General features: G+C 58.6%; 11 protein-coding genes across 26 annotated transcripts; 4 read left to right on the forward strand and 7 right to left on the reverse strand.

The window, feature by feature from the left end:
- Positions 1–1,712: 1,712 nt before the first annotated feature.
- On the reverse strand, positions 1,713–9,065 carry SMIM24 (small integral membrane protein 24). The gene is made up of 4 exons (XM_031003866.3): positions 8,932–9,065; positions 7,119–7,230; positions 6,721–6,780; positions 1,713–2,724 (listed from the first exon to the last, which is right to left on the reverse strand). Exons 1-4 carry the CDS (start codon positions 8,996–8,998, stop codon positions 2,571–2,573), a joined length of 393 nt encoding a protein of 130 aa, XP_030859726.1. The 5' UTR covers positions 8,999–9,065; the 3' UTR covers positions 1,713–2,570.
- Positions 9,066–10,632: 1,567 nt separating this feature from the next.
- SMIM44 (small integral membrane protein 44) lies at positions 10,633–11,986 on the reverse strand. The gene is made up of 2 exons (XM_055371297.1): positions 11,747–11,986; positions 10,633–11,596 (listed from the first exon to the last, which is right to left on the reverse strand). Exons 1-2 carry the CDS (start codon positions 11,946–11,948, stop codon positions 11,349–11,351), a joined length of 450 nt encoding a protein of 149 aa, XP_055227272.1. The 5' UTR covers positions 11,949–11,986; the 3' UTR covers positions 10,633–11,348.
- Positions 11,987–19,469: 7,483 nt separating this feature from the next.
- On the reverse strand, positions 19,470–29,508 carry DOHH (deoxyhypusine hydroxylase). Its single transcript, XM_031003867.3, has 5 exons — positions 29,055–29,508; positions 25,061–25,406; positions 22,544–22,620; positions 20,770–21,007; positions 19,470–20,319 (listed from the first exon to the last, which is right to left on the reverse strand). Exons 2-5 carry the CDS (start codon positions 25,332–25,334, stop codon positions 20,000–20,002), a joined length of 909 nt encoding a protein of 302 aa, XP_030859727.2. The 5' UTR covers positions 25,335–25,406; positions 29,055–29,508; the 3' UTR covers positions 19,470–19,999.
- A 5,264-nt stretch (positions 29,509–34,772) lies between these two features.
- Positions 34,773–65,288, forward strand: FZR1 (fizzy and cell division cycle 20 related 1). 2 transcript variants are annotated; one of them, XM_055371254.2, is made up of 14 exons: positions 34,773–34,980; positions 51,446–51,548; positions 54,370–54,495; positions 54,622–54,685; positions 54,761–54,888; positions 55,481–55,563; positions 56,191–56,374; positions 59,891–59,956; positions 60,819–60,921; positions 61,016–61,200; positions 61,516–61,749; positions 62,391–62,495; positions 63,519–63,620; positions 63,894–65,288. In XM_055371254.2, the coding sequence occupies exons 2-14, from the start codon at positions 51,480–51,482 to the stop codon at positions 63,933–63,935; spliced, it is 1,491 nt and encodes a 496-aa protein (XP_055227229.1). In that variant the 5' UTR covers positions 34,773–34,980; positions 51,446–51,479; the 3' UTR covers positions 63,936–65,288. The 2 variants fall into 2 exon arrangements, with proteins under 2 accessions (XP_055227229.1, XP_055227230.1); XM_055371255.2 differs by having other exon boundaries at positions 34,774–34,980; positions 63,519–63,611.
- A 2,272-nt stretch (positions 65,289–67,560) lies between these two features.
- TEKTIP1 (tektin bundle interacting protein 1) lies at positions 67,561–73,122 on the forward strand. Of its 2 annotated transcripts, XM_055371289.2 has the most exons (4): positions 67,561–68,368; positions 72,337–72,575; positions 72,653–72,778; positions 72,928–73,122. In XM_055371289.2, exons 1-4 carry the CDS (start codon positions 68,286–68,288, stop codon positions 73,107–73,109), a joined length of 630 nt encoding a protein of 209 aa, XP_055227264.1. In that variant the 5' UTR covers positions 67,561–68,285; the 3' UTR covers positions 73,110–73,122. The 2 variants fall into 2 exon arrangements, with proteins under 2 accessions (XP_055227264.1, XP_055227263.1); XM_055371288.2 differs by lacking the exon at positions 67,561–68,368 and having other exon boundaries at positions 72,125–72,575.
- MFSD12 (major facilitator superfamily domain containing 12) lies at positions 69,189–86,777 on the reverse strand. Its single transcript, XM_055371269.2, has 10 exons — positions 86,275–86,777; positions 80,131–80,341; positions 77,257–77,401; positions 76,982–77,164; positions 76,589–76,681; positions 76,406–76,498; positions 75,379–75,549; positions 75,198–75,292; positions 73,906–74,036; positions 69,189–73,829 (listed from the first exon to the last, which is right to left on the reverse strand). The coding sequence occupies exons 1-10, from the start codon at positions 86,570–86,572 to the stop codon at positions 73,807–73,809; spliced, it is 1,443 nt and encodes a 480-aa protein (XP_055227244.1). The 5' UTR covers positions 86,573–86,777; the 3' UTR covers positions 69,189–73,806.
- Positions 86,778–102,063: 15,286 nt separating this feature from the next.
- Positions 102,064–108,246, forward strand: HMG20B (high mobility group 20B). Of its 3 annotated transcripts, none has more exons than XM_031004278.3 (10): positions 102,064–102,142; positions 102,440–102,495; positions 102,840–102,948; positions 103,531–103,734; positions 104,695–104,815; positions 105,412–105,458; positions 105,706–105,778; positions 106,045–106,260; positions 107,144–107,276; positions 107,672–108,246. In XM_031004278.3, exons 2-10 carry the CDS (start codon positions 102,458–102,460, stop codon positions 107,682–107,684), a joined length of 954 nt encoding a protein of 317 aa, XP_030860138.2. In that variant the 5' UTR covers positions 102,064–102,142; positions 102,440–102,457; the 3' UTR covers positions 107,685–108,246. The 3 variants fall into 3 exon arrangements, with proteins under 3 accessions (XP_030860138.2, XP_030860139.2, XP_055227261.1); XM_031004279.3 differs by having other exon boundaries at positions 102,066–102,142; positions 105,415–105,458; XM_055371286.2 differs by having other exon boundaries at positions 102,117–102,495; positions 105,415–105,458.
- Positions 108,247–114,494: 6,248 nt separating this feature from the next.
- GIPC3 (GIPC PDZ domain containing family member 3) lies at positions 114,495–122,582 on the forward strand. 2 transcript variants are annotated; one of them, XM_055371287.2, is made up of 6 exons: positions 114,495–114,750; positions 115,423–115,608; positions 115,743–115,923; positions 118,401–118,513; positions 118,790–118,884; positions 118,998–122,582. In XM_055371287.2, the coding sequence occupies exons 1-6, from the start codon at positions 114,526–114,528 to the stop codon at positions 122,335–122,337; spliced, it is 4,140 nt and encodes a 1,379-aa protein (XP_055227262.1). In that variant the 5' UTR covers positions 114,495–114,525; the 3' UTR covers positions 122,338–122,582. The 2 variants fall into 2 exon arrangements, with proteins under 2 accessions (XP_055227262.1, XP_018869999.2); XM_019014454.4 differs by having other exon boundaries at positions 118,790–118,871; positions 118,998–119,273.
- A 972-nt stretch (positions 122,583–123,554) lies between these two features.
- On the reverse strand, positions 123,555–134,819 carry TBXA2R (thromboxane A2 receptor). Of its 2 annotated transcripts, none has more exons than XM_004059736.5 (3): positions 134,199–134,819; positions 127,498–128,366; positions 123,555–124,991 (listed from the first exon to the last, which is right to left on the reverse strand). In XM_004059736.5, the coding sequence occupies exons 2-3, from the start codon at positions 128,281–128,283 to the stop codon at positions 124,746–124,748; spliced, it is 1,032 nt and encodes a 343-aa protein (XP_004059784.2). In that variant the 5' UTR covers positions 128,284–128,366; positions 134,199–134,819; the 3' UTR covers positions 123,555–124,745. The 2 variants fall into 2 exon arrangements, with proteins under 2 accessions (XP_004059784.2, XP_063558035.1); XM_063701965.1 differs by having other exon boundaries at positions 124,612–124,991; positions 134,229–134,539.
- Positions 134,820–138,305: 3,486 nt separating this feature from the next.
- On the reverse strand, positions 138,306–154,423 carry CACTIN (cactin, spliceosome C complex subunit). 3 transcript variants are annotated; one of them, XM_019015423.4, is made up of 11 exons: positions 154,202–154,423; positions 151,288–151,765; positions 148,348–148,443; positions 147,768–147,913; positions 146,733–146,895; positions 146,521–146,635; positions 142,066–142,258; positions 141,126–141,248; positions 140,720–141,027; positions 139,569–140,077; positions 138,490–138,634 (listed from the first exon to the last, which is right to left on the reverse strand). In XM_019015423.4, the coding sequence occupies exons 1-10, from the start codon at positions 154,366–154,368 to the stop codon at positions 139,587–139,589; spliced, it is 2,280 nt and encodes a 759-aa protein (XP_018870968.1). In that variant the 5' UTR covers positions 154,369–154,423; the 3' UTR covers positions 138,490–138,634; positions 139,569–139,586. The 3 variants fall into 3 exon arrangements, with proteins under 3 accessions (XP_004059785.2, XP_018870968.1, XP_055227219.1); XM_055371244.2 differs by lacking the exon at positions 138,490–138,634 and adding an exon at positions 138,918–139,023 and having other exon boundaries at positions 139,565–140,077; XM_004059737.5 differs by having other exon boundaries at positions 138,306–140,077.
- A 3,351-nt stretch (positions 154,424–157,774) lies between these two features.
- PIP5K1C (phosphatidylinositol-4-phosphate 5-kinase type 1 gamma) lies at positions 157,775–227,931 on the reverse strand. 8 transcript variants are annotated; one of them, XR_008674109.2, is made up of 20 exons: positions 227,724–227,926; positions 193,984–194,012; positions 191,483–191,575; positions 188,576–188,706; positions 187,686–187,803; positions 183,179–183,331; positions 180,069–180,368; positions 178,522–178,727; positions 176,113–176,196; positions 174,858–174,906; positions 173,494–173,578; positions 171,615–171,779; positions 170,764–170,902; positions 170,516–170,548; positions 169,312–169,416; positions 166,489–166,621; positions 165,154–165,231; positions 161,298–161,382; positions 161,039–161,122; positions 157,775–160,772 (listed from the first exon to the last, which is right to left on the reverse strand). XR_008674109.2 is itself a non-coding variant. In XM_019016276.4 (19 exons), exons 1-19 carry the CDS (start codon positions 227,815–227,817, stop codon positions 160,770–160,772), a joined length of 2,082 nt encoding a protein of 693 aa, XP_018871821.2. In that variant the 5' UTR covers positions 227,818–227,926; the 3' UTR covers positions 157,775–160,769. The 8 variants fall into 8 exon arrangements, 7 of the variants coding, with proteins under 7 accessions (XP_018871821.2, XP_055227220.1, XP_063558036.1 ...); XM_019016276.4 differs by lacking the exon at positions 161,298–161,382; XM_055371245.2 differs by lacking the exons at positions 161,298–161,382; positions 170,516–170,548 and having other exon boundaries at positions 227,724–227,927.
- Between the last annotated feature and the right edge of the window lie 654 nt (positions 227,932–228,585).

Genomic DNA, 228,585 nt, shown 5'->3' on the forward strand with positions numbered 1-228,585 from the left:
CTTCCATCCTACCCACAAGACCACAAGGTGGGGACGATCCTTTTTTGCAAATGGGGAAACTGAGGCACAAAGAAGCGAGGTAAGGTGCATTGACAGGGCAGCAGGCACAGTGTGTCCTCGCTGACACGACCCCACGCTGCTTCCTGGTGACAGGCACCGAGGACACCGAGGATGGGGGGTCCGAGGCCCCTTCCCACGTCCCACTCCCAACTTGGGTGGGCCCCACTTACCCTCAGCAGCGAGGTTTTGGCGCCCCCTTGTGGGCAGGCCGGGGACACCCCCCCCCCCCCCATGCCAGTTCCTCTCTGCAGCGGGAAACGGGGGCTCCAGTCAGGCCAGAGGAGGCTTCTTGTAGAGCAGGGGTTGAGCCAAGGTCAGGGGGTCTCAGCTGGAGTCAGGGGATCAGCCAGGGCTGGGGTGGAAACTCAGCGGTGGAAACTTAGCCTCCCCTTGGATCTTACGGAAAGCCTCGGTCATGTCCAGCCCTTGGCCCCTGGGTGATGAGATTCCTGGCTGGGAGGGGAGGGCTGTCCCAGTACTGCAGGCTGTTGGGTTGGTCACCCCTGACTCCCCACCCTAAAACGGGGGCAGGCTTGTGACAACCCAAAATGCCCCCGCAAAAAAATTCCAAATGCGGCCGGGTGCAGTGGCTCATGCCTGTAATCCCAGCAATTTGGGAGACCAGAGATGGGAGGATTGCTTGAGGTCAGGAGTTAGAGACCAGCCTGGGTAATACAGCGAGACCCTAGCTCTATCAAAAAATAAACATAAAATTAGCCGGGCACGGTGGCTCACAACTCTAATCCCAGCACTTTTGGAGGCCAAGGAGGGTGGATTGCTTGAGCCTGGGAGTTCGAGACCAGCCTGGGCAACACGGTGAAACCCCGTCTCTACTAAGAACGTATAAATTAGCCAGGTGTGGTGGCAGGCGCCTGTAATCCCAGCTACTCAGGAGGCTGAGGCATGAGAATTGCTTGAACCTGGGAGGTGGAGATTGCAGTCAGCTGGGATCGTGCCACTGCACTCCGGCCTGGGCGACAGAGGGAGACTCCACCTCAAAAATAAAATAAAATAAATAGCTGAGTGTGGTGATATGTGCCTGTGGTCCCAGCTGCTCAGGAGGCTGAGGCAGCAGGACCGCTTGAGCCCGGGAGGTCAAGGCTGCAACGAGCTATGATGGAATCACTGCACTCCAGCCTGGGCAATAGAGCAAGACCCCGTCTCTACAAAATATTTAATTTTTTTTTAAATTTCCAAACGCCCCCTAGTGGAGAAGTCCTGCCCCCTGCACTCCAGCCTGGGAAACAAAGTGAGACCTTGTCTCAAAAAATAATAACCATCCTGGCTAATACGGTGAAACGCCATCTCTACTAAAAAATACCCCAAAAATTAGCCGGAAGTGGTTGTGGGTGCCTGTAATCCCAGCTACTCGGGAGGCTGAGGCAGGAGAATCACTTGAACCCAGGAGGCAGAGATTGCACCACTGCACTCCAGCCTGGGTGACAGAGTGATTGCACCACTGCACTCCAGCCTGGGCGACAGAGTGAGACTTTGTCTAAAGAAAAAAAAAGAAAAGAAAAAGGTCCTCATTAAGAAATGGTCACTGTGGCCAGGCTGAGGCTGCAGAATTGATTGAACCTGGAAGGCAGAGGCTGCAGTGAGCCAAGATCACAGCATTGCACTCCAGCCTGGGTGACAGAGCGAGACTCCATCTCAAATAAAAGAGACATGGTCATTGTTCGGGGCAAGGTCCAGGGCCTGGAGAAGGTGAGGGGAAGCAGGAGAACAGAAACTGGGAAAAGGAAGTGCTAGTCCCTTTCCAAGATATTGCAGGGCCCTGGGGCACCCCCACCCTCCAAGATACAGCTCCCAGGAAAAAAGTCACGTGCCCCAAAACAAAGTGAGGTGGGGGAAGGAGCAAAGATTTGCTTGGAGACGGCGCTCAGGGCTCAAAGTCCAGGGCTCAGGACAGCAAAAAACCAGATTGCCGGGGGAGTGTTTAATCTGCTCAGGGCGTCTGGGCACCTGTGCACCCTGAGCCTCCATATCATCTGCCCAGCCATCGCCCGCAGCCCCAAAAGCAGCCTCCTTCCCCAGAGGTAAACTGAGTCCCAAGAGATGACAGGAGCTCTTCCAAAGGGCTGTTACGAATGCTTTAATGCAGGCCATTGGGAAGCAGCTCTCAGCTGGCAGTGGGTGCATGGGAGAGGGGAAGTTCTGTTCAGTAGACATCAGGCAGAGAGAAAAGAAATCAGGCAGTGGGGAGAAGCAGGTGGAGCCATGAGATCGTGGAGGATTGCGGGTGTCTCCTCAACCAGGGATGCTCTCCGAGTATAAGAAGAATCACCAGGCAGGGACCAAGCTCAGGAAGAGGGGTGCAGGAAAACCATGTTTGCCCAGAGAGCCCCCAATGAGGGAGGTGGGGTGGGTTCCGAGCCTTCTTCACTTGAGAACACTGTATTCTGAATCCCAGATGGAGTCATTTCACGGGCTTCAAGTCCAGGGCACTGCTTTTAGGGGGCAGAAGAGGCATCTCTGGGGGACTGCCTGGAAGAGGCAGCCAGGAATCTTCACATGACTGTGCTCTTTGCTCTCTCATGGTCTCCGGGCTCTTTTTCCTCCAGATCCAGTCCCAAGTTGCTCTCTCCTTCCTTTGCTGTCTTTTTCTCCTTCTTCCTCTTCTCTTCCTTCTCCTTGGCCTCTTTCTTCTCTCTCTTGTCTTCACTGTAGGGATACAAAGGCCCCAAACCATAATAAGAAACAGAGACACTCCTATTTAATGGCCACTCACTTGAGCCAGCCCATGTGATGAGTATTTTACAAGCGGTATCTCAGTGAATCTTCAAAATAACCCTAACTACGCAGCCTCACGATTTCCATTTCACAAAGACAGCAACTAAGACTCAATTGCTCCATGGAGGGATGGATGGGTGGATGGATGGATGGACATAAGCCAAAGGGTCCCTGTTGCCTCTTGGGACTCAGTTTACTCCTGGCGAAGGAGGCTGCTTTTGAGGCTGGGTGCAGTGGCTGGACAGATGATATGGAGGTTCACACTGCATATCATCATTGCAACTAAGACTCAACTGCTCCATGGATGGATGGATAGGTGGGTAGGTGTGTAAAGAAGTTAGGGAATAGATGGACGGGTGGGTGGATAGTGGGTGGGTGGACGGATGATGGATGGGGGTATGGATGACTGGATGAATGGGTGGATGGCTAGGTGGGTGAGTGGTTGGAAGGATGGATGGATGGGTGGGTGGGTGGATAGATGGATGATGAATGGATGAGTAGACAGATGAATGGGTGGGTGGGTGGATGGGTGGGTGGATAGTGGGTGGGTGGACGGATGGTGGGTGGATAGATGGATGATGAATGGATGAGTAGACAGATGAATGGGTGGGTGGGTGGATAAGTGAATGGGTGGATGAATGGATGGATGAGCGGGTGGATGAATTAATGAATGGGTGGGTGAACAGATGGGTGACTGAGTTGGCGAATGAATGGATGAGTGAGTGTGTGGGTGGGCGGATGATGGCTGGGTGATTGATGGATGGTGGATGCATGGATGATAGATGGATGGGTGGATGGATGAATGAATGGGTTGGTGGATGAATGGATGGATGTGTGGGTGGATGGATGAGTAGATAAGTAGTTACATGAATGGACTGCTGCATGGAGGTTGAATAAATGAATTGGAAGATAAATGAATACATTGCAGGAAGGAGAGACTGATGGATCAGTGGATGGGGTTATGCAGAATGGAGAATGGGTGGATGGGAGTATAGATGGATGTATAGATCAATGAATGAATGTATAGGTGGATGGATGGATGAGTAGATAAGCAGTTGGGTGAATTGATGGTTGCATGGAGGGAGGGACAGATTAATAAGTAGATGAATGGATGAATTGGAGGAAGAAGAGAATGACATACCAATGGATAGGTAGATGGAGGATGAATGAGACTGTAGGTGGGTGGATGGATCAATGAGCTAATGGATAGATAGACTGATGGATGGACAGTTGGAGAGTGAAGACTGCATAGTTCGATGGACGCATAGGTGGGTGGGTGCGTGTATCAGTGAGTGGACAGATCAATGGGCTAATGGGTAGGTGGACTGATGGATGGGTGGTTGGAGGGTGAGGACTGCACGGGCAGACTGATAGATGGATGTACAAGTGGATGGTTGGGTGGATGGATGGAGGATTGAACAAGACAGAAAGGAAGCTACAGGTACAGGTGCACAGGTGGGATCCAGATCCCCCAGTACATCCTGGGAGTAGGAATCATATTTTACTGGGGCTGAGCCAGGTCTTAGACAAAGCCACCACTCAGGTCCTCTCCCTCAGGCACATCTTGGACTCAGCTGAGACTCTCCCAGCCAGGCTGGTCACCTCCCAGCTCCCACTCTCCTACTCCTGTCCCCAAGCCTTTGCCCAAGACAGAGCCCCCAGCCCTGGATGGATGGATGGATGGATGGATGGATGGATGGATGGATGGATGGACGGATGGATGGATGGATAAATGGGTAGGTGGATGGATGGCTGTGTGGGTGGATGAATGAGTGAATATATGGGTGATGGATGGATAGGTGATGGATGGATGGATGGATGGATGGATGGATGGATGGATGGATGGGTGGATGGGTGGATGGGTGGGTGGGTGGATGGATGATGGATTGATGAGTGGATGAATAGATGGGTGGGTGGATGGATGGTGAATGGATGGCTGATGGATAGATGGGTGGGTAGATGGATGGGTGTGTGAACAGATGAGTGGGTGGGTGGATGGGTGAGTGGGTGGATGGATTGGTGAATGGATAGGTCGGGGGGTGGGTGAGTGAATAGATGGGTGATGGATGGATGGATGGATGGATGGATGGATGGATGATGGATGGCCGGTGGATGGATGGTGGGTGGGTGGATGGGTAGGTGATGAATGGATGGGGGTGGGTGATGGATGGATGAGTGATGAATGGATGGGTGAGTGGGTGGACGGGTTGGTGAATGGATGGGTGGGGGGATGGGTGAGTGGATGGATGGATGGATGGATGGATGGATGGATGATAGACAGATGGTGGGTGGATGGATGGTGGGTGGGTGGATGGGTAGGTGATGGGTGGATGGGTGATGAATGGATGGGGGGTGATGAATGGATGGGTGAGTGGGTGGATAAGTGGTAGGTGAATAGATGGGTGGGTGGGCAGCTGGGTGAGTGAACAGATGGGTGATGAATGGATGATGGATGGATGGATGATGGATGATGGATGGATGGGTGAGTGGGTGGATGGGTGAGTGGGTGGATGGGTGAGTGGGTAGATGGGTGAGTGGGTGAATGGGTGATGGATGGATGGGTGAGTGGGTGGATGGGTGAGTGGGTAGATGGGTGAGTGGGTGAATGGGTGATGGATGGATGGGTGAGTGGGTGGATGGGTGAGTGGGTGGATGGGTGAGTGGGTGAATGGGTGAGTGGGTGGATGAGTGGATGATGGATGGATGGATGGTGGGTGAGTGGGTGGATGGGTGAGTGGGTGAATGGATGATGGATGGATGGATGATGGATGGATGGATGGTGGATGATGGATGGATGGGTGAGTGGGTGGATGGGTGAGTGGGTGGATGGGTGAGTGGGTAGATGGGTGAGTGGGTGAATGGGTGATGGATGGATGGGTGAGTGGGTGGATGGGTGAGTGGGTGGATAGGTGAGTGGGTGAATGGGTGAGTGGGTGGATGGGTGAGTGGGTAGATGGGTGAGTGGGTGAATGGGTGATGGATGGATGGGTGAGTGGGTGGATGGGTGAGTGGGTGGATAGGTGAGTGGGTGAATGGGTGAGTGGGTGGATGGGTGAGTGGGTGGATGGGTGGGTGATGGATGGATGGATGGTGGGTGATGGATGGATGGTGGGTGATGGATGGATGGGTGAGTGGGTGAATGGGTGAGTGGGTGGATGGGTGAGTGGGTGAATGGGTGAGTGGGTGGATGAGTGGATGATGGATGGATGGATGGTGGGTGAGTGGGTGAATGGGTGAGTGGGTGGATGGGTGAGTGGGTGGATGGGTGGGTGATGGATGGATGGATGGTGGGTGATGGATGGATGGTGGGTGATGGATGGATGGTGGGTGAGTGGGTGAATGGGTGAGTGGGTGAATGGGTGAGTGGGTGGATGAGTGGGTGATGGGTGGATGGAAGATGGAGGTCTGCATCCCTGAGTCCTCTGTGGGAATCCTCAGGTTGGGAGGCAGTCAGAGCCATAGAAGGCACTGAGTCCAGGTGGGTCGCCCATACCTAGGCCTTGTACAGACACCTGCACAATCCTACACCACAGTCTTCTTCAACAGGTATTTATTAAGCACCTCCTGTGTTCCAGGCCCAATGCTGGGTATGAGGACACAGCCAGGACCAAAGCTAAGTTGCCTACACAACTGGAAGGCACCACATAATGTCTCAAAATTAGTGAACAACTAAGACAGTTCCACTGGTGATAAGCATGAATCAGACTTGGGGCTGGGGACAGTGTCAGGAAGGCTGGTGGCCAGGCTGGAAACCCCTGACTAGGGACTGGAGGAGGAGAAGGAGCTGCCAGAAGATACAGGAAAGGTGAAGATCCCAGGGCAGGAATGTGTTTGAAGGATTCAGGACAGCAAGGTCATCTGCGCACACCCGTTCCCCCACCCCGAGGAGGGGCTCACACAGACCCCCAGCATCCGCACGCATAGTACCTCTGGTCCTGGTATAGGTTGGACTCCATTCTGAACGTGGTCTCCTCCTCGTCCTCAGCCCTGCAGAGATAAAGGGAAAGGTGGAAGGGGGCGGGAGAGGAGAAAGGGGGCGGTAAAGGGAAGGAAGCGGTGTGACAGCCTCAGCCTCTGTCCCAACCTCCCAGCCGGGGCTCATGAACCCTAGGACGCAAGGAGGGCTGGGCTGCCTGGCTGGTTGTCTTGGGGAGAGGGGCGGGTGCAAGCCCGGGATCTGGGCTCTGAGAGTAGAGGTTGGAGGAGCAGCAGGGAAATGGGAGACCTTCGGACTTCGAGGCTGGTGATGGGGGTGCCAGAGAGGGTTGGGAAGCTGGGGGTGGGGGCAGGGCTTTGGGGGCAGCGGGGTGGGGGCGGGCACCCACCTGGCCTTGGAACACCAGAGGCGGTTGGCCAGCAAGACCAAATAGACGATGAACAGGAAGCCGACTACCGCAGCCAGGCCCACCAGCCACGGCTTCAGGCGATGCTCCGTGGCTGCAGGAAGTTGGGGAGGTTCGACTCAGAGGAAGGAAAGGTCAGAAGACCCCCTTCCCCCACCACCCTAGCAAGGAGAGAGAGAAGGTCATTGGGGGTGCTCCGACAGAGGGGGTATTGGAAAGGGACGGAGCTTCAGAGACCTGGATGGCGTAGGGGGGTCGGGAGGGTTTAGAGAGGGGGAGGGTACCTTACCAGAGTGGGAGGGAGCCTGGGGGCCCAGAGAGGGGAGGGGCTTATAAAAGAAGGGGGGCTTAGAGGGGACGGAGTTTACAAATCAGGAGGGCTCAGAAGGGGCGGGGCTTATAATGCAGGCAGAGGCTCATGGGGAGGGGCTTATAAAGGAAGACCTCAGAGGGGCGGGGCTTATGACAAAGGAGTGGCTCAGGGGTGGGGTTTATAAAGGAGAACAAGCTCAGAGGAGGGGCTTATGAAGGAGGAGGGGGCTCAGATGGGGAGGGCTTATAAAGAAGAGTCTGGGGGGTTGGGGCTTACAACAGAGGAGCTGTTGGGGGGAGCTTATAAAAGGAGGCAGAGGCTTAGAGGGAGGGGCTTATAAAGGAGGAGCTCAGAGGGGAGATGCTTATAGGGGAGAGGGTCTCAGAGTGGGAGGGGCTTATAAAGGCGGCAGAGGCTCAGGAGGAGGGTCTTATAAAGGAGGAGCTCAGAGGGGAGGGGCTTACAACAGAGGAGGGGCTCAGGGAGGGGTCTATAAAGGATGAGTGAGAAGGAGGGGCTTACAGAGGAGGAAGAGGCTCAGATGGGGAGGGGCTTGTGAACTAGGGGGCTCAGAGTGGGAGGGGCTTGTAGAGGAGGCAGAGGCTCAGGGGGAGGGGCTTATAAAGGAGAAGGAGCTCAGCGGGGAGGGGCTTACAGAGGAGTCAGAGGCTCAGGGGGAGGGGCTTGTAAAGAAGGAGGAGCTCAGAGGGGAGGGGCTTACAGAGGAGGAGGGACTCGGGGAGGGGTTTATAAAGGAAGGAGAGTGAGAAGGAGGTGCTTACAAAGGAGGAAGGGGCTCAGATGGGGAGGGGCTTGTGAACTAGGGGGCTCAGAGGGAGAGGGGCTTATAAAGGAGGAGGAGCTCAGAGGGGAGGGGCTTACAGAGGAGGAGGGACTCGGGGAGGGGTTTATAAAGGAAGGAGAGTGAGAAGGAGGTGCTTACAAAGGAGGAAGGGGCTCAGATGGGGAGGGGCTTGTGAACTAGGGGGCTCAGAGGGAGAGGGGCTTATAAAGGAGGAGGAGCTCAGAGGGGAGGGGTTTACAGAGGAGGAGGGGCTTATAAAGGAGGAGCTCAGAGGGGAGGGGCTTATAGAGGAGGAGGGGCTCGGGGAGGGGTTTATAAAGGAGGAGGAGTGAGAAGGAGTGGTTCACGAAAGAGGGGATTCAGATGGGGAGGGGCTTGTAAAGGAGGCCCGAGCTCAGAGTGGGGCCGAGCTCAAGGGGGGGGTTCAGCCAGGTGTGCTCAGAAGGGCTGGAGAGGGGAAAGGCTCAGGTGGGCGGTGGGGGGTCCCTTACAGAGGAGGGCAGAGCCCAGCGAGGGGGAGGCCGGGCGGTACTGCGGGGGTTGAGAAGGGCCTCCAGGCCACTCTTCCTTTTCCTCCTGCCCCCTCTCCTTTTTCTCACCATGGAAAATTGGGAGATGGTGATCACCTGACCAACTCCCCCATCCCGCGACGCCCCCTCCCGCCACCCTGCACCTACCCTGCTGGGCCTCCACCGGGGAGAGGAGAAGAAACTCCAGCACCAGAAGGGCCCCCAGGGTCTCCATGACGGTCGAGTGAGCCAGCAGCCAGCCAGCGGCGGTCCCGGGTCAGCGTCCACAGGTTTGGTGTGGGCGAGGCCCTGCCTCCCCGTGATAAGGCACAGGCGGTCCCGGGGCGGGGGATGCATGAGACCTGGGAGCGGGGCCCGCCCCTGGCACCACCTGGTTGGGCATCCTGCCCCTCCCCTGCCAGCTCCTGCCCCATCGCTCTCCCTCCGGAAGGCCAGACTCTGGACCTGTGTAACAATTAACTGAGGGAGTCCCTCCTCCCTGCACCCTGCCCTGGGGACCATCAGCCTCAGGGCCACCCCCTTTGTGATCCCTGCTGCAGGGGCTGAGCTGAGATGGCTGCGACCTCCTGTCCCGGCCCAGGCCCCCTGCCATTCTGGACACAGGGGGAACTCACAAATACAACTGGAATATCTTAAGAAGGGTGCGCCCACCCAGTGCCTCACACCTGTAATCCCACTACATTGAGAGGCCAACGCGGGCGGATCCTTGAGCCCAACCTGGGCAACTCAGTCAAGCCCTATCTCTACAAAAATAGAAAAATTAGCCAGGCGCGGCGGGCACCTGCAGTCCCAGCTACTAGGGTGTGCTTAAGTGGGAGGATCACTTGAGCCCAGGAGTTTGAGGCTGCAGCCAGTTATGGTCGCACCACCGCACTCCAGCCTGGTGACAGAGGAAGACCCTGTCTCAAAAGAAATAAAAAAAAATAGAAATACAAAGAGTTACCAAGGCTGGGTACAGTGTCTCACGCCTGTAATCCCAGCACTCTGGGAGGCTAAGGCGGGAGAATCGCTTGAGGCCAGGAGTTCCAGACCAACCTCTTCCTGTCTCTAAAATAAAAAATGTAAAACTTAGCTGAGCATGGTGGCCTGCACCTGTAGTCCCAGCTACTCAAAGAGACTGAGGTGAGAGGATCGCTTGAGCCCAGGAGTTCGAGGCTGCAGTGAGCTACGACTGCACCACTGCACTCCAGCCTGGGCAACAGAACAAGACCTTGTCTCTAAAAGCAGATTTGAGAGTCACCTTTTGTGCTCTCAGAGTACACATGAGGCTCCGTGCTCGGCAATTTCACAGATCGCATTTCCTTTTCTTAACACCCCACGAAATGGTGCCGGTCTCATTGTGCCCAGGAAAGTCAAGGTCACGCAGCCCGTCTGACCTGGGATTTGAAGCCAGGTCTGCCTCGCCCCCAGCTTATCCTGCCTCGCCCAGGCTCTTGGCTCCTGAGGACCCACAAGCAGCCATGGGCGCACACAGGGACAGGGAAGGTGTGCAGAGGCCACATGCCCGTGGTCCACCTGCAAACTGGGACGCTCTCACGTGGGGATGCCCGGGAGGGCTGATGACTCAGGCTCCAGGCTCTCCTGTCCTCAACCTTGGTCCCTCGGCTGATTAGATAGTGGGCCCTGCCCGGGCGAAGGGGGACACCACCCCAGCTGACACGGGAGCAGCCATGGCCCAGACGAGTGGTAGGAAGGCCCAGCGTCATCGCACAGGTGTTTATGGAGAGCCTGCTGAGTCGCTGTCACTTCCTCTCTTCCAGAGGTCTGCGGATGACCGCTGAGCAGACTGGCCACTCAGCAGGATGGGGCTCACACATCCCAGCCCCAGGACGGCCACAGGTCTGCTTGAACCAGCCAGGCAGGCATCTATTAAACTCTGACTGTGTATCCCGTCTTGTGCAGGGCTTGGAAGGGAAGGAGGCCTTGGTGCTGTCTGGGAGCTCTCGATCTGATTAGGAAGTCAGGACCACCCCCCAGAGACAAGCAGACCCAGCAGCCGAGGTGGGGGCTGGAGAAGATTTGGAGCTAGGGGAGCCCAGCAGAGGTGGTGGGGGCAGGACCCGCCTTGGAGATCCGGCCCTCCAAAGTCAGTCAGTTGCCTGGCCTTTTTCTGAGAAAAGCACTCTGTGCTCTGAGACCTCGGTGAAGCCACTTCATCACTGCGTGCCTCGGTTTCCCCATCTGTTAAGTGGGGGCGATCAGTCCTACCTCGGAGGATTAAATGAGATACTGCATAGAAAAAGCCTGCTCTGCACAGCAGCAGGTACACGCTAAGCACTCGGTAAGGCTGGCCGATAATATTACAACGTTTTAAATCGCCCTAGTGTTTCTAATTCACAGTTTGCTGACGGCTTGGCTGAGGCTGAGCCGGGCAGGCTCTGCGTATGTGAAAGTCGCCAGCGTCCAACCCCCGGAACCTGCCGGCTGGGAAAAAGAAACCCGTCTGCTGGGAAGGAGAAAGCCATCCGCTGCGACCGGGCAGCTCAGGGTTTGCAGAAAGGGCTCCGGCGCGCGTAAGTTCTGTCTACACGACTGCCAAAGCGTCCGGAACCCGGATTCAGGATTCAAGTTGCCATCAGCTTCCAGAAGGAGCTTCGGGATGGGGGGTCCTTGAAGGCAATGGAGGGTCTGCGGGGCTCCGGGGGAGGCGGGGGTTCAGAGGGGGCTCCCTCCCCACCCCCGCCGGCGTCCTCCTCGCCCTGCCAGGCCAGGGCCAGCTGCAGGTCCAGCCCCTCCAAGTCCTCGCCGGTCAGGCTGGGGCGCAGCTCCCGGGGTGCGGCCTCCTGGTCTGGCTTCGGGCCAAACGCCCAGTCTGCGGCAAGGGAGCTGGTGAGGCAACTCCCCGGCCCCAGCCACCCTCCTCTGTCCCCTCCTCAGCTAGGAGAAGCCCTTGGATCCCCTGACCACCCACCCAGGGTGACCCAGCATCAGCCCCAGCTGGGTTTCGGTGGGGGCAGCTCACCGGCCAGGTCGTGCGCGAGGTCTTTGATGAGGTGCCCGACGATGGCGTAGGCGACGGCCACCACCACCAGCGCGGCCAGCAGCAGGTACAGCACGTACCTGGGCAGGTGGATGCTGTCCAGGGGCGGCGGCCGGTACTCCTCGTACAGCGGCGGGGACGGGCTCCAGCCCTCGGCCTCCCCCTCGGCCGCCAGCCCCGGCATGGTGTCCGCCCGGCACAGGGGAGGCCCGGAGGTGACCCACACAGCGGAAGTATTAAGGGGCTTTGAGCTAAGAGGATTGGGCGGCTGCCCCACGGCCACCATCTGCCTGGGTTAATCACATTGTAAATCACTTCCGCCCACCCGCAACCTACCTGCTCAGCTCCTGCCACGACTCTGCCCAGCCGTCCCCACCTCGGGGCCTCCACACCTGCGCTTCCTTCTCCCAGGAACCCCCTGCCCAGATTTCCTCATGGCCAGCTCACTCTCTTCATTCATTCATCTTTTTAATTCTTATTATTTTATTTTATTTAATTTTTTTTGAGACGGAGTTTCACTCTTGTCACCCAGGCTAGAGTGCAAAGGCGAAATCTCAGCTCACTGCAACCTCTGCCTCCCGGGTGCAAGTGATTCTCCCACCTCAGCCTCCGGAGTAGCTGGGATTACAGGTGCCCGCCACTACGCCTGGCTAATATTATTATTATTTTTGAGACAGGGTCTCGCTCTGTCGCCCTGAGTGCTGGAGTGCAGTGACGCGATCATAGCTCACTGCACCCTCAACCTCCTGGGCTCAAGCGATCCTCCTGCCTCAGTCTCCCAAGTAGCAGGAACTACAGGTCCTCGCCACCGTGCCTGGCTCTTCATTCATTCATCGAATATGTATTGAGCAGCGACTATGGCTGGGCACTCTCTTAGGTGCTGGGACACAGCTATGAGTAAGAAAGACCAGGCCGGGCACAGCAGTTCACGCCTATAATCCCAGCACTTTGGAAGGCCGAGGTGGGCGGATCACTTGAGACAGGAGTTTGAGACCAGCCCGGCCAAAATGGTGAAACCCTGTCTCTACTAAAAATGCAAAACCTAGCTGGGCATGGTGGCGGGCGCCTGTAGTTCCCAGCTACTTGGGAGGCTGAGGCAGGAGAATCGCTTGAACCTGGGAGGTGGAGGTTGCAGTGAGCCGAGATCATCCCACTGCACTCCAGCCTGGGCAACAAAGCGAAACTCCGTATCAAAAAAAAAAAAAAAAGAAAGACCAAAACCTGACATTTCAGGGAGTGAGATGGATGCTAAGAAAGAAACATAACCTTAGAGTAAATGATATATTAGGTTAGAAAGGGAGGTGTGGCTGGGCGCCGTGGCTCACGCCTATAGTCCCAGCACTTTGGGAGGCTGAGGCAAGAGGATCACTTGAGCCAGGAGTTCAAGACCTCCCTGGGCAACATAGCAAGACTGCATCTCTACAAAAACTTTAAAAACTAGCCAGGCGTGGTGCGTGCCTGTAGTCCTAGCTACTCAGGAGGCTGAGGCAGGAGGATTGCTTGAGCCCAGGAGTTCAAGGCTGCAGTGAGCTATGATTGCACCCCTGTACTACAACCTGGGTGACAGAGTGAGACTATCTCAAGAAAAAAAAAAAAAAAATAGGGCTGCCAAGGCATCACTGAGGAGGTGACATTTGAGCAAAGACCTGGAGGAAAAAGGGAACCAGCCATGGGAGATCCAGGGGAAAGAGAGTTCCAAGCAGAGGGCACAGCCCCTGCAAAGGCCCTGGGGCAGGACTGTGCCTGGCGTGTTGGAGGAACAGTGAGGAGGCCGGTGTGGCTGGAGCAGAGTGAGCCGCGGAAGTGGAGGGGAGGGGAGGATGGGGAGCTGTCAGGGCAGGTCCTGCAGGGCCGTGTAGACTGTGAGGAAGACTTCGGCCTAGACCCTGAGGAATGTGGGAGCCATGGAGGGCTGTGGGCAGAGGAGGGACAGGTCCGGACCCAGGTGCTCACAGGTGCCCCCTGGTGGCTGCTTTGGGGGGAACATACTATGGGGGACAGAGGAGGAGCCAGGAGGGGACTGAGCTGGTCCTAGTGGAAGGAAAGTAGGCAGATTTGAGATGGACATTTTTTTTTTTTTTTTGAGACAGGGCCTTTCTCTGTCACCCAAGCTGGAGTGCAGTGGTGCAGTGGTGGGATCCTGGCTCACTGCAGCCTTGACTGCCCAGGCTCAAGCGATCCTCCTGCCTCAGCCTCCTGAGTAGCTGGGACTACAGGTCTGTGCCACCACACCTACCTAATTTTCTGTATTTTTTTTTTTTATAGGAACAGGGTCTCACTATGTTGCCCAGGCTGCTTTTTAACTCCTGGGCTCAAGCGATCCTCCTGCCTCAGCCTCACAAAGTGCTGGGATTACAGGCATGTGCCACCGCACCCAGCCTTGGGATCGATTTCTCATTAAACAAACCTGTTTTTAGACTAAATGCCTGCAATGAAGGTGTTGCCATTTCCTGAGTTAGGAACATTGCAGAGGAGAAACCTGGGGAGAAACACAAGGAATTCCAAGTAGCCAGGGGCCAGGGAGCCAGGACAAGGCAGTAGTAGGTGGTGGTGAGGAAGACCTGGGTTCAAATCCCAGCTCTGCCCATCACAGCATGACCTTGGCTCCCCAGGGTTCCCTGGCTTCTCTCTACAATGGGGTGGGTAAAGTTTCCTGGGGCGTTGGGAGGAGGAAATTCAACAATGTGTAGAAGTGTGAGCCTTCCCAGGGGGGCGTGGTGGCTCACGCCTGTGATCCCAGCACTTTGGAAGGCTGAGGAACGCTGAGCATGAGATCAGGAGTTCAAGACCAGCCTGACCAACATGGTGAAACCCCATCTCTACTAAAATACAAAAATTAGCCAGGCGTGGTGACATGCGCCTATAATCCCAGCTACTCGGGAGGCTGAGGCAGGAGAATCGCTTGAACCCGGGAGGCGGAGGTTGCAATGAGCCGAGATCCCACCACTACACTCCAGCTTGGGCAACAGAGCGAGACTCAAACAAAAAAAAGTGTGACCCTTGCCAGGTGGTGGCTCGTGTCTGTAGTCCCAGGGACTTGAGAGGCTGAGGCAGGAAGATTGCTTAAGCCTAGGAGCTGGAGGCTGAAGTGAGCTAAGATTGTGCCACTGTACTCCAGCCTAGGTGACACAGCTAGATCTTGTCTCTACAAAAAAGGGGGTGGCTTATTTTTTTATTTATTTTATTTATTATTTTATTTTATTTTGAGACAGAGTCTCTCTGTCGCCCAGACTGGAGTGCAGTGGCGCGATCTCGGCTCACTGCAAGCTCTGCCTCCCGGGTTCATGCCATTCTCCTGCTTCAGCTTCCCAAGTAGCTGGGACTACAGGCGCCCGCCACCACGCCCGGCTAATTTTTTTTTTGTACTTTTAGTAGAGACGGGGTTTCACTGTGTTAGCCAGGATGGTCTCGATCTCCTGACCTCTTGATCCATCCACCTCAGCCTCCCAAAGTGCTGGGATTATAGGCGTGAGCCACTGCGCCCGGTGAGGGTGGCTTTTTATATTTTTGTTTGTTTTTGAGACAGAGTCTCGCTGTGTCACCCAGACTGGAGTGCAGTGGTATGATCTCCTCACTGCAACCTCTGCCTCCCGGGTTCAAGTGGTTCTCCTGCTTCAGCCTCCCAAGTAGCTGGGACTACTTTCCAGGGTTTTGTTTTGCTGTTGTTGGTGGTGTTGGTGTCGTTTTAAGACCCCGTCTCCCTCTGTTGCCCAGGCTGGAGTGCAGTGGGGCCATCTTGGCTCATTGCAACTTCCACTTCCCAGGTTTAAGCAATTCTCATACCTCAGCCTTCCAGGTAGCTGGGACTACAAGCATGTGCCACCATGCCCAGTTAATGTCTGTATTTTTAGCAGAGACAGGATTTCACCATGTTGGACAGGCTGGTCTCCAACTCCTGACCTCAAGTGACCTACCTGCCTCAGCCTCACAAAATGCCGGGATTACAGGTGTGAGCCACTGTGCCCAGCTTTTTCTTGTTGTTTTAAAAACATTACAACTGGTTTGTGCTGATGGGTAAAGAGAGGAAACCAAGGAGGCAGGAGAGAAAAGGGGGAAGGGCTGAAGTAATGGCTGTGAGTTGATGAGAAGGACCAGGAGTTGGTGAGCAAAAGAGGTGGCTCAGGCAGCCAATGTCGCATTGGAAGGTGCCACCTTGGAAGTGGCTCCTTTGGCCCCAGTTGAGCCTTCAGATGAGGCAGCCCTGGCCGACAGCTTGATTGCAACTTCATGAAACACCCAAAGCCAGAAACATCCAGATACGCTTGCTGCTCCCAGACCCGTGACCCACAGGAAAGGTATCTGTCTTCTTTCCTCTATCTCTGGGGGTTTTCTTGTCTTCTTTATTCAAGATGGAGTCTTGCTCTTGTCACCCAGGCTGGAGTGCAATGGCACGTGATTTTGGCTCACTGCAACCTCTGCCTCTTGGGTTCAAGTGATTCTCCTGCCTCAGCCTCCTGAGTAGCTGGGATTACAGGCATGCACCACCACACCCAGCTAATTTTTGTATTTTCAGTAGAGATGGGGTTTCACCATGTTGTCCAGGCTGGTCTCGAACTCCTGACCTCAGGTGATCTACCTGCCTTGACCTCCCAAAGTGCTGGGATTACAGGTGTGAGCCACCGCATCCGGCCTTGTCTTTTTTTTTTTTTTTTTAATTAAAGAGATGGGGGTCTCACTATGGTGCCCAGGCTGGTCTTGAACTCCTGGGCATAAGCGATCCTGCCTTGGCCTCTAGAGTAGCTGGGACTATAGGCATGTGCCACTGCACTCAGGTCCACTTTTCTGTCTCTGTAAGGACACTGGTCATTGGATTTAGGGTCTACCCTAAATCCAGGATGATCTCATGCTGAGATCCTTAACAACACCTGCAAAGACTCTATTTCCAAATCAGGTCACATTCATGGGTACCAGGGGTTACCACCTGGACAAGCCTTTTCGGGGGACACGATTTGACCCAAGTCCAGCTGTTTGAAGCTGCTAAGTTTGGAGTAATCTGTCGCACAGCCATAAGGATCTTAGGTAAGTCTTGGCTAGCAGAACCAACAGTTCATCAGCCAGCGTTAGCGGGCAGGAGGGGAGGCAGCATGCACGGCACGGGGACAGGCAGGCGGGCACAGCTGTTGGTGGGGTGCGCGGAAGGTCTGCTTGATTTTTTCACTGAAGCCGAAAGCAAGGTCGTCAGCTGAGTGAGGATGAGGGAGGTTGGAGGCCAACAAGAAAGTGACAGAGAGAACAGATCGCAAGAGAGAGAGCCCCAGGGAACCATAGTAGAATGGATGTTGGCTGCTCAGGAGGCTGAGGTGGGAGGATCACTTGAGCCTGGGAGACAGAAGTTGCAGTGAGCTTAGATCGAGCCACTGCTTTCCAGCCTGGGCAATAGAGCAACACTCTGTCTCTAAAACATAAACAAGATGGCCAGGCACGTGGCTCATGTCTATAATCCCAGCACTTTGGGAGGCTGAGGAGGGCAGATCATTTGAGGCCAGGAGTTCAAGACCAGCCTGGCTAACATGGTGAAACCCTGTCTCTACTAAAAATACAAAAATCCGCCAGGCATGGAGGCACGTGCCTGTAGTCCCAGCTACTCAGCAGGCTGAGGCACAAGAATTGCTTAAACCTGGGAGGCAGAGGTTGCAATGAGCTGAGATTGCACCACCGCACTCCAGCCTGGGCAACAGAGTGAGACCCTGTCTCAACACAGAACAAAACATACTGAGACCCCGTCTCTACAAAAAATACAAATATTACTCAGGCACAGTGGGGCAAACCTGAGGTCCCAACTGCTTGGGAGGCCAAGATAGGAGGATCGCTTGAGCCCAGGAGGTCGAGGCTGCAGTAAGCTGCAGTGATCAGCCACTGTACTACAGCCTGGGAGACAGAGACCCTCTCCATTTTAAAAAAAAAAAAGTGAGCCAAGCGCAGTGGCTCATGTCTGTAATCTCAGCACTTTGGGAGGCCAAGGCAGGCTGATCACAAGGTCAAGAGTTCAAGACCAGCCTGGCCAACATGGTGAAACCCCATCTCTATTAAGAATACAAAAATTAGCTGGGCATGCATGGTGGCACGTGCCTGTAATCCCAGCTACTTGGGAGGCTGAGGCAGGAGAATCACTTGAACCCGGGAGGCAGAGGTTGCAGTGAGCTGAGATCACGCCAATGCACTCCAGCCTGGGTGACACAGCAAGACTCCATCTCGGGGGGAGGGAAAAAAAAAGGCTGGGTGTGGTGGCTCATGCCTGTAATCTCAGCACTTTGGGAAGCCGAGGAGGGTGGATCACCTGAGGTCAGGAATTTGAGACCAGCCTGACCAACATGGTGAAAGCCTGTCTCTACTAAAAAATACAAACAGGCCAGGTGCGGTGGCTCACACCTGTAATCCCAGCACTTTGGGAGGCCGAGGCGGGCGGATCACGAGGTCAGGAGATCGAGACCATCCTGGCTAACACAGTGAAACCCCGTTTCTACTAAAAATACAAAAAATTAGCCGGGCGTGGCAGCGTGCGCCTGTAGTCCCAGCTACTCGGGAGGCTGAGGCAGGAGAATGGCGTGAACCTGGGAGGCGGAGCTTGCAGTGAGTGGAGATCGCGCCACTGCACTCCAGCCTGGGCAACAGAGCAAGACTCCATCTCAAAACAAACAAACAAACAAACAAACAAACAAAAAATTTAGCTGGGCATGATGGTGCATGCCTGTAATCCCAGTTACTTGTTAAGCTGAGGCAGGAGAAGTGCTTGAGCCCGGCAGGCAGAGGTTGCAGTGAGCCGAGATCACGCCATTGCACTCCAGCCTGGGTAATAAGAGTGAAATTCCATCTCAACAAAAATAATAAGATAAATTAAAATTAAAAACCTATAATCAAACATGTGACTTCCAGGCAGGTTTCTCAACCTCTGCACTCATTTGGGGCCGGATCATTCTCTGTTGTGGGGACCAAGTGCTGGAGAGTATCTTCCAGCATCCCTGGCCTCTCCCGACTACCTGACTAGATGCCAGCTGCACACTCCCACCCCCCACCCCATGACAAGCTAAACTGATGCCCCGGGTCAGGATCCAGTGCTCCGGTGGAGAACACGGCTCAGTGGATAGTCGGTTCCCGTCGCCTTTTGCCTCCTGTCTTCTGGTTTTGGCCTCTCTGGCTGCAGACCAGGAGCTCTGCACCTGAGATTCTACCGCTATGCCCATTTTACAGAGAGGTAAGTGGGCTGTCCCCAGCCACACATGGAAGGGCTGCGGGAGCCGGCGGAGGAAGCCGTGTCTGGGCTCTCAGCTGGACCACAGAACCCCTTCCACTGCACCCACAACAGGAGCTGGGGGAAGATGGGGGTCCGGGAAGGGCCAGGCTGGAGGGCTGTTTCCCCAGAGCCCCCTTGGAGGGAGCTGGCTGGGCAGATCTGACCAGGTAACCGCACATAAAACAGGTGCAGGCCTGCCTGTCGCTACTGGTGGCTCAATGTCAGCGGCAGGACAGATCCTAGAGCCAACGGCTGCGGATACAACCGTCTCCCCGCCCCCTCTCCCAGATGCCACACACTCTCAGGGAACGTTCCCTGAAAGCCCCCACCCCTCCCTCCCCTCACCCAACACACTCAGAGGAGTCAATGCCACCCCTCCCTCCCTCCCATGCTCCCCTGACCCAACACACTCAGAGGAGTCAATGCCACCCCTCCCTCCCTCCCCTCACCCAACACACTCAGAGGAGTCAGTGCTTGGCAAAAATAATTTAATATTCCATCTGCGCAGCGCTCTGAGGTCTGCTTGTCCCTCCCTGGCCCCTGTGCCCTACCTGACCCACTCAGGGACCACCACCCTGTCCCTACCCAGGCCTCAGGGTGGGGGAGTCAGAGGCCCCCAGACCCTGTGCCCCATTCCTAGTGAAGCTGAAGCCACCATAACGCCAGCCTCTTCCCAGAGCCCCAGCTCTGCCCCTGGCTTCCCTCGCGATCCTCCCCTGTCCTGAGCCGGGCATCCCAGAGCCTCCCGCAGAGTCCCACCCCAAGCCTGGAAACTTCCACGCTACAGCCCTGCGCCAGGCCCCGAGGAGCAGTCAGGAGACTCAGGGAGTCACAGAACAACGGCAGCTCCTCGGTCCCAGACGGAGGAGGGGGACAGCAACCGTGCGCCCAGCAAGACACAAGCGATGACACCGATTCACACACACCCGGTTTAGATGCCAAAGCTCTGCGGGGGAGGAGCGGCCCTCAAGAGTCCTCAGGGAGCTCCGGGTGAGGGTGGGGCCCTAGGAGGGGGCCCCGCGCAGCTGCTCCAGGCCGTCCGCGTACTGGAAGGCCCGCCCGGTCTCGTGCTCATACATGTCCAGAGCCACCTCGCAGCTCTCACGCACCACGCGCTCTGGGTCGTCCACGTGAGCCTGCAGCGCGGCCAGGCAGGCGGGCCGGGCGATGGCGCCCAGGGCCTCTGCGCACTCGTGCCGCACCATGGGGTTCTCCGCGCATCGGGCCAGGGCGGCTGCCAGCTGGGGCACCGCCGCCTCGTGCTGCAGCTGTCCCAGGACGTAGCCGACCTCGTGGCGGAAGAGGGCGCTCCCACAGTGCAGACCTGCAGGGGAGAGGGACACTCGCTGGGGCCAGGAGGGGTGGGAAGGGGAACTCTGCCTTTTCGAAGACATGGGGTCTTGCTATCTTGCCCAGGCAGGTCACAAAGTCCTGGCGATCTTCCCATCCCGGCCTCCCAAAGTGCTGCGACGACAGGCGTGAGCCACCACGCCCAACCTGGGGTGTTCTATCTTGAAGACACCCCTGCCCCCAGCCCCAGTGATTAGGGCTGCCCAGGGGAACTGACCGCAGCTATGGGGGCGGGAAAAGCTGGGAGCTATGGGGACCAAGAGGGACGCTTGCACGGGTTCTTAACAGGCCCCATGGGAAATGCTTGGGGCCAGGCCCGGGATGCCGTTCCCGGGGGCAGGCCGCGGCCCCACTGCACAGATGCCATCACTGAACCTCACAGCGAGGCACTGCCCAGAACCCCACCCCAGAAGCCCCTCCTCACCCTCGGCCAGCGCCAGGGCGGCCTCCTCGCCTCCCGCGTTGCGCAGGGCGAACATGGCGCGGTATCGCTCGAAGAGCGGCCGGGACTCATCCAGCAGCGCCTCCCGCAGGCGCCCCACGTTACGCTCCTCAGCCGGCGGGGCAGGGTCCACGGAGAGGTAGGGTCCCGCCGCCGGCTCCCCGCCATGCTGCTGCAGCCACTCCAGCCTGCGCACGGCCAGCTGGCAGGTCTCGGCCACCTGCGGGGAGGGGGTATCAGGCAGTGGGTTGGCCCTGGGGGGTCGCAGGGGCCCTTCCCCACCCCCCGGGATGGCAGCTTAGCAGGGGAGAGAGACACTGGCAGGGTGACAAACCCATCATTCCAGGCAGGAAGTAAGCCAGCAGGGGTGGCTGACTTGTGAGTGACCTGGGGACTGGAGGGCTGGGGAGGGCCTCAGGGAGGAGGTGATGTGGAGGCAGAGACCTAAGCCAGCTTAGGGAGGGAATCAGGTGGAGACCCGGGGATGGGGAAGCAGCGGTGCAAAGGCCCTGAGGCAGGACCCTGCGGGAGGGGTGAGGGCCAAAGGAACATGATCGGCCCCACCTGACTAGGTAAGGCCTGCGGGCCACTGTAAGGGCTTGGGATTTTGTCCTAAAGGTGATGAGATATCATGAGAGCTTTAAGCATGGAACAGAATAGCAGAATTGAGTGTCACACGTACCCCCGGCTGCCCCAGAGGAGGAGAGACTGAGGGTCGGGGTGGGATGTGGACAAGAAGTGGCAGGGGAGAAAGGAACATGCATGTCCATGGCGGCATAACTCATAACAGCTAAAAAGCAGAGACAATTCAAGCATCCAGCCACAGTGAGTGGACACGGCATGGGCCGTCCACACCACGGAACGTGACTCAGCCACAAAAAGGAATGATGGGGCCGGCCGAAGTGGCTCATGCCCTTAATCCCAGCAGTTAGGGAGACCAAGGCAGGAGGATCGCTTGAGCCCAGGAGTTCAAGACCAGCCTGGGCGACAGAGCGGGACCTCATCTCTATAAAGAAAAAAGTAATAAAATAAAAATTTGTTTCATTTTTGGGCCGGGCACGGTGGCTCACGCCTGTAATCCCAGCACTTTGGGAGGCCGAGGCAGGTGGATCACGAGGTCAGGAGATCGAGACCATCCTGGCTAACATGGTGAAACCCCGTCTCCACTAAAAATACAAAAAGATTTGCTGAGCGTGGTGGCAGGCGCCTGTAGTCCCAGCTACTCTGGAGGCTGAGGCAGGAGAATAGCATGAACCTGGGAAGCAGAGCTTGCAGTGAGCCGAGATTGCGCCCACTGCACTCCAGCCTGGGGCACAGAGCGAGACTCCATCTCAAAAAAAAAAAAAAAGAAGAAGAAATGTTGGAAGGTGGCAGGAGATCTCTGAAGAGGTCTGGTGGGCCAGGACAAGGTATCTGAGGTAGAGGGCACTGGGTGGGTTCAGAGGGGTCTTGGCAGAGGGACTGGACGTGGGGGTTCAGAGAAAGGGGGTCAGGCCGGCTCAGGGGCTCAAGGCCCGGGATGGAAGCGGGTGAGCAAAGCTGGTTGTCGCCGTTTTGCCAAATGGGGCGCAGCAAGTGTCTGTCCAGATTGTCGCCCTCGCCTTCCTCATCCCTGGGGCATCCTTGGCCAAGTGGTCGCCCTGGCAACCAGAGATGGGGAGGGTCTGAGGCTGCTCCAGGTCAGGGCTGGGGCAGGGCTGGGCAGGGCTTCCCAGGGACCCGAGACTGGCAGGGAGACAAGCGGGGGCCTGGTTACCTCGATGACGGGGTCCGAGGAATACTGCTTCAGGAGCTCCAGAACTTCCGGGTCCCCGATGGCCCCCAGGGCCTCCCCTGGGAAGAAGCAGCCGGAGAGCTCATGTTGGTGGGGTGGATGTGTGGAAAATGCCCGGCTACCTCTGGGACCGGAGGACACCCCTCCCAGGGCTCTGCCCCTGTGGGGAAGCCCCGCCTCTGTCCACGGCTGATTGGAGCAGCAGTGGGTACAGGCTCCCCGCTGGACCAATCAGCATCCCCTCCCCAGAGCAAGGCACTGCCTGGAACCGCACCCGGCTGCCGCTCAGAGCAAAATGGACCCCATCCCGGCCCGTACCATGAGACAGGGAGACAAGTATATCCCTACAACTCGGGATCACAGCTGACAAGCAGCTCCAAGAACCCAGGAGGTCGGGGGTGCAGTGAGCTATGATCACACCATTGTACTCCAGCATGGGCGACAGAGTGAGACCCTGTCTCAAAAAAACAACAACAAAAAATGCCCAAAACAGGCCGGGCCTGCCGGCTGGAGACTCCAGAATTTGGGGCCACTGGGGCTACACTTAGGTGGGTTCGGGTACAGGCGCAAGTGCAGGCGTCGTAAGCCCAGGTCGGAGCAAGGCTGGCGGTGGCTCCCCGTAGAGCCCTGGGTGCAGATGTTCCTTGAATTTTCTCAGAATCGAGCTCCAGGGCCCTGCCTGTGAGGCAGCTGAGCTGGTGGCTTTTGCCTTTCCTGAAGGTTGCGGTTTGCGTTTGTGCACCTGCCTGGCAGGCTCCCTCTGCCGGGAAAAGTCCTGTATGCGCCAACACACGCTCTGTGTCAGGCACCTCCCACGCGCTAATTGCAAATGAGCTCACTGGTTACAGAAACACAGTCCCAGTGGCACAGACGCACCAACTACCTGCCTCACTGGTCTCCTTTGCTGTCTAGGTCCCTCGCTACAACAGTCCTTTTTTTTTTTTTTTTTTTTAAGACCTTCGCTCTTGTGACCCAGGCTAGAGCACAATGGCGCAATCTCCACTCACGGCAAACTCCGCCTCCTGGGTTCAAGTGATTCTCCTGCCTCAGCCTCCCAAAGTAGCTGGGATTACAGGCGCTGGCCACCACACCCAGCTACTTTTTTTGTATTTTTAGTTGAGACGGGGTTTCACCATGTTGGCCAGGCTAGTCTTGAGCTCCTGACCTCAGGTGATCCACCCACCTCAGCCTCCCAAAGTGCTGGGATTACAGGCGTGAGCCAATGCACCCGACCTGAACAGTCCATTTTTTTGAGACAGGGTCTTACTCTGTTGCCCAGGCTGGAGTGCAGTGGCGTGATCATGGCTAACTGCAGCCTCAACCTCCCTGGCTCAAGTAATCCTCCTGCCTCAGCCTCCTGAGTAGCTGGGACCACAGGCGTGAGCCACGATGCCCGGCTTGTATCTGTATTGTCACTGTTTTGTCTCTTACATACATGACAGAGCCTGGCATACAGTAGGTGCTCACTAAATGTCTGTCCAATGAGTGGAGTAAATCTAATATACATTAGGGATTGGGGATCTATGGCTTGTCGCTTGTTTTTATATGAGCAAAGAATGGTTTTTAAAACACTTTTAAGGGTTTAAGCCTGGGCGCGATGGCTCACGCCTGTAATCCCAGCACTTTGGGAGGCCGAGGCAGGTGGATCACTTGAGGCCAGGAGTTCAAGGCCAGCCTGGCCAACATGGCAAAACCCATCTCTACTAAAAATACAAAAATTACCCAGGCATGGTGGCACACACCTGTAACGCTAGCTACTTGGGAGGCTAAGGCAGGAGAATCACTTGAACCCGGGAGGCAGAGGTTGCAGTGAGCCAAGACGGCACCACAGTACCCCAGCCTGGGCGACAGAGCGAGACTCTGACTCAAAACAAACAAATAAATGGTTTAAAACAAAAAATCAAAGGGATAGTACTTCCTGATGGGTGGAATTTATATGAAATTCAAATCTCAGCATTTACAAATGAAGTTTGTTTTTTGTTTTTTCACAGACAGGATCTCACTCTGTTGCCCAGGCTGGAGTGCGGTGGCGCGATCATGGCTCACTGCAACCTTGACTTCCCAGGCTCCAGCGATTCTCCTGCCTCAGCCTCCCAAGTGGCTGCGACTACAGGTGCATGCCACCATGCCTGGCTAATTTTTGTATTTTTTCTAGAGACAGGGTTTTGCCATGTTGCCCAGGATGGTCTTGAACTCCTGAGTTCAAATGATCCACCTTCCTGGGCCTCCCAAAGTGCTAAGATTACAGGCCTGAGCCACCGCCCCCTGCCCAGTTGAGGTTGTCTGGGCACACAGCCTTAGCCATTTGGTGACAGATGACCTACGCTGGCTTTATTGAGTTGCTGTCTGGCTGCAGAGCTGCAGGTATTTACTATCTGGTGCTTTATGGGGCAGTTGACCACCCTGATATTTATCACCTGAGTGAGGACGGGGACACGTGGGGTCATGAAGAAGTGAGGCAGGAGGGAGCAGGTGCCCGGGACACAGACAGGTGCTCACCTGCTTCATGGCGCACCATGGGCTCCTGACGGGTGTCTTGCAGTACGTCCACCAGCACGGGGATGGCGCGGGCATCCTGCATCTGGCCCAGGCAGTAGGCCAGCTCGTGCTTGAGCAGGGCGGAATCGTCACCAAAGGCCTGGCTGATCCAGGCAATGGCGCCTGGGTCGCCGAGCCCGCGCAGCGTGAACAGCGCCCGGAAGCGGGCCTGCAGGGGCTGCCTGGGGTCCACCAGCGTCTGCCCGATGGCATCCACCTCCTGATCCGTCACCATCGTGCTATCGATGGGTCCCGGCCTTCCACAACCCTGCTCAGGCTAAACCTGGGGACGCAGGGATGTAACAACCTGTGGCAGAAAAATGAGAGCCCAGGTTAGAAGCCCCCTTCACCAGTGCGTTGTCTGTTCCTAGGACCTGGGTGGGGCAACTTCCCACCCACTGACCAACCTGAGCATCTATGCTGAAAGCTCAGCTCCAACCTCCCTACTAGCTGTGCAGCCTTCTGTAAGTTGCTTTCCCTCTCTGGGCCTCAGTCTCTGCACTGCCTCTCGCCTATAGGCCTATCAGAAATGACCTCCACTGTCTGCTCTCCACACAGCAGCTAGAGGGACAGCTGACCCCCAAAATGGCCCCAGCAATCCCCACCCAATATTCAAGGCTTTACATAGTCCCCTCCCACTCTGAACAGGGCTGACCCATGTGAATGCCAAGAAGATGGAACAGAGCAAGACTTGCAAGGTTAGGGCATAAAAAGCACAACAGTCTCATCCTTGTTCTCTCTCTAGGGGAAGCCAGTGACCATGTTGTGAGGATGCTCAAGCAGTCTTTTGTAGGGGCCCACGTGGCAAAAAACTGAGGCCTCCCACCAACAGCCATGTGAGAGAAATGGGCTGGCAGCAGCTCGTCCAGCCCCAAGCGAACCTTCAGATGATGCAGCCCCAGACCGTCTCCACTGAGGCCTTACCAGAGGCCAGACCCAGAGCCAGCCAGCTAAGCCAGGCCCAGAGCAACTGTGTGCGACACTGTTTACTGTTGTTGAAGGTAACCAAGTACGTTTTTTTGTTTGTTTTTGAGACAGGATCTTGTTCTGTCGCCAGGCTGGAGTACGGTAGCATGATCACGGCTCACTGTAGCCTCGAACTCCCAGTCTCAAGTGATCCTCCTGCCTCAGACTTCCTAGTGGCTGTGTCTACAGGCACACACCAGCATGCCCAGCTAATTTTTTTTTTTATTATTTGTAGAGATGGGGTCTCATTTCTATGTTGCTCAGGCTGGTCTCCAACTCCCAGGCTCAAGTGATCATCCTGCCTCAGCCTCCCAAAGCATTAGGATTACAGGCATCAGCCACTACACCCAGCCATTATGGGGATTTTTGTTACACAGCTTAGATAACAGATTCAGAAGTACTTTCAATATGTAAACTGGACCATATCACTCCCTTGCTTAAAATCCTCCTATGCCTCCTCACTCAACTACTTGACAGTCCTAAAGGCCCTTCATGACCGTCTCCCATCACCTCTTCCCTCTCTAGCTCCACTCCAGCCACACAGGCCTCCTCGCTGTTCCTCCAACACGCCAGGCCCAGTGCAGCCCTAGGGCCTTTGCATTTGCTGTGATCTCCATGAGGAACATTCTTCCCTAGATGTCCCCACGTAGCAGGCCAGGCCTCACTAACACAGGCCTCCATAAATGTTTCAGCACTGACTGAGTGGTTAAGTTAAACATTAAAAGCTAAAAGAGCCAGTGCCCTCATACAAAGGCTGGAATGTAACAAAAGCCCACGAAGAGTTTTGCCCAGGCCTTTCCTGGGCCTTAAGGCATGACAAGATAATGAAGGAATTTTTTTTTTTTTTTTTGAGACAGAGTTTCGCTCTTTTGCCCAGGCTGGAGTGTAGTGGCATTATCTTGGCTCACCACAACCTATGCTTCCGGGGTTCAAGTGATTCTCCTGCCTCAGCCTCCCGAGTATCTGGGATTATAGGCATGCACCACCATGCCTGGCTAATTTTGTATTTTTAGTAGAGACAGGGTTTCTCCATGTTGGTCAGGCTGGTCTCGAACTCCCAACCTCAGGTGATCCACCCGCCTCAGCCTCCCAAACTGCTGGAATTACAGGCTTGAGCCACCACACCCAGCCAATAACGAAGGAATTCTTAATGTGATCCCTTTAGGATTAAACAAGTTTTACTGGGTGTCTGAAGAACTCCCCAAACCTCCATGATTTAGCAGGAGACAAGATAAGGATGATCACCCCAGCACCTGGACCCACTGGAGATGAGATAAGGGTGATCACCCCAGCACCTGGGCCCATTTAGATTAAGTAAATTTACTGAGGATCCAAAGGAGAGTCTTCAGGATTCAGATCTTAGTTATAGATTAAAAGAAGTGAGTCACTTATGTCTTTAGATGGATGCTCAGTTACATGTAGATGTAGAGCTTAGAGGGTATATGAGCTCTGGAAAACTTTGTCATTTTGAGTTGGTCTGGCGATATATTCCAGGCCTTCTCCCTGTAACCGGTTACAGAAATAAAAACTCTCTTCCTCCCCAGTTAATCTGCATCTCGTTATTGGACCATGAGAAATAGCAGCCCGACCCTCAGTTTGGTCCAGGAACACCCGTGCTCATCCTCTTGCTTTCCTGGGTCTCCAACGTCACTTCCTCATGGAAGCCTTCCCTGATCACAATGGACAATGTTACTCTTCCATCTCTTTTCCCTTATTCAGCTTTATTTTTCTCCATGGCGCCTAAGACTCCTAGATATCATATTGGAAAGTATCGGTTTAGTTGCTTGTGATTGGTCTTATCCCTCATTAGAATAGAACTCTGAAGGCTGGGACGGAGTCTATCTTGGTCACTGTTGTATTCCCAGCACTTAGTGCAATGACCTGCACGCAGTAGGGCCTCAATAAAAACAATAACCGGCGGGGCGCGGTGGCTCACGCCTGTAATCCCAGCACTTTGGGAGGCCGAGATGGACAGACCATCTGAGTTCAGGAGTTCGAGACCAGCTGACCAACATGGTGAAACTCCATCTCTACTAAAAATACAAAAATTAGCTGGGCGTGGTGGTGGGCGCCTGTAATCCCAGCTACTCGGGAGGCTGAGGTAGGAGAATCGCCTGAACTCGAGAGGCGGAGGTTGCAGTGAGCCGAGATCGTGCCATTGCATTCCAGACTGAGCGACAAAGCAAGACCCTGTCTCAAAATAAATTAATAAAATAAAAACGATAACCGTGACAATAGCAGCTGACACTTATGTAGCATTTGCTACGCGCCAGGCACTCCATGCTCTTTACATTCATTAATTCATTCGATCTACATCACTACCCTGTGAGGTAGTTACTAAGATTGTCCCCATTTTACAGGTGAGGAAACTGAGGCACAGTTTGGGACTGTGCTTGGGAACTTGCTTGGGAGCAGCGTGAAGAGTTAGGAATCCAGGAAGTCTGGCTCCAGAGTCGGGCTCTAAACCACCAACGCTTTGTTGAATGACTTAGGATGAAAGAACACAGCCAAGGGGAGAAGGGACCCCTCTCTTTCCTCCAGATCGGTTGAGAACCTGGCGGATGCTTCATCTCAAGACAGGCAGGCTATGGCATGCTGGCAGCCCTCTCTGGTGAACAGTGGCGTCAGCAAGGCTGCCTGGGCTTGACGAGGGCAGTGTAGCCACCTAAGCACAGGTGACCATCAAAGGAGAGTGACACCTTTAAAGACGGGTCATCAGAAACCAGAGGGCAGGCCTGTGCGAGCTGGCAGGGCACTGGGGACCATCGAGACCCAACCGTACGACATAGGAGCTTCAGGACGTGAGGTGGGCACTCTTTCATGTAAAAAATCCCAGAGGAAAGAGAACGCCGGGACTCGAGACCCCTTAACCCGCCCCATCCACAGTCAACGAATCCCTGAGAGCGGATTCCCTAACGAGGCGCTCCCGGTGCCACCGCCCGCCAGACCCGGGCCCCACACCGTGATCGCCGCCTCCGGGACGCCTCACCGAGCTCTGGAGACTCAGGGCCCGTCGGCCCGGCCAGTACCCGCAGGCGCCTCTGCCACCACCGCTTCACCTGTCGCGACGCTCGCAGTGCGGTCTGGGGGCCGCCATTTTCTCGCCCACGTGACCGTGCCGGACGGCACCAGCGCAGCCGCGGGGGAGACCTAGTGAGAGGCTCCCGTGCAGGAGGGAGGCCCGGAAGGCTGAGTCGGTGCTGGTGCCACAGCTCATGCAAACACAGGAACAGTATTCCTAATGTATTCTTCGGGGAAGGGGACGGGCAACGTATGCCCTTTCATGGGAAAAAATTCTCTCCAACCTCCCCACTGCGGTACAAGAAGTGAGACTGGTTTGTGCCGATTCAGCGCCCAGCCCGGGCTGGCTAGCGACGGAGCATGCGCAGTGTTTCTAGGCGTGGTCAGACTCCAGAGGTGTTGGCCAATGGGCTCAGGGAGCTGGAACCTTAAATATGTGAGGAATAAAAAAAGGAAGAAATGCAGTCGTTCATTCATTCATGTATGTAATAAATAGTACATGGCCTTGAGGACAAGAGAGCCTTCAGCCCTTACCCTCGTACGCCTCCCAGTGTTGTTATAGAGACAGAAAATAACACGATAAGCAAATGCAATACCTATTAGATGGTGAAAAAGGCTAAAGAGAAAAAATTCGGTAGCCAAGGGCGGTGTATGTATAGGGTGCGCAGTTTCAGGAAGGGTGGCCAGAATCTGAGGTGGTGACATCTGAAGAAAGACCTGAAAGAGGCCGGGTACGGTGGCTCACACCGGTAATCCCAACACTTTAGGAGGCCGAGGTGGGTGTTATCACTTGAGGTCAGGAGTTCAAGACCAGCCTGGCCAACATGGTGAAACCCCCATCTCTACTAAAAATACAAAAAGGCTTCAGCCTCCCGAGTAGCTGGGATTACAGGCATGCAACACCACACCCAACTAACTTTTTGTATTTTTAGTAGAGACAGGGTTTCACGATGTTGGCCAGGCTGGTCTCAAACTCCTGACCTCAGGTGATCCACCTGCCTTGGCCTCCCAAAGTGCTGGGATTACAGGCGTGAGCTACTGTGCCCTGCTTGCAATCTCTTATTTTTAAAATGTGGGCGACTGCCTGGAGTGGTGGCTCATACCTGTAATCCTGGCACTTTGGGAGGCTGTGGGGTGAGAGGATGATCGATTGAGCCCAAGATTCCAAGACCAGCCTGGGCAATGTGGTAAGCCCCTGTCTCAACAGAAAAAATTTTTTTTTTAATTTGGCTGGGTGCAGTGGCTCAGCCTGTAATCCCAGCTACTTGGGTGGCTGAGGCAGGAGAATCGCTTGAGCCTGGGAGACACAGGTTACAGTGAGTTGAGATCCTGTCACTGCACTCCAGCCTGGGCAACAGAGCAAGACTCCAATTCCAAAAAAAAAAAAATCAACTGTGCCTGGTGGCTCATGCCTGTAGGCCCAGCTACTCAGGTGGCTTGATAGCTTGAGTCCAGGAGTTCAAGGATCCAGTGAGCTGTAATCACACCACTGGATTCCAGCCTGGGTGACAGAGCAAGACCCCATCTCAAAAAAAAAAAAAGAGCAATTAATAAAAAAACATGGCTGGGCATTGCAGCTCACGCCTGTAATTCCAGCACTTTGGGAGGCCAAGGCAGGTAGATCACTTGCGGTCAGGAGTTCAAGACCAGCATGGCCAACATGCTGAAACCCCATCTCTACTAAAAATACTAAAATTAGCTTGGCCTGGTGGCGGGTGCCTGTAATTCCAGCTACTCAGGAGTCTGAGGCAGGAGCATCACTTGAACACAGGAGACGGAAGTTGCAGTGAGCCAAGATCGCGTCACTGAACTCCAGCTTGGGTGACAGAGTGAGACTCCATCTCAAAAAAAATAATTAAAGAAAAATTAATGAAAAAACATAAAACGCTTTGCATAGCAAAGAAATCCTTTTGGAAGGCCAACTTCTATTTTAAGACAACATTCACAAATACTTATTGAGCAACTACTGTGTGCTGGACAGTGTCCTGAGCACAGAGGATAGTGTCCTGGGCACAGAGGACACAGGACAAAACAGACATAGTGTCTGGCCTCATGGAGCTGACACCCCCCCTTTTATTTTTTTGAGACGGAGTCTCGCTCTGTCACCCAGGCTGGAGTGCAATGGCATGATCTCAGCTCACTGCAAGCTCCGCCTCCTGGGTTCACGCCATTCTCCTGCCTCAGCCTCCCAAGTAGCTGGGACGACAGGCGCCCACCACCACGCCCAGCTAATTTTTTTGTATTTTTAGTAGAGACGGGTTTCACCGTGTTAGCCAGGATGGTCTCGATCTCCTGACCTCGTGATCCGCCCGCCTCGGCCTCCCAAAGTGCTGGGATTACAGGCGTGAGCCACTGCGCCCGGCCCAACCCCCTTTTTTTTTTAATTATTGTATTGCCTTCCTATGTGTTGGAAAACTGACTGCAGATAACAGGCATCACTGCAGCCCTCAGCTGCCTTGCGAGGACGTCATCTCAACATGTTTGTGGCTCAGGCTGTTTACAGAGGACTTCCCGTGGACCAGGAGCTGTGCTGACTCAGGAAGGCTACGCGAGGGCAGGGTGCCAGGTGTGATTGGCCCCAAGGATGCTCCCCAGGAGGAGATAATCCCAGGGTGCAGGACGCAGATATCGAAGCCTCAGCCAAAAGCAAGGCCTGTTTAAGTCAGAGAACTTGGCATCTGGCCTCTGTAGACCTTCGAGAAACTGATAGCACGGAAGAACCAAGTTTGCGTCTTCTGTTCGGTGGGTCCTCTGGGATTGAGCAAGTCCCTTGGGGGCGGAAGTCTGGAATCCAGGTATCTGCAGATCTGTGGCCTCTCTGGAGGCTCCAGGGGAGGATCCTTCCTGCCTCTTCCAGCTTCTGGGGGTGGCTGCCAGTCCTTGGTGTTTCTCAGCTTGTGGCTTCGTCACTCCAATCTCTGCCACTGTCATCACCTGGCCTTGACCCCTGTGTGTCTGTCTCTGTGTTTCTGTGTTAGAATCTCCCTCTCCTCTCCTTTTATTTTATTCTTTTGAGACAGAGTCTTGCTGTGTTGCCCAGGCTGGAGTGCAGTGGCGTGATCTCAGCTCACCGCAACCTCTGCCTCCCGGGTTCCAACGATTCTCCTCCCTCAGCCTCCCGAGTAGCTGGGAATAAAGGGACCTGCTACCATGCCCGGCTAATTTTTGTATTTTTAGTAGAGATGAGGTTTCACCATGTTGGCCAGGCTGGTCTTGAAGGCCTGACCTCAAGTAATCTGCCCACCTCGGCCTACCAAAGTGCCGGGATTACAGCCGTTAGTCACTGCGCCCAGCTCCTCTTTCAGATCTTTATTAAAACATCGTCTTTGCAATAAGAGCATCCCCGAGCACTGCATCTGAAACGGTAACCTCTTGCCTCCTCCTTTTCCCTGTTCTCTTTTCTCCTTAACTCAGCTCCAAAGGGGATTTTTTTTTTTTTTTTTTTTTTTTTTGCTGGAGTGCAGTGGTGCAATCTCGGTTCACTTCAACCACTGCCTCCCGGGTTCAAGGGATTCTCCTGCCTCAGCCTCCTGAGAAGCTGGGATTACAGGCACGTGCTACCACGCCCAGCTAATTTTTGTATTTTTAGTAGAGATGAGGTTTCACCATGTTGACCAGGATGGTCTCGATCTCTTGACTTCATAATCCGCCCTCCTTGGCCTCCCAAAGCACTGGGATTATAGGCGCGAGCCACTGCGCCGGGCAAGAACTTTTTAAATAACAGCTGTATTGAGATATAGTTTATATACTGTACAATTCATCTGTGTAAAGTGATAATTCAGTGGTGTTTAGTATATTCAGAGTCGGGCAGCCATCATCACATAAATTTTTTTTTTTTTTTTTTTTTCTGAGACGGAGTCTTGCTTTGACGCCCAGGGTGGAGTGTGGTGGCATGATCTGGGCTCACTGCAACCTACACTTCCCGGGTTCAAGTGATTCCCCTGCTTCAGCCTCCCGAGTAGCTGGGACTACAGGTGCGCGCCAGCACACCCGGCTCATTTTTGTATTTTTAGTAGAGATGGGGTTTCACCAGATTGGCCAGGCTGATCTTGAACTCCTGACCTCAAGTGATCTGCCCGCCTCAGCCTCCCAAAGTGCTGGGATTACAGGTGTGAGCCACAGCTCACGGCCATCATATCAATTTTAGAACATATCCATCAACCCCCCAAAATAAAGTCCATTCCAGTCACTCCTGATCCCCCTCTCCCAGCCCTTGGCAACCACTAATCCACTTCCTGTCTCTATGGATTTGCTTATCTGGACATTTCGTATCAATGGAATCACTCACTATGTGGTCTTTTGTATCTGGCTTCTTTCACTGGGCATGATGCTTTCGAGGTTCATCCAAGTTGTAGCCTGTGTCCGAGCCTCATTGCCTCATATTGCAAAACACCGTGTCATTGTATGAATGGAGCATTTTCCCTTCATCTGTTGATGTACATTTGGGTTGTGTGCACTTTGTGGATGTTATGAATAAAGCTGCTATGCACATAGGTGTGTGAGTTTTTGCGTGGATGTTACATGTTTATTTCTCTTGGGTAGATACCTAGGAGTGTTACTGCTGTGTCATGTGGCAATTCTATGTTTAACTTTTTTTTTTTTTTTTTTTTTTTTTGAGACTGAGTCTTGCCCTGTTGCCTAGGCTGGAGTACAATGGTGCGATCTTGGCTCACTGCAACCTTTGCCTCCCGGGTTCAAGCAATTCTCCTGCCTCAGTCTCCCCAGTAGCTGGGATTACAGGCGCCTGCCACGATGCTCGGCTAATTTTTCGTATTTTTAGTAGAGACGGGGTTTCACTATGTTGGCCAGGCTGGTCTCGAACTCCTGACCTCAGGTGATCCACCCACCTCCGCCTCCCAAAGTGCTGTGATTACAGGCGTGAGCCACCGCGCCCGGCCCATAATTTTTTTAGAAACCTGTTTTTTGTTTTTTTTTTTCAAGACGTAGTGTTGCTCTGTCACCCTGGCTGAAGTGCAGTGGCGCAATCTCGGCTCACTGCAGCCTCTGCCTCCTGGGTTCAAGGGATTCTTCTGCCTCAACCTCCCGAGTAGCTGGGATTAACTCCGTACCTCAGGTGATCCGCCCGCCTCGGCCTCCCAAAGTGCCGGGATTACAGGCTTGAGCCACCGCACCTGGCCTAAAAACCTGTTTTGTTCCCTGCTGTCTCACTGGGGCCTGGAGGAGCAGCACTTTGGAGCGCAATGCAGGTTTGTTGAATAAATTAATGACTCTCAGCAGTGACGTTTGTACGTTCAGGACACGCACCTGGTGTTGGGTCCCATCTGCGCTCATTAAGCGCGACGTCAATGCCGCACTGAGGTGTGCCTGGCTTCGATCTACCCTAGGAAGAGTCTGCCCTGGGGCGCCCCATTCCGCGACTGTCCCCAGTGGGAACCGCGCCCTCCATCTACCAGAGCCATTTCTGCAACGTCTAGCACCCCGCCGGTCCTCTTCCGGCCGCGGTTGCCCCGGGCAACGCGTGGAGCCGCGCTTCCTGTATTGATTTGAATCGCGGGAGACGTCACGTCCTCCCGAGATGCCCAATGCGCGCAGGCGCAGCCACTCGGAGTGGGCAGGGCCTGGCTGGGTGTTGGGCCGGGCCTGGCGGTGTGTGGGGTAGGCGGGGGGCGTGGCCGCGATTAGCCGCGCGCCGGCGTGGGGGCGTGGTCGGGTTGCGGGGGTGCGCGCGGCCGGCCGGGCGCGCGCGGCGGAGGGAGGGAGCCGGGAGGCAGCGGAGGAGCGACCGCCGCCATATTAGGGACCGCGGAGCCCGGGATCCCGTCAGCGGCGGCCGCGGCCGGGCCTGCGGGAGCTGCGGAGGCCGGAGGCGGGCGTTGTGCGGTGCCAGGAGAGGCGGGGTCGGCGGGGGCCAGCGAGCGACGGGAGCGAGCCAGGTGAGGCGGCCGGGGTCGGGGACCCGCCCCCCGGGCCCTAGGCGGCGGAGCTTGACTGCGACCCCCCAAAACCGGGACGGCGGGGCGGGCTGCGACCCCCACCCCAGCTCAGGCCCCTCCAGGAGCCCCCAGTCCCCTCGAATGCCGCCTCCCAGGCCGAACTAGGCCCCGGTGACCTCAGCATCCGCGTCTCCCGAGTTAACACCCAAATCCCAGCGTCCCCCCCACGTCGGGGCCTGCCGTGACCCCCACCCCGAGCCACCTGTAAGTCGTGACCTCCCCGCAGCCGCCGTCAGCGTCCACCATTCTTTTTCAAATAGGCTGAGCTCTGCAGCCCCAACCAGGGGACCCCACTGCGCACCCCTAGAACAGCAGACCCCGCCTCCTAACCCGGGTGATTTCTCCCTGGCCTGTCATCCCCGGGACTTCCCAGTTCAGACCCTCCCAGCTTGGGTCCTGCCCACATGAAGCCGCCCCCCATCGCTGAGCCTGTGGTGTGCGATGGCTCGCCCAGGCCGCAACCAGCCCCTCGTCCCAGTCAAATGCAGTCCCAGCCCGGGACACCCGGAAACCTGTGTCTGTGGACACTATTGTGTCCACCAGTCCCCGCAGGTACGGGTTGAGTGCATGGATGTCCCCGTCTCACCTCATCTCGCTGATTTCTGCTCCCCCACCCTCCCAGCGTGCCCCCTGCCAGCCCCCATTCCCCCGAAATCCAGCTCTCCCACCAAAGCCTCAGACGAGCTATCCATGCACAAGCCCCTCCCTCCTCCGAACTGAACCTCCGTCCTGCGTCCTGCCCCGTGTCTTCTCCAAACGCAAGCCTGGCCGTCTCGGATCCCCAGAATATGGAGTGTGCCCCCCTTTCAGAGCCATTTTACCCCTACTCAAACCTGTGACACCCCCTCCCCCTCTTCCACCGTCCAGACCTGTCTCCACCCCACGGCCTGAGACCCCCGATATGCAGATGTTCAGCCTAAATCTGTTTTGTCTTTTCCCCTGTTTTCTCCACCCCAAACTCATCCTCTGGTTCAGGGCGCCTCTGTGGTTCCGATTCCCCCGCCCTGCCCCAGTCTACCGGGCGATGACCTCATGCCTCTCCGTGGTGAGGCCCCCGCCCCAACCTATATGCTTTGAAGGAGGGTGATTTGCCTAAGGGAAAACCATCCACCAAGGACACACACCACCAGCATGAGGGCAGCCTGCGGGGACTTTGAAGTGAAGGCGGGGTGGTCTCTCTCGGCGTGGGGGTGGGGATAGAAGCTGACGGCATCACCTAGGTTTGGTCCCCGGAGTGGATGTGTCGGGGGCCGTCTGTCATGCGGAATTCCGCGTAGGCCTCCTTCTGTGTCAGGGGCCCGTGTGTTTTGGCGACACCCGATTGTCATTTCCTTCGGAATCCCAAGTGGAGGCAGGTGTGCTGGCCACTGGCCGCTGCCCGGCGCCTTGAGCAGCGAGCGGAGTTGGGTTGCAGAGGATTTTGCTAAGGGAGCAGACACTTACTCAAAGGCAAGCCCGGTGCTTTACTGGGGAGGGGTATCTTGGCAAGGTGGTACCTGCCAGTTTGCCCCTGTGACTTGCTTCCCAGGTCAAATTTCTGAACCTGTGCCCGGGCTGCAGGCAGTGATGGGGGTAGGGGTTGGGGTGGGGGTTTGGGGTTTGGAGGAGGAGTTTCTAGAAACAGACAAGCCGGATTGGTCTTCAAGGTAGGGCTACATTGATTTTCTTTTTTTTTTTTTTTCTTTTGAGATGGAGTTTCGCTCTGGGCTGAAGTCTAGTGGCACGATCTCAGCTCACTGCAACCTCTGCCTCCCAGGTTCAAGTGATTCTCCTGCCTCAGTCTCCTGAGTAGCTGGGATTACAGGTGTGCGCACCACGCCCGGCTATTTTTGTATTTTAAGTAGAGACAGGTTTTCACCATGTTGGCCAGGCTGGTCTCCAACTCCTGACCTCAGGCGATCTGCCTGCCTCGGCCTCCCAAAGTGCTGTGATTACAGGCGTGCGCCACCGCGCTCGGCCTTACATTGATTTTCAAACCACTTACTGTTTAATGGGGTTTCTGGTAGAGGGGTTTTGTAGACTGAGAACTTCTGGGTTTGGGAGTCCCAGAATGGAATTGGTTCTGAGGACCTTTTGCTTGGTGTCATTTAGAGGGGAGAGGATGGAAAGTCTGTGTGTGTAGGGCCGGCCGCTCCCGGGGACTCCTGTCAGAGGTGAAGATCCAGGGACTTGCTCTTCTAGGAACTCAGCGCTGTCACTCCTTTCTCCTGGCGCAAAGCTCTCCACTGCCCAATTCTGTCCCCAGGGGACATTTGGCAGTATTTGAGTCAGGCATGCTGCTCAGTGCCCCACTGTGCCCAGGACAGCCCAGTACAGAAAGCAGCCTGTCCCCAGTGTCTGGACTGTGAACCCCGTGAGGGCAGTGAGTGTGCCTGCCTGGTCCCCGCTCCACCTCTGGCCTGCTTAGTGCCCTGGGCTGTGTGCTTGCCCACAGCGGGCCCCCTGTTGGCACTGCCACAGGGACCTGGGCACCTACCAGCAGGAAAGGGAGTGTTTGACCTCATCTCTCTTCTGCCCCCGACACCTCCCTGTGGTCACCAGTGACCTGCTCGTCAACTCCGCCTGTCACTGCCTTGCCCACATGTCACTGTTCTTCCCAGCCACTGGACTCAGCACAGAGCCAGAGCCCCTTCCTGGGCCACTTATGTTCTCGTCCAGGGACGTTCATGTCCCCAGTGGCCCCAGGTCCCTGTGTGCGTTGGCAGGTGACTGCCTTTCTCTGCCTCAGTGTCCTCATTCATGGATGGGATGAGGGGCACACAAGCAGCCTGCCTGGCCGCGCCTCATTCAGTCACTCAGCCGCCACTGACCGCGAATGACATGCCGCCCCCACAACGGTGAACACCCCCACTCTCTCTTGGCTTCCTACTCCGTCTGGTTCTTCCTTCAGGCTTTTTCACTGGCCCTTCTTTCTTTATTTAATTTTTGCTCGTAGTAGCTTTATTTGGATACACTTCTCCTGCCGCACGATTCACTGCTTTAGAGCATGCAGTTCCCTGGTTTTTATATGTTCACAGGCTCAGGCCGCCATCACCTCTGCCCAATCCTAGAGCATTCTCATTCCCTCAGGAAGAAACCAGCCTTGACCCCATCAGCCGCCACCACCTGTCTCCCCTGCCTCTGTGGCTGGGCCTGTCCCGGACATTTCATAGAAATGGAATCCCACATTGTGTGGCCTTTTGTGTCTGGCATCTCTTACTGAGTGTGATGTCCTCAAGGTGCGTCTAGGCTGTGGCCTGAGTCAGAGCCCTGCTCTTTTTCGTGGCTGAGTCATGTTCCGTGATGTGGAGGCACCGGGTTTTGTGCGTCTCCTTATTCAGTGGACGTTGGTGCTGTTTCTAGTGTCTGCCTGTTGTGAGTTGAGCTGCTGCGAAGAGGCAGGTGCTGGTGGTTGTGTGGCGACCGTCCTTGTTGCTCTGTGACTGAGGCGCTGGTGCCTCCGCTCGCCAGCTGATCATGTCTGATGGTGTCACCCCCATGCAACCACTGTGAGCCCAGCTCTAGAGACCTGCCTTCCAACCTTTCCACCTTGTCCTCCTGCCCCCAGCATGTCCCTTCCACCCCAGCCTTCCCAAATTGCTGCACGGTTCTGATTTTTTTCTTTTTTCTTTTTGAGATAGAGTCTCACTTTGTTACCTAGGCTGGAGTGCAGTGGCGTAATCACAACTCACTGCAGCCTTGACCTTCCAGCCTCAGGTAATCTGCCCACCTCAGTCTCCCGAGTAGCTGGGACTCCAGGCGCGCCACCATACCTGGCTAATGTTTGTATTTTCTGTAGAGACGGGGTTTTACCATGTTGCTCAGGCTGGTCTTGAACTTCTGGGCTCAAGTGATCCTCCTGCCCTGGCCTCCCAAAGCTCTGGGATTACCGGCGGAGCCAGCATGCCCGGCCACACTGCTGGGTTGTGGAGAGCGGCAGGCCGTTCAGATTCCTGTGCCGTTTTGCACACGTTCCCTTCTGTTGTGAATCTTCCTCTCTCCCAGATCAGATTTGGCCTGGGAACCTCTATATTCTCATCCCCACCAGCCTGCAGGCCACTGGGTTGGTGGTGGAAGGATGACGGGAGCAGAGAGAGGGTGGGCAGTGGGCATTTGTCTGCTTTCACCGGAGGGCTGAGGAGTGTGGGAGGCCAGTGCTGGTCTGTTTGCCCTGGAGAGCAACTCTTCCACTTAAGGATCCCCCTCAGGATCCCCCTCATCCATGCATTCCCCACCTGGGTGACTCCGCCCCCACAGGCACTGGGCAACATCTCCGGACATCTGTGCATTGTCACAACTGGGGGGCGCTCCTGGCATGGAGTGAGTGGAGGCCAGTGATGCTGCTCAGCGCCCCGCAGAGCCCAGGACTCCCCGCCATAGACAGCGATCCGGCCCAAATGTCCGCAGCGCTGAGGTTGGGGCCCCCGCCGTGAACTCCCCGGACTGGGTTTCTATTGCTACCGCCTCACCTCGCCTGGGACCCGTGGGTGGGAGCTGCGTGAGACAGACAGAGATGCAGAGATGTGCGGGCCTCGGGAACCTGATGGCGCTCCATCCGATCCTGAGAGACCACAGGTGTGGTGCCACACTGCCCGCCTCCTCACATGGGGCACTGCAGCCTTCTGTGCTGCCGCAGACCCAGGTGTCTTTTAGGTCTGAAGGTGTCATCAAGTCAGACAGGGCTGTGGGTACTCGGTGGTTCCAGGAGGCTGGAGATGAGAAACCTCGGGTCTTTTATCTGCAGGCACCATTTGGAAGTGTGGAGAGCAGTTCTCACCAGAGTGGGCTGGAGGTGGGAGCTGCCCCCCACACAGGGAAGAGGGTGAGAGCTGCTGGCCGAGTAGACCCTGGGGATGCTTCTCATCCACTCTAGACTGCTGTTCACTCTAGACTGCCTGCCGGCCGGGTGCAGAGGCTCACGCCTGGAATCCCAGCACTTTGGGAGGCCTCAGCAGGAGGATTGCTTGAGCCCAGGAGTTCGAAACCAGCCCGGGCAACATAGGGAGACCCTGACCCCCATCTCTATATTTTAAAAACAAGAAAAGAAAAATAGGCTGCACACCCAGTGGGGGCAGTAGCTTGGCTCTGCTTTGCGGCGCCTGGGTCAGCACCTAGAACCCACATGGCACATGGCTGGTTGTTGGGAGGCGTCGGCTGGCAGGTGGCGGCGTGAGTAAATGAATGAATGACATGCACGGGGTGTATTCCCGGGGCCCAGGCACCGGCCTCCAACAGTAACTCGCCTCGCCATGGCTCACACGGGCACCCTGGAAGGCACGCTGTCCCCTGCCAAGGGTCTGGGCCCCACCCTTTTTTACTTGGCTACTCTTGGCTGTGTCTTTGCGTTTGTAGAGGTCAGAGGCCGCCAGCTCAGCTTGTTCTTCTGCAGGTGGGGGTTGCTCCCTGCAGAGACCTCTGTGCCTCAGCGGTCTCTCCGCTAGGCCCCGGCTCTGGTTCTGGTCCAGAGTCCACCTCTCTCCTGTGTCAGTCCACCACTGCAACCACACCCACCTGCCCCGGGAGCCCCATTTCTCTGACGTCCTCCCTCCTCTCTGAGACTGATGGGGGCAGCATGGGAGGAGATAAGTGTCATGGTCTGTGGACAGGAGGTCACTGGGGCAGCATCCTGGCTGCCAAGGCACTGCCATGCCCAAGGACGAAGGAGCAGGGAGCAGTCTGGGGACCTGCATACCCCTGTCATGAGTCCCGGGCCCAGCCAGCATCCACTGAGCACCTCCGGGGCCGTGCGTGCACCTGTCATGAGTCCTGGGCCCAGCCATCTCTCACCAAGCACCTTCTCTGGGTCATGCCGGGTGCCTGCTGCCTCGTAGACCTCATGCCTGATTTCACAGCTTCCTAGGCAGGCAGTGTTGTCCCTGCTTAACTGATGAAGAAACTGATATCCCAAGAGGCAAAGCTGCCCAAAGCTTCGTGGCCAGGAAGGGTTGAAGCTGGGACTCAGCCTGGGCTGATCCCGTCAAAAGCCCACACTCTTTCTGATGGACCCTGCTAGAACCTTTTTATGGGACTTGGTTTACTTTCATGGGAGGGCACAAGGAGGGTTGGCGATAAGGGTGTCTGGGTGCTTCGCCCGCCTTGGTTCCCTGGAGCTGCAGGGCTAAGGGCCACGTGTGCTGGGTGGGGTGGTGCTGGTGGGGGGCTCATGTGCTCTGACAAGGCCATCTATGCAGCTGGCACGGCTGCCCCCTTAATCGCATCATGACACCGAGGACATCCAAATGTGACCCAAGAGAGCCATCTAGAGTCCTCTTCTGAGGAGTGGCTGGGAATGAGATTAGTGGAATGAGGTGATGCTTGTGAAGCCGTGTTTCATAAATGACACTCCTGGGCGCAGGGCAGGAGGCAAACCTCCCCAGAAACTCCCAGATCCAGTGAGAGCAGACAGCGGATAGCTGGGTGACCCCCCATTTTTCTGTGGGGGGTCGTTCTTACCTGTTGCTTCTCGCCAGCCCCGCAGAGGATGGCTGGACATCACGCCCAGGCACCCAGCGCAGTCCCTTGCCTTTCACATGAGGAGGGGGCTCTCTGGGAGGGCACCTGGGCCAGGGCCTCACAGGTGGTCTGGGGGCACCTGGGACCCCTCAGGCAGGAGCACTTTGCAACTTTGCAGGGGTTGGGACCTGTGAGGGCTGTTAGCCAGCCCACCCCCTGGCTCTGTCACCGCCATCCAGCAACTTTGCAGGGGTCGGGACCTGTGAGGGGCTGTGTCCCGGCCCACCCCCGAGCTCTGTCACCACCATCCAGTGATCCTTAGTCGGAGGCCTCCTGCGGGAACCACTCTGCGGAGATTCCAGCAGGAGGCAGTGCCTTGCAGCTTCCCCGTGGGCAGGGCTGGGCCGAGTGCTGAGTCTAGGACACTTCGCCTCCTGGGGCAAGGGCTAGGGAGTGGGCACAGAGCCAGACCCAGACTGGCTGGATTCACGTCCCAGCTCTACCCTCACCAACTGCATGGGGACCTTGAGCAGAGGGTGCTGTCCCAGGCCCCAAGATGCAATGGCGCCTGCCCGCCTGCTGTCCCGAGGACATTCAGTCAAGCACACTGAGTGCTTCCAGCTGTGCCAGCCGGTGGGCACGGGCAAGGTTTGCCTCTGTCCTAGCCCCATGTGTGTTCTGATGCTCTGCCCCTGGGCCAGGAGCCCGCACGGGAGGTGGCGGCACCCATGAGGCTCTGGTTGGTGTTCCCTCCTCCCTTACCTGCTCTACGTCCCCTGTGGGTAGCAAATGCCGCCTCACCTGCAGGCTGGAGTTACCCTTACCCAAGGCGGTCCTGCCCCAGTGTCCACTGGGCCAGGGTGGGGGGACGCCCTGGTGTATACCATAGGTGGCACGTCCAGACCAAAGTCAGCCTCAACACATGAGTCATAAAAGATCCATCATTGGGATGTTTCAATTCCTTTTGTCCGTTAAAGAGCCTGAAAAAAATATGAAAACAGTGGGGACCAGTTTTCCCAGCCAAGCAAAGCGTTGCAGGAGTAGGAGCTTGGCTGAGCCTCCAGGAACCAGAGTGCTGTGTTCCTGAGGAGGATCCAGCACCAGGGGAGACCTTGGGGGCTTTGCACTGGTGCTGTTCCCAGGCCCTGTCTACACGGCAGACAGCCCCTCACGCTTTGCGTCCCCACTCAGGGACACCTCAAAGTCGAGCCTGGAGACAAATCGTGCCGTGTCATTGGCCCCCACAAACAGTGCCTCATCGGCTCCCTTTCCTCCTCTCCCCACTGGTGCAGTGGGGATGGGGCTGGGGATGCCTGGCCACACTCTGCAGGTCTCGCTCATTCAAGTCACTTCCCTGGTTTTGCCCGAGAGCAGGGTCTCTGCCCTTGCACCCTGTGGACATTGGGGCCGGATCGTTCTCTGGGGTGCGGCTGTCCTGGGCACTACAGGGTGCTGAGCAGCGTCCCTGGCCTCCACCCACTCCATGCCAGGGGCACCCCCAGTCATGACAACCACAGATGTCCCCAGACATCACCATATATCATACCCTGGGGGCAGAATCACCCTGGTTAAGACCCCCTGGGTTATGGGATTCCATGGACCCCCAAGAGACTCTGCGTCCCATGATCCTCTGTCCTCTGTCCTGCTGAGGTCCCAGGAGGCTGCACACATTGAAATCCGTACCCTGAGTGGGAGGGAGAGAGGAGGTGAATCTCAGGAGCTGGAGTCCCCCCTGGTTTGTGCTGTCTGCCCCATCGGAGGCTTATTCTGGTGTCTGGTTTGAGCAGGGGCCGACTCCATTTTTTTCCACGTATTTATCCCAGGGCGTCTCCCTCTGTACGGGGGCCCTGTCACTGTTTTGTCAGGTGACTGGGTCATGCCCATTTCCCAGGGGAACAGGAAGAAGCTCGAGACTGAAGGCTTGCCCGGGGCAGTGGCAGAAGGAGGCCTCCTGGCTCTTCATTCTGGGGCCCAGGGGGTGAAAGGTGGACCTTCCCTATGAGCTGGCCCAGTGGGTTTGCAGGACCCGCAGGGCAGTGCCCTGCCAAGGGGATGAGGCAGCAGGAAGCTGGGTGGCCCAGGGCCCGGGTCCACCACCCAGACCAGGGCAACCAAGCTGCAGGTGTCGGCCACACAGGCAGAGCCACAGCAGCATCCCCACTAGGCACCCCTGGGCCAGGGACAAGAACCTCTGCAGGGCCTGGCGGAGCACGAGTCATTCACTGATTCACTGCTGATTTGCAGCGAGGGTCCAGGTTGCTGCTAAACTCCCTCGATCCGGTCTGAGCCTTTCCACACGGCCACACACATTGTCTGTGCTCAGGAATTACTTAACAGCAGCTTAAGATCCTGATTTCTCTCTACTCTAACCTTTTACGATGAAACCTTCCGAGCATCCAGCAAAGGAGTGAGAATGTGGTGGTGCCCGGTCTCATCCGGAGCCCGCCTGGCCCATCTCTGCCAGTGGTTTGTTTTTTTGAATACCTCACAGTTCACATGATACAGAATTCTAGAAGTACAGGCCGGGCCCGGTGGCTCATGCTTGTAATCCCAGCACTTTGGGAGGCCGAGGCGGGCGGATCACAAGGTCAGGAGATCGAAACCATCCTGGCTAACACTGTGAAACCCCGTCTCTACTAAAAATACAAAAAATTAGCTGGGCGTGGTGGCGGGCCCCTGTAGTCCCAGCTACTCAGGAGGCTGAGGCTGGCGAATGGTGTGAACCAGGAGGCGCAGCTTGCAGTGAGCAGAGATCGCACCACTGCAGTCCAGCCTGGGTGACAGAGCCAGACTCCGTCTCAAAAAAAAGAATTCAAGAAGTACAAAACGAGGTGCCAGGAGAAATAAGGCTTCTTTCCTCCCCGATCCTCGTCCTCTCCTTCCTCTCCCCACCTACCCCATGACCAGCCACTTTTCGAACCTTCTGGGAGCAATGTGCTCTGCATGGCCATTTTTCTGTGCAGTGGGTCTCACAGCCTCTTCCGCCCCCTGTCTGATGGCCTCTTGCATCTTCCACTCTGATGAGCTGCCGCAGTGACTCCATCTCTGCACACATGCATGCGGAGTTTCTAAGGATAAATTCTTGGAAGTAGAAATACCGCCTCACAGAGGATGTGCATTTTTTAAATTTTGGAAGCAGTTGCCAAATTGCCTTCCTTTGAAGCCGTAGCAGTTTGCAGCTTCTGCCAACCATGAGTGCGTGTGGCTGTCTCTCCCCACGCCTGGGATGGTGAGGCCAAGTCCCCCAGCCCACAGCCTCCCCCACCGTCTGACGGGCGGGAGGGTGGTGTCCTCAGTTGGATTGGCAGCTCCTGACTGTGAGGGAGGACTGGTCCTTTCCCACTGCGGTTTGTTGGTGTCCTTTGCTACTTTAGGCTCTCCTGTGGGTGGCAGGTGCTTCCCTCAGTTTGTCATCTGTTTTTTAACTGTGTTGGTGGTGTGTCTGCCCTGCGGACTCCCAATTTTCCTGGTGTTGAATTCCACAGCCATGTCTCTTATGGCTCCTGGATTTTGTTCTTCCTGCAGCGCAGCTGAGCGAGGGGCTTAGAGGGGTCGCTGGGGGTCCCGGAGCTGAGCTGAGCACCGCTAGCAGCACCGGGCAAGTGTCCAGGTGAGGTGCCCCGGGAGGCCCCAGGCCCGGGACACAGGACCCTCCAGATCTCGGAGGTGGGAAGACAGTCTGCACACCCGTCTTGTGCACCCCTGCCCTCACTGCAGGGACAGACAGGAGCTGGGTCTCAGGCTGCTGGGCAGGCCTGGGCCCTGTGGTTTTGCCCACCAGCCTTGGGCAGCGTTGAGTGAGTTGTGTGGTCAGTAGACTGACAGCTGCTGCCCACCTGGCACCATTTGGGCCATTGGCTCACAGCATCTCTGTTGCCCCGGAGGGCGTGTCAGGTGCAGCCGTGTGCTGCTGGGCAGCGATGTGTGCCAGGGGCCGTGTGCAGCTGCAGCTGGCGCCTGGTGTATTTGCTTTCAGTGCTGACTTCAGGGCAGCATCAGTGTTCTGGGGAAGTGGGGGATGATATTTAGCCAATCACAACCAGACTCTGCCAGCAAGTGCCTCAGTGCACGCGGTTACCACCACTGCTGCCAGTGACACTTGTTTACATTCTCTCATTCTGGAAAAATGCCAGCTGGGTGTGGTGGCTCACACCTGTAACCCCAGCACTCTGGGAGGCAGAGGCAGGCAGATCGCTTGAGCCCAGAAGTTCGAGACCAGCCTGGGCAACATGGGAAGCCTCCATCTCTACAAAAAATACAAAAAGTGGCTGGGTCTGGTGGAGTACACCTGTGGTCCCAGCTCCTCCAGAGGCTGAGGCAGGAGGATCACTTGAGCCTAGGAGACAAAGGCTGCAGTAAGCCATAATTGCACCACTGCTCTCCAGCCTAGGTGACAGAGTGAGACCCGTTCTCAAAAATAAAAATCCTGGCCGGGCGCTGTGGCTCACACCTGTAATCCCAGCACTTTGGGAAGCTGAGGCGGGTGGATCACCTGAGGTCAGGAGTTCAAGACTAGCCTGACCAACATGATGAAACCCCCTCTCTACTAAAAATACAAAAAAATAGCTGGGTGTGGTGGTGAGTGCCTGTAATCCCAGCTACTTGAGAAGCTGAGGCAGGAGAATTGCTTGAACCCGGGAGGCAGAGGTTGCAGTGTGCCGAGATTGCACCACTGCACTCCAGCCTGGGCAAAAAGAGTGAGACTCTATCTCAGAAAAATAAATGAATAAAAATTTTAAAAAGATAAAAACTCCAGGGCGTTCCTGTTTGTCCACACTTAGGTCTCTGGAAATGAATTGCATCACCAAGGTCTCTGTGTGAAACAAGATAAACAAAAAAGGGTCATCTGAAATGCTGTGATTTGTAACTAAACAAAGTTCTTTTTTTTTTTTTTTTTTCTGAGACAGTGTCTTGTACTGTTGCCCAGGCTGGAGTGCAGTGGTGCAATCTCAGCTCACTGCAGCCTCCACCTCAGACTCCTGAGTCCTGGGACTACAGATGTATGCCACCACACCCAGCTAACTGTTTCAATTTTTTTTTATTTTTTGAGACAGAGTCTCACTGTGTCACCCAGGCTGGAGTGCAGTGGCACGATCTCTGCTCACTGCAACCTCCGCCTTCCAGGTTCAAGTGATTCACCTGCCTCAGCCTCCCTAGTAGCTGGGATTACAAGCATATGCCACCATGCCCAGCTAATTTTTATTTTTTAGTAGAGACGAGGTTTCACCATGTTGGCCAGGCTGGTCTCGAACTCCTGAGCTCAGGTGATCTGTCCACCTCAGCCCCCCACAGTGCCTCTGTTTGTATTTTTTGTAGAAACGGGGTCTTGCCATGTTGGCTGATCTCAAACTCCTGGTATCCTCCTGCTGTGCCTGGCAGCTAAGTTCTTTAACGAGTAAGATTTGCATTACAAAGTTTTTCCATTGTTGGAGAAGGCCTGGCCAAGGGTGCTGAAGGTACAGAAGCCACAAAGGCTCCCACCAGGACACGGGAAGGGCTGGGCCCCACCTGCAAAGTCAGATCTGGAGCAGGGGCGGTGCTGGCATGGAATGCAGTCCTGGAGCTGTTCCGCTTGTGCCCGCGCTCCCGTGCCCATGGGTCCCTCTGCGAGGTGCCAGGTCTTGGGGAGACTGTCCTGTGCTGGGATTTGAAGTCTGCTGGTGCCGTTGTCCATCTTGCTTTTACTTTGGCAGCTAGTTATTGGGGGCCACTTTTACAAATGTACTTCCTTTAGCAGGCATGGTGGTGCATGTCTCTGGTCCTAGCTACTCAGAAGGCTGAGGTAGGAAGATAGCTGGAGCCCAGGAGGTGGAGGCTGCAGTGAACCATGATCAAACTACTGCATTCCAGCCTGGGCGACAGAGCGAGAGACCCTGTCTCCATAAAAAAAAGTGTTTCCTGGCAGCACATGCCACCACCTGGAATGCTTCTCCACCAGCTTGATTTTCTCCCACTACCTCCTCTGATAGGGAGCTCACTCCAGTGGGTGGGTGGGGCTGTGGCCCTGTCATTGGGAGGGCTCCGTTCATGTGTGTTGGTCAATGAATGACCCTCCCCACCACATCCAACACAGGATGGGGCTGTCAGAAGTCAGGGGCCGTGGGGGCACAGAGAGGAAAGAGAGAGGGCAGGGCACCCCATGCGAGGCTGGGCAGAGAGAGGGCCTCCAGGACCGTGGGGAGCATAAGTGTCTGGGGAAGCCCCGTCCACACCTGCCACCCTTTGAAACATTCAGTCACACCTGCAGAGTCCCTGCTGCCCTGCAAGGTGGCCTAGGCACCGGTCCTGGGGTCAGGACCCTACGCCCCTGGCAGTCTGGATCGTCTCTGCCCTGCGGCAGCCGCGTCTACGTGGTGAGTCGCCTGCTGGCTGCATGGGGCTTGTGAAGCCGCCAGTGCTGGGCGACCTGCATGGAGCCGACGGTGGTGGCTGATCTACCCCAAGGAGGGCGGAGGGCTGGCCTCCCTCTGGTCTCAGATTTGCTGGACTTGAACAAGTTCCTCGCCGCTTGGCTCTGGGACTCTTGGAGTCTGAGCAGGGGCTCCCTCACCCCTGCTCTGAAGCTCAGTGTTCGGGTCCTGCCTGGTTTTTGGTGTGCCAAGGGGTACAAGCTACTGTCTGGGCGATGCTGCCTGTGAAGCCGATGTTTCCAGCTGTCCTCCCCAACCATGTCCACAGCTGACGTCCTCTGTGGCTGCACGCACCACCTCTGCACAGCCTGGACTGAGCACTGCACTTCCGATGGAGACCCCCCCAGGAGCCCCTGCCCCCAGGGTGGGGTTTTCATGCCACAGTACTGCCTTTGCAAGTGGCCTCTGCTCCGCGGTTTCCTTTCTGTAAGTGCTGGAGGATCTGTGTAGATCCCACTTCATCTGTGAATCGGTCCCGGGGGGCCCCACACCCACAGCTCTCCTGGGGCTCAGGATCTGCGTAGATTCCCTGTTCATCTGCAAATCAGTCCCGGGGGGCCCCACACCCACACCTTTCCTGGGGCTCAGGATCTGCGTAGATTCCCTGTTCATCTGCAAAGCAGTCCCGGGGGGCCCTACACCCACACCTTTCCTGGGGCTCAGGTCTCTATAGCCCCTCTGGCTCCAGGCTCAGGAAATTGTCCCCCAGAGGCTGTCTTCACTGGGGACAGATGCTTAGGCCTCTCTTTGTCCTGGGATGGCCAGTGCTGGCCCAGGAGTGGTCGGGTGTGGTGGGGACACATGGGCCTTTGGGGCTGCGGGAGGCAGCTGTGCCCTGTGGATAACCGGTGGGGACTGTGGGTGGGGAGAGGCCATTCTGGGCGAGGGAGAAGGGGATGGGGAGGAGGCTGGTGACATGACCTGGCCCCAGTAGGGGGCAGGCTGGAAGGAGGGAGAGCTGCTGGCCATTGCTCTGTGGCCACGTGGGCCACCCTTTGGGCCCATGTGCTTTGGGCTGAGCCATGTAGAGAACCCTGGGCCTTCTATGTGGTCGTGGGCATTGCTGCCCTGCACTCTGCCTTCGTGTCCTCATCTGCACAGGCGGTGGGCGCTGGCACCCGTCCATGAGGCCTTGCAGAGGGGACATGAGATAAGCCATGAAAACCCACTACCACAGGACTGTGGGCTGCACGCTCTTGTCCCTCAGAGCCTGACTGGCCCCATGTGGCCGAGCCAGGGACCACATGTGTCCCTTGACTGCGGGCCCAAGTCAGCGCTGTCTGCGGGCTCTTGCAGAAGAAACAGCCGTGCGGTTGATCCTATCTCCAACCCCAGGCCGGGAGCTCGTCAGAGGCCACCTGGGGCTGTGGAGGTGGCAATCAGGCCAACCACCTCAGTATCTCAGGACAGAGTGGTGCTCGGGATAACAGGAGCAGCACAAAACCCGCATGGGTCTGTCCCTACTTGGTGACGCAAGCCAGTACATGCCTCAGGTGTCTGTTTCCTAAAAAGGCAGGTGTCGCCTCGGCCCTTCTGGTCTCTGTGAGTCAGCCTCCTCCAGGGCCCTCCCAGGTCTTTTGTGTCTGGTGTCTCTCACAGGGTGCAACGTCCTCAGGGCGTGTCCACGCTGTGGCCTGGGTCAGAGCCTTGCTCCTTTTCATGGCTGGGTCGTGTTCTGGCGTGTGGAGGGCCGTGCTGGTTCGTCCCTCACCTGTTGATGCGTATGTAGGATTCTGCCATCTTTTGGCTGTTGTGAATTGTGCGTCTGTGGGCATTTGTGTACCAGTTCCTGTGCCTTTCCCATTCTCCTGGGTGTGTATCTAGGAAGTGCTGGGTCATGTGGTAACTGTGGGTTTCTCTTGCTTAGACGTAACTTTATCATCACTTAACATTAGTAGCAGAACGGGACTCAGCTTTCATCACTGACAGACTCTGTGTTTAACGATTGAGGAACTTACCTGCCAAAGAAGTCACCAGGGACTGGGGAGAGGGATGGGGAGTGAGTGTTCCATGGCGACAGAGTTTCAGTTTGGGAAGATGAGAAAGTTCTAGAGATGACCGTGGTGGTGGCTACACAACCACGGGAATGTGATTAACACCACTGAACTGTACGCTTTTTTTTTTTTTGAGACAGAGTCCCGCTCTGTCACCCAGGCAGGAGTGCAGCGGCACAATCTCAGCTCACTGCAACCTTCACCTTCCAGGTTCAAGCGCTCCTCCTGCCTCAGCCTCCTGAGTAGCTGGGATTACAGGCATGTGCCATCACACCCAGCTGATTTTTGTATTTTTAGTAGAGACGGGGTTTCACCACGTTGGCCAGGCTGGTCTCAAATTCCTGACCTCGTGATCCACCCGCCTCGGCCTCCCGAACTGTTGGGATTACAGGCGTAAGCCACCGCGCCCGGCCAGAACTGCACACTTAAACGTGGTCGAGATGGTAAACTTTAGGTAAATTTTTTCACTTTTTTTTTTTTTTTTCTTGAGACAGAGTCTTGCTCTGTCACCCAGGCTGGAGTGTAGTGGCATGATCATAGCTTACTGCAGCCTCAAACTCCCAGCCTCAGGCGATCCTCCCACCTCAGCCTCCCAAGTAGCTGGGACCACAGGTGCGTGCCACCACACTTGAGCCCAGGAGGTTGAGGCTGCAGTGATCCGTGATTGTGCCATGGCACTACAGCCTGGGTGACACAGGGAGACCTGTCTACAAAAAGAACCGCTGTATTTACAGACCGGCAGCCTGCACATGGCCTCGGGCTGTGGTTTGCTGGCCCTGGTGGGAAGAGCGTTTTTCCTAGGCTACCTTCTGTCTCCATGGCCTGCACGGACCTTCACTTTATTCTCATGCAAACCCCCTTCCTGCCTCGAGCTGTGCATCTCTCTCTGGAACGTTCTTTGCAGTCTCCTCACCGCCACTTTTCTTCACACCTCAACATAAATGCCACCCCCTTGGAGGGGCCTTCCTGGTTTGGCTGAGCCTGGTCCCATGTGGGCTCTGCATGGGCCCCTGGATGTTACCTTGGTTGTAGCTGAGTGCGGATGTGGCTTGTCCACAGGAGGCTGATGTCCCTGGAGCTGTGACTTGGCCTACCTGGGCCTGGACCCACGTGGCCGGCCCGGGGCCTGTGCGTGGCCAGCTCTTGCACACTGCCTTAGAGCTGGTGTGGCTTGTTGAACCCCCTTGCAGATGCACACGCATGTGGGTCCCCATGGCTCCTCGGGACATGGAGGCTGCCCACGCTCAGGGAAGAGTCCTTGTCGGGACCTCCAGGACTCTTCCCAGCCCCCGCCTCCCTCCTGGGGCCTCCAGGGCAGAAAGCCCCTTTCCCGGGCAGGAGGACAGGGTGTGGGATATACAGGCTGGGAGGGTCTGTGGGCAGCAGCCGAGGCCTGGGTTGGGGGAGCCTCACCTAGGATGAGGCTAGGGCTGGCAGGAGATCCCCACAGAGGAGCCAGGAGGACCCCACAGTCACTCTAGCTCCCAGGGCCTGGAGGTGCAGGCGAGTCCCGTGGTCTCCGGGCAGCTGGCCCTGCCCCACTCACCTCTCCTGCCCTTCCCGCTGCAGGCTAACCTTGCCACGGGCCGAGCCCTGCCTCGCCATGGACCAGGACTATGAGCGGCGCCTGCTTCGCCAGATCGTCATCCAGAATGAGAACACGATGCCACGCGTGAGTGCCCCCGCCCTGCCTACCACTGTGGCTCCCCCTCCCCCAGCTGCCTCTGTCCTGGCCAGCAGCCTCAGGTGCCCCCACTGTCGCTAAAGCCCCATGGACCACTCAGGTCCTAGTCCCCCAGATCACACGGGGCCTCCGCCTCCTGGGCTGTCAGGGTTGCCGCCACCCCCAGGGCCATAGTCAGAGCCCAGCGGGGCTTGGATGGACGAGGAGGCAAAAGGCCCAGAGTGGTGGAGCTGGGGCGGCTGCATGGGCAGAGGCACAGGGTGGCCTGCAGAGCCTTTAGGGAGGCCCGTTCCTGTCTCCTAGCCCCAGGCGCATCTGGAACCCTGTGGGATTTGGGGGGCCCTGGCTTTGTCCTTCCTTGCGCTCCACCCTGCCTCCCCAGCCCAGCCGTGTTTGCCTTGCCCTGGGCTCCGGGCAGGCCACTGGCCACACAAGGTCTCGGGGCTGGCGGCTGCTGTGTGACAGCCACATCCCTCACCTGCCTCCCCACCCGACTCCTGCGGGGGGCTGAGGGGCCAAACTCCTGTTGCTAGACAGCAACAGGAAGCCTGGGTTGGAATAGCATCAGGCTTAGCCTGGACGGCCACCAGTCCCTGCCCTGTGATAGACGCCCAAGCCATCATTCTCGAAGACGAAGTTGCCATTGTCCCGAGTCCCTCCCCCATGGGCTGGCCTGCATAGACGGGTCTGAGGGGCATGGGCCTTTGGGGAGGGGCTGTCCCATCGCAGCTCCCTCAGTGCCAGCAACCTCTGTGCCCAGGCATTGGGCTAGGCCTGGGGCAGGCTCACCTTCAAGGCTTCGTTCAGCTTCAGACCCCAAAGCCTGGGTCCCGGGACCTGCCGGAGCCCGCCACAGCCGCCTTCTCCCCCGTGCAGTGCAGCCCCCACAGGGCAGAGCCAGGGAGGCAGATCCAGGATCGTGTGTGATGTAGCAGGGTCCCCATTGGTAAAGGGACAGGGCCACTGCAGAAGAAAAGTGGCATAGAATTAGAGGGGTCTTTGTGATCTCAGGGATTTCAGAGAGAGAGAGGCATAAATACAGGGGCATCTGTGTGCACAGAGAGGATCTGGGCACCACGGCGCCCAGCAGCATGAGCAGCCCTAGTGCCGGCCCTCGGTCTCCAGAGCACTCTCGGGGCTGCCAGGAGGACAGTGGGAGCCTGAGTGCCCTGTGTGCCTGTGGGCCCAGCAGTGCGTGGGAGGGCGGGGCGCAGTGCGAGGATCCAGCACCCTCCATCCAGTGCACTTCGAAGTCTCACGGATGCAGCCAGGCCAGGGTGTGAACGGCAGATGGGGGAGGAGCGGGCATTGGCAGTTTTGGGAGAGCTCCCCACACACCCATCCTGCCCCTCAGTCACCCAGCACAGCCTGGACTTTATGACACAGAACCACCTTCAGACCCAGACGGAGCGCCAGGCTGTGGAGAGACAGCCCTGGAACCCTCGAAAGTGTCAGGGCCATGACTGCGTCACAGGCTAGGGGCAGGGAGATGTGACAGCAGACGGAATATGACCCTACGCAAGCCTGTGTTTCCTGGGGCTCCACCAGAGAGGCCGCAGACGGGGCCCACGCAGCACTCGCAGAACCTCTCCCAGTCCTGGGGGGCCGGAGTCGGAGGTCACGGTGTGGGCAGGGCCACGCTTCCTCTCGAGGCTCCAGGGGAGGACCCTTCCTGCCTCTCCCAGCTTCTGGGGGCTCCTGCTATCCGTGGCTGTGACCACGTCCCTCTGGCCTCTGCATCTGTCCTGGAACCATCGGCTTGTGTCTCTGTGTCCATGTTTTCCTCTTCTTATGAGGATGCTTGTCATCAAATCAGGGCCCACCCTAATGGCTTCCTCTTGAGTATAATCACATCTGCAAGAAACTCGTGTCCAATCAGAGTCCCATTCCCAGGTAGCGGGGCTCAGGACTTCACAGTATCCTTTTTGGGACACCGGTCAGCTGATAACAGACCCCTCATAGAAAAAAGACGGCGCGGGGACAGTCAGATGGGGTTGGAGGGTTAGACGGGTGTTGTGGGCAGCAGGAGATGGGGATGAGGGCCACGCTCCCAGGTGGCTCTGGGTACAGCTGTTGCGTGTCTTGTGCCGTCAAGGCCTGCGTCTGTGATCATCTAGAGACAGTGAATGCATGGCACCCGTGCAGCGTTGGGAGGGCAGTTGGGGTCTCGTGCTCCCTGGCTCTGTCCCCTCCGCCATGGCCCCCATTCCTGCCACTCCACCCAGTCCCATGGCCCTGCCCTCTCCACCCTCCTGCCTGGCAGCGTTGGGAGGCTGAGCCTGCCCGTGGGCCTGGCATCTCCCGGAGGCTTCTGGCACAGAAATCCCTGACCATGAGTGACCACGAGTGACTGTGGCTCCACTCCTTGGGTTTTCTTTTTTTTTTTTTTTTTTTTTTTTTTTGAGACGGAGTCTCGCTGTGTCGCCCAGGCTGGAGTGCAGTGGCACAATCTTGGCTCACTGCAAGCTCCGCCTCCCAGGTTCACACCATTCTCCTGCCTCAGCCTCCCGAGTAGCTGGGACTGCAGGCGCCTGCCACCACACCCGGCTGATTTTTTGTATTTTTAGTAGAGACGAGGTTTCACCGTGTTAGCCAGGATGGTCTCGATCTCCTGACCTCGTGATCCGCCCGCCTCGGCCTCCCAAAGTGCTGGGATTACGGGCGTGAGCCACCGCGCCTGGCCCACCCCTTGGGTTTTCAAGATCAAAGCCCCCTTTGCTCAGTGGACACAGGCTGAGAGAGACTGGCCTGGGGGCGCTCTCGGGGGGCTCTCGGTGCTGAGAGCAAGCCCTCTGCTGATGCCCTTCAGGTCACAGAGATGCGGCGGACCCTGACGCCTGCCAGCTCCCCAGTGTCCTCGCCCAGCAAGCACGGAGACCGCTTCATCCCCTCCAGAGCCGGAGCCAACTGGAGCGTGAACTTCCACAGGATTAACGTGAGGGGCTGGCTGGGCAGGAGATGGGACCCCCCGGGAGGCCCAGGGCCCCTCCTAGCCTCCTTGCTCTAGGGCCGGGAACAAGCGGGCGCCTCCACCCCTCCCTCTCTGCTCTCCTGCCTGCAGGAGAATGAGAAGTCTCCCAGTCAGAACCGGAAAGCCAAGGACGCCACCTCAGACAACGGCAAAGGTTAGGGTCCCAGCCCATCCGCCCTGCAGGCCCCCACCCTGCCTTGCCCCGCCTCACTGTGCTTGGTGCCCGCAGACGGCCTGGCCTACTCCGCCCTGCTCAAGAATGAGCTTCTGGGTGCCGGCATCGAGAAGGTGCAGGACCCGCAGACTGAGGACCGCAGGCTGCAGCCCTCCACGCCTGAGAAGAAGGGTCTGTTCACGGTAAGCCTGCGGCACCCCTCCCTGGGAGCTGGCTCCCAGTGGCAGCCTCCCCGGCCCCCCACCTCCCGGGCACCAGCTCTGCCTCCCCGAGCCTGGTTCTCGGGCCCAGCCACGGCTCAGCACCCCCGCCCTGACCCTGTTCCTTAGCCAGGTCAGGGGCCCTGGGATCTGAGGCTGGAGGCCTAGCAGGTAAACTGGGATGTGGGGGTGCAGGAGGAATCCAGGCTCAGCCTCTTGGGCTTTTTCTCCCCACACCAATGCTACCCGGGGTCCCGAACACCCAAGCCGGTGGGGGTCCTGCCCGCAGGAGGCAGCACTGGGTCCTCCCACAGGGCCCCACTCTGTCCACATGATCCGGGAGCTCAAAGGCAGGATCACACAGAGCCTGGCTTGGGTCCCTCAAGAGAGGGCGGGAGGGGTGGGGGTCCACAGTCCCTGCCAGGAAGGCGCCTTCCTTTTTACAGCTGCTCCACACAGGGTCTCAGCACCTGCCTTAGGGCTATGAGCTGTACCAGGAGCGTGGGCTGCTGGGGGGCTCTGAGGGTCCTGCGGCCTGGGCGTGCGCTCAGCTGGCATGTCCCCCGCTCCGCAGTATTCCCTCAGCACCAAGCGCTCCAGCCCCGATGACGGCAACGATGTGTCTCCCTACTCCCTGTCTCCCGTCAGCAACAAGAGGTGGGTCCCAGCTTCCTCCGCAGCCCTCCCTACTCCCTGTCTCCCGTCAGCACCAAGAGGTGGGTCCCAGCTTCCTCTGCAGCCCTCCCTACTCCCTGTCTCCCGTCAGCAGCAAGAGGTGGGTCCCAGCTTCCTCCGCAGCCCTGTCCCTGCAGGTCCTGGTGGGCGAGGCTGAAGGGGGCTTCCCAGGGCATAGTGGCCTGGAGCTGTGACTGTGTCCTCCCCCAGAGTCCTTAGAGTGGAGGGGGGCCAGCCCCCCGTGAGGCCATGGTCAGTAATAGAAGTGTATTCCAGGCCTAGAGCAGCCCAGAGATCCCCTCGCCGAGGGCACACCATGGCCTGGCAGTGTTGGCCTCAGACAAGGGGCAGGGTAGTCAGGAAGGGCTGCCTGGAGGAGGTGTGGGCAGCAGAGCCAGCACAGCTGTGGAAGGGAGCCCAGGGCAGCCAGACACCTGAGGGTGAAGGGCTGTGGGGCTGTCCCCGGGTTTAGGATCACATGGTGGCGGTGGTGATTGGAGGGGCCGGACTGGGCTCCTCAGGCTGGCAGGGAAGGAGATACTTCCCAAGTGTTTGCAAGAGGTGACCCAAGTGCCGTGGCTCACGGATGCCACGTGGCCGCCTCTGCAGCCAGAAGCTGCTCCGGTCCCCACGGAAACCCACCCGCAAGATCTCCAAGATCCCCTTCAAGGTGCTGGATGCGCCCGAGCTGCAGGACGACTTCTACCTCAATCTGGTGGACTGGTCGTCCCTCAATGTGCTCAGCGTGGGGCTGGGCACCTGCGTGTACCTGTGGAGCGCCTGTACCAGCCAGGTGGGTGCTGCGGGGGGTGTGCATGTGCATGGGGGCCTCCCCAGCTCCCAGCAGACCTCAGTGTACCCAGCGGGATCCGGGGAGCATCAGTACGAGCCAGGCGCCTGCCATGGCCCTCCTAGCTGGGGCCTCCCAGCCTCCCAGCCACAGCCCTCCCAGCCACTACCCTCCCAGCCCTCCCAGCCGTGGCCCTCCCAGTCAGGGCCTCCCAGCCACGGCCCTCCCAACCCTCCCAGCCCTCCCAGCCATGGCCCTCCCAGCCACTGCCCTCCCAGCCAGCAGTGGCGTCTGCAGCAGTATGGGGTCCCCACTGGAGCCACAATCTCTGTTCAGCTCTATAGAGAAGAAGAGACAGGTATCCCAGCCTGGCTGAGGCCAGGGGCCACTATGACCACCGAGTGGCCGCTGTCCTGGAGTGGCCTCTGGGCGCATGGAGCCTGCTGGTCCCTACAGGGAGACTGGGTTGCTGGTGCAGGGCAGCAGCAGACACTGCCTGCTGGGGTGGGGGTTTCAGGGATAACGCCATGTGAGTAGTTTCGGGAGAGCGAGGGTTGGCGCCCTCCCTGCAGCTTATGAGCTGCTCCCGCCGGCAGTGTCCCACACCCTTCTGGGCCCTGCCCTCACCATTTGAGCGTCCTCTCCCGGCAGCAGGAGCCCTGCAGCTCTGGGCAGCTTCCTCCCATCCTCTGCTCGTCCCATGCAGGCTCTCCCCTGTGTGTGTGTGTCTCCCCTGTATGTGTGTGGCAGGCTTCAGCTTGCCAGGTCCCAGCAGTGACCAACCCAGCGACCCCATGGGCCTGGAGTGATGAGAGAGTGAATGAGTGGATGGGAGAGTGGACAGGAGAGTGGATGGGTGAGTGAGTGGATGGGTGTGCGGATGGGTGAGTGAGTGGATGGGAGAATGGATGAGAGAGTGGATGGGTGAGCAGATTAGGGAGTGGATGGGTGAGTGGATGGGTGAGTGGATGGGAGAGTGGATGGGTGAGTGGATGGGTGAGTGGATGGGTGTGTGGATGGGTGCGTGGATGGGAGAGTGGATGGGTGAGTGGATGGGTACGTGGATGGGTGAGTGGATGGGAGAATGGATGAGAAAGTGGATGCGTGAGTGGATGAGAGAGTGGATGGGAAAGTGGATGAGAGTGGTTGAGGGGAGTGGATGTTTGGATGAGAGAGTGGATGAGAGTGGTTGAGGGAGTGGATGGGAGAGCGGATGGTTGAGCGGATGGGAGAGCGGATGGTTGAGCGGATGGGTGAGCGGATGGTTGAGCGGATGGGAGAGCGGATGGTTGAGCGGATGGGAGAGCGGATGGTTGAGCGGATGGGAGAGCGGATGGTTGAGCGGATGGGAGAGCGGATGGTTGAGCGGATGGGAGAGCGGATGGTTGAGCGGATGGGAGAGCGCATGGGAGAGTGGAAGAGAGTGGTTGAGGGAGTGGATGGTTGAGTGGATGGGAGAGCAGATGGGAGAGCGGATGGGAGAGCGGATGGGTGAGCGGATGGGAGAGCGCATGGGAGAGTGGATGAGAGTGGTTGAGGGAGTGGATGGTTGAGTGGATGGGAGAGCGCATGGGAGAGCGCATGGGAGAGCGGATGAGAGTGGTTGAGGGAGTGGATGGTTGAGTGGATGGGAGAGCGGATGGGTGAGCGGATGGGAGAGCGGATGGGAGAGCGGATGGTTGAGTGGATGGGAGAGCGGATGGGTGAGTGGATGGGAGAGCGGATGGGAGAGCGGATGGGTGAGCGGATGGGTGAGCGGATGGGAGAGTGGATGAGAGTGGTTGAGGGAGTGGATGGTTGAGTGGATGGGAGAGCAGATGGGAGAGCGGATGGGAGAGCGGATGGGTGAGCGGATGGGAGAGCGCATGGGAGAGTGGATGAGAGTGGTTGAGGGAGTGGATGGTTGAGTGGATGGGAGAGCGCATGGGAGAGCGCATGGGAGAGCGGATGAGAGTGGTTGAGGGAGTGGATGGTTGAGTGGATGGGAGAGCGGATGGGTGAGCGGATGGGAGAGCGGATGGGAGAGCGGATGGTTGAGTGGATGGGAGAGCGGATGGGTGAGTGGATGGGAGAGCGGATGGGAGAGCGGATGGGTGAGCGGATGGGTGAGCGGATGGGTGAGCGGATGGGAGAGTGGATGAGAGTGGTTGAGGGAGTGGATGGTTGAGTGGATGGGAGAGCGCATGGGAGAGTGGATGAGAGTGGTTGAGGGAGTGGATGGTTGAGTGGATGGGAGAGCGGATGGGTGAGCGGATGGGTGAGCGGATGGCAGAGCGGATGGGTGAGCGCATGGGAGAGTGGATGAGAGTGGTTGAGGGAGTGGATGGTTGAGTGGATGGGAGAGCGCATGGGAGAGCGCATGGGAGAGTGGATGAGAGTGGTTGAGGGAGTGGATGGTTGAGTGGATGGGAGAGCGGATGGGTGAGCGGATGGGTGAGCGGATGGGTGAGCGGATGGGTGAGCGGATGGGTGAGCGGATGGGAGAGCGCATGGGAGAGCGGATGAGAGTGGTTGAGGGAGTGGATGGTTGAGTGGATGGGAGAGCGGATGGGTGAGCGGATGGGTGAGCGGATGGGAGAGCGCATGGGAGAGCGGATGAGAGTGGTTGAGGGAGTGGATGGTTGAGCGGATGGGTGAGCGGATGGGTGAGCGGATGGGTGAGCGGATGGGTGAGCGGATGGGTGAGCGGATGGGTGAGCGGATGGGTGAGCGCATGGGAGAGCGGATGGGTGAGCGGATGGGTGAGCGGATGGGAGAGCGGATGAGAGTGGTTGAGGGAGTGGATGGTTGAGTGGATGGGAGAGCGGATGGGTGAGCGGATGGGTGAGCAGATGGGTGAGCGGATGAGAGTGGTTGAGGGAGTGGATGGTTGAGTGGATGGGTGAGCGGATGGGTGAGCGGATGGGTGAGCGGATGGGTGAGCGGATGAGAGTGGTTGAGGGAGTGGATGGTTGAGTGGATGGGAGAGCGGATGGGAGAGCGGATGGGTGAGCGGATGGGTGAGCGGATGGGTGAGCGGATGGGTGAGCGGATGGGAGAGCGGATGGGAGAGCGGATGAGAGTGGTTGAGGGAGTGGATGGTTGAGTGGATGGGAGAGCGGATGGGAGAGCGGATGGGTGAGCGGATGGGTGAGCGGATGGGTGAGCGGATGGGTGAGCGGATGGGTGAGCGGATGGGAGAGCGGATGGGAGAGCGGATGGGAGAGCGGATGGGAGAGCGGATGAGAGTGGTCGAGGGAGTGGATGGGAGAGCGGATGGGTGAGCGGATGCGAGAGTGGATGAGAGAGTGGATGAGAGTGGTCAAGGGAGTGGATGGTTGAGTGGATGGGAGCGTGGATGAGAGTGGTTGAGGGAGTGGATGGGAGAGCAGATGGGTGAGCGGATGGGAAAGTGGATGGGACTGTGGATGGGAGAGTGGATGAGAGTGGATGGGTGAGACAGTGGAGGGGTGAATGTACCCATGGATAGACTGGGGCTTCGAGACCAGCGGCAAAGCTCACACTGACCTCTGTCTCCAGGTGACGCGGCTCTGTGACCTCTCGGTGGAAGGGGACTCAGTGACCTCCGTGGGCTGGTCTGAGCGGGTGAGTGCAGAGGGCTTGGCCCCCACCTGGGAGATCTGATGGGGCTCTTGACAGTGTTGGGGGCCTTGAAGACCCAGAGGGTCTAGTGCGTGGCCTGAGGTCGCCTGTGTCCAAGCATAGGTCTGTGTCCCCCACTGTCCCCGGCCTTAGTGTGGTCCTGGTAGAGGGAGTAACAGGGATGAGCAGGCACCCACCAGGCCCCTAGAAAGGATGGCAGGTCCAGTGGGGAAATAATGCCCCAGTTCCTTCCTGGGACCTGCCCACCTGGGACTCACTCCCCTGGAGCTCCATTTTCCACTCAGGGTCGAGTGGGCTTTAGTTCCATTTTAGATTATGATGAAAACATCTCAGCAGCAGCTTTGAAGCATGTCATGGGGAGGGTCTGTGGCCCTCACCCAGAGCTGCCCAGGGCTGCCCCTAGTGCTCGTAACCACTCACTGTGTCCAGGCGTGTGCGCTCACCCTCCCTCCATCCATCTATCTTAGGTTTTTCATGTACCTCAAAGTCAGTTGCAGACAGCAGCGCATGTTGCCCAGCTCCTGGGCATGTGTGGAACCTGGAGCTCAGTGTCTGCAGTTTCTCCTTCCCTCTGTGTGAAATGTCCATGTGGGAAGGTCCACGTACCCTGAGTCTTGGCTGGACTCTGAGAAACCCAATTGCAGTGTGTGCGGGGCGTGCCCGCCACCCCAGAATGCGCCGAGGGGGGTTTACGCTTCTTCCGAAGGGACGTGCATTCGAGAGTCGTTAGGGAAACCGTCCCAGAGCCCTGGTGAGGAGAGAGCCTGGCGCGACCAACGCCAGGACGGGCACAGTCCCTGGGCCAGATCTGACACCGGTGCTCTGCCCGTGCCTTCCATCCTAGGGGAACCTGGTGGCAGTGGGCACACACAAGGGCTTCGTGCAGATCTGGGACGCAGCCGCAGGGAAGAAGCTGTCCATGTTGGAGGGCCACACGGCACGCGTCGGTGAGGAGCCCGGGTCCCGTGTCTGGTGAGCTCCCCAAGGCCCCAGCTCTGCAAGGGCAGGAGAGGCTCACCCCCGCTTCCACCTGGCCTCCAGGGGCGCTGGCCTGGAATGCTGAGCAGCTGTCGTCCGGGAGCCGCGACCGCATGATCCTGCAGAGGGACATCCGCACCCCGCCACTGCAGTCGGAGCGGCGGCTGCAGGGCCACCGGCAGGAGGTGTGCGGGCTCAAGTGGTCCACAGACCACCAGCTCCTCGCCTCGGGGGGCAACGACAACAAGGTACCCCCGCCCAGAGCCTGGGCTTCCCCTTCCCCAGAAGCCGCACCCCTCACAGTGGCAGGAACGGAAGAGCCTGGGCTGGGGCGGGCGCGGGGCCCACTCCACAGCCATCAGCAGGGCCCCAGGCTTGTCCTGCCTGCTCAGCCAGTCCTGCCCTGTGGCACAGGGTGACGAGCGTGTGCCCCCAGGGGTCCTTGAGGGAGCAGCAGGAGGGGTGTGGGGTGGGGTGCCAGGGCAGGTCGTCACACCTGTGAGGACCGGCCTATGGGACCACAGGGCTGGGACTGCCCTGGCCTCACAGCCCCTGTCCCCCAGCTGCTGGTCTGGAATCACTCGAGCCTGAGCCCCGTGCAGCAGTACACGGAGCACCTGGCGGCCGTGAAGGCCATCGCCTGGTCCCCGCATCAGCACGGGCTGCTGGCCTCGGGGGGCGGCACAGCCGACCGCTGTATCCGCTTCTGGAACACGCTGACAGGACAACCGCTGCAGTGTATCGACACGGGCTCCCAAGTGTGCAATCTGGCCTGGTCGAAGCACGCCAACGAGCTGGTGAGCACGGGCGGCCCGGCCTCCCACCAGGCCTCAGGATGTGCGTCCTGCCGGCCCCTTGCCTGCCACCTGAGAGCAGCCTGTGGGGAGATGGGTCAGAGTCGCTCTGAAGGGAGATGGGCGAGGGAGGCCGAGCGGGGAGCAGGGAGTTGTCAGGGGCAAGGCCCCTGGGCCCCATCAGGGCCTCACCTGGGGCAAGACTTGGGGCCTCTGGGCCCCCATCGCAGCCACACCTGGCGGCTCTGTGAGGAGCAGGGGAGCTCCCATGGCTGCCTCTGCTTAGAGGGGAGGCCCAGGATGAAGCGGGCTCCACTGAGCACCCTGGCCTGCTCCAGCCACTCCGGCGTGTCACCAGGACAGTCTCAGGGGTGACTTGCAGGTGGGGCAGAGGGGCTGCGGGCCCCGTTTGGGTCCTTGTTGGGCTCCAGCCTTTGGCGGTGGGTGGAGGGGTCCACCTGTGGCCTCCACACCTCCTAGACAGACTCAGGTGGCAGAGCCACATCCCAGCATCCCCTGCTCCTCCTGGGCTGGCTGGCGGCTCTGAGCTCTCACATGGGCTCAGGCGGGTGCATGTGAGGCAGCAGGCATAGCACCCGGCCTCGTTGCCCCTCACTGACCGCAGCGCCCCCTCCGTCCTCCAGGTGAGCACGCACGGCTACTCACAGAACCAGATCCTTGTCTGGAAGTACCCCTCCCTGACCCAGGTGGCCAAGCTGACCGGGCACTCCTACCGCGTGCTGTACCTGGTGAGTTCACGCTAGGCACTTCAAGGTGCCCCGGGATTCTGGACAAACGGCCATGGCCACCCCAGAGCACCCTGTCCTGTGTTCTTAGGGAGGATGGTGTGCAGATCTAAAACCCCGTGGGACCCAGCACCGGGGCTGGCCGGCAGGGCATCTGGTGCTGGTTGTGTTGCCAGCGTTGGAATGGGCTCTGTCGAACTCCCCAGCCCTGCAGGTGCAGGCCCTGTCCTCCTGGAGGACCTTAGCTTCTTCATTTGTTTATTTTTCCCAAAAAGAGGGGTGAAGAGGAAAAGCCAAAACCAACTCACAGCTGACCACCCAGACGACACTGTGAACGTCCTGCACAGTAACTGTGCACATGGCTGGATGGGGGCCAGGAGGCGTCCTTGTCCCCACGTGCCCTCACTTGCCAAGATTTTGTTTCTTCCCTGAAAAACATGTTCTGTGCTTTCATCTGCGCATCTGACAGTCCCTCATCTGCGCCGAGTTGATGAGCCCCTCTTGCAAGGGGGTGTCCTTTGTGTTTTTGCAAAAATGCTCCAACCTTGGCTAGGTGCTGTGGCTCACGCCTGTAATCCCTGCACTTCAGGAAGCCAGGGTGGGAGGATCGCTTGAGCCCAGGAGTTCAAGACCAGCCTGGGCAACATAGCAAGACCCCATCTCTACAAAACATTTTTTTTAAATGAGGTGTGGTGGTGTGCACCTGTAGTCCCAGCTACTCAGGAGGCTGAGATGGGAGGATCACCTGAGCCCAGGAGGTCAAGGCTGCAGTAAGCCAGGATTGCCCCACTGCACACTCCAGCCTGGGTGACAGAGCCAGACCCCGTCTTAAAATTTAAAAAAAAAAAAAAAAGGCTCCAACCTTGGTTTCTGCTCGTGGTGGCCCCAGCCTGCCCCTCCCTCCTGGCTCCAGAGTCTGGGGGGCCCAGCCACCCCACACCTTGCTCCCCTCTCCTTCAGTCCCCCAGCACTGTCCTGAGGCACCTAGAGGCCCAGAAACATGGGGTGCTTCCCTCCTGTCCACAGGCAATGTCCCCTGATGGGGAGGCCATCGTCACTGGTGCTGGAGATGAGACCCTGAGGTTCTGGAACGTCTTTAGCAAAACCCGTTCGACAAAGGTAAAGTGGGTCGGTATCAGCGCCACTCGCCCCCGCCCCAGCCTGTCCCAGGGTCGTCCCTGTCCCCACTGTCCTCGGGCGTACCCTCCTCCGGGTTCCCCCACTTCCGAGCTTCCCTCACCTCAAATTCTGGGTCATGTGTCGGGGGCAGTGTGGCAGGCCGAGGCTGAACTGGCACCTCCCAGCCCCTCAGGACCAAGCCCCAAAGCCTTGGGGACCCTCCAGGCAGCTTCCTCCCTGGGCCTGCGGCTCAGCGCATCTCCGATCCCCATGTGTCTGCAGGAGTCTGTGTCTGTGCTCAACCTCTTCACCAGGATCCGGTAAACCTGCCGGGCAGGACCGTGCCACGCCAGCTGTCCAGAGTCGGAGGACCCCAGCTCCTCAGCTTGCATGGACTCTGCCTTCCCAGCGCTTGTCCCCCGAGGAAGGCGGCTGGGCGGGCGGGGAGCTGGGCCTGGAGGATCCTGGAGTCTCATTAAATGCCTGATTGTGAACCATGTCCACCAGTATCTGGGGTGGGCACGTGGTCGGGGACCCTCAGCAGCAGGGGCTCTGTCTCCCTTCCCAAAGGGCGAGAACCACATTGGACGGTCCCGGCTCAGACCGTCTGTACTCAGAGCGACGGACGCCCCCTGGGACCCTCACTGCCTCCGTCTGTTCATCACCTGCCCACCGGAGCCGCATGCTCTTCCTGGAACTGCCCACGTCTGCACAGAACAGACCACCAGACGCCAGGGCTGATTGGTGGGGGCCTGAGACCCCCGGTTGCCCGTTCATGGCTGCACCCCACCATGTCAAACCCAAGACCAGCCCCAAGGCTAGACCAAGGCATGTAGGCCTGGGCAGGTGGCTCGGGGCCACTGGCGGAGCCAGCCTGTGGATCCAAGAGACAGTCCCCACCTGGGCTTCACAGCATCCTTGCAGCCACCTTTGCTGTCACTGCTCGAAGCAGCAGTCTCTCTGGAAGCATCTGTGTCATGGCCATCACCCCGTGGTCAGTGGGCTTCAGATGGGCCTGTGCATCCTGGCCAAGTGTCACCCTCACACTGGAGGAGGATGTCTGCTCTGGACTCATCACCCCAGGAGAACTGAACCCGGACCTGCTCACTGCCCTGGCTGGAGAGGAGCACAACAGATGCCACGTCTTCGTGCATTCGCCAACACGTGCCCTCACAGGGCCAGTGTCCTCCTTCCCCGCGCAAGACTTGCGTCCCCCGTGCCTGCTGGGTGGCTGGGTCCTGTGGAAGCCAGCAGCGGTGTGGCCCCCGCCCCCAGGCTGCCTGTGTCTTCGCCTGTCCTGTCCACCAGCGCCAACAGCCGTGGGGAAGCCAAGGAGACCCAAGGGGTCCAGGAGGTGGGCGCCCTCCATCCTTCGAGAAGCTTCCCAGGCTCCTCTGCTCCTCTGTCTCATGCTCCCAGGCCGCACAGCAGGCAGGGAGGGAGGCAAGGCAGGAGACTGGGGCCTGAGCTGAGCACTGCCCCCTCACCTCCCCCCTACCCCTTCCCATTTCATCGGTGGGGACGTGGAGAGGGTGGGGCGGGCTGGGGTTGGAGGGTCCCACCCACCACCCTGCTGTGCTTGGGAACCCCCCACTCCCCACATCCCAACATCCTGGTGTCTGTCCCCAGTGGGGTTGGCGTGCATGTGTACATATGTATTTGTGACTTTTCTTTGGATTTGTTTTGTGTTTTTGTTGACCAGTCCTGGAAATGTTTGAGGCTAGACGGGGAGGGGCCAGGACCCACGCACTGCTCCTGGGGGACGAGGTCCTGGTTTTAAAGCCCCGTCATTTCAAGCGGGTCGATCTTCCACATTCACTGGAGAGACTCTCCCCACCTCTGTCTGGGTGGGGCGCGGACCCCTCGCTGTGCGCCTGTGCAGGGGGTGCTGGTGCACGTGGCAGTGTGGATTTCCAGTGGTCACAGTCTTACTGTTTCAAGGTTTTTAAATAAGAAAACCAACCCTGCCTTCGCCCATGCCCACCCCTGCCCACAGCGGCCCCTGCAGTTGCCAAAGAGCTGCCTTGTCGCTGTGGGCGTCAGGGCTTGGCTGGCTCAGTGCACAACCCACAGTGGCCTTCAGAGGCTCCTCCTGGGACTGGGAACCGCCGCGGGGCCAGGCGGACGGCGTGAGGTTTGTGTTGGGGCTGGTTCTGCCCATGCTAGGGGGCGGGGGAGCTCCCAGGACAGACCAGCCTTGTTTCTCATGTAATGCAGTGACGCTGTCATTAAACACGTGGATTTATGTGTGGCCGGGGCTGGCTGGCTCTGGGTCCCCGGCTCGGGTGGGGTCACACGGTCCTGCCCTAGAGCCCCCATCTGGCCCTGGAGCTGCAGAAGCAGCTTCTGAGGGGCTTCCCAGGCCTGCATTTCACAGATGGGGAGCTCAGTCCTCGAAGGCCGCAGAGATCCCTCCTGGCCCGTCTGCTGGGGCGCCGGCCACAATCCTGCAGGGCCAAGGACTGGACTCCAGGCAAGTCCCTGCGCTCCAGGTGGACGGCCCTGTTCCAGGGAGGAGGTGCTCGGTTGACACCATCAGGGAGGGAGGGTGGGCACTGCTGGGCTGAGTTCACCCCCAGGGCTGGCCAGATGGGGCCAGGAGGGACAGAGCAAGTGGGGTGAAGGCCGTGGTGGGAGGGGCCCATGATGATGGGCCAGGGCTCATGTAGAAATGGGGGAATTGGTTCCCCATGGCTCAGGACAGCCGAGAGGAGGTGGAGGGGCCCCAGGGGAGTGTACGTCAGGCCTTGCGGGGCACGGGGGCCACTCAGCAGCGCTGGGGCAGGTGCCTCTGCTGTCAGCTCCACCCGACAGGCAGACCAAGGCCAGTGGGGCCATCGCTTCCTGGGGCGACCCTGGCAGTGGCTGGGAGACGCCCAGATGGAGGGGGAGGCTGACCAAGGGCCCCGCAGGGCGGGCTGCAACTTTTCTGTTGATCCTGGAATGTAGCTGGTGCAGTGAGAGGGAAAGAGAATTGAAAAACTCAGGCTGCCATAGGTTCTGCGATGAGAGGTGCAGGAGGCAGGAGCCTGGCCCAGGGGGTGCTGGTGCCTCCCTGGGGTCTGGGAGGAGAGAACAGGAGGAATGGCTGGGAAGTGGCTGAGGGAGCCAGGAGGCCGGGGGGCCAGGGGCTGCAGGGGGGAGGCTGTGGGGGTCCTGGCAGCCAGGAGGCCCCAGGTGGTTTTGAGGCTCGCTCTTGCGCGGTGCCTGAGAAGAGGGTGAAGGAGCTGGGGCAGGCCCCATCCTGGGCATTGGAGATGATGAAACCGAGCAGACCTGGCCCATGTGGAGCTGGCATGGGGGGCACAGCCCAGAGACAGAGGAGCTTATGAGGAAGTGAGGAGGCGGCGTCACAAGGGTGGGGAGGGGGCCTTGGGGAAGGGCGGCCTTGGATCAGAGGCTCACCACAAGCCTGGCATCTCAGCCAGGGCTGGAGAAAGCAGGGACGCCTGGGTGAGAGGCAAAGGGCACAGCCATGCAAAGGCCCTGGGGCAGGACGGCACCTGGTATGCGGGATGAACAGAGTGAGGAGAGGAGGGCAGGGCATGCAGGGCCTTGTGGGCCTCAGGGAGGACTTGGGCACCTACCCCGAGGGAGTGGAGCTCCTGGGTGCGTGTCCAGATGGGAAAGGCAGGGCCGTATCTGTGGGGACCTGACAAGGGCAGGGGAAGCGGAGACCAGGGTGCAGGCTCCGCCCCCACCCAAGGCCGGGCCCAGCCAGAGGAGGGGCAGGGCAGGGCAGGAGGTTTCTGGATGTTTGTTGGTTTTTGTTTTGTTTTGTTTATTGTGGTAAAATACAAAATCTACCGTCTTACAGTGAGGTGGTGTTCAGTACCTTCACCACGCCGTGCAGCCATCCCATCTGATTCCAGAACATTCTCATCACCCAGAAGGCAGCCCTGTCCCCATTACGTCACCTAGTCACCCCCAGGTCCCCCTCCCCAGTCCCGGCACCCACGAATCCTCTCCCTGATTCTGTGGATTGGTCTGTCCTGGACATTTCATAGAAGTGGGATCACAGTGTGCCCTTCTGTGTCTGGTGTCTCTCACTGAGCGTGACGTCCTCAAGGTGCATCCGCACTGTGGCCTGGGTCAGAGCTTCGCACTTCCTTGTGGCTGAGTCTCGTTCCAGCGCGTGGGTGCGTGGGTGGCCGCGCCGTGCTGATCCCCCCACCCTCACTGGGTGTTCGGTGTTCTCCGCCTCGGGCTGTCACAAATCGTGCTGCTGTGAGGCACCGCGTGCAGGTCTCATCCTGGGTGTATTTTACAAACGGACTGGATGTGAGTGGGTGAGGAGTGAGGAGCTGGGGTGACAGGTGCCTGCGACCCCGGCCAGGCACTGCCTCCTGCGATCGAAGGTGCAGGGGGAGACAGAAGCCCCTCAAGGGAGTGTGGAGATGGAGAAGCCAGACCCCAGGTGGGGGGTGCGTAGAGCTGGGGGCTCAGGGCCACGGACTCCACCTGGCAGTGGCCCTGGCCTTGCCCACCCACACTGTGTCACCCCCAGTTGTTAAATACTCAGAACGACTCTCCAGCCCTCCCTTCCAGGCCACCTCACCCCACAGCTGGGAGGAGGGAGTGGTCAGCGTGGTTGCCGAGACACTGGGTGGCCTTTATGCTGTCAACGGTGGCCTCAGAGGCCTTCTGGCAGGAGCCCGGGGGATCCAGGCAGACATGCAAACCCTCAGGCAAGAGGCTGCACGGCCCTGTATCCCCTCGGGGACCCTCGAGGCCAGCTTCCCAGCACCGCTGTACAGGTGAGCCCCTCTCTACAGGTGAGCCCCTCCCAGCCCCTCCCTCCCTCCCTCCCTGGGTGTCAGGTTACATGGTGTTTGGTTTGGGGTCTTGCACGTGTCACTCGTTATTCCTAAAAGGCTCATGTGTGTGACATCCCCTCCAGCTCTTCCTGTTCCCCTCCGGCCAGTGGCCGCTCACTGTGGGGGCCACAGACCTGGAGACAGGCCGAGAACAAATGTGTCTGTGGCCGTTTCCAAGGACTGCAAACGCACTGGGAGCTTCAGCCACAGAAATGTCCGCCCTCTGAAATCCAGGCGTGTGCGGGGCTGGGCCCTTCTGTGGCTGAGTCTGTCCCACACCTCTTGCAGCCCGTGGTGGTTCTGGGCAACCCCAGGCACTCCTTGGCCCCCGGTCTCTGCTTGTGTCTTCACCTGGCCTTCCTGTCTGCATCCAAGTTTCCCTCTCCTTATAAGGGTGCCAGGCACTGGATTCGGGGCCATCCTAACACGGGGTGACCTCATCTTAGCTGCATCTGCTAAAACCATTTCCAAACAAGGCCATGTCCTGAGGCTCTGGGCAGATGTGATTTTGGGGGTATACCAGTCACCCCAATACAGTGTCTATTATCAATTGTTTAAACAATTATGGAATACTATGCAGCCATGAAAAAGAAGAGTGAAAGCCCTTTGCTCCATTTCCAAGGAAAGAAATTAAACCAAGATGGTGGCTGGGCATGGTGGCCCACACCTGTAATCCCAGCACTTTGGAAGGCTAAGACAGGAGGATCACTTGAGCCCAGGAGTTCAAGACCAGCCTGAGCAACATAGTGAGACCCATCTCTTTTCTTTTTTTTTTTTTTGAGACAGTCTCACACTGTTGCCCAGGCTAGGGTGCAGTGGCGCAATCTCGGCTCACTGCAACTTCTGCCTCCCAGGTTCTAGGATTCTTCCATCTCAAGCCTTCTGTGTAGCTAGGACTACAGGTTTGTGCCACATGCCCAGCTAATTTTTGTTTTTTGTTTTTTTTTTTTTTTTGGACAGGGTCTTGCTCTTGTCGCAAGACTGGAGTGCAATGGTGCAATCTTGGCTCACTGCAACCTCCAACTCCCTGGTTCGAGTGATTCTCCTGCCTCAGCCTCCCAAGTAGCTGGGATTACAGGCATGCGCCACCATGCCCAGCTAATTTTTTAGTAGAGACGGGGTTTCACCATGTTGGCCTGGATGGTCTCGATCTCCTGACCTCATGATCTGCCCTCCTTGGCCTCCCAAAGTGCTGGGATTACAGGCGTGAGGCACCGCGCCTAGCTGTGAGACCCCATCTCTACAAAAAATTAAAAAATCAGCCAGGCAGCCAGGCGCGGTGGCTCACGCCTGTAATTCCAGCACTTTCGGAGGCCGAGGCAGGCGGATCACCTGAAGTCAGGAGTTCGAGACCAGCCTGACCAACATGGTGAAACCCTGTCTCTACTAAAAATACAAAATTAGCCGGGCATGGTGGCTCATGCCTGTAATCCTAGCTACTCGGGAGGCTGAGGCAGGAGAATCACTTGAACCTCGGAGGCAGAGGTTGCAGTGAGCTGAGATCGCACCATTGCACTCCAGCCTGGACAACAAGAGCAAAACTCCGTCTCAAAAAAAAAAAAAAAAAAATCCAGGTGCAGTGGCTCACGCCTGTAATCCCCACATTTTGGGAGGCCGAGGCGGGTGGATCACGAGGTCAGGAGTTCAAGACCAACCTGGCCAAGGTAGTGAAACCCCCGTCTGTACTAAAAATACAAAAATTAGCTGGCTGTGGTGGCGGGCGCCTGCAATCCCAGCTACTCGGGAGGCTGAGGCAGGAGAATCGCTTGAACCTGGGAGGCGGAGGTTGTAGTGAGCTGAGATCAGGCCACTGCACTCCAGCCTGGGCGACAGAGCAAGACTCTGTCTCAAAAAAAAAAAAAAAATCAACCAGGCATGGCGGCACGTGCCTGTAATGCCAGCTACTTGGGAGGCTGAGGTGGGAGGATCGCTTGAGCCTAGAAGGTCAAGGCTGCAGTGAGCCGAAATCGTGCCACTGCATTCCAGCCTAGGTGACAAAGCAAGACTCTGTCTCAAAAGTCTCTCTGTCGCCCAGGCTGGAGTGCAGTGGAATGATCTCGGCTCACTGCAACCTCTGCCTCCTGGGTTCTAGCGATTCTCCTGCCTCAGCCTCCTGAGTAGCTGGGATTACAGGCGCCCACCACCACGGCCGGCTAATTTTTGTATTTTTAGTAGAGACAGTGTTTCACCATGTTGGCCAGGCTGGTCTCAAACTCCTGACCTCATGATCCGCCTGCCTCGGCCTCCCACAGTGCTGGGATTACAGGCATGAGCCACTGCACCCAGTGCAAGACCCTATTTCTATTTTTTAAAAAAACGGAGATGCAGTGAATGGGCTCCCGCAAGTGTGTAATAACGGGGGTGGGTGCATGTACCACCTGCTCCTGGGAGGAAACACCAGAAAGTAGTGAGTGGCAGGTGGGTACGGGGCCGACAGCAGGGGTGAGGGGCTCATTTCTCATTGAATATTATTCTGTGCTGTTTTAATTGCTTTTTGTTTGTGTTGAGACAGAGTCTCACTCTCTCACCCAGGCTGGAGTGCAGTGACGCAATCTCGGCTCACTGCAACCTCCGCCTCCCGGGTTCAAGCTAATTCTCCTGCCTCTGCTTCCCAAGTAGCTGGGACCACAGGTGTCCATCACCACACCTAATTTTTGTATTTTTAGTAGAGACGGGGTTTCACCATGTTGGTCAGGCTGGTCTCGAACTCCTGACCTCAGGTGATCTACCCGCCTTGGCCTCCCAAAGTGCTGGGATTACAGGCATGAGCCACCGCGCCCAGACAATTTTGTGCTGTTTTAATTGTGTTTTAAAAGCTACATGTGTCTTGCAATTCATTTCAAAAGGGTGAGGTTCTCCAGATCTTGAAATTGCCTTTCTAGTGGAAAAGCCGAGTCTATGTGGGGTCCCGCAAACAGGCTCTGTAACTGACCAGGCTACTCCCATGTTCTGTGGGCACCTGGGAGTCTAGTCAGGATTTAAGCCGAGTTCCTGCCATGAGAGCTGGAACCGGGCTTTCCGTGCAGGGCAGATGAGATTGTTTTGAACCCTGCCAGACTGTCCTGGGGCCAGCAACCTTGTTCTCTGGGATGACTTCCTTGGGACATATTCCCAAGAACAAGGTCAAAGCATAAAACATATTTGAGTCTCTTGTCTTTTTGTTTTTGAGACAGAGTCTCACTCTGTTGCCCAGGCTGGAGTGCAATGGCACGATCTCAGCTTACTGCAAACTCCACTTCCCGGGTTCAAGCAATTCTCCTGCCTCAGCCTCCTGAGTAGCTGGGATTACAGGTGCCCCCCGCCCCCATACCATGCCTGGCTAATTTTCGTATTTTTAGTAGAGATGGGGTTTCACCATGCTGGCCAGGCTGGTCTCGAACTCCTGACCTCAAGTGATGCACCTGCCTCAGCCTCCCAAAGTGCTGGGTTTACAAGCGTGAGCCACACACCTGGCCTAGTGGGTCCCCCAGTCTTCCCTGGGCCATGGCTTAGTGCCAGCCCCAGACCACTTCTTCCTGGTGCACCTCCAGGCCAGGGGGGCTTCCCAGAGGAAGGGACTCGTGGGTCTTGGAGGCTGGACAAGGACTGTAGGAACCCAGGAGTAGCCAGGGCCCTCGTCCTCTCCCTTCCCTCTTCTTCAGGCAAGAAAAGCTGAGAACAGAAAGGTTTAGTGCTGACTTGGGTGCTTGGGGTGCGATGTCTGGGGAGAGGGGGAGTCAGCCTCTCTCCTCAAGCACCCGCTCTGGGGTGAGGGGTACAGGGCTGAAGGACAGACTCCAAGTGGCGAGGGAGGGAGGCCCCACGCTGTGGGCCAGGCCTCTACATCATCCACCCTGGCAGACGTCGCAAAGGGGTCAAAGCACTCGCTGTAGACATGGGCTCAGTCTCTGCCCCCTGCCAACCCTCAGCGATGACTACCTGTCCCTGGAGGGTCCCCGCTGGCCACCAGCCATCAGGCAGGCCACACGCTGGAAGTACACGCCCATGGGACGGGACACAGCCGGCCAGCTGTGGTACACAGGCCTGACCAATTCGGACGCCTGGGAAGCCTGGTACAGCCTGCCACGGGCCCCGGCCAGCCCCTTCCACGAGGCCTACAACCGTTGGCACAGCTGCTACCAACACCGTGAGTGCAGCATGCCATCGGGTGAGTGCCCCCCCGCCCTGGGCACCGGGCCTGCCGGAGGGGGACAGGAATGACCGCCAGCCCCCGCCCCACTGCAGCCTACACCCAGCACCTGCGGGAGACCGCCTGGCACGACCCCATCGTCCCTGCCCAGTACCAGGCTCCCAGCACCCAGTGGGGGAGTGCGCTGTGGAAAGACAGGCCAATCCGGGGCAAGGAATACGGTGAGGCTAGGTGCAGGGTGGGTCCCTGGGAGGCCAGGGGGACAAGGCCACCTAGGCCAGGGTGAAACTGCCCGGGGAGGTCCAGGAGCCCCTTGCTGGCCAACGGCGAGGAGGTGGGGGGCACATGGTGACCCGAGTCCCACCTACAGTGATCAACAGGAACCGGTACAGGGTGGAGCCACTGTGGAGGTCATCAGACTACGTGCCCTCCCTGTCGGCACCCCAGCGCCCGCCCGGCACCGCCCAGAACTACCGGGAGTGGGTCCTGGAACCATACTGCCCCTCCACCTGCCAGCGGTCCCCGCCTTCCCTCACACCCACTCCCCAATAAATGCATGCTGCCAGGATGCACCCACTGTCTCTGCACCCAGATGAGGGGGCACTAACCTAGTCCCAGGGGACCAGAGGCTTGGGACAGAGGCAGACACTGGGCTCGCCGGCCGCCCACAACCAGGGCAGGGCTGAGATGCCCGAGCTACCTCTGCCCAGAGCCCCCCGCCCCAGGCAGACAGGAGCCAGGCTGCCGTCATCTCTTTATTTGCTGCCAGCAGGGTCCACCAAGCCTGCCAGGCAGCCCTGCTGCCCACCACGGCGGGGTCCAGGCCCAGCCCACCACCCCGTGGCTGAGTCTCCTCCAGGCTCCAGCCGTCCTGAGGGGACCCTGGCAGTGTCTGGAGACCCCCAGGCCAGAGGTGAGGGGTGAACTGGACTGAGCTCAGGGTTAGGGTTCCCCCAGACCCTTCTGGGATTCCTACTTCCTGCCGAGAGGGGCACCCCAAATCCTCCAGAGGGCTGGGATGGATTAGAGTTGAGAATGGGGCACCCTCAAAACTCAGTGGGTCCTTGCAAGTCCCTGGCGGGCATCCCTGCTGCCCTCACCCGACCCCACCCCCGGGAGCTGGGTGAAGATGGAGGGTGGGGGTCCAGAGAAGAGTGAGGGGCAGTGGGGGGCTTCTCCCCAAGGCCCTGGGGGGCATCCTCGTGCGTCCCCACAGTTCCCTTGCACAGGTGCAGGAGGCTGTCAGGAGTCAGGGCCGGGCGTCACGGTCCCCTGCAAGGGAGGGGTGGAAATGGCATTAGAGAGGGTGGGTCAGTGTCTGGGGAGGGAGGGGTGGGCCGGGACTCACAGCGTCGCAGGCGGATCGGCCACAGCAGGAGGCTACAGAGACACAGGGCAGCGGCCACGCCCACGCCGCCCGTCACGGCCACCATCGCCCAGTGGTAGAAGCTCACGCAGGCCCTGCAGCAGAGCTCTGAGCTGTGGGAGGAGGCGGGGGATGAGTAGGCACCGCGGGGACCGCCCACCCAAGCTGAACCTGTGCCTCCCCTCACACCCGACAGCGGCTCCATCCTGTCCAAGCCAGGAGCTGGGGTCCCTGCAACTCCCTCCCTCCTGTCCCACACCCAACAGCTCGGCCAGTCCTGTTGGCCCTGCCTTCAGCATCCATGCCAAATCCACCATGTCTCCCCTTCCCTGTCTCCTCATGGTCCAGCCCCAGCATGGCCCGCCTGCACCCGCCCCATCCCCTCCGCCCTGGTCCCAGGCTCCAACCACTCCCCTACCAGCTGTCCTCCCGGCAGCAACCACCAGAGGGCGTCTGTGAGCGCCTGGGTTAGGGCCTGTCCCTCTTCTGCCCACAGCTCTCCATGGCTCCCACTGTCCTCAGGGTCAAATCCCCTAAGTCATCCCCATGGTCCACCAGGCCGTGCACGACCTGCCCCGTCCCCTCCCTGCCCTCCCCTCCTCCCTCTACTCCAGCCACACGGGCCTCCTCCCTGTTCTTCCAACACAACATACCAGGTGTGGTCCTGCCCCAGGGCTTTGGCACTACTTGTCCCTCCCCATTGGCCTGGAATGCTCTGACATCCTGCAGGTGTCAGGGCCACGTCACCTCCTCCAAGAAGCCCTCCCTGGCTTCCTGCCCTTGCTGTCCAGGTTTCTCTGAGCGTTCACCTTTACACAGCACCCACACCGGTCCCAACCACATGTTCACCTCTGTAACTATTAACATGGCTGGCTCTGCCCCAGGCCCAGACCGGCTATGGTTTCCAGGCCCTGGGCCTCTACAGGCGTGAATGCTGTGATGCCGTGGTCTAGAACCATCCGTGTCTGAACCCTGAGTTCTGTGGGTCTGGGTTACACGGACTCGGGGCTCCCTTCCAGCTGGGCCCACCCCCGATATATTTCTGTACGGTGTCTTCAGCACTGCACACATGGACCCAACGTTTGTTGAGTGAATAAATGAAGTGCTCAGTGGAAGAAAGGAAAGGTCTCCCCTGCCTATGACTCCCATTGGGGCAGGTGTCTTTGGTCCACAGCTGGATGCCCAGACCCAGAAGACTGCTGGACACACAGCAGGCGCTTAATACCCTCTTTCTTACTGAACAAAAGAATGAATGAACAAACAGCAGCACTCACGGGCAAGGGTGCAGGCTCTGGATGGCCATGACTGCCAGCCCATTGGCCACCTTATCCGAGAAGCTCATGGAGCCGTACACGAACGCTCCGCTGTTCTGTGGAGACACAGGCGAGGTGGTCAGCATGCACCCCGAGATCTAGGACCCGGCCTCCCCCACCCCAGCCTGGCTACCAGCCCTACCGTGTGGGGACCGATGAGGTCGGCCGTCATGGCCAGCGAGGTGACGAGGATGGTGGCACAGCCAGCACCCAGTAGCACAGCTGCTGCGTACACGGCCACACCCAGTCCCTCCGCCAGCGCCACCCAGGCGGCAAAGGCCAGGATCACCAGGAGGCCTGAGAAGTAGGTCATCTGCAGGGACAGCCCTGGGGTCAGGCCCACACCACTGGGTGCCCCCAAGCCTGGCGCTTCAATCCGCCACCCCAACCCCAGCAAACAAGGCATGAGCTGGATGGTCCCTAAGGAGCCCTGGCTCTGGCCCTGGACAACACCGAGGCTCTGCAGATCCGCCAGGCCAGAGCTGTGCTTTCTGTCCACGCCGTAGCGGCTGGAGACGTGTGGCTATTCTGCCTGAGCGCAGGTCAGTTACAATGAAAGCAAACGACGGACTCGGCTCAGTCCCCACGACCACATTTCAAGCCCTCAGTAGCTGCATAGGGTGGACAGAAAGCGCCAGAGATCGTGGCTGCGAGCGTATAAACTCGAGACACACAGAAGCCAGGATCCTAGAATTCCTTGTTCCCAGATCTGGGGCTTTTTTTTTTTTTTTTTTTTTTTCTTTTTTCTGGAGACAAGAGTCTCGCTGTGTCGCCCAGGCTGGAGTGCAGTGGCGTGATCTCGGCTCACTGCAAGCTCTGCCTCCCGGGTTCACGCCATTCTCCTGCCTCAGCCTCCCGAATAGCTGGGACTAGAGGCGCCCACCACCACGCCCGGCTAATTTTGTTTTTGTATCTTTAGTAGAGACGGGGTTTCACCATGTTAGCCAGGATGGTCTCGATCTCCTGACCTCGTGATCCGCCCGCCTCGGCCTCCCAAGGTGCTGGGATTACAGGTGTGAGCCACTGCGCCCGGCCTAGATCTGGGGCTTCTACAAGGCGGGAACTCGGAGGCCTGAGAGCATCCGAGGCTGGAACCCGGAGCGGGTGGGATCTCGGCTGCAGGGCACCCCATCCTCCGCCCCAGCTATCCCCGGTCCCCGCCCACTCACGTTCCTCCCAATGCACTTGTTGATGGGCTTCATGAGGAAGGAGGAGAAGAAGCCGCTGAGGTACATCACCAGGGGAATGGTCGCGATGAACTTCTGCGGAGGCAGAGCCAGGCACGCCGTGTCAGTCATGGCTCGCCAGGCTGGGGCCGTCCCATCCCAGCGTCCCCGCCCCAATCTGCTCACCTTGGGCAGGTGGAGCGAGTAGGTGAGGTACATGGCCATGTAGGTCTGGGACAGGTTCACGATGAGCCTGGTGGTCATGTACAGCATGCCGACCTGTGGGCAGACCGACAGAGGGACTGGCAGGGGTCAGGAGGGCCTTCTCCACTCCCACCAGCAGGGGGCACCAGGGCCAGGGTGGGCACCCTGCAGCTGGCATTTGATCCATCGGTAGTGACTGCCCAGTGGGGTGGGCCAGGGAGAGGAGAGCAGCACTTGATGGGTGATGTTTGCCCTGGGTGTGGGCTGCACCAGGGGCCACGTGTGCTCTGTGTCTGGACGCAGCTGCCCCACAGAGCAAAGGCCCTGTGGGTGGGAGAGAAGGCCCACGCCAGCCCCACCGCCCCCAGCACGCACCTGGTAGAAAGCTGGCTCCCGGAGCCAGTGCTTCCAGAGCAGCAGGGGCTGGGCGGTGGCAGGGGCCAACAGGGGGGTGTGCTCGCCTGGCTCCTCCACACGTGGCCGGCGCCTCTCCCGGGTGCCCAGGTGGAACAGCAGTGAGAACACGGCGCCGACACCCACCACCAGCAGGGACAGGTTCTGGGGATGCGGCAGAAGCAGTCAGTGGCGGCGGGCCCAGCCCCCGCCCCTGGCTCGAGGACTTCATGCGACCCACCCGGACTCCAGCTCACCTGGAACACGGGCACGTCTTGGCCCCCCAGCTGGTCGCTGATGCTGATGTCTTGGGTGGGCTCCGCCCGCGACGAGCCCTGCAGGTGCAGCAGGAGCCAGGCGGCGCCGTAGACGGTGATGTTGGCCACCACGGTGAACGCATACCTGGCGGGCAGGCGGGCAGGGACTCAACAAGATGCCAGGAACCTGGGCCACTTCCTCCCCACGTGGCTACGCCGTCAGAGAGGCCTGGGGAACCCCTGACTGACAGGTGATTCCAACCACTGCCACACTGGGTGGCCTCCAGGAAGCCCGTGCTGGCCTCAGTTTCCCCAGCCTGCACATTATCTAACGCGGGACAGCTGTGACCGCAGCTCCACCCTTCGTGCTCAGGACCAGGGTGCAGTGACTCGGCCAAGCGGAGTCCAGGCTACAACCCAAAAGTCTGAGAACCCAGAGACTCAGAAGCCAGAATTCGAGAATCATTCTTCCCCAGATGCTGGGCGGCTAAAAGGCGAGGGCTCCCTGGTCTAGAAGCATCCAGGCCAGCCCCTGCCCACAGCCCGGCCAGGCACAGAGCCCCCCAGGGGGGCCTCAGAATCCTACCATGAATCAATCTCTCTTTCTGAAAGCGGGAACCATGCCACCTCCAGAGGTCACGTGAGCACAGCAGGAGGTCAGCTGGCAAAGCAATGACACGTAGGAAGTGCCTGGGGTCTGGCCCCGGTCAGATGGGGCCCTCAGGGGCCCTGGGCATTGGGCAACCTGTGTCGTTAGCGCCTGCACCTCTGTCTCATGGCCATAATGGGGAACTCAAATCTGGGGGTGGGGAGGAGCTGGTGATACACAGGCAGATGTGGAGACAGCAGACTCCCCCGACACGAAGGCGCTGTGCGGACCCTGGCTTTGGGCACCAGCTGGGGCCTAGTCCTCCTCTGGAATATGTGGGAGAGAAGAGTTCCCACCTCCCAGCTCACAGGGAGGATTAAAGAAGCTGAGATTCATGTTAAGGGCCTATAACTATGCCAGGCACACAGCAGGTGCTCAATGCATCATCCTCATAACCAGAAGAACCTCTTCCAGCGCCTCTAGCAAGTTAGTGGATAAGCCGGGCACCCGCTGTACCCAGGTGTAATAGAAAGAATTCTAAGGCAGCCCCAGAGAGGCCTGCCCGTCCCATCCCCTCCCCGTGGCGGCAGCACCTGTAAGTCCACCATGGATGTTACTCCCAGGATGTAGCCAGGGCTAAGTGGCATTCTATAGCAGAGGGAAAGGGACTTCGCAGTGTGTTATAACCAAGGGCCTTGGTCAGCTCGGGTGTGTCCACAGGGAGATTACTGGCCAGACGCGGTGGCTCACGCCTGTAATCTCAGCACTTTGGGAGGCTGAGGCAGGCAGATCACTGAGGTCAGGAGTTCGAGACCAGCCTGGCCAAGACGGTGAAATCCCATCTCTACTAAAAGTACAAAAAAATTAGCCGGGGGTGGTGGCGGGGGCCTGCAGTCCCAGCTACTCGGGAGGCTGAGGCAGGAGAACCGCTTGAACTCAGGAGGCAGAGGTTGCAGTGAGCCGAGATGGCGCCACTGCACTCCAGCCTGGGTGACAGAGTGAGACTCTTGTCTCAAAAAAAAAAAAAAAAAAAAAAAAAGCCAGGCACAGTGGCTCACACCTGTAATCCCAGCACTTTGGGAGGCCAAGGCGGGCAGATCACCTGAGGTCAGGCGTTCAAGACCAGCCTGGCCAACATGGTACATGGTGAAACCCCGTGTCTACTAAAAATACAAAAAAAAAATTAGCCGAGATCGTGCCACTGCACTCCAGCCTGGCTGACAGAGCGAGATGCTGTGTCAAGGGAGACTACTGTGTGTGAGCCCGGCCAAGTCAGGCGATCCTTTGGGAGAGAGGGCTTAGGGCTTCCTGGGGTCAGAGATTCTCCCTGCTGGCCTCAGAAGCAGCCGCCACCATGATCTCCACAGGTGCAAGACTACAACTTCTGCCACCAACCACGTGAGCATAGAGGAGGGACTGCCCCAAGCCTTCCATAAGACGCTAGCCCTGGGCAACCGCTTGAATGCAGGCTCGAGACAGACCCTGAAGCCCAACAGCCCTCTCCCCCCAGCTCAGCCATGCTGGACTCCTGACCCCCAGAAACTGTGAGAGGAGAAATGTGTGATGGCTGAGTGTGGTGGCTCACGCCTGTAATCCCAGCACTTTGGTAGGCCAAGGCAGGAGGATCGCTTGAGCCCAAGAGTTCCAGACCAGCCTGGGCAATATAGTGAGACCCCATCTCTACAAAAACTTTTTTTTTTTTTTTTTTGAGACGGAATCTCGCTCTGTCACCCAGGCTGGAGTGCAGTGGCACTATCTCGGCTCACTGCAAGCTCCACCTCCTGGGTTCATGCCATTCTCCTGCCTCAGCCTCCCGAGTAGCTGGGACTACAGGCGCCCGCCACCACGCCCGGCTAATTTTTTGTATTTTTAGTAGAGACGGGGTTTCACGTGTTAGCGAGGATGGTCTTGATCTCCTGACCTCGTGATCCGCCCGCCTCAGCCTCCCAAAGTGCTGGGATTACAGGCATGAGCCACCGCGCCCGGCCTACAAAAACTTTAAAAAATAGTTGGGTGTAATGACATACTCCTGTAGTCCCAGCTACTCAGGAGGCTGAGGCAAGAGGATCACTTGAGCCCAGGAGGTCGAGGCTGCAGTCAGCCAAGATCACACCACTGCACTCCAGCCTGGGCAACAGAGTGAGACCCCCTTTCAAAAAAATAAACATAAAAGACTGCCTGGTCTCGAGCTGCCGAGTCTGTGGCCGCTCATTATGCAGTGCCACTGACTGATACACGGAGCCGGGGCCCACCCTGCTCGTGGGGGAGGGTGCCCAGGCTCCCACCTGAGTGCCGTGAGCTCCACCTTCTCATGGTCGTTGGTGACGAGCTCCGGGATGAGGCTGAGGTGGGAGATCTGTGTGGAGGCCCAGCCAAACTGGAAGATCACGATGAACGGGCCGTAGTAGAGGAGGGCAGCCCACTCGGGTGTGGCCGCCCCACAGCCCAGGCAGGGGCTGAAGATGAAGGGGAAGGACAGCAGGACGCAGACGGTGCCTGTGGATGGGCGGGGTGGTCAGTCACAGGGCCGTCCCGCACCAGCCAGGGCTCCCGGGGTGAGGACATGGAGGGAGGAGAGAGGGAAACTGAGGCGCAGATGGAGACACCCCCCGCATGCACACAGTCACGCAGGAGCGAGGGTCTGCAGCCGGGGTCCCCCAGGCTTATGGCCCCTGGTGACAAAAGGGGAATCTGACACCAGGTGCCTGGGCTCAGCCTGCAAGTCAGAAGAAGCCAGGCACAGGGGGTCCCCCGGAAACCTGCCCCCCACAGGTGCCCCGGTTACAGCCGCAGCCTCCCCAGCTCCTCCCCCTTGGCCACTATCAAGCCTCCCACAGGGCCTCGGGGAGCGGGAGGCCCAGGTGGGCCTGGGCTGGACCCTTCCCTCCTTAAGCTCCGCCGTCCTCATCAGCTCCTAAGGTGACCACTCCCTGGAATGCTGGGGCGTCCTGGCCTCCAGGGACAGTCAGGAAATAGCACCCACCCCCACCTGAGATCTGCGGTGGCAAGCCCTGGCTCTTCGCATCCTCAGAAGAAAACCCCTAAGATACCCTGGAACAAATGTAAGATCCTCCCCGCAGCCCACGGAGCCCTTTGCAACCTGCCCTGTCCTCTTTGTGCCCTGCCCTGCCCTTCCCTCTCTCCCCCTTCTCTCTCTCCTCCAGCCATGCAGGTCTCCTCACTGCAGGACCTCTTCAACATGCCAGGCGGTCCTGCCCCCGGGCCTTTGCATGGGCGTGCCTCTGCCTAGAGCTCTCTTTCTCTCTCACATCTTAGCAAGACCGGCTCCTTTTCACCTCTGGGCTCAACGGGAATGTCACCTCCTCAAACACCTCTCTCCTGGCCCCTGCTGCCCCTACCTCACCCTTCGGAGCACCCGGGAATTCTCTGTCTGCCTGCCGGCTTCCTGCCGGCTTTCCTCTGCAGACAGCAGCCTCCAAGGGGCCTGGGGAGACCCAGCATGGAACTCGGGCATTTCAATATCTATATATATATATTTTTTTTTTTTTTTTTAGACAGAGTCTTGCTCTGTCGCCCAGGCTGGAGTGCAGTGGCGAGATCTCAGCTCGCTGCAACCTCCGCCCCCTGGATTCAAGCCATTCTCCTGCCTCAGCCTCCCGAGTAGCTGGGACTACAGGCCCGTGCCACCACGCCCAGCTACTTTTTGTATTTTTAGTAGAGACAGGGTTTCACCATGTTGGCCAGGCTGGTCTCCAATGCCTGACCTCAGGTGATCCACCCGCCTCGGCCTCTCAAAGTGCTGGGATTACAGGCGTGAGCCACGGCGCCCGGCCTTTTTTTTTTTTTTTTTTTTTTGAGACAGAGTCTCGCTCTGTTGCCCAGGCTGGAGTGCAGTGGTGCGATCTCAGCTCATTGCAGCCTCTGCCTCCCGGGTTTAAGCCATTCTCCCACCTCAGCCTCCCGTGTAGCTGGGATTACAGGTACCTGCCGCCACATCCCACCACATCCAGCTAATGTTTGTATTTTTGTTAGGGATGGGGTTTCACCACGTTGGCCAGGCTGAACTCGAACTCCTAGCCTCAAGTGATCTTCCTGCCTCAGCCTCCCAAAGTGCTGGGATTACAGGCTTGAGCCACCATACCGGCTGTTACTTCAGTATCTTCTGAGTGAGTAACAATAGTGGCCCTGACACAGCCTGGAAGCGTGGGTGTCATTATCCTTATTTTCCAGATGGGAAAATTGAGGCCCCTAGAGTGAGTCGGAGCCAGGCTCCTTCCCTGCAGCCCTGCACTCCTCTCCTCCCAGCCTGGGGCACCTGGAAGGGCCCCTGTACCAAGCCTGGTGGCTGGACCTCCTTCCTCCCTCCGGAGATGACCTCATCCCCAGACCCTGGGCCCGCCCCCAGAGAACTGGAATTGGGAAGTGAAACCAAAACCAGCCTCTCCTGCTGGTTTCCCTGGAACTAGGGCCTGGGAGGGTTTGCGCAGATTCCTGGGGTCCTCGGGGAGGCCATCCAGGGGCAGAGCATGAACTGTGGACTCCAGTGAGAAGGTCCCTTCCTGGCTGGACTCCCTGTTCCTGCTGGCCAGTCTGGGTTAACCATTGTTGGGGCCAGGCTGCCTGGCCGGGGGACCTCGGGCAAGTGACTGTGCCTCTCTAGGCCTCAGTTTTCAGAAAACAGGGATAGTGGCCAGGAGTGGTGGATCATGTAATCCCAGCACTTTGGGAGGCTGAGGTGGGAGGACTGCTTGAACCCAGGAGGTCGAGGCTGCAGTGAGTCGTGATCCTGCCACTGCGCTCCAGCCTGGGCGACAGAGCGAGACCCTGTCAAGAAAAAAAAAAAAAAAAAAAGGCCGGGCGCGGTGGCTCACGCCTGTAATCCCAGCAGTTTGGGAGACCGAGGCGGGCGGATCATGAGGTCAGGAGATCGAGACCATCCTGGCTAACATGGTGAAACCCCATCTCTACTAAAAATGCAAAAAAAATTAGCCGGGCGTGGCGGCGGGCGCCTGTAGTCCCAGCTACTCGAGAGTCTGAGGCAGGAGAATGGTGTGAATCCGGGAGGCAGAGCTTGCAGTGAGACTCCATCTCTCAAAAAAAAAAAAAAAAAAAAAAGAAAAGAAATGAAACAGAGAAAGAAAGGAAAAGAAAAGAAGAAGCTGGGTGCGGTGGCTCATGCTTGTAATCCCAGCACTTCGGGAGGCTGCAGCGGATGGATCACCTGAGGTCAGGAGTTCGAGACCAGCCTGACCAACATGGTGAAACCCTGTCTCTACAATACAAAAATTAGCCGGGCGTGGTGGCACGAGCTTGTAGTCCCAGCTACTCGGGAGGCTGAGGCAGGAGAATCACTTAAACCCAGGAGGTTGAGGTTGCAGTGAGCTGAGATCACGCCACTGCCTTCCAGCCCAGGTGACAAAGCAAGACTCCGTCTCGAAAATAAAAAATAAAAATAAATAAAAAATAAAAAAAAGAAGAGAAAGAAGGGTAGTGAAAGTTCCTGCCCATGGCCAGGCGCGGTTGCTCACACCTGTAATCCCAGCACTGTGGGAGGCTGAGACAGGCAGATCACTTGAGGTCAGGAGTTCAAGCCCAGCCTGGACAATATGGTGAAACCTCGTCTCTACTAAAAATTTAAAAATTAGCCGGCTTTGGTGGCACGTGCCTGTAACCCCAGCTACTCAGGAGGCTGAGGCACGAGAATCCTTTGAACTCGGGAGGCGAAGGTTGCAGTGAGCCGAGATCCCGCTACTGCACTCCAGCCTGAGCGACAGAGTGAGACTCTGTCTCAACAGCAACAAAAAAAAAAAAAAAAAAAAAAGAAAGAAAGAAAGTTCCTGCCTCACAGGCTGCTGTGAGGATAGAGTTCACGTGTGGCACCAGCAAAAGCTCCGTCTATTCTGAACCACTTCCTGCTTCTGTAGCTTCAAAGTGAGGACTGTTCCTACCTTTTCCACAGCTGTTTCTGCTACTTGGAATGCGCCCCTCCACACACTCCTACCCATCCTTCAAAACCTCAAAGTTAATGTCCTTCCTTCTGAAGCCCATTTGTGCCATCTGCCCACTCACAGGAGTGTTTGTGTCTGATTCTGAGGGTCGTCCCAGGACTTGTTAAAGGGCAAAGTGAGTCCTTAGCCACCAGCCCCAGACTTGGGGGTGAAATACAGAAGTGGGTGCCATTGCCAGGGTGACCTTCACTCAAGTCACCTGCTCAGGCATCAAGAGCGGCTGCCTGGGCTTCTGCTCCCAACAGACCCTCCTGACCCTCCAGGCCCACCCAGGTGGCCCCCAACTCTCAGCTCCCAGGGCAGGTGCCCTCCGCGAGGCAGGGAAGAGGGGTGACAGTGGACGCCTTGGTGTCCGGTTGGACCACCCGGTTCCCTGAGGCCTGCTTTGGAAAAACATAAAACCTTCGGTTGCTGTTTCTGTTTGTTTTCTTGTTTTGGTTTGTTGTTGTTGTTTTTTGTTTTTTTAGACAGACTCTCGCTGTGTCTGGAGTGCAGTGGCGCGATCTCGGCTGACTACAGCCTCTGCCTCCCAGGTTCAAACGATTCTCCCACCTCAGCCTCCTAAGTAGCTGGGATTACAGGTGTGCGCCACCACGCTCGGCTAATTTTTGTACTTTAGTAGAGACGGGGTTTTGCCATGTTGGCCAGGTTGGTCTCAAACTCCTGACCTCAGGTGAGGAGGCCTTCCAAAGTGCTGGGATGACAGGGGTGAGCCACCGTGCCCGGCCCGCCCAGAAATTATCTTATGCGACTGTCAAAGAGCTTATCCAACTATTATGATCAAAGAGGCATTTGGGGCCCTGGGCTCCACTCAGCAACCAATCCCAACGTAACCAAAAAAGGAAGGGACAGCCAGTCCCCTCCCTGTCTGCCGCCGCCTCAGGTACCCCAGGAATAGCCCAGACATAGGAAACATGAAACTCCAGTCCCCAAGCTGTGCCTGCTGCGGAGCCTGCCACCCTCAGACCACTGGAGATCCACTGCCTCTTGCAAAAAATGTCATCACCCAGATCCTGGGTCCAACCACCCATCCCAGTCATTGTTCCCAAGGGTGAGGAGGCACCCGCCTGCCCCTCCTGCCACCTGGAATTCCAAGAACTTGAGCAGGATTCCTGGCCCTGCCTGCTGAAATGCCGCATGTGTCCCAAATGCCAGGACGCAGCCGGCACTTCTGTGAGGGCAAGAAGAGCAGGGAAGGAGGCCGGCTAATCTTCAGGCCCAGGATCAGGGAGGGGAGAGGAGGGCCGCTGGGAGGCAGCCCTGCAGTCTTATCGATGGGCACTGGGGCAGGGTGACCCAGCCCATGACGCCAGCCTCCTGCCCTCCCAACAGCCCTCTCTAATCAGGGCACCTCCCCCAGACCTAGGGGGTCCCTGACCCTGGCCAGACAGACAGAGGCAATGCAAGAACAGGGCAGAGACCCCTGACCCTCCAGTCCCACCCAGGAGGCTCCCAACTCTCAACTCCCGGAGCAGCACCCTCAACCTGGCCAACGCGCCAGGTTGCCCTGGCAGAACACACAGAGAGAGAGGAGGCTCTAGGGGGCCTGACTGTCCCTCAGCCATAGCTGTCCCAGTTGGTCACCCTAATAGACGAGCTCAGGCTAGACTGACAGAGGAGGCACTGAGCAGTCACCACCAACCCTCCAGAGAGTTCAGGGTGGCCCGGGGGGTCACAACGGCATTGCCACTAGAAAGTCATGTAGTCAGATGGTGAGGGCCCTGCAGGTCAGACAGCAGCTCTGAGGCAGACAGACAGGGGAGGCTGGACCAAGGGACAGACAGAGGGGATACGGGGCAGTTAAACAGACAGATGGGGGAGGCTCATGGCTCAGGCAGATAGAGAAGCCCTGCACAGTTGGACAGATGGGGGAGGCACTGCACAGTCAGATGGGGGAGGCACAGCACAGTCAGACAGATGGGGGAGGCACAGCACAGTCAGACGGGGGAGGCTCAGGCCGTGGGGCAGAAAGATAGACGGGGGATGCTGGATGGTGGGATAGGCAGGGGAGGCTCAGGAGTGACACCACAGAGGGGCCACTGGGTAGTCAGACAGACGGGGGAGGCTCAGGCCACGGAACAGCCAGAGGGGTGAAGACTCAGCTCATGGGGCAGACAAACAGGGGAGACTTAGGTCCCAGGCGGGCAGAGAGAGGGGGCTGGGTGGTGGGACTGATGGAGGAAGCTCAGGCCATGGGCACAAACAGACAGACAGGGGAGGTTCAGGCCAGGGGACAGACAGAGGGGTGAAAACTCAGCTCATGTGGCAGACAGATACATAGGGGATGTTAAGGCCGTGGACAGACAGTGCAGGGAAGCTCGGGCCACGGGACAGACAGACCGAGGGGAGACTCCGATCCTGGGGCAGGCAGACGGCGGGTGGTGGGTCAGAGGGAGGAGGCGCCCGGGTCGCGGAGTCTCGGAGGGGCTGCCCGACAGGTGGCGGGGCCGGGACGCTTACCGACCAGGTGCCAGGCCTTGCGCGGGCCGTAGCGGGCGCAGCAGCTGGCGGCGCGGTCGGCCTCGTAGCCCACGAGCGGTGTGCACAGCCCGTCGGCCACCTGGCCCAGCAGCAGCAGCAGCCCCGCGCCGCGGGAGCTGTAGGCGCGCACGGAGTGCAGGTAGAGCAGCAGGTAGGTGAACCACATGGACGCGCACAGGTCGTTGAGGAAGTGGCCCACGGCGTAGCTCAGCCGCGCCACCAGGGACAGCGGCCGCGGGGACGGCACCGCTCCGGCCGCTGGGGGTCCCGGGCCCATCGCGGCGCCGGGCACGCGCCCCCCACTCCCGGGCTCCGCGGAGGGTACCCTGGCCAGGCCTTCTGGGGTGCCGTGGGGGCAGGCGCCGGGGACCCCCACCACGCGCCGGGCACCCCGCGTCCCGCTCTCTTACGGCCGCGCCCTCACCCACGTCCGCAGCGTCCGCCCCACGCTCGACTGTGCAGCCGCCGGGCCCCAGAGCCGGGCGACTGCGCCGGGCGGGGCGGGGCGGGGAGGTTCCGGTGCCTGAGCCAATCGGAGCCGCGCCCCGGGGAACCACAGCCAATCGCCAAGGAGAGAGGAGAGGGGCGTGGCCGCAGGGCTCGTTCCGCCTCTACGACGGGCGCCCGCGCGGTCCTAACGCCCGCCGGGTATGAGGGCGACCCCCGACCGCCCCGCAGGAGTGGCCGGCACCCCCATAGACTGGGGAAGGAAATGGACCAGAGGGCACCGCCGGCTCCCACCCACACCCGGCCTCCAGGCCCGCGCCACCCCAGTCCACCCGGAGCTGGACAGCCCACTGCGGGCCGGGGTGGAGCGGGTGGGACGGGCTCTGGATTTGGGGTTGGGGGGAGGTCTGAGCCCGAGCTGGCCTCGGGGTCCGCTGACTTCCCGGCCTAGAGAGACGCGATCGGGCGCGGAGAGGACGCAACAACACTAATTAATTGGTTACTAACGGTAATGATGGGGGTAATCAACATAATAGTACCAGCTGGCCTTTAACGAGCGTTGCCTGCAAAGAGCCCCACGTGGTGGAGCAAATTTCACTCCCATTTTACAGGCGAGGAACAGAGTTGCCCGAGGCGCGCAGTGAGTCAGGCGCCTGTGACTCCCAGGCCTGTGCGCGCGACCCTCCCCGTCCAACCAACGTCCTCCCACAAACGGGTCACCGGACTGAGGGTTTCAAGTTCCTCCAGGGGGTGTGTGCGGTTCCCCCTAACTCAGGCCCTACTCCTTCCAGCAGCATTTTCTCTTCTTTCCTCTTTTTATTTATTTTAGAAACAGGGTCTTGAGACGGGCGCGGTGACTCATGCCTGTAATCCCAGCACTTTGGGAGGCGAGGCGGGCGGATCACCTGAGGTCAGGAGTTTGAGACCAGCCTGGCCAACATGGTGAAACCCGTCTCTATTAAAAATACAAAAATTAGCCGGGCGTGGTGACAGGTGCCTGTAATCCCAGCTACTTTGGAGGCTGAGGCAGGAGAATCGCTTGACCCAGGAGGCAGAGGTTGCAGTGAGCCAAGACCGCGCCATTGCACTCCAGCCTGGATAACAAGAGTGAAACGCCGCCTCAAAAAAAAAAAAAAAAAAGAAAGAAAGAAAGAAACGGTCTTGCTCTGTGGCCCAGGCTGCAGTGCATTGGTGCAATCATGGCTCACTACAGCCTCAATCTTCAGGGCTCAAGTAATCCTCCTGTCTCAGCCTCCCAGGTAGCTGGGACTACAGGCACGCATCACCACATGTGGCTAACTTTTGTATTTTTAATTTTGGAGAGACAAGGTCTCACTATGATGCTTAGGTTGAACTCAAACTCCTGGTCTCAAGCAAGCCTCCCACCCTGGCCTCCAGAAGCTCTGGGATTACAAACATGAGCCTCTGCATCGGGCGGGTCTCCAGCAGTTTTATTTCTTTCTCTCTCTCTCTGTCTCTCTTTCTTTTTGAGATGGAGTCTCCCTCTGTCACCCAGGCTGGAGTACTGTGTTGCGATCTCAGCTCACTGCAGCCTCCGTCTCCCGAGTTCCAGCAATTCTCCTGCCTCAGCCTCCCGAGTAGCTGGGACTACGAGCACCCACCACCACGCCCAGCTAATTTTTGTATTTTTAGTAGAGATGGGGTTTCCCCATATTGGCCAGGCTGGTCTCAAACTCCTGAACTGAAGTGACCCACCCGCCTTGGCCTCCCAAAGTGTTGGGATTACAGTCATGAGCCACCGCGCCCAGCCTACAGCAGTATATTTGGCCTTGCAGTCTGCAGTGAGGTATGATTGCACCACTGCAGTCCAACCTGGGCAACAGCAAGACCCCAGCTCTAAAACAAAACAAAACAAAACAAAACAATACAAAAGGTCCTTGCAGTCTGGAAGGAGAATCGTTGGATCCAGACTTGGTTCCACTGATTCTCTGCTGCTCCACTTGGGACAAGTCTTTTTTTTTTTTTTTTTTTTTTGAAACAGAGTCTGGCTCTGTCGCCCAGGCTGGAGTGCAATGGCACGATCTCAGAACACTGCAACCTCCGCCTCCTGGGTTCAAGAGATTCTCCTTCCTCAGCCTCCTGAGTAGCTGGGATTACAGATGCCCGCCAACACGCCCGGCTAATTTTTGTAATTTTATTTTTATTTTTATTTATTTTTTTTGAGACGGAGTCTGGCTCTGTCGCCCAGGCTGGAGTGCCGTGGTGCGATCTCAACTCACTGCCAGCTCCGCCTCCCGGGTTCACGCCATTCTCCTGCCTCAGCCTCCGGAGCAGTTGGGACTACAGGCGCCCGCCATCATGCCCGGCTAATTTTTTGTATTTTTAGTAGAGACGGGGGTTTCACTGTGTTAGCCAGGATGGTCTCGATCTCCTGACCTTGTGATCTGCCTGCCTCGGCCTCCCAAAGTGCCAGGATTACAGGCGTGAGCCACTGCGCCCAGCCTGGGACAAGTCTTTTAACCTCTTGGAGCTTGGGTCTCCCCTGATCTAGAACGGGTACAGGAGTTATATAATTGGCCTGCCATGGTGGCTCACGCCTGTAATCCCAGCACTTTTGGAGGCCGAGGTGAGAGGATTGTTTGATCCCAGGAGTCCAAGACCAGCCTGGGCAATGTGCTGAAACCCTATCTCTACAAAAAATTTTAAAAATTAGGCCAGGTGCGGTGGCTCAAGCCTGTAATCCCAACATTTTAGGAGGCCAAGGTGGGCAGATCACTTGAGGTCAGGAGTTCGAGACCAGCCTGCCCAACATGGTGAAAACCCATCTCTACTAAAAATACAAAAATAGCTGGGCGTGGTGGCTGTGCCTGTAATCACAGCTACTTGGGAGGCTGAGGCAGGAGAATCTCTTGAACCTGGGAGGGCTGAGGTTGCAGTGAGCTGAGATTGCACCACTGCACTCCAGCCTGGGCGACAGAGCGAAGATCCGTCTCAAAAACCAAACCAAAACAAAACCCAAGGCTCAAACAGCCAAGGGGTCCACGGCCCCGGCTGCCCATGGTGATGCAGGTCACACACTGTTTTATGAAAACCAGACTGAAAATGGGCGGGAGGGGTAAAGGAGGTCAAGAGACAGAACCTAGAAAGGAAGGTGGAGAGATAAGGGGCAGACGACTCGGGGAGATAAAGGGATGAGGAGAGATAAGAACCTCAATTCCTTCCTCTCTGTTTGGCACGTTCCCACTTAGAGTCCTCCTGGCACGTTCCCCTTTAGAGTCCTCTGAGGGAAATGAAAGATGACTTTTTGAAATATTAGCCTAGGGACCAGGGATCCTGGCTCCCGCCTGTAATCCCAGCACTTTGGGAGGCCGAGGTGAGGGGGTCACTTGAGGTCAGCAGTTCGAGACCAGCCTGGCCAACATGGTGAGACCCCCGTCTCTACTAAAAACACAAAAATTGGGCCAGGCGCGGTGGCTCACGCCTGTAATCCCAGCGCTTTGGGAGGCCAAGGCGGGTGGATCACGAGGTCAGGAGTTCGAGACCAGCCTGGCCAAGATGGTGAAACCCTGTCTCTACTAAAAATACAAAAATTAGCCGGGTGTGGTGGCGGGCGCAGATAATCCCAACTACTCGGGAGGCTGAGGCAGGAGAACGGCTTGAATCCGGGAGGTGGAGGTTGCAGTGAGCTGAGATCGTGCAGCTGCACTCTAGCCTGGGGGACAGACCAAGACCCCATCTCAAAAAAAAAAAAAAATTACAGTAATTAGCCAGGCGTGGTGGTGGGTGCCTGTAACCCAGCTACTCCGGAGGCTGAGGCAGGAGAATCGCTTGAACCCAGAAAGTGGAGGTTGCAGTGAGCCAAGATCGCGCCACTGCACTCCAGCCTGGGCGACGGAGGAAGACCCTGTCTCAACAACAACAACAAAATTAGCCAGGTGTGGTGGTGCACACCTGGAGTCCTGGCTACTCTGGAGGTTGCTGTGGGAGGATCGCTGAAGCCCAGGAAACAAAGGCTGCAGTGAGCTATGATCGCACCACTGTGCTCCAGCCTGGGTGACACAGTGAGACTCAGTCTCAAAACAAAAACAAAAAGCTAGCCTAATGTTTTTCCCATTCCTCACCTCCTTTCATCCCACAAGATCCCTAGGAGGACTTACACCACTTCATGCTCTATTATTTTATTATTAATTTTTATTTTTAGAGACAGGGTCTTGCTCTGTCACCTAGGCTGGAGTGCAGTGGTGTGACCACAGCTCACTGTAGCCTTGGCCTCCCGGGCTGAAGAGATCCTCCTGCCTCAGCCTCTTGAGTAGCTGGGACTACAGGTGCCTGCCACCACACCTGGCTAATTTTTTCAGAGATGGAAGTCTTGCTGTGTTGCCCTGACTGGTCCCAAAGAGATGGGATTACAGACGTGAGGCACAGTGTGCAGCCTTCATGACCCTCCACCCACTGCCTTTTTTTGTTTTTTTTGAGATGGAGTCTCACTTTGTCGCCAGGCTGGCGTGCAATGGTACGATCTCGGCTCACTGCAACCTCCACCTCCCGGGTTCAAGCGATTCTCCTGCCTCAGCCTCCCGAGTAGCTGGGATTACAGGCGCCCGCCACCACGCCCAGCCAATTTTTGTATTTTTAGTAGAGACGGGGTTTCACCATCTTGGCCAGGCTGGTCTCAAACTCCTGACTTCAGGTGACCCGCCCGCCTCGGCCTCCCAAAGTGCTGGGATTACAGGTGCGAGCCACTGTGCCCAGCCCTTCATGCCTCTTTTACAGATAAGGAAACTGAGTTTCACACAGACGGGCATGGGCATGGGACTAACAAGAGGCAGATGTGGGATTTGAACTCAGCTCCACGTGACCTCTTTGTTTATGTGCTGGCTGCAGAATGCCACCTGAGTGTGGAGGAACAGGTGCCTCACTGTCCACTGCTTTTTCAGCCTCCTTTGTAGGTCGAGAACCAGGCACAATCCCGCCTCCCTTTGGAGAAGATCCAGCGGAGGAGGCAGGGTGTGGTCGAAGCGCCAACACATGTCTGCATTCTTGTCCTTTTGCTGTTGTGGTGGTTGTTGTTTGAGACTGAGTCTTGCTCTGTCGCCCAGGCTGGGGTGGAGTAGCACGATCTCGGCTCACCGCAACCTCCACCTCCCGGGTTCAAGCGATTCTCCTGCCTCAGCCTCCCAAGTAACTGGGCTTACAGGCACCTGCCACCACGCTCGGCTAATTTTTTCTATTTTTTAGTAGAGACGGGGTTTCGCCATGTTGCTGTTTCGCCATGTTGTGGGTCGGTTCTCGAAATTCCTGACCTCCCAAAGTGCTGAGATCACAGGCATGAATCACCATACCCAACGTAGTTTTTTTGTTTTTGTTTTTGAAGACAGAGTCTTGCTTTGTCACCTAGGCTGGAGTGCAATGGCGCAGTCTCTGCTCACTGCAACCTCTGCCTCCTGGGTTCAAGCAATTCTGTATCAGCCTCCCGAGTAGCTGGGACTACAGGCGAGCGCCACCACCCCCGGATAATTTTTGTATATTTAGTAGAGATGGTTTTCACCATGTTGGCCAGGCTGCGTTCGAACTCCTGACCTCAAGTGATCCGCCCGCCACAGCCTCCCAAAGTGCTGGGATTACAGGCGTGAGCCACCGCACCTGGCCACCCAAAGTATTTTTGTTTGTTTGTTTGTGACGGAGTCTCGCCTGTCGCCCAGGCTGGAGTGCAGTGACACCATCTCCGCTCACTGCAAGCTCCGCCTCCCGGGTTCACCCCGTTCTCCTGCCTCAGCCTCCTGAGTAGCTGGGACTACAGGCGCCCGCCACCACGCCCGGCTAATTTTTTGTATTTTTAGTAGAAATGGGGTTTCACTGTGTTAGCCAGGATGGTCTTGATCTCCTGACCTCGTGATCCCCCTGCCTCGGCCTCCCAAAGGGCTGGGATTACAGGTGTGAGGCACTGCGCCTGGCCACCCAAAGTATTTTTAAATTTTTTGTAGAGATGAGGCCTCATCATTTTGCCTAGGCTGGTCCCGACCACCTGGCTTCAAGTGGTCCTCCCAGCTCAGCCTCCCACACTGTTGGGATTATAGGCATGAGCCTCGGCACCTGGCCTCTGTTTTTGTCCCTTTGAAACCAGCTAATATTTCCTAGCCCTGACTTTGTGGGGTGAGAAGGAACTAGGTCTGACCTCTTGCTGAGGAGCCCCAAAGATTCTGAAGCCCCTGCTTTTGAGGGGAGACAGGGATGACCCCTCCCAGTTCCCCTCATCAGGGACAGGACTGGAGGAGTCAGACCAAGAAGGGCAGTTACAAGGCAGCTGAGGAGTTGGGACATTACCCTGAGGTCACTAGGGAGCCATGGTAGGGGTTAGAGGGAGGGTGGGACTGAGTCAGATTAAAAAGTCCAGTGGGAGATGAGGAACGGCTTCTTCCAAACGAAGGCCTCAGCTGCGTGCGTGGGGAAGCCACAGGAGAGGACATGTGCCCCAACGAGAGTGGGGGTTGGATGTGGGGGTAAAGATCAGAGAAGGCCCTGTCTAGAGATGTCAGGAAGGCATGATGAAAGCTCAGGCCCTCGGGGTAGGACAGAGGAGTCAGGAGAGATCCTCACAGACTTTGATGTCCCCAGCCCATCACCAGCAGCCCCCTGACGCCAAGCCTGCGTACCCCCTCCCCTGGCCGGAGATCAGATGTCCTGATGGCCGCAGTCCAGCCTCGGGGTGGGGTGGGGAATGTCAAGTACCAGAGGCTTCCTTGATCTTCTGTGACCCAGGCCTGGGGTGACAGAGGTTGGGGGGGCAGTGAGGGTTCCTGAGGCTGCACTGAAACTTCCTTAGATCTGAGGGTGGCCACTGTGGAGGCGGGGGAGCAGGGGAGCAAAGCCAGGATCAAATCTGGGCAGTCCCTGACAAGCCACCAAGCTTCAGTTGCCCTCTCTGTAAAATGGGGGTGAGGTGAGAGTAACCGACCCAAACAGAATACCAGGAGGCTTCAACCACACAACTTGGCCGGGCGCGGTAGCTCACACCTGTAATCCCAGCACTTAGGGAGGCCGAGGCAGGTGCGTCACCTGAGATGAGGAGTCTGAGACCATCCTCGCCAATATGGTGAAACCTCATCTCTACTAAAAATACAAAAAATTATCTAGGCCTGGTGGCGCATGCCTGTAATCCCAGCTACTCGGGAGGCTGAGGCAGGAGAATCACTCGAACCCGGGAGGCAGAGGTTGCAGTGAGCCGAGGTCTGGCCATTGCACTCCAGCCTGGGCGACAGAGACTCCATCTCAAAAAAAAAAATTAGCTGGGCGTGGTGGTGGCCACCTATAATCCCAGCTACTCGGAAGGCTGAGGCAGGAGAATTGCTTGAACCTGGGAGGCAGAGGTTGTGGTGACCTGAGATCGCGCCATTGCACTCCAGCCTGGGCGACAGAGTGAGACCCAGTCTCAAAAAAAAAAAAAAAAAAAAAAGGGTGGGGAGGGAGGGGAAGGAAGGATGGACTCTTTTTTTTTTTTTGAGACGGAGTCTTGCTCTATTGCCCAGGATGGAGTGCAGTGGCACGATCTCAGCTCACCACAACCTCCACCTCCCAGGTTCAAGCGATTCTCCTGTCTCAGCCTCCTGAGTAGCGGGGACTACAGGTGCCTGCCACCACGCCCAGCTAATTTTTTGTATTTTTAGTAGAGACGGGGGTTTCTCCACGTTGGTCAGGCTGCTCTCGAACTCCTGACCTCATGATCTGCCCGCCTCGGGCTCCCAAAGTGCTGGGATGACAGGTGTGAGTCACTGCGCCCGGCCTCTTCAGTCAGTCTTTGTGTGACTCAGTCTTTGCCAGGACCCTCCTGGCCTCAGGTCCTGTTCAGTATCTGGTCTACCATTGCCAGAAGAAGCGCATTCTGTGAGTCTTGTGATTTACGTTTTAACATTGATGCTGGTCAGTCTTTGCACTGAGAGCAAAACGGGGAGGAGCTGTAATGAAGCGCGGTGACCTCCTGGCACGGCAGGGCCTGGAACTCGGAGCTTTTTGTTGTTGTGTTGTTGTGTTTTGAGACGGAGAGTTGCTCTGTCGCCCAGGCAGGAGTGCACCGGTGCGATCTCAGCTTGCTGCAACCTCCGCCTCCTGGGTTCAAGCAGTTCTCCTGCTTCAGCCTCCCGAGTAGCTGGGATTATAGGCGTGTGCCACCACATGCGGCTAAGTTTTTTGTCTTTTTAGTGGAGATGGGGTTTCGCCATGTTGGCCAGGCTGGTCTTGAACCCCTGACCTCAGGTGATCCGCCCGCCTCAGCCTCCCGAAGTGCTGGGATTCCAGGCGTAAGCCACTGTGCCTGACCAACCTCTGTACTCCTGACGTTTGGGACGATATCATTTTTTGTCGTGGGGGCCTTGTAGGATCTCTGGCGTCAACCACGTAGATGCCAGTAGCACCCCCCTAGTCCGACAATGAAAAATCTCTCTAGACATTACTAAGTATTTCCTGGCATGACAGAGTTGGCCCCGGATGAGAACCACTGAGCTAGAGCATTTTCTGTAACAAGTATTTGATTCTCCCTGGACAATCCCAGCCAGCAACATCATAAAGGTAGACAAAGCAATTATCCCACTTAACAGATGGAGAAACTGAGGCACAGAAGTTGAGTAAATTGCCCAAGTCCCACAGTTGAGGCTCAGATTGCTTCCCTGAGTTCCTGAGGGCCCAGCAGCAGTGGGGTGCCCCTCCTCAGAGGCCTGAGATCCCTGTCCCACCAGCCCTGTGTTCTGCCAGCCCCGGGGCCAGGGGCTGCTAGGGGCAGTAGCTCTCTTTCCGCTTCCCTGTCGCCTTCTCAGCTCTCCAGCATCTGTTTAAGCAATGCCTGTATGAAATTGCCTCTATAAAAAGCCCCAGGAGGCTTGAGATTGTCCGTGGCCAGGGAGAACCAACCACACCCTCACTCTCCCTGGGTGGTGGAGAAAAGTCCACACATCCATGTTGATTAATATCTATTAAAAATTTAAGGTCAGGCGTGGTGGCTCACGCCTGTGATCCCAGCACTTTGGGAGGCCGAGGCGGGCGGATCACGAGGTCAGGAGATCGAGACCATCCTGGCTAACACAGTGAAACCCCATCTCTACTAAAAATACAAAAAATTAGCCAGGTGTGGTGGCGGGCACCTGTAGTCCCAGCTACCCGGGAGGCTGAGGCGGGAGAATGGCGTGAACCCGGGAGACGGAGCTTGCAGTGAGCAGAGATGGCGCCACTGCACTCCAGCCTGGGCGACAGAGAGAGACTCCATCTCAAAAAAAAAAAAAAAGTTTTAATGGGGGCATGTAATCCCAGTACTGTGGTACTGTGGCACTCTGGGAGGCTGAGGCAGGAGGATCACATGAGGCCAGGAGTTTGAGACCAGCCTGGCCAACATGGCAAAACCTCATCTCTACTAAAAATACAAAAATTAGTCTCGCATGGCGATGTGTGCCTGTAACCCTGGCTACTCTGAAGGCTGAGGCACATGAATCACTTGAACACAGGAGGTGGAGGTTGCAGGGAGCTGAGACTGAGCCACTGCACTCTAGCCTGGGAGCTGGGCAACAAAGCAAGACCCCATCTGTACGAAAATTAAAATCATCAGCCAGGTGTGGTGGTGCACACCTGTGGTCCCAACTGCTCAAGAGGCTGAAGCAGGAGAATCACTTGAGCCCAGGAGTTCGAGGTTGCAGTGAGCTGAGATCCCACGACTACACTCCAGCCTGGGTGACACAGCAAGACACTGTGTCTCAAAAAATAATAATAGTAAAAAATACCCTTTATCTGAGAGATATTACTGAGTAAACAGAACTGGTTGCAGTTGAAGCTTACAGCATGAAGGCACTGGTATAATACACAGCGGAATAGGACCTCACATTTGTTTGCTTACTTTTATTATTATTTTTTTTTTGTAGAGACAGGGTCTCACTATGTTGTCTAGGCTGGCCTCAAATTCCTGGGTTCAAGCAATCCTCCTGCCTCAGCCTCCCATAGTGCTGGGATTACAGGTGTGAGCTACTGCACCTGGCCAGGACCTCACTTTATTTATTTATTTATTTTTTCTGAGACAAAGTCTCGCCATGTCGCCCAGGCTGGAGTGTAGTGGCTCGGTCTAGACTCACTGAAACCTCTGCCTCCCAGGTTCAAGCAGTTCTTGTGCCACAGCTTCCTGAGTAGCTGGAGCTACAGGTGTGCACCACCATGCGTGGCTACTTTTTGTATTTTTAGTACAGACAGCGTTTTGCCATGTTGCAGGCTGTTCTTGAAATCCTGACCTCAGGTGATCGGCCCACTTTGGCCTCCCAAAGCGCTGAGATTACAGGCGGGAGCCACCACGCCCAGCCTATATTTTTATTTATTTATTTATTTACTATTTTTTGAGAGGGAGTCTTGCTCTGTCACCCAGGCTGGAGTGCAGTGGCACGATCTCAGCTCACTGCAAGCTCCGCCTCTAGGTTCAAGTGATTCTCCTGCCTCAGCCTTCTGAGTAGCTGGGACTACAGGCGTGCACCCCATGCCCGGCTAATTTTTGTGGTTTTACTTTTTTGTAGAATTTTTTTTTTTTTTTTACTGTGAATACACATTTTTTATTTGGTCATTTTTGTTTACAATGGAAACTCTGGGAATTCAAAATTAACATCCTTGCCCATGAGCTTCTTATAGACACCAGAAAAAGTTTCAACCTTGTGTTCCATATTGTTCTGCTGTGCCTTGTCCAAATGAACCTTTATGAGCCGGCTGCCATCTAGTTTCACGCAGATTCTCTAGAGTTTCAATTGTAAACAAAAATGACTAAATAAAAAATATATATTCACGTTAAAAAAAAAATTTTTTTTTTTTTTTTGAGACGTTGTCTCGCTCTGTCCCAGGCTGGAGTGCCATGGCGGGATCTCCGCTCACTGCAACCTCTGCCTCCCATGTTCAAGCTATTCTCCTACCTCAGCCTCCCAAGTAGCTGGGATTACAGGTGCCCGCCACCACGCCCGGCTAATTTTTGTATTTTTAGTAGAGATGGGGTTTCACCATGTTGGCCAGGCTGGTCTCGAACTGTGGACCTCGTGATCCTCCCACCTCAGCCTCCCGAAGTGCTGGGATTACAGGTGTGAGCCACCGTGCCTGGCAATTTTTGTGTTTTTAGTAGGGACACGGTTTCTCCATGTTGGCCAGGCTGGTGTCAAATTCCTGACCTCCAGTGATCCACCCACCTCGGCCTCCCACAGTGCTGGGATTACAGGCGTGAGCCACCGCGCCCAGCCCACATCTTTATTAGGAGTACGCACATGTGTACGTGTGTAGGCATGTGCTGTGGGTGGAGTCATGTCCCCACAGAATGCACAGGTTCCTGTCCTAATCCCCAAGGCCTCAGAATGTGACCGTATTTGGAAAAAGGTCATTGCAGATATAATGAGTTAAGATGACATCATTAGGGCGAGCCGTGACGCAGTATGACTGCTGTCCTTATCAAAAGAGGAAATTTGGGTACAGACACGCACATAGGGAGAACCCCACATGAAGATGCAGGCAGACATGGGGGTGTCACTCCTACAAAACAAGAAACGCCCAGGATTGCTGGCCAACGCCAGAAACTGGGAGACGCCAGGGACAGATTCTCCCCCCGCCCTCAGAAGGACCCAGCCCTACCCACACCTTCTGGCCTCCAGAACTGTGAAACAATAAATTTCTCTTGTTTAAGCCCCTCAGTTTGTCGTAATTATTACCTAGCAAACCAGTGCAGTGTGGTGTGTGTGTGTGTGTGTGTGTGTGTGTGTGTGTGTGAGTGTGGCTAGGAAAAATTTTAAAAAGAGATGCGGCCGGGTACAGTGGCTCACGCCTGTAATCTCAACACTTTGGGAGGCCAAGGTGGGCGGATCATCTGAGGTCAGGAGTTCAAGACCTGCCTGGCCAACATGGCGAAACCCCGTCTCTACTAAAAATACAAACATTAGCTGGGTTTGGTGGCACGCGCCTGTAATCCCAGCTACTCAGGAGGCTGAGGCAGGAGAATCGCTTGAACCTGGGAGGTGGAGGTTGCAGTGAGCAAAGATCATGCCACTGCACTCCAGCCTGGGTGAATGAAACTCTATCTCAAAAAAAAAAAAAAAGGCCTGGCGCAGTGGCTCACGCCTGCAATCCCAGTGCTTTGGGAGGCCAAGGCGGGTGGATCACAAGGTCAGGAGATCGAGACCATCCTGGCTAACACGGTGAAACCCCATCTCTACTAAAAAATACAAAAAAATTAGCCGGGCGTGGCGGCGTGTACCTGTAGTCCCAGCTACTTGGGAGGCTGAGGCAGGAGAACGGTGTAAACCTGGGAGGTGAAGCTTTCAGTGAGCCGAGATCGCGCCACTGCACACTAGCCTGGACGACAGAGCAAGACTGTCTCAAAAAAAAAAAAAAAAAAAAAAAAGCAATAAGCTGATGATAGGAAATGTAATGAAATTAAAGAGGTCTCAGCTGCACTTCCTTAATTCTGTACAAGTGAAATGGATGTGAACATGATTTGCATAATAAAAATTAATTAGAAAACCAAAGAATTATAAGGCAAGTCATCCTTAATGGACAGCTTCCACTTCTAGGATTATAAATTGGTATACTGTTCCTGGCTTCATGCTATAAAACTGGCAAATAAATCATAGTAATAAATGACAAAAAACAAACAAAAAGGCCGGGCGCAGTGGCCTACCCCCGTAATCTAGCACCTTGGGAGGACGAGACGGGTGGCCACCTGAGGTCAGGAGTTCAAGACCAGCCTAGCCAACATGGTGAAACCCTGTCTCTACTAAAAAAAAATATATATATATATATTAGCCGAGCGTGGTGGAGGATGTCTGTAATCCTAGCTACTTGGGAGGCTGAGGCAGGAGAATCGTTTGAACCCGGGAAGCAGAGGTTGCAGTGAGCCGAGATCGTGCCACTGCACTCCAGCCTGGGCGGCAGAGCAAGACTCCATCTCAAAAAAATAAAATAAAATAAAATAAACAAACAAAATAAAATAAATGTTCAATTAAATTGTTATTGACTATGGCCGGGAGGGGTGGCTCCGCGCCCAGCCTCACCTAGACTATTTTTAAGTGAGCAGAGAGACACAGGGGAGGCCTGGGAGGTCAGACAGCTGATTAAGCAACAGAGCCAGGTCTGGCGTGTGGAACCATCCAGATTCCAGGGCCAGCTCCCCTTCCTCAGCCCCGGGCTGCATCTTAGGACAATGGGCTTATTGAGACTTAACTCACATATAATGCACCCATTTAGAGCATACAATTCCATGGTTTGTAATATATTTCCAGAGTCACGGCAGCCATCACTGAAATCAAATTGTAAAATACTTTCATCACCCAAATGAAAACTGCATCCCTCTCAGCGGTCATTCCCCACCCACTGGCACCCACGCGTCCCCCTCCTGTCTCTGTGGATGGGCCTTTCCTGAACATTCTGATCACACACTGTGTGACCTTTTGTGTCTGGCGTCTCTCACTGAGTGTGATGTCTTCCAGGTACATCCATGCTGTGACTTGTGTCAGAGACTCGCTCCTTTTTTTTATGGCTGATAATATTCTTTTTTTTTTTTTTGAGACGTAGTCTTGCTCTGTTGCCCAGGCTGGAGTGCAGTGGCACAATCTTGGCTCACTGCAACCTCTGCCTCCCAGTTCATGGGATCCTCCTGCCTCAGCCTCCCATGTAGCTGGGATTACAGGCGTGCACCACCACGCCTGGCTAGTTTTTGTATTTTTAATAGAACTGGGCTTTCACCATGTTGGCCAGGCTGGTCTCGAACTCCTGACCTCAAATGATCCGCCTGCCTCCCAAAGTGCTGGGATTACAGGCGTGAGCCACTGCGCCCGGCCCATGGCCGATAATATTCTGTTGTAAGGATATATCCCGTCATCAATCCATGCATCATTAGCAGACATTTGAATTGTTTTCACTTTTTGGCTATTATGAATCATGCTGCTACCGACGCTTGTGTACACGCTTTTGTTTGAACACCTGTTTTCAGTTGTCTGGAGTATATGCCTAGGAGTGAACTGCTGAATTGCATGGTGATTCCACATTTATTTAACCCTTTGAGGAAATGCCAGTCTGTTTTCCAAAGCAGCTGCATCTGCCTCCTAGACATTTGAAGGATTCAGTGAATGTGTTTTGAGCATCCACCACGGGCACTGCTGTGAACCAAACAGGCAGGCCACAGGGAGGAAGCCGACTTATGGAGACAAAAAAAAAATCAGAGAAGGCCTGGCTGAGCAAGTGACATTTAAGCGGACTTGAGGAAGAGGAAGTGGGCCGGGCGTGGGGGCTCACGTCTGTAATCCCACCACTTTGGGAGGCCGAGGCGGGTGGATCACGAGGTCAGGAGTTCAAGACCAGCCTGGCCAAGATGGTGAAACCCCGTCTCTACTAAAAATACAAAAATTAGCCGGGCGTGGTGGCAGGCGCGTGTAATCCCAGCTACTCGGGAGGCTGAGGCAGAGAATTGCTTGAACCCGGGAGGCAGAGGTTGCAGTGAGCCGAGATCCAGCCACTGCGCTCCACCCTGGACGACAGAGTGAGACTCCGTCTCAAAAACAAAAGAGGAGGTGAGCAGCCCCAACTTGGGCCAGAAGCCTAGACTGCTGCTGGGAGGTCCCTGATCCACCAGAGCGGAGCCTCCTGACCCATCCTCACGAAGTCCTTGCCATCTCCCTTCACCACCATCTTTCCCCAAACACTTCCAGCCCAGCTCCCAACCCCACCCAATGCCTGACCCACACCCAGTTCTCAGCTTCGCAGCATCCCAGTCTCTCTGTCCTGGATATCGTGTGATGTCCCTATTGCACAGGAGGGAAAGCCGAGACCCCAGAGGGAGAGCAGCCCCTATGGCCAGAAGCCCTCGGATCCGGACGTCGGGGGCTCTAAACTGAGTAAATACATAGGAAACTTCTCCGCTAGGTTTTACAGGATGTTAAGAACAGGTCCCACCTTGTCCTAGGGCTGGGGGCTGCCTCGCAGGACCTTAACCCTAGCAACCCACCTCCGTCCCCATGGCAACCGGGGCGGGGCCCGACCCGGATCCGCCGGTCGCCCCATCCGGCAGCGGCTGGGAGTCTTGCCTTCAGAGAGGGAGGAGGAGTCCGCGCCTCTCCTACTGGCCCTTTAAGAGGCTCCACCCGGCAAGTCCGCCACTCGCTCCCGATTGGTCCCGAGCGCGGCCGAGCGCAGCCGAACTTGACGCACCGCCCGCCGCCTTCCTTACCAACCTCCCACGCGACTCAGCAGCCTCCCCAGCCAATCGCCGGCCGGCGCGCCGATCGGTATCTGCATGGGCTCGCCCGGAGGGAAGGTCTCACCCAATGGGACCGTTCGCCGAGGCCTTCATTAGCATGCCGGGGGCGGGGAGGGGCGGGGCGGCCGACGGGGGCGGGCTGCGGGCGGTTGGTTGGAGCGTCGCGCAGTCGGGAGGTCCGGGAAAGTTTCTTTGGAGGTGAAAACAGCCGCGGAACTCCGGGCCCTGAGAGGGGGCGGGGGTGCAGGGGTCCCAGGGCCGGGCCGGGGTCTTTCCTGGCCCGGGGGAAACCGGCCCAGGCCTCCCGGGGGGGGCAGTCGCCCAACAAAGGATTCTTGGGGCGCCCGCCCTCGAGGACTTCCCCGCCCCCGGATCCGGCCCCCCCAGCGCTCCGGGCCCGGCATCCCGGGGCTCTCCATCGCGGGGTACCCCAGTTCGCGGTCTGCCATCGGGCAGCCCGGGCGCTACTCACCTCCGCCCGCGTCCGTGTTCCAGGTCCGGCCCGGAGCGGCCATGTCCCACGGCCCCAAGCAGCCCGGCGCGGCCGCCGCGTGAGTGCACTGATCCCCTCCCCACGCCCTCGCTACTTTCCCGGCTGCAGCCCTAGCTCCTGAACCCCTGACCCAGTCCCCCACGCCGGAGTCTTGACTCCCCCACCTGGGTCAGGGGGCTTCTCCCTCCACCCAATTCTGCACCCCCCACCTCGGCCTCCAGTCCCTCCCAGGAGCCCCGCTTGTCCCACCTTCCCCGGATACTGACCCCATCAGACCCTGCCTCCTCGGGCTCATGCACTCTAGCTGCAGCCCCGCCGTCGGGGGTCAAAACGCCCTGGGGTGGGCTTTTGGGGGAGGGGAGATTCTTGGGACGGGGCTGACCGCGGTATCCTTGGCTCCAGGCCGGCGGGCGGCAAGGCTCCGGGCCAGCATGGGGGCTTCGTGATGACTGTCAAGCAAGAGCGCGGCGAGGGTCCACGCGCGGGCGAGAAGGGGTCCCACGAGGAGGAGGTGAGAGTCCCTGCGCTGAGCTGGGGGAGGCCCCGGGCTCCCGCCCCAGCCTCGAAGCCCCGCCCCAGGCTGGATTTGAATTGCTTGTGGCTCCGCCCACAGCCCATTTTCCTCTGGAAGCTGAGACCCCGCCCCGTGCCAGCTGCCACGCCCCTGACAGGTCCTCTGCCACTCTAAGTCCAGGCCCCGCCCACCGCACAATGCCAGCTCTGCCCACTCTAAGGTCTCGCCCACTTCCACTCCTTGGGGGCGGCACCCTCCCCTTGGTCCTGTGGGCCCGTTCTCCAGCAGAAAACCACGCCCACCAAGCAGAGGCCACGCCCACAACCGAAGTCAACGCCAACCCTGTACTCAAACCTCGGCCCATAGTTCCTCAGATCCCCTCACCCCTGGCCAGGGATCCCTCTAACCCACCGTGTCCCGACTGCTGACCGGGCCCTACCTCCATCTTTTCCGGGTTCTTCCTCCCAGCTAGGCCCCGCCCCCATCCCCGCCCATACGCGTTAGGCCCCGCCCATTCCCCTCTGAGCCCTGCCCCAGTACGCCAGGCCCCCCTCCCAACGACGCAGCCCGGTTCTGCAGCCGGTGAAGAAACGCGGCTGGCCCAAGGGCAAGAAGCGGAAGAAGATTCTGCCGAATGGGCCCAAGGCACCGGTCACGGGCTACGTGCGCTTCCTGAACGAGCGGCGCGAGCAGATCCGCACGCGCCACCCGGATCTGCCCTTTCCCGAGATCACCAAGATGCTGGGCGCCGAGTGGAGCAAGCTGCAGCCAACGGAAAAGCAGGTGGGCGGGGCGGGGCGGGGCGCCGAGCAGGTCTGGCGGGGTCCACGGACTACCCCCCAGTAGCCCCGACCCCCAAAGGATTCCACGTGCAGGGTTTTTCCTTCTGCCTGGAGAAATGCCCACCCATAACCAACTTTTTTTTTTTTTTTTTTTTTGTGAGATGGAGTCTTGCTCTGTTGCCCAGGCTGGAGTGCAGTGGCGTGATCTCAGCTCACTGCAACCTCCGCCTCCCGGCTTCAAGCAATTCTCCTGTCTCAGCCTCTCAGGTAGCTGGGATTACAGGCACGTGCCACCATGCCCTGCTAATTTTTGTATTTTTAGTAGAAATGGGGTTTCGCCATGTTGGCCAGGCTGGTCTCCAACTCTTGACCTCAAATGATCCGCCCACCTCAGCCTCCCAAATTACTGATATTAAAGGCGTTAGCCACCGTGGCCAGCCCATGACCAGCTTTTGGGGGCGCGGCTAGCAAGAGGCAAGACAGATTGAAAACTGGATGACCAACAAAGATATGTCTAAGAAGTCAGGATGGGGCCTGGATTTTTTGCGAAACCCGATTTTCATATCCTGTTAGTTTAAAAATTGCAAAAACATCACGGAAATGTAACAAAAGCCATCACTGCTTTGCGTCCCTGTAAGTGAGATTTCAAAGAGAGAAACGGGTGCGGGAGGGAGTCCAGGCATCCGCATACGCTGGAGGTTGGGTTCCTGCCCATGACTCTGGCGTCCGGGAGTGGTTTGTCAGGGCTGGAGGTGGGGAAGAGTCCGGGGCATGGGAAGTGATGTGGGAGCTCGGAGGTCCCTGAGCAACAGGCTGAGGAGCCGGTTCTGTCTGCCTGGAGGGAATAGGGAGCTATAGAAGGTTCAGGAGAGGGGAGGGTGCTGTGAAAGCAGAGTGATAAAGACTGGATCCTGGCGTTGGAGGCTTCCCCTGCTTCAAGCCTTCTGGTGCTGCCCCCCAGCGGTACCTGGATGAGGCCGAGAGAGAGAAGCAGCAGTACATGAAGGAGCTGCGGGCGTACCAGCAGTCTGAAGCCTATAAGATGTGCACGGAGAAGATCCAGGAGAAGAAGATCAAGAAAGGTGGGAGGGGTCGGGCGCGGTGGCTCACGCCTGTCATCCCAGCACTTTGGGAGGCCGAGGCGGGTGTATCACCTGAGGTCAGACCAGCCTGGCCAACATAGTGAAACCCTCCCCCTCTACTAAAAATACAAAAATTACCTGGGCATGGTGGCGGGTGCCTGTAATCCCAGCTACTCGGGAGGCTGAGGCAGGAGAATTGCTTGAACCCGGGAGGTGGAGGTTGCAGTGAGCCAAGATTGCACCATTGCACTCTAGCCGGGGCGACAGGGCGAGACTCCGTCTCAAAAAAAAAAAAAAAAAAGAAAAATGAAAGGTGGGAGGGGCCGGTGCGAGCAGTTGGGGTCCTGCTCTGTGGGGTGCGACCTCAGCCCAGGCAGGGCCTCCCTCCGTGGGGCACAGTCCCGTGGGTTGGGCGGGGGAAAGATACATAGCCAGACAGGAGTGAAGGGGGCTCACGCGGTACAGCGATGGGGGATGCCCAGACGTGGGGCACTCAGGTGGGGAGCTGGAGCCGGCTGAGCAGCGCTGACCTAGGGTGCAGGGCGTGGTCCCCGGAGGCCTGGGAGGCTGACCCTGCCCTTCCCCTCCCCCGCCAGAAGACTCGAGCTCTGGGCTCATGAACACTCTCCTGAATGGACACAAGGTAAGCGACCTTCCTCCTCTCAAAGCACCTGGGGGAGAAAGGTCTGGAGGCTTCTAGAACCCTGAGTCAGAGCCAGTGCTCGCCCAGATGTGTGCAAGCAGGGGCGGTGCCACTGCACCGTGGGGACGCTGTTGATTGTACTCCCACCGGGGTGTCCCAGGAGACCCTCCTAGGCTTGGGGCACACCCAGAAAGAGCGTGGCTGCCTCCTACCACCAGTAAATTGCCACCTTGTCCCTTCGTCTTAGGGTGGGGACTGCGATGGCTTCTCCACCTTCGATGTTCCCATCTTCACTGAAGAGTTCTTGGACCAAAACAAAGGTGAGCGGTAACTGCGCTCCTGATGCGAACTCCGTGAAACTGGGTGGTAGAGGGGGGCGTGGGCCAGGAGGGCCCCAAGACTGCAGGAGGCGGATCGGGAGGTTCCCTATGAGCGTCCAGGCGCACCCTGTCGCTCCAGGGGCTGATGTGGAGCAGGAGGCAGAGGGCGCAGTGAGGGAAACCTGGGCAGGGGCACGTCCCGGGCAAAAGCCCGGAGGTAGGGGAGAGGGGAGGCGCAGGCTTTGACCCCGCTCCCCCCGGCGCAGCGCGTGAGGCGGAGCTTCGGCGCTTGCGGAAGATGAATGTGGCCTTCGAGGAGCAGAACGCGGTACTGCAGAGGCACACGCAGAGCATGAGCAGCGCGCGCGAGCGTCTGGAGCAGGAGCTGGCGCTGGAGGAGCGGAGGACGCTGGCGCTGCAGCAGCAGCTCCAGGCCGTGCGCCAGGCGCTCACCGCCAGCTTCGCCTCACTGCCGGTGCCGGGTGCGGGCCACGCCCATCTCCCAGTCCCGCCCCGGTCACCCGGCCCCGCCCGCCTCCCCCTCCCCCTCCCCCTCCCCCCTCCCTTGCCCCCTTCCCCTGTCGCCCGGCGCCGCCCATCAACCCGTCCCCTCTTCCCCAGTCACCCGGCCCCGCCTATCGCCCCGCCCTCATCACCCCCAGCTCCGCCTCCTCCCCGACCCCCGCACCCCTACCCCATAGCTCCGTCTGGTTCTTCCCAGACCACCCCCGAGCTCTGCTCCGCGCCCCGTTACTCGGCCGGGTCCCTGACCTCGCCCCCACCGACCGCGCCTCCCGGCCACGACCTCTCCCGACGCGTCCCCGCTTACTCGCTTCCTCCCGCAGCCCCTTTGTGCCCCTACCCTTTGCGCCCCCACCGCTCCCTACCGGCCCCACCGTCGCTGGCCCCTCTCCCTCGCCAGCCCCCGACCAGCCTGAGCACTGACCCAGCCTCCCCGCTCGCCACGCCACGTTCCCATTCACCCCACCTCCCCACGCCCCCATCACCCATCCCTCCCCGCCCCGCTGACGCCTGAGGCACCTCCACCATCCCAGTCACGTCCCACGCGACCCCAGCCCCCCGGTGTCATCCCCACCTCCCCGACCTCGTTCCCTCCGTCCGTGACTGTCCTCAGCAGACCCTGGACGCCCGCCGCTCTAGCCCCGCGTCCCCACCCTGCCCCTGTCCTCGCTATCCTCCTGCCCCGGCTTACCTTAGCCCACCCTGCGCCGCTCCTGCGCTGGCGGTGTCCGGACCTCTGAGCGCCCGCGCGACCCGCCCTGAGTCACCCCCTACCTCTGCCCCTGGAGCCCCCGCCCCGCGACTCCCCGGCATCCTCGCCTGACCTTCCCGCCTGTCCCCCAGGCACGGGCGAAACGCCCACGCTGGGCACTCTGGACTTCTACATGGCCCGGCTTCACGGAGCCATCGAGCGCGACCCCGCCCAGCACGAGAAGCTCATCGTCCGCATCAAGGAAATCCTGGCCCAGGTCGCCAGGTGTGTGCCGGGCGAGGCGGGGCGGGGCCGGGGTTCAAGGCCCGGATGTGCCTGCCCTGGGGTTCCCCAGGTCCGCGAGGGCTGCTGGGTGGGACTCCGCAGCTTACTAGAGATCACCTCCCGGAGGGGTCTACCTGCGGTCGCCCCTGATGCACCAGTGCTAGGATGGCCATGGAGACCCCCGGGCCGGCGGGACCCACTCGGGGGCACCAGAACTTCCCTAAAGCTTCTCAGGGTGGATCCCAGCGCCCGGGTTAGATAGGTTCAACGCCTGTCCCCCAACCCTGGCATCTGTTGGAGCAGCTGATGGGCCATGGTCTCCGGGGTTCCCCAGGGCCGGGGTGGGGGCCAGAGATGATGAGAGCCTCATCCCGGGCCCTCCTCTCTCCTTTCAGCGAGCACCTGTGAGGAGTGGGCGGGCCCACGATGCAGAGGAGAAGCTGTGGGCGCGGCCCTGCCACACCCCACACCGTGGACGAGAGGCTGGGGGTCCACCCTTTGGGGCCTGGTCCCATCCTGCACCTTGGGGGCTCCAGCCCCCCTAAAATTAAATTTCTGCAGCAGCCCTTTAGCTTTCAATCTCCCCAGCCCCCTGAGCCCAGAAAAAGCACTCGCTGCGCGATACACCCGGAAGAACCTCACAGCCGAGAGTGCCCCTCCTCGGAGGACAGCCACGCGCTACACTGGCTCTCCGGGCCACCCCCAGGACACAGGGCAGACGAAACCCACCCCCAGCACACGGCAGGACCCCCCAAATTACTCACTACGGGGGGCTGTGCCATAGGCCACACAGGAAGCTGCCTTGTGGGGACTTACCTGGGGTGTCGCCCGCATGCCTGTACCCCAGATGGGTGGGGGCCGGCTTTGCCCATCCTGCTCTCCTCCAGCCGAGGGACCCTGGTGGGGGTGGCTCCTTCTCACTGCTGGATCCGGACTTTTTAAATAAAAACAAGTAAAATTTGTGTTTTAAGCTTGTGAGTGTGTAAGCTTGTTTGGGGTGGTGTGGAGGGTTCAGAAGGTGCATCCTGGGCCCCCCATGACATTCCCTGCTGGGGGCGCCAGGCCTGCTCTCTTTACCTCTAGCAGAGCCTCAGAGATTCTCAGATAGGGAGACAGGAGCCCAAACTTGCCGGGGTTCACAGAGCAAGTCAGTGGCTGGGCAGGTGTCTCAATCCCTCCCCTACCTAAAGTTGGGTATTGTGGGCTCAGCACACGTGGGGGACTTGAAGCACAGGGGACAGTCACAGCTGCTCAGTTCATCCTTCAACTTGTGTCCGCACGGGGGTTCAAGTCCACTTTGTAGCACAGTGACTTTGGGTGGGCCACGGTTTTGTTTATTGTGTAAAATACACAACATAAACCTTACCATTATAGCCATTTTGTTTATTCATTAGAGACGCGGTCTCACTCTGCCACCCAGGCTGGAGTGCAGTGGCCCAATCATAGCTCACTGCAGCCTTGAACTCCTGGGCTCAAGCAATCCTCCTGCTTCAGTCTCCCAAACCCTGGGATTATAGGCATGAGCCACCGCGCCTGGCCATTTTAGCCATTTTAAAATGCACAATTCAGTGGCATTTAGTACATCACAATTTTGTGCAATCATCACCTTTATCTAATCTCAATGCATTCTAATCACCCCCAAAGGAAGTCCTGTCCTCATCAACAGTCACTCTTATCCCCTCCCCAGCTCCTGGCACCCACAAATCCCCTTCCTGTCTCTGTGGATTGACGTGTCCTGGATACGGGACCACACACTGTGTGGCCTTTTTTTTTTTTTTTTTTTTGAGACAGTCTTGCTCCGTCACCCAGGCTGGAGTGCAGTGGCACGATCTTGGCTCAATGCAACCTCCACCTCCCTGGCTCAAGCGATTCTCCTGCCTCAACCTCCTGAGTAGCTAGGACTACAGGCGTGTACCACCACACCCATTTAATTTTTTGTATTTATAGTAGAGACAGGGTATCACCGTGTTAGGCTGGTTTCGAACTCCTGACCTAGGTGATCTGCCCGCCTCCGCCTCCCAAAGTGCTGGGATTACAGGTATGAGCCACCGCACCCGGCCTATATGTCCTTTTGTATCTGGCTTCTCTCACTGAGTGTGATTGTCCTCCAGATTTATCCACGCTGTGGCCTGTGTCAGAGCCTCATTCCTTTTGGTGGCTGAGTCATTGTCCAGTGTGTGGATGAATCCGCTGTATTGACCCATCTATCTGTCAAAGGACACTTGGTTATTTCTAGCACTTATTTGTGAGCCATGCTGCTGTGAACATTCATGTACATGTTTTTGTTAGAATGCACATTTTCCATTCTTTTGGAGATACAGATTGCTGGGAGTTCTGCGTTTGGCTTGTTTTGTGTACGTGTGTGTGTGTGTGTTGCTTACTGAGAAACCTTTCCAGGGACTTCTGTGTTTAATGGCATACATAAGACATCCTAAAGAATTCGGAGAATAATCTGAACCCCAGAACCTCTGAATGTGACCTTATTTGGAAATAGGGTCACTGCAGGTATAATTAGTTAAGATGAAGTCATTGCTGGAGTAGCATAGGCCCTAAGTCCAACATGACTGCTCTCCTTATAAGAAGATAAAATTTGGACACAGACACAGAGAAGAGACAGCCAAGTGACAACAGAGGCTGAGATTGGAGTGATGTATCTAGAAGCCAAGGAACATTAAGGAAGGCCACCCACAGCCAGAAGCTGTGGACGCCAGGAAGGATTCTTCCCAGGGGCTCCGAGGGCCCTGCCAACACTTTCATTGTGGGATTCTGGCCTCTGGAGCGTGAGAGGATGTTTCTGCTGTGTTATGTCTCCCTGTTTGTGATGATTTGTTTTTGTTTATTTTTTATTTTTTAGGGGTGGGGGGGGGGTCTCACTATGTTGCCCAGGATGATCTTGAACTCCTGGCTCAAGTGTCCTCCTGCCTTGGCCTCCCAAAGTGCTGGGATTACAGGTGTGAGCCATTGTGCCCACCCCCATCCCACACTGCTGCTGCTTCTTCTTTCTTTTTTTTTTCAGACAGAGTTTCACTCATGTCACCCAGGCCGGAGTGCAATGGCACGATCTCGGCTCACTGCAACCTCCACAATCCAGGTTCAAGCGATTCTCCTGCCCCAGCCTCCTGAGTAGCTGGGATTACAGGCGCCCACCACCATGTCTGGCTAATTTTTTATATTTTAGTAGAGATGTGGTTTCACCATGTCAGCCAGGATGGTCTTGAACTCCTGACCTCAGGTGATCCACCTGCCCCAGCCTCCCAAAGGGCTGGGATTACAGGCGTGAGCCACCATGCCCGACAGCCTTTTTTTTTTGAGACAGGGTCCCACTATGTTACCTAGGCTGGAGTGCAGTGTGGCAATCATAGCTCACTGCAGCCTCGACCTCCTGGGCTCAGGTGATCCCCCCACCTGGTTCTCGTGAGTAGCTGGGACCACAGGTGCCTGCCATCACTCCTGCCTATTTATTTATTTATTTATTTATTTATTTATTTATTTATTTTTCTGTGAGACAGAGTCTCGCTCTATTGCCTAGGCTGGAGTGCAATGGCTGGATCTCAGGTCACTGCAACCTCCACCTCCCAGGTTCAAGCGATTCTCCAACGTAGCTGGGATTACAGGCACTCGCCATCACGCCTGGCTAATTTTTGTATTTTGAGTAGAGACGGGGTTTCACCATGTTGCCCAGGCTGATCTCAAACTCCTGACCTCAAGTGATCCACCCACCTCAGCCTCCCAAAGTGCTGGAGTTACAGGCATGAGCCACCATACCCAGTCAATTTATTGGTATTTGTGAGATGGGGTCTCTGTTGCCCAGACTGGGACTACAGGTGTGTGCCACCACACCCAGCTAATTTTGTATTTTTTGTAGAGATGGGGTCTCACCTTGTTCCTCAGGCTGGTCTCAAACTCCTGGGCTCAAGTGATGCTCCCACCTCGGCCTCCCAAAGTGCTGGGATCACAGTCAAGAGCCACCTCACCACACCCAGTTTTTGGTGCTTTGTTACAGCCGTCATGGGCGAGTCAGACAACCTGATACTGCCAACCCCCCTCACTCCCCACCCCAGTTTCACCCTGTCCTGGCACAGGTACCACCACCTTAAATTTAGAGTTTCTAATTTCTAGGCAGGCCTGGAAAATACCATTTTGCAGCAGTTTTTTATTAAAAAAAATTTCAGTATACAATTCAGTAGGTTTTGGTACATTCAAAAAACTGTGTGGGCTGGGCACAGTGGCTCACGCCTGTAATTCCAGCAGTTTGGGAGGCCGAGGCAGGCAGATCACTTGAGACCGAGAGTTCCAGACCAGCCTGGCCAACATAGTGAAACCTGGTCTCTACGAAAAATACAAAAATAGCCGGGGATGGTGGTGCATGCCTGTAATTCCAGCTACTTGGGAGACTGAGGCAGGTGAACCCCTCTCTCTCTCTCTCTTTTTTTTTTTTTTTTTTTTTGAGGCGGAGTCACGCTCTTGTCTGTCCCAGGCTGGAGTGCAGTGGCGCGATCTTGGCTCACTGCAACCTCCGTCTCCCGGGTTCAAGTGATTCTCCTGTCTCAGCCTTCCAAGTAGCTGGGATTACAGGCACATGACACCACACTCAGCTAATTTAATTTTTGTATTTTTAGTGGAGATGGGGTTTCATCATGTTGGCCAGGATGGTCTTGATCTCTTGACCTTGTGATCTGCCTTCCTCGGCCTCCCCAAGTGCTGGGATTACAGGGGTGAGCCACCAGACCTGGCCTTTTTTTTTTTTTTTTTTTTTGAGACAGAGTCTCACTCTGTTGTCCAGGCTGGAGTGCAGTGGCATGATCTTGGCTCACTGCAACCTCCACCTCCCAGGTTGGAGCAATTCTGCCTCAGCCTCCCGAGTAACTGGGATTACAGGTGTGCGCCACCACACCTGGCTAATTTTTGTGTTTTTAGTAGAGATGGGGTTTCACTGTGTTGTCCAGGCTGGTCTCGAACTCCTGACCTCGAGCAATCCGCCCGCCTCAGCCTCCCAAAGTGCTGGATTACAGGCATGAGCCACCGTGCCCGGCCTTACATAAAATTTCTTACCTCGTCCAAACCCTCCTGCCACTTTCTTTTCTCTCCCCATGTTCGGTTTGTGAGGCTCCTCCTGGGTGGAGGCTGTGTCTGGCTCTGCTGTAGGGCCCACCACTGCAGGCAGGATGGCTGTTTATTGAGCCGACATTCCTGGGTAGGAATCTGATGGATACGTAGGTGTTTCTGACATTGCACTCCAGCGGATTTTTACCAATGCCTCCTGGTGCCTGGGGTCTCCTCCTTCATCTGTGACCTGGACATCTGTTCATTCCTCACCAAAGATCACTGAGCACCTGCTGTATGCCAGGCACTGTGCCCTGGACACTGGGCATGGGGACAGAGCAGGGGAACAGCCCCCACCCTCCTGGAGCTGACATTCCTCCAGTCCTGGGGACAAACAGGACGAAAGATGAAATGAAATATCAGCAGGGGGCTGGGGCTCAAGCCTGTAATCCCAACATTTTGGGAGGCTGAGGCGGGAGGATTCCTTGAGGTCAGGAGTTCCAGACCATCCTGGCCAACATGGTGAAACCCCCGTCTCTACTAAAAATACAAAAAAATTAGCTGGGCATGGTGGCAGGTGCCTGTAATCCCAACTAATCAGGAGGCTGAGGCAGAAGAATCGCTTGAACCCGGGAGGCAGAGGTTGCAGTGAGCCGAGATTGTGCCGCTGCACTCCAGCCTTGGCAAGAGAGAGAGACTCCGTCTCAAAAAATAAAATAAAATAAAATATCTGATATGTCAGATGGTAGCTTTAAATGCTGAAGAGAGGCTGGGCACAGTGGCTCACATCTGTAATCCTAGCACTTTGGGAGGCCAAGGCTGAAGGATGGCCTGAACCTCCTGGTCTTGAGTTTGAGACCAGCCTGGGCAACACAGTGAGATCCCAACTGTACAAAAAATTAATCATGTTTCTAAATTAAATTTTAAAAAATTGAATGTGGCCGGGCGCGATGGTTCACGCCTGTAATCCTAGCACTTTGGGAGGCCAAGGCAGGTGGATCACCTGAGGTCAGGGGTTCGAGACAAGCCTGACCAACATGGTGAAACCCTGTCTCTACTAAAAAATACAAAAATTAGCCAGGCATGGTGGTGTGCGCCTATAATCCCAGCTACTAGGGGGGCTGAGGCAGGAGAATCGCTTGAACCCAGGAGGTGGAGGTTGCAGTGAGCCAAGATCACGCCATTGCACTCCAGCCTGGGCGACAGAGCTAGACTCCGTCTCCAAAAACAAACAAACAAACCAAAGGCTGGGCGTGGTGGCTCATGCCTGTAATCCCAGCTTTTTTGGAGGCTAAGGTGGGTGGATTCCTGAGGTCAGGAGTTCAAGACCATCCTGGCCAACATGGTGAAACCTCATCTCTATTAAAAATACAAAAAAATTAGCCGGGCATGGTGGTATATGCCTGTAATCCCAGCTACTGGGGAGGCCGAGGCATGAGAATTGCTTGAACCTGGTGGGCAGAGGTTGCAGTGAGCTGAGATCGTGCCACTGAATTCCAAACTGGGTGACAGAGCGAGACTCCAGCTCAAAATAAATAAATAAATAAAAATAATCAAATAAAATAAAACAATGACCTCGCCTAGCAGAGGGTGAGTGCTCCAGCACCCTCAGCTGTCCCTGTCCTTTTTTTTTTTTGAGATGGAGTCTCGCTTTTTTGCCCAGGCTGGAGTGTAATGGCGCCATCTCAGCTCACTGCAACCTCCGCCTCCCGGGTTCAAGTGATCTCAGCCTCCCGAGTAGCTGGGATTACAGGCGCCCAGCCACCACGTCCGGCTGATTTTTGTATTTTTGGAAGAGACGGGGTTTCACCATGTTGGTCAGGCTAGTCTTGAACTCCTGACCTCAGGTCATCTGTCCGCTTCGGCCCCCCAAAGTGCCGGAATTACAGACGTAAGCCACGGCTCCAGGCCTGTCCTTGTCCTTATTTGTGGTCCCTGTTCTTCCAGGGTCCTGAGCTCAGGCCCCCCCGGACTGCGGGTATCCCCGGGGAAGGCGCAGCTGCCCCTGGCAGGGCCCGGACACCTGGGGCCCGACCCACCCCTGCGCACCCCGCGGTGTCGCCTTCCCGGGCGGCTCGGGTTCCCATATCCCCTTACCCGGGCGTCTCGGCTGTCGCGCCCTGGGCCGGGGGAGGGGAGGCTGCAGGAAGCGGCGGATCCGGCGGCGGCGGCGAGGGCCCGGGTGGGTGGCCGAACTTCTCCCGCCATGGAGGGAGCAGCGGCCCGGGAGGCCCGGGGGGCCGAGACCCCGCGCGCGTCTGCGCCCCCGGCCGCGCCCTCGGAGCCCCCGGCCGCGCCCCGCGCCCGCCCGCGCCTCGTCTTCCGCACGCAGCTGGCGCATGGGAGCCCCACGGGCAAGATCGAGGGCTTCACCAACGTCCGCGAGCTGTACGCCAAGATCGCCGAAGCCTTCGGGATCGCGCCCACCGAGGTAAGGACCCCGGACACCGGCGCCCAAGACCACCCGCCTGATGGGGTGAGGGGTAGGGAGCTTGGACCCTGGACGGGAGACCCCAGATCCCCGGATCCCAGACGTCGGGGTGGCCGCCTCATCGCCGGATCTCAGAGACCCAGCCCTCAGATCCCGGGGTGCCACATTCCCAGGGGCCCCCTTTGCACGCTCTGCGCAAAAGATGGGCAGGTCTTAGGGCTAGCGGACCCCTAGATATTCCAGAAAATCCTCTGCGTAGACCTAGCTTGGAGCGGACCCCAGCCCTCGGGGAAGCGACTCTGTGCTTCCTGGGCGTAGCTGGGGTCTGGGGTTCCAGATGGCCCCCTTAGAGTTGGGAAGTCTGAAGCCGCCGTGGGGTTGGGGGGTTCCTGGGCGTTTTTCCAATCCGGGTTCGTTTGGTTTGCAGCCCCCAGGGGGCGCCAGCAGATTAAACCTGGAGGTCTGGGGGCTGGAGGTCCCGGGGTATGGAGAGGGGTCTCCACCTGCTGGAAGTCTCCTTCTCCCTCCTCTATCTGTTCTGGGGGTCCCACGCCCTGCCCTTTCCCATGGGCTGGGATCCTGGTCGCTGGGGGCAGGGGCCTGCGCAGACAGGGTGGCTGCGTGGGGGGATGCATGCCCTGGCTAACTCTGGGCTCCTTCTCCCCCGGGAAGATTTTATTCTGCACCCTCAACAGCCACAAAGTGGACATGCAGAAGCTCCTAGGGGGTCAGATAGGCCTGGAGGACTTCATCTTTGCCCACGTGCGAGGCGAGACCAAGGAGGTGGAGGTCACTAAGACAGAGGATGCTCTGGGGCTGACCATCACGGACAACGGGGCTGGCTACGCCTTCATCAAGGTGCCCGGGAGGGGGTGGGCGGGTGGCTTCCTGGGGTCCAGCAACTGCCCCCCCCCACTCTGGGTCGACGTGGGTTCTGCGGATTGGAGGCGGGTGGCTGGGGTTGCCCTGCCAGCGACGCTGGATCCCTGCAGAGAATCAAGGAAGGCAGTATCATCAACCGGATCGAGGCAGTGTGCGTGGGTGACAGCATCGAAGCCATCAACGACCACTCCATTGTGGGCTGCCGCCACTACGAGGTGGCCAAGATGCTCCGGGAGCTGCCCAAGTCCCAGCCCTTCACCCTGCGCCTGGTGCAGCCCAAGAGGGCCTTCGGTGAGGCGGGTGGGCTGGCCGGAGCTCTTCCCGAAGTGCGTTCTACAGATGCCTGGGGTGGAGGAGGGTCGGGGATGGGACGGGCAGGAAGGTTCTAGGTGCACCCGCTGCGTGCCAAGGAGCTCCTGGCAGGGTATCAGAAACTCGTAGGTAGTTTCTATTAATAGATTGTTATGGAGTCAGCCTGTGGGGGAGGGGTGGGGGAGAGACTGGGTAAAGTGGAGTTGGAGGAGGATGCGTCCAGAACCACTTTGGAGCCCGGCTGGGAGACTTGTTTTTGTTTGTTTGTTTGTTTGTTTGTTTGTTTGTTTTTGAGACGGAGTCTCACTCTGTTGCCCGGGCTGGAGTGCAGTGGCGCGATCTCAGCTCACTGCAATCTCCACCTCCCGGGTTCAAGCGATTCTCCTGCCTCAGCCTCCCGAATAGCTGGGATTACAGGCACCCACCATTGCGCCTGGCTAATTTTTGTATTTTTAGTAGAGACGGGGGTTTCACCATCTTGACCAGTCTGGTCTCGAACTTCTGACCTCAAGTGCTCCACCCGCCTCAGTCTCCCAAAATGCTAGGATTATAGGCGTGAGCCACCGCGCGCAGCGTGGGAACTTTTAAAGCAGTGCTTTGAGGTCATGGTGGATTGTAGAGAATGAGAATATGAGAAAAAAGTTTTCTTTCTTTTCTTTTTTTTTTTTCCTTTCCTTTTTCTTTTCTTTTCTTTTTCTTTTTTTTTTTTTTTTGAGACGGAGTCTAGCTCTGTCGCCCAGACTGGAGTGCAGTGGCTTGATTTCAGCTCACTGCAAGCTCCGCCTCCCGGGTTCACGCCATTTTCCTGCCTCAGCCTCCCGAGTAGCTGGGACCACAGGCGCCCGCCACCACACCCAGCTAATTTCTTGTATTTTAGTAGAGATGAGGTTTCACCGTGTTAGCCAGGACGGTCTCGGATCTCCTGACCTCGTGATCTGCCCACCTCGGCCTTCCAAAGTGCTGGGATTACAGGTGTGAGCCACCGCGCCTGGTCGTGCCAGCTAATTTTTAATTTTTTTTCTTTTTTTGAGACAGAGTTTTGCTCTTGTTGCCCAGGCTGGAGTGCAATGGTGTGATCTCGGCTCACCGCAACCTCTGCCTCCCAGGTTCAAGTGATTCTCCTGCCTCAGCCTCCCAACTAGCTGGGATTACAGGCATGTGCCACCATGCCTGGCTAATTTTGTATTTTTAGTAGAGGTGGGGTTTCTCCATGTTGGCAGGCTGGTCTCGAACTCCCGACCTCAGGTGATCTGCCCGCCTCGGCCTCCGAGAGTGCTGGAATTACAGGCATGAGCCACTGCACCCTGCCCATTTTTTTTTCATAACTAGACTTTCTCAATGAAGAAAGCAGTGTATTGATTTACACACTGGCACATTCTCCTCATCTAGCCATGGGTTGGCCCTTTGGATAGCGTTGTTCTATAGAACAGAGACAGAGATTCTAGAAGTGCCCCAGCACACATGGAGAGATGTCCCAGGGAGAGTGAGCTGTATGGGGTTCTAGAATCTGCCCTGCCGTGGCTGTGAACTCCAAAAGCCATGCCTAAAAATAGAGTTTAGGCCAGGCGTGGTGGCTCACACCTGTAATCCCAGCACTTTGAGAGGCCAAGGCAGGTGGATCACCTGAGGTCAGGTGATCCATCGTCTCAAAAAAAAAAAAAAGAAAAAAAAAACACCTGGCTGGGTGCAGTGGCTCAAGCCTGTAATCCCAGTACTTTGGAAGGCCAAGGCGGGTGGATCACGAGATCAGGAGTTCGAGACCAACCTGGCCAATATGGTGAAACCCTGTCTCTACTAAAAATACAAAAAATAAGCTGGGCATGGTGGCAGGTGCCTGTAATCCCAGCTACTCGAGAGGCTGAGGCAGGAGAATCGCTTGAACCTGGGAGGTGGAGGCTGCAGTAAGCCGAGATCGTGCCATTGCACTCTAGCCTGGGTGACAGAGCAAGACAACATCTCAAAAAAAAAAAAAAATCGAGCTTAGTCTGAGACTAAACCCAGCTCTAGAGCCCAGGCCAGCTCTCAGACCAAGCCCTGCTCTTAAGCCCAGGCCAGCTCTGAGACTAAGTGTGTTTCTGGCACCTCAGTCCTGACACTAAGCCGGGTTCTGGAACCCAGACAAGAACATATCTAGATTTAGGATCCTACCACAAGAAGGGTCCCAAGCAGTCCCTTCTAGAGAAAGTCGCTAGAAGAGGGAGAGTGAGGGCATGGGACTGGGATGTTAGTTCTAAACCTGCTCCATTACAACACCTCATTCTGGACTTGTGATTTAGTTTGCTGGGGATGGGAAGTGTGGAATCTCGAATAGGTCTCTGGAGACTTGCCGTACAGATGTAAGGAGGACTTTGAAGGGGAGGAAGATTCTAGAAAGGCTCAGCTGTTGGCCTCCCAGGGTTTACAAAGATGTGGCTCCACCCAGAACCCATGGCCATCCCTCACTCTGTTCCTTCCAGATATGATTGGCCAGAGAAGTCGGTCCAGCAAATGTCCAGTAGAGGCGAAAGTGACCAGCGGGAGGGAGACCCTGCGGCTTCGTTCTGGGGGGGCTGCCACAGTGGAGGAAGCGGTGAGTGAAGGGGAGGGGCTCTCCCCAGGCTATCTGCACCTTCAGCTCCTCCACTGAGTCAGTGCGGTCTTGGGTAAGAACTTCTCCTCGGAGCCTCAGTTTCTCTGCCTGCAAAATGGGTCCTCATTGAAAAGTGGGGCAATGATGTTGGTACCAGCACTACTGACTCGTGTGAGGGTCCAGTCTACTCTTCCCTTAGGGGTGGGGGTCGGGAGGGGGCTGGGCTGGAGGGCTCCAAAGCTTTTCACCCCTGACTTCCCTCCTGTGTGCCCCCAGCCCAGTGAGTTTGAGGAGGAGGCATCTCGGAAGGTTGATGACCTGCTGGAAAGCTACATGGGCATTCGGGACCCCGAGCTGGGTAAGGGGCCAGGGTAAGCCAGGGGGCCCTGGGGGGAGGGAAGCCTACGGGAGGAGGCAGGGGTCCCAGCGGGAAGTTGGGCGCGGGGAGTGCCCTCACTGACATCCCCTCTGGCACGGCCCGCAGCGTCCACCATGGTGGAGACGTCCAAGAAGACAGCGAGCGCCCAGGAGTTTGCACGCTGTTTAGACTCCGTCTTGGGCGAGTTCGCCTTCCCCGACGAGTTTGTGGTGGAAGTGTGGGCCGCCATCGGCGAGGCCAGAGAGGCCTGTGGCTAGTTTGCCCTGGGGGGGCCCAGCACAGCCCCAGCCCGGAGCCCAGCCCCCTGCCCCGGCCCTGCTCCAGAACCCAGCCCAGATCGGAGGACAAGTTCCTCTCTAGAACCCAATCCAATTTGGAGCCCCAGCCCAACTCCAGAACCCAGCCCTTCTCTAGAATCCAGCCCAGATCTGAGGCCAAGCTATGTGCTAGAGCCCAGGCCAGCTCTGAGACCAAGCCCAGCATTGAGAATAAGTTCTGTTCTAAAACTCAGGCCAGCCCTGAGACCGAGCCCAGCTCTAGAACCCAGATGAACTCCGAGACCGAGCCCAGCTCTAGAACCCAGATGAACTCCGAGACCGAGCCCAGCTCTAGAACTCAGATGAGCTCTGAGACCAAGCCCAGCACTGAGGCCAAGCCCTGTTCTAGAACTCAGGCCTGCTCTGAGACCGAGCCCAGCTCTAGAACCCAGATGAGCTCTGAGACAGAGCCCAGTATTGAGACCAAGCCCTGTTCTAGAGCCCAGGCCAGCTCCGAGATCAAGCCCAGCTCTAGAACTCAGATGAGCTCTGAGACCAAGCCCAGCTCTAGAACCCAGATGAGCTCTGAGACCAAGCCCAGCTCTAGAACCCAGATGAGCTCTGAGACCAAGCCCAGCTCTAGAACCCAGATGAGCTCTGAGACCAAGCCCAGCTCTAGAACTCAGATGAGCTCTGAGACCAAGCCCAGCACTGAGGCCAAGCCCAGCTCTAGAACCCAGATGAGCTCTGAGACCAAGCCCAGCTCTAGAACCCGGATGAGCTCTGAGACCAAGCCCAGCTCTACAACTCAGATGAGCTCTGAGACCAAGCCCAGCACTGAGGCCAAGCCCAGATCTAGAACCCAGATGGGCTCTGAGACCAATCCCAGCACTGAGACCAAGCCCTGTTCTAGAACTCAGGCCTGCTCTGAGACCGAGCCCAGCTCTAGAACTCAGATGGGCTCTGAGACAGAGCCCAGTATTGAGACCAAGCCCTGTTCTAGAGTCCAGGCCAGCTCCGAGACCAAGCCCAGCTCTAGAACCCAGATAAGGCCTGAAACCAAGCCCAGCACTGAGACCAAGCCGTGTTCTAGAACTCAGGCCACCTCTGAGGCTGAGCCCAGCTCTAGAACCCAGATAAGCTCTGAGACCGAGCCCAGCTCTGAAGCCCAGGCCAGCTCTGAGACGAAGCACATCTCTAGAATCCAGCTGAGCCCTGACAACAAGCCAAACTCTGGAACCCAGACACATTTTAAGACCCAGACCAGCTTGGAGACCAAGCCCAGTTCCAGAATCCAGGCTAGCTCGGAGACCAAGCCCTGCTGGAAAACTCAAGCTGACTCTGGAACTCTGGACAGCTCCACGATGCAGCCACACCTGGACACTCGGTCTAGCTCCGGAACCCCAGTTAATTTTGGAACCCATGTGAGATTCATGAAGCAGCCCAGCTCTGGAACCCCAGTCAGCTCAGGATTCAGAGACAGCTCCCAAACCAAATCCTATTCAAGAACTCAGACCAGCTCAGAAACCCAGGTCCACACAGCTGCCCAGTCCAGATCCCAACCCCAGTTGCATCCAAGTGCCCATCCCCATCCTGAAGCCCAGTCCAGCTCCAGTGATGATTCCAGCTCTGAGACTGAGCCCAGCTCTAGAACCTTGCCTAGTGCTACAACCAGGCCCAACTCCAGGATTCAGACCAGCTCTGGAACCCCATCCATCTTGGAAGCAAGACCCAGCTCCAGCACACAGCTTGGTGCCAAGCCCCACTCTCCTTGCACAATGCAGCTCAGCTCTAGAATGCAGTTTACTTCCAGGACCCAGACCAATTTCAAGGCTTGGCCAAGCTCCAGAGCTCAATCCAGCCCAAGCACCACACCCAGCTCTGGAACTCAGCTCAGTTCTGGAGCACAGGCTGGTTCTGAAATCCCAGCCAGCTCCAAAACACAGACAGCGGCTGAGACCCAGCCAAGTTCCAGAATCCAGCTAAGCTCTGGAGTCCAATCTAGTCCTGGGACCCAGGCCATCGCAGCGAGAGAATTAAGCTCCACAGCCCTGTCCAGTTCCAACAGCAGGCCCAGCTCCAGGACCCAGCACTGCCCAGGAGCTCGACCAGCCTCTGGGACTCAATTCGCCTCTAAAACCCTGCCAGGTTCTAGATACCAGCTCCAGACCACAGCCCCAGACAGCTCTGGTATTCAACTGGACTTTGGGAAGCAGAGCAGTTCTGAAAGTCGGCTTAGCTTTGGAACTCAGCCCAGCTCTGGGACCCAGATAAGCTCAAGAATTCAAGCCAGCTCTGGAAGTCAGCTTAGTTCGGGAACCCAGCTGATTTCCGGAGCCCAACCCAGCTCCAGAACTCAGACTAGTTCTGGAAACCAGCTCAGCTCTGGGACCCAGACCACTGCAAGAATTCAGCTCAGCCCTGGAGCTCATCTTAGCTCCAGAACCCAGTCCAGTCCTGAGACCAGGCTCAGCTCTGAGGCTCAGTCCAGCTCTGGAACCCAGTTCAGTTCTGGGATTCAGTTCGGCTCTGAAACCCAGACCAGCTCAAGAATTCAGCCCGACTCTGGAGCCCACCTTAGTTCCAGAACCCAGTCCAGCTCTGAGACCGGGCTCAGCTCTGAAACCCAGAATGGCTCAAGAATTCAGCCCAGCCCTGGAGCCTACCTTAGTTCTGGAACCCAGCCTGTTTCTGGAACCCAATCCAGTTCCAGAACTCACACCAGTTCAAGAATCTGGCTGAGCCCTAGAAATGGACTCTGCCCACAGACCCCTGGCCTTGACCCTAGAATCCAGCTTGAGGCCCCTGCCCCAGCCCAACCTCAGCCCCCAGGCCCATCCCCCAGAGACCCCACCCCAGCCCCTAGCAAAGACCCCCAGCCTCTGCCTCAGCCCCATGATCAGGTATGTGGCATCCAGGCCAGCCTTGGCCCCATCCCAGGCTTACCCCAAGCCTCCTACCTGGCCCCACAGTCACAGGTCTCCTCAACCCCCCAGAAGCCAGCCGTCTCTCCCAAGCCCCAGGTGGGACCCCAGAAGTCCACCCCACCCACCATATCTGTCACTCCTAGTCCTGCCCCTAGGGCAGCCCTCCTGAGTTCCCAGCTGTCTGAGTCCCCAGCTTTGGCGCCAGCCCTTTCCCCCACTCTGGGGGAGCCAGGACCCCGCCCTTACCGCGGGGGGCCGTAGCTTGGCTGTGACTTAGCCCTGGTTCCTGTGGTTCTCGTCCTCTCCTGTCCCCTCCAGCCTGGGTCCCCCAGAAGCAGCAAGTGACCTTACTTCTCCAGCAGGCGGTGGTGGGGAGTGTGCGGTGGTGAAAACAGGGGCTTCACCGGTCCTGGCTCAGATCCAGGTCCTTGGAGGGAAAAGGAGGGCAGGAGACGGGTTGCACCGCATGTACCCTGAGGGCTCATGGTGAATAAAGGCACCTTCCATCTCTGCAGCCTGGTGTGTCATTTTGGGGGAAGTTTGGGGGAATGCAGAGATGGGGGGCTGGGGGGCTGGGGGGCTGGCTGAAACTGTGGCAACACTGAATACCTCTTGAGCACCTACTGTGTACCAGGCACTTCATTAAGCACCGCACAGGCATGAGCTTACGTGCCTGCATGCGACAGGTGCTCCACCAAGACCCAGCCACTGGTCCTTTCTACCAATATTTATTGAGCATGTACTATGTGCAAGGTGCTGTACAGAACACTGTGGTGTTTGAAAGGTTGCTGGGTGAACAAGTGAACAGTGGAGGAAACGGGCATCACTCCACGCTTTTGCATCTCTCTCTCTCTTTGTTTTATTTATTTTCTTATTTAGAGATGGAGTCTTACTCTGTCGCCCAGGCTGGAGTGCAGTGGCATGATCTCGGCTCACTGCAACCTCTGCCTCCTGGGTTCAACCAATTCTCCTGCCTCAGCCTTCTGAGTAGCTGGCATTACAGGCGCCCGCCACCATGCCTGGCTAATTTTTTGTTTGTTTGTTTGTTTGTTTGTTTTTTGAGACAGAGTTTTGCTCTTGTTGCCCAGGCTGGAGTGCAATGACGTGATCTCGGCTCACTGCAACCTCCACCTCCCAGGTTCAAGCTATTCTCTTGCCTCAGCCTCCCGAGTAGCTGGGATTACAGACATGCGCCGCCACGCCCGGCTAATTTTTTTGTGTATTTTTAGTAGAGACGTGGTTTCTCCATGTTGGTCAGGCTGGTCTCTAACTCCCGACCTCAGGTGATCTTCCCGTCTCGACCTCCCAAAGTGCTGAGACTACAGGCGTGAGCCACCGCGCCCTGCAATTTTTGTATTTTTAGTAGAGACAGGGGTTCACCATGTTGGCCAGGCTGGTCTCGAACTTCTGGCCTCAAGTGACCCTCCCGCTTCGGCCTAACAAAGTGCTGGGATTACAGGCATGAACAATTGCGCCCAGCCCATTTATATCTACTTTTAATGACACACAGATTCAAAGGTGGTTTGAATGCAGGTTCCAGGGCTAACCTGTAGCCCTCCCATTACAGGCTGCTGGGAGAATTCTAGGTGGTACCACCCATCAAGTGATTAGGAAACACTCAAGAAACAAGGTGGGGAAGGAACCGAATCCTCTCTGTCCCTCCCCATCCTTCCCAGCCCTGCCCTCGTCTGCTCCGGGTGAGGCCCAATGCACAAACTCCAGAGACTGAAAACTTCTGGACCCAAAGGAAAATAAAACCAAAGGCAGAGATATATTTTGGCAAGAAAAGGGGGTGCCCCCGTTCACATTCAATCCTTTCTGGACGGAGCCTTCCCTGTTGGAGGTTCAAAAGGAAGCAACTGTACCCCAGCAAGTAGGTCAAATTCAGGGTCAAAGAGCAATGCAAGGCCGGGCGCAGTGGCTTACGCCTGTAATCCCAGCTGCTCGGGAGGCTGAGGCACGAGAATCGCTTGAACCCGGGAGGCAGAGGTTGCAGTGAGCCGAGATCGTGCCACTGCACTCCAGGCTGGGCCACAGAGTGAGACTCCGTCTAAAAAAAAAAAAAAAAAAAAAAAAAAGGCCAGGTGTGGTGGTTCATGCCTGTGATCCCAGCACTTTGGGAGGCTGAGGCTGGTGAATCACCTGAGGTCAGGAGTTCAAGACCAGCCTGGCCAACACGGTGAAACCCCGTCTCTACTAAAAATACAAAAATTAGCCGGGCGTGGTGGCGCGCGCCTATAGTCCCAGCTACTCAGGAGGCTGAGGCAGGAGAATCGCTTGAACCCGGGAGGTGGAGGTTGCAGTGAGCTGAGATTGCGCCACTGTACTCCAGCCTGGGGGACAGAGCAAGACTCCGTCTAAAAAAAAAAATAGCAATGCAAGACCCTCTTCCAATGTCTGCATGCCCTTCCTGGGGTTGGGAGGGACGCAGAGAAGGGGAGGGAGCTCTGGATGGGAAAAAGGGGCCGAGGAAGGGAGAGTGCTTGGTAAAAGGATCAGGGAGGAGTTGGGGGTCCCCGGGTTGGATTGGGGTCAACCCAAAACCCTGCTGCTGATGCCCACTGTCCATCCAGCACCCCCAGCCCCCGAATCCTCAGAACAGGCAGATGGGCTGTCCGAGGGGCCAAGGGCTCCGCGGAGAGGCGCGGGAGGGGCGCTCTGTCCACTTCCTACTGCAGCCCGGAGCGCTGCGTGAGCTGGGGCTGGAGGAACAGCGACCTGGGCCGGGTGCTGAGGCGAGGCTGGAGACGCCGGAGCACGGCACGGCGGAACAGGATGTACACCCAGGGGTCCAGGATCTGGTTCCAGGTGGCCATGCGCAAGTAGATGAGCAGCTCCTTCTCCGTGGCGCGGGACAGCTGCCCGGCGGGGCTCATGGCGGGCGGGTTTCGCAGCACTGTCTGGGCGGTGAAGATCTGCAGAGGGGAGAGCTGTCAGCCTGGTCCCCCGCCTCCAGCCCCGCCCGCCCCGGTCCCTGCCCGGGGTCCCCTGAGATCCAGGGTCCACTCCGTTTTTTAATTTTATTTTTGAGACAGGGTCTCACTCTGTCGTCCAGGCTGGAGTGCAGTGGTGCGATCTCAGCTCATCGCAACCTCTGCCTCCCAGGTTCAAGCAATTCTCCTCCCTCAGCCTTCCGAGTAGCTGGGATTACAGGTGCCTGCCACCACACCTGGCTAATTTTTGTATTTTTTGTAGAGACGGGGGTTTCACCATGTTGGCCAGGCTGGTCTCGAACTCCTGACCTCAGGTGATCCACCAGCCTCAGCCTCCCAGAGTGCTGGAATTACAGGAGTGAGCCACTGCGCCTGGCCAGTGTCCACTCTGTTACTGCATTGCTGGGTGACCTCAGGAGAGTTGACTAACCGCTCTGAGCTCCTTTTGATGGGTCCATAAATTAGCGCACTCTTAGCCAGGCAGTGGCTCACGCCTGTGATCTCAGCACTTTGGGAGGTAAATAGGAGAGAATCACTTGAGACCAGGAGTTCAAGACCAGCCTGTGGAACATAGTGAGACCTCATGTCTATAAAAAGTTAAAATAAATAGAAAAGTTACCCAGGCATGGTTGCACTCCAGCCTGGGAGACAGAGCAAGATCCTGTCTCAAAATAAATAAATAAATACCTTTTTTTTTTTTGAGACGGAGTCTCCGCCTCCCGGGTTTACTCCACTCTCCTGCCTCAGCCTCCCGAGTGGCTGGGACTACAGGCGCCCGCCACCACATCCAGCTACTTTTTTGTATTTTTAGTAGAGACAGAGTTTCACTGTGTCAGCCAGGATGGTCTCGATCTCCTGACCTCGTGATCTGCCCTCCTCGGCCTCCCAAAGTGCTGGGATTACAAGTGTGAGCCACCGCACCTGGCCATAAATAAAATATTTAAATAATAAAAATTATATTTATCTATAGGTCAGGATTGATGGGAATTTTTTTTTTTTTTTTTTTGAGACGGAGTTTCACTCTTGTTGCCCAGGCTGGAGTGCAATGGCAGGATCTCGGCTTACCACAACCTCCGCCTCCTGGGTTCAAGCGATTCTCCTGCCTCAGCCTCCCGAGTAGCTGGGATTACAGGCATGCACCACCACATCTGGCTGATTTTTTTCTATTTTTAGTAGAGACGGGGTTTCTCCATGTTGGTCAGGCTAGCCTTGAACTCCCGACCTGAGGTGATCCACCCGCCTCAGCCTCCCAAAGTGCTGGGATTACAGCCATGAGCCACCTTGCCCAGCCTCTTCTTTTCTCTTCCTTTCTTTCTCTGTTTCATTTCTTTTCATTGTTTGTTTGTTTGTTTTTTTTTTTTTTTGAGAGATGGAGTCTCACTGCAAGCTCTGCCTCCCGGATTCACGCCATTCTCCCGCCTCAGCCTCCTGAGTAGCTGGGACTACAGGCACCCGCCACCACGCCCTGCTAATTTTTTTGTATTTTTAGTAGAGACGGGGTTTCACCATGTTGGCCAGGATGGTCTCACTCTCTTGACCTCATGATCTGCCCGCCTCCGCCTCACAAAGTGCTGGGATTACAGGCATGAGCCACTACGCCCAGCCTGTTTTGTTTTTTACTAAGAATTTCTTTCCATGTTTCAATGGTTAGAGGAAAACAAAATAGAGGCAAAGATTGAGTGACATAAAAATGACATGAAATTCAAATTTCATCATCTATCCATCAGTAGTTTTATTGGCCACAGCCACGCCTACTCATTTATGTGTTTTCTACGGCTGCTTTCTATTTTTTTTCTTTTTTTTTAATTTTGAGGCAGGGTCTCACTCTGTCATCTAGGCTGGAGTGCAGTGGTGCAATCATAGCTCACTGCAGCCTCAACTTCCCAGGCTCCAGCAATCCTCCTGCCTTGACCTCTCAAAGTGCTGGGATTGCAGGCACATGCCACCATGTCTGGCTAATTTTTTGTTTGTTTGTTTGTTTTTTTTTGAGACGGAGTCTCGCTCTGTCACCCAGGCTGGAGTACAGTGGTGCGATCTCGGCTCACTGCAAGCTCCCCCTCCCGGGTTCATGCCATTCTCCTGCCTCAGCCTCCAGAGTAGCTGGGACTACAGGTGCCCGCCACAACACCTGGCTAATTTTTTTGCATTTTTAGTAGAGACAGGGTTTCACTGTGTTAGCCAGGATGGTCTCGATCTCCTGACCTAATGATCCGCCCACCTCGGCCTCCCAAAGTGTTGGGATTACAGGCGTGAGCCACCGCGCCCTGCCTTAATTTTTGTATTTTTAGTAGAGCCAGGGTTTCACCATGTTGGCCAGGCTGGTCTCGGACTCCTGGCCTCAAGCGATCCTCCCGCCTCGGCCTCCCAGAGTTCTGGGATTACCGGCATGAGCCACGGCGCCCGGTCCCACCATCAGGATCTAAATCCACCCTGGGTGACCAGAGGCCCAGTCAGGAGGGTAGCAGGACCCCGCAGAGCCCCTACTCACCAGCAGGGGCAGCCAACACACGCTGGCCACCACCATGATCCCCAGGAGCTGAGCCATCATCTCCACCTCGGAGTCCCGGGGACGCTGCTGGGCCGCCTCCTGCCCGTGGTAGACGTGGCACAGGGTGGCCATGCTGACCGTGTTCAGCAGGAAGGACAGCCCGACCGAGAGGCCGCCCAGCATGGAGAAGAGCAACCCGAAGGCCACGTCCCCGGACTCGGCGCCCAGCGTCAGGAAGCACCAGGACCCCGGGTATTGCACGGTGTAGCGACCCACGCCCAGCAGCGGCAGCAGGCCCAGCGCCAGCGCGGCCGCCCACACCAGCCCCACGGTGGCCCAGGCGCGGCGCTGCGAGGCGACCGCCGGGCGCGAGAAGGGCCGGGTGATGCCCAGGTAGCGCTCTGAGGCCATGGCGGCTCCCAGCAGCAGCGGGGACAGGCCGAAGAAGATCATGATGACGCCCATGAAGCGACAGAGACGGCAGCCAGGGTCCACGGCGTGCCACTCGAAGAGCGCGGCGTGCTGGGACACCACGATGATACCGGTCACCAGCAGCCCCAGGAAGTCGGTGAGGACGAGGCCGCAGAGGAAGGTGAGGAAGGAGGAGCGCGTGTGTGAACCCCCCTGCCGCGCGCCCTCCAGCACGCTCAGGGCCAGCAGGTTGGAGGCCAGGCCCACCACGCAGAAGGAGGCGGCGAACCAGGGCGAGGCGATCAGCCGTCTCTCCTCCAGGGTAATGTTTGTGGGCCGGAAACAGGGCCCCAGGGAACTGCCGTTGGGCCACATGGCTCCAGAGCCCTGAGGGATCAGTCACCACCCCATCAGGCGGATGCTGCAGACACGATAGGCTGGCACTGGTTCAGGCACACCTGGGAGGCGAGAGAAGATTTGCTTGTGATTAACTCTGCATTTCAGTGTAAGTAGCTCTGGTGAACTCCTACACAACCTTCAATGCCCCAGCTCAAATATCCTCTCCTGTTTTTTTTTTTTTTCTTTTTTGAGACAAAGTCTTGCTCTGTCACCCAGGCTGGAGTGCAGTGGTGCAATCAAGGCCCACTGCAGCCTCGACCTTCTGGACCCAAGTGATCCTCCCATCTCAGCCTCCCAAATAGCTGGGACTACAGGCACATACCCTGTGGTATGTAGTCCTCCCGCCTCGGCCTCCCAAAGTGCTGGGATTACAGGCGTGAGCCACCATGCCTGGCCTTTTTCTCCATTTTCATGGTGTCGGTTTCATAATAAGAAATAAACCCTGAAATCCAGTTCTATTTTGGGAACAAAAAACACAACTTCTTCGGAATGGCAGGTTCCCCAGGGACGGTTGGTAGAGAGCAGCAGGCGGGGACCTGTTACTCTGTGTGGGGCTAACGCTCAGCCACAACGCACAACAAAATCAGAGCCAAGCTAGGCGCAGTGGCTCACGCCTCTTATCCCAGCACTTTGGGAGGCCAAAGTGGGCGGATCACTTGAGGTCAGGAGTTCAAGACCATCCTGGCCAACATAGCAAGATCCTATCTCTTAAAAAAAATATATCTGGGTGTAGTGGTATGCTCCTGTAATCCCTGCTACTTGGGAGGCTGAGGTTGGAGGATTGCTTGAGCCCCAGATGTTGAGGCTGCAGTGAGCTACAATTGTGCCACTGCACTCCGGCTGGGCAACAGTGAGACCCTGTCTCAAAAAAAAAAACCAACCAACCAACAAACAAAAACGCTAAAAACCCCAAAAAACAAAAAAATGGGGCCAGGTGTGATGAGTGAAGTAAAAATAAAATGAGATGGTTCAAAAACCAGCTTCTGGCTGGGTGCAGTGGGTCACGCCTGTAATCCCAGCACTTTGGGAGGTTGAGGTGGGTGGATCATCTGAGGTCAGGAGTTCGAAACCAGCCTAGCCAACATGGTGAAACCCCATCTTTACTAAAAATACAAAAAGTAGCCAGGCATGGTGGCGGGCGCCTGTAATCCCAGCTACTCAAGAGACTGAGGCAGAAGAAATGCTTGAACCCAGGAGGCAGAGGTTGCAGTGAGCCGAGGTGGCACTACTGCACTCCAGCCTGGACAACAGAGTGAGACTCCATCTCAAGAAAACAAAACAAAACGGCCAGGTGCGGTGGCTCACGCCTGTAATCCCAGCACTTTGGGAGGCCGAGGCGGGCGGATCACGAGGTCAGGAGATCGAGACCATCCTGGCTAACACAGTGAAACCCCGTCTCTACTAAAAATACAAAAAATTAGCCGGGCGTGGTGGCGGGAGCCTGTAGTCCCAGCTACTCAGGAGGCTGAGGCAGGAGAATGGCATGAACCTGGGATGAGGAGCTTGCAGTGAGCTGAGATCGCGCCACTGCACTGCAGCCTGGGTGACAGAGCGAGACTCCGTCTAAAAAACAAAACAAAACAAAACAAAACCAGCTCCCCATACCCCATGGGTCATGTCAAAGTCCAGAGGGTTGTGGCTGGTTGTAAAGTCACCCAGGAGGCTAGGATGGAACCCGGGTCTCCTGCCTCTCGCCCTGGCACACCCCCAAGTCACCTGGAGGGACTGGGTGGGCAAAGGTGGGCGAATGGGACTGTGTGCGAGATGGAGGTGCCAGGCAGTTAAGGCTCAAAAGGTCCTATTAGGGTCAGGCGTGGTGGCTCACGCCTGTAATCCCAGCACTTTGGGAAGCCAAGGAGGGCGGATCACCTGAAGTCAGGAGTTGGAGACCAGCCGGACCAACATGGTGAAACCGCATCTCAACTAATAAAAATACAAAAATTAGCCGGGTGTGGTGGTGCATACCTGTAATCCCAGCTACTTGGGAGGCTGAGGCAGGAGAATCACTTGAACCCGACAGGGGAAGTGATGTTTGTGGGCCAGAAACAGGGCCCCAGAGCCAAGATCGTGCCACTGAACCAACCTGAGCAACAAGAGCAAAACTCCATCTCAAAAAAAAAAAAAAAGAGGGAGGCCCAGATGGGCGGATCACGAGGTCAGGAGATCGAGACCATCCTGGCTAACACGGTGAAACCCCGTCTCTACTAAAAATACAAAAAATTAGCCGGGCGTGGTGGCGGGCGCCTGTAGTCCCAGCTACTCGGGAGGCTGAGGCAGGAGAATGGTGTGAACCCGGGAGGCGGAGCTTGCAGTGAGCCGAGATCGCGCCACCGCATTCCAGCCTGGGCGACAGAGCGAGACTCTGCCTCAGAAAAAAAAAAAAAAAAAAAGTCGGGGGTGCTGATGGGGGGAGTGAAGGGTTCCACGCGCAGCACTCAGCACAGCACAGCGGGCGCTCAATGCATGCTGGCCCTGAGGCAGGGCCTGGGCTGTGGGGTCGCAGCAGCTAACGCGTTCCAGGGCGGTCAAATGGGTGGCTGTGGCCCTCACTCCCCAACTCATTTGTGACGCTTTGGCCTGGCTTCTGGCCTTGGCTACGCTGTCAGCCTCATAAATTATCCAGCTCCCGACAGCGGCACTGAGCTCCCTTCCTGGGAGGACAGCTAAGGCCACTGCCACCGTGGTGGGAGGCGGGGCTTCCAGAGGAGAAACTGAGGCCTGGAGAGCAGATGCGGTGGGGGGTTCCTCGCGGCCTCTGGCGATCATTGCCCTCCACTCCGGGCTGCTTTGGTGCCTGGGGTTTGGATTCCTGCACTGGGATTTCCCCTGGGACAAGGCGTTCCTCCCTCGAGAGCTGGTATGTGCTGTTTCTGGACATTCCTTGGGACTCAGCTGTCCCTGCAGCCACTGCCCCGACTTCTGCCTGGAGCAACTTCCAGTCCCTCCTGGGTCTCAGGGTCTCCTCGACCACACTCCACTCCACTCACCGGGGGTCACACACCCGGAACTCCCTCACACCTCCCGTGGCTGGGAGCAAATGCATGGCCCAGAGCCCTTGGCCCAGGGGAGCCTGGAAACTGGCACTGAGTCCTTCTGGCCACAGCTGGCTGTTTCCAGTCCCCCCACCTCCACTCCCCACCCTGGCTTCAGGCGATGGCAGCCATCTCAAGTTCTCCAGGCAAGGATGCCAATGGGGGGACAGGGCAGGGCCTCCCTTCCCTCCTGCATTGGCCAGGAGGGGTAGCAGGGGCCCCCACGTGGTGGGGGAGTAGAGCAGCACTGCGGCTCTTGGGAAAATTACTGTCCCTCCCTGTGTCTGGGGAGAGGTGTGGACCCAAGATCCCTTTTTGATGTTGAATAATTCCAGAATTTTGCAGTCTGAGAGCAGACGTTTGCCCTCAGCGGGTTCAGGGTTGTGGAATTCTAACACGCTTCCAGTCCTGGGATGCAGAAGGCCTCACAATTCTAGAATCCCAAGAGGCTGAGGTCCTGCAACTCTGATGGGGATCTGCCTGGGTCCCGGGTTCCAGAAATCTCTGTCTTAATTCCTGGCTTCTTTCTGGAAGGCGGACAGTGAGTTCTCCCTCATCCGATGCCACCCCTGACAGGGTACCCGGCTTGCGGGTCGTGTGACTCGGAGGGCTCTGTCCGGCGCTGTTTCCAGAGGCCCGGGCGCTGGGCTGGGCGTGGGCACCAGGCCTGGCTGCCCCAAGCCTGGTTGCCAGTGGAATGTGATCCTTGGTTCCCAAACAGCAGGCCTCTCCTCCGCCCCATGTTCCATCCTCGTGCCCCCTCCCCCACTCCCTGGAGCGCGTCACCTCATCATCCATCCATTTCTCAACAAGTCCCCTCTCCTCAGCACCCCACCCTGCCCGCCCCGCCTGCCTGTCACGGCCTGAGCCCACCCCGCCTCCCCCAGACAGGCTTGGAGGCTCTAGTCCCTGATCTGCCGCGGCCAGGCTGGGGCTCCACCTTGCCGAGCCTCAGTTTCCACGCTCTGTGCAATGGGGGTGAGCTTCTGATCTCCATGCCTGCAGGTGCTCAGCTCAGGCCTCCCTGGCTGTCACCTCTGCAGGGTGCCTGGCTGTACTCACAGCTCAACTCCCTACAAGGTGCCCGGGCAGCCAGCAGGGAGCCCTGAGGCTCCGTGTCACCCCGGTCGGCCTTGGACCTTGGACCCACAGGGTGCTTTTGGGACTGAAACTTCAGGGACCGGCCAGACCCTCCCATGCCTGCTGTAGATCTGAACGCTCATGGGCGTGGACCCCCACATGGTTGCGGAGGCAGACACACTCCACACCCTGATGGGCCCAACTCCCCTCACCGCAAAGCTCCATTTCCAAGAACATTTCCTGTTTGTGACACCAACAGGGTCCCCAGCCCACACAGTGCAGGGCGGGGACTCCCCCAGCCAGCCAGACTCCGGCCAGCCTTGTTGGGGCCCTGAGTCACGTGGCCCCCTGTGAGCCTCGCTTTCCCCATCTCTCTAGTGGGGGCTCCCCAGGGAGCACGCACGGAGCTCCATCACACAGGGGCCAGCAGGGACCAGGGGGCGGGACCCGGGCGGTGCAGCTGGTGGTTAATGGTGGACCACAAGTTACAGTGATTCCACCAACATGCACCTCAGGCCACCACCATGTGTGCACACTCGAGACACACAGACACAGCCAGACACACACAGGCAGAAACACAGCAGACACACAGGCAGAAACACAGCAGACACACAGGCAGAAATGTGACAGAAACACAGCAGGCAGACGCACAGATGTGCACAGACACACACACAGAAACATGGCAGACACACAGACACACACACAGATAGAAACATGACAGACACACAGGCAGAAATGTGACAGAAACACAGCAGACAGATGCACAGACATGCACAGACACACATACAGAAACATGGCAGATACACAGACACACACAGATAGACACACACAGAAACACCACAGACACACACAGACAGAAACATGACAGACACACAGGCAGAAATGTGACAGACAGAAACACAGTAGACAGACGCACAGGCATGCACAGACACACATACAGAAACATGGCAAATACACAGACACACACAGACACACACAGACGGAAACATGACAGACACAGACACACACAAGCAGAAACACGACACACACAGATAGACACACACAAGCAGAAACACAACAGACAGACACACACAGATAGACACACACAGACAGAAACACAACAGACACACAGACACACACAGACACATACAGGCAGAAACACGACAGACACAGACACACACAGATACACACATAGGCACACAGGCAGAAATGTGACAGACACAGACAGAAAAACACAGACACACAGGCAGAAACACAACAGGTACATAGATACAGACAGACAGACACAGAAAGACACACAGAAGAACACACAGTATTTAACAGTCACAGACTCTCGGCAGAAACAAACACACGGTCACACACCCAAAACCACCACACACGCACAGACACACACACACAACCAGGGCCATGCATGGTTCACTCCCAGAGACAAGATCATACACACAGCCGCACAACCACACTCGATCCCTGCCACACCCAGGGCCTGGGCCCCCTCCCCGGCTGCAGCCCCCTGAGTCTGGGACCCCCATTCACAGCCATGTGGCCCCACAGAGACCAGAGAGCCCCCCGGACAGAATCAGCCTGGGCCGCACCCAGACCCAGCCGCCTGGGCGCCCGGGGCAGGCCTTGGGGCACCATGCCACCCGCCGGGCCACACAGGGGACACCTGGCACCTGGCCGCTGTCACCGCGGGCTTTGGGACACACCCACAGCAGGGCAGGGCCAGCGCCGGATGCGCCCAGCAGCCCGGGCTCACACCAGAGCAGTGCATCCCGCCCTAAGCCAGCGGGGCGACCTCACCTTCAGAGACCTCATCTGCGGGGCTCCCACCTGGCTGGATCCTGCCCCCGGGGGTCCGGGCGCCGTCTGGAGCTGAGCAGGCAGATGTGCGGGCGCCGAGGGTGGGGCGAGGGCTGGGGGCGGGCAGAGGGAGGGGAAGGACGGCCTCGAGTGGGACCTCCCAGGGAAACTGAGTCAGTCTGGCTGTGACCAGCGGCGGGCCCAGCAGAGGACCCACACAGATGGAGGGCGTGGCGGCACAGGACGCCCTGGGGTCGCGGCCTGGAGGGGTCCGCGGGGGCTAAGCCGAGCTGGGACGGGTGGGGGCCGCTGGCAGCCGGCGGCTCGCTCTCTCCGTCCGGTCTCTGTCTCTCGCTGTCTCTCATCAGCCCCGCCCACCCTGCGCTGGCCACGCCCCTCGGGCCCCCGCCTGGCTGACTTGGAGTCAGTGGGTGCCCCCAGCACGCCGGGACACCCTACAGCCTTCTGGGGAAGGCGGCGCCCTTGGGACCCCCAGGCCACCGGTGGCAGGGATGCAATGGCCCGCGTAGGGGTGGCAGGGGCGCTTCCTCGGGAGCCTCAGCCCCTCCAGCCGCCCAGCGCCCTGCCAGGCCTCTTCCCGGCGCTCCCGCCGCCAGGCCCGCATTATTCACCATCTAGGCAGCACCCAAGGCCTGGAGGGGGCGGGGCAGGTCCCGGCGGATCGGCTCCCGGGGGTCGCCCAGACTCCAGGGCTCCAAATTCACTGGGTGCGCTGGAACGCGGCACACAGTAGAATTATGCCCTGGTTAATACATGCAGGACATATTTGAGGCCCCTTCCAGGGGTGGGGTGGGAGGACAGAGGGATGGGGGGTGCACCAGACACAGCCAGACTGAGAAAGGTGGTCCCAGAGCAGGTGAGCCGGGAGCGCTGGGGTGATGGCATCGCATGGGAGGGTCTCTTGAGGAGGCTCGGAGGTGGCTTTGGAGCCAGAGGAGGAACAGTCTGGAGCCGGGAGGCTGCAGTGGGGGATGGGCACTCTTTCCTGGCCACCCCCCAGCTCGGGCTGGGGAAGGAGGGATGGAGCCCAACAGGAATGGCTGAGAAGGTGCTGGACGCAGGGCCTGGGACCATCTCTTTGCGGAGGGGGGACCTTGGGCCTCCTTGGCCTTGTTTGCACACCCGAGCCAGACAGAACCTTGAGTTAGGGACCTGGAGTGGGACCGGACAAGCTGACCTTGCCCTGACTGCACCCCACCCCGTCCCCTGGGCCCGGGAGGGCTGCTAGTCCAGGCTGTGAGTGACGGGTATTCCCAGCCTGGCCCGGCCCTCTCGTCAGCCCAGTCCGGAAGCCCCTTCCCCGGCTACCCCGCCCACTATCCTTCCTCCTCCTGGCCTTCGGCCACACCCAACCTCCCTCCCAAAGCTCTATCCCATTGAGTCACCAGCCATTTAACACAACTTCTCTCTTTCCTGGCAAGGAGGCTATCCAACTCCTATGGATGTGGCAAAACCCTGGCTCCAAGGCTGCTTTTCCGTGAAGCCGACCTAATCTCCAAGTCTTACTCTCCCCAACCCCTCTCTGTGTTCAGCTTATACAGTGGGACAATTATGGGCTCCAAGTGAGACCTGAAACCAGGCCTGCCCTTCAGGATGCCCTAGGCTGGAGAATGAACTGGACACAGACTGTTCCAGCCCCCTGGGGTCAGGGCTGGGCCAAAGGAAGTGACAGGGCCTAGGGAAGCCCAGAGGTGAGCTAGGAAGACATCTTGTGAGGAGAGGGCATGGGAAGTGGGGTTTTGTAGGATGAATAGGAGCTCCCCAGGTCTGGGCTACGTGGCAGTGACAGGAATTGCATGTATAAAGCTTTGGAGGCAAGAGAGAGCATGAGGCCCTTGCTACACTAACTGCAAGGAGGGCAGATGTTGGGGGAGGAGGATGTGGGGCTGGGGCTCCAGATGAGGGGGCAGTGAGAGACGGAGGAAGGCTGTCCTGTCCCCACTTCCTCTGTCCTCGGCCCTGAGATAACAAGGACAATGACTCTTCTGGGAAACAGCCTGGGCAGAGTTGAGAGAAGGACACTTGCATTTAGCTTAAGCCTCACCACATCTCTGCAAGGCAGGGGGTAAAGATACTCTAAATTTTAGAGATGGGGAAACTGAGGCACAAAGGGGGAACAATGCCACGCCCATGTGTGGGATTGGAACATGAGCACTGGGCTTCCCTGTCACCTGGGGCTGGTTGCTGGTCTCCCGGTCTTGGCCCGCCCCCCGCCCCCCGCCAGCACTTCCGGTTCAATGGGAGCACAGGAGGCTCTGGTGGGAGGAGTTGTGAGGGGCTGGGGGGCAGATGGTGGGAACAGAGGCCAGGCTCAGGATGTACCCCCGTGGCTGCGGTTTCCGGCGGGGCCGGGCAGGGAGCGTCTATTCTTAGCTCTGGACACAGCCAAAGTCAGGAAGCTGGGTGGGGGCGGGGGCAGCTTCCAGGACACCAGGTGGACCTCGGGCCATGGTGGAGAGTCATGGGGTAGATGGGGGGGTGGTGCGCAGAGCCTACCCCTGGCCCCCACCTCCAGTCTGCCTGCAGGGTCTCCTTGACACCCAGCTCGGAGGCCCTCCCCAGCTCACGTGCCCTCCATAGCTCCCTGGTGCCCTGCTCCCCTAGGATCTGGCTGCTTAGCTTGGCCTGAGCCCTGTGTGCCCCCTGCCCTGGGCACACCTGCTGCCCTGTCCTCTGCAAGGCAGCCGTCACCCTTCTTGGCCAGCAGCCCGTCTTCCCAGGCTCAGTGCCCGTGACCCTTCAGGGGTCCCAGGGCCCCAGCTCTGCTCCCTCCAGACTGGGGCCCCTGGCAAACCATGTGTCTTGCCAGTTGGAGGACGGCCATCTCCCTTGGGGTGCAAAAGGCACGTGAGGAGGAGGAAGCACGATTCCGGGGCTGGGAGAATCTCTGCAGGGGCAGGTGGGGAAACTGAGGCAGGGATGGGGTGGTGGTCTGGGATTGGGATTCTCCAAGGTAGAGAAACCCAGCTTCTAATACTGGCCCTGCCACTTTCTGGGCTCAACAACGTGGGCTTTTGTGAGCCTCAGTTTCCCGAGCAGCCAAATGGAAGTAAATACTGTCACATAGAGCTGGCGGGAGGTCTGGGTTAGGCCCAGTACAGGCTGGGCTGCGCCAGCCATGCACACACAACCTGGGCTGTGACTACAGAACCCGGCCTGTCCCGAACACCACTCTGGGCTCAAAAGTGCCTTCTGGTGTTGAGGATGTAGAAAGCTGTGATCACGCCCACTGCACTCCAGCCTGTCTCAAAAAAATAAAAAGTGCCCCCCGAGTCCAGCCTGGACTCAGCCCTGCCCCAGCAGCCTGTCCTGATCGGCGGTGGAGCTGGCCAGGAACCCAGGCAAGAGGCTGCCCAGAGGATTCTAAGATGGCTCTGGCCATCTGCCATCAACTTGTGATGTCTGCTGAAGGCTGGGCTGGGGATGGCGGTGTTGTGTGTGCTGCAATGCGATTTGGGATTCTGGAGCAGGCTGGTCAGGGTGGGCCAGGGTCTGCGGTGTGGAGAGCGGACGCTGATCAGATGCACTTCCCTGGCCAGTTCCCAAGCCCTGTGCCACAGACTTCCGGGATCCTGTTAAGAGGTGGGGGCTGGGAGGTGACCAGTGCCCCAGGGGAGTGCAGGATCTGCCTCGCACCTCTGCCTACTGCAGTGAGGACATTTGGGGAGGCTCATCCTGGGCACTGAAGCACACTGGGCAGCATCCCTGGCCTCCATTCACTCCACGCCAGGAGCAGCCCCAAGGTGGGACCACCACGAATGCCCCCAGGCATGGCCAAGCGCTGCCCCCACGAGAGCCTGGGCCCAGGCCAGCAGCTGTGTCCACCCTTGTACCCTCCCTCCTGTCGTCTGGGAAATGGACTGTCACCCCCGCCGTGGGAGGCAAGGCAGAGGGGTGGGGGGCAAAGACAGACCCGGGCACTAACACAGCTCCCAAGGGACCACCGGGCCCCAGTTGGGTGCCGTGTTGTTTCCCAGGCTCTTCCCTTGTGACAAATGCGCTGTGTCACAAATGCCAGCAGCAACTAGGGCAGCGGGTGTGGGGCATCGGGGCCGTTACACTCTCTGCATTTCTGCAAACCTAAGATTATTCTAAAATAAAACGTTTATTAAAAAAACATGCAATCTTGCCAATAGGCCAATTCCATGAGAATAAAAGATTTTTTTTCCCACCTACAAAAGTCTTTTTAGAGAAACAAACGGAACTATTTCCAGATGAGGCAGGGTGTCTGGGAGGGGCTGTGGGTGGTCTGGGGCTGGTGACTGGTGAGGTTGGGTGGCCCTCTGGGGGTCTGGGAGGCACTTTCCGTTTTGCTTCTGTTGGAGATGTTCCCGTTGGATGCTGAAGAACAAGCCTGCCGGCTGGGCCACTCCGACCTGAGCTGTGGCACCCGTGTGGCCCTCCGCCCTCCTGGCCTGAGAAGGGGGAGTGAGAAGGAGCCACTGTCCTGATATGGGCAAAACTCGGGGTCACTGGTCTCATGCTCCAAGGCCCCGTGAGCAGGCCAGATGGGGGGATCCCTGGGGGAAGCCCCTCACCCTTCTCCAACCCCCAGGCTTCGGGGAGCCCCTGCCCTCCAGGCCCTGTGCTCGGAGGTGGGGGGAGGACGGCTCAGTGACTTTTGGTTCCCATGACCTTGACAGAGACAGGGACCTCGACGCATCCTCCATACCCGCTGCGGGGAAATGGACCCCACCAGCCAGCACGGGGTGAGTTGGGGGCCAGTCCCTGCAGAGTGTGGGTGTCCACAGAGGGTCTCTTCTGCAGTGGCGGATCGGGCGCCAGCAGGGTCCCAGCCTCAGTGCTGCCTGTGCGGGCGAGGGTGGCCTGTGGGCAGGGCTGGAGCTGCCCCACAGCCGCGGGCTCTGCCTCACGCCCAGTGGGTGCCCCGTGATGTGGCAGGGCTGGCCTTGAGTTTCCTGCTTCTCACAAGCCTGGCACTGCCAAGCCCAGGCCCCTCTGGCCCATCTCCACAACACCCTGTGTGACCGCCGCTTGGGGCAGGCCCTGTGGGCCCCACACCCAGCCTGGCTGAGGGGCGGCAGAGAGTGTCCGCCTGGACGGTGAGGTCAGCTGGCGGCTGCTGGCCACCCTCGTGCTCGGAAGATGCCCCTAGCACCCCCTCCGTTACACTGGGACCCTAGGCCAGCCTGTCCCAGCGTCTCCTCAGCTCACCATGGCAGGCTCAATGGTGACCCCCCTTTTATATAGGGGGAAACTGAGGCCTGGCGAAAGAAAGATGCAGCCCGAGGTGGGACGTGAACCAGCGGCCCTTCAGCCCAGACAGCGGCCCCGGAGTGACCACCAGCTTCACCAAACCCCCTTTACTGCGCCCCCGAGGACACCTGCCTGCCGTTCCTGGGGCCGTCACCGCCGGTAGCGGTAGCGCTTGAAGTGAAACCACAGCTGGAAGATGCCGTTGGCAAACTGGCAGCGGAAGCCGTGGCGGTGCGAGTATTCCCACTCGCGGTTGACGATCTTGAAAGCGATGTCCTCGTAGGGCGGCCCCGCGTGGAAGCGCAGGATGGCGAAATCCTTGTTGTCGGCGCAGGCCTCCAGGAAGTACTCGGGCGTGGAGCGCTTGTCGATGAGGTCGGGGTAGAAGATGTTGAACTTGTATCCCTGCACGATCTTGGGCGGTGGGTTGTCAAAGTCGTAGTGCGTCTGGTTGTACTTGTTCCACTCGAAGCCCGTGTGCACGCGGTTGAAGAAGCGCGGCTTGCGTGGCCGGTACTTGTCGGCCCACAGGTAGGCCTTGCCGGTGAGCGGCATCTCCACGCTGAACTGCGCCTCATCCTGGCCCATGCCCTCCTTGGCCCGCCGGAAGAAGATGTCCTCGGCGCTCTCGCTGGCGTCTCCTGCGGGCGGGACGGCGTTCACCCGGGCCTCGGCCTCCCCCTGGGTCCTGGCCTCCCTCCTAGCCTCTCTGGCAGGGGCGGCCGCTGGTGCCTCCCGCAAAAGGGAAACAGGCTGGGCGAGCTAAGGCACATGGGGAGGGGACAGGGCCTGGGCGACCCTGAGACCCACATCATCCGCCCCGAGCCCCGGACCTTGGTCTTCATATCTATCGTCCTCCTGGGTGGGGACCAAGCGCAGCGCGCTTCCCCGCCGAGCGGCAGGAGAACCTGGTGGTTAGGGCCTGGCTACGGGATCCAGCCCCACGCATGACCCCCGAGGGGGGTCCTGGCCCAGGGGTTTTCTGAAGCCGGTATTTTCTCCTCTGTCTTAGGACGGAGGCTGCCCAGGGAGTGCTCGGACAGCGGCCGGTAAAAGCTTCCACCACCTGTGGCCCCAAGGCCAGTGGGCCAGCAAGCCCAGGATGAATGAAGGAACGCCCCAGTGCACGTGCAGGTGACGGAACGGACGCTCAGAGACCCGGGGGAGAAGCAGCAAGCAGCTCCCCACTGACGCCAGCGGCTTCGGCCAGGAAATGAGGCTGGAGAAGCCCCGCCCCCAGCTCGCCCCTGGCCCCGCCCCCTGGCCTCCAGCCCCGCCCTTACCCGTGACCTGGAGCTGCTGGCGCGAGAGCTGCAGGCGCTGCAGGTCCTCATCCGGTTCCAGCACGTGCGCGTCCAGTGGCAGCTCGTGCGCCGTGAGCAGCCGCGGGCTGTACCTGCCGGCGTCGTAGTCGTCCAGGCTCTGCTGGATCAGGTCCTCCTCCATGAGCACTGCCTCGCCCTCGCCCTCGCCGTCACCGTCCCCGTCGCCGTCGCCCTCTGTCGGGGTCGCGCCGTCCACCTCGGCCTCCGCGGGGCCGCCCTCCGAGGAGGGCCCGGGCGGGGTGGGCGCCGCGTCCTCAGGCTCCAGGCTGGGAGGAGAGAGCGTTGGAGGCACGGAGGCTGCCCACGGCCCCTCCATCCTGCTCCGCGTCTGCATCGGCGTCCCCGGGGTGCCGGCTGGGCCTACCTGCGGCTGGGGGACTGGGGCTCCTGCTTGAGGATGGGGAACAGCGGCTCGCTCTCCACGCCCTGCTCCTGCTTCAGTTTGTACAGCTTCTGCCGCAGCACGTCCTGGTGGCGCTCACGCAGCCTGGGACGCAGTGCCGGGGTCACCAACATGGAGGCGAAGGGGCTCCGCGCCCCACCCCCACCGAGATTCTCACGCCCCTTATTGCTGCAAGGACCCTGAGAAGGTGGCGAGCAGCCACGGCTGTGGCTGGGACCTTTGCCCAGGCAGGCTTGGTCAGTTCAGGGTCAAGGCATATGGGAGAGAGGACGAGAGGACCCAGGTACCCTGGTGAACCATCCCGTGGCAGGGAGAGGTGGGTCTCTGTCTCACGTTGGAGTCTCAGTGTCTTGTGGCTGGGGCTGGCCGGGAGAAGGGGCCCAGCAGGACACCAGCCAACAAGCATGATAAATTTAGAGACATTTACAAATTAGCAGAGGAGACATGTATTTACACAGCGGTGCCAAAAACACTCCAGGAATCTGTACACAGCCAGAGGCTGGGAGGCAGCAGCGCTGGGAGGGCGCGGGCCTGGGTGGAAGGCAGCGGGGACAGGCAGGCCGCCTGGGGGCTTCCTGTGATGCCATGGCTGCTGGAGCGCGCCAGGTACTCGTTAAAGGGCGGAAGCTCCTGGGGAGCCCTGTGAGACCAACAGGGCTCAGGACTCCAGGTGAGGGCACCGGAGCATCCTGGGGCCTTCCCGCTAGGGCACGGGCCTACGCGCCCCCCAGCCCCCCTTCGTCACTCACAGGCCGGCCCCAGCCAATCGGCACTTTCCTGCCCCCCTCCACCCCACATGGTCCCAGGAGGAGGCGAGACCCACCCCACCCAGGACTCAGGAGGGGGCGAAACCCATCCCACCCGGACAGCACCACCCCTGGTACCCGCACCCAGTGCTCACCGGGCCCGCGCCATGTGGGCACGAAGCTGCTGCAGGAGGCTCTCCCAGTAGCCCATGTCCAGGTTGGGGCCACCAGCGCGGATTTTGCCCTCGATGCCCTGGAAGATGACCTGCAGCTGGTTGTATGTCTTCCCCTTGAACACCGACTGCACATCAGAGCTGACGGAGGCGTTGACCCCCTCGCGGCGCTCACCTGCAGCGGGGTGGGGACATGGGGGGGCGGTTCCACATTTCCTACGTGCTCCTCCACCCCATCAGGGCCTCCTCCCCTGCCATGGGGGGGTCCCCCTCCCCTCCTCTTCCCCCACAGGGGTCCCATCCAGTCCGGTCCCCTCCGCTCACAGGGGTCCCACCACCTCCCCGGTCTCAGGTTGTCCCCACCCTGGCCACAGCGGAGGGGAGGGGGTGGGCGGAGGTTGGGAGCCACGTTAAAATGCAGTTGCTGAGGCCTTGCCCTGGAGGCCCAGGCCCCCAGCGTGGGGGAGGCCAGGACTGGCCCTGAGAATGCCCCTCCCCAGGTGAGTCTGATATGTGGGTCTGGGAACCCTAGTTGTGGGCCCGGCCCACCAACCTGGCCCAACTCTGCCCTGGCCTTGGGCAGCCCATGAGGGGGTGGGGGGGTGTGCTCGGTAGCCAGGCTCTCTGGAATTCAGATCTCCTCTGCCAGCCCGGGCTGTGTGACTGTGGGCAAGTGGCCTGCCCTCTCTGGGCCTTAGTTTCCCTCTGTGAAGCCTAGCAAAGAAGGCCACCCTGCTGGCCCCTGGGGAAGTCCTGGGCCCGCCCCAGGGCAAACGGCTCCCCACCGCCGCCCCCCATCCTACATGGAGTCTGTCTGGCATCTACCACTGGCCCAGGGGCCCGAGGCTCAAGTCCCTCCTCAATAGACGGGGAGGCTGCTGAGGGCGGGAGTAGGGTGCTGGGAGGCCGGAGCCCAGCCTGACTCCGCGTGCTCTGCCCCACACCACGTGGCATCCCGGCGGCCTCAGTGCTGCTCTCCCGCCACTGCCACCCACCCCGCTGGGTCTGGCCTCACCTCACAACCCTGCCCCTTGCTGCCCATGCCCGACCCCTGCCACCTCTGGGCCTTTGCATGCGCTGTGCTTCCTGCCAGCCACCCATCCTTCTCTGTCCCGTTCACCTCCTGAATTCCTCGCATCCTCCATGCTCAGTGAGAACATCCCTTCCGCCAGGAAGCCCTCCCTGACCATCCAGCGATGGCAGCTTCCCGAGGCGGGCAATGGGGCTGGCTGCTGCTGTTCCCTGTGCCATGCTGGGCCCACAGGGAGCTTGGTGCATAGCTGCTGGTGACACACTGGGCGGGGGTGACCAGCGCAGGCACCCTGCTCGAGACCTGCCTTCTCCAGTCCCCGCTGGCGGACAGAGGGTCAAGAGGCCCACACCCACACCACAGGGGACTGGATAGAGTCTAGACGGACCCGAGTCCCCTCCAGCCAATCACCTGGGACCCTGGAATCGGCACCCAGGGCTGCAGCCCCTTTGCTGGGCGCTAAGTGGCACTGGAATCCGTGGCAGTCCCAGCCAAGCACAGCGCGGCCGTGCCCAGACAGGCGGGGCTGCCACGAACACTGAAACCCAAGCAGAAGAGCCCAGCCGCGAGGCTCCCAGGAAGCCAGGCCAGGTGCCGCCAGGTCAGTGTCTATAGAAAGCCAGGTCTGGACGTGCTGCTGCATGTCTGGACGCCTCCCGAATGCCCACAAGGGGGCCCGGGGGTTTAGGGTGTCCCAGCAGCTGCTAGAGGCTGGGGGTGCAGGCCAAGGGCCCTGGGGCTGCATGGGGGAAAGGCCAGGCCCTACACAGGGTGGGAGGCTAATGAAGCTGAGCTGGGATGACACCCGTTTTCTACTGCACAACCTCCTGTAGGGTTAGAACTTCCTAGAAAAAGCTAGGTGCACCAAAATCTCACAAATCACCACTAAAGAACTTATTCATGTAAACGGCTGGGCACGGTGGCTCACGCCTGTAATCCCAGCACTTTTGGAGGCTGAGGTGGGTGGATCACGAGGTCAGGAGATCAAGACCATCTTGGCCAACATCGTGAAACCCTGTCTCTACTAAAATACAAAAAATTAGCCGGGTGTGGTGGTAGGTGCCTGTAATCCCAGCTACTTGGGAGGCTGAGGCAGGGGAATTGCTTGAACCCAGGAGGCAGAGGTTGCAGTGAGCTGAGATCACACCATTGCACTCCAGCCTGGCGAGAGAGCAAGACACCGTCTCAAAAAACAAAAAAACTTATTCATGTAACCAAACGCCACCTGTTCCCCAATAACCTACAGAAATAATAAAAAAACTTCAATTTTGTAAAAAATTAAAAAGAAAAAGCATGCAGTCACTCACGCCTTTAATCCTAGCCCTTTTGGAGGTGAGGCAGGAGGACTGCTTGAGGCCAGGAGTTCAAGACTAGCCTGGGCAACACAGTGAGACCCCATCTCTACAAAAAATTTTCAAAAGTGGCTGGGCACGGTGGCTCACGTCTGTAATCCCAGCACTTTGGGAGGCTGAGGTGGGAGGATCATGAGGTCAAGAGATTGAGACCATCCTGGCCAACATGGTGAAACCCTGTCTCCTTAAAAATACAAAAATTAGCTGGGCGTGATGGCACACGTCTGTAATCCCAGCTACTTGTGCAGCTGAGGCAGGAGAATCGCTTGAATCTGGGAGGCAGAGGTCATAGTGAGCAGAGATCGCACCACTGCACTCCAGCCTGGTGACAGAGTGAGACTCCTTCTCAAAAAATAAATAAAATAAAATAGCTGGGTGTGATGGTGAGCGCCTGTAGTCCAAGCTTCTAGGGAGGCTGAGGCGGGAGGATCACCTGAACCCAGGAAGTCGAGGCTACAGTGAGCCTTGATCACGCCACTCAACTCTCGCCTGGGCGACAGAGCGAGACCTTGTCTCTGAAAGATGAAAAGTAAAAGGAAAAGCCCAATTAATTTAAGAAGATCCAGGACAGGGGCTCTGTGGGTCTCCGGGGGGACAGCAAAGTCAAGACCCCTCGGTTCCTTACTCCTGGAAACCATGCTGAAGGGAGAATAGAAAGAAACTCCCTCGGAGGACACCAAAGCCACCTGGGGTCCCCAACTGTAATGCGTGAGGGGAAAGGAGGGCTGAGCAGACGTGGTGGAGGCAGAAGGCCATGGAAGGGCCCGGCAGAGGCCGGGGCCTAGGGCAACGCTGGAAACGCCTCCCAGGCTTATAGGAGAGGGTGGGGCCTAGGGCAACGCTGGAAACGCCTCCCAGGCTTCCTGCAGCCGGTGGGTAGGGTCTGTGGCTTCTGAAGGAAAATGTACTGCACCCAGAAGTCTTTGCCCAGCCCCGCTGCCACCAGCAGGAGCACACCAAGACCCTTACGGACACACCTCTGATGCTGAAGAACTGCCCTGCCTCTCTGAGGTTACGGGAGAATGTGCCCCACGGAGGAGACAACTGGAGGGACAGGATGGCTGAGTGAACTCCACCTCCGGGGAACACAAAGCTCCACTGAAAAAGAGGAAAGCCACAGGCTCTTTCCTAGGAAGGACCTGCCACAGACCACGCTGAGGGCTGCAAATGACACTGACCCAGCCTCCTGGGATCCTCGGCCACCATGATGGCACCCAAGGCCTGAGAGAGAGGGCAGGGGAAGGACCGGGTCTATCGACAGGGATGCGTGGCCCATGAGAGCCAGGCACTGTTACAGCAGCCGCTGGGGTGTGGATTTTGGGGGGGAGGGGGCAGGGCTGCTGTGGTTGGCTTTTAGACTCGGGGGGGGGTCTCATCTAGGGCAATTCTGCCCCCAGGGGACTCTGGGCGACGTCTGGGGACATCTACGGTTGTCAGGACTAGGGGTGCTCCTGACCTGGGGTGGGTGGAGGCCAGGGACGTTGCTCAGCACCCAGCAGTGTCCAGGACGGCCCCACCCTAGGAACGGCCCAGCCCGCATGTCCGCAGTGCTCAGGGTAGACGCTTTAGAGCATCCCCGGTGACCATGTGTGTGCAACCACACGGAGGGGAGGGAAACGTGATTTTAAAAGCCCATCAGGTTGGAGGGGCATGAACTGACGCATGGGACAGGGAGCGCCCTGACGCTGGGCTGCACGGCCTTCAGGCCAGGTGGAGCGAGACCTGCTGTCAAACAGGCAGAGCCACTGTGAGCACTGAAACCCGAGCGGAAAGCCCCGTGGCTCCATAAGGCCGGCACCGCCGAGTCAGTGTTTACGGGACGGTGGGTCTGGACGCTGCTGGCCCTGCACCCCAGACAGAGGCCGGCCCCCCTCATCCCTCCCAGGGCCTACTGCCCGCTGCTGCCCCCTGGTGGCTCGGCCCAGAAGGGGAGGCCCCAGTTGGGGAAACCGAGGCCTGCAGAGAGCACCAGGCCCCACAGCAACTCTGAGGCTTCTGGGTGAACACTGTAGCCCCCGCAGCTCCCCTGGAGCCCAGGCCCATGCCCGCCGTTACCTGGCCCCTTGCCCGAGGCCTCCAGCTTGCGGAGCTTGGAGATCTCGTCCTCGGTGATGGTGGTCATGTCCCGCCAGAAGTCGGCGTTCTTGCCCTGCTCCAGCTCCATGTAGACCTGGGGGCAGGGGGCAGGGGGCTGGGGTCAGGGCACGGGCGTGGCTGGGGTGGGGGTGAGGGTGCAGGTCAGCGGAGCATCGGGTGGGGCTGGGTACCTGGATATCCTCCAGCAGGTCCTCCATGTCGGCCACGGTGAGGCCGTTGAGGAACGTGTAGGGCTCATGCATCTCCACGGCCAGGTCGTCATCCTCGGCGCTGATGTACTTGGCCAGCAGGTCGATGGGCTTGGCCCGCCCGTCCCGGATGCGGATCTTGGAACTGTGGGGAGCAGGGGAAGGTGGCATCAGAGCCTGGGCTGTACCCTCCATGCTAAAGACCCTGCCCTTGGGGTGACCACACCGGTGGGAGCTGAGGAGGGGCCTGACCCGTTGGGGGTGGTCAGGGAAGGCTTCCTGGAGGAGGAGGAGGAGGCATAAGGTAGAGTGAGCTGGGTCAGCCAAGGGCCGCAGGCCAGCAGTGCAGACAAAGTGCACGCAGTGTGGACCCGGAGGTGGGCCAGGTGGGAGGGGCTTCCTGGAGGGCCTCTGGGATGTGCCCAGGATGGCGGCTTCTATGTGGGCTGTGATGGGGAAGAGTGGAGGAGCCGAAGCAGAGGCAGGCTGGGGGGCCAGAGTAGTCACTGCCTTGCAACCACCTCCTCCCCCAGGCAGACCACTCGGGGCAGAGAGCCGGGGTTTTGTTCTGGGCCTGCAGGGGGGTACGCGGGCCCTGGTCCAACCCAAGAGAACCTGTCACCAGGGAGGCCTGAGCTGGGAGGAGCCTGATGTCACCCGCCACGGGGCCCAAGGCAAGCAGGGACACCCCGGAGCCTCAGCTTGTCTGTAAACCAGGCAGATGGGGGTGCCACCCTCCTGGGTGGAGTGTGGGAGGGACAACTGCAGTTGGTGCAGGACTGGCGTCCAGCATGCGTGGGGTGCCGTTCACCTGGGCCCGTCTCCTCTGCACCCTGCCCAGCGGGGGAGCGCATGAGATAGGAGCCTTGCCGCCCGGGAAGGGGTCAGGAAGGGAAGGTCCCAGGAAGTGCCGCGTGGGACCCTGAAGGGTGGGAGAGCAGTGGCTTCCAGAGTGACAGCCAGTGCCCGGCCCTGGCTCCAAGTCTGGGTCGGGGGGAGGGGGAGGCCCCGGCGCACCGCAGCTTGGCCTGCTGGAGGTGGAAGTTGTCCTCCTGCTCCTCCCATGTCTTGAAGTGCTCTGCCTCCTTCTCGCGCTGCAGCATCTCCAGCTCCTGCTCGCGCATGGCCTTCTCCCGCTCCCGCTCCAGCCGCAGCTGCTTCACCTGCAGGCACAGGAGGCTGAGGGCAGCAGGGGCCCTGCGGTCCGAGGGGCTGTGGGGGGAGGGGCTGTGATGATGGCGGCCCAGCCTTCACCCAGCTGCCCTGGGCACGGGAATTGGTCCGGAGATGCCTGGGCTGGTGGACAGACCTTGGGAAGGGAGAGGGCCCTCCTGCCCGAGACTCAGCAGCTTGGATCAGCTGGGGCCCTCTCGGCCACCCTGAAGGGAGCATGTGGGAGTGAAGGCCCGAGGCCAGCAGAGCCGAGAGGTGGAGGGAAACAGTTTCCTGGGGCCATGGTCTGAGCCCCTGGATCCAGCCTTACCTGAAGCCAGCCCCCGGGACTTCCCACTTAAGCCCCTCAAGTCCTGCCAGAGGGGGCGGGCCTCCAGGCCCTGGAAAGGGAGGGCCCTGCCCAGTGGGCTGGCAGGGTGCCTACCTTCTGCAGCTCCAGCCGGTTGTCCTCCTGGATCCTCTTGTTCCGCTCCTTCAGCTCCTTCTCCTCCAGGTGGCTGATCCCCTTCTTCTCCAGGGCCTGGAAGCACCAAGCACACCTGCCCTGAGCACAGACCCGCCCCCTCGCCCCCCTCCTCAGCTCCTTCGTCCAAGAGATTGACCAGGGCCCTTGTTTTGCAGAGAGAGGTGACCTGCCAGCACTGCACATCTTCCACCCCCTCCTTAACACTCCTGACACCCAGTGCATCCAATTCAGTGCAGACATGGCGCCCCCACTGGGAGTGAGATGTATGCAAAGGGTAAGAAGGGGCCACCCCAACTCCCAACAGGAGGGCCTCGCTCGGGGCCACCCCAGCCCCCAACAGAAGAGCCTTGCTCGGGGCCTGCTGACTCGCTTTACCCGGGAGTCTGAGTGCTTCGGACGTGAAGGCCTTGCCCTCAGCAAGTCAGGGTCCCCCACTGCACGTGGGACAGGGCAGGAACAGTGAGAGGGGGCAGCAGCAGCTCTGAAAGCACACCTGTGGGGTCACGGGGCCCCGCCCACACAGCGGGGCACAGGGGTGGCCACTGATGGGCTTGTCCCAGCCTGGAGACCCTCAAAGCTGGCTTCTTCCAGCAGCTGTCTGAGAGCCTGGTGTGAAGCCCCCACTTCCCGACCACCTTCCCCAGGCTCCCGGCGCCCTGTTGCCATGAGGGGGTTCCAGGAACCCCTGCCGCCCAGAAGAACTTGCCTCCAGGGACACAGGCTGCCTGGCTGGGGACCACCCCCAGACACCCGGGCCACTCTGTGGTCTATCCAACCCAGCCTGGGGCCGCTTCCACAGGCGTCAATGATGACCACATCTTCCTCCTCCATGGCTGCCCGCCCAGAGCTCATGGTGGTGTCCAGCACACCGCCGGCGCACAGCACATGGTGGCGATGAAGTGCCAGGCAGCAGTGTGTGCTTCAATAAAGAACGCTGGGGGGTCTGGGCAGCAAGGGGCCAGGAAGGGGTCTCTCAAGAGGGGATGTGTCAGTTGAGGCCTGACGGAAGAGAACAGCCGGGGAAGGGGCAGAGCATGTCCAGGCAGGGGCACGGCAGTGTGAGGGCCCCAAGGCGGAAGGAGCTCGTTGTGTTCTCAGACGACATCGGGCAGAAGCCACCTGGGGACCCCACAGCTCCCAACTGCGCAACCGGCGAGCAGGTGCAGTCGGCCCAGTCCACACGTTGCCTGCTCCACCCCCTCCACAAGTGGACGCTGCTTCAGATGAGCTGTCTCCCCCACAGGCATATCCCCGTCTGAACCCCTGCAGCTGTAATCATGACCCCATGTGAAATGAGGTCTTGGCCAGGTATGGTGGCTGACACCTGTAATCCCAGCATATTGGGAGGCCAAGGCGGGCAGATCACTTGAGGTCAGGAGTTCGAGACCAGCCTGACCAACATGGTTAAACTCTGTCTCTACTAAAAATACAAAAATTAGCTGAGTGTGGTGGCACCCGCCTGTAATTCCAGCTACTTGGGAGGCTGGGGCAGGGGAATCACTTGAACCCAGGAAGCAGAGGTTGCAGTGAGCCGAGACTGCACCATTGCATTCTAGTCTGGGCAACAGAGTGAGACTCCATCTCAAAAAAAAAAAAAGTGATGCGGTCTTGCAGATGTAGGTAAGATGAGGTCATCCTGGAGGTGGCGGGCCCTCGTCCAGTGCCTGGTGTCCTCATGAGAAGAGGAACATTTACACACAGACACACGGAGCAGAAGGCCACATGGAGACAGAGACGGGAAGACAGCCCGCCACACAACACAGGAACAGGCCCGGTTCTGCGGCTGCAAGCCAGGGAGGGCCCAGGAATCACCGGCCATGACTGGAGCTGGGAGAGGCAGGAGGGGCCTCCCCTCGGCCCCCAGAGGGAGTGGGGTCCTGCCCACACCTGCCCACGCCTTGATTTTGGACTTCTGGCCTCCAGAACGAAGAGATGATAAGTTCTGTTGTCTTATGCCACCGGTGTGACTGGTGGCTAAATGGCAGGCGCAGAACGAAAGAACCAGCTCAGACGACAGAGCGCCTGGAACTGTGGAACCCTGTCCTGGGTACGTGACGCCAAGCGCTGGCTCTCTAGACAGGTTTCAGGTTGGGCTGGTGTTCGGGGCAAAGAATGGCTGAAGCTTACACCGCAAGAGACACAGTTAATGGCAAGAAAATGACGGTGGGCTGGGCGCAGTGGCTCACGCCTGTAATCCCAGAACTCTGGGAGGCCGAGGTGGGAAAATCACTCGAGCTTAGGAGTTCGAGACCAGCCTGGCCAACATAGTGAGACTCCATCTTTACAAAAAAATACAAAATTAGCCGGGCATGGTGGTGGTGCCTGTAGTCCCAGCAAGTCAAAAGGCTGAGGTAGGATCGCTTGAGGCCAGGAGGTCAAGGCTGCAGTTAGCCACGATCACGCCACTGCACTCCAGCCTGGGCGACAGAGCGAGACCCTGTGTCAAAAAAGAAAGCTGGCCGGGCGTGGTGGCTCACACCTGTAATCCCAGCACTTTGGGAAGCCAAGGCGGGTGGATCACAAGGTCAGGAGATGGAGACCATCCTGGCTAACACGGTGAAACCCTGTCTATACTAAAAATACAAAAAAATTAGCCAGGCGTGGTAGCGGGCGCCTGTAGCCCCAGCTACTCAGGAGGCTGAGGCAGGAGAATGGCATGAACCCGGGAGGTGGAGCTTGCAGTGAGCCGAGATCACACCACTTCACTCCAGCCTGGGTGACAGAGCGAGACCCTGTGTCAAAAAAGAAAGCTGATGGCGGCAGAAGCTTGCTTATGCGTGTGTGTGTAAAACCAACTCTTGCACCATCAAGGGCAGGCTGGGAGTGTCTCAAGTGCTGGGGTCTCCAGAAACAGTGGAAATGCTACAGGGACAGAGGCCACCACCCGGCGGGGCCCACCTTATTCCAGATGAAGGTGCCCAGCAGGTTGTTATCTCCGAAGGGGTTGTCAGTGTTGGTGTAGCCCATGTACTCCTCGCCCCAGCCCATCTTCTCCCGCTTCTTGCGCTCCTTGGCCTCCTTCTTGGCCAGCCGCCGTGCGCGCTTCTCCTCGGGCGTCTCGAAGGCCTTCATCAGCTCCTCCTGCTGCTTCCGCTCCTCCCGCAGCCGCAGCCGCTCCTGCAGGCTCTGCTGCTGGCTCAGGGCAGCCGCGGCCGCCCTGGAGACGCTCTGGGATCGCCCTGGAGACGCGGAGCTGGATGCTGAGGAGCTAGGAGACCAAGAGCGCGCGCGCCGTCGCCGGCGAGCCCACTGGCCCCGTGACTGCTCCTCTCCTGAGTCCGACTGAGAGGACCCATCCCTTGAGTGCCACTTGGGCCGCGGGGGGCTCCGGCTTCGCATCCCTGAGCGCTGCCACCGCTCTTCCTCTGAATCTGACCTGCGGAGAGGACCATGGATGCCTGCTCAGTGCCTGCAGCTGTCATCTGCTCCACAGATGCTTACTGGGTGCCCGTGGGGGAGCAGGCACTGTTCTAGGTTCTGGGGACACAGCAGTGACCCAAATACTGATGGCTTCTGCCTTCCTGGGCTCACCCTCTGGTGGGCCCCAACGAGGAAGACATCAACAAATAAACACACCACGCAACACTAGGCAGAGGCAGAAGCCACAAAGAGTAGCGATGCCAAGCACAGGGGCTGGGGCTGCAGGGCCGAGGTCAGAGAGGGGCTCTCTCAGGAGCTGACACTGAGCCAAGGTCTGGAGGGAGTGGGGAGGCAGCGATGGGTGGATTCGGAGGGAGAGTGCTCGAGGCAGAGCAAGAGCGAGGGCCTAGAGGCAGGCACTGACCTGCCACATTCTAAGAACAAGGAGGCTGTGTGGCTGAGACAGTGTGTGGGAGAGAGGGAGGAGGCGCGGGCAGGGAGGTGGCTGGGGCTGGTGGCGCAGGAATTATAAGGGTATGAACCAGGGGACCCGAACACATTTAGGCTGTCAAGGGAGGGCTTCCTAGATGGAAGTGGTATTTGAACTAGTCCCACAGGATGGACAGGAGTTAACAGACTAGAGCGCAGGGAATGGAAGATGCACAACCTCAGGGGTGGTTCAGGGGCCTTTAATTTTATTTATTAGAGACAAGGTCTACTAGACACAGAGTCTACTAGAGACAAGGTCTGTATTTTTATTTATTAGAGACAGAGTCTCCCTCTGTCACACAGGCTGGAGTGCAGTGGCATGATCAGAGCTCACTGCAGCCTTGACCTCCTGGGCTCAAGCCATCCTCTCGCCTCAGCTTCCTGAGTAGCGGGGACTACAGGCACACGCCACCACGCCCAGGTAACTCTGTCCATTTTTTTGTACAGAGGGGTCTTGCTATGTTGCCCAGGCTGGTCTTGTACTCCTGGGCTCAGGCAAGCCTCCTGTCTCAGCCTCCCAAAGTGTTGGGATTACAGATGTGAGCCACTGCGCTCAGTCACGTTTAGGGGTCTTTGTACACAGAGAACTGCCAAATATTTTGTTAAATGCTCTACCCATTAAGCTCATGTCAAAAAAATCTAAACTATGTTGAAACCAATCATTGCAGAGCCCTTAAATATTGGCCACAAGTTCAACTGAATTTTCGTGAACATTAATTCTAATTACATATCTAGAGTGGCAAATTATTGTGAATAATTCCAATACCAGAAAATGGTAGGCAAAAAAACACAAAGATGACATTAACAAGACTTACGGGCAGGCGCGGTGGCTCACGCCTGTAATCCCAGCACTTTGGGAGGCCGAGGCGGGCAGATCACTTGAGGCCAGGAGTTCAAGACCTGCCTGGCCAACATGGAGAAATCCCAGCTCTACGAAAAAATTCAAAAATTAGCTGGGTGTGGCAACAAGCACCTGTAACCCCAGCTACCGGGGAGGCTGAGGCTGAAGAATCGCTTGAACCCAGGAGGCAGAGGTAACAGCCGAGATCGTGCCACTGCACCCCAGCCTGGGCGACAGAGCAAGACTCCGTCTCAAAAACAAACAAACAAAAAAACCAACAACAGATGAGTGAACTTGGCCCAGAGCGGGGCAAGACTGGCCTGAGTGTCAGCCACGAAGGGGCTGAGCCAGCACTGGGGCCCCGGTCTGGGAATCAGTCCCTGTCCCCATTTTGGTTTCTCTGTACTGGAGCCGGCTCAAGGCAAATCCGACCAAGTGCCCCATCTCCAGAAGAAAAGGACCATGGGGAAGCTGACATTCAGGTACTAGGAGTCAGCTGTGAGTCCTGCCAGCTGACACCGAGTCTTTTTCCCTCCCACAGCCCACCTCCATTAGCAAATGTTGTCTCCTCTACTTCCAGAATCCCTCTGAAATCTACGCACTTTGCCCGCTGTGGTTGACTACAGCCTCCCTCCCATCGAGGCTGCCATCATCTACTGTCTGGACAATTGTGCCGTCCTACTCTGATGCCGCTCCTGCCTACCCCGCTCCATCCCTTCTCCACCTCAAAGCCAGAAAGTTTGCAGAGTTAAGTCAGTCCACGTCACTCCCCTACCCAAACTCCTCTCAAGGCTCTCCATTTCCCTCCGACTAATAGCCAAGATCTAATGTGCTGAGCACACAGGGCTCGATATGATATGATCTGATCTCTCGTTACCTCCCCGCCGCCTCGCTCACCCGGCTCCGGGCTGTCCCTCCAACCGCCCGGTCCCCTGCCTGGAACGCCTGTCGCCTTCCTTCCGCTGCCAGGTTAATTCCAACCGGTGGTCAGTTGTCCCCTTCTCCAAGAAGCCCTCCCCGAGTAAGTCGGAGGTTTCCCGGTTCCCCGGGATCTCCAACCCTCGGTCGGGCGCTCCTGAGATAGGAGCCGGATCCCCAGCGCTGCTCCCGCAGCGACCCCACCTGCGCTCCCGGCTCCGCCGCCTCCGTCTGCGCCGTCCCTCGTCCTCCCGGCGCCGTCGGTTTCGCCGCCCATGGCTCCTGCTCCGACTTCGGCTCCCGCTCTGACTCCGCTGCCTTCGGCCCCGGCGACCCGCGGACCGCGAGCGCGAGCGTGTGTCCCGACCCATCGGCTGGGCCAGTGGCCGCGGCACCGACACCAATAGCCGAAGCCTGCGCTGGGGGCCTTCCTCGCCCACGGCGCTCTCCAGGCTGCCCCGTTTGCGCCTGAGCCGGGAAAGAGCAACCCATCCCGCCGTCCCAGCCCGCAAGGACTCCGACACCCCAGACTCTCCACTACGTCTGCAAATGTGGACCGCGTGATTGACTCCAGTGGGATTGTTGCCTCCAGGGTGGCGGAGTCTCCTTTCAGGCAGCGCTGGAGGCAGCCCCAGGCGGGTCCCCACGCCTCAGGGGGCCTGAGAAACTGTGGGCGGGGCAAGGGCAAACCAGGAACCTTGTGCAGGGAGGGGCCTGCCGAGGCGAGACCAGTAAGAAGCGGGTCTAGGTCGGAAGTAGCGCTTCATTGGCGTGGCCAGGGGCGTGGCCGATGAGAGGCGTGTCCGGGGAGCGAGGTCCCCGAAAGGCGAGGAACCGGGAAGGTGTTAGGTGCCAGGCAGCTCCAGAGGGCAGAGGGCGGCCGCGGGGACAGAAACTGAAAAGCCTTCTTGAGAGTCATCGTTATGCTCCACCACCTGCCAATGAACACCTATGTATTTTGGGAGTTAAGCTTTAAAAAAAAACAAAAACTTTGATAACTCCCTGTATACCCCCATCAACCCATTTTAGAGACGGGGAAACTGAGGCTCAGAGAGGGAAAGTCACTCTTAACACTTGCCTTCTCAACCCAGGCTGCCCAGCTTTGTGGTGTGGGTGCTGGGGACCCGTGGGAGGGTTGTGAGCAGGGTTTGGGGGACTTGCTGTTGAAACAAGTTTGGCGTGGGAGGACGGACTTCAGGGGCAAGGCTGGAGGCCAGAGACCTAGAAGACGCTGATGTCCCGTCCTGAGCTCCCCTAGCCCATGGTGGCTGCTACTACCACCCCGTGCAGTTCTAACCACTCGGGGCTGGGAAAGCCTGTTTATGGAGGATGATAGTAATTTAAGCTAACTTTTAAAATGTTTATCTTGGCCGGGCACGGTGGTTCACGCCTGTAATCCCAGCACTTTGAGAGGCCGAGGCGGGCGGATCACCTGAGGTCGGGAGTTCAAGACCAGCCTGGCCAATATGGTGAAACCCTATCTCTACTAAATAATACAAAAATTAGCCGGGCGTGGTGGCATGCACCTGTGATCCCAGCTACTTGGGAGGTTGAGGCAGGGAGAATTGCTTGAACCTGGGAGGCGGAGGTCGCAGTGAGCCGAGATCGTGCCACTGCACTATGGCCTCGGCGATAGAGCAAGACTCCGTCTCAAAAAAAAAAATTAAAATTAAAATGTTTATCTTGAGTGGGGCGCAGTGGCTCATGCCTGTAATCCCAACACTTTGGGAGGCCATGGCAGGTGGATCTTGAGGTCAGGAGTTCGAGACCAGCCTGTCCAACATGGTGAAACCCCGTCTCTACTAAAAATACAAAAATTAGCTGGGCATGGTGGCATGCTTGTAATTCCAGCTACTCGGGAGGCTGAGGCAGAAGAATCGCTTGAACCCAGGAGGCAGAGGTTCCTGTGAGTTGAGATCGCACCATTGCACTCCAACCTGGGCGACAGAGCAAGTCTCCGTCTCAAATAAATAAATAAATAAATAAATAAATAAATAAAATATTTATCTTGGAATACAACTTCATAACATCCCCGTAAACGCTGCCTTTGTATGCTTTGCTTGGTGTTAAGGCAAGGATGGAACCTTACAGAGGAAGAAGAGACCATCTCCTGCCGCTCTAGATGATGACCTTGCCGGTCCTGAGATGTGGGTTGTCATGGTGATGGGATGGCCCAAAACAAAGCGAAGGCCTGACCCCGTGCTTCCCAAAATTCAGATGCATCCTTGCAGCACATTAAGAGATCACTTGCATGGGCCGGGCGCGGTGGCTCAGTCCTGTAATCCCAGCACTTTGAGAGGCCAAGGTGGGTGGATCACCTGAGTTCAGGAGTTTGAGACCAGCCTTGTCAACATGGTGAAACCCCACCTCTACTTAAAATACAAAATTTAGCCAGGTGTAGTGCCAGGCACCTGTAGTCCCAGCTACTCAGGAGGCCGAGGCAGAATTGCTTGAACCTGGGAGGCGGAGGTTGCAGTGAGCTGAGATCGTACCATTGCATTCCAGCCTGGGTGACAGAGCGAGACTCCATCTCAAAAAAAAAAAAAAAAAAAAAAATACAAAACAAAAACAAACTTAAAACGAGATCACCTCCATGTTCAGTTTATAAAACAGCTGTGCTGAAAACGGCATTCCAACGGCTCCCTTACAGACAGGATCTTACTTTTTTTTTTTGAGACATTGTCTTGCTCTGTTGCCCAGGCTGGAGTGCAGGGGCGTGATCTCAGCTCACTGCAAACTCTGCCTCCCAGGTTCGAGCAATTCTCTGGCCTCAGCCTCCCTAGTAGCTGGGATTACAGGTGTGAGCCATCACGCCTGGCCAGGATCTTGTTTTCAATGTAGTTTCTCAACCTGGGAGTCCAAGAGAAATGTGTTCCCTTCAAGGGGTCCAAATGTGACTGAATTGGAACCGCTCTAGCAGAACAAATACAAACTTTGGGGGGCTGCACAGATGTTGGAAGCAATAAAATGTTTTCTGAGCTGAACTGGGACCTGAAGGAGGTTCACAGCTGGTAAGGTGTTTCAGTCCTATTGCTGGTATCAGCATCAATCTCACAAAGGTTTCTCTCTAAGATTCAAAGTCAGTCCTCAGGCCAGGCACGGTAGCTTACGCCTGTATCTCAGCACTTTGGGATGAGGCGGGCGGGTCCTTCGAGGTCAGGAGTTTGAGACCAGCCTGGCCAATGTGGTGAAACCCTGTCTCTACTAAAAATACAAAAAAATTAGCCAGGTGTAGTGGCGGGCGCCTGTGGTCCCAGCTACTCGGGAGGCTGAGGCAGGAGAATGGCTTGAACCCGGGAGGCAGAGGTTGCAGTGAGCTGAGATCGCTCCACTGCACTCCAGCCTGGGTGACAGAACGAGACTCCATCTCAAAAAAAAAAAAAATAGGCTGGGTGCGGTGGCTCACGCCTGTAATCCCAGCACTTTGGGAGGCCGAGGTGGGCGGATCACGAGGTCAGGAGATCGAGACCATCCTGGCTAACATGGTGAAACCCCGTCTCTACTAAAAACAAAAAATTAGCTGGGCGTGGTGGCGGGCGCCTGTAGTCCCAGCTACTCAGGAGGCTGAGGCAGGAGAATGGTGTGAACCCAGGAGACGGAGCTTGCAGTGAGCTGAGATTGCGCCACTGCACTCCAGCCTGGGTGGAGAGCGAGACTCCATCTCTTAAAAAGAAAACAAACAAACAAACAAAAACAGAAAACAAAAAACACAGAACGAAGTCACTCCTCAGACTCCCAACCAGACCTCCGGAACCCACAGAAAGGCAAACAGGCGGATGCTTATTACCCGATTTATTAGAGAGATCTCTAAAAAGACGGGGTGTGGCGGGGGTAGGTGGGCGAGGAGCCTGGGATGCAAACCAGTGTTTGGGGCCAGGAGTGGCTGTATGGTTTCAGAGGCGCCCACCACTCTGGGTTTGAGGGACACAGCACCCTCGTCTCGGCCACGAGGCTCAGCGCTTTGGATTGTCACGCACCAGACCACGGGGCGGAGGAATGGAGTGGCATCCCTGGGGGGAGTTAAGACACACGAGGTTTGCAGTTTCATTTTGTTTCAGAATCAGTTCGGCCATAAAAATGGGACTGGGTTGGGGACAGGCGGAGTGATTGAACCACCAGAGACGAGGAGGAGGTGGCAGGCGCCTCTCCTGGGGTGGGGACTGAGGGCTGTGGAGACAGTACCATGGTGAAGGACCCCATGGCAATGGGAGTATTGCACTGAGCCAGGTTTCGGGGGAACGGGGACGTGTCGGGATGGCGTAGGGGGACAGAGCCTGGCAGGAGACACATGGAAGTTTCCGCCTTGTCAGTCTCAGAGCAAACGCCTTTTAGTCTTTACAGTACAGGAATTTGGACACTGCCCACGTTCTCAGTGGACAGCAGCCATCAGAGGTGACCCAGGAGGGGAAGTGGGCATTGGTCACCAAGGTATTTACAGACTTCTATCGTGGGGGACAGCGGGGTGGGTCCAGCGGCCTCCCTCGCGGGGGATCTGAGGGAGACCGAGTTCGCTAAATATTATAAATAGGTCTTGCCATCCTCCTGCCCCCGCCCCTCGGCACAGTCAGTGGAGCACGTCAGCCTCGGTTTACAGTTCTCTGAAAAGGAACCAAAAAACACAACCAACACCAAGTATATCTCCAAAGGGGCCTTGGAGACAAGAATGGAAATGAAATGGTATCCACAGAGGTTTGCACATTTCTCCTGCAAGGGAGCGTCGGCCGGGCACTGGTGTCCCGTGTCACTCAGCGGAGGGAGGCTGCCCTGGACGCGGTGCCGCCTGCCTGGGGCCACACCTGCTGCTCCGAGTCACCCCACAGGCTCTTGGCGTCCCTGGTGCCAGGACTCTGGGCAGGGCGACTCGAGGACTCCCTGGGAGGATTGGTGTGGCCTCTGGGGGTTGGGCCTTTGAGATGACGACAATGCCCCTGTCCCTGCTGGCCATCCAGGTCCCAGACACCCCTTCTGACCTCTGCCCCTGCCTCCCCGGGGGGTGCCTGCTGGGTGTCCTTCAGAGGGACAGGACGGGGGCTGATGGGTGGATGCCCGGTGCCAGCAGATGAGCACCAGGCTGTGAACTGAGGCCAAGGTCGCTTCCCGGGGCTGGACAGACCCTCTGAGCACGCAGGGAGGACCCCACGTGGGCTTGTCCTGATGGATGCTGGGAGCCACGTGGGTGGCCGGTTCCCGAGGAGGGTCGGCCCCTCTCCTGGGCAGAGTGGAGGGGCTGCTCTCGTGGAGTGTGTGTCCTCGCTGGGGACCTCAGGGATGGGTCCGGCTTCTCCACAGCAGAGGCCTTCCAGGCGCAGCGTGTGGGCTGTGCAGGAGGCCGACGGGACGTGAACAGCGGGTGGCATGGCGTCGTACGGAGGTTGTAACAGACAAAACACAGAGCCCTGCCTGGGAGGTTCTCCGGCCGTCTCAGACCCCACACCAGGCTCTGCCAGGGCTGGAGAGGAATTCTTCCCAAAGGTGCAGCTTCCACTCCAGCTCCTCCCATCCTGGGCACATCTTGGGAGTGGGGGATCCCCACAGCCATCACCAATAAGCCCCTCTCAGGGGTCCTGGGGAAGGGCAGGGTGGGTGACTCTGCCGAGCTCTGGCCTCCAACCAGCACCCTCTGAGCGCAGCGGGCCCAGGAAGCTGCCCCAGGGCAGTCTGGGCTGAGTCCCGCCACTGGGAGCGCTGCCCTCTTGGAGGGTGATGAGTCGGAAACAAAGTCTTCTCTCCCCTCCTCGGAAACATCACATCACTTAAAGAAGAAAGAGGCGGCGGACATCCACACCAGTCCTGAAGGAGACTCCTGTGGAGCCGGGCCTGGCCCCCTAGGCCGTGTCTCCAGGTGGAGGGGGCGGGGAGCCTGACCTTCCGCCCTGAGCTGGTCTCCTGTGGCCCAAGGCCCGGCCTCCCGCTCTGTCCTGCCAGGGAGAAAACGTCTCCGTTGCCTGGGCCCTCCATGCCAGTTGCTGAGTGGCCTACGTCAGAAGAGAAGGACAAGTCCCCAGCCCTGAGCTCCGCCAGCGTGGGTGGCGGCCTAGGGGAGAGGAGGCCTGGCCCTCCAGCTGTGGTGGGTCTGGATTGGAGGCGCCGGAGGTTTTTGCTCGAGGGGCACCGGGGAGGTGGGCGTCAGGGCCCCACCGCGGAGGGAACATAGCTGCTGAGTGGCCGCAGTGCTTGGCAGGGCGAGGGCTGTCCCCACAGTCGATGTTCAGGCCAGATGTCCTGCACTGAGGCCCCCAAACCCAAGCTGAGGGCGGGAGGGTTCGCTTCCCACATGGATGGAGGCAGAGTGGCTCGGGACCCCAGCCGTCCCCTCTGCAGGCCGATGGGGCCCCCGGGGCTCAGGTCCCCAGAGGCCACTGGGAACAGCCTGGCTTCCTCCTCAGGACACAGGCAGGCACAGCAGAGAACCAAAGAGTGCAGTGGGCAGGGGCTCTTCTCCCTCTGGTTGGTTTGTTTGTGTCTTTTTTGTTCTTTTCCTAAAACAGCACACATGTGCTTCCGTCTCTGTGCCGAGTAAGGACTCAAATGCGATTTGCCGCTCGGGAGGGTGGGTCTCACAGGGACAGGCTGCCGACGGGGGTGCCGGGGCCCTGGGAGGCTTGTCGGGGAGGGGCCCGGCCGTCGGCATCCGTGCAGGGGGAGGACCAGGTCCGGTGGGGCGGCGAGGCGGGCATCTCCCGAGCTCTGGGCCTCAGCGGGGTGGGCAGCGCCTTCGGGGGCAGCCGGAGCAGAAGTGGAGCTCGGCTCTGGGTCGGGGGCTGCATAGAAATTACTGCAAGAGCAAGAGGACAGGTGAAGGTGGGCGGGGTGAGGGCCCACCCCAGGCCCCCTGCCAGGGACTGGCTTCCTTGGGCCAACACAGGCCCTGAGACACTTACCCCACGGCCACCTCAGAGCCAGAGAGCCCAGGGTGGAGCTCTGGGCCACCTGTGCCCTCCCGCCCCGGGCCTCAGTCCCTGCCTATCCCAGTAGCTGGGACCACACTCAGTAGAACTTTGGAGCCCACGGGACCGGTGGGCGCACCTGGGCTGCACTTACTGTGTCGCTCTCGCCGTCGGAGGCCGGGGGGGCCTGGGCGCTATAGTGGAGCGGGGAGTACACCCAGCTCCTCTCATCGGTGGGCTGGCAGGTGGGCGCGCGTGCAGGAGGGCGCGGAAGAGCAGGGTGCGAGGAGGCGCAAGAGAGGCAGAGGGAGGAAGGAAGAGACAGGAGAACATAAAAGAGGCGAATCCCCCATGGAAGACGAGGGGTGGCTCAGCCCAGCTGCCCTCTCTGACCCGGTGGACTTGCTCCCAACCTGGACGGGCCTGGGGCCTCAGCTCAGCTTGGCGGGGCGGGGCGCGGCGGGCGGCAGAAAGCAGTTAGTTCAGTCAAGGCAGGGCCTGAGATAGCAGGTGACAGAGCCGGCGGAAGCGGGTGGGGGTCGCGACCTGGAGCTCCGAGTGTTCCTCCTCCTCCTCCACAGCCCGGCCCCACCACAGCCCCCAATCCTGCCTGTGCCACGGGCACCAGCGCACAGGCTCCTGGAAGCTCTCCATGGGGGTCCTGGGAGGTCGGGGTGCCGGACCTACTTCCCAACCCAGAAGCCTTTTGGGACCTGAATATATGGCTGCCCGTGGGCAGGGCCAGTCCCCTCTGCCAGCACAGACGTGCTAGGAGAGACTGAGGCTCGGACCACCCACCCTGCAAGAGCCAGGAGACGCCTTCCTGAGCAGCGGGGCAGAGTGAGGGCCAAGTTCAGGGCTAGGCACAGGCAGGGCCGTGTGCAGGGACACGGACAGCTCTTCCCAGCTGTGCCTGCGTGAGGGGTCCCAGGTCTGGGTGGGATCTGGGGAGGGAGGGAGGGTGCGTTCCTCCAACACCTCCGTCCCGCCTCCTGAGGAGCCCCCGCCCCCTCAAGCTCCCCCTGCTTCTCCTGCCCCTAGGCTGCTCTGCTTCCTCAGGGCTCCAGCCTGGCCGCCCTGTCCTCCTTGTTGTGTCCTCCTCTCTCTCGGGCCTCCATCACCACCCCATCCTTCAACGCCCCTCCCGGCACAGATGACCTGCGAATTTCCACCAGGCCCAGCCTCGGCCTGAAGTGCCAGGCCTGAATACACACCTGCCCGGCCACGTCCACCTGGTGGCCCTCGGCCCCTAAACTCGCCACAGCCACAACCCAGTCCATCACCCCAAGACCCACTGCTCGTCCTTCCAGTCAGGACGACGCTGCCCACCCGCTGCCCAGGCCAACCCATGCCTCTGCCAGCTCCCAGCTGCCCAGCCTGGGCCAGCAGGGGCCTCCCTTGTGCTCCAGGGAGCCCAGACCTCACCTGCAGGAGCACTGCCTCTCCCTGCCTCGGGCCCTGCCTCCATGCTCTCTCTAAAGGGCCCACCTCTGTGCTCACTCCACCCTGCCCGATCCTACAGCTCCCACCAGACCCCTGTTCCCGGGCCCTGGGCACCGAGGGCAGCGCACTCCTGCCCTGCGAGGCCGCATCGCGGAGGACTGACTCCCGCACTGAGGGGCCAGGACCCCAGCGCAGGCCTTGCCTGTTCCTCCAGGGTAGCAAATGCAGCCTGGAATCCCTGACGTGGGAACGGCAGGTCAGGTCCACCCAATGTCCCTTGAGAGCCCGGCATGGGGAGCCTACGTGGGTGCTCAGTACTGATTTGGTGGCTGCACTGATGGCTCCCATGGGGACTTGAAAATGTGGGGCCACAACAGGGTCCCCACCTGAGCCCTGAAAGAGCTGGCCGGCAGGGAGGAGGGTGGCAGCAGCCACCTCAGAGCCGCTCTCTGGGAGGGGCATCCCAGGCGTCCCGGGCACGCACAGCACGTGGGCAGGGATGACAGTATCCTTCTGCTACAGCATTAGAAACGGGGATACAGGCCAGGTGCAGGAGCTCACGCCTGTCATCCCAGCACTTTGGGAGGCCAAGGCAGGTGGATCACTTGAAGTCAGGAGTTCAAGACCAGCCTGGCCAACATGGCGAAACCCTATCTCTACTAAAAATACAAAGATTAAGGCCGGGCGTGGTGGCTCACGCCTGTAATCCCAGAACTTTGGGAGGCTGAGGTGGGCAGATACCTGAGGTCAGGAGTTCGAGACCAGCCTGGCCAACATGGTAAAACCCCATCTCTACTAAAAATACAAAAAATTATTGGGGCATGGTGGCAGAAGCCTGTAATCCCAGCAACTCGGGAGGCTGAGGCAGAAGAATCGCTTGAACCCAGGCCAGAGGTCGCAGTGAGCTGAAATTGAGCCACTGCATTCCAGCCTGGGTGACAGAGTGAGACTCCATCTCGAAAAAAACAAACAAGGCTGGGCGCGGTGGCTTACGCCTGTAATCCCAGCACTTTGGGAGGCTGAGGCGGGCAGATCACGAGGTCAGGAGATCGAGACCATCCTGGTGAACACGGTGAAACCTTGTCTCTACTAAAAATACAAAAAATTAGCCAGGCATGATGGCGGGCGCTTATACTCCCAGCTACTCAGGAGGCTAAGGCAGGAGAATGGCGTGAACCCGGGAGGCGGAACTTGCAGCGAGCCGAGATTGTGCCACTGCACTCCAGCCTGGGCGACTGAGCGAGACTCTGTCTCAAAAAACAAACAAAAAAAACCCTCAAAATTAGCCAGGCATGGTGGCAGGCGCCTGTAATCTCAGCTACTCAGGAGGCTGAGGCAGGATAATTGCTTGTACCTGGGAGGTGGAGGTTGCAGTGAGCTGAGATCATGCCATTGCACTCCAGCCTGGGCGACAGAGCAAGACTCCGTCTCAAAAAATGAAAAAAAAGAAAGGGCAGGACAGCTGGCTTCCTTGTCCTGCAGGAGTTGGGGGGACAGAGAGGGACACCCTCAGCCACCAGCTGGGCAGACAGGGGAAGTGGGGGGCAGTGGCAGCTGGGACCCAGAACCGGGTGACCCCAGGAAGACCAGAACCAAGGGCACAGCCTCTTCAGCACTCAGGCCTTGGGGTGCTTTCAATGGCTGCCCTGCCTCCCCTCCGGCCCCCACACTTCCGCTTCTGCTGTGCCTGCTGCCGAGACCACCCTCCCCACGTCTGCCCCTTCAAGTCAGGTGTTTTTCAAAGTCCAAGCACCCCCCTCTCCGTAGGCGGCCTCTGCGAACTGCTCCCTGCCTATGGTGGGGTGGCCGGCAGGGCCGCTGGGTCTCTCCCAGCGGTCTCCCTTCCAGCTCCCCCTTCCAGCAGGCCCCTCTGGGCAGCTCCCGGACGATCTCCGGGGCACGGCTTCGCGGTGGCTGGCTTCCCGCTGGCTCCGTGGGACAGAGCTGCCTAGAGCAGCCAGGGAAGTGGTCTCCACCTCTTGGGGTCACTCCACAGTGCCTGGCACACAGCGGTGCTCGGAAAGGCTTGCTGATGGGCGGGGAGTTACGGCGGCCTCGGCGGGGGCTTTGTCTCGAGGGGACACTCCTGCTTTGGGTCTGTGCCCCATTCTGGCTGTGCGGTGCTGGGCAGGTCTCTTAGCCTCTCTGGGCCCCTTGCTTATTGGTCATAATGACAACAGCAGGCCCTGAGGATCTCACGGCTACGTGGGGCCCATGTGGCGTCCCAGGGGGACCTCCTTGAGAGCTTGGGGATCTGGATTTTGACTAAACCGTGTGGTCTCCCAGGCTCCCACGGGAGCCGAGGCCTCAGCGCCTCCATCTGTGAGGTGGGTGTGGAGAGACCATCTCCTCCCCGTCTCCACGGCCCTGCGGTTCAGAGCCCGGCCCTGCAGCCACTCTGCTGACCTGTGCAACCTCCCCTGTGCAGCCAGGGGGGCCAGGGGCAGCCAGGTCTGCACGAGTGAGAAGCGTCCACCCAAGACACCCTGACACGAGAGGGCTGGATCCAGGGGCAGAGAGGGGCTGGCTGGGGTCTGGCCGGGGTCCGAGGCAGACCCTGGGCCTCAGCTGTGCACCTGGTGATGGTGCTGCCCTATGGAGCGCCCGGTTCGACGTGGGACCGAATGACATTCCCAGTGACGCACGCAGCCCAGCGCCTGCTCCGGGGCCAGCGTGGCTGACCTCAACCGCAGCCGTGATTTCCCCAAAGCCCTTCTGGAAAACAACTGACGTCAGACACTGAGCTTCCAGCCGGGGACCTGCGGCTCCCTGCTGCCCGAGGGGCACCGCCCCTTCTCCCCAGGGTGGCCGGCTGCGGTCACTTACAGTCCCCGAGGCGCTCAGCGTCACGGCCCGCAGTCGGCGATGGCGGGGAGAGTAAATCCAGTACCTCCCATCCGTGAACTGGATGGGGCAGGCCGGGCGGGCCGGAGGAGGAAGGAAAACAGAGGACAGCGGATGAGGCGGCCACCCCCGTGGTCGGGTGGGAGAGGCGGAGGGAAGTGGCGGGGAGCGGGTGGGGACAGCTGACTGCCAAGCAGAAGGTGGGGGGTGCCAGGGCAGAGGCAGGACCGAGGACCCTTCTCCCTTCTCTGCTGCCCACCTGGCAGGACACAGACACACAGCACGACATGGCCCCCAGGCCCCCCGTACCATCCGGAGACCAGGACGCGCACAAACCAGTCCCAGGAAAAGGGGTGACGACGTGGGGTGGGTGGGGGCACAGGCACGCGGCCCGTCCCTCCCTTCTCCAGGGCCAGGTGGGTGCATGGGGACCCCAGAGGCGCCACTGGAGACAGAGCAGGGGAGTTAGTTATGAAGCAGCCAGGAGGTGCCCCCACAACAGGCCCTAAGGCCTGGTGCCCGTGCCCAGCCCTCCTTCCCAGGGGGTGCAGGGTGAGAACAAACCATCTGGGAAGTGGGCTGCAGCCTCCGGCCCTCCCTGTGACCTGGGGCTGCCTGATCTGAGTGGGACCACCGGGGAGTGGAGACGCTGCCTGGACAACCCAGGCCTCGCTGGCCGCCCGGCAGCCACCTCACCCAGACCCTGGAAAGGGAGAGCAGGGATCCCAGGTCCCCAGGGCCGGGCAGACCCAGCCCTGCCCAGTAGCAGCCACGAGTCCCCAGCCCATGGCGTGGGAGCGTGAAGCCCTCCTGCCACTGCCCGGTCCCCCGGCCCTCCTCAAGGATGAGCCCACCTGGCCACGCCCATGGCGACAGGGAGAAGGTCCTGCCGCCACAGCCCTGTCTGGATGTCTAGGCTGTCAAGGACACAGGACCTCAGCCTGTGCCAGGGCCTCCCGAGGGGCCAAGAGTCTGAAGACTCTGGACGACTTCCAGGGAGACGGGTGGCACAGAAGGTGCCGTGGGCACGAGGCCGGGGAGGGGGACAGGGGTGGCTCTGCGGCCTCAGAAAGGCCTGGTTTGGAGGAGCTTCCCACCCCGTGGGGTTAGACCAGGAAGAGAAGGTGGGTGTGAACGTGGCTGGTGGGTGCGTGTGCACGTGTCGTGAGAGTGCTGGCTGGTGAGAGAGCATGTGGGTGGGTCGACGGCACACTCACATGCCTGTGTGCAGGTGTGTGTACGCGGTGTGCACACGGTGGAGCGTGTGTGAGAGAGAGTCCGGTTGACGAGCCGGCGGCAGGAGCCCGGGGCACTTACAAAGTAGATGTCGGTGGCGGGCGCGTCCTCCTCGTCCGAGGCCTGGCTGGCAGGTGCACCCTCCTCGTCTGAGGCCTGGCTGGCAGTTTCTACTTCAACAGCAGCAGAGGCACCGGCCGGGGAAGCCTCCACCCTGGGGACAGGAGTAGACAGAGGGTCTTGACCCTCAGGCCCCACACGGAGACTCCCCGCGCCCCCACTCAGGACCCAGGCAGGGGCTTCACATGGTCATCACTGAGATGAAAACCCAGGCAGCTGACCACAGGCCGCGCGCTCCTGCGCTGCCATTTAACGCAAATCAGAACAAACCTCCCCAAGAAGCCCCTCATGCTGGCCCCAGGAGTGACCTGGAGTGACCTGCCAGCCCGCTGACAGCTCGGCCCTGCCACTCCCAGCTCAGACACACACACCTGTGGGCACGTGCTGGCCTCACCCTCACCAGCTGTGCCACCCTGGGAGGGCCTGTTCCTCCTCTGAGCCTGTTTCCTCATCTGTCAAGTGGGGAGAGATGGCACCTAGCCGCTGGGATCAGAGCTTCTTCCTTCTTTCATTGATTTGTTTTTTCAGACAGGCCCTGGCTCCATCAGCCAGGCTGGCGTGCAGTGCTGTAATCACGGCTCACTACAGCCTCCACCGCCCAGGCTCAAGCGATCCTCCAACCTTGGCCTCCCAAGTAGCTGAAACTATAGGTGTGCACTGCTACACCCAACTAATTTTTTTTTTTTTTAGAGATGGGGTCTCACTATGTTGCCCAGGCTGGTCTCCAACTCATGGGGTCAAGCGATCCTCCTGCTTCAGCCTCCTTTAGGAGGGATCACAGATGGAAGCCTCCGAGCCCAGCCTCTTTGTTCTTTTCACTGAGCACTTACTACATGCCAGGGCTGGCTCCCGTGATTAACCCACTGAGTCTATCATGGGGGATGGAGAGGGTGCGGCTACTGCCCCTGTGTTGCATTTGCGGAAACGGAGGCACGGAGAGGAGGTGAGGAACGGCCTTGGCCTTGGCTATGGCCACACGGTGCATCGTGTTCATCCCAGGAATGAGGCTAAATATGCCCTCCTGCCATGTCGGAGGTACAGTTCCTTTTAGCAAAACCTGAAATTTCATGGTGCGAGGTTTGGCCATGGCAAAGAGTCGACAGTGGCAGGAGCACTGGGTGGAAGATAAACCCCCAGGGCTTTAGTTTTGGGTCTACGCTGCTGTGAGCGCTAAAAAAGCTCTCTTGGAACAAAAATACAAAAGCATCTCGGGCAAAAATCATTACAAAGGCAAGAAGAATTTGGTTAACAGTGCAAGCATGGGATTATACACACCAAACAGACAACAGAAAAGTAAAAACATACAGGGGCCTCCACGGGGCTCACGCCTGTCATCCTAGCACTGTGGGAGGCCGAGGCGGGAGGATCACCTGAGGTCAGGAGTTCAAGACCAGCCTGGTCAACATGGTGAAACCCCATCTCTACTAAAAATACAAAAAAATTAGCCAGGCGTGGTGGTGCATGCCTGTAATCCCAGCTACTCGGGAGGCTGAGGCAGGAGAATCACTTGAACCCAGAAGGTGGAGGTTGCAGTGAGCCGAAATCGTGCCACTGCACTCCAGCCTGGGCAACAGAGCGAGATTCTGTCTCAAAGAAAATAATAATAACAGCAGCTGACACCATATCCCCAAAAGGGCCAGAACTATTGTGTCCTGTGTTTTTCAAAAAAACAGATATTTCTTTTAAGCCTTTTTCTTCAATACAAAAATCAATAAAATTAATCCCAGTACTTTGGGAGGCCAAGGTGGGCAGATCACTTGAGGTCAGGAGTTTTTTTTTTTTTGAGGTGGAGTCTTGCTCTGTCGCGCAGGATGGAGTGCAGTGGTGCGGTCTCAGCTCACTGCAAACTCCGCCTCCTGGGTTCACGCCATTCTCCTGCCTCAGCCTCCTAAGTAGCTGGGACGACAGGCGTCCACCACCACGCCCGGCTAATTTTTGCTATTTTTTAGTAGAGATGGGGTTTCACCATGTTAGTCAGGATGGTCTCGATCTCCTGACCTCGTGATCCGCCTGCCTCGGCCTCCCAAAGTGCTGGGATTACAGGCATGAGCCACCGTGCCTGGCCAAGGTCAGGAGTTTGAGACCAAGCCTGCCCAGCTGGCTGATGGGAGAAACCCCGTCTTTACTGAAAACACACACAAAAATTAGCCATGCGTGGTGGTGGGTGCCTGTAGTCCCAGCTACTCAGGAGGCTGAGGCAGGAGAATCACTTGAACCTGGGAGACAGAGGCTGCAGCGAGCCAAGATTGAGCCACTGCTCTCCAGCCTGGGCAAGAGAGCAATATCCTGTCTCACAAAAAAAATTTAAAAAATTAAAAATAAAATAAAATAAAATAAATAAATACTAAAAAGGTAAAAAAAAAAATTTGTTAAATACTTGGAAGTTCAGAGATGCTCTTACACAACCCTTAGCCCAGGGTCTCTTGCCTGGGCCCTGTGGACACTGGAACCAGGTCCTTCTCTGGGGTGGGGCCATCCCGGGCACTGCAGGCTGATGCTGAGCAGCGTCCCTGGCCTCCACCCACTCCATGCCAGGAGCATCCCCCAGTTCTAACAGTCACAAATGTCCCCAGGCATCGCCCAGTGTCCCCTGGGGGCTAGGATCACCCCGGCTAGTCGAGAACCACTCCCTTCAATCAAAAAATAAACTTATGGGAAAATCCACCATCTGTGAATACAACCTAGTAATAAAGAACTGCTTCATGATGAAACCTCGGGGTGCTCTTGGCTCCTCTGGGCCCGCAGCAGGTGGGCGCCCCGACCTCCCGCCGAGGCCGTGCTCACCCTGCGTCCTCCTCTTTGGGGACCACGATCTCCACGCTGCACGCAGGCTCCACCTGCACTGTAATCTGCTGCAGATCCTCTTCCGCGGGCGGCTCCTCCTGCGGCCTGCAGGCAATGGGAGGTTGTGCCTCGGTTTCCCTCCTCGCTTCCCCCATCCTACCCCCAGGAGTGCCCAGTGAACTCCAGGGCCAGTCCCAGAGGGGAGGTGGGAGCCTCCTGATTGGGTCTGTTCTTTCTGGCTGTCACTCCCAGCCCGGGGACTGTCCACCTGGGTCCCTTGGTGACTGTGGTGCCAGCAGGGCCTGGGGTGTAGCGGGCTCTGGGGGCATATGAGCGAATGGCAGGCCCGACCGGCTTGGGTGCCACAGACCCTGCCCCACCCTCCAGGCCGTGCCTGCACCTGGCAGCCGAGGCCCTGACACAGGTGACTCAGTGTCCCAGCCGCCGGGCCTGGCCATGTAACATGTCTCTCCAAATGGCACGCTAGACTGCGGGGAGGGTCACATCCCACCCAGGGCACCAAGGGGTTTCTTTCACCAGGCGGCAGCGATTAAAACACGGTTAAGAAAAGCAACACCTCGCCACTGCCCCGGTGTTCACAAGAGTGAGACCCCGGGAACCTCGCAAATGTCCCCGAGGGCTGGGCACTTAAAGCCAGGTGCAGTCCATGGGATGGAAGGACGACACGCAGGCGTGACAGGAATGGCGCGCACCCACCCCTGAGATCCCCGTCAGTCAAGTGACAACAGCAAGGTGTGGGCGGCGTGCACGGGTGTGCCCATTTGTGTCAAAGTAAAAGGGAACCACAAGCCTGGTGCACGTCTGCTGTGTTCCCAGAAAGTATCTTCCAAGAAACAAAACCCACAGTCCCAGTGGTTGCTCCTGGGGAGGGGACAGGCCGTGGGCAGGAGGGGGCGCATTTCACGATATTCCCTCTTGTATCTTGTTTTAAGTTAAAAAAAAAAACTTAATAGAAGAAGAAATAAGGAAGGATCCACAGACCAGAGCTGCCCTGGCTCTGGCTGTAAGAAAAACAAAGTGGCTGGAAGATTGTGTGCGGTGCTAGGGCCGAGTGCTACAATCTTAAATCTGTCCCCAGGAGAGAATGGGCAGAGAGCAGAGGGGCTGGGGGGAGGGAAAGGGAGCTGGGAGCTGTGCAGGAGGAGCTGGTGAGACCCAGGGAGGGAAGGGGGTTGGGTCTCACCTGCCATCCTGTCCGGAGGACTGTGTGCGCCGCCTGTAGAGACACAGCAAACAGGTGACACCCAGAAAGAGGATGGCCCGCCTGCTCAGTCTACCTGCCCTGCCTACCCGCCCCCTGGCGGCCCTGCCCACCTGTACATATGCTCCTCCCTCCTACACATTGGATGCTCCGCCCTTCTGTACATAGGATGCTCCACCCGCAAGCACAGCGGATGCCCCGCCCACAAGCACAGCGGATGCCCCGCCCACCTGTACCGCGGCTGCTCCGACGTCTCCGAGGGGGACCGCTCAGGAATGGAGAGGGATGTGGATGACAGAGTCGTGGCAATGGAGGCTGTAGTGGCTTCTTCGAAAGAAGGTGGCGTGCAGGGCAGGAGGTCGGGCCGGCCTGCGGGGAGAGGACTGTGGGCACCTTGCGGAGCCTCCGGGCCCCCAAACACACAGTCCATTCTCCCTGAGGCTTGGCTCACCCTGGGAACCCACAGCCCAGTGCCCGCCCGCCTCCCAGACACTCCCACCTCCCCACACGGCAGGGAAGGACGACGTTCCCCCTCACACAAAGGCTTCTGACCGCTCTCAAAATAGAATCCAGACAGCCCAGAGGGCCCTGTGCGGCCTGGCCCGTCCCCTCTCCACCCTCCCTCCGCGCTGTCTTCCCCTCCACTGCTCTCTTCCCCTCCCCACCCCCCCCTCCTCCCTCCCTTCCCCTCCCCGCTGCTTGGCCACACGGGCTCCTTGCTGTTCCCCCAGCAGGTGTGGTCCTGCCCCAGGGCCCTTGCACGGCTATGTCCCTTCCTTCATTCCCTAGCCTGGGGGCTGCATGCCTTCGATGGCATCCTGGTGCGCCTCAGATGACAGTGGCCGTGAGAGAAGGCGGGAGCTGTCACCACCCCACCTGGTGGAGCCTTCTATACTCAGCTCCCCCTGGGCTCTTCCCTGGGGCGGTCCCAGCAGCCCCCACTCCCTGGGCAGGCGGCCCTGCAGATCCGGAGGGGGCAGCTGAGCGATGGGCACTCAGGATGAGGCGGCGCCCCACCCACGGGGCTGCTGCTGGCACCCCCTGTAGAGCCCACAAGCGCACTCTGCCCTCTGCCCCTCACCTTCGTCCTCCAGCGTGGGGTAGCTGCGGGCCCCCCGCAGGTCGTACTGGGCCTCCTCCCGCTCGCTAGGGATCTGGCTGGCCGAGAAGGCAGCGGTGGGCCCCAGCGGTTTCACAGCTAGCAAGGCTCCGCCGCGCCCCTTCTTGGAGGGCGAGGACTTCAGGGCTGCAGGGAAGGGTGGGGGTTGGCGCTTGGGGTTGCTGGGGGCTCATAGCAAAGCCCAGACAGGGCCGCCGCCCACATATACCCCACGTCCCTGTGGCCCACCAGACCCCTACCGGTCCCTGAGGCCAGGAAGCACCACAACCTCTTGGTGGAAAACCGGGGTCTGCCTGGGTTGGGACTGCGAGCCCGAGTTCCCTGTCCTGCCCACCGACTGTCTCTATGAGACACACTGGGACCTGGCACAGTGCCTGCCCCTCCCGGGATCCTGCAGACCGGTGACTCCCATCTAATGAGCTGGCCAGGGATGCCTGCAGGCTTCAACCCCTTCTATGTGCGGCCCAGCCCGGGCAGGGCCCCCATTTTCAGACGGACACTGACAGCCTTGGGGAGCACCAGGTGTTGTGGTTAGAGAAGCCAGTGGCTCAGCACGTAGGGCCTGAGCGCAGATCCAGGCTCGCCCGCTGGCTGTGCGGCTCGGTCTCTCTGGGCCCTGGGGGCCGACCTTAGCGGTGGGGTGAGGTGGGGCAGGTGATGTCCCGCACAGGGCCAGGCCTGTCCTCAGTGCTGTGTTGAGCTCTGCCTCCTCACCAAGCTCTTGTGACCTCTGCCCCCAGAATGACCCACACAGCTCCTGGTAAACAGTAGGTGCTCAGTTTGCCTTGTGCAGCTTCCTACAGTCACCAAACAGCCCTGGATGACTGGGAATGATCCTGTGGCATCGGTCCCAGAGAGTGGGGTGTGGGGACAGGCTCAACGGCTGGCTCTCTGGAGACAGATCCCGACACGTGGTGTCTGCCAATTCCCACGGTGTTGATGAGAGGGGGTCCCTGACCTCGAGGCCGGGAGCAAGTGTGCAGGCCGGGAAGAGCAGCCTGCCTGCAAGCGCTGGGCACTGGCGTGCCTGTCCCTGCCGCCTCCCTGCAACCCCCGTGGGTGCAGACCCGCAGATCATTCATGCCCCCCCCAAGACACTTCCCAAGCATCTCTGTGGGCCAGGCCTGTGCAGGATGCTGGGGAGCCCGGGAGCCTTCTGGTGGGGAGGGTGGCTGAGAAACAGACCCCAGGGGGGAATCCATCTGGCAGCAGGAGGGCCACGGGCTGAGGTCTGCACAGGGGCCTGGAACCCAGAGTCTGCGTCCAGATGCTACAGTGGCCCATGAGGGGAAGCTGAGCCCTGAGAGATGAGGACCTCCCCCGGGCACCCTGTGGGTGAATCCCGAGTCCCCACCTTCCCCACCACTATTTGCCCTGGGACCTTCCCGACCATGCCCTGCTGGGCCAGCCTCCTGCGTTCCCCTGCCCGGGATGTGTTTCCTTGGCGATGGTGATGCTGTGGGCAGCCCCACACACTGTGAGCTGCCTGCTGAGTCAGGCCCACCCATCCCATATATAAACACTGTACCCTCACAGTGCTGTGCCAATGGGGAAACCAAGGCACAGAGGCAGGTGCCTGCTCAAGGCTACATGGGCAGGACGAGGCCACGCTAGGATTCAGGCTCTGGCGGTGGCTCCAGACCCGTGCTCTACCGCTGTGCAGAGCAAATATCCCGACTACCCTACCTCTGGATGAGGCCCGGTCTGAGGGGGGCACAGGGGCTCTGAGTTTACTGCCCTGCCCAGGGGGCTCTCGGCCTCCCGCAGAGTCCCTCCTGCCCCGCGGCGCTCTGGGCCTTCCCCGGGGTCCCTCCCGCCTTGCGGGGCTCAGGTGGCTTACAGGAGTTCTTCCGAAAGACCGTGTTGCTCATGAACTTGAAAAAGCGCTCGGCATAGAAGCTGGGGCGGTGGACGGACACCGTGTCCTGGAAGAGAGTTGGGGGGGTGCCCGGGGGCAGAGGGTGCATCAACCAACAGTTGGGGACAGCCCCAGACAGATGCTGTATGTGTGTGTGGGGCACCTTCCGTGTGAAAAGGCTTGAGATGGGTCCATGGCGCCGTGGCTTCCTGGGAGGGGCTCACGGAACAGGGAACAGTGGCTCCCTCTGGGGAGGGAGACTGGGTGCCAGGGAATGGGTGGAGGCTTTTCCACTAGAGACCTGTTAGCATTTTTGACTTTTTAAACCAGCTGAATAAAGTACTCCGGCCAGGCACAGTGGCCCACGTGGACTTGTAGGGGAGGTTGAGGCAGGATGGCCTGGCTGGGGCCCTGCTGGGATGTGATCTCGGCCTCCCAGAATGCAACCTCCTTTCCCAGCCTCCTTGGGTGAGGAGTGGCCACGTACCAGGACTGTGAACGACTCCACCCCCGCAGGCTGCAGTGGGAGGTGGTGCCCGGCCACTCTGGGCCAGGGGACAAGGACAACCCCAGGGACATGGGGCGGCAGCACAGGACACCCTGGCCAGCCTCGTCAGAGCCGAGACAGCGCTCCTATCTGCCCTGGGCAGCAGGTTCTGGGCCTTGGCAAGGTTTAAGACATCCCCAGAAGCCTCTGCCAGCCACCATCCTGACCCGCTCAAGGCTTATTCTGGAAGCTCCTGCCTGGACCTTCTACACGCTCTTTTGAAAAATGGGGGTGCCTGTTGGGATCTTGGATTCTACAGGCTGTGGTCACACAGACGTTAGTCCTCAGTGCCTGGCCCCAGGCGGTAGTCTGCGTTTGTGGAGTGACGGATGGGAGGAAGGCTGGGACGACAGACAGGAGGACAGAGGGAGGAAGGATGGGAGGAGGGGTGCAGGCACTCACAGAGGGAGGAGGGATGGGAGGAGGGGTGCAGGCGCTCACAGGGAGGAAGGATGGGAGGAGGGTGCAGGCGCTCACAGAGGGAGGAGGGATGGGAGGAGGGTGCAGGTGCTCACAGAGGGAGGAGGGACGGGAGGAGGGTGCAGGCGCTCACAGAGGGAGGAGGGATGGGAGGAGGGTGCAGGCGCTCACAGAGGGAGGAGGAATGGGAGGAGGGTGCAGGCGCTCACGGAGGAGGGATGGGAGGAGGGTGCAGGCACTCAGGAGGAGGAGGGATGGGAGGAGGGATGGGAGGAGGGTGCAGGCGCTCACAGAGGGAGGAGGGATGGGAAGAGGGTGCAGGCGCTCACAGGAGGAGGAGGGATGGGAGGAGGAATGGGAGGAGGGTTCAGGCGCTCACCCCATCGTGGACGAGGGCCTTCCAGGTGTGCTCCAGTTTCTTGATGAACCTGTGGAGAGAGCACCCGGAGTGGCAGCTGACATCAGCCAAGCCCATGCCAGGCCGCCTCACTCAGGGGCCACTGTGCACCCCCCAGGACACTGGGCCATGGCCTCAAGCAGTCGTGGCTGTCAAAACTCAGGGTGGCAGGTGCCCCTGGCAGGGAGTGGGTGGAGGTTCTCTGCTCAGTACCCTGCAGGGCCCAGGACGGCCCCACCCCAGAGAACCATCTGGTCCCAGTGTCCATAGTACCGAGGGGGTGACTGTTTTTAAACATTCTAGAGCCCCAGCTGAGCACGGTGGCTCACACCTGTAATCCCAGCACTTTGGGAGGCCGAGGCAGGCGGATCATCTGAGATCAGGAGTTCAAGACCAGCCTGGCCAACATGGTGAAACCCCATCTCTACTAAAAATACAAAAATTAGCCAGGCGTGGTGGCGCGTGCCAATAATCCCAGCTACTGGGGAGGCTGGGGCAGGAGAATAGGGTCGACTCAGAAGGCAGAGGTTGCAGTGAGCCAAGATCGCACCACTGCTCTTTGGCCTGAGTGACAGAGTGAGACTTTGTCTTAAAACAAATGAAAAACCAAAAAACAAATATTCGAGCCCCAAAGTGAGGCCTCAAACCCACCCCTTGGATTTTCTTTTTTTTTTTTTTTTGGGACAGGGTCTTGCTCTGTCACCCAGCCTGGAGTGCAGTTCGGCCATCATAGCTCACTGCTGCAGCCCCCAACTCCTGGGCCTGAGGAATCCTCCTGCCTCGGCCTCCCAAGTAGCTGGGACTGCAGGAGCACCACCACGCTCAGCTAATTTTTTGATATTTTGTAGAGATGGGGTCTTGCTATGTTGCCCAGGCTGGTCTCAAACTCCTGGGCTCAAGCAATCCTCCCGCCTCGGCCTCCCACAGTGCTAGATTACAGGTGTGGACCACTACGCCCAACTCACTCTAGATTTTCAAGGCGACCAAACACCTTCCCTTTAGGGCTCAAGAAGGGGCAGCCAAGCAAGAGCTTTCCAGGTTGAGGAAGCCCCGAGAGCTACTGGTGCGGCTGTTTCCACGGGCAAGCACCTCTGTGCATGGGTGTCCTGGGGGCGCCCACCCACCTGTGGGACTGCAGACCCGGGCGCCCACCTGTGGGGCTGCAGACCCGGGTGCCCACCTGTGGGACTGCAGACCCAGGGCGTCCACCTGTAGGACTGCAGACCCGGGCACCCACCTGTAGGACTGCAGGATGTCGATGATGCCAATGTGCAGCAGCAGCCGCTCCCCGCGGCCGTTCACAGCGGGGATCCCGCCCATCCTGGGGAGAGAGGCCGAGGGTACCATCAGCATCCCGCAGAGCTGGGACTCGGGGCAGGCGGGGCTGGGGACTCCAGGGCTGGGGAGTCCGTCTGCTCCTGTGGGTGGCAACTTGGCCAAGCTCTCAGAGTGGGGCCTGGCACCCAGGAACCTCTGTCCTGACATCCCTCCATCACCCCCAGCCTCAAACCCAGGCCCAGGCACTGCTGAGGAGTCCCAGCTAGGAGGCCCGGGCACATACCCCCCTACACACACGTGTGCATGGACACACGCACACACACGTATGTGCACACACACGCACGCTGCATGCCCAGGTAGGGCCACGGGGTCTCAGGTACAGACTGGGGAGTTAATTGTCACCCGGCACCATGCCCACACGTCCCCTGCCCAGTGCGGTTAGTGAGGCCACACGTGCAGCAGCCATCCTGAAGCCACCAGGACCCAGACCCGCTGGGCCGGGGCCCTGCACGCTCTGCTCACGCCACAGGCTGGTGCGCTCACCTGCTCCCCCGCCAGGCCAGCGAAGACCCTACAAATGCCAGGATGGTCTAAGGGGGAGCTGTGCCTGGCCTTGGCTCCCGCACCCCCCCGCAGCTACACCCTAGTTGGGGCCCTGGCTCCTCCTCTACCATCCATGGGAAATACCACCACCGCTGCAAACCAAAGCCCAGCTGGTGGCCTAGTGCCAGCCAGCACCGTCCCTGGGGCCAGGCCAGGTGGAACTTGGCTCCACACCTTCGTGGCTGCACTGGGGAAGGCTGCCCCCCAACCTAGGAGCCTATTTCCTCAGCTGGAAACAGGGGAAGCCCACCTCCCTCCTCCAAGGCCGCTGTGAAGACTGAACAGGTGCCAAAGTGAAGGCTCGGGCCTGCCCCCACTGTCAGCGTGCTGCTGTGACCAGGGCACAATCTCAGCGCTGCTATATGACACCTGTCTATCCCGCACCCGGGGCCATGTCTGGGGACATCTGTGGTTGTCACAACTGGGGGGTGCTCCTGGCCCGGAGTGGGTGGAGGCCCGGGATGCTGCTCAGCACCCTGCAGTGCCCAGGACAGCCCCACCCCAGAGAATGACCCAGCCCTCACATCCAGTGTCCCAGGAGAGCTCTGTGAGTATCTCCCCAGCCAAACCCTGAGCCCTATGAGGGCAGGGCCTGCCTGGTCCCTCTGCCCCTGGCGTCCAGCAGACATGACTGCAGGCCACCGAGATGTGGCCTCCTCTCCCCACCACCGCTCCCATCTTCTGTGGCAGCTACTTTTTCTTTCTTTTTGGACAGAGTTTAGCTCTTGTTGCCCAGGCTGGAGTGCAATAGCTCAATCTCAGCTCACTGCAACCTCCACCTCCTGGGTTCAAGCGATTCTCCTGCCTCAGCCTCCCAAGTAGCTGGGATTACAGGCGTGCACCACCACGCCCAGCTAATATTTTGTATTAAGTAGAGACGGGGTTTCACCATGTTGGCCAGGCTGGTCTGGAACTCCTGACCTCAGGTGATCCACCTGCCTCAGCCTCCCAAAGTGCTGGGATTACAAGTGTGAGCCACTGCGCCCAGCCTTTTTTTTTTTTTTTTTTTTAAGACAGGGTCTCACTCTGTTGCCCAAGCTGGAGTGCAGTGGTGTGATCTTGGCTCACTGCAACCTCCGCCTGCCACGCTCACGCCTGCCACGCCTTCAGCCTCCCAAGTAGTTGGGACTACAGGTGCACGTGCCACCACGTCCAGCTACATTTTATATTTTTTGTAGAGATGGGGTCTTGCCATGTTGCCCAGGCTGGTACTGAACTCCAGGGCTGAGGCAATCCTCCCACCTTGGTCTCCCAAGGTGCTGGGAGTACAGGCATGAGACACTGCGCCCAGCCAGCAGCCGCTTTGATCTGTGTGGAATCGGATTTTGCAGTCCCTCTACTTCGTGGGCTGTGTCCTGCTGTGAGCCCTGCCTCGCCCGATCCCTCTGGCCTCCCATGCGCCTTCCACACCTTTGTGGCTCCTCTCTGCACGGGCGGCGTGTGGACCCCTCTGAGTGCCTCCGGGAAACGCTATCTCTCTCATTCCTGTGGATGGCCAGTGGCCTCGGCCCAGTCACGGGTGAATGGGAAATGCCCCCACCATTGCAAACCAAGGCCCGGAACCCTGCACTCAGCCTGCGGCCCGCACTACGGCCTGGCTTCGCTCTGAGGCACTGGCACGACGCTCCCAGACTCTGTCTGTCTGTCACCCACGGATGCCCTCGCCAGCCCTCCCTGCCTGTTTTCATACTTGGGACGGGGATGGGGAACTGGAGCCTGCAGGGAAGGGAAGCGGGACGGGTCCGGAGGCCCCCCGCCCACCTACGTGTCATCCGATTCGATGGCCTCCCCGCGCGCGGCGCCACCCTGGATGGACTCCATGGCCGTGGAGTACAGCGCCTTCTGGCCCACAGGCCGCTTCTCATCTGAGGTGCTCTGGGCGCCCTGCGCCTGCCGCTCGCGCTCGTGCTGGTCGATGTTGTGCACGCCCAGCAGCAGGCTGTAGTCCATGATCTTGAAACTTTCCAGGACCTGGCGGGATGGGGCAGGAACACGCCACGCCGTCAGCCGTCTCCATCCCCCACAACGGCTCCCGGACCCTATGGGGTTCCCAGCCCGGATGGCCCCGTGGGCTCGGGTGTGAGGGATGGAGTCCCACGGCCAGGCAGGAGTGGGGGTTCTAGTGTTATCCTGAGGGACAGAGGGGCTGCGGTCACAAAGCGGCATCAGAGCAGGCCAGAGAATGGGGGCTTCCAGCCTCACAGCAGGCTGCCCTGGGCACTGAGACAGGGACTTCCCTTCCTGGCTTTACTCCTTCCTGAGAGACAGGGAGCCGGGCCTATGCTCTGACCAGCCCAGGCCCATGGGCAAGGACGTGCCCGGCCTGACAGGTGATACCCAGGTGGGTGGATGCCGAGGGTAGGCTCGAGGCCCCTGAGTGGTCTGGGCGGTTTTCTGAAGGAGCCCGGCCTGAGAGGTGACACCCAAGTGTGTGGATGCCCAGGGTAGGCTCGAGGCCCCTGAGTGGTCTGGGCGGTTTTCTGGGGGTATGGGTCAAGTTCTCAAAGGGGTCAGGGAGCTGGGGACGGTCAGCAGCGGGGCCTGGGTGGAATTGGGGAGCTGGGAGGTCCCAGGCTCTGCTCCTGACAGGCTGGGGCCTCCCCTCCTTGGCTCCATGCCTCGAAGCTGCCGGGGTGGGACGGGGACGACGGAGCTAACCCAAGCAGAGGAAGAGCCGTGCACATCATTCTTTCCCTAACACGGAGCCGACGCAGGCTCCACGGGGACAGGAACCAGACCCCTCACTGGACGCACATGGGCCCTCACCGTGGCCTGCAGAGCAAGCAGTCATCCCATTTGATGGGTGAGGAAACTGAGGCACAGCAAGCTCTCATGGCTGGCCGGGAGCTCTGGGCTTGTGACCACAGCATCCGAAGGCTGGGCTCTTCTCTGGGGGGTGGGGGGACTCTACCACTGTCATCGTGTAACCTCCAGAGGAACCACTTCTCAACAGTGCAGACACTCCCGACCCCCAAGGGCTGGATCTGGAGACATGTTATAAGTGTTTTGTTTTGTGAGACGAGGTCTCACAATGTTGCCCCTGCTGGTCTTGAACCCCTGGGCTCAAGCCATCTGCCCGCCTCCCAAAGAGCTGGGATCCCAGGCGTGAGCCACTGTGTCCGGCCACGTTTTAGGTTAAGGCCATAAAAGCCTGAGCGCTTCCGGATCCCACACTGGGGTGGGGCCTGCTGTGGGCTGCAGGGCAGGCGGGCCTCGGCCTGGCACCCTCCCTGGCCCTGCCTGCCCAGGCCGAGCCCTCACCACACAGTCCCACCTGCCACCCTCCCTCCCCGGCCGGGGCCGAGCCCTCACCAGGCAGTCCCGCTGCAGCGTCTTGACCAGGGCGCTGAAGGTGTCAGCGTCCAGCAGGAGCCCCTCGGGCATGTCCTGCATGAAGTCCAGGTCCTTGTAGGTGGGGAAGCTCTTCTCCTTCTCCTTCTTGCTGGCGCGCCGCTTGTAGGTGGAGCCCTTGAGGTCGAACTTGAGGTGCATCTTGACCACGCGGGGCAGGATGTTGTTCATGACCACGACGCGGATGTTCTTGCCCCCCGACTGCACGCAGTACAGCCCATAGAACTTGGGCAGCAGCGTCCGCGGGTTCTGGTTGAGGTTCTGCCGGGGGAAGAGGGCACGTCGTGGAGGGCGGCCGGGCCACAGACTCGCGGGGGCGGGCAGAGCAGGCCTCTGCCTCAGGGGGCTCATGGATGCCCCTGGCCAGCCCCCCTCTCTCCCCAGAAGCCCTCGGGGACCCCGTTCCTATGCAGGCACCCAGCTGGCCTTCCCACGGCACCCTGACTCTCACGGGCCACAACTGTGAGCTCCAGGAGGGTCTGTTTCTACAAAGCCAGGCCCCGAGGCAGGCGCTTCTGTTCCAGCAGAGGCTTCCACACTCCCTGCCTGCCCACAGACATCGCCCTGGCTGGGCTCGCCTGTTGGGAGGTCTGGAGGCCGGAAACGCAATGCTGTATCCTAAAATACATACATGTATGTATATGCACACACAAACACACACACACGCACACACACATGTATTTTCTTGAGACAGGGTCTCGCTCTGTCGCCCAGGCTGGAGTGCAACGGTGCGATCACAGCTCACTGCAGCCTCCACCTCCAGGGCTCAAGCCATCCTCCCACCTCAGCCTCCCAAAGTGCCAGGACTCCAGGCGTGAGCCCAGCCTCTATGTTGGTTATGCTTTGCCTGTGTTGAACTGATCAACTCAGACTTTCACTCCAAATCTGGGTCCCCAGGCGCAGTGACGAGTCTGGGTCCTGCTGTGCCCTGTAGACCCCAAGCAGGCACTGGGTGACTCAGGGGCGCCCAAGTGAAGCAACAGCGCCCCCTGCCCAGAGCCTCTCAATGACGAACCCAGTGGGAAGCTGCCCAGGTGTCGGGGCTGAGACAGACCCACAGGGAGAGGAGTGGGGGGCGTGGCCTCAGGCACCAGCCTGGGCAGGCTAAGCGAACTCCAGCCCCTGGGCCGAATCCGGCCACCACCTATTTTTATAGAGCTGTGAGCTAAGAATGGTTTTTCCATTTTTAAAAAGTGGAAAGGGCCCGGTACGGTGGCTCACGTCTGTCATCCTAGCACTGTGGGAGGCCGAGGAGGGCGGATCACCTGAGGTCAGGAGTTTGAGACCAGCCTGGCCAACATGGTGAAACCTCATCTCTATTAAAAATAAAAATTAGCTGGGAGTGGTGGCGCACGCCTGTAATCCCAGCTACTTGGGAGGCTGAGGCAGGAGAATCACTTGAACCTAGGAGATGGAGGTTGCAGTAAGCCGAGATTGTGCCATTGCATTCCAGCCTGGGCAACAGAGCCAGACTCCATCTCAAAAGAAAAAAAAAAAAAAAGGCCAAGCACAATGGCTCACATCTATAATCCTAGCACTTTGGGAGGCCGAGGCGGGCAGATCATGAAGTCAGGAGACCAGCTTGACCAACACGGTGAAACCCCATCTCTACTAAAAATACAAAAACTAGCCAGGTGTGGTGGTAGGTGCCTGGAATCCCAACTACTCAGGAGGCTGAGGCAGCAGAATCGCTTGAACCCAGGAGGCGGAGCTTGCAGTAAGCCAAGATCACGCCAATGCACTCCAGCCTGGGTGACAGAGTGAGACTCCATCTCAAAAAAAAAAAAAAAATGAAGAGGCTGGGCGCGGTGGCTCACGCCTATAATCCCAACACTCCAGGAGGCCGAGACAGGCAGATCACGACATCAGGAAATCAAGACCATCCTGGCTAACACGGTGAAACCATGTCTCTACTAAAAATATAAAAAAATAGCCAGGCGTGGTGGCGGGTGCCTGTAGTCCCAGCTACTCGGGAGGCTGAGGCAAGAGAATGGCTTGAACCCGGGAGGGGGAGGCTGCAGTGAGCCAAGATGGCACCACTGCACTCCAGCCTGGGTGACAGAGCGAGACTCCGTCTCAAAACATAAATAAATAAATAAATAAATAAGTGGAGAAATAGAAAATAGTCTTCGATGACACGTGAAAGTGATACGGAATTCGCATTTCTTGGTCCATAAATAATGCGTATGGGCACATGGCCGCGCCCATCCATTCTCATGTGGTCACAGCAGCTCGCTGCCATCCAGGCAGAGCTGAGCCCTGGAGACAAAGAACACTGGCTCGCAGAGCCAAAAACACTCTCTCTGGGCCTTTAAAGACTGAGTTTGCTGAGCCTGATCTAAGGAGCCCGGGCCCCCTGCTAAGCATCACAGACAGTGGATGGAGGAGGCCTCAAAGGGGAAACTGAGTCACAGGCTGTGCTGTGCTGCCCAGGGCTGGGCAGCAGCTCGGGCCTGGCAACATGGGAGGCACCCACCTCATCTGGGCGAGTACCGGAATCCCAGGCCCAGGAACACTGTGGCAGCCGCCGGCTCCTACTCCTACTCCCCCTCCCAGGGCCTGACGTGCCCTTTCTGTGAGTCATGCGGGATGAGGGGTGGGCCGGATGGAGCTGCCTCACGCCTGCCTGAGCAGCTGGTCTTTTGTGGGGTACCATCTGGTGGCCCATCCCCCTCCTCTCTGGAACCCTCTGAGTCACACTTGGGCCCCTTGGGGCCTCCGTGGCAGCTGACAGACGCTGCCCGTGGGCTGCTGGTTCTGGGGCCCACGGCTCATAGGGGGTGTTGGCAAGGTGGGGATGGGGAGCCAGGCAGGGGCCGGTGCCCACCCAGCCCTGCCCGGGGACGGCCCCCAAGGCGTGTGGCCACAGGAGGAAGAGAGGGCGGCTCCTGAACACTGGTGCTGGTGAAGCCTGACGGGGGACCCCTGAGGGTGAGTCCCCGGGGCCCAAGATGCCTCTCACCACGCCTCAAGGATGCCTGCTTGCCCAAGCCTTGCAGACATCTGCTCCCGCCAGCCGGGAGAAGGGGGTTGACCGAGGAGCCATCCGCCCCGCAGGGCGGGCCACGCACCATGTAGTAGCCAGGGAGCAGCTTCTGCAGGAACTCGGCCTCCTTGTGCATGACAGTCTTGATGATGAACTCGTCGTCGCTGGTGACGTAGAAGAGGGAGCCACTGGCGCCCGGGTTGGACAGCTCGATCAGCGGCTCATTGCACAGGGAGTACTGGAAGCAGAGGAGGCGGGTCAGCGGGCCCCAAGCTGCCGGACACACAGACAGCACTGGCTTCCGGCCTGCCCAACAGCCCCAGGAACTGACGACGGGTCGCTGCATTTTACAGATGCGGAAAGAGAGGCTCAGAGAGGGCGAGAGACTTGCCTGAGGCTAGCCAGCAAGGACTGGAGCCTGAGGCCGAGCTGACTCTGCAGCCCGAGGGCTGATCTGCTAGGGCGCACTCCCCAGGCTGCCTCCTGCGCTCCTTAGGAGCAGACACCTGATCACACGGGGGTGCTGACGCGCCTGGCTAAAAGGTGCTCCCAGCACCCCTGAAGCTGGGTGGGGCCACAACGCCAGCTCTGCCCCATGAGTCATAAGCAGAAGCTGTCGGGTGGAACTCAGGGAAGGCTCCACAGATGGGCGACAGGCAGCTGGCATACCTGCGTATTTGCCCTTCTCTCCTTCCCACCTATTTCCCTCCTGAGATGCTGATGTGATGGCCGGAACCTCAGCAGCCACACTGGACTAGAAGGTAAGCTCTGGGATGGAAGCTGCATCTCTGATGGGCAGGCCCCACTCTGGCCCCTGGCACCCCACAGTCCAAGCCCTTCCTCCCCACCTCTCTGCCCCTTTTTCTCAGCCCCTGCTGTTTGTTTCATGATGTGCTCGCTGTCTCTCTGCCCCCACGCCCTCTCCTGGACATTAGGCAGAAGGTCCGTGCAGGCGGAAGTTTTTTTATGTCACTGACTGGACAGGTGCTCGATTTGCTAAGGACGAGAATGAAGATGAGACCCACGGGCGCTACCCTGCGTCTTCCGGGTATGGAACCAATGAAGTGTGCATGGGGCTAAGGCCATCTGTGTCACGCCCTTTAAAATCCTAACTGGTCGCCATTGGTTTACACAGATGAGGTCAGAGCCAGCTCCCCATCAGCGGAGCAAGCCAGGCCCCCCAGGGTCAACGCTGGGTCCGTATCTGCCGGACGACTGAAGGGTGGTCTCTGAGTGCTGCGCGCTGCCTCCAATGCTGCTGTGATAAGCAGGTGGGGGGTGTCCACGAGAGTCAGGAGTGGTGGTGAGCAGAAGCGAGGGGAGGCCAGGCACGGTGGCTCACCCAGCACTCTGTAATCCCAATACCTTGGGAGGCTGAGGAGGGAGGATCATTTGAGCCCAGGAGTTCAAGACCAGCCTGGGCAACAGAGCGAGGCCTCATCTGTACTAAAGAAAAAAAAAACAGGCGTGGTGGCGCACATCTGTGGTCCCAGCTACTTGAGAGGCTGAGGTGGGAGGATCACTTGAGCCCAGGAGGTCGAGGCTGCTGTGAGCTGTGACAGCGCCACTGCCCTCCAACCTGGGCAACAGAGCAAGACTGTTTAAAAAAACACCCCAACAAGTGAGGGGAACCACCTTTGGAAAATGCTGGAAGAGCCAGGGGCTTGAGGCGTGAGTTGGGTCCCCAGCGCCACACACGCTCTGATGTGTGAATATGTTTGGGGACCAGAGGACACCGGAAACATGAGGTCACATCAGGCCCAGGGCCTGGGAATGCCCCAGTCCCTCCTTGGGCTCAAGTCACCACCCCCGCCCTGCACTGCCCGAGGTGGTCTCGGGCCAGGGAACGGCGCCATCAGTTATCACACGTCGGTCAACACAGGCTGGATTTTGCGGAGTCAGCAACAGCCCTGCCAACCTTGGCAGCTCAGAACAGCGAGGGTCCTTCCTGCTGCATGCGCTGCTTCTGCCATGGCCTGGCTGGGAGTGATGGTGCAGGGTGAGAGAGCCGTGTGGGGTGGACTCTGAGGCTGGAGGGAGATCTGTCCAGGCCACTGCTGTCGCCCAGCCCAGCCATCTGCCTGCCTTTCTCTGCCCACAGCCACGAGCCACAAATATCCACAGGAAACACAGAGCCCACGCGGCTCCTCCGCCTTCCCCGCCACGGCAGGACGCCCTCCAGCCTCCCAGACACAGGCGCAGCAGTGCAGAGCAAAGGCGGGTCTCTCCTGGGGCTGGCGCCCTCCCTGGGAGGCCAGGGGACCCCGCCAAGCCCTGGGCCGCTGTCCTCAGGTCACCCGGAGCAGGGGACGCCCCAAGCAGCCGGAGTGTCCCTCCGAGGCACAAATCACTGCTGCCTGTCCATGGTGGCAGGAGGGGGAGGCTGATCTCACCTGCAGAGTGGAAAACAGTGTAGAAAGGGCACGTTGGGCTTTGTACAAATACCGATGACAGGGAAACTCTGAAGCCACACGACTAATGGCAGTTGCAGGGCTGTGGCCTCCATGGGCCTCAGCTGCTATGGGGAAGCAGGCCCCATGCGTGGCTTTCTGAGCCAGGCAGTGCCAGGACAACCCCCCACGGCCTCCTTCGTCGGTGCTGGGGCTCTCGGCAGCTGCGCCGCTGACCTCGGCCTCCTCTCCACCCTCTGCTGAGCACTGGGCAGGGCTGAGCCCCACCCTGCATCCCACCTCCGCCTTCTCCTTCCTGGCTGTCCTGAGCTATGGGCCTTGCTGGAGCTACCCCCCTTACCAGGGGGGACTGTGACCTCAGCTGTCCAATCAGAGAAGCACCGGCAACCTCGAGTCCTCGCCGAACCCTACCTGTCCCCACTCAAGCTCAGGGGCCCTGTGGACAGCAACACGCACACTAGCCCGTCCTCCTGCCGTGGCGCACGGCCACACTCACACCACAGCCTGGACAGAGGCTGGGGGGGCTGCCGCCTGCTCAGCACCGGGGGCCCCCAAGAGAATTCTCACACTCCTGAGATAAGCAGAAGGATTCGGGGGTCACCAACACCGGGCTGCTCCCCAGATGCTGTGGGTGCACACCTGGCCTAAGGCCCCGGAATGCGATCTTATCGGGTTCTAGGTGAGACCCAGATGGCCCCAGATCGGCTTTTATCCGTCCACTCCTGCTAATGGACACGGGTGCCGTCTCTCTGCTACGAGCCAGGCTGCTGCCTTCTGTTCCTGGCCGCCTCACACGGTAGCGTCCAGGTCACCCGAGGGCCATTTCTAGGCAAAAACCCCAGCTGTGTTTTCACTCCCCACTGCCCTGCCGAGCTCAGGCAAACACTGGGACACTGAAGTCCGGAGACTTGGCGACACAACCCGGAGCATGGTGACTCCAGGGCACCTGAACAGCCTGGAGTTCTCGGGGGGGGGGGGGGTGCAGGGGGTCACACGTACCCCTGGCTGGAGCACATGCTAGTTCTCCCTGGAAGAGCGCAGCCTCGGGTGCTTCCTACAGACTGAGATAAACCAAACGCATGCACAGTCAGCAACCACCAAAGAAAGGCACAAGGAACCGACCACCGCGGGTGAGGGCAGGATCGGAGAACCACAGGCTCCCGGCCCTGGGGACCGTGCTGTCGTGACAACCAGAACGCCAACCACACTTGTCTACAGAGTTCCAGTCTTCCCTGATACAAAGTTCTCGGGATGACCAGGCAGGCTTGGGAAAAGGCCACCCAGAGCTTTTAGAAGTGGTGCTGGCGCAGGTTGGGCACCGGGGCTCACGCCTGTGATCCCAGCACTACGGGAGGCTGAGGCGGGCAGATCACAAGGTCAGGAGATCGAGACCATCCTGGCTGACACTGTGAAACCCCGTCTCTACTAAAAATACAAAAAATTAGCCGGGCGTGGTGGCGGGTGCCTGTAGTCCCAGCTACTCGGGAGGCTGAGGCAGGAGAATGGCATGAACCCAGGAGGCGGAGCTTACAGTGAGCCGAGATCACGCCACTTCACTCCAGCCTGGGCGACAGAACGAGACTCTGTCTCAAAAAAAAAAAAAAAAAAGGGGGGTGCTGGCGCTGATGAGCTCCAGGGCCACTGCAGTGAGCACTGCCCTCCCAACACCTCTTTTAGGAGCCCAGATAACAGGCTGCTAGGTCAAAGGGGTTGGCCTAGATTTTGACTTTGCTAACCTGAAACAATAAAGCCATGGCTAGAGCTAGAAGGTCTGACTCTACGCTGGTCCCCAGTGGCACCCACGTCCCAGTGCCTTGTTCTAACCCTTAAGTCTGAAGATGGGTCAGTCACTTTGGCACCAGGCTGCAGAAGATTGTACCAACTGTTTGGTGAGTGGACACCCTCGCCTGCTTTGATGACAAGGCCCACATGGCGAGGAATGGAGGCTCCCAGCCAACGCCAGCCAGGACGGAGTCCTGCAGCCACCAGTGATGTGAGCTTGGAGCCGATCTCTCCTGCTTCCCCGGTGAGTCTCACAGGAGACTCCGGCCCTGAACCTGACCATAACCCTACATGAGGAACCCAGGGAGGCTGCCCCCAAATGCCTGACCCACAGACCCTCCGAGACCCTGAACATGTTCTGTTTCAAGCCTGGAAGCCCATAACAGCAAATACGCTTACCAAGTAATCATCTGGCCGGATCCCGAAGAGCTCCCGGAAGTAGCGGAAGGCGACAGGTGCATAGGTCTTGAAGCGGAAGTCCTGGAAGTGGTGGGCGGGGGTGAGGTTGCTGCCTTCGCTGTGGAGGAACGATGGGAGGAAACCTGTGAGGGGTGGTGGGCACCTCTCCCCCACCCCCGCCATGGTCCCTCCTAGTGCCTCTAGCGGCTCAGCTCCAAGACTTCCTTGAAACGGCCCAATCCCACAAGCAACAGGGGGCTCCCGATGGGACTGTCCCCCAGTAACCACCCTCTCTTCTTTCATTAACAACAGGGCCCACAGTGTTGGCCAGGCACGTGGCCGCCAAGAACAGGACCACGCCGCCCCAGCCTCTTGCAGCTAGGTGTGCTCACGTGACTGCACTCAGCCAATGACACGAGTGGAGCAGAAACACTGGTCATGTCCGAAAGGGAAGGGCTGTTGTTCTCCTTCTGTTGCCTCCTGTGGCTGGAATGCAGCCGTGATGGCAGGAGCTTTGGCAGCCACCTGGGACCACTGGTCACAGAGCTGTATATTGAGGATGGCGGTGTGGGGTGACCAGAAGGATCCCAGGACCCCAACACCATGGAACCTCCTGACCAGCCCTGCACTGCCCACTGGTTATTTGTAGATTAGAAAAGAGCTAACTTCTATCTTTTCTTTTTCCTGTTCTTAAACTGCCTTTACATTGGGTCTCTGATTCAGCAGCAAACAAACGTCCTGACAGACAGAGGGCCAGAGCTCAAGGCCAAGGAGGCGCCAGGAGGGGCCAGGTGCTGCTTTCAGCAGAGAAGGGCGCTCAGGACAGGCCACTCTGCCTCAGAGCCATGTGTGTGCTGGGTGAGCCCTGAGGCTCCGGGGGCCCGGCCCACCTGGGGAAGAAGATGCTCTCCACCACGTAGAAGTCCTGCATGAGCACGTCGCGTTCGGGCTTGGAGCTCAGGTGGCCCACGGTGTAGCCGATGCCCAGCTGGATGGCACCCTTCAGGGTGGAGGAGGTGGTCTGCAGGGAGACCAGAGCGTCAGGGCCCCCAGCTGCTCCCCACGCTGCTCTCCACCCCCTGTGTGCACCAGGGGGTGGAGATCGTGACCAGCTGCAGCTTGGGACCCGGCACCTGCCAACCCCCTCCTGGTGGTCCCCGGGGCTGCCTGTCCTGCGGCTGCTGAGCTGTCGACATCAGGCCGCGGGATGAAGCCACCCTCCCTCGGGCCACACAGCCAGGACAGGGCTCGGCTGCAACCGCCGCACCACGTCACTCAGCCCTCCCAGTCCTGTTGGCTAGCTAGGTTCTAAAGGTTCTCCCATTTTGAAACAGCTCCAACTTAGCAAAAGGGTCGATTCACTGTCAGAGTTTGTTTTTAGGGGGTACCGTTTACAGCGAGATGCCCAGATCACTTTCACGTCTGCAGACGCAGGTTCCTGTTAGCTGCTTTCTGTGTAACGCACGTGGTCACACTGGGCAACCCACATGGCCGCTCTGTGCCTCAGTTTCCCTGCCTGTAGACAGGGATGGGCACAATGGTTCTGGCCCTCTTGGGGACGTGGTGTCAGCTGCTGTTATTATTTTTATTTGTTTACTTTTTGAGACAGAGTCTTGCTCTGTCGCCCAGGCTGGAGTGCAGTGGTGCAATCTCAGCTCACTGCAACCTCCACCTCCCAGGTTCAAGTGATTCTCCTGCCTCAGCTTCCTGAGTAGCTGGGATTATAGGTGCGCGCCGTCACGCCTGGCTAATTTTTGTATTTTTAGTAGAGACGGGGTTTCACCATGTTGGCCAGGCTGGTCTCAAACTCCTGACCTCAGCTAATCCACCTGCCTGGGCCTCCCAAAATGCTGTGATTGCACGCGTAAGCCAGCACGCCAGCCCCGTTATTATTTTTTGAGACAGAGTCTTGCTCTACTGCCCAGGCTGGAGTGCAGTGGTGCGATCTTGGATCACTGCAACCTCCGCCTCCTGGGTTCAAGCTATTCTCCCGCCTCAGCCTCCCAAGAGCTGGGATTACAGGCACACACCAGCACACCCGGCTAATTATTTTTTTGTATTTTTAGTACAGACAAGGTTGCGCCATGTTGCCCAGGCTGGCTGGTCTCCAACTCCTGACCTCTGGTGATCCTCCCGCCTCGGCCTCCCAAAGTGCTGGGATTCCAGGAGTGAGCCTCCGCGCCCGGCCGGCTGCTGTTATTTTTGCCATTGGCATTGTTTGCATTATTCTCACTGTGTGCTCTCGGCGCCGTATTCACTTTAGCCCCGGGAAGCCGGCTCATACCTCCGCTCTCTAATTCCGGTCTCCAATGCTCCTGTCGCAGGTGCGAGGTGGCAGGGAGGGAGGTCGGGAGTTGGGAGTTGGTTTCTGCCACTGCCCAGTTTCGGCCTGCCTCCCTCCTAAGCCACACTCTGGGTGGTGGGGGGTCTGGCCTGTATGTTCACCTCCCCGAGAAGCCACGGACAGAACAGACATGTGCCCGAAGATAACATACAAATGGCCCTGAAGCCCGCAAAGACGCTCCATGCCACTGGGCACCAAGGGAAAGCACATCAAACCACAGCGGGGCCACGCATGGTGGCTCACACCTGGAATCCCGGCCAGTCGGGAGGCCGGGGTGGGAGGATCGCCTGAGCTTGGGAGTTCGAGACCAGCCTGGGCAACATGGGGAAATCCCTGTCTCTACCAAAACAAACAAAAAGACACCTCGAAGAGACACCACCTCACACCCACGAGGACGCCAGAATCAGAGACAACAATCACGAGTGCTCGTGAGGACACGGGGACGCTGGGCCTCATTCACCGCTGCTGGGTGTGGAAAACGGTACCGCTGCTATGGAGAATAGTTTGCGAGTTTCTCAAAAAGATGACACCGAGTTACACGTGACTTGGCAATTCCACTCCTGGGTGTCTGCCCAAGACAAACGAACACATGTATCCACACAGACTCACACACACGTGTCCTCAGCAGCACAATTCACAATGGCCAGGAGTGTGAAGCGCCCGAGCGTCCACGACGCAGCAAAGGACAAGTGCAGCACGGGCGCCCCACGCGCCAGAACACGACTCAGTCGTGAACAGGAGCAAGGCTCTGACACGGGCCCCAGCGCGAATGAACCCTGAGGACGCTACGCTCAGTGAGAGACGCCAGACACAGAAAGCCACACAGTGTGTGATTCCATTTCTACGACACGTCCAGGACAGGCTGATCCACAGACACAGGAAAGGGATGTGGGTGCCAGAGCTGGGAGTCGGGATGGGGGTGACTGCTAACAGGGACAGAGTTGCTATTTGAGCTGATGGAATGTTCTGGAATTAGAGGTGACGGCTGCACAACTCTGCATATGTACTAAAAGTCATTTACTGCACACTTTAAAGGCTGAATCGTACAGTATATGAATCACATCTCAGTAAAACGGTTACTTTTGAAAAAACAGGCCCTAGGTGGGGGTGGGAACAGAGTGGGGGTCAGGCTTCCTACCAAGACGGTGTGAGCCAGGCCAGCCTCAGAGTGTCCCATCCACCGCCCGAGGTTTCAGGGACTCAGAGCCGGGCAGGCGTTGCAGCCAGGCTGAGCCACAGAACATGCCGCCCGGCCGCCCGGCAAGGACAGCAAACAGTGGGGCCTCATGCAGGACTGAGGACTCCAGCCTCTGCCTCCACACAGCCCACACCTCTCCCTGGGCAGACCCTGGTTTGTGTCGGGGGCGATGGGCCCCATCCATGCTACCAGTGGGATCCCCCTCCCCTCTGCTCTGTCCCGCTCCCTCCAGCCAGCTAACGGGAGCCGAGGAACCTTCTTGTAGGTGGTTTCGCCGGATGCGTCCACACCTCGATGGCCCAACTTCTTCCCATGGCCAGGGCCCGGCTGTGCCGTCATGGACAGAACCTGGGAAGAGGAAGCAAGAAGCGTTAACTCCCTGAGGAGCACGCCCACCGGGGCAGGGCACGCTCTGAAACCCTGGGAAGAAAGGTCTAGTCGTTGGGCCCAGCAGGGGTGCACAGGGCAGGGGGCAGGTCCAGGCGACTCCAGGGTGCAGCAGGAGGCCCCTCACCCGTGGGCGCCTGGCGGGCTGGCTGGGGCCCCTCAGTGTCCCACACTAGACACCCAGAAGCGCTCACTCCAAGGTGGAGACCTCTGCCTCCTCAGGAAGGGCAAGAGGATTGGGCAGCTCCAGCCCTCTAACTCCAGGGTCTCCCTCAGGTGCTGTGGACACTGGGGCTGGACCGTTCTTTGGGGTGGGGCCACCCTGGGCACAGCAGGGTGCTGAGCAGCATTCCTGGCCTCCACCCACTCCATGCCAGGAGCACCTCCCAGTTGTGGCAACCACAGATGTCCCCACACAACTCTGCAAATGTACTAAAAGTCACTCACTGCACACTTCAGAGGGTGAACTGTACAGTATGCGAATCACATCTCAGTAAAGTGGGTATTTTTTAAAAAAACAGGACTGAGGTGGGGGGGTGGGAACACAGCGGGGGTCAGGCTTCCTGCCAACACGGTGTGAGCCAGGCCAGCCTCAGAGCATCTCATCCACCGCCTGAGGTGGTGGTGGGAGTCGTAACTCCTCTCCCTCACCAGGGCCCCTAACTGTGAGACCCCTGGGATGGAAGGATTGAAAAGAGCACCTCGTCCCTGAGGGAGATGGTCTCACTGGCCAGGGTCAGGCCCGGCTCCTGCAAGCTGTCGGGCAGCGCGGGTGTCCCAGCAGATGGGACCGCCGACCCCAGGGGGCCTCAGCCTGCTGCCCTTGCGGGAGGATGTGAGGAGGGGCCTTGGGAGCCTGAAGGGACACAGAGGCCAACCAAGGAGAACAGCCCCGCCTGGCACCGTCATTTAAGGAGCGCCACTGCGTTTGCTAGGAGACCCCATGGACCCTCCACTGGCCAGACCCCATCCCACCACTATCGGCCCCAGGGACACTCCTGCAGTCCTGACCCCTGCCCCTGCCCTCCCTCCACAGCCGACGCTGCTCAGCCATGTTCCCTGCATTCTCCCAGGCGGCCACCAGGGGGCAGGCTCTCCCCAGAAATTCACCCCGCCACCCGCGCCACCCTCCACCCGCGCCACCCTCCACACTGCCCCCACGCCGGGGGACTCTGAGGAAGGATCCCAGGGTCCCAGGCCTGGTGGACAAAGCCCTCCAAGCTCTGGCTATGGACGCAGGGCCAAGGGCGGCCCAGGTGGTACAGGTGCCTTGGGGACTGCTCCTGTGAATGGGGCTCATGGACAGGTGCCCTGAGGACTGCATGCGGGAAGACGGGAGATGCAGCAGCTTGGGTGCCCTCAGAGGACGGCCCGCCCCACTGCGCCCACTGGCGCTGGGAAGAAGGCCACTCGGCGCCACGGGGCTGGCAGAAGCTGCAAAGGCAGGGCCAACGTGCAGAGAAAGCTCTCAGGAGGAGACAGGCAGCAATGACAGGACCCATGTACATGCAGACGTGCACACACACAGACAAATGTGCACACACACAGACAAATATGCACACAGGCAAACACACGTGCAGACGTGCATACAGGCAAACGTGTACATACGCACGCAGGCAAACAGGCACACAGGCAAACACACATGCACTCAGGCAAACATGAACACAGGCAAACACGTGCACACACGCACGTAGGCAAACGAACACAGGCAAACACGTGCACACATGCACGCAAACATGCATGCAAATGTGCACACACACAAACGTGCACACACACAGGCAAACATCCACACAAGCAAAAATACGTGCACACATGCATGCAGGCAAACATGCACACACACAAACATGCACACACGCATGCATGCAAACATGCACACATAGGCTGCACACAGCCTCACTGTGCACTACGCCTGTGTGGCTCACAGACACTGAGGGCGTGGGTGCAGCTGGTAGCCTCGGGCATCGCCCTCTGGGCAGCGTCTGACCCTCCAGCCAGGTCTTCCATTCCTGCCCCCAGTCCCCCGGCGAGAGCTGCTCTCTCCCCACCGCCCACCCCCCAGAATCCAGGCTCCACGTGGCCTGGAACCCAGAGAAGCCCTTCCTGCTCCTGCAGCCCTGACCAGGCACCCCTGCCACTGGGGGTGTGGCCCCTCAGATGCAGGGCCCCCTCCTCCATCACGGAATTTCACCCCGACCTCTCAAGATGCAGTTGGTGCAGACCTCACGTTCATCCTGCTTGTGGACACTGGACGGCATTTGGGGCCCAGAGAGGTGTAGTGAGCTGCCCCAGGCCACACAGCTTCTCCGCAAGTAGGGAGGCAGCAGGTCAGGGTGGGGACCCCAGGCCCTTCGTCCCCTCCAGACACTCACCTCTGTTGGGGCCTTCTTCTGAGCCAAACCTGCAGAAGAGACAAGCTGGGTATCAGACAGGAAACCGGTGACCTCTGGGAGTCCTGGGCCCAGCCCCCGGCCCACCTTCTGGGCCCCCAGGCCTGGCGTGTGTTAACTCCGCGTGGGGCCGGTCTCAAGGCTACACACAAGTGAAGACATGGACTGAGTGCGCTGGGAGGATGTGATGAGGGTGGGGGCCGCTGGGGCCTGCCATGGTCACCCTGGTTGGCAGCCACTGGGGCCTAGAGCAGGGGAGAGGCTTTGCAGCCTCATGGAGGTGGGCAGCTGGTGACGCCTAGGCTTGGCACCCACCACGGAGGGCCTGGGGCTTGGACCTGCCTGGAGGAGGGGAGGGGAAGTGGGGAGCAAACCTCCCCCGGCTCTGACCCCCTTCACACCCAGACATGAGGTTCTGGGCAGTTAACAACCGAGCAGGTCTGAACTGACCAAGCCCCGCTTCCTCGGAGGCAGGCGCCAGGAGAGGCTCGGGCATGGGGAAATCAGGTGCCAGCCTGGGGAGTGAGGGGGGCTGGGGCGAGGGCAGGCTGGAGTTGCAGGCAGCGCCCAGCACCTGGGCAGCTGCGGTCAGTGGGAACTGGCCAGGGGTCCCCAGGGCTGCCGCCCTCCCTGCCCCTCTCCAGAGTGAGGTTTGTGGAAGGGTAAGGGAGGCTGCGAGGGGACCCCAAGCCCTGCCCTGGCTCCTGGGCCCGCAGCCTCCGGTCAGCGCCTACAGCAGGGCCCGGGCTGCAGCTCCAGAGAGGAAGACAGGGGCCTGCAGGATTGACCCAACGAGCCCAGGCCTGGGCTGAGCCAGGAGCACCTTCCTCCACGCGGGGAGGCTGGGACGAGGGGAGCAGGTGAGACTCGGCTCCTAGGACCCAGGACCACATCCCCAACCCTGGCTCCCAGCAGCAGGGCCCTGGGGTCCTCATCTGGAGAATGGGAACAGACTCTACAGCTGTGATTACGGGCCCTGAGACCGACGGGAGATGATCCTGGGGGACCTGGGAGCCCGATGTCCTCACAGGGTCCTCACGAGCGGGGGCGGGAGAGTGAGTCAGACAGAGACTGGAAGAGGCTGCGCTGTGGCTGTGAAGGGGGAGGAAGGGACCTGAGCCGACAGATGCGGGCGCCTCTAGACGCTGGGAAAGAGGAGAAACGGATTCTCCTCTGCAGCTTGTGCTGGGCCCAGCCCTGCCCACAGCTTGACTTTAGCCTGGTGAGGCCCCGTTCTGGGGCTGGACTCCTGGCCTCGGAGCCCTGAGGTGGGAAGCGACGTCAGCGACTGCAGGGAACGCACGTGCTGGCGTCCACCACGTGGGCCTGGGGAAGACCTGGTCTCGCCCTCAAGGGGCTCACAGTCAACAGGGGTGGGCGCAGGGCTGGGTGTTTGATGTGGGGTGACAGGCGGGGTGCGGATCAGCAAGGGGGGCTTCCCTGGGCTGGTCCTGTCTGAGCTCAGTGCCGAACAAGGATGCCGTGGGAGCCGGAGGGAGTTCCAGGCGGAGTGAACGGTGGCACAAAGGTCACGAGGTGGCTGAGGCAGCCACGCTGCACGGATCACAGCAGCGTCCTCCAGGCTCATGCAGAGGCGGGTACCGAAGGGGAGTGCCTCCCTGTTGGATTCCGATGCTGGCACCACCCGGGGCCCAGGGGCATGGAGACAAATGCTTCTTTTCAATCACATAGGGTCTGTGGGCAGGGCTGACTCCACCCCAGCTCTGCCAGCATCTTCTCACTCCATTCCCCCTTCCTAGAGGAAGAGGCTCAGGGTTGGGGAAGGGAGGGGTGGCCAAGGTCTTGCAGCTGGGGGTGCTGGGGCAGACCCTCAAAGGGGATTATTATGAGCCAGTGGAGACGCTCAGGCTGCGCCGGAGTGTGTGCAGGAGGGTGCGGCACGTGCCCTGCTCCGTAGGGCTCGGCCCTCTGGCTGCCTCCCTGCTCTGGGCTGGGCAGCAGTGCGTTGGAACTGGTCTGGCCCCGGCTTCCAGGCCGGCTGAGGTGAGCAGGGGAGGCCAGGACATGTGAGGGGCCAACTGGGCGAGGTTCAGGGAGGTGCAGACAGGTGAGGAGGTGGGTGCGGAGTCCGCGGTGCAGACGGGGGCCGTCGGTGGTGGGGACCCGGCTGGGTGTGGACCCGGGAGAGGGGACAGAGGAGAATTTCCCCGAGAGACAAAAAGTCTTTCTGGACCAAGGCCTTACAAAGCCAGCAAAGAGTGCAGAGAAGGAGGGAGCCCTTCTGTTTTAAGACGCGGAAAGAGATGCTCAGAGGGAGGGGTGAACCCACCCGAGGTCACACAGAAGGAGAAGGAAAGTCAAACCTGGGCCTGGGTCGGCGATGCCCCACCCTATCAGCCCTGCCAGCGCCCCTCGGCCCCCATGGGCACTGTGCTGCTCTCGGTGGGTGCACGGGAGACCCACGTGTGTCCCATCTAGAGGCCGCACCCCGGTGACCGCCCTGCCGTCTGAAAACACGTCCACCGCAGGCACTGAAGGCAACTGAATGCGGCTTGGTGGAGCAGCCCATAGCTTTGCTCTGCTGCCGGGTCAGAACTGCCAGAGACAAGACGAAGGCATGAGGTGGAAAACTTTGCTGGGGTCAGGAGCCTCAGGGCAGGGGCAGGCCGGGGAGGAGGCTGGGGTCAGGAGCCTCGGGGCAGGCAGCAGGTGTGGAGGGGGCTGGGGCCAGAAGCCTCTGCAGGCGGCAGGCCAGGGAGGGAGCTGGGGTCAGGAACCTGGGGCAGGCGGCAGGTGGGGAGGGGGCTGGGGTCAGAAGCCTCTGCAGGCGGCAGGTGGGGAGGGGGCTGGGGTCAGGAACCTGGGGCAGGCGGCAGGTGGGGAGGGGGCTGGGGTCAGAAGCCTCTGCAGGCGGCAGGTGGGGAGGGGGCTGGGGTCAGGAACCTGGGGCAGGCGGCAGGTGGGGAGGGGGCTGGGGTCAGCAGCCTCTGCAGGTGGCAGGTGGGGAGGGGGCTGGGGTCAGGAACCTGGGGCAGATGGCAGGTGGGGAGGGGGCTGGGGTCAGGAGCCTCTGCAGGCAGCAGGTGTGGAGGGGGCTGGGGTCAGAAGCCTCTGCAGGCGGCAGGTGGGGAGGGGGCTGGGGTCAGGAGCCTCTGCAGATGGCAAGTGGGGAGGGGGCTGGGGTCAGGAGCCTCTGCAGGCGGCAGGTGGGGAGGGGGCTGGGGTCAGGAGCCTCGGGGCAGGGGGTAGGCCGGGGAGGGGGCTGGGGTCAGGAGCCTCTGCAGGCGGCAGGTGGGGAGGGGGCCGCATTCCAGATGCTGGTGGGCCCCCGCAGTCGTGGTCAGTCCGAACGCCTGCCTGAGGGTGCGGGGTTGGACGGTGTCCCCCGGACATTCACGTCCTTCCAAGAACCTCAGCCTGCAACCGTATTTGGAAAGAGAGTCTTTGCTGATGTCATTGGGTAAGATGAGGTCGTGCTGGAGTGGGGTGGGCCCTGGATCCACCGCTGTCCTTATAAGAGAAGCCGCTCAGGGAGGCCAAGATGCCGTGTGGGGTGGAAGCGGGGAGGGCACCACTCCTCCAGGCCCTGAAACGCCAAGGATGCCCAGAGGCACCAGGAGCACAGAGGCACCAGGAGCAGAGGGGTGTGGAGCTTCTCCGCGGTCGGTCGGGAGGGCAGAGCCCTGCCCACTCCTGGACCTTGGGCTCCTGGCCTCCAGAGCAGAGCCAGAACAAACGCCTGTTCAAGGCCTGCTGCTCCAAGCCCCCCAGTCCCGGGGACTTTGTCTGGGCAGCCCAGGACCTCACACGGAGCCCTCCAGTGAGGACCCCAGCCCTGGGTGGGAGGGGGCGTACTTCTCAAGGCAGGAAGAACAGCTGAAGGGTCCTCCCCTCGGGCCACCTGGATGCCCTGCAGGGCTGGGTGGGCAGCGGGTGGGCCCTGGAGGGATCTGGGGGACAGACCCACGGTGCTCACTGCAGGGGTGGCGACGGGGACGGAGGGAGTGAGGTGACTCAGGATTCCGGCTGCCACAGTGAAGGGAAGGACGGGCTGCTTCTCTGTCCTTCCAGAGGACAGGGCCAGTCGCCCCCAGGTCTCTGACAGGCCACAAAGGGCCTGCTCTGGGCCGCGGCGGGGCGGAAGATGCTGGACGCTGACGTGATGTTTGGGTTGGCGGCCCGGGAGCAGAACAATTCACGGTTTTACGTCCAGGGTGTGGGGGAAGGAAAAGAAGAGAGGGCAGGAAGCCAGCGGTGGGCCGGGGCGGGACGTTCCAGACCTCATCGGGGGCCCGGGCGTCCCCCTGCTTGGCCTGTCTGGGGCCTCCCGGCCCACAGTCCTGACTCTACTCCCGAAACCGCCCCTCTGGGGCCCCCCCACACCCACTTGGATGACTCAGCTGTTTTCCTCAGTGGCCGCGATGCTGAGAGGTCACAGCGCTTGGGTCCACCCCTGCCCAGACTCTCCCAGGCTCCCTACAGCCCCGGGACCCAGTGGATGCAGTGAGGCCCTCCAGACCCGGCTCTGCTGACCTCACCAGGCACCTCGGGGTCACCCGCGTTGGGTGTAGGCCCCCTGCCTCAGTTTCCCTCTGTGGTTCCACGTCTTCACCTGCCCGACTCACCTGAGCTGGCTAACAGGGGGAGAGGAGAGGAGAGGGGCAGGCGGCTCGGGCCCTGCTGGGAACGTCCCCGCACTGGGGGCGTGTAGGGTTAAGGGACTGGCCGGGGCCGAAGCACTGAGGTGGAGGTGGAGCAGGACGGGGAGGGGAGGCACTCGGTTGGGGGACCCCAGGGAAAAGGTGGGGCTCCCAGGGCAGGCAGGAACGGGCAGCAAGGGGAGACCAGAGCCGAGTGTCCTGTGGAGGAGAGGGGACGGGGAGAAAGCAGAGCCTTGCTGCCACCGCCCGCCCGGGGGGTGGGGGCAGGTGAGCGCCATCTTCACTCAATCCTCGCTCCCCACGAGGCCCGCTCAGGGCACAGAGCCTGCCGTGACCCCCACAGGGGGCTGTCATGACGCTGAGCTCTGCTCAGCCTGAGACGTGACTAATTATCTGCGGAATGAGCCACCCCGTTTTCGAGGAAATTAGGTTTTAAAAATAGTCGGGGGAGGAAAGGCGAGCCGCGCTGCGGAGCCGGGAGGTGGCCCCTCTGAGCAGTTTCCGCCGGCCAGGCCCGAGGCGGGGGCTCTGCCGCTGGGGCCCCTCTCTCCCGGCCCCATCACAGGACGTGGCGGCGACCCGGGCCGGCGGCGACCCGGGCCTGCGGCGCACGGCTCTGATCGCTGGCTGCACGGTGACCTCATCGGCCACCCCACCTCCCCATGTGCCCAGGGCTTCTCTCTGAGCCTCAGTCTCTCTCTATAAAGTGTGGCTGAAGCCAGCTCGAGCCCTCGAGGCACTGCCGTTCTCCACGGGGCCACATGGCCGCCTCTGCACCCAGCTGTTCCCTGGCCTGCGCCTGGTCTCCGCCCTGGCCCTGCCAGTGCTCCCTGGACACTGTGTCCCACACCAGCCACCTTTGCCACCCCACTGACACCGCCCCATCCTGCAGACCAGCCTGGGCCCTCCTGCTGAGCCTGGGGGCTCCCTCAGGACGGGGCCTGCCCTGGGCTGACAGCATTGGCGTTTCTTTGTTGACTGACCCATGGACTGACAGATACCCGTTCCTCTTTTCTCTGCACAACAGGCCTCCGCCAGAGCTTCCTCTCCACATCTGTCTGACATGGACACTGAGGCAGAGAATGACTAAACTGGGGGAGGAGGCAGATTGTCAGGCTGGCTCCGCAGTAAGACCCAAAGTAAGAATGGGGACGGAGAGGCCTGGACAGGCGGCCAGAGGGAGGGAGGCATCACAGTGAGAGGAAACAGGGCCTACGCTGGGCTCACCGACAGGGCACCGCGGGGCAGAGGGCCCAGCGAGGCAAGCTCGAGGGTGGGTGGAAGGTGCCTCAGCCCCTGTGGGCACCTGCAGGGCGCCGTGACAGCAGGCAGGACAGGAACAGTGGTGGCCTCATCCCTGTAGAACCAAGGTCCAGACCCCCATGGCTGGGAGGAGAAAGCCCCAGCCCTGGAGGCAGTGGGGGCGGGGGGAGAGTGGGCAGGGCCCTGGAAGGCCCAGGATGATGAAGCTGGGGACTGGGAGGCTGGGGACTGGGGGGCCGGGGAGAGCCCAGGGCAGGGGAGGGATTCTGCGAAAGGTGGCCCACCCACCCCGCCCCCACCGCAGACAAGGGTCTCCCCAGGCCTCACTGCAGCCCTGCAGGGTAAAGACCAGGCCCTGTCACCCCACCAGACCCAGTGTGGCCCCCTCCCTGCCCTCTGCTCCTCCCTCTGCTCCAGCCACACGGGCCCTCGCTGTCCCTCCAGCACGCCAGCGCCACCCTGTCATGGCCTTTGCACGAGCGGTGCCTCTGCCTGGCCTGCCAGTCCCAAGATTCCCTCAGGGTTTGTTCCTCTGTTTCACCCCAGACCTGGCTTGAACATCACCCCTCAGAGGCCTCCTCCAGCCACCCTGCACCAAACGGCCCCCTCCTCACTGCCCGGCACACGGCACCACCTGACACATGGCTGTTGTCATCCCCACAACAGGGGGCCCAGGCCTGCTCTGTCACCTGCTCACAGACTCTGGCAAAGCTCTGAGGGCAGCAAGGGAAGGCCAGTGAGAAAGGGGTGGCAGTGGGACCCAGGTGTGTCAGAGTAGCACAGGGGGCCTGCACCCTGGGTGGGGCTGCTGCCCAGAGGGCAACTGCTGGGCACCCCAGGACAGGTGCAGGCTCACCATGACACAGCAACCCGGGTGCGTGAGGACGGCCCAGGCACGGGGTCCTGCGATCCCACAAGCAGGAAGCAACCCCGGGCCAGAGCTCACGGTCACCTCCCTCATTCGCTGGAACAACCCATCCTCTGGCCTCCCGCCGTGCAGGCCTCCGACCATGGGGACCACAGGCCCCTCTGAGGACCTGCCAGGACGGCCAGGCTGGGTAGCGGCACTCCACGACACAGGCTGGGGTGGGGACCCAGAGGCGGCAGGGCCGACCCTCAGCTCTGGTAAGGCTCAGATCAGGACCCGGTGGACGAGGGTAGGCCATGCGAGAATCTTCTCCTGCTAAACTGCAGAAAGGCCTTCTGTGGCTATACACAGATGGCTGCGACGCTTGGCAGTGGTGTGACTTGCTCTGACCAACAGAATGTGATGCAAGGGATGGTGTGGGCGTGAGGAAGGCTGGCTCTTCTCACTGTGCCTCTGGGAACCTGGGCCAGGACACTCAGAGGCCAGCTCCCTGCAGAAAGACCGGGCGGCCCCAGCTGTTCCTGCCATCCCGGCTGAGGGTTGGACAGGCAAGTGCAGGACGAGCTTGAATTTCCTGCCACTGCCGACCACAACCATGGGACTAATCCCAGGTATGACCTACAGAAGAACCACCCAACTGAACCCAACCCAAATAACAGAATCACAAGCAAATACACAGTTGTTTGAAGCTTCTGTCTGGGGGTGGTTTGTCACACAACAATAGCTGACTGAAACAGATTTCGGCTCACTACAGCCTCCGCCTCCCAGGTTCAAGCGATTCTCCTGCCTCAGCCTCCCCCGAGTAGCTGTAGATCTCGGCTCACTACAGCCTCCGCCTCCCGGGTTCAAGCGATTCTCCTGCCTCAGCCTCCCCCGAGTAGCTGCAGATCTCGGCTCACTACAGCCTCCGCCTCCCGGGTTCAAGCGATTCTCCTGCCTCAGCCTCCCCCGAGTAGCTGCAGATCTCGGTTCACTACAGCCTCTGCCGCTCGGGTTCAAGCGATTCTCCTGCCTCAGCCTCCCCCGAGTAGCTGCAGATCTCGGCTCACTACAGCCTCCGCCTCCCGGGTTCAAGCAATTCTCCTGCCTCAGCCTCCCCCGAATAGCTGCAGATCTCGGCTCACTACAACCTCCGCGCGCTCGAGTTCAAGTGATTCTCCTGCTTCAGCCTCTCCCGAGTAGCTGGGACTACAGGCACGCACCACCACGCCCAGCTTTTTTGTATTTTTAGTAGAGATGCGGTTTCACTGTGTTACCCAGGATGGTCTCAATCTCTTGACCTCGTGATCTGCCCGCCTCGGCCTCCCAACGTACTGCGATGACAGACATGAGCCACCGTGCCCGGCCTATCTGTGGATTTCTTTGGAACAGGAGGAGTTACAGTTTTTAATTCCTTTGTCTTACTTGGACTTTTTACATTCAAAGAAGCATTAATAATCTGTAGATGGATTATTCCGCCATGAAAAGGAGTGAGGCTCTGACGCAGGCCACAGCACGGATGCACCTTGAAGACGTCACACTCAATGAGAGATACCAGACACAAGAGGCCATGCAGTGTGTGACCCCATTTCCATGAAATGTCCAGGACAGGCTGATCCAGAGAGACAGGGAGGGGATGCGTGGGTGCTGGGGCTGGGGAGGGATGGAGAGTGACAGCCGCCAGGCACAGGGTTTGCTTTCGCGGTGATGGAAATGTACTAGAATTAGTGGCAGCAACCAAACAACTCTGTGAATACGCTGAAAAGAATTTACTCAGTTGCAATAAGTAAGCAGTAAGACACTTTCAAAGAGTGAATTTTGTGTCCCAGAAAAGCAAAATGAAGATGCAGATCCCTTTAGTTGCAAAAGCATTGCCCAGTGACATACACCATCTGGAACCTTCTCCAAACTCTGTCATCCCCCAGGGCCTCAGTTTGCTTGTCTCTAAAGGAGGTCGGGGGACTTGGTCAAGGCTTGACCAGAAGGGCAGCCAGTCTGCTGCAGGCTGGAGCTTCTCACACTGTCTGTGCTGTAGGACTGAGTTCAACCTTTCTTTTCTCTCCATCATGGACCAAGGCTTTTGTAAAATGCAGTAAACAGCAACTACCGAGGTCTGAAAGGCTGGTGCCGACCTTCAGCTTCTGCTCCTCTCTGGTATGGACCGGGATGGACAGTCTTGTCCATGGTGACATCAAACGGCCCTGCCTCAGGCCTCTTCTCTCTTGATATGAGTGTACCCACATGCAAACAGCTTGGGGGCCTCCAGGCACCCCCCAAAGCCCATGCAAACCAGGGTCTCCCCCCTCAGCACTTAGGGCTGGATTGCTCTCTGGGCTGGTCACTGGGGCCGTCCTGGGCACTGCAGGGTGCTGAGCAGCGTCCCTGGCCCCCACCCACTCCATGCCAGGGGCACCCCCCAGCTGTAACAACCACAGATGTCTCCTGACATGGCCCCGTGTCCCCAGGGGGGCAGGATGACCCCAGGTGATGCCCCGCTTCACTAGCCCCTGAGGTTAAACCTTTGGGTGAGATGTTCAACATGGCTGCAACAGCAAATATCTGCACCAGGTGCCGACCAAGCTCTCCCCACACAGGATCCCACCCAGCCTGACCAGGCAGCCACTCCTCACGGCTTCATTTGACACATGGGGAAACCGAGGCTGGGAGAGGTGGAAGGATTCTGACACCGCTGGGGAGAACCCATGTGGCCAGGCCTCCTGCGTGACCGTCTCTAACCCATACAGGCCTGGCGTGGTAGGCAATGGGGTCCCTGTTTGGGGACAGGCAGCACCCGACTGATGGTCCCCACCGGGAAGTGATGAAATATGTGAACTCAGGTACCTGCCCGGCCCTGCAGCCCCAAGCCCAGCGAGTCGCCGTAAACTGTCACCCGGTACATCCACGGTCCCCGGCACCCACCACTCCCAGCACACCCCGGGGAGTGGCCCGCCCGGGCTTGGTTCTGAGCCCTGCGGTGTTTGGGTTCGGTCAACTCTAGAAATCACAATGTTTTGGAGAAAAACCTGGGTTTCTCGAAAAACAGGCAGATCTAGAAATAAAAGGCTGCACCATCACTCGGCCCCCCGCCTGGCACGCTCGCCTCTGCCTTCGCCCCCCACGGCCCACTCCCCGACGGCGCGTGCCCAGGAGGCGCCTGTGAGCACCTGATCCAGCTGCCACCTAATTCATGATCACCGTTTGACATGCCAGGAAATGGGGATTTGGGGAAATTTAGGAAGGTACCCAAAGTCAACGGTGAAAAACGCTGTGATCCCATCTCCGAATCCAGAAAAACCTTCAACGAAATTCAACATGAATTTCATGTCCCCCCAAAATAATACCAACAAAGAAAAAAAGGAGAGAAAGGGAGACTGTTTTTAAGACCAGGCAAGGTGGCTCTAGCACTTTGGGAGGCTGAGGTAGGAGGACGGCTTGAGCCCAGAAGTTTGAGACTTGCCTGGGCAACATAGTGAGACCCCCATCTCTACAAAAAAATTTAAATATTAGCCAGGAGTGGTGGTGCACACCTGTATTTCTAGCTACTTGGGAGGCTGAGGCGGGAGGATCACTTGTACCCAGAAGTTTGAGGCTGCAGTGAGCTATGACTGTATCACTGCACTCTAGCCTGGGCAATAGAGCAAGATCCTGTCTTAAAATTAAAATAAAATAAAATAAAATAAAATAAAATAAAATAAAATAAAATAAAATATAAAATGGAAGAAGTATAAAGCAAAAAGTTATGGGAAATGCCTTAATGTCAACCACAAGACCAGGGGTGTGGCTGTGAGAGCCGCCACTGCAGCGGAAGTGCTGGCTGCAGCAATAAGACAAGAAAAAGAGAAAGGAATGAAGACTGAAATGAAAAAGAGAAAGTTTTAGGCCAGGCTTTGCGGTGGCTCACGCCTGTCATCCCAGCACTTTGGGAGGCCGAGGCAGGCGGGTCACTTGAGCCCAGGAGTTAGAGACCAGCCTGGCCAACATGGTGAAACCCCGTCTCTACTAAAAATACAAAAATTAGGCGGGTGTGGTGGCGGGCGCCTGTAATCCCAGCTACTTGGGAGGCTGAGGCAGGAGAATCGCTTAAACCTGGGAGACGGAGGTTGCAGTGAGCCAAGATCATGCCACTGCACTCCAGCCTGGGCAACAGAGTGAGACTCCCTCTCAAAAAAAAAAGAAATAGTGAGTCCAGTTCAAGATGCTGAATCGTGTTAAGTGTTGACAGGTGGGGGTGCTGAGGTCTGCAACTTTGAAAGGCTTCCAAAAAACAAGCTGAGAGGGATGGCGGAATGGAGGGATGGTGGGATGGAGGGATGGGGGATGGCGGGATGGAAGGATGGTGGGATGGAGGGAGGGATGGAGGATGGAGGGATGGAGGGATGGCGGGATGGCAGGATGGAGGGAGGGACGGAGGGATGGCGGGATGGTGGGATGGCGGGATGGAGGGATGGCGGGATGGAGGGAGGGATGGCGTGAACACAGCCAACTGCCAATTGCAAGACCCAGGCGGTAAGTCGTGGGTCTACTGCCCAATTCTTTCAACTTTTCAGCACTTTTGAAAATTCTCTTTAAAAATCCCTTTCCCCCAGGGGAAAGGTGAGTCTTGACCTTGGACACAGGTGTTTTCAAGCTCTGAAGAAACATGGTTTTTGAGGGAACTCTGCTTGAGGAACCTGAGTGGGGACACGGGTCACAGATGATGCCCCCAAGCCTCAGTGGGCCGGGCCCTGTGCCCAGGCTCCCCACCCAGCACACCTCTGAGGGGCATGTTCCTGCCTCAGGGGCCTTGCGCGTGCTGTGCCTGTGTCCCTGCTCGGCCGGCTCCTGTCCTCCCGTTTGGGTCTCAGCCTGACTCTCACCTCCCCAGGGAGACCGTCCTCACAGCCACCTTCCTACCCGCCTTGCATCCCATTCTATTTCCTCACGCTGCACATCAGTTGGGACTGATCTTGCTCCTTCCTGTGGGAGCACAGACCTGGTGTCTCGTTCACGGCTGCTCTCCCAGACCTACTCGCTACTCAGTAGGGGCGCAGCAGCACCGGTGAATGGAGCTGGGGCAGGGGGGCTGGGCTGGATCTGGGAAATCCAGAGGGGTCCTCAGCTGTGGAGGGGGAGCACTGGAGAGGACGTGACCTGGGACCTGGGCTCAGGCACACAGTGAGTTGGCTACCAAGATGGGGCATCAGGAAGAAGCGCAGGCTTGGGTCAGATGTGCTGAGCAGTCAGCACCTGCAGGGTTGGAGGGGCCCAAGGGGCGCCCTGGATGTGGCTTGACGTGCTGGGCTGGGCACACATGGTGGATGGAGTGGCGGAGCAGGCAACTGGAGCCTAGAACATGCCCGGCATGTTGCAGATGCTCAAGAAACTTTCTGCAGCAAACGAAGAGGCAGATGCTGTGGGAGACGCTGCCCGGGCTATGGTGGGGTTTGGGGGATCCCAGCTCCCGCCCTCTGGCCCTGTGAGAACACCCTGGCTACAGCCCCCTCGGGGGGACATGGCAACGGCCTGGAGCCCCACAATCAAGCCTGGAACAATGGCCCTGAAGTGACTACAGGCTCGTTCTTACCCTGAAGATGCACTCTCTTCTGATTCTGAGACCCCCAGCACAGTGAATGGTGTCAGGTGATTGTCTGTTGGCTCGTTCATCCATCCATCCATCCATCCATCCATCCATCCATCCATCCATCCAAACCAAAATCAGCAAGCATCTCTTGGGTTTGGGGGATGACACACCACTGAGGCGGCCGCCTCTCTGTCTAAATGCAACTGTCTTTTCTTTCTTCTTCTGAGATGGAGTCCTGCTCTGTTGCCCAGGGTGGAGTGCAATGGCACCATCCTGACTCACTGCAACCTCCGCCTCCCAGGTTCATACGATTCTCCTGTCTCAGCCTCCCGAGTAGCTGGGATTAAAGGGATCCGCCACTATTCTCAGCTAATTTTTCTATTTTTATAGAGACGGCGTTTCACCATGTTGGCCAGGCTGGTCTCGCTCCCGACCTCAGGTGATCCGCTCACTTTGGCCTCCCAAAGTGCTGGGATGACAGGCGTGAGCCACCGCGCCCGGACTGTCTAAATACAATGTCTAATAAGAAAAGGTTTTAAGCACCTGGAAAGCACAGAGTCACACAAAAGACACCCATCTATTACTACATAGGTCAAAAAACATCTTTTCTGTTTATCCCTTAAGTCAGGGGTCAGCAAACTTTTGTAAAGGGTCAGAGGAGATCAGGCGGAGGCCAGGATCTCCTCTGGGACAGGCTTTGAGCGTGGCCCTGGAGGTGGAGGGAGTGACCGAAATGGAGGTCTCACCAGGGGAGACTCTGCCCTCCAGGGCACACTGGTTGATGTCTGGGGCCATTTGTGATTGTCATGACTAAGGGTGCTCCTGGCATAAAGTAGGCGGAGGCCAGCGACACTGCTCAGCGCCCTGCAGTGCCCAGGATGGCCCTACCCCAGAGAAGGATCAGGTCCCACAGGTCGGCAGTGCTGAGAGGCAGAGACCCTGTTTTAGAGACCGGGATGGTAGAATCTCGCCCCTGTTCGCCCCCCGCATCTGCACACACAAGAACCCGGAGTCAACACAGTATGGAGGTATGTGGGATGGGCGTGGGGGCGGGCAGGGTGTTCCTGACACGATTCTCCGGGTGTGTACAATGTTTCAGGAAAAGAACACCCGTACCTGTACCACCCTGTCCACTTTTTTTTTTTTTTTTTTGAGATAGAGTCTCGTTCTGTCGCCCAGGCTGGAGTGCAGTGGCATGATTTCGGCTCACTGCAACCTCTGCCTCCTGGGTTCAAGCGATTCTCCTGCCTCAGTCTCCCAAGTAGCTGGGATTACAGGCGTTCACCACTACCACCTGGCTAATTTTTGTATTTCTAGTAGCGACGGAGTTTTGCCATGTTGGCCAGGCTGATCTCGAACTCCTGACCTCAGGTGATCCACCCACCTCGGCCTCCCAAAGTGCTGGGATTACAGGCATGAGCCACCGCGCCTGGCCCACTTTTGTCTTTTGTTTGAAGTTCCCTGTAATAAAAGCTGCAGCTCGTACACACATCCCCCCGCGGGCTGGTGCTCTGCAAGCTGCGTCTCTGACCCTCTCAATGCTCCATGAGGTGACTGGCATTGGACCTATTTTACAGCTATGTAAACTGAGGCTCAGAGGTCTCTGCTAGTCAAAGGCAGCAACATTCGCTCCAGCCTGGACTTGAAGGGCAAACGGCAGCCCCAGGGCAGCCCCTGGGGGAGGGCAAACAGCAGCCCCTGGGGGAGGAGCAAACTTAAGGCACATTTTTCAGATAAACTCCAGGGGGCCACTTAACCAAACGAGCCCTGGGGCCTGCGTTTGCTCCTCTGGCCCCTCAGGCCCACCAGGATCCAAGGGGAGCTCCTTCCCCGTCAGCCTGGCGTGTAGGAATATGCTTCCACGAGCCCAGATTGCAGAGCCTGCTGCACGCTGCATGCTGGTCTGACCCCGTCACCACCCCCACCAATAGCACAGAGGGGGACAAAGAGAAGGTGCCTAACATTTCTTAGAAAAGGCATCGTGGGCCGGGCACAGTGGCTCACTCTTATAATCCCAGCACTTTGGGAGGCTGAGGCGGGTGGATCACCTGAGATCAGGAGTTTGAGACCAGTCTGGCCAACATGGTGAGGCCCCGTCTCTACTAAAAATACAAACATTAGCCAGCCACGGGGGTGCGCGCCTGTAATCCCGGCTACTCAGGAGGCTGAGGCAGGAGAATCGCTCAAACCCAGGAGGCAGAGGTTGCAGTGAGCTGAGATCGCACCATTGCATTCCAGCCTGGACAACAGAGCAAGACTCCATCTAAAAAAAAAAAGGCACTGTGGGCCAGGCGCAGTTCTCATACCTGTCATCCCAGCACATTGGGAGGCCAAGATGGGAGGATTGCTTGAGCCCAGGAATTCCAGACCAGACCGAGCAACATAGCAAGACATAGCAAGACCCCATCTCTTCAAAAAGCAAAAAAATTATCTGGCGTGGTGACGTGTGCCTGTAGTCCCGGCTACTCGGGAGGCTGCGGTGGGAAGACTGCTTGAGCCCCAGAGTTGGAGGCTGCAATGAGCTATGATGGTGACACTCCATTTCAGCCTGGGTGACAGAGCAAGACTGTCCCCATAAAAAAATTTTAAAAATAAAAAATAAAGAGCAGAAGCTCTCTTGGAAGCGGCTCTCCTCCAGCCCCAGTTGAGCCTTCAGAGGAGGCAGTCTCGGCTGACAGCTTCACCACAGCCTCATGAGAGACCCCGAGCCAGGACCACCCAGCTACACCGCTCCCAGACTCCTGACTCAGAAACTGTGTGAGGTCACAGATGTTGCCTCGATGAACGTTTGCTGGACAGAGGCCCAGATGGAGAACAACTCCCCTCCTCCCCCTCCCCTCCCCTCCTCTCCTCCCCCTCCCTCCCCACACCAGGCTTGGTCCTGCCCTAGGGCCTCCGCACAGGCTACGCCTCTGCCTGGAACTCTCTCTCCCACCCAACCTTGTTCAGGTCTAGATCAAATGTCACCTCCTCAGAGAGTCCCCTCCCTGGTCACCCTGCCCCCGCTGGGTTTACTTCTTCTCTCTACTCCTTGGATCCTCCACATTTGCTCCCTCTGAGGCCATGAGCCCGGCCAGGGCAGCGACTTCATCTTTCCCCTCTGCAACAGTGCAGACAGCACGAGCCTGGCACATGGGTAAGGCTGCCTGCGACAGTGTCCTCCTCCCAGGAGTTCCACGGAGATCTGGGTCCAGGGCACAGTGGGCTTGGCTCAGGAGGGAAACGGGGTTGGATGGGGTCAAGAGCCCGGGGGCGCAGGCTGCTTCCCGTCTCTAACCACTGAGCCACCCTGGAACAGCTGGAGAGCAGGGAGAAGCTGGCCAGAGATGAGCTAGCCCACCTTCGCCGTGTGTGTAGCGGGGCCCGCACCATATGAGAACCCCATGGCTTAGTCACGCAGTTGTCCCAACAACCCTGTGACGTAGGCACTATTACTGCTCCCATTATGCAGAGGCGGAAACTGAGGCTCCGAGAGATCAGATCGCTTGCCTGATCATGCAGCAAAAATGTAGGGGTGGACGCACCTGATTCCAGGAGGTCAGGCCCCAGGCTGCGTCACCACAGCAGGGACGGGAGGAGAGTGAGGAGGAGCCAGGCGGGGGAAGGGCAGAGGGGCCTCCCAGGCAGAGGCACAACCAGTACGGAGGCCCCGGGGCAGGACCGTGTCTGGAGAGCTGGGATCAGCCCCGGCACAGCAGGAGCATCCTGTACAGAGCACAGCCAGCCCCCGCTTCCCCTCCCGGGCAGTCCCACACCTCCCCCACGCTGGAGCCCCTGCTTCCCCTCCCGGGCAGTCCCACACCTCCCCCATGTTGGAGCTCCCGCCACCCCGGCCAGTGCTGACTCTGACTCTGCAGCAGGCCCGGCCCCCAGCACAGGAGAGGCAGAGCAGATGCTTCGGTGCCTGAAGCAGCACCCACAGCCTCCTGGCTGGGAAGTGGCCTCTGTGTCACCCACTGGACCTCAGGATTCCTCAAAATAAAGACGGAACGATAAGAAGAGCCTCCCGCTCACAGCGCTGCAGTGGTAACCACACCAGTCACGCATGAGCACTTCTTTGCCTTATAATTAGAGGCATCAAGATGAGCTCATTGCCGCCCCCTCACCCCACACACATCATCCAGTGCACAATCTCACAGCACTCACACACAGATGGGGACACCTGCTGCCTGCCAGGGTCCCTTCCGTCCCGGGGACAGGGCCGAATTCCTTCCCCTTGAAAGTGGGCGGTTCTCAAACCCTGCTTTGGCCAATCACATGACGCAGAAGTGACATGGGGGGAATTCTTCCATCAGCCTCTGCTCTCTTGGAATCCCTCCAGTACGATGCTGGGGCCAGGCTGGAGGGTGGCAGCAATGTGGAGAGAGGCCTGGGACAGGAGGCCACCAGGGCATGCCGGCACAAGCCAGACGCCGCAGCAGAACCGACCTGCTGAGCCCAGCCAAGCCCAGCCAATACTGGGAAACTGACAGCAAAAGCACTGCAGTGAAGCCTCTCGGTGTGGCAGTGGTTTGTTGCAAAATCCACGAATCCCACCACAGACGCACCCAGAGTGGGGCCACCACCTGCTGAAGGTCACCTGGCACGTAGGGCCCAGGCAGCAAAGCCCCAGGTGGCTCTCTCCCTCTGAGCACCAGGATCCGGTTCCCTGTGACCCACCAGGAAAACTCAAGCTCTTAGTGCCACATGGCTTCCACCACTGTAGACATGTCACTCAGCAGTCAGGGCCAGACACGTGAATCTTAGAAGGTTCCAAGTTATTTCTGGGTGTGGGATGGGGGAGGGTCTCTTAATTTGCAACTTCCATCCTTTGGTGCCGTCTGAAATACATATTTTGTCGTTTTTATTTATAGAAATGAGGCTTTTCTCAAAGCATTAACACACTCAACTTGTAAAACAGGCAGAGGAAAAGAAAACAAACAGTGTGAACATCTGAAAAAGACGCCCAGACCCCTCTAACGATAAAAGACATGATATGAAACCAGCCTGCCAGCAATGGGGTGGGGACGCAGGTGGTCCTCACACGGCCGGGGGTGATGCCCGTGTCAATAGATTCTCCCCTAGGGGGCAGCCTGGCAGCATTTCTAACGTGTGTGCCCTTGGCAGCAACTTCAATTCTAGAACTTTCTCCTAGACAACTTCGGAACAGGTAAAAAGACAGGAGTCTCGCTGATTATATGGAACTCATAAGGTCCTACAAAGACTGTCTAAAGCAGGGGCTGGTAAACCACAGTCCAGGGGCCAAACGCAGCCCACTAAAGAAAGTTTTATTGGGCCAGGCGTGGTGGCTCATGCCTGTAATCCCAGCACTTTGGGAGGCCGAGGCGGGCGGATCACAAGGTCAGAAGATCGAAACCATCCTGGCTAATATCGTGAAATCCCGTCTCTACTAAAAATACAAAAAAATTAGCCGGGCGTGGTGGCGGGCACCTGTAATCCCAGCTACTCGGGAGGCTGAGGCAGGAGAATGGCGTGAACCCGGGAGGCGGAGCTTGCAGTGAGCCGAGATCACACCACTGCACTCCAGCCTGGGTGACAGAGCGAGACTCCGTCAAAAAAAAAAATTTTATTGGAACGTGGCCACACCCATTTGTTCACGAATTGTCTGGCTCCTTAAGTGCTACGACCACAGCGTGGAGGGGTTGTGACAGAGACCATCTGGACCACAAACCCTAAAATGTTCATCTGGATTTTTCTGTAGAGACGGGGTCTTGCACTGTCACCCAGGCTGGAGCACAGTGGTGCCACCACAGCTCTGCAGCCTCCAACTCCTGGGCTCAAGCGACCGTCCTGCCTCAGCCTCCTGAGTAGCTGGGACTATAGGCGCCACCACGCCTGGCTAATTCTTTTCTTTTTCAGAGACGGGGGTCTCGCGTTGTTGCCGAGGCTGGTCTCAAACTCCTGGGCTCAACTGATCCTCCTACCCTGGCCTCCTGAAGCACTGGGATTACAGGCGTGAGCCACCGTACTTAGACTAAAAGCTAAAAAATTTACTACTCAGCCCTTTACAGAGTTTCCTAGCCAGGCACAGTGACTGACACCTGTAATCCTAGCACTTTGGGAGGCCAATCCTCCCAAATACAAACACAAAAATTAGCCGGGCGTGGTGGCGGGCGCCTGTAGTCCCAGCTACTCAGGAGGCTGAGGCAGGAGAATGGCATGAACCAGGGAGGCAGAGCTTGCAGTGAGCTGAGATCGCGCCACTGCACTCCAGCCTGGGCGACAGAGTGAGACTCTGTCTCAAAAAAATAAAAATAAAAGCTGGGTGCGGTGGCTCACGTGTGTAATCCTAGCACTCTGGGAGGCCAAGGCAGGCAGATCACCTGAGGTCGGGAGTTTGAGACCAGCCTGACCAACATGGAGAAACCCCATTTCTACTAAAAATACAAAATTAGCCAGGCATGATGGCGGGCACCTGTAATCCCAGCTACTCAGGAGGCTGAGGCAGGAGAATCACTTGAACCCAGGAGGTGGAGCTTGCGGTGAACCGAGATCACACCATTGCACTCCAGCCTGGGCAACAGGAGTGAAACTCCGTCTCAAAATAAATAAAATAAATAAATTACAAACTTGAATGAATGTAAGAGCTAAAACTATAAAACTACTTAAAAAAATGGGGTAATAAATCTTTGTGACCTTGGATTAGGCAACACTTTCTTAAATAAACACCAAAAGCACAAGCAAGCAAAGAAAAAACAGATCAAGGCCAGGTGCAGTGGCTCACACCAGTAATCCCAGCACTTTGGGAGGCCGAGGCGGGTGGATCGCCTAAGGTCGGCAGTTCGAGAGCAGCCCGGCCAACATGGTAAAACCCTGTCCCTACTAAAAACACAAAAATTAGCCGGGCATAGTGGTGCACACCTATAATCCCAGCTACTCTGGAAGCTGAAGAAGAAGATTGGCTTGAACCCGGGAGGCAGACGTTGCAGTGGGCTGAGATCATGCCACTGCACTCCAGCCCGGGTGACAAAATAAAATAAACAAAATAAAATAAAAACAGATCAAGTGAACTTCATCGAGACTTTTGCGCCTCACAGGACACCAGCAAGAAACTGGAAAGGCAACCCGCAGAATGGGAGAAAGATTTGAATCATCTGTGTGGTAAGGGCCTCACATCTAAAACACATGAACTCACAACCCAATAATAAAAACCAGGCCAGGCAGTGTCACGCCTGTCATCTCAACACTTTGGGAGGCCAAGCAGGGAGGATTGCCTGAGTCCAAGAGTTTGAGACCAGCCTGGGCAACATAGCAAGACCCTGTCTCTACAAAAATACAAAAATTAGCTGGGGGTGGTGGCAGTGCCTATAGTTCTGGCTACTTGGGAGGCTAAGGTGGGAGGATCGCACCACTGCACTCCAGCCTGGGCAACAGAGTGAGATCCTGTCTCAGAAAACAAGCAAGAAGCACAGACAACAAGAGTTGGTGAAGACGTGGAAAAATGAGGGGCCTGTCTGCCGCGGTGGGAATGTACGACACTGCAGCCACCGTGGGAAGGTCTGACAGTTCCTCAAATTGTCCCACATTGGGTTTCTGTGACCCCGCAATCCCACCCTTGGACATCAACTCAAGAGAAGTGAAAACCCACGTCCACACAAAAACTTTACACAAATGTTCACAGCGGTACATCCACAACAGCCAAAAGGGGAAAGCAGCCCGGGCATCCACCACCGGGTGAATGGGTCAGCACGGCCAGGTCATCCACACGCTGGAGCGGGACTCAGCCATGAAAAGGGACGAGGCTTTGACACAGGCCACAGCATGGCCACGCCTTGAGGACGTCACGCTCAGTGAGAGGACAGACACAGAAGGTTACAGAGTGCGTGACCCCATTTCCCCATTGCTATGAAATGCCTAGAAAGTGAGTAAGGTATTGTTAGGGGTTGGAGGAGGGGTGGGGAGTGACAGTTAATGAGTGATGGACAGCTTTCGGGTGATGAGAATATTCCGGACTAAGAGGGGAGAGTTGTACAACTGTGAACATACTAAAACCCATGAACTGTACATTAAAAGTAGGTAAAACGTAGGGTCTGTGAATTACATCCCAATAAAGCTGCTATTTAAAAAGAATTTAAGGCTGGGCACAGTGGCTCACGCCTGTAATCCCAGCACTTTGGGAGGCCGAGGCGGGCAGATCACGAGGTCAGGAGTTCGAGACCAGCCTGACCAACATGGTGAAACCCCTGCCTCTACTTAAAAAAAATACAAAATTTACCATCGTGGCTAATACGGTGAAACCTCATCTCTACTAAAAATAAAAATAAAAAAATTAGCCGCGCGTGGTGGCGGGCGCCTGTAGTCCCAGCTACTCGGAAGGCTGAGGCAGGAGAATGGCGTGAACCCGGGAGGCGGAGTTTGCAGTGAGCCGAGATTGCGCCACTGCACTCCAGCCTGGGTGAAAAGAGTGAGACTCCGACTCAAAACAAAAACAAAAAAAATTAGCCAGGCATGGTGGCACATGCCTGTAGTCCCAGCTACTCAGGAGGCTGAGAGAGGAGAATCGCTTGAACCTGGGAGGCGGAGGTTGCAGTGAGCCGAGACTGCGCCACTGCACTCCAGCCTGGGTGGCAGACTGAGACTCAGACTCAAAAAGAAAAGAATTTAAGAAAGAAGTCCAAGTGTGCAATAAGGAATATGTCCCAACAGGGCAGGAAAGGAAGAAAGGACCCACAGGTGCAGGGAGCGGTGAGGGCCTGTGGGAAGGGGACACAGACGCACATACACGCACACATGCACACGCACACACATGCACACACACGCACACATGCACACGCACACACATGCACACACACGCACACACGCACACGCACACACATGCACACACACGCACACACGCACACGCACACACATGCACACACACGCACACATGCAGATACACACATGCATACATGCACACACACGCACAGGCCCTCAGAGGATACCACAGAACACTTGCGGGACACAGCAAGGAAGGGGTGAAGTGAGGTGGCTGGAGGGGAGGGTACACCTTGGGGACCCCAGCACGGTGCAGGGACAGCCTGGGGTCCACCCGAGTAGTAGGCTGTCCCTCTTCCTTGCCCCTTCTCCCTTCTCCCTGCCGGGTGCTCCCCGCAGGGCATAGAGTGATCGCTTTCCCCGCAGCAGGTGGGCGGGCAGGAGCCAGGGCGGTAAACAGGAAGCTCTGCGCAGGCGGGCGGAGCATCCAGAACTCCGCAGGCCCCGAGCTGTTGGGTCGTTTCCCAGGGCCCCAGTGTCCAGGGAGAAAGAGGCTCCACTCTCAGCACCAAGCTCCCGGGCGGGCCGGGGAAGGAGGCTGTGGGGCGTGGCCAGCCCGCAGGTGGCGGGGCCGACGGGATGGGTCAGGGTGCACAGAGGACACGCCGGCCCCTGGGGGAAGCCCGGCCCGTGCGGGCTGCGGGAGATCCTGATGGGCCCCGAGCTGAAGCTCTCGCAGCCAGGGTCTGCGCGTGGTCCCCACCTCCTTGCGCACTCCGTCTCCAGCACAGCAGAGGTGGACGCCCCTCGCGGCTGGCTCCCCAGCGTCCCTGTCCTCCAGGGGCCCAGCGTCCCTCCGGGGAGTACAGTGTCCCTGAAGGGAATTCCTTCCAGGGCCTGAGGTTAGGCCGTGGTGGGAAACAGAGCGGGGTGTCGCAGGGGAGCCCGCAGGAGCTCCTGTTCCTCACCTGCGGGTGGGACGGCCTCTGGCCCCCTGCTGTGGGCGGGGAGGGGTCTAGAAGACCGGAAGGCTATTTCCAGGGCAGCATCCCCAGGACTTTGGGGCACACACGTCCCCAGGCACCTCTGGTGAGGCCACCCTCGCCCCCTGGTTTCAACTCCTGCTGTGAGCACCTGGCCTTTCCCTGGTCCACTGAGAGCCGCGTGTGTTTTTTGCAGTTTTGCTGGTGATTCTGCTGCTGAAATTGCTCCCCCAGGCATTGTTCTCAGGTGGTTTCGTGTCCCTCAGGGCTAGAGACCCGGATGAGCCCCATGGAGAAACCCGTAGTGAGAGAAGCTTTGCTCAAACAGGACTGAGAGCGGGGAGAGAGAGAGAGAGAGAGAGAGGAGAGAGAGGGGGAGAACGAGAGCGAGAGAGACACCCCGAGCGGGCGGGCCGGGGGAGGGGGACCCACACCCACGTCGCCATGGCCCCCCACCCCGTTTTTGAGCCCCCACACAGCCGAATACATGCCCCGGGGTCCCCCTTCCAGCCTTGTCCCCAACACAGAGCCCGCAAACGGGCGGGGGCCTGGGAGAGTGCCCGGGACGGGGCTGGGGGGTGGGGGTGGGGGGGCTTGGCGCACGCGGCCTATGGTCTGTGAGCTCCCTGTGGATAAATCAACAACACGGGTGTCTTTAAAATTTTCTTAGGATCTCACTCTGTCGCCCAGGCTGGAGTGCAGTGGTGCAATCACGGCTCACTGCAGCCTCAAACTCCTGGGCTCAGTGATCCAGTGATCCTCCCGCCTCAGCCTCCCAAAGTGCTGGGATTACAGGTGTGAGCCACCGCACCCAGCCCTAAAATAACACGCCTTGAAATAAAAACGAACATACAACAAGGTCACGTATCGACTGGCTGATGGAAACGTCATGCCCAGAGGCTCACAGGAACCTGACCTTGGGTTTCCCCTGGAGCCAGGGCTCAGTGTGCGCCTGAAGTGTCTGCAACAGCTTCATAAAGGAACTACCACAAACAGGCCTGGCGCAGTGGCTCATGCCTGTAACCCCAGCACTTTGGGAGGCTGAGGTGGCGGGATGACAAGGTCAGGAGTTCGAGACCCACCTGGCCAACATGGTGAAACCCTGTCTCTACTAAAAATACAAAAATTAGCCGGGTGTGGTGGCGGGCGCCTGTAATCCCAGCTACTTGGGAGGCTGAGGCAGCAGAATCGCTTGAAACCGAAGACGGAGGTTTCCGTGAGCTGAGATCACGCCACTGCACTCCAGCCTGGACGAGAGGGCAAAACTCCGTCTCAAAAAAATAAAATAATTAAAATAAAATAAAGAACTACCACAAATAATGGAACTGGCTGCTTCAGGCAGAGAGGTACCATGCCAGCAATCGACACGCAAATGGCCTGACATAATCACACATGCACACACTAACACACACAAACTCACACGCACTCACTCTCACACAAACTTGCACACACTTACGTACACTCCCCCCCCCACACACACAATGATAAAGACATGGCAAAACGTCAGCAGCTGGTGGATCTCTGTGCCGGCTGTACAGGTCTTCACTGTAGCATTCTTGCCCCTTCTATAGGCTGGAAAGCTTTCCAAATAAACTATTTTTAAAAGCCTAATATAATCTGAGCCCCAAGTGTATGGGCCAGAGAAACACCTGGGGTGACAGTCATTATCTCCACAGAGATGGAGAGGGTGAGGCGGGACTCACTTTTTACTCACTGCACGTCTGATTACTTTTTTTTTTTTTTAACTGTGAACATGTTATCATTTGTTCAAGACAAGACATGGCTGTAGCATGAAGGTAAAGGCAGAGGAGTGGAGCAAAATAAAAAGTCCAGAAATAGGCCGGGCGCACTGGCTCACACCTGTAACCCCAGCACGTCGAGAAGCCAAGGCAAGAGGATCACTTGAGGCCAGGAGCTCGAGACCAGCCCAGGCAACATGGGAAGACCCCGTCTCCACAAAAGATGAAAAATTAGCTATGCATGGTGGCGCACACCTGCAGTCCCACCTAGTTGGGAGGCTGGTTTGAACCCAGGAGGTCGAGGCTGCGGCGAGCTACAATCGTGTCACTGAACTCTAGCCTGGGTGATACAGCGAGACCCTGTCTTAAAAAAAAAAAAAAGAATTGAAATGTGAACAAAAAAGAAGCTAAGTTATAAAAGTCTTAGCAGAATTTAATCATAACCTCAGAACAGGAAGACTTTCCCATCCATGACACCAAACTAGGAAACCAAAAAAGGAAAGAGTGATAAGTTTGACCACATAAACCCCAAAATACCTGCCAGACGTTAACGATCATCATAGGAGAAGATGGGCAAAGAAGTACCTGCACTTGTGTCACCAATAAATGAGCAGCTGCCATAACAAATAAAGAGCTCCTACGAATCAACAAAATGGTGACAGATAACTGTAGACTGGGAAAGACACAATCATACAGGTCCCAGAAAATGAGGTCAGAGTTCAACCTGACATGTGTGTGCTTACAAGAAGGAACTGTGCAAGGAAAATGGGCCGGGGAGGGTGGAGGTCTGGGCCACGGAGCTTGCAGGAGCTGAGGCAGCTCAGAGCCAGCCTCGGTGGTGACCCCGTCTCCCTGGTGGGGACACTCCATTTTCCAGCTCTTGACAGAAACACAGGTGACCGTCGGGAGGAGTGGGAGGAAGCTCCTGTGTGGCGAGTCCCTTCGCCTCTAGTGGTCTCTGCTCCCCTTGTGGAAACGCAGTTCCAAGAAAACAAAGAGGAAATGCTGAGAAGAGCCACAAGGACTTTTTCTCTGAGTCACAAGAAGACGAATATACGCTGCAATGACGCAGTGAGGGAAGAAGTCGCCCTGCACCCATATGGCTGCTGAGGATGGGAGAGATGGACGCGTCCTCCGCTGCCGGAACACGGAGCGCCCGGTGTGGTACAGTGCTGATGCTGCGTTGTGTTTTCTGGATTTTACGACATCTTGGGGGCCTCGCTAATCTGGGGATGACGGCCCCTTCCAGGGTTAGCGGATTCCTAAACGTTGCAAACGGCCCGCCTGCGAGCACACCGTGACGTGCAGAGCACCAACCGCGAGCCCACGCACCTGATCAAACTCTCATGTGCCACGCCCAGGTTCCCTGCCCTGAATCACCCCAGGGCCAGCTCCCAGAACAGGGACCACCCCAACAGCCAGGAGCCGCAAACAGTCGGGAGTCAAACCAGCCCATCCTAGGCACACCCAGCCCACCTACCCCGCCTGGCCCGTCCCTTCCAACCAAAGCCTCACACAGGCCCTGGCCCGACCCTCCTGCCCTCTGGCTCGTGCCTGACGCCGGTGCTGCAGGGGTGGCCCTGCATGGGTGGCAGCCGGGCCCTTTCTCTTGGGAACTGTAACACAAGAGCTTGTCAATAGCAGTCAGCTCCTGCTCTCTTGGCCTCACCAGGCCTGATTTAAACCAATCAGAGTGCATCTGAATACACGTACCACCTTTCTGGGTTACAGAAGCACAGAGCCTTTACTGTACTGGGGGTGACAGCACCTCCGTCAACCTGGGATCTGAGAGATCGGGGAGCAAAACCACCAAAGCCCCCAACACAAGCGAGAAATGAGCCTCTGGGATGGCCGGGAGAGTGGGGATGTTTGTTTTAGCAGCAGACGCCAAGCCAGGCTGGCTCATACACGCCCACAGGCACAGGCCCCGAGGCAGCTGCTCCCACCCCAGGCTCTTTTCCCTGCCCCAGCAGCCCTGCCCATGTCAGCACACGCAGCGTGGCCAGTCCCAGCACCGCACGGGAAGGGTGCACAGTGGGAGCTGCCCGCTCACGTCCCTGTCCCCACTCCCTGGGCGCCCACCATGGGCAGGGCCGGCCTGAGCCTTTTGTGTGCATTGACTCATCTAATCCTCAAGGGACATTGCTTTCCAAATGAGGAAACTGAGGCACGGAGTGGCTGGGCAACCGAACCCAACCATCTCAGCTGTCCTCCTGACAACAGCGCGATGGAACAGAGACACCGTCCACTGAGCACGGCCACCACCAGGGTCCTGACGGCCCCACCCAGTCCCACTGCCGGCTCCCACCACTGCCCCCAATGCTCCCTACAGGGGCTCCTGGGGCCTCCCTCACAGCTCGGCCATGCTGGGCCCCGGTGGCCCCCACGCTGCCCTTCCTGCATCCATCTTGGCTGAGGGCAGCTCTGTCCTTCCAGGGCTCAGGCTAAAATCTTGATTTCAAACTCAATCCCCCCTCAGCCCCACACTCAACCTTCAAAAGGTCCTACTGGCTCTGCTTCCAAAATCCATCCCAGATGGCCCATTGCTCATGGTCCCCGCCTGGCCCAGCCCCAGCTTCGCCCACCTGGGCGAGTGCAGTCCCCTCTGCCCTGGTTCCCCTAGCCCAGGTCCCACCCTCACCCCATCTGTCCTCCCCACAGCAGCCACCAGGGGGTGCCTGTGAGCTCCTGAGTCTCGCCCATCCCTCCTCTGCCCGCAGCCCTCCATGGCTCCCACCTCCCTCGGAGTCAAAGCCCAAGTCCTCCCTGCAGCCTACAAGGCCCTGCACACCCTGCCCCGTCCCCTCCCTGCCCTCCCCTCCTCACTGTTCCTCTAAAACACCAGGCGTGGTCCTGCCCCAGAGCCTTTGCACAGTGCCTCTGCCAGACAGCTCCCTCCACACTTCCACAACCCCCTCACTTCCCCCGGATCTCTGTTCAAGTGTGGCCCCCGAGTCCCCAGCCTTGAGGGCACCTCCTCCGCCGCTCTCTCCTCTCCTCTGCTCGGCTCTTCTCCCCGGCACTTGTCCACTGCATTGCGTGTTTTGCTTTTCTTTGCTGTCTGTATGTCCTGGCCCCACTCCCAGAGTTCCTTAGGGGGCCTGGCCCTCTCGTTCCCCCGGGCCCCCAGCACCCGGCCAAAGCACACACAGGAAAGCACACGTAGACGATGCCCAAACCACACCCCACTCCCCCAAACCTTCAGCAGCAGCCCTGCCTGCAAAGTGGAGGCATGAGGCATTTCAGTGGAGGAGAGCGGCCGGGCAGGGTGCTGGGGTCCTCTCTTCACTCAGCCAGAGGCCGGGTCCCCTCGCACCCCCACGCCAGCTCAGGCACCTGGGGGCCCTCATGCTCGACTCCAGCCCCTCCCAAGCTGGCCTGTCAGGGTGGCGGGGAGGCAGGTGCAGGGGCTCCGAGCTAATCCCCTCAGGCTGTAATCCCCATGAGTACTGGCACCACCGCGGGCTCCGTCCAGCTGGCGCCTGCCGGCAAATCCTTGCAGGGTCTTGCCCGGCCTGGTCCTGTGTGAAGGGACATGCTGCCGGGGCCAGGCGGCAGGCGGCAGGGAGGCCTGGGCCCCGCTCCTCGTTCACAGCCCCACCCTGTGTGGACTCTCCAGCCCTCCTGGAGCCTCGGTTTCCCCATCTGTAAAGAAAGACCCAGGTCATGCAGCTTCCCACGGGCTAGGGCCTCACCCATCCCTGTCCTGCCAGGCACTCAGGACACCCGCAGCTCTTGTTCCAAAAGGGAAAGAAGGGGCCACCATGGGGGCGCATGCCTGTAACCCCAGCACTTTGGGAGGCGGAGGCAGGAGGGCTGCTTGGGACCAAGGGTTCGAGACCCTCGCACCCTGGACAACATAGTGAGACCTCACCTCTACAAAAAAGTTTTAAAAATTTAAAACAGGCCAGGCGCGGTGGCTCACACCTGTAATCCCAGCACTTTGGGAGGCCGAGGCGGGCGGATCACCAGGTCAGGAGATCAACACCCTCCTGGCTAACACAGTGAAACCCCGTCTCTACTAAAAATACAAAAAATTAGCCGGGCGTAGTGGCGGACGCCTGTAGTCCCAGCTACTCAGGAGGCTGAGGCAGGAGAATGGCGTACACCCGGGAGGTGGCGCTTGCAGTGAGCCGAGATCGCGCCACTGCACTCCAGCCTGGGCGAGACAGCGAGACTCCATCTCAAAAAAAAAAAAAAAAATGTAAAACAAAGGGAAGTCACTTGCTTAGAGGCACACGGGTCCAAGCGGCCAAGGCAGGCTCAGCCCACACCAGGCCCTGGGACCACCCTGCCCAGGCTCCCGGAGCCTCCACCTGCTTTGGGGGTCCCCACCGCCTGCTCACCCCACATCGGCACACGCCTGCCACAGTGCCTGGGCTCCCAGTCCTGCTCTGTCCTCAGTCCTCGCCACCCCAGCCACCAGCTCCAGGGCCCAGGCCAAAATCCTTCCAGGCCCCTCGTCTCCCTCCAGGCACCGGCGCCACTCACCTGGACACCTGCCCCAACCCCACAGAGCACTGCCCACAGACCATCCCCCACCAGGCGTTGTGAATCGGGCTCGCCGCCCCACTCAGACGCCCGCGCCACCCGCTGTCCTCAGGTCCGACCCCACGCGACCCTCTCCCACCACGTTGACTTCACTTCTGCGGCTCAAGTGGGTGCAGCAAGTTCCCACCCCACGGCCTCGGCGCGACTATTCCGCTGCCTACATCGCCTGAGCCGCAGCCCACCCTTATTCAGCTCGTGGCGACAGTCACCTCCCTCCGAGTCCTCGGCTGCCGCAGGCCTGGCCACTTGACCTCCCAGGTGCCCTCACCACACTCACCACCGCCCAACGCAGCCCGGCTCTGGGCTGGGCAAACATCTTCCGTAAAGGACCGGGCAGCAAGTGTTTTCGGCTTCGTGGGACACGCAGCCCCAAGCACGGCCACTCAGCTCCCAGCTCTGCCGCTGCAGCGTGGGGGCCACCAAGGCCGGCAAGGGAACAAATGGTGTGGCCGTTGCCAATAAAACTTTGTTGACAAGAAGTGGCATGGACAGATTCGGGTGGGGTCTCACGTGGCCACTTGTTCCTATCTGCAGCCTGACGCCCAGCAACCTGAGGGCTCCAAGGGGTCAGCGAGGCAGTCCCGTTAGCACCAGAAGACTGGGCACCCTGAGCCCCACCTGGCCCACACGAGGTGCTCAACAAAGGTCTGGAGCCCAGGAGTGGACCTCACACTTTCACGAGCCGACTCCCACGGCGGACCCCAGCGCCCAGGTGAACTCGCTTGGCACCTGGACCCCCGGAAGCAACACACGAAGGGGACTCCCTCTCCTCCAACAGCAACCTGGGACGGAGGGGGCACCCAGCTTTCTCACGGGGCCAGCTGCCTGTCCCGTGCCTTCTAAAGGCTTTACCCCATGATTCTCCATGCAGCCCAGGAGAAAGGCAGCCATCACGCCCACTTTACAGACAGGGACACCGAGGCTGGCATGCAATGGCGCTGGGTGTGAACCCAGGAGGGCCGGCCCCCGAGGCCTCTCCACTGGGACACCCAGGCTGTGGCGGTCACAGTGCCTGACCCGCATCCTGGGAGGCGGCCAGGGCGGGAGAGAATGGGGAACTTTCCGTCCCCAGTGTCCTCAGCCTCCGCCTGGGCCCTGCTGACTTGCAACAAGAGACACCACAATCCCACTGACCCTTTTTTTTTTTTGAGATACGATTCTGCTGTCACCCAGGCATGCAGTGGCACGATCACAGCTCAGTGCAGCCTCGGCCTCCCAGGCTCAGGTGATCCTCCTGCCTCAGCCTCCTGAGTAGCTGGAACTACAGGTACATACCATTACGTCTAGCTACTTCTTTTAATTTTTTTTTAGTAGAGACAGGGTTCTTGCTATGTTGCTCCGGGCTGGTCTCAAACTCCTGAGATCAAGTGATCCTCCTGCCTCAGCCTCCCAAAATGCTGGGATTACAGGTGTGAGCCACCGTGCCCGGCCTCCCTGACCTTTTTACGCAGACCACCACAGCTACAGGGAGGCCCTGGTGGCGGTGCTGACTCCCTGCCCGGCCGCCCTGTGACCACACTACACTGTGCTCCAGGCAGGCGGGGCCTCTGCTAGGGCCATGCCCTCTTCCTGCCCAACGCCCACAGGTCTCCCTCGGATGCCACCTTCTTGGCAAGGCCTTCCCAGCCACCCCATTCTACCTTGCCCTTCCTCCCTGGCACTGCTGGCCTCATGCACCTGATGTTCACCAGGATCTGCACTGTGCTGAGCTCTTCCGGGCGCAGGGGACGCCGCAGGAGTGGCACAGACGGTCTTGGCCCTCGTGGAGCTCTCGCTCAGAAGGAGATGGTCAGAAAACACGTCAGCAGAGCCATATGTTTCAGGTGGTGACAAACGCTATGATGGCACAAACAGGGAAGAGGAACCGGGAGGGCAGGGGACGGAGGAGGGGAGGCCGCTGTGTGGTGACAGCAGGGCAGGGAGGCCTCACGGAGAGGAGATGCTCCCGCAAAACCTGGAAAGCACTAAGGGAGCAAAGGACACAGATGGGAGGAGGGGCATTCCGGGGTGGGGGTGGGGGGCAGCTGTGCAAAGGCCCCGGGGCAGGACCATGCCCTGCATGCTGGAGGAACAGCAAGGGGCCCATGGGCCTGCAGCAGAGTGCGGAGGGGAGGGCAGGGAGGGCAGAGTGCGGAGGGGAGGGCAGGGAGGGCAGGGAGGGCCCGGGGCAGGCTGTGCAGGGCCTGATGGGCTTCAAAGAGGACTGTGTCTTTGACCCCGAGGGAGGTGGGAGCCACGGAGGGCTACGAGCAGAGGAGGGTCAGGACTCGGGCCGCTGGTTTTTAATGGGGTCCTCCTGGAATGTGGGACAGGGAGCAGAGGAAGAGCAGGGGCGCCAGGCCTGGCTCAGGGGGCAAAGGAGGACTGAGCTGGACCGAGGAGGACCGAGCTGGACCGAGGAGGACCGAGGAGGACCGAGGAGGACCGAGGAGGACCGAGCCGGACAGGGGAGGACCGAGCCGGACCGGGGAGGACCGAGCCGGACCGGGGAGGACCGAGCCGGACGGGGGAGGACCGAGCCGGACGGGGGAGGACCGAGCCGGACCGGGGAGGACCGAGCCGGACGGAGGAGGACCGAGCTGGACGGAGGAGGACTGAGCTGGACCGGGGAGGACTCAGCCAGATGGAGGAGGACCGAGCTGGACCGAGGAGGACCGAGCTGGACCGGGGAGGACCGAGCTGGACCCGGGAGGACCGAGCTGGACCCGGGAGAGGCAGAAGACAGGAAAGGAGTCAGTGGGTTCTGGGCCAGTTCTGAAGGTGAAGCTGCCATCATTTGCCGCCAGATCAGCCGTGGAAGTGGGGCAGGGGCAGGGATGCAGCTGACCTTTCCAGGGCATCACAGAGACAGATCAGCCGTGGGAGTGGGGCAGGGGCAGGAATGGAGCTGACCGTTCTGTGGCATCACAGAGACAGGACAGCCTGGGAGAGGCTCAGACACGCCCAGGCCACAGCTCAGACCAAACTCCACCACAGGCCATTGGCCCACACAGCGGGCACAGCCGCATCCCAAGCCCCAGCCTTCCCGAGACCGCCCCCACATGCCCCACGGCCACGGCCCATGGAGACGCCATTCAGGCCACGCCTCGGGAGCCAGGAGCCCGGGCAATTAGAGGAACCAGATTCTAAACACCAACGAGACATTGCTTTGCCTCCCATCGGATCGGCTGAAATCGCCAAGGACGATGACACTGGGAGCTGGCAGTGCCGTGGGAAACGGGCAGCCTCCCTCGGCCCCTGTCGGACAAGGCTCCCGCTGTAGCTGAGCTTTCTGGAAGGTGTCGCCATCGCTTCTAACAGCGAGCGGTGACTCCAGAAACCACGGGCATGGGCCTCAGCAGGGGCCTGGAGGCACCGATGGTGGAGAGGCCGGAAGGGGGCGGCCAACCGGCACGACAATCACCAAGCATGAGCGCCAACTCATCCCAGGCTCAGCCCCTAGCACACACGGTCATCATCGCACTTCACAGACGGGACGCTGAAGCCCAGGGAAGTGACGGCCACACAGCACCTGAAGCGCGGAGCTGGAGGGGGACATCGGCGGGACCAACTCTGGGGCTCCCCCTTAACCACTGCCTGGCGCTCGCCCTCTCTACAAACCAATACCAACATAGGGTGGGGAGACTCCAGATGACCAGAGATAGAAAGCAAGCAGTTCACAGAGTCATAAACGTGTGGCATTTCTCACTAGGGCCGTCCTGCCCCCAGGGGACACTGAACGGTGTCTGGGTCACTTGTGGCTGTCACAACTGGCAGGTGTTCCTGGCATGGAGTGGGCAGAAGCCAGGGGCGTTGCTCAGCACCCCTAATTTCCTGACTCAAAATACCTCTGCCAAGGCACAGAAGCCCCAGTGAGGCATGAAACCATCTCGGTGAAGAACAAGCAGGCCCCTTTATGTGCTCACGTCTCTGTGGCCCAGCCAGGCACAACCTAAACTCACCAGCGCTAACATCAGGAGGGATGGCGTTGGAGGAGTGAGGCAACTCTGAATTTTAAAAATTCAGAGGCAATATATGGCCAGCTGGGGTCAGATTTCTGTGGATTTCAGGGATGGGCAGAGATGCCAGACCCTGACCTTCCAGCCCTCCCCGGCCCCCCACCCCCCACCCCCCCACTCCCCCGCTCTCCCACCCCACCACCATGCTCAGCCTGGAGCTGGCAACTTTATCTGTCCCCAGTCCTCCCAGAGCCCCTGATAAGATGAATGGTCGCGGTGTGGTTTTCTTTTGGTCAGCGAGTCCTGGGCTACTTTGTCTCTGACCAGCTGGGGTCAGAAGGCTGACAGCGGAAGTTGGGGGGCCCAAGAAAGGAACCCGGGCTGGGGCCTGGTGCCCTGCCTGGGTTCCTCCACCATGTCTCTTGCTGGCCAGGCCAGGACACCGGCTGCCGGCAAAGAAAGGGGCGAGGCCACTGGCTCTGGGGAAGGAACCGGGTCACCTACCAAGCGGTTCCAGATGGCCGCAGGGAGGGAAGCCACGAGTGTCTTTCAAGGCGGGGGGTGTGGGGGGGACTTGATGACTTCCACACTCCCTCTCTCTCTCTCCAGACATCTCCCCCACTCCCAGGCAGCACGCATCGCCCGCCCGCCCGCTTGCCCGCCTGCCAACCAAGGAAGCTTCGGGAGGCCTGGGGGGAGAAGGAGGACGGATGCCCGTGTGGGTGTCTACAGAGACGCTGCTGCTGGCTGCCTGGGAGGAGCAGAGGATTTTGTGAATCCGGAAACTTCCGATTTGGGAGCTTGTGACCTCGACTGAGAAGGAACTGTTCCCTTCCTCTGGGCTCTGCACACCGTCCCCACAGAAGGGAAGGCCCAGCTGCCGCCACCTACCCGGCTGGAGGTCCAGGAAGCAGCTAAAGGGGGCATGAGACAGCCGTGCCCCCCGCCCAGCCCGCAGCCCCAGCAGTGTGTCCTGGGGGAAGGCTCGGGGAGAGGGAAAAGGGGCGACAGGGCACCCTGTGTGCACAGCCGGGGCGATGGAGGCATCTTGAGATGTAACCCTTTTCCTCCCCTCATTTCAGCAGGGAGGTAAACTGAGGCCCAGGAAGGTGAGGAAAGGTCGCGCACCCGGACTCAGGTCTGGGGACTTACAGAAAGGGAGGTGACATCAGGAGGTGGGCACGCACGGCCTCAGAGACCCCCGCCTCCACCCAAGCAGCCGCCACTCACACGACGGGCAGCCCCCGGGAGCGGGTCAGGCAGAACGGGGATCCCCAGCGGCGCCCACGCCGAGTCGCCCCCGGCCCGGGAGCGGTGGGAGGTACCCCCTCGCAGGCCTCCCGCTTCCGGCGCGGCTTCAGCCCCGTCCTCCCCGGGGCTCCAGGGGACTGCCCCGCCCCAGGCTCCTGGAACCGGCGGCGCCCCCGCAGCGACCGTGCAGCCCCCGCCCCGGCCCCGCAGCCCCGCGACCCTCGGCGCTCGGACGAGCCCAGCGGGCCGCAGCCCCGGGAGGCCGGGCCGTTACCTGCCGCCGCCCCGCTCTCTGCCGCCCACGCCGCCTCCGAGGGCACGGCCCCCGCCTCAGCGCTCTCCGCCTCGTCCGGCACCTCCAGCTCCATGGCCGCGCGCGGACGGCGGCGGGGGCGCCCGAGAGGGACCCGAGCTGCGACCGCCGCCGCCGAACAACAACCGCCGCCGGCCAAGGGAGGGCGCGCCGGGCCGGCGAGGGGCGGACGGGGCGGGGCCTGCGTGCGTGCGACGCCGCGGACGGCGCGCGGCCAATCGGGGCTCGGGGGCGGGGCCTGCTTGCGACCCGCAGCCAGGAGCGCCTCGAGTGCCCCCTCGCGCCCAGGGGTGGGAGTACAGAGCCAGGCTCGCCATTCCCTCGTATTAGGTCAGTAAGATTGACAGGCATGATACGTATCAATAACATTGCTGTGCACAACACATACCAATAACATGGATCTACACAACACATGACAATAATATGGATCTATACAGCACGTGCCAATAATATGGATGTACACAGCACATGCCAATAACATGGATCTAAACAGCACATGCCAATAACAGGGACCTGCACAGCGCATGACAATAACATGGATCTGGCCGGGCGCGGTGACTCATGCCTATATTCCCGGCACTTTGGGAGGCCGAGGAGGGAGGATCACCTGAGGTCAGGAGTTCAAGACCATCCTGACCAACATGGTGAAATCCTATCTCTACTAAAAATACAAAAAATAGCTGGGCGTGGTGGCGCATGCCTGTAATCGCGGCTACTGGGGAGGCTGAGGCAGGAGAATCGCTTGAACCCGGGAGGGAGAGGTTGCAGTGAGCTGAGATCGCACCATTGCACTCCAGCCTGGGCCACAGAGTGAGACTCTGTC

Source organism: Gorilla gorilla, chromosome 20 (assembly GCF_029281585.2).
Source record: "Gorilla gorilla gorilla isolate KB3781 chromosome 20, NHGRI_mGorGor1-v2.1_pri, whole genome shotgun sequence".
Lineage (NCBI taxonomy): Eukaryota > Metazoa > Chordata > Mammalia > Primates > Hominidae > Gorilla > Gorilla gorilla.

Bases quoted from the DNA above. Each gene is read 5' to 3' on its own strand.
- SMIM24 (XM_031003866.3), bottom strand. From the start codon at position 8,998: ATGGAGACCCTGGGGGCCCTTCTGGTGCTGGAGTTTCTTCTCCTCTCC. The intron at 7,231-8,931 runs GTAGGTGCAGGG...AACTTCCTGCAG, and splicing joins CCCGGTGGAGGCCCAGCAGG to CCACGGAGCATCGCCTGAAG. The intron at 2,725-6,720 runs GTACTATGCGTG...GTATCCCTACAG, and splicing joins AACCTATACCAGGACCAGAG to TGAAGACAAGAGAGAGAAGA.
- SMIM44 (XM_055371297.1), bottom strand. From the start codon at position 11,948: ATGCCGGGGCTGGCGGCCGAGGGGGAGGCCGAGGGCTGGAGCCCGTCC. The intron at 11,597-11,746 runs GTGAGCTGCCCC...CCCTTGCCGCAG, and splicing joins CCTCGCGCACGACCTGGCCG to ACTGGGCGTTTGGCCCGAAG.
- DOHH (XM_031003867.3), bottom strand. From the start codon at position 25,334: ATGGTGACGGATCAGGAGGTGGATGCCATCGGGCAGACGCTGGTGGAC. The intron at 22,621-25,060 runs GTGAGCACCTGT...GCTTCTTCCCAG, and splicing joins CATGGTGCGCCATGAAGCAG to GGGAGGCCCTGGGGGCCATC. The intron at 20,320-20,769 runs GTGAGGAGGGGC...TCTCCCCTGCAG, and splicing joins CGCCCTGGCGCTGGCCGAGG to GTCTGCACTGTGGGAGCGCC.
- FZR1 (XM_055371254.2), top strand. From the start codon at position 51,480: ATGGACCAGGACTATGAGCGGCGCCTGCTTCGCCAGATCGTCATCCAG. The intron at 61,201-61,515 runs GTACCCCCGCCC...CCTGTCCCCCAG, and splicing joins CGGGGGGCAACGACAACAAG to CTGCTGGTCTGGAATCACTC. The intron at 61,750-62,390 runs GTGAGCACGGGC...TCCGTCCTCCAG, and splicing joins CGAAGCACGCCAACGAGCTG to GTGAGCACGCACGGCTACTC.
- TEKTIP1 (XM_055371288.2), top strand. From the start codon at position 72,125: ATGTCTGGGGAGAGGGGGAGTCAGCCTCTCTCCTCAAGCACCCGCTCT. The intron at 72,576-72,652 runs GTGAGTGCCCCC...GCCCCACTGCAG, and splicing joins TGAGTGCAGCATGCCATCGG to CCTACACCCAGCACCTGCGG. The intron at 72,779-72,927 runs GTGAGGCTAGGT...TCCCACCTACAG, and splicing joins AATCCGGGGCAAGGAATACG to TGATCAACAGGAACCGGTAC.
- MFSD12 (XM_055371269.2), bottom strand. From the start codon at position 86,572: ATGGGCCCGGGACCCCCAGCGGCCGGAGCGGTGCCGTCCCCGCGGCCG. The intron at 75,550-76,405 runs GTGAGTGGGCGG...CTGTCCCTGCAG, and splicing joins ACAAGTGCATTGGGAGGAAC to ATGACCTACTTCTCAGGCCT. The intron at 74,037-75,197 runs GTGAGTGCTGCT...CTCCTCCCACAG, and splicing joins CAGAGCCTGCACCCTTGCCC to CTCAGAGCTCTGCTGCAGGG.
- HMG20B (XM_031004278.3), top strand. From the start codon at position 102,458: ATGTCCCACGGCCCCAAGCAGCCCGGCGCGGCCGCCGC. The intron at 105,779-106,044 runs GTGAGCGGTAAC...CCCCCGGCGCAG, and splicing joins GTTCTTGGACCAAAACAAAG to CGCGTGAGGCGGAGCTTCGG. The intron at 106,261-107,143 runs GTGCGGGCCACG...CCTGTCCCCCAG, and splicing joins CGCCTCACTGCCGGTGCCGG to GCACGGGCGAAACGCCCACG.
- GIPC3 (XM_055371287.2), top strand. From the start codon at position 114,526: ATGGAGGGAGCAGCGGCCCGGGAGGCCCGGGGGGCCGAGACCCCGCGC. The intron at 114,751-115,422 runs GTAAGGACCCCG...TCCCCCGGGAAG, and splicing joins TCGGGATCGCGCCCACCGAG to ATTTTATTCTGCACCCTCAA. The intron at 118,514-118,789 runs GTGAGTGAAGGG...GTGTGCCCCCAG, and splicing joins CTGCCACAGTGGAGGAAGCG to CCCAGTGAGTTTGAGGAGGA.
- TBXA2R (XM_004059736.5), bottom strand. From the start codon at position 128,283: ATGTGGCCCAACGGCAGTTCCCTGGGGCCCTGTTTCCGGCCCACAAAC. The intron at 124,992-127,497 runs GTGAGTAGGGGC...TCCCCTCTGCAG, and splicing joins TGTGTTGGCTGCCCCTGCTG to ATCTTCACCGCCCAGACAGT.
- CACTIN (XM_004059737.5), bottom strand. From the start codon at position 154,368: ATGGGTCGGGACACACGCTCGCGCTCGCGGTCCGCGGGTCGCCGGGGC. The intron at 148,444-151,287 runs GTGGGCCCCGCC...TGGTGCTTCCAG, and splicing joins GCACCTTCATCTGGAATAAG to GCCCTGGAGAAGAAGGGGAT. The intron at 146,636-146,732 runs GTACCCAGCCCC...CCCTGCCCCCAG, and splicing joins ACCTGCTGGAGGATATCCAG to GTCTACATGGAGCTGGAGCA.
- PIP5K1C (XM_063701966.1), bottom strand. From the start codon at position 227,817: ATGGAGCTGGAGGTGCCGGACGAGGCGGAGAGCGCTGAGGCGGGGGCC. The intron at 188,707-191,482 runs GTTCCTCGGCTC...GTCTCCCTGCAG, and splicing joins GCGAAACCACCTACAAGAAG to ACCACCTCCTCCACCCTGAA. The intron at 178,728-180,068 runs GTGAGGGCTCGG...CCATCCCGCCAG, and splicing joins CGCTGCAGCGGGACTGCCTG to GTCCTGGAAAGTTTCAAGAT.